General features: G+C 36.7%; 6 protein-coding genes and 1 long non-coding RNA gene across 13 annotated transcripts; 3 read left to right on the top strand and 4 right to left on the bottom strand.

The window, feature by feature from the left end:
• Positions 1–3,723: 3,723 nt before the first annotated feature.
• On the bottom strand, positions 3,724–103,332 carry LOC132111667 (alpha-(1,6)-fucosyltransferase-like). 5 transcript variants are annotated; one of them, XM_059519186.1, is made up of 11 exons: positions 103,174–103,332; positions 48,858–49,363; positions 18,614–18,732; positions 16,814–16,976; positions 14,536–14,650; positions 11,370–11,607; positions 8,727–8,973; positions 7,774–7,950; positions 6,995–7,145; positions 4,167–5,150; positions 3,724–4,134 (listed from the first exon to the last, which is right to left on the bottom strand). In XM_059519186.1, the coding sequence occupies exons 2-10, from the start codon at positions 49,058–49,060 to the stop codon at positions 4,818–4,820; spliced, it is 1,746 nt and encodes a 581-aa protein (XP_059375169.1). In that variant the 5' UTR covers positions 49,061–49,363; positions 103,174–103,332; the 3' UTR covers positions 3,724–4,134; positions 4,167–4,817. The 5 variants fall into 5 exon arrangements, with proteins under 5 accessions (XP_059375169.1, XP_059375168.1, XP_059375165.1 ...); XM_059519185.1 differs by having other exon boundaries at positions 4,175–5,150; XM_059519182.1 differs by having other exon boundaries at positions 4,191–5,150.
• Positions 103,333–104,808: 1,476 nt separating this feature from the next.
• Positions 104,809–107,134, top strand: LOC132112101 (dynein axonemal light chain 1). Its single transcript, XM_059519686.1, has 8 exons — positions 104,809–104,926; positions 105,403–105,441; positions 105,566–105,675; positions 105,797–105,852; positions 105,929–105,984; positions 106,067–106,193; positions 106,287–106,427; positions 106,816–107,134. The coding sequence occupies exons 1-8, from the start codon at positions 104,924–104,926 to the stop codon at positions 106,863–106,865; spliced, it is 582 nt and encodes a 193-aa protein (XP_059375669.1). The 5' UTR covers positions 104,809–104,923; the 3' UTR covers positions 106,866–107,134.
• Positions 107,135–108,647: 1,513 nt separating this feature from the next.
• Positions 108,648–120,408, top strand: tedc1 (tubulin epsilon and delta complex 1). 3 transcript variants are annotated; one of them, XM_059519180.1, is made up of 8 exons: positions 108,648–108,859; positions 109,010–109,100; positions 109,183–109,394; positions 112,157–112,333; positions 112,431–112,520; positions 116,367–116,453; positions 118,587–118,793; positions 119,831–120,408. In XM_059519180.1, exons 1-8 carry the CDS (start codon positions 108,728–108,730, stop codon positions 120,191–120,193), a joined length of 1,359 nt encoding a protein of 452 aa, XP_059375163.1. In that variant the 5' UTR covers positions 108,648–108,727; the 3' UTR covers positions 120,194–120,408. The 3 variants fall into 3 exon arrangements, with proteins under 3 accessions (XP_059375163.1, XP_059375161.1, XP_059375164.1); XM_059519178.1 differs by having other exon boundaries at positions 108,649–108,859; positions 118,587–118,811; XM_059519181.1 differs by having other exon boundaries at positions 108,734–108,870; positions 118,587–118,811.
• Positions 120,409–166,743: 46,335 nt separating this feature from the next.
• LOC132112100 (uncharacterized) lies at positions 166,744–168,088 on the bottom strand. Its single transcript, XR_009424889.1, has 4 exons — positions 167,967–168,088; positions 167,736–167,820; positions 167,041–167,168; positions 166,744–166,920 (listed from the first exon to the last, which is right to left on the bottom strand). It is a non-coding gene; the product is annotated as an uncharacterized LOC132112100 (long non-coding RNA).
• An 11,645-nt stretch (positions 168,089–179,733) lies between these two features.
• Positions 179,734–196,648, top strand: LOC132112099 (transmembrane protein 121-like). Its single transcript, XM_059519685.1, has 2 exons — positions 179,734–179,978; positions 194,854–196,648. The coding sequence occupies exon 2, from the start codon at positions 195,315–195,317 to the stop codon at positions 196,263–196,265; it is 951 nt and encodes a 316-aa protein (XP_059375668.1). The 5' UTR covers positions 179,734–179,978; positions 194,854–195,314; the 3' UTR covers positions 196,266–196,648.
• Positions 196,649–199,353: 2,705 nt separating this feature from the next.
• LOC132112098 (tuberoinfundibular peptide of 39 residues-like) lies at positions 199,354–201,341 on the bottom strand. The gene is made up of 3 exons (XM_059519684.1): positions 200,901–201,341; positions 200,212–200,321; positions 199,354–199,720 (listed from the first exon to the last, which is right to left on the bottom strand). The coding sequence occupies exons 2-3, from the start codon at positions 200,319–200,321 to the stop codon at positions 199,354–199,356; spliced, it is 477 nt and encodes a 158-aa protein (XP_059375667.1). The 5' UTR covers positions 200,901–201,341.
• Positions 201,342–208,289: 6,948 nt separating this feature from the next.
• LOC132111665 (ras and Rab interactor 3-like) lies at positions 208,290–222,612 on the bottom strand. The gene is made up of 10 exons (XM_059519177.1): positions 222,191–222,612; positions 220,067–220,730; positions 219,448–219,562; positions 218,633–218,705; positions 218,437–218,528; positions 216,166–217,578; positions 214,818–215,126; positions 210,792–210,923; positions 208,718–208,881; positions 208,290–208,629 (listed from the first exon to the last, which is right to left on the bottom strand). Exons 2-10 carry the CDS (start codon positions 220,667–220,669, stop codon positions 208,303–208,305), a joined length of 3,228 nt encoding a protein of 1,075 aa, XP_059375160.1. The 5' UTR covers positions 220,670–220,730; positions 222,191–222,612; the 3' UTR covers positions 208,290–208,302.
• Positions 222,613–225,364: the final 2,752 nt, after the last annotated feature.

The following is a 225,364-nucleotide window of genomic DNA, read 5'->3' as shown; positions in this document are numbered from 1 at the left end:
GGAGGCAAAAGACCTTATACAATTGGAATATTGGTTGAACACTTGAATGAATAAAAAGAAAACAGATCGTTGTCTCAGCACATGCTGTCATGCACACACAAGCGTACACAGTCCATTTAATGACAGCACAAATGACAGACAATTACTTCTTTTCAATGCAGACTTTTCCGAAAAGCTTTTAAAGTAAAGGATTCCATCTGCTGTCTGATGTGGTTCAGTGATTTCTCATTTATGAAGCTGACGAAGTCATTTGTCATTTCAAAGCATCCATATGACGCGCCGCCACTTGCCTGAAAGCGAAAGGGGAAGTTTCAACATTTAAAAGCTGCTGGGGTCACAGACATCATTTCGAGAAATGCCAGAGAATCTCTAAACTGCTTCATATGTATGATGAAGGTCAGTTAAGGACTGCTTTAGAAAGGGTTTGTGTCTGAAAAAAGCATGGCAACCTTTCATTTGAGGGCCTGGGAAACAAACAGGCACTGCTGTTTTGTTTTGAAGACAGAATTGTAATTACACACATGCAATTATCGCAAATGTAGTAGGGTGTTTCTTCAACTTTGAGCACATTTATGTTCCATGGAACGATTTTGACTAAAACTAAAGAACAAAATCAGGCTCTTTAAGGTAATAATTACAGGTTGCCATCTTTTATTTACAGTATATATTTAACAAAAGAATGCTTAAAATAAAGATTATCTACAAGAATGCAATAAACATAAACCATTTCAATATTTGTGTCAAATGATATTATGTTAAATTATTATATATATATATATATATATATATATATATATATATATATAAATAAAAATAATGGTATGATTATTTCAATTACGTATCATTTCCACCAAACCAATGTTTTGTTGTTGTTGTTTTTTTTAGCAAGGAGGCAACAGTCAGTAAAGTCTGACGAGTAAAAAGAAATTGAGCGATGAATCAAAATGAATTTCTGTGGTAACTGACAGTATGTTACAGATGAGATGACAGAGCTTACTTTGCATTTAACCCCGGATGTTCTTTTAATCTGATTAGATCAAGCCCATGCTACAAGACAGAAGGTCGTCTCCCCACAAATGCTTAAAACCTAGGCTACATTTCTTGCTTCTTGATTGTGGTTATGATCCTGAAATTCAGTTACCAGACAAACTCACACATTTAGCAACATCACGTCAGCAGAAAACATGGATGAGGAGTTTGCTACTATTTTTCAGCACACAATGAGCTAAAAACATATTTGCTGTTGGTACAAAAAAAAAGATGAATAAAACTAACTAACTAAATAAAAGTAAACAGCCCCAGTTTGACATTGTGGAAGTCAAAGCTTCCAACAGAAAATGTCTACATTAAAAAATTAAAATAAAAACTGACAAATTACTACGATACAATTCAAACCAATTTTTTTGTCTTAAGCCTTCAGGTCTATAAAGGCTTAACCTTAAGCACATATTGACATTCAGTAACTGAGTCGTGATTGATTTATGATACTGTATCCACTTCCTTTCAAATCTTTATTCTATAGTCCTGCATCTAGAGCAGAAAAAGACAGATGGAGAGGGAGAGGCGAGGAGCGGCTGTAAAAGTAAAGACGTTTACCGTGGGAAGAGATAAGAGCCGTGCTGCAATTTCTCGGCGTGTCGCGACAGAGAAGCAACCTCTTAATCACCCAAGCTATCAGATCAGCCCAGCTGCTAACAACGCTAAGAACCCAGACGCTAGAGGACCAGAGACACGCTGCTGCAGCCAACATGCAAACTAACGCCAGCGAGAGAGAGATTGAGGGTGATGTGATGTGGGGGTCTTTGGCTGTTAATTGAGGCTGCAGGCAGACAGGACGCTAATCATTCTAGAAAATCTATACTGGAGGCAATTCTTCAACTCCTGCTTCTACAGATTGTTGTTGTATATAACAGACTTCTCCAATCATCAGACTTCTCAGATCCAAGTTCCCATTATACATTTTACTCTGATGTGCGTTACAATATGGAAGAAAAGGTCTGTCGCTATACCACTGATGCCACAGAGCAATGATATCACTGAGTGATTTTTTTTTTTTACAGCTGATAAATGTCAAAAAGATTGTTAGCCAATCAGAATCCATCCTGCTTTTAAGAGCTTGAGCATTTAAAGCAGCAGATAACATAACTACAGCTCTTGCTTATTATAAACAGAATGCTATCATGCATTGGTGGATGCAAATATAGTTAATGTTATAGTTATCTTTATAATTGTCATTCTTGGTGTGAACGGATCTTTATGAAATCCAATCTCTGTCTGTTCCTCAAAGTTATCACATGGTTTCTAAAGTAATATGAGCCACTAATATGATACTTCTAGGACATTTTTGAAGTTAGACAGCCCCTATTCATTTTAGGGAAACATTCTGGCTTCCACAGAAGAAAGACATACATACACAAGCATAAAGGCAGTAAAATACTGACAGACTTGTCGTTTTTGCCAAACTATTCATGTCTAAGACATGTCATCAGTGTTTACAGCAAGGCCCAATTTTATCTGTGCTGGAATCAGGCCATAATACTGAGGAACCCGACAACAGATCCAGTCTTCTGATAGCAGCCTCCAAGAACAACATGACATCCTGCTGGGGGAGGAAGCTTGTTTTATTTGTTATATTTATAAGCATGTGCAGTTCATTGGTCAATTTAATAAATAATTGTAAATAGCAGTTTCGTTCAAATACCTGTTCAGAGCGTGCTGTGGTTTAATGAATGAGAGCAGCATGTGACCTGTTCGTTCAGGAACACCTCTGAGAAACGTACCGTCTGTTTAGGCCACCGCTGGGAACTCAACTCAGTTTCAGAGCTGTAATTTGGGCTGTGATGCACACACGCACACAAATCTATTATTAATTGACGACAGGACTGGAAATCTCACCTCTCCATGGTAATAGAGTTGCATAAGAAGGCACATGTTAACACACGTTTTGTTTTGCTAACATGGTGGAGATTTTCCATTGACTGTTACTGTATTTTTATGCTAACATTATCTATGACTTAACCCTACACTAATATATCATACAATGCAGGCCAGGGCGGTTTCAAACTGGATTCAATGGAATCAGTGAGAATTTACTAAACCTTATTTGACAATTTTACCTTTTTATTCTGGATATAACATGAGTAGAAATGTTGTTTTACTGACAAATAAAGAAAAATAAAATGAAACACTGTACTTTATAGAAACAAAATAATTTCCATTTTACACCTTTTATGTTAATATGCTCTGGCATTGGACAGCACGTAGACAACTACGGCTTCAATGTGCTCACAAGTCACAGATTTATCAACAACGTGACTGTGAGTCCTTAAAATTTCAGGTAGTCAGTTTGGTTGTAAAATACGGCTTGACTCTAGTTTACATTATAAGTAAACTGTGTGTGAACAGCAGAATTTAGAGCTCTAAAACTGAACTGACAACATATTCTCCTACTGTGTGAATTTAGGCTAAATATACAAATATATATATATTTTACACCTATATCTTGAACTGAATTGAGGTAAAAGTCAGGATCTACACCTCCAGTATCACTCGAATACATAAACATCTAATAATGTCACGTTGTGTCAGCACAATAATTAAATAATAAGTAATTCAAATTTATAGTTTCAATTAAATAATATGGGACCCCCCAGATTACCCCCCCCCACCTCAATTCCTCATTTGTCCTCAAAAAATACCCAAAACACACCCACACACAGAAACCCAGTTTGGCTGATCAAGTTTATTTGATCTGCTTACCAAAGAGACAATGCCCGCAAACATAAAACAATGAACAACTCCTTCATGATTAACTAAAATGTATAATGACAGCAAGTGTCATTGTTACCATAATTATTCTTTTCTCTTTTCATCATCATCAATAATAATATTAGTATCATTACCTTCAATTAAGTGACAATTTCTTATCTGTTTTGTATTTTAAAATGTAATAACATGAAATGATCTCTTAAAAAACATAATGGACACATGGCTGTGGATAAGACACTAGGTGGAAAGGAGGGGAAGAGTGTAAATCTGCGTGGAAAGGCTGGTCCGTAAGGCTCCAGAGTCAAAACTCTTTCTGAAAAAGTGAGTCAATCGCCCTGATAGGCACCTTTTTCCAATCCGCACACGCTTCACACACACACACACACACACACACACACACACACACACACACACACACACACACACACACACACACACACACACACACATGATTAACCTTACTATGAAAATAAAGCATAAGTCACATTAAAAAGCACAGTATGGCAGTGGAAATTAATAGCTCATGGGTGTGAAGAGGAGTGTCAGTTGGCGTAGTGATGGCATGAGAGAAACGAGTTGAGTGAGGCTAAGAGTAAAGGATGCCATCATTGTGCACAAGGAGGTATAAGAGCATAGGAGGACGAGAGTAATCCGGGTTTATGATTCCTTTGTCATGATAAGTTTGGTGTCGCAAAGTCACTTCTTCCAGTTGTGTTCCTAAATTAACATATTCAGTTCCCTTCATTACCCGGAGATTAATTAGAAAGTACCTACAGTACAGTGCCTTCTGTTTCTGTTGCCTTGGGTTCATCCTCTTTGTTTTTTGTCTTCCACAACCCTGATTGCCATTTCAGGGGGACTAAAATCCAAGCACCAGAGATAAGAATGTGTCCCAAAACCCTGTGAAGAACCCCTAGTCAACACACACACACACAGATACACGTACACAAACACATTCATACACTCACACACAAAGTGCATTCCCATCTGGGTGGTCCAGGGTTTCCTCATTTCATTAATAAGAGTGTCTGCACTGCCTTTGTCTCAGTCTACGGCTTCTTAAGAAGTTTGTCTGCTTCTGGGTATGTGGGATACTTCACTGTCTCAATCTTCTCTTTGACTTTATAAGAGGGGTAGAGGCCAGTACGGCCTGTTTTACGGTTGATTCCCTTGGAGTATCCATCCCAATGGTTGCCTGCAATGCCAATCAAATCTCCAGGCTCAAGTGGGATGTCGTCGCTGTTGCGTGATTGGTGAGGGTAGATAGCGATCTGGTTGTGGGCGTTCTGCCCACCGAAGTAGTAGATGTCATCGAGGGAGTAGAAGAAGGAGGAGGCGTCTGGGTGGAGAGTCTGCATGATCTCGTAGGCCACTCGACACACCTGCGCACAATGGAAATGAAAACAAAGACACAGGTTCACAAGTTGCTTTCAAGCAGATTCTTCTGAGCAGAGTGGAGTCGAGAGAATATGCCGGTGTATGAATATGCATTGACTTTACAATGGTTAAGCGCTACTCATGAAAAGCTGAAGTGAAGGTTAAAGGCGCAATAGGTGATTGTCTTCAGAGACATTTTTTGCTATGCTGGTTGAAATTTATTGATTTATTTGATTTATCTGTATTCATATATTCTGTGGAAGGCGTAACCAAGATATGTTCGTCCAATCAAAACGCTCCATCTGAGCATTTTAATTGGCTTTCATGCCAGCCTGCCTACGTAAGTTTCTGCAATCCTCTGCACACCTGGTTTGCGCAGACAGAGCGAGAATGGATGACAAACATCAACAAGCCGATCTTCCTTCCTGATATTGTAGTACTTTTAAAGTTTTCTTACCGGTGAATGACACATTATGTAGCCCAGCGGTTCCCAATTCCAGTCCTCGCGATTCAGATAACCAGCTTGTTAGAAGTGAGCTACGTGCATGAACTGTCGTTCGATATGATCCCTACACAGTGTTCATTGCTCCCTCCTCCCTGAGCAGGGGTTTACTTCACTTCGGAACATGGACTGGAAATGGGAACCGCTGATGTAGCCTATTGTAGTAATGTAGCAGGGCGGGTGGGGCGTTAGCTTTCAGTGCTATCAGGCTAAAGGTAGCATTTTCCAAGATCTCCTGTTGCACCTTTAAGGACTATTAGAACAAAGTACCTACAGACCTACAGTCTAGAGCATATGAGAGCTTTCAGATTTCAAAATGGGAAGCTTGAATCTGACTAGCTGGCATTTCTGGAAGTTTTTAATCACTCTATTGTGATGTTGTTTTCAATGGATCAGGCTGGTATAATGATAGATTCAGAGGAGTCACTGGACAAAAAGTTGCCTTTCTAAAGCTGGACATGCTGTATGATTTTTATGGTTCTTTATGATTGCTGAATGGTAAAGTCTACAACAGGGATAGGAAACCTTGTTCCTGGAGCGCTACCTTCATGCAGAGTTCAGCTCCAACCCCAATGAAACACCAGGACTTGATAATCAAACTGTTCAGGTCTACTTGAAAATAACAGGCAGGATACAGCAGGGTTTGAACGGAAGTCTGCAGAAACGTAGTCCCTCCAAGAGCAGGGTTGGCTGCCCCTTGCTCTACAATATAAACCGAGTGAGATCTTGATCAACATCTTTTATGTCAAAGATTGAGAATCTTGATCATAAATGCAATTAGTCTTCTGGCAATGAATATGTCACACTAAACAATCAAATATTGGTGCTCTGTAATATACAAATAGTATTTAATATAATTAATTTTGGCAGCCAAAATCGACAGCCAAACATTGCACAGTGTGAAGTGGGCGATTCCTGGCTAGAATAAATGGGCCAGACTTTCTGCCGATAGTAAAACGTTTGGATCTGCAAAACTACTGATTGCCAGACATCATAAAATCACAAATCACAAAATCTTCAGTGCACCAGAGAGTACTTGAAGAATATGAGTGTATCTGATAAAAAAGCTGATGTTTAACTTAAAGTGGACTGTAGAAAAAAGAAATGACCAAAATCCCTATCCCTAAAAGAATGTTTTAAAAAGAGTAACAAGAAATTGAGGCTTATGGAACAGTCAAGTCTTAATCCAATATAAATACTGTGGGAGGTTTGGGCACTTCATGCAAAAAAAAAATGAAAAAGAAATGAAAAACAAACTTACACAAGAGCAGAGTGCAAAAAGGGACAAAAAGTCAGTGTGGGAGACAAACAGAGCAAAAACTTCTACAAAAGTGGGTCAACCTGTACCTGTGAAGAGAAGGTGCACACTAAGAAGTTGGTCCTTGAGAGAAAGTGTATATCCAGGATGACTCCTCTCAGAGAGTTTTCAGTGTAGCGGTTGTGTAGCCCAGCCGACCATGAAATAGAATTATCACTTATAAATTCATAATCAGGGTACCTGTACACAAACACACAAAAAAGTGGGTTAAAAGGTGCTCCCTGACAGCACTCCTCTTGCTGTGTTCCAAACCCTAGTCTGCTGCCTACCTAAAGTATACAGCATTTTTAGACATCATTTCACACACGTTCATGACGTCACAGAAGTCCACCTCATTTTATCAAAATTCTAATGCATTAATACACCTCAATTTGACCACAATTCTAATCCTTTGCCGATAAAGGAATCTGTGTAGCCTGTGTGTGTTTAGTATTGCACATATCTCACCTGTCTATTGCCATAACTTCGTTCATTATATTTGTGCAGCTTGTCAGGCTCTGTGAAGCAACAGCTGCTCTATGTATCATGCACCTGATGGAATTTACAGCTGAATAGAGAACCGGCTTTACTGATGAGATGCGCATTAATTATCGACCGATATTTATCATGCACCCCTACCATGTTGGTTATGATGCCAACTTACAGTAGGGTATTAACGATTCTAAGATAGCTTCTTACTATTTTTCTTGAATATCTTCCATTTAATTACCTAAAGGTCCTTAAGAGAAGATAAATTCAATTGCTGAGCAAAACAGCACAAGATATTAAGACTTGTTTTCATAGACTATATAAACGGTAGTGTACTCACTTAGACTTGGCCTCCTGCAGTAGAGAGGGGTCATCCGTGGCGAGGTAAACCCGTTTCTTGTCAATATGCATGCGCTGGGCCAGACTCTGGTAGTGGTCCTCAACATGCACCATGTACTCTTCTATGGGGTGAAATGCCGCCTCCGTCCCTACCTTATCTGTCCGGCGCACATGCACCCTGGAGAGTAGAGCAATACCTGGATCAGCCTGATTGTGTGCGTCCATGTGAGATAGGGATTCAAGGTCGACAAAGAACAGGAAAAAATACAGACCAGCAGAATAAAATGTCTTCAAAAAATTTTTAAACAGATGTTTCAAAGGTTTTGTGCTTTGGGGTGACGATTTTCTGAAAATGCCAACCATTATGTGTCATGGTGTGAGTCTAAGGATGGGCGGCTGAATCAAGAGATGACAGAAAGTAAGAATGGTGTGTGTGACAGAGATAGAGACAGAAAGATGGCTGTGAGTGGTTGCGCTCCCAGCAGAGAGTAAAGTGGGTGTAAGTGGAGATTGATTGTTGGAGCTTGTGGTGGCTTGTTTTAAAGGGCCTCTCTTCTTCCACTCCCTCCTGTTCTCACACATACTGTAAATACATGCAAAGCCTATCAGTGCCAGTGTTTCTTAAGCTTTGAGGTTTTCACCATGGCTTTAAACAGATGTTGGCTAATATCCATTCAATTCTATTGTATTTATACTGAACTTCTGAAATTTTTTATCCCCTATAAATAAATAAATAATATTAAACTAAATGTAAAATATAAATTAATAATACAAAAGATATATATTATGTATTTATTTATTTATTTATTTGTTTTTTAAATCCAATATTTGAAATATATTAAGTGAGCATAATGCATTCTGTCTTAGCAAGCTCCACTAATAAAATACTGTGAACTTGTAGCATCTGAGTGGTTGTAATAGCCTGGTGTGATGCTTTGATGTGTAATGTCTCACCCTATAATGGGGTGCTTGAAGCCCAGCTTGCTGGTGGCCTCTTGCATTTCCTTCGACAGCCAAGCCTGAGGGCGGATCAGGTACTTGACGAACTGAGACACCCACCACACAGGTGGGTCACCGTGAAGCCTCTGGAGCCGGTCTGCAAGATCTTCAGGGATAGCCAGGGGCAGGTACGGGGGACGAGGGTGCAAGCTGTCCACGATGGGCAACTCAATGACCTGTACATCCCGATCGTTTGCTTCACCTACAGACAATGCACAAGACAATGAGCGTAATTAAATATTGCAGTATGGGCTGAAAATTGGCCAAACATGCTTTTCCAATAGGGGACTAATTTACAATTATCAAGTCAATAAAGCTCGACGGAGGAGCTGCTCACACGGATTAGAGCGCGGGGGCTGAAAAAACAAAAGGAAAAAAAGACCCTAAGGCCAGAAACATACTACATGTAGGTATGAAAACAGATACAAATGTTTGGTGAATACATTAAAAGCAAGCGGCAATCTATATGTAATTTACATTACATTACATTACATTACAGCCTTTGGTAGGCACTTGTATCCAAATTGACTTGCAGTGTATTCAAGGTGTACATTTTGCCAGTGCTTATAAGCCAAATTCTTCAAGTATGTTCTCAATATTAGCAGACCGGAGAATTTTTATTTTTTTATTTTTAGTGAAAATTTTTTTTTTTTTGTGATGGCTCAAATTTACATATGTATGCACATCACATTGGCAGTTAGAGGAATTATGACTATATGCACATTACGTTGGTGGCTGAAACACTCTAGATTCGGATCAAAAGGCACTAACTATTGAAAAATCCATATTGTTCAACCACTAGCATGAAGTAATGGAAAAATCCTTTATCAAGGAAAATTGTCTTCAAAGAGGCTGTGCATGCCAGGTTTAAATTATGCCTTATGCAGCATTAAATGCTAAAAAGTAGTTTTCACACAAAGAAGTATTGGAGAAACTCCCCAGCCGTTCTTACATAACCTTGCTGCTAGGCTCTTTGCATGGGGATGAGGTTTTTTCCAGCCCAGCACCCCTCATATCACTGATAAACAAAATAACTCTCTCTCTCCCTCATCCTCATTAGAGCAGCAAGAGAATCTAAATTACATCTTGTCCTTGCATCCTGATGAATAAATTAAAGAGCGCAGGGGCTTTAGGGGAGGTGGCTTCTTTATTATTTTTAATTCATGCTGTCTGTGCGTGTGTACCACTGATTCATTTTAATGCTGCATGTGTTTAGGTGTGTCTGTTGCTGGGGGTGTTTTCTCTAAACGCCAGCAGGATTATCCTGGAGGATTTGGTTTGCCCTTTGACCCGGTGCGTGTCATAACTAGAGGCATTAACAGGGTTGTGCTATGTACATAGATAAGAACCATCTCTCGAAAGCTCTACTACAATTAGGCTGAATTCATTTGGGCACTGTCAGTATGTGCGTATACTATGAGAATCCAAGATGTTAATGCTAATGTGTGAAAACTGATGGCATGGAGCTAGCAATGCCGGGGTCATGGGTTTAATTCTCAGGGAATGTGGAAAACAGTGAGTCCCGGCCCAATTCGAGCTCAGTCTTGAATACATTGTAAGTCGCTTTGGATAAAAGTGCCTGGCAAACGCATAAATGTAAAAGAATAAGTTGGAATAGCATGTTTAATATAACTTGCTTGCTCAGTCTCCATCTCTGTCAATCTCACTGGTCCGTGGAGTGCAGAAATGCAGGCTTTAGGGCGAACTAAGAGAGATTGTGTCCTCTGGGAGGAAAGAGTGATGGGAGATGGGTTATTTCTTTCATGTTTTAAAGGCTGTCTCTACTTCCCCTCTGCTTTGCTTTTAAGAGCACAGCAGGTTCACTCCAGCTGTAGAAAATCCCCCGAATGCTGGGTTTAGCCTATTTGACAGACTTTTACACGAGGTCAGAGTATATAAAAAAGACCAGTAGTATGTTTTCCAAATGAACGTTTTAAAACATCCATTATTAAATAAATGTTCTTGATTCTGAGTTGAATCTATGAAAAACAATCATCTGACCATCATACAGACTGACACTGTTAAACATCAAGATGCCAAAAAATATAAAATCTTAAAAGGCCCATATTTAATCTCAACACAAGAAACAAATAGATAAAGTGTATCTTTAAGGTCTCTGATCACTGATTTCTCCCAATCAAAATTTTACCTGAACTTCTGCCAATACTTATAAGCTGATATGCTTTTTGTTATGGCCAACACCCAATGAATGGCTGATAATAAAACTTTAGACTATTATAAACACTAAGAACCACAATCAATTCAATAATACGTACAATGTGCACTATGAAAAATGGATATTCAGTAAAGATTACATTTAATAGTGCTAGTAAATTATTAGTGTTTTTAAAGATTAAGAAAACATTAGATGATGGCAAAGATTGTTTAAATATATGAGAAATGAGTATGAACAATAAAATAAATAGTATAGACTATATTATCTAGTATCTAGGCCTTACAAAATATGTTTTTAAAGGATAAGAGAGCACTATGACCTCTTTAGTAAGCAATCATTACAATCATCCTTAAAGTGTGATTTAATTATTGCATTTTTTAACCTTGTTTGTTTCGTGTTTGAGAGGCTTGTGTGGTACTGACCAGACCAGTGTCCAGTGGAGGCCCCTGTGCGGTCAGTGCAAGTTTCGCTAACGGGTTTAAAGACAGTCTCCCATCCGCCTGTGGCGTAGCGCCAGTTCTGCGACTCCAGTATGAGGGTGCGCTGTGTGCCATAGGCAATCATGAAGCAGTAGACCACATGATGCAGCTGGCAGCCATATCCACAACCCTTATTGATGTTGCACACCAGCTTGCGAGCCTTGCTGCAGTCCTGAGGATTCTGCAGATACAGATCAGTAGAGAGAGATGACTGAAGAGATTTCAACACATGCAGCGGCCACGTTTAGACAAAGAAATCACATATAAAACACCAGAATTCCATTACATGAGCAGAAATACAGCTCGAGGGTGCTGTATATGGCATTTTTATAGTCCAGCAGATTCCTTGATCTGCTAGATGTCAAAAAAACACCACAGGAGTTTGTTTTTGACAGCTGAAGTGTGACTTCTGTACCGTGCTGTTCACGGAGCGGTTCAAGACATTTGTATTATACATCTTTCAAGACTACCAGTAAGATAAAAACATGACAGAATACAAAAAAAACAAAACAGAAAGAAGCAGATTTGTCAAGGTTTTTGAAACTCTCCAATCATCTCTCATGCATGAAAATATTTTTAGTATGTGCTGGAGGAAATGATAAATTTGGCTATGACACCAAAAGAATATAATGTCTGAATGATTGTGGCTGGATGAAAGAAGACGCAACAAACAGGATGGAAAATGGTCCATCCGTCTATCGCTGTTTCTCTCATACTGAGACAATAGAGAGGCGAATGACTGGAGTATTGCAAAAGAAAGGAGCAAGAGAGAGCGCACTGAAGATAAGAGAAGGATGACAGTAGTGTAGAAAGACAGACAGAGGACTGTCATTTCTCATAAGAGACACAGCTTCTTTGTTATCAGCCTGTCTGTCTCTCACACGCAAAGTAAAATACACTTCATCACTTTAATCACACTCCAGCTCTCATTACCGCTCTAACCTGTCTCTCTGATGGACAGTACTGACACAAAACTATTAGTCAAAGTTACCATAATACTGGTAGCACAAACGTTTTCCCCTAGGCCAAATGAGTAGGTTACAATACAATATAAAAATGCCAAAACTTAACCATCATCAAAAACAAACCAGAAATGGGCTTTTTTGACCCATATTACAGTGTATTACCATTAGTATAAAAAAAAATGGCCATAATAACAATGGTTCACATTTGATTTGATTTTTCCATGCTTATCCAGACATGGACATGACTAAAATTGAATTCCATATTTTTCCATACTGTGTAGGAATTCTGACTGTAACTTAAAGTCCCCAAACTTTTAAACGGTGGTGTATGTGTGATAAATATAATTGGAAAAAAAAAGAGATTTTTCTGTATTACATTACTAAGTACAGTAAATAAATAGAGAATTTAATTTAGATTATTTCATAATAATAACGTTTTTGTGAATGAGAAATTTCCATTGCGCCATATAGCTAGCTTCTGCTAAATGACTTGGAAGAAAAAAAAAAAATTGATTGGATGTATGGCCTTGAGCTTTTAAGTAAATCGTACTGAAAGTGTCAGACTCTGTTACGTGTTTTGTGTTTGTTTTTCTTTCTGTGACCCAGTTTCTGTTCCCTGCGTATTCAGTTAATTTGTCGCAGGTGTTTCCTATGTTGTTTCATTAGTCCCAGGTGTTCCTCGTCCTACCCTCATCAAGTCCCATATAGAAAGTGTTCCCTGTTCTAAGTTTGTTTTGTGTTGATTATATCAATATTCCATGTTGAAGAATTCTCCAGCGTCTCCTTGCTCCTCGATTCCGTCTAACCTGAGATAAAGCCTATTAATAACTAAGCCTATTAATTAAAAAGATAAGCCTATTTATTTGGTTCTCTTATAAAGTCTTATTTTATTATTTGCACTTGGCATTGCAGAAATGCGACCCCTTTCTTACCACTGTTTTATGAAACTTAAAGATAAATCTTTTATAAATACAGAGATTATCAGGTAAAAGCATCAGTTGTCTAAAGCCTCAATGTGCTGTTGACATTCAATCTGAAACTTCAGCATGTGTCTGTGTTCTTAAGTCTATCAGAAGTTCAGGCTACGGGTTAAACACACAAAATGAAGCTGAGCTCTGCTGATTACAGCCTGTGTGCTTGTGTGAGGAACTGCATTGTGTTGCAGCTGAATGTCAGTTTAGTCTCCATTGTGGAGTCAGCGCAAACAACTGCCCCATCCCATCTTAGAGAGAGGGACAATATACTGCTGTCCCGCCAACTGCAATATAATCACTCCTCTCAATGATATATGGGGAGAGGGAAGGAGGAGGGTGAATGAATGTGATCTTATTCAGCCATAGACTGTATTCACAACAGAAGCCATATTTAATTTGAAAAACAAACAAAACATGCAGTCAAAACTGAGGCTGTGAGAGTTGGAAGTAGTGCGGAACGTTTTAGATATGGAGGGGGACCCAAACATTCATACGAGCCATGCAATATAGGTTGTTCAATAAAAAATTCTCTGTTTTTTTTTTGATCCAGCCCAATCATGACCATTTTGATCTATTTCGGGATAGAAGTAGAGTCCATTGAATATGTCATACTGTTGTCTACTTCCATCCTTCATAGCCTCTATTTCGTTCCTTTCAAACTAAAAATAGCATCCAATGGTTATGGACAAATCAGTGTTTTTACATCTTTTACATGAACAGATGATTTCCACACACTAACTCACATTTTAGTTCTACCTTTTAAAGAATTAGACTGCTTTTCTGCCATAAAAGTAATGAGCAAATCACATTTGGAGTCACAAAGTAGCACGTTTATTACATTAAATTAAACACTTTTTCAAGAGAGTTTTAACATGCAAGTTTTAACATAAAATAATACTTGTTTTAGTCTTGAGCATTTCTAATTTTTTGCAATAAATTGGTTGAGGAAATGATTCAGTGACTTATTCACGACAGAAAAAGCCTCGCTTATAACCACCAACAGACATAATTATATAAGATACACTGAATGCATCGGTTCACAAACCTGAGTGAATCTTTTTAGACAGCATGACTCACAAGATTTGAATGAAAATGTCAGAATAAAACCTTCCTAAAGAAAGAAAGAAAAAAAGGAAAGGAAAAATCCCAATGTGTGTGTATGTGGTGTACCTGCAGGTATGTGATTCTGTTCTGTACTAGGTCGGACAGTTCTTTAGCTTCCTTCTCTCTCCAGTCTCCAGCACCATCCGCCTGGCTCAGATGATACAAGTCTGACATGATGGACCTAAAGATTACATAAGGACCACTGTAAAACACAGCTGCTAATTAAGCCAATTAATTATGGCTAATTACAAAACATTTTGTAAAGAAATAATATTGAATTAGTTTAAAGTCACAAACTAAAGTCAGCCTGGCCTATGCGCTGCTAATCATCCACAATACAATTAAAACAGCTCTAGTAATGACTTCATTTTTTTAGCGGCTGTTCAGCATTACAGACGTCTTTTTTCTGAAGTGCGAGCAAATACACTGATCTAAACATACACACTCATTAAACCTCAGCATTGGTATTAGGGCCTCATGAGATTACAGCTGTTTACAAAGAGATTAGAGATGGATAGGATTTTTCCACTTTAATAAAATGTAGCACATGATTAGGACAAGTGAAAATGAGCGTGAACAATAATAAAAAAAAAAAAAGGATGCAAAGTCTGCATTTATGTGCATTATGGATATGTAATACTCCTCTATGCTGGTATTCAAAAGTATTAAACTGTTATTAATCTCTTCCATTGTACAACAAACTGTTTTGAGGCCTTAGATATTGAAAACATGGGGGAAAAGCCACTGAAGTGAATTTCAGCTATTAATGTAATGTAAATTTGATGAGAGTTGTATAGGGACCAGCTAATAATGTCAAACGTATCCTATATTATTATATTATGATACCTCCATTTATATTTATATATATATATATATATATATATATATATATATATATATATATATATATATTAGTGCTGTCAACGTTAACGCGTTAATGCATGCGATTAATTTTTGTCTGGTTTAACGTGTCAAAATATTTAACGCAATTAATGCAGCATCCGTATTTTCTGCCATCCGTTGGCTAGCTTTACATTATATGATCACGCTCTTATTAATTTAAATGCTTTTAAACATTTCAAGCACGGCAAGACAAAAGAGAATGCGCTGTCTGTGAATGCCCTTATGTGACACATACACACGTACACGTACACACACACACACACACACACACACACACACACAATGCATAGACAGGGCGCCAGAATTCAGTTCTCTTAAGCGCTTGAACTAACAATAAACATCCCAAAGTGCCAGTTTTGTCGATTATCCTCATAAGAGCAATCTTAAATGATTTATATAAAGTCTAAAATGAACAAAAAGATTTGTGAGAGAATGAGGCGAGATCCATAGACAGTATATAAACGGTGAGATCCGCGTGTCTGTCTGCTCTTAAAGGGACAGCAGCCAATAAAGCTTCCTGTCAGTAAAGTTAAAAGAACAAAGGGAACAGAGAAAATGACTCGCTGCTCTTGACTAAATAACTTTTGTAGCTTTAATAAGGATTAACTATTTAATTTATAGTTTATGCAGTGCAGACTGCATATAACTTTGATAACTTTATTAAATTTCTGTATATTTCCTAACTGTTAAGACAGGAAGGGCAGGAGTAAACATGACATTTATTATGGGTTTATGTTAGCATTGTTTTAAGTTTACTTAAATTAAAAACTGTTATATTTTTGAAGCCTAATAATAAATGTAAAAAAAAAAAAATCAGTAGCTGTATTAATATCAGTAATACTGGCCTTCATTCATAAAAAGATGCCATTTAAACAAGTATTTAAAATATACTTTCTTTATGTTGTTTCTACATTAATTTGATTAACTGTGAAATTATTACATTAAAAAATATATTAAGAACGTACAAAAACATTTCTTTTTTTATTGCGATTAATCACAGAAAAAATGTGTGATTAATCTAGTTAAAGTTTTTAATCGATTGACAGCACTAATATATATATATATATATTTATTTCAAACAAATGTTGTTCTTTTGAACTTTCTATTTATCAAAAAATACTGAAATAAAATTAATCACGGTTTGCACAAAAATATTAAGCAGCACAACAGATTTCATCATTGCTAATAATAAGAAATGATTTTTCATCAGCAAATCAACACAATAGAATGATTTCTGGAGGATGTAACACTGAAGACTTTAGTAATGGCTGCTGAAAACAAGAATACATTTAAAAAACTATATTAGAATGAAGAGATCTTACCACCTCATTCATTTCAAAGGAAGTGTAGATTTATAATGCAGACCATTTTGCTGTATCGGCCAAAATGTCTATATGAGTGAATTGCTGATGTTTACATATACTGGACATGTGTGTCTAACCTCTGCTGGTGTCCGAGGTCCTGCAGGAGTGTGTCCACATGTTTCTGTAATGCTCCAGTTTCCACCAGTGCTAGTTTCTTCAACTCACTGCGTATGAAATACCACAGTTCCCTCACGCCGTTCTCCACCTTCCTCCTAAGCTCCTCCTGGTCCTTTCCTGGGCCTGCATACACACACAAACAAACATTCATATTATTTCAATGCTAATGTTCACTATTGAGAGGAAAGTTCAATATGAATCACCCAGGTCCACTAATCAGCCAACATCCGTACATTTTCACCTGTTATTTTACAGATAATGCACCTAGTCAAAACCTAGTCACCTTTTCTGCTTCAATACGTTTAAGTGAATTTTGAGTAAATTTTGCGTAAAATACATTACTGTTCAAGTTCTGTTCAAGTGACAGTAAAGACATTTATAATGTTACAGTTTTCAGTTTTCCACATAAATGCTGTTCTTTTGAAATTTCTATTCATCAAATAAAACTTTGATCAAAGTTTACTCATATCAACACAATTGAAGAAGGTTCAACCATCAGCATTCAGAGAATTGTATTTACACTACACGTGGATGAAGCATACAGTAGGTATCTGAAACACTGTTGCTGGTGTGTACTGTAGATAGTGTGACCTGTGTATGTGTGTGAATGCACAAAGATGTGTGTGAGATTAAAAAGCAATGTCATTCAATAAGGGTATCAGTGGCAGTAAGACAATCTGGCACATGGCTGTGTATATAGTTCCACTAGCTCCTCCTCTCAAAAGATCCTTTAATGCAATACAATAAGGGTTGCTGACCCAGAAACCAGCCACAGACGATGTGTGTGTGTGTGCACATGTGCTTAACAGCATCATAAAATAACCAGTATCCCTGGATATTCTTCTGGTCCACGTTATCCACATAATTATATATATATATATATATATATATAATGTTTGTGTGTGTGTGCGTAGACAGAAGGCAAATGTTGGCTAGAGGACAATTTTCACACACTCCCTGTAGTGATATGACCGTCCTTCACTGTGAACACACACACACACACACACACACACACACACACACACTTTTCATCCATATTAAAAGGTTCCTATTAATTTGACACATTTCATCTTTCCTTGACTTAGCATTAATGGCAAGCCATTACAGAACAACTGAAAAAGAGCTGTCAGCCCTCACATACTACCACACACACACACACACACACACACACACACACACACACACACACACACACGTGTGTATGCATTTATTTAACTCTATACTTAAGGATGCCCAGAAGTTAAGTAAATCTAACAAAATCTCCCTTTGGAGGTGTTTAAAGACATCCTTAAAAGGTGCAAAATCTAAAATCTAGCTAGTTTCTAGTTTCTTTTTGAGTTAAGAGTTTGGTTTGAATTTGCATTATACATTAAGAAATTCAATTAAATAAAAATGTTTTTTTCAGATACTTAAAAGTTAAACTTTTATAAATACGTGATACGTTCAGAATTTGTAGTTTGGCCTTGAATTTACCAAGTAAAGATAAATAAGAAAAAAAAAAATTTGCTTAATATATTCAGAAATTAATTTTAATAAGTTAAAAACAGAAAATGTTAATCTTTTAGAGTTATTCTTAAAAAAATTACTTATGAACAATCAACAATATATGCAATTATAAAAAGCTTCATATAGTAAGAAGTGAAAAAAGTCTTCACTAAAAGAGTCTAAAAATACAATTTATGATTTATTTATTTTCAGTTTAGCCACTGAAAATGCTGGCAGGCAATTGTAATTTTTCATATTCTATGTTGTTTACACACCATCAGCAGGGAGGCTGCGGTAAGAGTTGATTTTCTCCTTAGCTCTTATCAGTTGCTCTTCAAGGTTGCGTAGTTTACCCACGGTTCTGGGACCACCATCGGCCTGTCCGTCAGGTAACCTGGAAGACAGAGAGAGACATGCTAGCATGACCACTGTCTGGGGAATCCACATGTTCATATGCTGTGCATTAATGCTTCTGAACATTCAAACTCATGTGAGTGAAAGTGATCATGTGGCCTACTGGGTCAAGGTGAATTGTGGTTGCTAATTTCCCATGGGTCTTTGCTCCTTGCTTCCAGTACCGATTTAATGCAATGATCAGTTGCGGCACCCACTGCGGGCAATTCATTTGGTGCCAGGGGTTATTCATCACACACAGACACACAAACAACTGACCGAAGCCTGCCCAGCGTGGGCTCCTGATGTCCAACACACACATTTGTCATCTTATAAACTTCCCAAGACCTGAACCTCCATCATTCCCTGACACTCCTTCAGAGAAATCTAGTTAATTTATGAGATGACTTCCCTTGTCAGACAACAAATCCTGCATATTCTCTCTCTCTCTCTCTCTCTCACACACACACACACACACACACAAACAGTTTTGCTTTCTAAATACTAATTCTATTGCTTTTATATAATGCTAATTATAATTTCAATATACCAGGGTTCTCAGACGTGCATTTACCTGAGGGCCACCAAGTGTTATTCTCCATTAGGTGCCAGCTGAACAGGTACAACAAATACAAGTGGTTTTACAACTATGAATTTCAAGTATGCAGTTATTGCTGCATTTATACAGGTATTAGTGCATAGGATTGTTGTGTGACTCATCTTTCTGTTATATATATATTAATGATGCCTTGGATTGCATTTCTAGAGAACTACAATATTCTCCTAGCAGATCAGGTAGTGATCACATTAAGAGACCATAAACCTCACAAGCTGCGCAGTGACTCTCAAAAATAATTGAAAAAGTATGGGATGATTATAGTCTCATTATGATTAATAAATGCACACACAATTATCCATGTACTAGATAGTTTTTGTGAATGTATTTTACTAACCACAAACAAATGCCATTTAATTTGAATCTGTGGAATTCGGGATTGAATGAGTGTGCAGCAATTTGTACAAATACAGCCACGTTTGTGAATAAACATGTTCTGTTATCCATTAATAAATCAAAAATCGCTCATTCAGAAATGAATCCGTGCATTTGTGGATCAGAAGACACGCGTGCATTAATTGACATCTTGTTCGAATCGATCGTGTTCGGTTCATTTGGATTTTGAGACTTCCTTTTCGCAGTTTACAGCATTCCACCCACACACACACACACACACAACTAACGAACATGCAGTGCTATTCATTAACGTGAACACGATTCGTAAATGCGTGTCACTATACAATGAAACAAATGCTTTTCAACCGGTGTATGTAGAATTAAGAATTACATACATGGGCATCAATTTGTACAAATAAAGTCATGTTTGTGAGTATACATGTTCTGCTTTGTATTAACGTGTGACCATTTCCGCGTGCAAAAAGGAATCCGTGGATTTCTGGACCAGGCGACACGCCTGCATTTATTGATTCCTTGTTCGAGTCGATCCTGTTCGGTTCATTTGCATTTTGAGACTTGCATTCCGCAGTTTTCAGCACTGACGATCCACACGCAACCGAAAGGCAAGGCAAGCAGCTACCACTAGATGGCAGTCGCAGAATTACCGAGCTGGTAGTCTTCAAATTTATTTAGCTAAAAAATAATGATAATAATAACGTTTATATTAAAATAAGTTTTAATTTGTATCAAGCTAATTGTGTACTAATTATCGTTTGTCTTTTTCGATTGCTTTATTTGTACGTTAAATGTAAGTGTAGTCACGTGGCTTACGCAATCACCAACCCCCCACCATCGATAGGGTCGAATCTAGTTTTTGACAGAGCCATTTTTTAAATCGATTATAGATTGTAGGACACACTACGTCATGGCGGGACAACCTGTGCCAGCGACTTCAACTTCTGTAAGTAATATTTTAATAACGTTCAGTGTTTTTTCTTTTCTTTTTTTCATTGATGGTAGCAGTAGCTACTAACATAGTAGAGAACCGCAGCCGTATTTAAATTTATGAAGAATTTTATAAGGCAAATTTTTCGGCACATTCGATGAAAGAAAATAGGCCTGTGTGTAAGTAAGAGCAGGAGAAGAAAAGTGATTTGACAACAACTAACATAACAATTTTGGACCTTAACATGTTTCTAAACTTGACTCAGGTTAATTGTTTACTGAAGTGCATCGTGGCATATTTTTGTGTTAACTTGTTAATTATATTTTTTAAATAGAACACTGTAGAGAGTATGGCTCAGGCCCTTGTCACAGCCATCTCCAGGGAGTTGTCCGCGGGCCACACTCAAAACAATGTTTCTGCACCTGTCAGGCCTCCTCAACGTGCCTCTAGCAACACCTTTACTCCCTCTATTACTCCCTCTATTATTCCCTCTAGTACTTCTTCTATTACTCTCTCTACCAGCACTGATGCATCTGCCAGAGTCAACCAGGCTTTAAAGAGGTAGAATTATTATATTAACACATTATTTAATGTTTTGTTTTGTACATTTTTGACAAAAAAGTTTTATATCATATTTTAATTATAATGTATTATTACTCATTCTCTAAACTGAATGCAACTTCATACTTTTGAATGCTGTTATTAACTTGCATTTTCTTAGACAGTTTCCAAATATGTTTAGTGCAAAAACCGACGCAAAGAGAGGCAAAGGTCGCATTCCAAAGACAGTGCCTATCAAGTGCACAGACCTCACAGTCTGTGTTCTACCATCGCCAACAACCCTAACCCCGAAGCCTACAGTAGAGCTGGAACTGGCACAAGCAGGGTTGGGGAAAAGGGTAGTGACAATTGCAGAGGACTGCAAACATATGGATGTAAGTGATTATATGTCTGATTATTTGGTATATTTGAATGCTTTTAGTATTTAAAAAGCTATATGCAATGTTGACATTTGTTCTATTACCTGGTGTAAATTTGAAATCTTATGTTTGACTTTTCATGAATTATCTATTTATAGATAGTAACAATTATGGAGGAAGAGTTCCCCAAACTTCAACCACTACAGGGACGGTGGATGTTTTATAAAGCAACTGGTAAATATGGGCATTTTGAGCTTGTTTGAAAAGCTCAGTTAACCAATGATCATCTATCAATTTGGATCCATTCATTACATACAAATTCTGTTGCAGGAGGAAGTGGCCAGAGAAGATTGACTCTCATCTCCATGGACACAGAGGGTTACTCTGGTCGGCAAATTCGGTCTGTCTCGAACTGTGGAAAAAATGTCATTTTTTTGGTGCCCCTTCAGGAGGAGATGGACACTCAGCCTCTTCCCTACAATTCAGCAGAATTTGCAAAGATGCCAAAGGTGCCCTGTGTCACCTGCAACACCACCATGCCACTGCAAATGTTGGCTTTGCATGCCGAGGAGTGCAAACTAAATTCCAATGTGAGTTTTTTACACATCTGCACCAATTGTGAGTTTTGTATAGCCATATTGTCACAGCAGCAAAATACGTTTTTTATTTACGTTACACACAATTTGGTTTTTATTTAAATAAATATATTTGATCCACAATGACTGTATGTGTACATATTGTGAAACATGTTCACACCAATGACAATAACTTTAACTAATAACTTTAACTAAATGTAACTAATGTAACAGAGGTTAATATAATTTTAAAATGACAGGAGAAGATTGATCTTGTCATTGTGGAGGATGGTAATGACAACTTAGAGGAGGAGGTCACAAATATTGCTGCAGGTGCCAGAGATGTTTCCGAAGACAGCCTTGCGGTAATGCTTATTTCTCAAATTTGATTGCATTTAAAACAAGACTTACTTTCCTGCTAACTTTTACTTTTTGTATACATTTTCTTGTCATTACAGATGTGTCCTATATGCCAAAAGGAGTTGCCACTGTCTGTATTACCTTATCATGGCAGTTTATGTGCTGAGAGGTATAAGTTGTGTTTTTAAAATTAACTTTGATATTTGCTTGGCACTAAAATCTTATTATAAGGATTTATGGATTTATGCAGTCAAGCCCGTGGTTTCACAGACAAGGCTTAAGGTGGTCCCAGACTTAAAGACAACTGTTTTAACTAAAAGCATATCTTAAAGGGATAGTTCACTTTAAAATGAAAATTCTGTCATTATTTACTCATCCTCAAGTTGTTTCAAACCTGTATGAATTTCTTTCTTCTGCTGAACACAAAGGAAGATATTTGAAGAATCTCAGTAAACAAACAGTTAACTGGAGTCATTGACTTCCATAGTAAGAAAAAACTTGAGGGTGAGTAAATGATGACAGAATTTTAATTTTAAAGTGAACTATCCATTTAAAATATGTCAGTGCCATACTTTAAATATGTCAAGTAATGTTTTTTTTCTAAGGCATTTTTATAAAAGCTACTTAAATGTCCTAATTGACCTAAGGCCTAATCCTGGCTTAATCTAAGTTCTGTCTGTGAAACCAGGGGCCTATACCATGAAGCCGGTTTAGGTGGCTAGCCAGCTATGTTTCAGCTTAGTTTCCACCAACCCTGGGTTTTAGGTACTATGAAAGTAGCTTGGCTTTAATCGGAGTTTGTCGCCATGGTATCTTACGCTGCATGGCTAACCTGCTCCGGGGCAGGCTATGTTCTGGATTAGAGATCTCAGACTGAAGTTTGACAAATCAGCTGTGGTCAAAGTGACACATCTGATGCGATAAAGTCACTCCACCTGTTTCTGCTCCAAACTAAAGGTCACTACACAGCAATTGATTTTTAAAGACAAAATCTTGTGGCTTATAGTAATGCTAATTTAGAATAATACATTTATATGATTTAAATATTATTTAAGTAATTATTATACCGTTAATCAATCACAGGTACAATTTTAGTTCATCTATTATTATTATGCAGAGTTTAAATGAATACATATATAAAGGTCATATAAATACGCTTTAGAATCAATAGATGAAGCTATAAAATGACTACATGTTCAGTTCTCTCTATACCTTTATCAACTGTATAAACTAACTTCACAAATTTTACTTGCACTGATATACAGTAGTGAGACTTTTACTTTTAGTCATCCTCTTATAGACAGCTGTTTTCTTCTTGCTGTGTAAATGTGTTTAAAATCGTAATATTTTAATTTTATTTAATATGTGAATCGCGCTGCTTCTCTTGCGAGAAATGAATCGCAGTTTCACTCTTTCTCAGCATGCGATTGGCTGTTCGGTAGTTTGTTCAACTAGCATCATGGTACAGGCCCCAGGTCAATATGTATACTATGTTAGGCTATACTTGACATTACAAACAATAAAAGAAGGCATGAATTCAGTTGTTACGAAGGCTGCTATGACCCATAGTTCTAAATGCTTGTGAGATGGATTGAGTAGGATTGTGCATAGCACAACAACATAAACATTAAATTCTTTACAACTGCATCAGTGTTATTTGTAAGTTAAATGTTTTGTATTTTCTTTTGGTCTAAGATCATTCAGTACAAGTGTTTTTGAAGATGACATGGAGCAGCCAGGGCCATCGTCTGGAGGTCATTCATCCCGTATTTCAGGACCATCAACAGAAGGTGAATTATACAATTGTGAATGTCTACAGTTATGGTCATACATTTGTGAAGTAATTAATAATTACATTTTATTGAATGGTATTTTATGATGTACATAAGTGAAAATTGTTGTATGCATTTGAGACACTGTTGTAAATTAAGTGGAAAAATGTTTAAACTGCATAAAATGAAAAGTTCTGAGACTTTTACAGATTGAGGTCATCTCAATGCTACTACGCTCATACAATTCGAATCAAATGAAACTTGATCTTACATAAAACCTGTATACATTTTATGACTCTTGTTCTTTATAGGGGCACATACTCAAAAATAGGATGAATGCATGGCTTGACTACATATGATATGCAATATCTCATGGGCTCCAACTATGATTATCCAACTACTTATCCAACTATAAGTCATTGTCTATTTAGTTTGATAAATTATTTTTAATGGTTCTAATTATTTTTCTTTTCTTTTTTTTTTTAGAATGGAAAACAGTGGAGAACCCTCAGGAGGCTGTACAGCTCTTCTTTGAGCATTTGCGTGAAGGAGGTAAAAGGCAGCCAACCCTTTTTCTGACACTGGATTCCAGGGATACTGATGAGGAACGGGACAGGTCCCTCATTTCATTTTACAAACAACAACGTGAAAAGAACCAGTGGGCTGCTCCATTTAACTGTCACATTCAAGGTATCAAGTTAACAACAGATGATGTTTCTAAAACATATAAGTCAAATAAACAATTTACATCTCTAACACATATATGATAAAAATATAAGATTTAATTTTATAATAATTGATAGCAATAGCATTGATACATGATGCTGAACCTGTCCTGTAGGGAATAAGTCTGCATAAACCAGTAAAACTTAATCTATGATTATTATTTATTAATGGAACACTAATTCTTCTTTGAATATTTGGTGTTTTGTAGGAGACGCTGCAATTGGCATTGGAGTGACTAGACATATCCTGTCAACAGCAATTGCTAAATTAAAGCATGGATTTAAACTGAACTATGGTATGAAATATTGCTAATGCAGTTTTCACATAATTTAGCAAATTTACAGGACTATGCATCAAGTTAAGTGAAGAAGTACATTTATTTAACAGCCATTTTAGGGTCCTCATAGAGAGTTATGTTTTTTGGCAGGCAGTATTTTTTGTTGTTGTTGATGGCCTTAACTATCTAAGGGCCTGAACAATGTTTAGTAAACAGAAAATCTAATTTACCTTTAATATGAATCAAGATGTATCTAGCATTGCTATATGAATCAGACACAACATTATCTAGCAATCTATGTTTCTCAATCCAGCTTTAAAACTGGTAACACCTTACAATAACGTTTCTTTAGTTAACATTAGTTAAGTTAATTCCAACATTTACTACCGGTAATACATTATTAAAATCAAAAGTTGTACTAACTAACATTAAAAAGATTAATAAATATTGTAAGAAATGTATAGCTCATGGGTATTTCATTTTACATGTATTTACAGTTAATACATCAACTAATGTTTACAAATGAAACCTTATTTTAAAGGGTTGCCATAAAAAATCTCAAAATTTAAGTTTAAAAAAAAAATATATATATATATATATATATATATATATATATATATATATTCAAGCTTGTTATGGAGTGTAATTTTCTAATTGCAATGTATTCTTATCAGGAAATGCAGCAGAGACCACTCTGTTTGAGGGGGAAATAGACCACCTTTTGCCCTCTGCATCAGCTGTACTTGTTGAGAGTGAACTTTTTGTGATGGCTGGAAGAATGATTGGCCACTCGTTAATCAATCAAGGTCCTGCTTTGTCAGGCTTAAGCCTGGCAATAGTTCATTCTTTGACAGGGGGCACAAAGGACACAGCCACCACAAATCTCTGTTTAGAGGACTGCCCAGACATTGAACAAAGGGAGACGATTCGTCTAGTGAGTAAAGAAAATTAACCAGGTCTTTCAACAGTGTTTTGTGGTTTCTGATGAAATGCAGACATCTAAAAAATAGCTGCTAATTCTGTGCACTAAATAATGCTTGTATTTTATAGCTGCTGAAAGATGAATGGACTGAGGATGAGACTTCACAAGTATCCAACCTTTGTTTGGAGTTTTACTTTGCAGTACCAAACAAGAGGAGCAACAAGATGCTGCTCTTCCAACAGCTTCTCACTCATGCTGTAATATATTCTGTGTCCTCCTTTGTTGTCCTCAACAAAACTACAAAGTTAACAAACTTCATCAAAGAATCTTATAGTTTATTATACATATTCATGTAAAATACATACTAATGATTATTTTTTTATATTATATTATTATTTTTATAATACTGAAAATTATCTTAATTTACAGGTCCTTGGCCGAGTCGGAGCTCAGCTAAAACAATTAAAAAAGGGATTGAAGGACACTGGTGTCTGGCCACTTATCAGCTGTAGACCAGATGTGTTACCCCTGCTGTTCCCAAGAGAAAGTGAAGCTGAAATCACACCTGAGGTAAATTGTCAAAATGTGCAGAATTATAAATTCACTTGAAAATAATATTTGTTTTGGACTTTGGTAGCATGACTTGAACACTGAATTCATATTTTTTGGAATTACAGATGATCCTGCAAGCCATCCAGTGGCCCCAACCACATCATACAGAAGACAGCGACGACAGCGATGCTGACGACATACAGCCTGAGAAACTTAATCTCGTTACAGGCCTTTTGAGAACCTTTGTTGAACATGGTAAATTTTTGTCTAATAAATAAAATATTATTTTTTTCCTGTTATATGTGACCATTAAACAATAACTTATTTGTATCTCTTTTTTGTCTTAGCATCACCCAGCAACCTGAGGAAACTTCTCAAATTCTGGGTTGGATGGGAAGTAGTGCGACGCACCCTCACGCTGGAAGTTGTTCAGTCCAGTGGACCAAACCAATTACCAAAGGCATACACTTGTCAAGAGCGCATTCGCCTGCCAGATCACTATACCTCCCTCTCAGCTCTCACAGCTGACATGATGGTATGTCTGCAGTCTGTGGACAGTGGTTTTGGCCTTGTGTAGATGTTTATGAATTTCTAAAATTTGTCTTTGTTACTGTTGCTTGTCTATTAAATATGGCAATGTTAAAATAATATAATAACCTTTAATTTGGGCCGTTCACCCATTTTTGTGTTTTACATTTTGTAGTTTATTGAGATAGACTTAATGTTCAATGTGATATGGTCAATAAAAATCGTATCCAAAAACTCAATGTTGTTTATTTGAATTGATTAAATTACATCTTATGGTTGAAAAAATATAATGTTTAGAAAAATCACCTTAAAAGCATTTCTTTTAAAAACATGCAACACTATCTAATTTTCAGCTAGCAAATTCTCAACATATTGAACTGTATTCAAATAAATGTCCATGCCATTGGACTCAGAGGGTTGTAGAGGATTAATATGTTCTCTCAGCATCTCCACTTGCTCAGGAGTTAGAGGGCTGTCGAACCGTGGAACATTCACCACAGTGTGTTGATCCACAATGTACCCACTTTCCTCCCAGTCAATATAAGGAATGTTCATCTCCTGAAATAAAACAACAGGGAAAGATTCACTGTTTTATTACTAAAGACTAATATTGGTTAATTCAATTAGTGTTACAATCATCTTGAAAATCAACTTGGTCTGTAATATTTGGATTAAAGGCATAGTTCAACCAAAAATGAAAATTGTCATTTACTTACCCTCAAGTTGTTCCAAACCTGTATGAGTTTCTTAGTATAGTATTTCCTTCCTATTATGAAAGTCAAAGGGTGCCATCAACTGTGTGGTTACAAAAATTATTTAAAATATCTTCTTTTTTGTTCAACAAAAGAAAAACTCGTACAGGTTTGGAACAACTTGAGGGTGAGTAAATTACTACATTTAAATTTCTGTGTAACCTATCCCTGTAAAATGAATTTTTCTTTGTATAACTGCTTCAGTACCTCTGGGTTGTCAATGGGATTTTCCATCTGACCAACCACCCACAGTTGGTTTGGTGAGAGGTTTTGCTCCGTTCTCAATGGGTGGTTGTCCCAACCCTCACGGAACACATTGAGGTTTGTTTGCAGTCGGGGCAAAAATACATAATGGCAGCAAAACAGGTGAAGAGTGCTGCTCAAATCCAGCATGTCCTGCTCCTCTAGTGTGTGCAAGATTTGGTAGAACACGCTGGTGACTCCCATCCAGAGATCACGCCAGAGTCTCTCTACTTATTTCAAAAAAGAATTACATTACAAGTATTTTAAGTAGTAAAAGACATTTAAACAATCTTAGATTAATCTGTCTTGCCTCTGATTGTGGACACTTTTGCCTGCTATAAAGCAATTACTGTCTGTCCCACGTACAGAAAACATCAGACGAGCCACGCCAACATTCTCTCCTCCCTGATCAGCTCGCACTCTAAACAAGAATATAACATACATAATGAAGTTAATGAAGTTAACATACATACATTTTTTGTTAATATATCATCAAATTAATATTTATAAAATGTAATTAATGTCAAATGTATTAAATGTAGATTGTTTTTAACTTGCTAGTCTATAGGAAGTTATTTTATTTTTTTACATATTTTTTTACAGTACGCAATAAAAAATTATAAAAAAATTATAGTTTTACTTCAGTGGGTATCCAAATTCCTCAACAGCCTGACTGAAGAAAGCTAGGGTTGTGTCAGATCGGTTGTTGTCTGCAGCTCCCAGGTACATTATCTATACAAAAGACAAGCATTTTAACACACATATCCAGTATATACTGTACTTTTGGATAAAAATGTGTGCTCACCTTGCGTGAAAAACCATCGATCCCAGCAAAGATCACTAAATTGTACCTGTAGAAAAATGCAATGCTTTTGAACTGTAAACTCTTGAATAATGTTGGAAATATTAAAACAGTCTATTGTAGAGCATAGTACATTTATTGTTTAATACATTCTCAAGTTACCTGATGAGTTTATGGTTTGTGTCTATATGTACTAAGTACTTTGGGCATGGCACTGAGTATGTTCTTCTGATTACACATCCCAACTGATTCATTCTTGAGAGAATCCCAAGACTATCCACCCGGTGCATTGATGCTTTTACTCTGCTCCACTGCAGATGATGACCTTGCGCCTTAAGTGTCCCTTTAATCAATCTGTAGCCTGCATGTGGTATTCTTTCTTTGACTTGGGAAACAAGTCCATCAAGTTCTGCATCAGTGCAGGTACTGTACAATCCCCTAACTGATAGATTGTTTTCGGCCATCCTCCTAAAGAGTGTAGCCCGGGAAACACCCAGCAAATTTGAAATAGTTTTAACAGGGAGTCCAATCTCCAGAAGATAGGCAATGTGATCTGTAGGCACTACAATCCTTGGACGCCCACTTGAACTTTGTCTTTCCACCTGAACAACTGATTGTGAAATTTGAGTGCGTCTGTGAATCTGGATTGCGTTATGGAGTTCAGTTAATCTTTCTGTCACATCCTGAGACAGATGAACATGCTGTGCCACAGCATCAAGAAATACTACTTCCTGCCTACATACAAAATCCAAATAATCAATGTCAATCTGAGGTTGCTGAAGAGCATGTGTAACCCGTGCAAGTAATCTCTCCAGAATGTGGTCATGTAGTAATTCCTAAAGAGACATGGAATTAAGAGAAATGGAATAAAGAAACATGGAAAAATTATGAATGATTAAAATAAACCACGTTTTACATACGGTACATGTTAAAATTTATAGAACGGAGTAAACATTAACTTCATTAAGATTAAACTACGATGCTGGTGATGACGGAATTTGCGTAGGCTACTAACGTTACTTGACTAACGGGAAACCCAGCATTCTAGTCATGTTCTGGTTAGATTTGTCATCCAGTTATTTAGTTAAAATTTGTTACTTACCCAACTAGCTTGTTGGTTTAAAATGGTATTATCCATGTTTTAAAGTTTTTTCTGGAGAATGCGAACAATGTCCATTGTCACCCACCGGTTGTCAAACTAGGGCAGCCCAGCTCGGTAATTCTGCGACTGCCATCTAGTGGTAGCTGCTTGCCTTGCCTTTCGGTTGCGTGTGGATCGTCAGTGCTGAAAACTGCGGAATGCAAGTCTCAAAATGCAAATGAACCGAACAGGATCGACTCGAACAAGGAATCAATAAATGCAGGCGTGTCGCCTGGTCCAGAAATCCACGGATTCCTTTTTGCACGCGGAAATGGTCACACGTTAATACAAAGCAGAACATGTATACTCACAAACATGACTTTATTTGTACAAATTGATGCCCATGTATGTAATTCTTAATTCTACATACACCGGTTGAAAAGCATTTGTTTCATTGTATAGTGACACGCATTTACGAATCGTGTTCACGTTAATGAATAGCACTGCATGTTCGTTAGTTGTGTGTGTGTGTGTGTGTGGGTGGAATGCTGTAAACTGCGAAAAGGAAGTCTCAAAATCCAAATGAACCGAACACGATCGATTCGAACAAGATGTCAATTAATGCACGCGTGTCTTCTGATCCACAAATGCACGGATTCATTTCTGAATGAGCGATTTTTGATTTATTAATGGATAACAGAACATGTTTATTCACAAACGTGGCTGTATTTGTACAAATTGCTGCACACTCATTCAATCCCGAATTCCACAGATTCAAATTAAATGGCATTTGTTTGTGGTTAGTAAAATACATTCACAAAAACTATCTAGTACATGGATAATTGTGTGTGCATTTATTAATCATAATGAGACTATAATCATCCCATAAAAAAGAAATAACATTTAGAAATGTTTAAGATTGTGTATCACACACACTAGTGGATGGGGGGTGGCACAGCATCGCAGAGCTCAGTTCTCCCCTTTTTCTCATGCACAGCTCTGTGTCCTTGCAGTGGGTTTGTAGTGGAAATCTGAGCTGTATTTGAAATGTGTTTGACGTGAATAGAAAGCATTGTGAAAAAACTGGCTCACCTGAAAGAGAGAGAGACAGAGATAGAGAGACGGTGAGGGAGGAAAAATGAGGATAGGGCAGCAGAAGTCTTATCTGAGGAGAGAGGGACGGAAATGCATTTGTAGGTAGGGTTTTGAAATGGTAAACAATGCTTTCCCATTACACCTGGAATCAAATGGTCATATGGATGACTGTCAACAGAAGGAGAAGAATGAAAGACAGACAAAAAGAAAAAAGATAGATGGACGAAACAGAATGAGGAGGGATGCTGGAATTGGAGAAAAAAGTGCAATGTCAAACATTTGTCATTCTTGGCTGGTCAAGGATGAAATGAGAAGAGAGTGAGAAAGGAAATGAGCGAGGTGGGGTTTGTTTGTGAGAGAGAACGAGAGTCTGTGGGCAAAGAAGTGTTGTGTTTGTGAGAAAGACAAAGGCCTTGAGTTTAATTCATGTTTATGCGGTTTGTCAGGAGACATACTGCGTTAGAGACAACTTTGTTAAATGAACTCAAATTGCTTTCTTATTCAGGTCAGAAACATGCTCTACTCAAGTACACAAACGCAGATGTTACTGTGGAGCTGACAAACCTCAGTTCTGAAAGAGTTACATTCAAATGTCTGAGCAGATACAAAAACTGCAAAAACATGCAATAAATTGCTAATCATTATTTTTGTTTTGCTTTAAATAAATTTTAACGTCCTTAACCCTTAATCAGTCCTCAAGTAGGGTTTACATTTCTGGTCCTTGGGGTCTGATAGACCCCAAACTTTTACAGAGCAATTAGCCTTTCGCCGGCCCCTCCCCCAAAACGGCCATTGTCCAATCACACATCATAGCAACCGTTACTATGTGAGGCAGTTCCGACAAACTTTGTTCCAAGCAAGATGGTGAAGCGGTGCGCCCACGGCGTTTGTAAATCGGACACTAGAATAGAGCTGTAATCGGGCCTTAAAAGTTAGGCCCGACAGGACCCGAGCCCGACAGATTTCGGCCCGAACCCGACAAGTACATTTTGATTGACAGCTTTTTAAAAGCCTGAACCCGTTTACAGCCCGACATTATTCAAATGTACGCACGCAGACAACTCTTTTGCCTTTTGTCAAGAATGAGTCATTTATACATGTTTTAGCATAATTTATACATGACTAACGTAATTGGCCACTTGGAAGTTTGAACAAAGAAATAAAATAAGTAACATCTCAGAACTCTAAATAGCCCTAGGTATAGACTAATTTAGCCTATAAATAGGTCAACGCACCAATAAAAACGAGTCTTTCTTAAAAATTTTAATTAAGATAAATTCTAAATTAAGATGGGTATTTGGCAATAAAATTAATTAAGATAAAGACTCTAGTATTTAGTATTTAGTTATCATTATTAAAACCTTTACTCACCAAGATAATAATAAAAATAGCTACTCGCAATAGACAATAATAGACCATAACATATTAAAACAGAACTTTCCCGGCAGTGCAAGAGCATGACTGGTACACAAGGCTGTGCTGGTTGCATTTGAGGTACAGGTCATGGGGTTTCTCAGATTTTGCTTTTTTCCCTCCACGGCATACTGTAACCCCTTTTGCCTCGATCTGGAGGATATCGCGGAGGTATTACTACAAAAAAGGTCACTGACACGCACGGGTATACCTCTTCTCGTCATGGCAATCTGTCGCGCTGGTCGTGTTTGACCATTTGTTTGTCGGAAGTAGCAACAGTAACTAAGGGGGGCGGGGCTCGGCGAAAGGCTAATTGCATAAGGAAATATACTTCTTTTTTTATGACAAACTACGTATCATTTTTTATTTACTTCTCAACTATACATTTATGCTGTGTTTTTGTGGATATTTGATAGTTTTTTTTACCTATTTACTTCACAATTGTTCAACTATGCAATAAATTGTCTTAAATGATGACCTAAATTAAATATAAAAGGTTTCTAGATCTTGGACCATGTGCTAGAGATAGAATATTGCCATCTGCAGGTTAGAAGAAAAACTTTAGGAATTACAGTTAAAGAAAGAAAGTGCAATGACCACATATATCCAGCAGAGCTCCAAAGGGACTCATTGATTTTCAGTTCAGTTTCAAGTCAATTTTTCTTCATGTTTTAACTTCTCCTCGCAACTTTGTGATATATTTAAACATTCTAAAATATATTAAAAATCTATATTTTGTCAAAGGTTAGAATTTATGTAAATGTAAATTATGTTACATAAATTTGCAAAAATCTCTCTTTCTACTGTCTAATGTCTACTTCTTCACATTGTTATGCATTTATGTTCTGTGCATTTTATTTGCCAAAATCTAAACAAAATCCCTGGACACCTATGTCACACCTGTGTATGTGTTAAATATAAAAATATAAAAATGTAAAACATTTTAGATTTATTCTGGGTTTACATCTCTCTTTTTTTTGACAAATGAAACAAAAACCTTACCTTACCTTAAACGGTATTTTTTTTTACACACCTTTAGAACAACCAAATCGAGTCCAGATTTTGTGTGTGTGTTTAGATAGATCATTTAGGAAAAGTCACAGAGTCTCATGCCCCTGAGATGAAGGGAACACTTTTTAAAAATGAAGGAATCTCTCAGCGGGGTCAGCTGGACCCCAAGGACCGATTAAGGGTTAAACAAAACACATTTTGCTTATGTTAGTTATATTTATGCTTAAATAAAAAAACTAAAGAAAAACAAGCTTTAAAAATAAATAGCTTCACGTGGAAGTAGATCTTAGTATGCAGATGTTTTGATATTCTAACTGAAAACAGCACAAATACTGATTAAGATATTTTTATTAAACTTCCGGGTAGCATTCCACTTCAAAGTATTCATACCCTTTCCATGCTAACTTCCCTCCACCTCATAGACTTGGATGTGCATCACTGCTTATATAGTGTGAGTGTCCACTATAGCGGATCCCATGTGCAAAGTGGAACGCATTTACAAAACAACAGCAGGGATTCCCTCAGGAGGAAGTGTTTAGGGAATTTCGCAGGATGTATGTTTAAAGCGAAATGGAACACAGCCCTGATTTTCCATATATATATATATATGTGTGATATATATATATGTGAATAGAAATTTCAAAAGAACAGCCTTCATTAGAAAGTGTATTTTTGAGCAATTAAAAGCATTATTGCGGCATAAAATATTTCTGTCATGACATCTCTCGGAGGGATTGGCATGGTAATATACATGACAATGTTAATGTATTTGGTCTTGGCAGAATAGATCTACTACGCTGCTGCTGTGGCAGAGCTGCTGCAAATATAACACATGAAATAACCCCCATATAGCATACATGAATCACCACATAGCAGATCTATACAGGTGGAGCTGGGGAAGGTGGAGGGATTCTGAAGCAAGCTGCACTGCTACGGCAAGCTCTAGTCATATATTTGAATGTTGAGCAGCGAGCTCATTGGCTAGAAATACAGGAGAGAACCAATCAGCTGTGCCATGTGATAATGATGTCATTACGTCAGACTGAGTTAGACCTATCGGACTGCGCCATCAGAGCTCTGCACTAATTTCTCTTTTTTACTGTGCAAAACCTTGAATCCCTTTCTAAAACAATATTTTTGTCGATGTAATAAGTACCCGGTCTACTTTTCACTGTTAAAACAAATCCTGATGATAAGACTTTTTCTCACTCTAAATTATATGCCACTAAATATGCAATTTGACTAATAAATGGGTCACACACAACATTTACAGTAACAGTTACAGCTGGGGGTGCAATTTCATGCTGTCTTTTAGACTGCCACATCAAACACAGTCCTGACACGCACTCTAAAAACACAAAACTCCCAAACGGTCTACAAACTGAGAAACGGTAAATGGTGTTCTCTCGAAGCCAGTAACAATAGAAGCTACACTTTTCACTTGAACTCCCTTCCCTGTATTTCTCTTTTTGTTCTCCTCACACATCACCTGTCCTCGGAAACCTGAGCTTTATCATGTGGCATTACATAACCAGCAATCACCAGCTAATGATGCCACATCACTCACAGCAGAGGCAGAGACAAGCATTTAGAAACACACCAGGGTTTGGGAATGGCTGTCAGAGAGGTGTGATGGAAATCCCACAAGTCCTTGGGCTTCTGCTGACGCTGAAACCTTGCGAGATGTTGTAGCAGCCCACAGAGACACTTGTACTGAAGTAGGACACACACACTTACACAAAAGCAGACAGGATGAAAATAAGTGTGAAAACCGAAAGTGGAAGATGCAGAAAACGGTCAGACTTGGGTGAAAGCAGCAACAGCTTGCTGTGGACTATGGTTTTGACCTCCTATGAGAACATTTCAGAATGACTAGAGCTGCTAGTGAGCTAGCAAACACTCAGACAGTCATCCTCTTCAGTCATCATTGACGAATTGGACACCGTTTTGTGTGATACTTGGTGTGTAGGTGTGTGCGCGACAAATATAGATGTGCTGGATGATGCCAGTACATGACTGCTGTTACACTGTGACTGAATGAATGTCAAGTATAATGAGGTGGTGTGATGTTGTGGCGAAAGCCCAGGGTTTGTATCCGAAAGGTTGCTGGTTTAAACCCGGCAATAAGTGAGCTGAGAGCCATCGTCATTGTGCCACTAAGCAAATCACTTAAAGGAATAGTTCGCCTAAAAATGATATTCAAGCCATGATTTACTCACCCTCAAGCCATTCGAGATGCATATGTCAATCTTTTTTCAGACGAACAAATTTTCAGTTATTTTAGAAAATGTTTTAGATCTTTCAGTGGTTATAATGTGTAGCTATGGGGCTCACCTCTTTGAAGTTCCGAAATGTGCATGCATCCTTCTCAAAAGTAATCCATCCGGCTCCAGGGGGGTAAGCGAAGGCCTCTTGATGGTAATCCGTGCGGTTTTGTCGTAAAAATATACATATTTTAAACTTTATAAACGAAAATATCTGGCTTCCGGCCACGGTCGACGCGCGTTCACGGGAGAAGGATGTCGGCGTATGACGTATGGCGTATCGTAGGAAGCGTCGTGACGTAGAACGAACGCGCCAGCGCAGCCAGAGAGCAGAGCAAAACAAAACTCCACTCGGGATTTCCGTGAAGAGTTATTTGATTTAGCTATACTTAAGTTTTTTATTAGGCTTAAAATGGTTCGGGCCTGCATCTACCCTGGATGCTTAAACATATGTAAAACTGTAAGGTTACGCGCGCGGGCGTCAAAGGAAGATGCACCAGTAGCATTTCACCGATTCCCAGTACATGATTCTGAGCGATTGCAGTTATGGCTGCTCGCTATTGGTTGGGATATAAATACACCAAAGGAAAAACTCTTGCAATATCGGATGTGCAGTGAACATTTCAGTCCAGACGATTACGAGGCAAAGATTGGAAAAACAAAACCACTTCTGAAATCGTCAGCCGTGCCTGTACCTGTGCTGCTTTTCCCGCAAAATCCGGTATGTATTGAGTACTCTGTACTGTAGGGTGTATTATTTTGTGTATTGATTGTGATGCTACATGTAAGGGATAATGTATATGCAGCAGGTTGTTATATAAGTCCATACAGTCTTGTATCACACATTAGGGACTTATTTCACGATTACAATCGTCTGTCTGTACATTACATCATAATAAGTAAGTTAAGGGACATTAAACATTTTATTTCCTAATTTTACTGAATACTAATTAAGTTTTAGTTAACGTTTTAAGATAAGACATGACGTTAAAATGTCATGGACACACTTTTCTGTTGTATAAATATTTAATTTTTCTTTTAAAATGTAATCATGTACAATCTATTGTTGTAGGAAGCACAGGGGGATCCTGATGTTACTACTCAGTCAAGTCTCTGTTACACAGTTACACAAAAGGATCAGGAGACAGTTGTCCTGGGTGCATCAGCATTTTTTGAAGGTGTTCCACAGTCAACTCCAGTCAAACATAGCAGCAAAGAAGAGAATGAAGGAGTTGTGGCAGGACTCAAATTGATGCTTAAAAGTCCAGAATCAATTCCAAGAAGGACAGGTCCATCAACATCTGGGACATACATTGCCTTCCCCCCAATACGTTTCTATCAGTCAGTAAGTACTCATATGCATTTTGTCATGCAATGTTTTGCCCAGTTGTCGTGTTGTTTGGATTATGTTGTCAAACAGTGGTTTACATAATTACTTTTAGTTAAATTACTTTCACTTTAACCTCTACATGTATGTAAACATGTACTATTGCATTATGAATTGTTTTAGGAAACACCAAGGGATCCTGCTGTACAGGCTCAGCCAAATCTGCTTTGCACATCACCTGAAAAAGATCAGGAGAAAGTTGTCCTGGATATATCAGCACTAGAGGGTGTTCCACAGTCAACTCCAGTTAAACATAGAAGCAAAGAAGAGAATCAAGGAATTATGGCTGGAATCAAGTTCACACTTAGAAGTCCAGAATCATTTGACAGAAGGACAGGTCCATCAACATCTGGGACATACATAGCCTTACCCCCCATAAGTTTATATCAGTCGGTAAGTACTTAGTAAGTGTTTTATCATGCAAACATTTTTTTCAAGTTATGATAGTTATGTCAGTTGTGATATCTAAATATCTATAAAAAATTCTAATTATTACTAGAAAAATGTATCTATGTGTAGATTATAATAATGTGTGATTTTACACACTATTTTTATAATTAAAAATTGTGATTACAATTTACTGTCTGTCACATAGGATCAGACATCACAGACTGAACTACAATCTGAAGATTGTGATCTCGATATCAGCATGCTTTCAATGCAATGTCCATCAGACAAGGACTCAAGTTTTGTTCCTGCCAGCTCAACATCATCAACGTCAACTACAACTACAGAGGACGATAGAGAAAATGAGAAGTGGAAGGAAAGAAAATGGATCGTAAACGAATCAAATGTGATGAAGATGTTTAGAAGATGTCAGGATTGTGGAGCACTAATTACTGGAACCGAGAAAAAATCCAATGGGAGCTGTATCGAAGTGCTGTGGGAATGCGAGAACAAACATCAGGGCCGTTGGAGTTCATGTGAAGATGTTCGGGGAATGCCTTTAAACAATCTTCTGGTTTCTGCAAGTGTCCTATTCAGTGGTGCAACTTACGTCAACACTGCTGATTGGGCTGCACTGCTGAACTTACAGGTGCCAAAGAAAACCGCTTTCTATTCAATGCAGTCTTCATACCTCATTTCCTGCAGTTGATGCTACTTACAAAGAAAAACAAGCTGGGATTCTGAACGATTTACAGCTTCAAAATGCATTACAGAATGAGGTGCATTTATCTGGGGATGGGAGATCAGACAGGTAAATGAGACACCTTTCTTACAATAATTAAAAGAAATATGAAAAACAAAACGTTTATTGTTTCATCTTATGTCCTACCTGCTACAGCCCTGGTTTTTCAGCAAAATATAACACATACAGCCTTATGGATGACACAACGGATAAAATTGTACACTTTGAGTTGGTGCAGGTGAGTGTACATGTTGATATATACAGTATAAAATTATGCAAAGTTTTAATTAGTAAACACCACAAATGGTAATATACTTTGTAAGTAATGTACAAACATACAGAATATTATACTTATTACACCCTAAATGAAAACACTATAAAGAAAGACAAAACCTGTTTATACTTAATATAAAGAATATATTTGTTGTGTCTTAAATTTTTTTAGGTGACAGAAGCATCTAGCTCAGCGGCCATGGAGCCCATTGGGTTTAAAAGAGGCCTAAATCAAATTTTGGAGAAAGGCATCAAAGTAGATGTGTTGACCACTGACAGATCACCATCCATAAGAAAGATCATGCGGGAGGATTATCCATTAATTCACCATGAGTTTGACATTTGGCATGTGGTGAAGGTTAAGAAATTGTGTCAGATAAAATTTAAATCTGTAAATGAACTACACTGTTTTTAATTTTCCAAAATTATTTTGAATGTGAACCTTTACTCAAGGATTACTTTTAGTAATTAAAAAAGTACTTTGTATATATACATTCAATTATATTTTGTGTAATTACCATATCAATAATGTTTTCTCAGGGTTGCTAAAGAAATTACTGTCCTTGTCAAGATACAAAGACAACAGAGATCTCCAGCCCTGGATCAAGTGCATCTGCAACCATTTGTGGTATTGCTGCTCTAGTTGTGGAGGTGACCCTGAAGTAAGTTTTAATTTGTACACCATATAACATTACAAAGATGATGTAGATTTAATTAAAATTAAATAATGAATTGTTTAACTTATGTTTTGTAGGACTTAATCTGGAAATGGAAGTCAATACTTCATCACATCTCTGGGGAACATAGTTGGACCGAAGATGGCCTAGAACAGAGATGTCTCCATCCTGCCCTCAATCCTGACCAACAGAGACGGAAGAGGTGGATTATGAAAGAGTCTCGTGCATACCATACGCTGGAGAAAATAGTTCTGGACAAAGGTATTTTGAAGGACCTGCAGCAAATGTCCCTATTTAAGCATACAGGTATGTTACACCAAAATCACATTGTGTGTATATATGGAAAGTGATTATTTAGAACACCAGACTAATTATGTTTCCTTATTTTACAGGCAAGCTTGAAGTTTTCCACTCCATGCTACTTAAGTACTGTCCGAAGAACTTGCACTTTCATTACTCTTCCATGTTTGCACGCACACAGCTTGCAATTATGGATCATAATGAAAATGTACATCGCAAACAGGCCACAACCACCTCTGGTAAGTAAAGAACATTACAACAACAAAAGTTTAAAACAATAGTGAATTCCAAATTATGAAATTTAATGCAAAGTGCTTTTTTTATGGGTCAGTAGTTTAACATTAGTCTAATAATATATAGTACAGTAACATGTATGTCTTGTTTCTTTCTAGGAGTACAACGCTACAATGTTGTGTTTCCCAAGCACTCCAAGGAGTGGGTAGCTAAGAAACTTTTTGACCAACCACACAAACATTTAGAGATGAACTGGTTAATGTAGTTCTGGAGTACCGTAGAAACCCAAACATTGTTGTTCCAGACGAGTCATCTCAACTCACTGTTCCCACATTACCAGCAAACATTGCATGAAAGCCAAAACCTGCCAAAGAAGATGCCATTTCAAAGCACCAGTCAAGATTTTCTAAGTAAAGGCTCTACACAATGCTTTACATAGACTCTTGTGCCTTAGTGGGAATTTAATAAAAGTATGATTGGGCACTGTTTATTATCTTTTTTAGTTTAAAGTTATTTTTATCTAACATTTCCTTGTTTTTTTAATTATATGTCATGTTACATTACTGTTGTCTTGAAGAAAAAGCATTGATGTGATAATAGCAACAGTTTAGAAATTAAAATCAGTAACATTTCTTTTTTGAAAAAAGTATGTGTAATATTATTTATTTCTGAACTTCAAAAGCCACACAGAAAATTTTTAAAAATTTGTATTTACAAAAATTGAAACAAATTTTGTTTACCAGTTAAACACAAAATAAACATGGTTGAATCAATGTAGTTGTTGAATTAAACATCACAGGAAACAAAGTATATGAAATATATGTATTTATTCAAAAAAAATAATGTAGTAGGTAGCAGACTTGTACACTACATCATGGCAAAGGCATCATCTGCTTCTCTGAAACCCACATAGGATCCAGACTGGGATGGGTATTTTTCCCTTATGGCTTGAACAACACAGGAGGGAAGAACTTTACGGTTTCCTCTTCCTAGTTTTTCTCCTTTCAGCATCCATTCAAGCACAACTCGGTATGCTACCAGACGAAATTGACTGTAAAATAAATGCAATTTGTGAATAACATAGATCAGCCGCACCTGTAATAACATATTACTTGCACAAAACGAAACTTACTCCACCGTTAGTCTGCCCCCGGTTCCTTCAGGCCTTGGACGACGTCTCCAGTTTATGCGAGGTAAACGGAAGATAACTTCAAGAACACTTTGGCTCAACAAAGGCGGAAAGCCATCATCTTCTGTAACACAATTGGACTCAGTCATCTCAATAGCGGCATCAATGGCTTCCAAAGTTGGCATTCCAGTTTTCCATTCATGGCAGCAAACACTCTCGACCTCTGTTGGCATGGCCTCACATCTCCTGCATGAGCACCACCATGTCTCCCGGACTCTCTGTCTATTTGAGGCTGTTAGTTGTGCCACTGCTGATGCAGCCGCCTCCATATTCCTGAGTTCTTCATCACTGTACTCCGGTTCAAACAGATAGGGCTGAGCCAAAAACTGAATATCCTCTTCTCTAATATCAAAATCCTCCGACATTTTCTTTTAAATACTCTTTTATATAACTTTTCACGGAAATCCCGAGTGTAGTTTTGTTTTGCTCTGCTCTCTGGCTGCGCTGGCGCGTTCGTTCTACGTCACGACGCTTCCTACGATACGCCATACGTCGACATCCTTCTCCCGTGAACGCGCGTCGACCGTGGCCGGAAGCCAGATATTTTCGTTTATAAAGTTTAAAATATGTATATTTTTACGACAAAACCGCACGGATTACCATCAAGAGGCCTTCGTTTACCCCCCTGGAGCCGGATGGATTACTTTTGAGAAGGATGCATGCACATTTCGGAACTTCAAAGAGGTGAGCCCCATAGCTACACATTATAACCACTGAAAGATCTAAAACATTTTCTAAAATAACTGAAAATTTGTTCGTCTGAAAAAAGATTGACATATGCATCTCGAATGGCTTGAGGGTGAGTAAATCATGGCTTGAATATAATTTTTAGGCGAACTATTCCTTTAACCCTAGATGACTACAGAGGGACTGTCCCTGTAATAAGTTCATGGTGATGTTCCACGGCACCATTGTGTTAAAGTAGCTGAAACCCATTTGTGTGTTTCTACTTTTGGTGTGGTGAAAGATAAATAAAGATAGATAGATAAACATAGAAAACTTCAGTTGGTTGGCCTACTTTCAAATGTCACTGTGATCATTACTAAAGACTAAATTGCAAGACATGACTTTTGGCCAGATTTTTTAACCCCAATTTGTAGTCTGGATGAGTCGAGGTTAGTTGCTGAAAGTCAAAGCTAGTTTGTAGATTTTGGGCAGTTGAAGTTGACATATTACATAGAAAAATCAAACAGTGTTGATGAGCACAGACTTTTGCACAGATTTTTTAGCTTCAGATTTTGATTCCATCCGTTAGGAGGATATCAAACATGTTTGACATTTTGAGCTGATTTTAAAACACATTGGGTTTTCATTTGTCACGCGTCTACTAGCAAAGTTTGTTTTTTTGGAACAAATTGAAAGTCTAGTAGTGTTTGCTTCTCAGTTGTAATTCATGACTTTTCATTAGCCCTGATATTATAAACTGAACTGAGAACAAAAACAGAGAAAACGCTGTGCCATGACATACTTATCCACACAACACAATCCTTATAATTGTAAAAATTAATTGGAATAACTTTGCATCTTTTGAAAATGTTATATATTAGGAGAGCAATTGAACATCATTTTTTTAAAACAATGACAGTATCATTTATTTTTACTAACATTATTTTCATAACAAATTATTTTGTATAAACCAAATTAATGATTTTGCATATTATAACAAATAGTCTACTTAAACTATGGATACTAGACCAGAACTGTGTTAAGTTTTCATAAGGGCAAGTAAAGTTTAATGAAGAGGCTGGACCGTCATGAATTATGGAGGAAGCTGTCAGTTTTCCTTGTGTCAAATCTCTTCTGTTCTAATGATCTTTGATTGCAGGGGAAAAACAATTACTGCCTTTGTTTTCCTTTAGAAATCTCAACAGGTCACTGTACATCAATAATTAAAGGCCTGATGAAAGGAAAACAATATCTGTTAAAGTGCCCCTATTATGCCTTTTCGACTATTTCCCATTTATGCTGTGTGTCATGTAGCTGTATGTGAACATAAACTATCTGCAAAGTTGTGAATCCGACAGTACACGATAGATAAAGTTATTGTCTATAAAAAAAAAGTCAGTTCGCAATTGCCGAAATGAGTCGCCAGGAATTTGAATCTTATTATGTTACGGATCTATGTCACAAAGTAACACTTTTGCATAATGTCTGCCCACTTTTCAGGTCGCTAACTTGCCTGCCCACAAACACAGTAAAAGTTCTATGTGATTAACATCATTCCGAGAAGACGCTGTCCTACGCTGTGAAAGTAAATTTGTCTGATCACATCTTATAATGACCAAAAACTTGTCTACATTTGACACTTACCACTGAGAAATGTCCTGCTCCAGTTGTGCTCGTGAATCCCCATCCAGGAGGGGTTTAGAGAGACTGATTCTTTGAACTGCTTCGCACGAGTCGTTTATGAATCATTTAGAAATTATGTAAAATTAAATCTATTTTCTGAGAAAACTAACATTTTTTGACCTTGCATGTATGTAAACCTGATTTAGGAGACTAACAATATAAGCAACCTTAAACATGGCATAATTGGGGCACTTTAAGGAGTCCCAACTTCCTGCCAGAATATTTGAACTCAGCCCTATCTAAATTAAGTGTTAAAGAGTTTATATAATTAACACCGTTGCTATACTGTAAGTAAATTAGAAAATCAATGCTATACTGTCTAGTGTGCATTTCAATAGAATAAAATAGGCAATATTATTGGTAATTATTGGTACAATACAATAATACAACAATACAATAATAATATCACTATAATTTAGGTAAAATGTCCTGGTAAATGTCCCAAGTATGTGTGTATGTGTGTGTGATGTCATCTACTGCCTGTATTTGCAAATGATGCAAATGATGTGGTTCTTAAAAGTGCATATTTGTTAAACAAATGTGAGTAGGAACTGATATAAGTGTTTTTTTTTACTTTTACAAATGACTAGTAGTGGTGTAGAATAGTTTGTTTTGGGACATTTGTCAATTTGAGTTGTGTTTTGGAAACCTATATCAGAATTAATTACTGCTGCACCAAAGAGAGAGGTCAAATAAAAGGCCAAGTCTAAACCCGAGAGTAATTAGTCACATCTAGCAGGGACTAAATGACTTTGACTGAATCAAGAGTTCACAGTCTCCTTTTTTCCTTGACAGCAATGAGATTAAATGGAGAGCAAATTAAACAAAAATGCCAAAAATTCTTCAACAAAAGCTGGAGACATGATTAAAATGAAATATATCAAAATCTACTACTTATCAATCTGTGATATGCCACCCATTTTCATTTTATTCCTTTATACATCAGACTTGTTTCTATTTTTATTTCACCCAAGAAATGTTATGAGAAACACTAGACCTTTTTTCATTCTACAGAAGCTACTAAATGATGTAAAGGATGACTTTCATTTTGGGTGAACTATCCCTTTAAATGTAGATTCAGACAAACACAGATGGTCTTGCACACGCTGGCACATGTCTTTGTTAGAAATGTCCGTTTATCATCATAAAAAATGTAAATATCTGCTCTAATCATGAAAAAGATCAGATTTATCAGCCAAAGTCTATCTCCACCCTTATCCTTTCTTGCCAAGAAGGAAATGAAGTCCCGTATTTCAGCATTCCAGATAGCGGTATAAGCTGTTTATATACTCTTTATTTACTTTTTCAGTATGCATGTGCATAAGCTAGAACACCCTGAAAAATATATAGTGTGATTTGAGCAAAAAAAGGCTAATTTTATCATACCATTATAACCAGGTATTTTTGTAGACTGATATAATCAAAACTAACAATTTGGTGATTTTCGCATTCAAGTAGATAGTATTTGTATGCCTACTACATGGAAAAGTGCTGCCTGGGGGCCTTACCAAAATGACTGCCAAATAAACTGACTTGCCTTAAGGTGTGGTCACATGAAGGCCAGCTGTGTATTGTAAAGAGTGTAGTGATGAATGAAGCACAGCACACTCAGATTTCTGTCTGTCAATTCAGCTATAATGTCAATGAATTATTCTGCTGTAATCTGAATGTCCAAATTGAGCACGTTGCAAAATCCTATGTAGCAGGAAAGCAGACATATTTGGACATAGAGTTAGTATATGTGAATGGAGGACTGTCATCATCGCAGTGTGGTGGCCCATTTCTACTTTGTACTCTGTGTGTGTGAGATATACAAGTGTCTGTCAGTGCTGGAGTCACACACCTTTTCTTCCATCAGGCTGGTTCTGGATCAATCATAGCACCATCTTTGGCACTCACCCACATATCTGCTGAACAACCCTCTCTGTGTGAGTTATCTGCTCTTTCATTTATACAGGAGTCAATAAATAAGAGAGATGAAGCATCAGTGGGCTCTTATGGGGAATCACGGTGTGTGTCTGTGTGTGTGTATCAGTGCCTGATAATTCCCACAGGAAGTTCTTAATGAAAAACTGACAGCACTGATATTGTACTGTGTCGGAGCGATAGGAGGAGAACCAACTATTTCAGTTCATTAGGACTGTACATGTTCATATACTGCAAATAACACTTTCTCCATCTGTCCTACTTTGAGTAGCGAGCACACACACACACACACACACACACACACACACACACACACACACACACACACACACTTTAGTTTAGAGTCAAACATCTCTATGCAAACCCTTCATCCGAATTCAAAATGGGGAGTTTGCTACACCAGACAGTTCAGAGCTATTGTAAACACATTATTTCTTATAAAAGAAAAAACTTTAAATAGATTGTTAATGACTTCTGGGTGGTTATTAGGAGTGAGAATCTTGACAAATCCATTCAAAAAAAAAGTTCAGCAAGAAGTAAATACTGAGTAACATACATTTTAGACACAGTATTGCTAGGTACTTTGTCTATTTTTGCTCCACCAACAAAAATAGTTTCAAACGAAGCCACAGTTATAATGTACCATATTGCCAAGTGAATGATTCAATAACTGAGTGATTAGGTGCATCTGAAGGAGCACACTATATGAATATGTACTATGTTTGATGAGAAACAAACTTTGCAAATGATAAAAAAGCAGTCATGGAAAAAAAGAAGCTCTCTGGAAAGCTCTCGTTAAGTGTCTCGCTAACCCCCTTTCTTTCCAATACTGATCCTACTCCTTTAAATAAATATATTCCTTTCTATCAATCTGTCTGTGATGTTGGTAAAGGCTAGCTACTAGGGACTTTTCATTGGTTTTCATTGCCCACACAGCAGTTTTTTTTAATCATGTATAATTGTCTGGGGCATGAAATGATCAGTATGTAGCTCAGTAATACTTCACTGAAACTGACTGCGAATGAAAAAAAAAGCATTACTTCAAAGCATTCAAACAGACTCTTTTTGAAAACGCTTTTGAAAATCATACTATAATCACAAGTCTGTGTTTATGTTCTGCCAAAAAAAACATGAAACAAATTTGTTGTTCCTGAGCTTGTTTACATCTGTGCAGGAAGTAGGACATGCTGTTTCCTCCATTTGTTTATGGGAGGCTGATTTTCATACAATCTTTTGAGGAAGAGTCCTTTTTATGGTGCTAATGTGTCCAAATCTTTTCAGTGTGTTGTGTACTACGTTTTAGTTTTGGTTACTTTGTAGCATTTGTAACTAGTTCTGTATATATATACACAGTACAGACCACAAAAGTTTGGACACACCTTCTCATTCAAAGAGTTTTCTTTATTTTCAAAATTGTAGAGTCACACTGAAGGCATCAAGGGCTATTTGACCAAGAAGGAGAGTGATGGGGTGCTGCGCCAGATGACCTGGCCTCCACAGTCACCGGACCTGAACCCAATCGAGATGGTTTAGGGGTGAGCTGGACCGCAGACTGAAGGCAAAAGGGCCAACAAGTGCTAAGCATCTCTCGGGGAACTCCTTCAAGACTGTTGGAAGACCATTTCAGGTGACTACCTCTTGAAGCTCATCGAGAGAATGCCAAGAGTGTGCAAAGCAGTAATCAAAGCAAAAGGTGGCTACTTTGAAGAACCTAGAATATGACATATTTTCAGTTGTTTCACACTTTTTTGTTATGTATATAATTCCATATATAATTCCACATGTGTTAATTCATAGTTTTGATGCCTTCAGTGTGAATCTACAATTTTCATAGTCATGAAAATAAAGAAAACTCTTTGAATGAGAAGCTGTGTCCAAACTTTTGGTCTGTACTGTATATATATATATATATATATATATTACGTTTTTGTAAAAAGTCTGCATTTATTTGATTAAAAATACAGTAACATTGTGAGGAAGTGTGTATGTGTGCTGTCAAATATCAGATGATTATGAGGCACATTTGTGGAATAAATCACCGGGGGATTTTAATAATTTACAACGACACCAATAACTGAGCTTACATAATGCATAGGCAGATAGATGACAAGACCACAGCTTAATGAAATACATGGTGCACACAAGCTTGCATACTGCGCACACACACACACACACACACACACACACACACACACACACACACACACACACAGATTTAAACAGCAGGCAGGTAAAGTATAAGTATATACAGTATAATGAAGTGTGTTTGCATCTGTCAATTATAAAAGATTTCCCTGAGGATAATGATTATTTAACTAGCAAAGCAGCTCAAATTTAGCCCATTGTGCGTCAAATGCCACAATGCATGGCAGGAAGTGACTAATGCAAGCCTGACCAAGGCCTGCTACTGGCTGACGAGGAAAAATCGTAACCCAGCAAGTATAAACACTCCAATAGAAATAAACAGTGGACACTGCTAACAGTGAATGTTTGTCTAAATGTCTTTAAATTGATTGTTGTATATGGTGAATTTGCTACAAATTGGTGATTAATTTGTCAGTATGCAACTACTCTGGAAGGATTTTACTGTGCTTAAAAAAGTACTAGTAAGCTGTTAGCAAGTAAAAGCACAGCACCTTATCCGATATAAAGCATCGCAAATCTCAACTGCTTGATTGTTTATATCAATGCAGCATGTAAATTATATTATCATCCAACTCTAATCTGCTAAATGTAAAAGCAACAAGATATTAGTATATTATTAACATTAACATCATAATTCATAATCTTGCCCCTTTCTAGAGTAAATTGTAGTGATAAAAAAAGGATGAACTGAGTGCCATTGTACAAAAATGGCTTGTGGTCAGTGCTGTTATTGTTTAAATAAAAAATATTTAAAATTATTTTCATTAATTGAAATGAAGCTGAAATGAAATAAAAGTATTAGATGAAAAGCAACTGAAATTAGAAACATTATTTTGGCAGCTAACTACATACTAACTACTATTGCAAACTAACTACAAACCACAAGGTTATGTTAAAGTAATATTAATTCTTAAATGATTAAACTATTATTATGACATATTTAAATTATTAAAACTAAAATGTAAATAAAAGTAAAGCTAAATAGAAATAAGTCAAATGAAAATGAAAAATAAAAAATAAAAATAAAAGCTAATTTAAAATGAATACTATAATAATATATGACTATTGCTAAATTAACAATGCTTATGGTTAGAAAAATTTGGATAACAAGCAATAAATCTAACCTTTTCTGATTTGTGGAGGAAGATTATAATCCAGCTAACATATCACATATTAGACTTCTCAAACCTGTTGGCCTGCAGGCAAACTATTCCAGTAGATGCCCAAATTATCCTGGCAAACCAAGTAACTCACATTTAAAGACAAACCCTAAAGAAAATGGAATAATTTGAAAGAAATAACAACATTTCTCAACCTTTTACCAACCTGAGAGTCTCTGCCATGCGTCTCAGATCTTCATTCTGCTGTTTCAGCCTTTCCAGCTTGGCCAGTATCTTGGAGAGCTCTCTGCTAGACCGTTCCGGATGCTCGCTGTCCCTCACGAGGTGACCCCCGATGTAGAAAAGCAGCGTGCCCCAGGCTAGCAGCACCAGCATAATCCAGCGCCACGAGCCCGTCCACGGACGCATGGCGCCTAGAGCTGCCCAGCGCACACTCTCCTTTCACAACACCGGAGTTTGAGGCATACTCAGCTCAGTGGTAGCGCTCCACCTCAGGGCTCCTCTAGAGCAGAAGGGGGACGTCAGGGGTCGCTGGGTCAAACTTGCGTGTGCACTTAGAGACTTGGAGGTTATATCATGGCAGTGGCCCCTCGCAGAAAAGGGGCGGAGGGTTTTGAGATCCTTTGAGACTTCGCTTAAGAGACTACACTTCAGAGAACCAACGGCTCTGATAAGTTCTTATTCCTCTAGGGACTGCAAGGGATTCTGCTCCTGTAAAAACACAGAAGCGTGTGTGATCAGTGAGATGATAGGACATGCTTGCGCTAGCTGTGAGAGATAAAGGCATAAGTGAGGTCTGAGATTATCTATTCGCTCTGCCTTTTCCTCCACAGAATATAAAACTGGATTGAGTTTAGTTTCTGACAACGCTCCAGTAATACAGTGTTACTGAGGATTATAGTGAGTGGTGAAAGTTAGTTGTCAAGTCAGCACAAAGTAAAAGTGCAAATAATGGGTTCCTTAGAATTAATCAGTTACAAAAATGTGTAGGGAAGGTAAAGAAAGGGAATAACAAGAATGTTCATCAATGTATCACTTTACAGGAAGCAGAGAAGAAAATTTCACCTTGAGTCATTGCACAACACCATTGCAAACCAAAACAATTCTGACTTGTTACAATGGCATGTGTTAAAGAGTCATTTTTTGTACATAAATATAATAAAATATATAAAAAACATACATGTATATACTGTAATGTTGGCTTTTTTCATTATTTATCCCATTTTTAAAAATCGTTTAAAACAAAATGTAAGAGTTAGAGGTATGACAACTTACATTTGTTAATAAGATAATATATGTATATAAATACTCAAGTATGTATATGTTTACATTTACTGTATGTTGTTGTCATATATATTATGTTTGTATTAATGAACATTATGGATTACATCAAGTCAAACAAAAACCATCTCTCCAAGTTTGAGCTTTTCTGTAGCTCAAAAAGTAGAGAGAAAAAAAAAAGTAAATGTGCACCTTAAATGCAAAGTGAGACATTTTGGATTAAAGCTTCCATATGCATAAATGTGAACTTCCAAAGACATCTCCTGCAATGAATGACATGTAAACTGGAAGTAATATCTATCACAATTTTCCTCACTCCTTTTCCTGACTGGCAAGATAAAATACTTCTTCCTCTTCTTTTTTTTTTTTTTTTTTAGTGCATGCAAAATGAAAAGTATGTAATGAGGTCATGTGAAAATGTTGCATGTAACTGTTTGAAACGTTTGCATAATGCATTCAGTTTCACATCATTTACAGAAAAAGCAAGCAATATGTAAGTATACATAGCACTTTATGAGGAAACAGTGGTCTAGTATTCTATGTACATGGACCATATGTATACATCCAACAAAACTTTCATCTCATCGCATTCAATTCAGTGCAAACTGGTTCACACACACACACACACACACACACACACACACACACACACACACACACACACACTTGCTGTGATTCTAGTTTAACTTGTCAATGCTTGTACATTCATTTATTGACTTAAATGAGAAATAACTGTCAAAATGCACTTGTATCACAATCTCAAGTTAATACACACAGCACACCCGCGAGTAGCCACGTCGTATCTTAAAAGTGAACCATTTACAGAGCTGAAATAATGTGCCACTCACTGTGCATGTAAAATGAGGCTGACGGATGGGGACCATCTGACAGATTGGGGAAAGTAGGCACCGTTTATCCTTCATTATGAATGAGGGTGGAATATAGAGAGTCATTATGGATTTCTGCACAGAGTATATACAATGCATTATAGATTGCGGTGGTGTGTCAAGCCCGGTAATCAAAGGCCGCAGTGCGGGACTGAATCAATAGAGTGACCTTCTGTAGTGTCTCAGTACAGCAGACCGCCAGCTATTTATGCACATCACTACAGCAGTCAACGGGGTGCACACATGGGGCACTACTACACAGAAACATACGATTTACCCACACTCTTGCTGGCTTACACTGAAGTCAGCTAATAAACTCATTAAAGATCTTCCTTGCACTATCATAATCTTCAAAACAGTTCAAAAACATCCCAGGTTACGTATGTGACCATGGGGAACGAGATGCTGCTATGGCATTCCCATAGCGTTTTCCGATGCAGCTCGAGTTCCTGAAGTAACATTTCCCATTATTATTGATGCTGAAAACAGCTTAATATTTTTTGGAAATTGTAATGCATTCTTTTTCAGGATTCCTTGACAAGTTCAAAAGAAATCTTCTATAACAGAGTAAATGTATACTATATTGTTGCTTTTAATAAATTGTTTTCTAAACAGAAGTACTAATTTCTTTAAAAAAAAAATGTAATCATTTTCTAATTAAGCAATATGTGATTTTGGTTATGAGAAATTATGATATTAATATAACATGTAATTTTATATAGTTTTATTATGTAAATTATGTATTTATACAAGTACATAGATATTGTCATTATTAATTCACACAAGTATATTACATCATACACATTTCTCTTTTTTATTAGTTTTACAGTAGAAACAGTAGTAGCTAGTAGCTCCACAGTAAAATCTAATAGGTAAATAGTAAATGGTTGTAATTGTGTCGCATCACACAGCATGGTTTGGACCTCGTTAGGACAGAAATGGTCAGAAATAGTGTAGAAAAGGTTAAAAAAACTAACTGATTATTTTCAGTGTTATAAATCTTGATTAAAGATTCAAGCAAAATCTAAATTGCTATCAAAGTGCCCATCTCTATAAAATACTCTTTATTTGATGTGCTTAAAAGAGTAAACGTCACATCATTTCTCCAGGGCAGAAGTGCGCAATGCATGACGACATATCTCTTTACTACATTAAATAAAGTGCCTCTTCAGCATTCTACTTTAATTAACTGAGGGGTGAAGCTGAGATTCCCAGTTTCATACAAACTTATATCACAGAGAGTCAGTGTAAATACACCCTCAACATCCTCATTACAGAAATGTCACCACTGACTGCTATTAGTCTTAGTTTTAAATGAGAAATGGGGAGCAAATCATTAAAATACTGCAATAAAGCGAGCCGGACGATTTGGTGCTGAAAGAGAAATAATCTGTAAACTGCACCGTCCTGCATGAGTGCACCCCCCCTTTATCCCGCTCCTACAGCTCATGAATAATTGAGGTCTGCAGAGTGACACAGTTGCGCACAGACAAGGACAGCAATAAATCCATAATTAATGCCTGCATTTATGAAAGCGTGCAGGGCTGAACAACAGCCTGCTCAGGTTAGGGTGGATTTCAGCAGGGTTTCACGTATCTCTCTTCCTCTTCTTGTTCCCAACAGAGGATGAGAGACAAACTCAACTAGACTGAAATGTTTAGTGGCAAGGTTACAAAAACTATTAACAAAAACTATTATAGAAAAAAAAAGAAAAAACTAAGTGAGAAAACTAATTTCCATAAAATGTTGTGATGTAACAGATGTAGCTACAGATAATTACTCCTATATTTTGACGTACATATAAGTCCAAAATCATTCACAACAATAACATGCATTTATCAAATATAATTTGATAGAATCTATATATGATTTATAGGATAATTCATAGGATTACAAAAAAGAGAGCATGCTGTAAGTGCTTGACTTCCAACTATCATACAGTGATACATTCATAAAGATTGATCATTTTAATACTATATAACATAATAATATATAACAATATTAGATATTATACATTATAGAATTAGAATTAATAATATCAGCTTGTTCTTGTTGACGTTGCAAAAAAACACAGCTAATCCATGCACTTGATCTAGCTGAGCAGCCATGCAAGCAGTCATGCTACATTGACTTTCACTGTTAGGATTTTCATAACTCAGCTTTTCAATGTGACACGTAAGAGTTCAATGTACTGTCTACAAACTTTTTTTTTTAAAGGTGCTAGAAATGACACACTTTTAAAGGGCTATTTCACCTATTTCACTGTTTTCTTCCATTGTGACAATTTTCAATATTTCTGCTTTTATATTCGTTAGAAGAAATAAAGTCATACAGGTTTGGAACAACATGAGAGTAAACAAATGATCACAGATTCTTCATATTTGGGTGAACAACTCTTTTAAAATGTGAAATAACAATCATTTGAAATAGTTATCGATTCAATGTTGTGATGATAGGGTATCACAACACACTACCGTATTGATATTTCCTTTTCTTTTGTTGGTTACTTCCTACTTCTTCACTAGATTTTTTTTTTAAATGAGGTTTTATTGACATTTCTCAGTTAATCCAGCTTTAAATAGAGATGGTTCTTTTCTCCTGTTAAAGATTTTTGCTCTTTTTTTTCTTCTCTCTCTCACACACACCACACACAGCAAGGATAACAGAATTTCCTTTCCCATACTGATGTGCATACTGTCAGCTCTTTTCATTCCAGTAGAGATGCATTGTGGGTGCTCTACATGTCTGTGGACCACTCCCACTGAATTTGCACTGCATTATGCAGCCTGACTTCTGTACAGATCCAGTGTCCTGTGAGAATCACTGATTACTTGTAAGCTCTCTATTCAGGTAGAGGATGAATGTTTTAATCATCGAGGAAGATGAAAACACATGCATGTCATGTTCAGGTGTGGTCTGGATGCACATGGCTCATGTTTTGTACAAGATCTAGAGCAGTACGAGCCAGAGGGCTTGAATGCGAGCAGGTTAAGCAGGCCATCACATACAAAAACAAAAATACAAAATATGACAAACTGCTCTCATTCTTTTTGTGTTCATATTGGACTAAGGTTACAAGTGAAATGTAAGATACAAGTCTTATATAGTGAGTTTAAAAGAACTAAACCACAAACCCAGGCCTTGATTTATCAATATTAGACCCTGAGATTCAGCTCTAGAAATATGACACTTCATAAATTTAAGAGCCACTCCAGGAATGATGCCGTGGGATGGAACATTTTTCCCTACTCAAAAAAGTCTCTAAGGGCATTTGTGCTTCTGCTTAGCACAACCTACAGAATTCATAAAATTAAGGAGTTTTCTACTATGAACTACACAGACAAGGTGTACATTTATGCAATTTGCAATTTTTATTTATATGACAAAAAATCTGGTAGGAGCATTAAAAACCTTAATAACCGGATGTTCCTGTAAAATACCAAGCCTAGCTGTTGTTTTATGCTCTTCCACATTGGTTTCTGTTGAAGTCTCATGGAGGCACTGAATTAACTTGGCCAGGTCAAATGCCATGCTTGCCCCAGAGTGAGCTCTTACTGCAATGCAGGAAGCTGCGTTTATCTTGTTTGCATAGTGAAATCCTAATCAATGACATGAAAATGTGGGCTTAAATTTCTGCATGAGTAAACTTGCGTCTTAAACTCTCAAATCCTATCCAGTCTTCTGTCTAAGCTGCAGGGCTGTGCACCTCTGTCAAAAATCTGTGCAGGAGTCAGATTCAGAAATTTGTGGAAAACTAAAAAGGCTAGAGATTTCTGGAATTTGAGGGAAATGGACAAAAAATTTTTTCAACAGTTGTCTATCCGAAATTAATGGATACTGATATTCAGTAGGGATCAGTATGAAACTTGTGCACAGAAATACTGAGATACATTTCTGAGATAATGACTGTTCACAGCAGTACTACGTTTCAAACATTATCATGTATGAAAGACAGCAGTACCTACCATTATTTTTCAGTCTTGCCCCATTGGTTTGAACTGAATATAAAAGTCTCAAGGGGTATTTCTAAACTGAACATTAAAGAAGATATTCTGAGAAATGTCTCAATGTTTTTGTCCATACAGATGGAAGTCAGTGATAACCAAAAAAGGCATGACATTGAGTAATTGGAGACAGAATTTTCATTATTGGGTGAACTATCCCTTTATGTACGCCACGATACATGTTGACAAAGGCCAATGGAAAGAAAAATAAAATGAAACACCCTTGGAATGTGATAAATAGCCAAATAAAGAAATGCACTTTTATTTTGGGTGGAATGATGAAAAACTTAAAAATTCTTATGGTGTTGAAAGCACAGTAAACAACTACCATTTGGCCTCAGCTGTGGCAGTCTTGTGTTCGAGTTCTCTATCCTCCAATCATCATACCCTGGCCCTCTTATTCCTGACCCAAGTCCAAACTCACAACAGGAGCAGGTGGCCTGGAGGACGGGTCACAGCACTGGAACACCGCTGGAAAGGCATTATGAGGTGCACCTGATGTGTATTGTGCTTCATTATTGCTGATATAACTGCAGAACTAAGTCTCCTTTAAAGGGATAGTTCACCCAAAAAATTTAAATTACCCAGATTTTCATTTATTTGAAACAGAAGTCTTATGTAGCATTATAAATATCTTAACTGTCACTTTTGATTGATTTATTGCATTACTGTATAAATATATATATATAAAAAATAAATAAAAAATAGAGGCATGTCATAATGTGGTGAAATGGCTCTCAATAAAACAATGTGCAATCCTAATCCTAACCTAATTTTAAAAACTAGGTTGTGAGCAGTTTGTGGGAGGTTTAGAAATGTCTATAGTCTTAGATTGTGAAAGAAGTGTGAGAGATTTACAAGAAACTGCACTAAACTGAGATACTATGCTAGGGAGTACACAACTGTCATTGTGTGTGTGTATGTGTGTGTGAGACAGGTGTGGCTTGCGGCTATCACAGATCATCAGAGAAAATGTCACACCTGCTCGGAAAGAACAGACACATTCTCGGAGGGACCTGTGCATGTGTGTATATAATAATAATAATAATAAAAATTATGCAAAACAGTGAGCCTGTTCAAACAGGGGTGGGGGTGGGAGGGCAATTAGAAGGGAAAAGCTTTGGTTTGTCTCTTTCATCAGTTTTATATTCAATAAGTGTCACATTAGGCAGGCAACACCTGTTAATGCAATCTGGTGTTCCCTCTCTAGGTGTATTAGCTTGTGTGTGTATTTGTAGCTGTGTGAACCACAATGAATACGTGAGCTATTGTATAATAATATAAAGTATTCTGATCCATTATCTGCCATAGATGTGCATAAGCCCTTCTACAATACAATAAAAATGATACAATGCACTGTATTACTCTCTCTCTTTCTCTCTCTCTCTCTCTCTCTCTCTCGCACACACATGCATTTAAAAATATATAAATTCAAAATACAGAATACAATTCAATAACCTCCTAATCACACAGGCAATAAGCATAAAACGTGTGTGTGTTTCTGCTTGAGAAAGGACCTCAAATACAAGAAGCCCCCAAATGGAAACTGAAATCAAGCTTTAGCAACCCACCAGTTTCATTTAAAATCTTCTTTAAGTCAGGCAGATCTTGGACAGATATGATGTAAGATATGTAGGTACATTTTAACTTTTTCAAAATAAATAAAAAAAATAAGAGTGGATGGCTGCTAGGCCCTTGCTTGGGAGTTCAGAGAGGTTTTGTGAGCATTGGCCGGTGGCTGCTTAGGTGTTCTAGTTGGTCTCTAGACTGACAAAAATGATTGTTCTAAATGGTAAATAACACAAAGATTACTGGAGTATGTTTTACAAGAAAATACAGTAAACGTTTAGTTTAGGGACCAATTCTCACTATTAACTAGTTGCTTATTAGCATGCATATTACTTGCATATTGGCTGTTTATTAGTACTTTTAAAGCGTATATTAATGCATTATTTAGATCCCTTAATTACATTACATTACATTACATTTATTCACTTAGCTGACGCTTTTATCCAAAGCGACTTACAATTGCCACATATGTCAGAGGTCGCACACCTCTGGAGCAACTAGGGGTTAAGTGTCTTGCTCAGGGACACATTGGTGTCTCACAGTGGATTCGAACCCGGGTCTCTCACACAAAAGCCATGTGTCTTATCCACTGTGCTAGCACCACCTAATCCTACCTAACTATTAATAAAGCAGCAAATAAATATATATATATTTTGGCAAAAGTCTTAAAAGTTAATAGTTAGTTCATAGAGGGCAGTAGTCCTTAAATAAGTGGGACTGAGAATATATATATATTTTATATATATATATAAAAATATGAAAATCTTTACTTGCATGCTGTTTCTAAGTAACTGTTGTGAAATTTACTAATAATTTCTGAGTGAAAATTGTTTGTACACCTTTTTTTTCTCAGTGGATGTGGCTACTTATTAAACTATCATTCACATCTGTGGAATAAACAGCGTGGGACGAGGTAAGCTATACACTTTTGAACTCAAGCTTGGAATATGATTGCAGTTTTACACACTGTGTACAGTTGAAGATTGTAGACCATCCATTGACCATGAGCCCCTATTCAGGCTTATGGGTTCAAACAAACCCGTAACCCCAAATATGAGCAATATTAATAATACTTGCCTCAGTAATGGGCCATAACCACTTATGATCTTGTACTGTATGACTACTCAGTCCTTTCTATTTTAATTGTACGATGTGCATCTGTATGAGTCAAAAGATCTCCAGCAAGAGAGCAGCTAGAAAAAGAGATGCTGAATGATCTCAGCACATTAGAGTGCCGAGTCAAGAGCTATAATAAACTCTTGGCGAGCTGCAAGTGCGACTGGGGATGTGTGCCTGAGGTGGGTTATAAATTTGATTTAACTTCTTATGAGAGTGGAAAGGTTGAGTGCACCTGTGGGTGTGTGTTTAATGGTAAAGGTATAGTGGCTATCAATCTATATGCATCACGATAGCAGTAGATGAACATTGGATGGATGTTTAGTGAGAACATATTATTGCTCAGACCATGAGGTAAGTACAGAGCTACATTTTGTCTTAATGGAAAAGGCACTAGAAGTCGAGCAGCAATGCGGCAGTGCCTGGAAGGTTGTCAGATGTATTTAGTGTTAGGTTAGTTGATAAAATAGGCCTTGATTCAGCTCTGATCTGCTCTTTTTATGAGCCTGTACAATAGATGACCTTTGCTCTGGCACGTGTGCTAGAAATGCATGCGAGAATATGAAAGAAAGAGAAAAAGAATTGGAGGCCAAAGGAAAAATGAGCTTGTCATTCTGGCCTTGGGCTATTAGTGAAGAAATGGCAATATGTGCTGGTCTATATAAAGAAATATGGTTGTACACCGAGCAAACAAATAGATGCATTTAAAGTAAATCTAAGATATTTTCACAAAGATCTGTTGCACTCTTGCAATCATGTACTGCATAGATACAGTGCAGGCTATAAATGTAATGTCATACAAGCTATAAAATGTTACTGGGGTCACAGGTGTGAGAGGCAGGGAGATGTGGGAAGTGTTTAGAGACTTGTGGCTACACAAAATCTAAGCTTGGTACCTTGGTGCCAAAGCTGACGGTCTCAAACTCTCCATTTAAGTCTCGGTAAGGGAGAGAGCGGTGGGTGTTTTTGAAATGGTGATTACATCTATTCACTGTGGAATGAAAGAAAGGAAAAGGAAAGTTTAAACAATTAAAAAGGATAGTATTTAGAGGGAGGGAAATAACATTTTCAAAGCCTGCAAAAAGATAATGGACACTTTCCACAAATAGGGTAAAAAAAAAAAAACCTATTAAAATTTAATGCTTCGTTTCATTCTTAACCTTTAGAGAATGTTAACTGTCAATATCAAAACGTCAAACCAAACATACATACATATAAATTCCGTAAATAAAGTCCGTAATTTTTAAACATCAAAATAAAATATATACCACTGTTTAAGGTTTGGTGTCAGTGAGATTTATATAGAATACTTTTATTTAGCAAGGGCACATCAAGTGATCAAAAGCCAGACAGTAATAGTTGTAATGTTACAAAAGATTTGAAACTTTCTTTCCCTCAAAGAATCCTGATTTTGCTATCTTCAAAAACATTTACAAAACTAATATCAATAAGAAATGTTCCTTGAGCACCAAATCAAGAAAATACAGAACATAGAATGATTTCTGAAGGGTCATGTGACACTGAAAACTGGAGTAATGGCTTCTGAAAATTTAGCTCTGCCATCACAGAAATAAATGGCATTTTGACAACATATATGAATACAAAAATGGTTATTCAAAACTCCCAATATTACCGTTTTGACTATATTTTTAGATTTACAGCCTTGGTGATAACAAGTGACTTCTTTCAAAAGTAAAAAAAAAAATCATCCCCAAACTTTTGAACAGATGTGTACAAACAATAATATATATATATATTAATATATAAATAATTTAGTTATATATTAGTTAAGGATCAAAATAAAATATATCAGTATAAATAATGTATCAAATCTATAACAATTACGAAAAAGGTAACAAGGCTGCAAATTCAACCAAAATTCAACATTTAATACCTACAACTAGTTTGCACCAAATGTTTTTTGTAATTATCACGATAGAAATGAGTATGGACATTTGAACTAGTCACTTTTCAAGGTTAATTTTGTGTTACATAACAAATACAGTACATTATATTTGTGGCTGTGAAAGAGATGTTATAGCATTTGCTTTACTGTAGTCCATGAGCAGCAGAAGACACAGTGAGTTGTTTCTGGGGGTTGTTTAAAACCAGGCTCAGTGTCTCCTCCTGGGCTTGCGACTTGCATGGAGTATTGATCTGCTTAGTATTGCTTGGTTAATGAGCAGCACTGTTGATTCCATGAGTCGCTCTCGATAGAAAGGGCTAATCAGTTTGCAACTGCCTCCAAGGGATGAAAGAGCATGAGGAAAGCCTATGAGTGTGTGAGCGGACGTGTTAGAACTCAGCCTGTCATTATACTAACCACCTCTGGCTACAATGAGTGCACTGACGTGAGAGCAATCATGCTAAAGTCTCAGCCTGTTGTTTCATGGGTGGAGAATAAATCATTGAATCAGCGGAACATATGTCTCACCTGAGATCTCTCCTTCCTGCGATTGTTTCATTTTGGCTTTTCTCTGTCTTGCTTGTCGGTGCTGATTCTCCGCTTCAATGGAAACGTCATGTTTGTCTAGACTGATCTGGCAGACTTCAACAATCATAATAGCTCATCTAACCTCTCTTTCTGCCTTTGTCATCATTTGACAAACTGAGAAGAACAAGAAGGAATTGTTCAACCAAAAATAAAAATTGTGTCATCATTTACTCACCACATCTTTCGAAACTCGAACAGGTTTCAGTATGACCACTTTTCTGATGCTTTTATAGTGCTTTTTGTCCTTTTTGGAGCTGATCCCCTTCCATTTTCAGCTTAGAGTTAAATTTGTCATTTGGTGCTTCATGAAAGAAAGTCATACAGAGCAAATGATGACAGCATGTGTCTTTTTAGTTAAGGACTAATGGTGAACCAGTATGGGTTTCTAATGGCTAATTTGTAGTAAATATGAAGAATTAATTTGAAATATCAAGCATTTTTTTTTTTTACTTTTTTTTTTTTTTTTTTTTAGAATATATATAGTAGTTTTATGAAATGTTACTGAAATGTAAATTGTTCTATATTTATTTAATGGCAGACATTACTCTAGTTTTCAGTCACTTCAATGAAATTCATTCTAATATGCAAATTATTATTGTCAAAAACAATTTATATATCATTTTTTTTTCTGGTAACAGTTTTTCTAGGATTCTTTGATGAATAGAAAGTTCTAGAGAATGGTACTTATTTGAAATTGAAATCTTTTGTGACATTATAGATGTCCTTACTGTCACTTTTGATCAATTTTATGCATCCTGGCAGAATAAAAGTTAATACTTCCTTTCAATCAATTAATCAATCAATCAATATAACTAACCCCAAACTATTAATCAGTAGTGTATAAAGAAATAACTTCTTAAAAGATTAGTTCACCAAAAAAAAAAAAAAAAAAAATTGTAATAATTTAAAAAAAAGACAAAAAAAAAGACTTGTTTCAAACCTGTATGAGTTTCTTTCTTCTGTTGAACACAAAAGAACATATTTTGAAGAATGATGGTAACGAAATAGTTGATGGTAGCCTTTGACTTCCATAGTATGATAATAATAATAATAATAATCCCCTCAAAAGATAATATTGTTAAAAATATTTTAACTAGGGAATCTTCTTCTTTCAGGGGTTTGTTGCAGCTGGTTCCATCCCCCCTGTAATTCATGGCTGCCACTTCCAGAGTTTGAGCTGACCATCTTAAAGTCACAATAGAGACTGAGCCATGGATCTCTGGCTGATTCTGGCACCTCATCCTCCTTCTTTACAACCACAATGGAGGCTCTTGCTGCATCCAAAGGCTCTTTTATAAGCAGCAGCGACTCCTCTGACATGTCAAAACAATGGAGATCTCTAACAGTTGCCAACAGGGCCATCGCCTGATTAAATAAAATGAAGGAGATGGGTGACCTCCCTCCAAACATCTAATCTTAGAGCCTCAATGAAAGCAGCCGACGTTTTGTTCAATGCTTGCATTCTCGAAAGCTGACAGTGCTAGCTGTGGATGGATGAAGCTGGGGGTGGACCAGCAGAAGTCCTGCAGAGTCTGGACCAGCTCCCACCTCGTGCTGCAGAGAAGCTGATCGGACTTCATTACTCTATTAACATCCTGGAGAGTGACCGACTACAGTACACACAACACAAACACACAAGCTCCAGTGCCAACACAAAGGTCATAGCTTCTAAATGAATAAATCCTCAGAAGTTTATTTGTATGTTTAATGATATGAAGTATGTGACAGACAGAGTGCAAGAATGTCAACATCACAGATTCTTCTGTGTGATGCGGGTCAACACACGTCCCGTTCTTCCACTGCACCGTTAGGACAGCCGTCAGCTCATGCGGGCTCCCATGAAAAATTGTTTGCTGTGGCAGCAGCTTCAAAACAAATATACAGTACAGGAAAGACAGTAAAGGAATTTCCGTGAGACTGCGCCTTTTCCTGGGACTTCGTTAAGTTTTTAAAGCGGTCATATGATTTTGCTAAAAAGTGTATTTTGTGTATTTGGTGTAAAGAAATGTGGTTATGTGGTTTAAGGTAAAAAATAAATAAATGAATAAATAAATAAAAACATTATTTTCCACATACTGTACATTATTGTTTCTCCTCTATACCCCGCCTTTCTGAAACACGTGGATTTTTACAAAGCTCATTAGTCTCATTAATGAAAAAAGCTCATTAATGCCTCAAGTTTGTGACAGAAATGTTAGGCCCCTTACTATACTGTGATGCCGTCTCCCGGTGTTCTAACAAATGCTAAATAATGCTAAGATGTGTCTTACAATAAGGAAGAAAATACCTGTGTTACATTGCGTCTTTAAGTTTTGAGCAAAATAAATAATAACAGATTATATATTTTAAAAAAATATTTAAATTAAGTATTTTTTTTTCATTTAAAAGTGGAAATGCAAATCTAAAATTATAAATATAAATTCAAATAAAAATATGGTGTTGCACAGCAAAAATATTGGCAGGGCCAGCAGAAAACAAAATAAAAAACACACCGTATTGAACTTTGGTGCTCTTCCCTTTTCAGTGCTCTATTGAGATAACACGGCAGGAAATAGCATCTGCGATGACATAAGTATTTTTAGTAAGCTCACAGTACACTACACAGTTATGTCAATCTCCATGAAAAGCCCTATCAACCTTGCCATATAGATAAGAGTGTGTGAGTGTTCTCGATAGAGATGCCATGAGCTGACTTTATTGGCATTGAGTGAAGGAAGCTCCTATAAGCACCATCAAGCAAACAAGCATCTCAGCCAACATTTCCTGAAGACCAGTAACAGCTGTTGCTAAGCAACTTAAGCATCTGCAGCAGGGCCAATCCTGATAAAATACACAGGCACACACACACATGTAACTTAAGTGGATCACTAAAACGTGCAAATAAAACAGACATCTGAAAAACAAATTCAGTCTCACTACTATAAGTTGATGTCTACATTCCGCTCAAAGTGTACTAACATTAATTGAGTAACTAATTCAAATTGATAACTTGTGAATTTGAGACTGATTTATGAATCTTTCTGACTGATTCATTTAAATATCCAGCTCATAAAAGTCGTTTTGTAAATCAGGTCACGTGTTAGCCATAGACCAACACAAAAAGTGCAATGGGGATTTGATTTTAAATGACTAAGTTATGAATGTGTAATTTTTGTCTCATTTGCAATCATATTAGTAACTCAGTGTAACATTATTACAGTGGTGTTTCGTCCATATAAGCATACCTAGGCAATCTGAGAAACTTTGTGGGTTAATTAATATAAACATAATTATAAGTTGATCCCCTGTCATTTGAGATGTAACTTTAAGCTTAATAAAGCGTTGGGAATAAGTATGTCAAATAATTTCTTTGACAAACAATGGTTCATTACAGTATGTGGCAGTTTTTTTTTTTCTTAACGAAAGCTTCCAGGCGAGTGGATTTACAGCAGCTTGTGCTTCCACTATTTTGCTATGACTCGTCAGGATTATAACGCGTTCTTATTGGTTTGCTGGCATGCAGCTGAATTCATGCGCAAGGTAAAGCTGCCTGCGAAGCGAAGTAAAATACAACAAAATTTGACTCGTGTTAGGTTTAGAGTTGGGATTTAACATATAGCATCACCTAAAAGCCATTGTGTCAATGTTCTCACCAGGAGAGTGAAACCAACATGTGTGTTTATGACTGCTTATATACTGAATGCGCCTTCTTTTTATAAACTAGAGAAGTGACACATAAAGGAAGTCTGACTGTTGTCTCGTTGTAGTGTTTATATCTATCAGAAAATTTCAAAATGAGTAAATACAATGGAGACAAATAAGAAATAAGAGGATGTGAAAGGTTGTCAGATGTCAACAGAATAGTAAATGACAGCCTTATCACATCTCTTGGCTGTCATCAAATCTTTAAGAATTTTTTTTTCACATATCTTTTTATCAGTAGTGCTCTTTCCGATTATATAAAAAAAAGTAATGCTCAAAAAGACAGGGAGTGACTTGCAAGATCTTAAATGCTAGTTTCAAATTGGTTTCTTACAGCAGTGTCTTATCTTACACAACACTCTACAAAATTACAGTCCTGTAACTCTCTGTGATTTGATTATTCACAGATGAATTGAAACCGTTCATATTAAACACTAAGGCCGTGTGTCCACCAAAGTGTTCTTAGCCTAGCTGAAAATGCCTAGCTGTGAGCTCTTGAGAGTGTTTCTGTGGCACAGTGTTTTTTTTCAGTTGAGATATTTGGTTGCTATGAAAACGGAATATTGGCAGAAGTAAGCCGCTCCCATTGAAAAAATATGCTAGCAAAAACCAGTAAATCGAGTACCACAAACCTTAGTACATCATGTTGCGTGATTCATTTAAATACTCTCCTCTCATAAATTCTGCGTTTGAAAGGGACACTCCTACAAATGCATATGCAATAATGTCAGTCGCAAAAAATGAATGTGTCCACACCTTTCACCGAGGATCTTTAGTAAATCCTGAAAGTAGTTTTTAACACCAAGCTGTTAGTAAATCTGACAAATCAAGATATGATTGTCCAGATCACTACATCTACATCCCCAACGTAAAATACCATTCAAAAGTTTGAGGTCAGTAAGATTTTTTTCAAGGCTTTCACAAAAATATTAGGCTGAAACCTTGGGCACCAAATCGGTTTTGGGGTCACGGTTCGATTTGAGTTCGGTACAACAGGAGAAAGCAACAAATACCCAGTGCTATTTTATTTATTATTATTTTATTAATAAATAAAATTTATTAATATTTATTTTTACAGACAGCAGTGCTAGCACATGTAGCATGAGCAGTTTAAGACCCAGAATGGTCTGGATTTTGATTTGTGTAATTATGAGACCTAAGACACCTGCACAAAATAAAAACAGAAGAGACAGGCTAATTTTATGTGTATGTATAGGCTAGGCATCTCCGTATTTCCGTGCTGTCTGAAACATGTCTATTGTGTGTGCTTTGATTGTTTTGTGAGAACAGCATGAGTAACGAACTGAGCTCTCTTTCGTTTCTTCTTATTGTGGTTTAAAATTGCTTGCAAATCACATGTGTGCTGAAACGGTAAGAGTCTCATCCGTACATAATAGGCCACGGATCAACTGCGATCCGTTTAACTTCTAATACGTGACAGATCAGAGCAATCTTTCATTTACTTATTTAATGTGAAATTACTACTACATATCAATCGTTTGCATGAAAATACAGAATAATTAGAACAATCATTAACATAAATAAATAACGGTGTCATATCTATACACATTTTTCCCAGAATGTTCTTGCGAACAGGTAGCAATTCTTCCATGGCCTGGTAGTGGGTCGCGACCTGGTGGTTTGGGACCTCTGATCTAATGTATTTAGAAGGTTCCGCCATTTCTAGTAACTTTGATATGCTCTTAATTGAGAGTCTATAAGAACATTAACGTGAAACCCAGGTGTTTCTAGAGTCAAAAACCCTGAGCTTTGTGGCATCTGTCATCATTTCATACACTGAGAAAATGGAGAGGCACATTTTTTGTGTCTATTTTTAGAAGGGGCCTAATAATGAAACTCTCGAGCTATGAGATGTGACACATTTGCCCCCTGACTGTGTCGTCTGATGGAGGGAAGACTGAAAAAGAGATAGAAAGAGCGAGGGAGAGAAGAGAAGAGTGTTCTGAGAGGGTTTAAGGGGAGTGAGGCTGAGAGGCTGCTGTCATGCTCTAGTTGGCCTGTTGAAAGATGGTTGAGACATGTTTAAGAGGGTAGATGAGGTGGGTTTGTGCTGAGATTCTCCTTCGCTGAGCAGTAGCTCTGAGCCTGGACACACAGAAGTGGTAACTGGGCTGACTCACATGCAGGAAAATGCTTATTCACCCAGAGAGGAATATTAACAATACCTCGGCCTCATCTCAATGCTGTCAGACCTGTTGCGAGTGCTCAGAAGCATGCAGCATAAACAGAAAACTGTAAAAATAATGAATCAGATGCATACTGATATGCACACATATGGGAGGTACACATGCATCCACCCTAAAATAATTCTGAATCTGAATGTACTGAATACTAAGGGTGTGGCATTACATTCATATAATGCAATAGTCTCTGTTTAAATAGTCTATGCAATAGTCTCTGTCTCCTTTAGCCCTCCCAGCCTTTACAATGCTCAACAGTGTATGTAATGTTCAAAGTTTGGGGTCAGTAATATATATATATATATATATTTGCTGATTGAAATAAATGATTAATTGTATTGACTTTTCTATGTACACAAACAGCCTATTTCTCTCAAACATTGTTCACAAATCAGTCTAAATCTGTGTTAGTGAGCACTTCTCCTTTGCCGAGATAATCCATCCACCTCACAGGTGTGGCATATCAAGATGCTGATTAGACGGCATGATTATTGCACAGGTGTGCCTTAGGCTGGCCACAATAAAAGGCCACTCTAAAATTATCACACAGCACAATGTCACAGATGTCGCAAGTTTTGAGGGAGCGTGCAATTGGCATGCTAACAGCAGGAATGTTCTCGACCATAAGCCGTCTCCAATGGCATTTCAGAGAATTTGGCAGTACATCCAACCAGCCTCTCAACCACAAACCACGTATAACCACACCAGCCCAGGTCCTCCACATCCAGCATCTTCACCTCCAAGAATGTCTGAGACCAGCCACCTGGACAGCTGCTGTGATAATCAGTTTGCATAACCAAAGAATTTCTGCACAAACTGTCAGAAACCGTCTCAGGGAAGCTCATCTGCATGCTCGTCATCCTCATTGGGGTCTCGACTGAAGTTCGTCATCGTAACCGACTTGAGTGGGCAAATGCTCACATTCAATGGCATCTGGCACTTTGTAGAGGTGTTCTCTCACAGATGAATCCCGGTTTTCACTGTACAGGGAAGAGTGTATGGCGCTCTTTGGGTGAATGGTTTGCTGATGTCAATGTTGTGGATCCAGTGGCCCATGGTGGCGGTGGGGTTATAGTATGGACAGGCATATATAATGGACAATGAACACAGGTGCATTTTATTGATGGCATTTTGAATGCACAGAGAGACAGTGACGAGATCCTGAGGCCCATTGTTGTGCCATTCATCCACGACCATCACCTCATGTTGCAGCATGATTATGCACTGCCCCATGTTGCAAGGATCTGTATACGATTCCTGGAAGCTGAAAACATCCCAGTTCATGCATGGCCAGCATACTCTCAGGACATGTCACCCATTGAGCATGTTTGGGATGCTCTGGATCGGCGTATACGACAGCATGTTCCAGTTCCTGCCAACATCCAGAAACTTCGAACAGCCATTGAAGAGGAGTGGACCAACATTCCACAGGCCACAATCAACAACCTGATCAACTATGTGAAGAAGATGTGATGCACTGCGTGAGGCAAATTGTGGTCACACCAGATACTGACTGGTTTTCAGATCTTTAAGTTCAGCTCATGAAAAATGGGGGCAAAAACAAAACTGTTGCATTTATAATTTTGTTTAGTGTATATTTTACTAATAACAATTTTATGGTTATGATTGTATAATCAGTATAATAGTTAATATACTACAAACACTTTCCATTTTTATTCCAGAATAAGGCAGAAAATATATTTTATAGCTTCTGTGCTGTAATTAATGCTATGTCAATTACAACTATATCATTCATATTAAAGACTTGAAAAACACACATAAACAATATATTGTCGCAATTGTTTATTGTCTTCACGTTTCATCAGTTTAGGTTTATGCATGTTATTCAGCTTAGCTATGGCGATGCCTTTGTCCACAGGGATTTCCTGGTGTCAAAAGTTACTTCTATCATTCGAGTCCGTTTTGGACTTTCTGTACGAGAGCACCCTCCAGCTTCGAGTATGAATGATACATACAGTGCATGAGAGTGTTCAGTGCTCCGTGAAGTTCATATCGTTTTGGATAAGAATATAATGTATCCATAATGATGTGACTATATTGTGTCTTTAAATTTATATCTAGATTTATTCACATTGACCCTTGATAACCTCTACGTGAACACACTTGCCTAAGTAAAAGGGCATGGGAAGAGTTTAGGTTTTATTAATAGTTGGGGGGACATCTCCCCTGCGTACTGTACAGCCATGCTACAGGGAGCCACTGAAGAGGGATAAAAGAGCCGCGGGTTGCTGACCCATGGTTTAGACCAATGGTTTACTTTACTGACTTAGAAACCACCTTGTACAGACTTTCAGCCAACCAAGGTACATCCACCCACCAAATAATTCGTATAATGCTTATAATGCAGATAATGTTCCACATTTAAAAACTGGACATACTATATATAAAATATTTTGGTCTTTTTATATATTTTTTCTTTTTTATATTTTTATATGTTTTATCCACAGACCCCCTGAAGGTCCTCCATGGACCTACAGGGCTTAAAAAACCCTAGCTTTGGATCCCTAAATTTATGTTTTACTTCTCTGCGGCACTGCTGTGGACATCAGAGAAGTGAGCCACATGAGACAGACTAAAACTTATCCAGCAGATTCACTCGCTCACATTGACATGTTGTGGGTTGTCCTTCTGTTCAGTTTCAATCGCAATTCAATTATTATATTGTGATACTATTATATTGTGATTGAATTATTAAATTTGTATTGCTGTGCAACAGTATGAAATAGCCATAAAATACACAATTGTTTATCACAGCTAAACAGTACATTGGCAGACCCAAACATGCAACAGAAACAGCTTACCAGAGTGTGTGTCCTATAAAAAGCTTAGCTGGGACATGCAAGGACGATCCCCTCCCCCTGTAACATAAGACAAAATATTCATATCACTGACACAAAGTAAATATTCTCCTCTCTCTTTTTTTTTTTTTTTTAAGTCAGCAAGAAAGTGCTCTCAGACAGGTGTAATTTGTCTTCTCCTCAAGGGTATTCATGAAAAGGACTGGAAGGCGCGTGCAAGTGTCAACTGTAAAACTTTTGCACTGAAGTATTGTATGTGAGAGAGATGGCGTTCTGAGAGCCAGAAGCATCTGTTGTTCCTTTCACTGATGCTGATGTGGACTGCTCATACCAGCCACAACTACGCTCCCCTGCTGCCGTGGTAACAGAGCTCAGGATGAATGGCAGCATCAGTTGTAATAGAAAAACATAAGGCTCAAGTCCAAGAATGATGTATACAAACACACACACTAGTGGTTGCACCGACTAATCGACTAGTCGACTTCAATGCTCTGCCATGCCTCTTTAAGCTTGACGTCGACTAGTAGCCGGTAGGTTAATTCGATTAATCGAAATTAGGGCTCTGCAATTAATCGAAATCGAATCGAAATCGCGATTTGAGACGTTGCGATTTGCTAATCGCAAAAGCCTGGGATGTGGACACGATATTACTCTGTCCCAGAGCATATGCATGACTGTCAGCCTTGAGTGACAGTCTTACTTACCAATAGAGTGAGCGCACCTCCGTTCTCCCCAATCAGCTCTGCTCTAATCAATGTGCAAATGCCCGCCATTAAAAAAAAAAAAAAAAAAGGAAAGCAGGAGAGAGACAGAGTGTTATTATGGCATCTACAGAGTCAGATCAATAGTTAGGCAAATTAAAACTAAAGAAAAACGTTATGTCACTTAAGCTTCGAAAAGACAGACAACGAACCAAAATGATAAATTGCAAGAGCTGCATCACAATGCATATCAAGAGCATCCCTTATTTAATGTTCGCTATTCCCAATTCAGAAGACCGCACACACAGCCTGTGTCTCTGAATGCTTCTCATACTCGCTCCTGTCTGCCCCACGTGGTGCGAATCCCGAGTCACAGACGAGCCGTTCACACTTGCCGCACTCACGCAGCCTGTTTATATTCGCGTGCGGCCCTGCACCGCAAATCTCCACGAGCGCATCTGGCAGTATGGATGAGGCTTGACGCACGTGCGCAACCTGCGTCGACTCGCGCCTGGCTCTGCGTTAAACAAATGTATTTTCATTCTAACTGCTTGCTAATATCACTAGGGAGAAAAGAAGCATTCAGCACATTTTCCACTTGTTCTTAAAATCCCAAATATAATGTAACATGTAATACTTTAATAATTGACTAAAGAAATACAGTTCTTCATATATATATATAAAAAATAGTCTTTCCAGTGAAATTCAGTAATTAAGTTATTTCTGTAAAAGTAGTTATACCATTATGATCTTGTCTGCAGAAAAAAAAATTGCTCTGCGTTTGACCCATCCAAAGTGCACACACACAACAGTGAACACACACAAATCGTGAACACACACACCTGGAGAAGTGGGCAGCCAGCCAGTTGGGGGTTCAGTGCCTTGCTCAAGGGCACCTCAGTCGTGGTATTGCTGGCCCGAGACTCGAACCCACAACACTAGGGTTAGGAGTCAAACTCTCTAACCACTGGGCCACGACTTCCTCTATATTATGTTTTATATATATAATATATAGAACCCATCCCAAAACACAACTGAATGAATTTCAGGGTTATAATGGGAATTGTATTGATTTTAATGTAAACTAAAATGGTGTATATTTGATGGATTCTATTGGTGGGATGTACTATGGCAGATAAATAAATTGCAACTATGTGTGTTGCAACTTGAAGTAAGAGGAATTAAAATGGCAAACACCAGAATTGAAGTTGCTATTGTAAAATTTTAAGTAGCAAACGTGAGGTAAATCACATAAGCTACATTTATATGCATCCAAATAATCCAGACTGAAAGGGGGTGTGTGATCAATAGGGGATCAATAAAAATTCGCAATTACAAGAAATAAGAAGTACATAGTTACCATTCTATCTATCTATCTATCTATCTATCTATCTATCTATCTATCTATCTATCTATCATTTTTTTTTTTACTCTGAGGCAGAAACAGGCTTTCATAAAACAGTCAATTTGACCTAGCTGCATTTTTTTGTGTTTTAACATAGACCTCTGAATTTTCAAAAAGTGTATGTTGGGTACAAATAACACCCACTTTGTGAATTGACAATTATGTAATGGACTTTAACAAAGCAACACTTAGGGAAGATAGGAATATGCATAATTTAGATTCATAATCTAGATATTTTGGATCAAAACAACAATCCTGGTCTCATGTGAAGCAAAGCTATTTTCTCACAGAAGGGGGGTATAGCCCAGCACTCTAACTATTGAAGATGGGAGAGTCGATCACAAATCCTGTGCTTGGAGTATTAGAGCACAAACAAGGCAACGCTAGTTATGTTTTATTAAATGCTCTATTCCAGAGCAACCGCAACTATGAGATGCCGGTGCTTAATATTTTAAAACCAGACATTGGAATTCTGACTGAGAAGTGTGGATCCTGTCTCTGCAAAGTCCAATCGGAATGATTTATGAGTGGTTTGGTCATTGACATCCCAGTCAGCTGCAGGGAGGGTTTCCGCTGCAGTGTATGTTCTTATAGTTTGGGATGGTGACAAATTATTTGCACAGGAAAAGTGGCAAATTTCATCAGATCCTAAAGGCCTGGTCACACCATGTCTGATGCAACAAAATAACACAAATTTTTAATTCACACCAAGTGCAATGCCGGGTTTCACTCTATCCTCTTTCTTTCTGGGTTTTACCTCTAAAATAATGTGCTGGGTTTGAAAGTAAAGGCCCTCTTTCAAGTCCACACTGGGTGATGTAATGCTGCAGGGACTGTCTGGTAGAAGCCGGCTACAAAGCAGGGCTACAAAACAGTGCAGGGCTAACGGGACACTGATGAGCACCCTTCTGAAACCTAAAATGGCACACACTTCGCCCTTTTGGATTTTACAGGCACTGTTCTTGCTGAGAATTAAAAGTGCCACTTAAAAATAAAATAAAAGAGATCAGTTGAAAAATCATGAAAATACTGCATATGGCATATATTTTGACTCTGTATTAGTGTTCTCATGTTACCAAAATTTCAGTAGTCGGTACCAATACCAGTAAAATTCTGCAGTTCATAGCAAAAGCTATTTCATTTTTATAGCACTTTTAACTATTTGAAAATCTAATTATTAAATAAATTACTTAGTTTAATTATTAATGCTATTAATAAAAAGTAAATAATCACATTTAAACATATTAAATCTTTAGCATGTGACCTTCAAATATTGTTCAATTAAGTAAACATTACATTAAAATATAAAAAATAAAAAAAATAATAAAATAAATATGTGACACATCAGATTTTTTTATCCTTTTGTCCCGTCCATTGTTATGGTTATCACAACATCAAAACTCTTTTGTTTGTTTAGTCATCTGGGGCCCATTTCAATAAGGAGGTTCAACCAACTCTGAGTTAAAAGAGTTTTCGGGTTCAGAGCAGCTGAATTATCAACTCAATCAACTCTGAGTTTAGTGCGTGCATCACGACTAAGAAAAGTAATAATACAAATTTGTAATAATAATACATTTTTTAATTTAGATAATAATTAGATGCTATTTATACTTTATACTGGCAGATACATACTAGGCCTATTTGAACCTCAGTATTGTTGTATGTTAATAGGATGCAAAATAACGGATTGTAAATTATTACTTCTATTAAAATTATAAATACTTTTCTCATTATTAAACACTCGTACTTTACTTACATTTAAGAACTTTTTTCATTATTGAAAATGAATTCTAATGTGATATGTGATGGGAAAAGTGAGAAGAACGATCTTGACAAAAGTTGGACTCATACCCCATCAATCGCATCACAAGCTAGTTTTCCATGCTCAACACGTTGCTACCTACACCACTGAAGCCGTTTATTCACATGCGCCATATTTAACCTTGTGTTTGTCAGGGTTCGGGTAGAGGGATCAGGCAAGGACTCAGTACTGCAGAGAGAAGGTCTCTTTATTAATAATAAAATAAAATAAAAAAACTAAAACTACCCCATAGGGGAAACAGGAACTTGACTGGCAAGGCAGGACACAAGGTGCACAGACAAACATTCGACACATTGAACAAAGTCAGGACAGACAAGACTGTCAGGGCAGGATCCTGGCAATGTTGCATTGAGCTACGGTAGATGTGCACTTAGTAATAGACACTCCGAATAATCTTGTTTTCCATTTGCATTAAAGGAAAACTCCACCATTTCCCCCTATTTCACTATGTTCTTCCTTCAACTTAGATGAGTTGATATGTACCTCTCCCGTCTCAGTGCATGCACTCAATCACTGTAGCACGCGGCGCCACTATGGTAGCATTTAGCTTAGCATCGTCCATTCCATAGGATCCAAACAGGGATAAATTTAGAAGCCACCAAAAACTTCCATGTTTTCCCTATTTAAAGATGGTTACGCAAGTAGTTACACATGTAAGTATGGTGACCCAAAATAAAACGTGGCGATTTTCTAAAGCGGATATACGCTAACATAGTGGCACCGCACACTACAGCGATTAAGTGAGTGATTCACTGAGAAGGGAGAGGTACGTAACAACTCGTCTAAGTTGAGGGAGAACATAGTGAAATATGGAAAAACTGGCGTTTTCCTATTAGATTATTATTACCACACTGGAATATAATTTCATAAATGTTAGGTTCATAGAGTAAGTTACCATGGTAACTGACTTGGAGTATAAGTTACCTCTCTTTCAGAAATGCGATTGACATACCCTGTTTTCTCGGGTTTGACAACCTCCCATTTTTAAACGGAAAACCCAGAGTTTCCCTCATTTTAGGGTTAACATACTCAGAGTTTTCACTCAACCTCCTTTCCGAAATGGGCCCCTGGTCTGTTTAGTTCTTTTGTGCCCTCGTTTAGTTCAATGATTCATTAGTGCTTATTAGTTAATTCCCATCACCTGTTTGTCATCAGCTGCCTGCCTTATTGGTTCTAGTCTTGGTCCAGTATTATGTTTCAATTGGTGTGTGTCAACCCCCTCATCTATGTGGATTATCTTCTTCCTGGATACTGTTAGACTACTTGTTGAATTTATATTCATCCTTGTATTCCTTCCTCAACACAACCATGGCACAATGCTTCAAAAACATGTTGTAAATAGAAACTTCAAAGCAGCCACCTATCAGCTAGTACTGGACTGACACAGTACATGGTACTACTGATAGTGTGGAATGGCTGATATCAATACTTTTTTTTTTTTTTTTTAAATTTAAGTAGGCCATCATCTTAGTTCCGAATAGACGTGCCGGTATTCAGTAATGTGATGTATCATGGTAATGAATATGCACGATATTGTTATCGTTCGCATGTCTCAATACCGTGAATAATTATATATAACAAATTATTCCGAATTTGGAATGCATTTTAATAATACTTTTCACATCAACTGGTAAAAATGCACAATGCCGCTGTATGCTGCTTAACCCTTTAGAGTAGATTCATGTGTACAAGCGTTATGAGGCATTTTCGTGTGCTCTGATGTAAACAAGCATGCATGAGAAGTACATGGGGGAACACGTTAGAGACGCACTGAATGAAAGCACATTCACTGACAGCAGATGGCGCTAAAATGCAGAAGATGCAGCCGTTACCCTGAAAACCCCATAAATAAAGCAGCTGCTCTACTTTCTAAAACGTAATTAAATAGTCAATAATATTTATGGATTTTCTATGTTGTTCATCACAGCGCCAAACACTTAATATTTAGACTAAACAGGCTATTTATTTTCAAACTTTTTTTACATTTTAATATGGACTACAATGTGTTTTGATTCTTTATTGTTCATTCGCATTTTACATTAGACCTTCATTACTTAACATTCTTTTGCAAGCGTAAGACTTTTAACTTTATAAATTTTTCTGTATTGCTTTATTGCATAGATACTTTTGATATAAGAAAAAAGTTATTAAACCTGTTATACTGTATTATTACCAATTTTTAAACTAAATTTCAATATCGTAATAATATCCCTAGTACAGAAGTACTGGTACTTTTGTACTCCTCTGCATCCTTGTCATTGATACAGAATCATAGTGCATGTACACAAAACGAAGTACTTGTCATCAGCCTCATTACAAACTTATCAGCACAGCTTTTACTGTAAATCAGCAGTCTTTGAGGTTAAAGGGGAAATAAAAGGTGACGTGTCAGCTGGCATGTGATGGGCGCCACTGTAATATGTTTCTATTCATGCTGGGCAGCAGCTGCAGGCTAGCACTGTCTCTACAAGCACGCAGGGATGGGGCGGCAACAGCAAACTGCAAACAGTCCTGCAGTGTATTCACACTGTAAATGTGTGTTGATCTGTGCCAGGTATAAGCACACACAGATAGATCTCGCTGGAGGAGGTAGAAGCACAGATGGGCATTTCTGGATGGCTGCATCTCCTGGAGGGGTTAAAAGCAGTGGGAGGTGTTGGCAGGCCTGTAATGCTGCTACACCAGCATCTCACAAAACCCTCACACTTTCTAAAACATATGCGGTCACTGAAAAGTGTATGTGAAAATGACAAGAGATCTGTAATCTTGGACAGCTAGTCAAGGCTGTACGCTCTGTTAATGACAGATGCTTGTCAGATTTTATAATCTTATGATGTGACCCCTAAGAGACCCCTTGACAGACTGTACACATTTATACTGGGTGACACATAAGGTGTCAGAATTACCATTATTACAAGATTCTGAATAGTAAAATGGGTTTGTTTCCTCATGGATCTCTTAATAACAACTTAGCTCCAACTTGTGCTACCTGACCTGACTGAAACATCATGCAGAAAAACAGTTATTTTACAATATTTCTGTTTATGTCTTAATCATGCAAGAATAATCTGAAAATAAAAACATACAATATAGTTTAATGTGGCTGCATTAATGTATTAGTGCATTTGCATGACAATTGCATACTTGTTGTACTGTTGTTTTGTGTATTGATTATTCAAATTTCACAGATTAATTTTGGTGTTATAATGTTGCCATAAAAGCGCTAAATTCTAGAACATTCGTAGAACATCCTAATTGTCATCTATTAATTTAAGTAATTATGACTTGGCATGAATGCTACAACATACTGGTATACAATATACTGGTCATTGTGCATCACTAGTGTCACATAGATCCATCACAATTATTAAATTTTGACTGGTAATCAGTTTTGATACAAATAATTGTGATTAATGACTGTGACCAATTTGGTAACAAAAATGTAACTGTCAATTTTGTTCAAGTCAAAGTGTAAGCTTAACAGCCAACTTATAAAGTCAACTGAACTTGAAAGTTGAAACATAAAACTGAAAACAGAGTTCTTTCAAGGCTTTGTTATCATTTCAAAAAGCTAGATGTGAGTAGGTTTTAAATATTAAAATACATAACATTTTAAGTCCACTTTCTATTCACAGTATTGTTTTGTGGAAACACCTGAATATCATATTTAAGGCAAATAATGTTGGTTATTATTGGCATGATTATTTTTTAATTATGTTATAATTAGGGCTGGTAATTTAACGCGTTAATAAGATTAATTAATTATGGAGAAAAATAACGTGTTAAATTAACGCATTTGACGCACATGCCCCGTCCCAGAGCTATGTGGATCATCTGCCATTTCATACAGTCGACTGATGACTAATATGAGACAGAGCAACAACTTACTGCATGATAGAGCTTAGAGAATATCCATGAAATTCAAGATATGGGGCAAAATGGCCGTTTGAGACAAAGCAGAACTCTTCATCTCCGAGCAACCCACAGCGGCATTTCATTTCTTAATCAACATTTTGATCGAATTTGGTGAACCATCTTGCGTATTGAACCATTGGCCTTAGTCGCGTTGGAAAGTGGCGCTGCACAGACCGCAGATCGGTGTATGACATCAAATTAGCGCAAGATCGATTCAAAAGCACGAGGAGTCATTTGCTCTCTAAGCTCTTGCGGTTCTTTGATGTCACACACTGATCGGTCTGATGGTGATGATCCGCTTCAAGTTAAACAAGCTTAATGATTCAATGAACCATTCATAAAGAACCATTTACTTCACTCCTGAATGAATCAGCCATTTGAACGAATTCAACGAATGAATAAATGACTCGATGACTTAATCATTAAGACATTTACCACCACCTACTGGCAATTTTAGTTTATTATTTAGAGTATCATTTCATTAAAAAAAATAATTTCATATTTTACAAAAAATAACAAAATTACGAAAATAAATTATTAAAGTAACAGTTCACCCAACCAAAAATGACAATTCTGTCGTCATATACGCACATGGTCCAAAAGAGTATATGTAATAAATTTTATCAAACAAAAAATGTATTGCTGAACCTACTATCTGTTTGATGCTTTGCACAACAATGACTTTAAATGATCTTTTCAGACAAATTTCTCCAAATTTAGTGTGTGATTAATTAGATTAATTAATCACCACATCATGTAATTAATTAGATAAAAAATTGTAATCGCTTACCAGCCCTAGTTATAATTTGTTATATTTATATTATTTATATTTATTATTATTTTTATTAAGTTATTATTATTAATATTGTTAAAAAAAAAAACTAATAGTGATATATGTCTGACTCTGCCCTAATTCAGTTTCACACAGTATTTTACGGTGGTCTAGCTAAACCCCTGAGTGATCATTTACATGAAGGAAGACCTTTGTGTACATTTTTTTTTATATAATGCTTCCCATTTCAATGAAATGTTCCATTTAGCCCTCTGCATTGTTGCTTTCCATTAGATTTCCACAGTAATTTGAAAAGCCAAAAACACTACACAAATATGAAAACAAACCTTGTGAAACCAAGATTAACAATGCACACAATAACCAACCTGCTCTACAGACTTGATGCAAAACTGCATGAAAAATTCAAAATCTCTAAGGGCACAAGGCCCAACTGGTCCAACATTTCTGACACTCCCAGAACTGCATCATTCACCTCAAACCTATGAGGAAGTCACAGTAAGCAAACAAAGACTTTCTGACAAAATAAATATTTTAAGATCTGTTGATGTTGTCTAAGATAATGACGACTTGGCAATGTTCAAGATGAACTAAGTTCCTGAGTATATGCCTATTTGTGTGTGTGTGTGTGTGTGTGTGTGTCTGAGGTCCCACCCAGAAGAATTGGGGATTCCAAAGAAAAAGGAAGAGGAGAGAAAATGAAAAAATGCAGGGTAGTCTGAAACAAAACTTTGTTTGGTCTCATTTATCTTTCTTCCTCTCTTCTTCCCACAGACACAGTCACAAGTGTTCACAGTTTGATTTCTGTCGGTTCTCTTGTGTTTTGATGCTTTTAGTCAGTATCTATTAGCTTTGAAACCATTTATATGCTATTCCTACACTAACATATTATAATTGACAAAATAACCTTTACCAGATAACCTATACAGTTTTTCTCTTTAGGTAAAAAAACAGTAGATTGCAAATTATGCACCCACTTATCACACTGTGCATTCAAGTCATGTCAGAAAGATTGTATGCACAATGTCGTGATTTTGAGTCAGAAACTCAGAAGTTTACAAGTTGGGGGTGTCAGTGAGAAAATATGGGGAGACCTAATAGATCCAGTGTCTGTATTGGTGGTAAATTACTTTTTGTTCTCATTTACAATAAAACTAGATAACTATTATTATCGTTGTTTAAAAAAAGGCTCGTAGTAATACTGAACGACAAAGACAACAAATCATAATAGTAATATATGCCTGTCCTATTTCATTTCATACAATATTTTACAGTGATCTAGTTAAACCCTCAAGCCTTTATTTTACATGAAGGAAGAGCTTGTGCATAATAACTTAAAAAAAAATCGAGAGAAATGCTCTCATCTACTCTACTGCTGTGCTGTTGCTTGTAATTAGATTTGCATGGCAATTTGGAAAGATCATGTTTAACACCATCACAATGCCAGAATTACACGTAGTAAACTTTTTTAAGCCCAGTGCTTCCAAGCTGAAGGCCTCAGTGAGAAAATGTATGCAGTGTCTTTACTAATGGTAAATTTTACATAATGAATGAAATTATTATTTGTTTCCCATTACCAATAAAACTAGCCAAGTTGCATTTACAAAATATTATTTTTATTTTATTTTTGGTTGGTTGAAAAGGTACATTGCCATCTTGCTCCAACCGAAGTGACTTGAACGTGCCTGATGTCGTAATTACGCCATCCTAAATAATACTGCAAATACAAACTTCCCAGGAGGACTTGAATGCACCAATAGATCATTTCTGACATAATTACAGCATGCTAGCAAAAAAAAATGTTCCAGCCAAACTTCCTGTTGCAATAGAAATACATCAATACAGAAAATAAAATGCGATTTACTGGGGTTTTAAAATAGGAAAATCTCAAGACTTGCAAATGAATGTTGAATGACTGTGAACCAAATGCTGAATATTCCAAGTATGCAATGTTTTTAACAGAGCATAAATTTCCTCTCAAACTACAGGCAATGGTGTGAGAGGTGCTGTTCCATTCCTGGGAGCCCCACAGGCAGTGCAGATCAGGAGTTAAAACATGGAGGTGGATGTCTTTTGCATAGTAGATAATAATATGGATATGTAAGAAGCAAATGAGATTGTCAGTTCTGAATATAAAAATAATGAGAATGCGAACAGCATGGAGTCCTAAGCTGATGCTAGAGCACAAAGCCACATGCAACAATCATGAACACACATGTGCCCTTAAACTTCATTGAGACTAACCTCATGCTAATAAAGTGGCTGATTGTGTATAGCGGCTGAGCGTGTACTTTTGTAGCATCAGAATATTTATGCATGGAAACACACATACACTCACATGTACATGTTAAAATTTTTATTCCCCAGTTCCTGGATGCACAGCTAGTATGGCATGTGAACATTATGTTAAGTGATGTTCCTATTTAAATTAGAACTCTGCAGTTATTATGTTGATGAGTGTTTCATTGAAAAAGCAGTGCCGTTTGTTGCCCTGAGGGCTAAAACGAAGGGTGACAGAGCAGAGGAATCTGTGGGGAAGGGTGTTAAAGAATAAACTCAGCTAAATGTGGCTTCTCCTCAGGCCATTTCCACCAATTTGTTCCATATTCATCTCATGTTAAGGCTGGCTGGTAAACTCCTTTTGTTAGGGATCATGGATTTGTGTTGTCAAAGAATTGCTGAATGCACCTTGACGCAGATAATGCATGGTCAGTGTTAATACTGGTACATTAAAAATGAAAAGAATAAGGAAAATCCCTCTCAAGGTGCATTTGAACTACTAGGGTTGATGTTCACACTAATTGCAGTTTGTTTTTGTTCGTTAAGCTTTTATACAAGAGCAACTATAATTCTTAATTATATAGAAATATAAATACATTTTATATACATAAAGCATCTTATAGGATACACTGCTGGGAAAATGATTATGGACTTTCAAATTACCGTCAGAAATCATACTTAGGATCAGATTTCATCTGGATTCTGGATCATGGAAAGCAGTAAACCTATCTTGGGGGTGGCAGTAAAGTAACTTGAGGAGCTGTGTGGTCAACATGAATGTTGCAGTCTTAATCCCAGTTCTGTCATTATTGTGCCCTTGAGCAAAGTGTTTAACCTCAGGTTACATTGGATTCTTGCATAAAATGACTAGATCGATAGTGTCCTGTTTGATAAATGACAACAATTTGAGGCCTCTAAGCTTATAACACACAAGAAGGCAATTCATATGCTGGAGAAACAAAAGAAGGCAGAAAAATCAAAGCTACTCATTACTAAGAGAAGGGCAACCAAAACGACATATATTTATAAGGGCTGCAAGCATAACGAAAGAAGAATTCATTAAGAAGAAAAAAACTAACAAAAGAATACTGCAAACACGAGACCCCATAACAACAAAATATACACACCAGTTATCTGATAGAAGCAACATCATTCATATAATGAGAACGAGATAATCTACTTTATGAATAAAGAGATTAATGGTCTGTTTATTATTAACTCACTGGCATGGCAAATTAAATCACTGGCATGGACCCACATGGCTATTATTAACCCCACAGACAAAACAGTTAGCATAAAATGCTATTTTCTTTTCCCATATGATGACAGAAACAAATCCTGAAAACACTGGACAAAGCTTTGTTAAACCTTGACAAAACTGTCTCCTTAAAATAAAATAAAATATAAAATAAACAAAATCAATGGCCGCACAAAACCAAGCAGTAAGATCCTTACAGATATTCTTGAGTGAAAGTCTGTTTTGGAAATCCTCCTCCTACCTAACAGATTTTTCAAAGTCTGAAATACATGTTTTACTACAGTGGACCTCAACAAGCAAAGGCGAAACATGGCAGACCTGAACCTGCAGAAGATCACAGTCCAGGCCTGACGGTTTTTACACATCCTCACACTTCCTTCTGCACTCCCGACTTTTCTTCATGAGGGTGATGAGTTTCAGCATCATTAAGCCGTCACCATTCTGCACCAAATTACTGTGTGCTAAAATGTAATTTAGCTGGTGGAGAACTAGGCATATTCAGTGATTGAAGCAAACCAACCATTGGTAATGCTACGGAGACAGATTTGAGGGTGTGTTCCTGTGTGTTTGGGAAAATCTGTCTGACAGATGGTTGTAACTAGGTTCTGGGCAGGGACTCAAAGTGATTTTGAGATGGTCATATTGATCTGAAGGCAGTTGGCCGAGGCTGGTCGGTCAGAGCTGTACAGGCAGAATGGCCTTGAAGGATCACTACTGCTCTCCAGGTTCATCCGGGCATAAGGCAGTCATTTCTCAGGATATCTTCAGCAAAATGAGGCAGTGCTGGACTAATATTTTTTGCAACAAAACTAGTTCAACTAGAGTCTAAGGTCTTATACAAGTAATGTATTGATTTCAATGATATATCAGGCTCCATTAGATTAACAGACCAGGAAACAAGTGGTTGGAAAATCAAGACCTTGGCTGATATAAGAGAATGCTGTTATCGTGGCAATAAAAACACCTCAGGAATGAAGTGTATGACTGGTACATTTAAAAATGATCTTACTGTGACACAGCTAAAAAAGTAGACCAGACATTTTATTAAAACCTGAAAGGTATGTTGAAGGCATGATTCATTATAACATTTGACTACAAAATGTATTAATGTGATAAATATGCAAACTACACGAGTGCACATTATATATGCAACACAGTCATACAACCACATCAAACTCAATAACTGTCCCAATTAACTTTTCAAACCCTTTAAGAAACAACAAAGTACCCAATTTTGAAAGGTGTCAAACATTTCCAGGCCTTTAGATCAAGGCATCTTTCACATTGTTTCCTTGACTGCACCGCATAAACAAACCTGTCATCTGCAATTTTATCATGCATCCACCAGTCAACATCAGCCCGCTGAGGCTTTCAAAAAAAAGATGGCACTAGACATCTTTATATAGAGGGAGGAGAGAATGCAAATAAATGTTTGCAGTTTCTAAGACCATAGATTGAAAAGTAAGTTTATAAAGAAGAGCTTAAAGATCAAACCAAGACTCAGGAATTTGTCATGACTGTACACTGAGAATACAGTGAATGATTCCTCTGTGCTCTCTAGTGCATGTAGGAGTTCTCCCTAGGATGCACATAACCCCCTGTAAGACAATTAATCAGAGACCAAAGACGATAGGCTTTTGTCTTGGCTTGAGCCATGCTCAAATTGACACTGCAAAAAAACACCTAAAGCAAAACTGTAAACTGAGACTACAGTAGATACAGTAGCAGAAAAAAATGAAATTAAGTTTTTTTATTATCTAATATACTGTACAGTTCAGGATTTTATTTTTTTAAATCAATACTTTGATGGAAAAGACGTTTACAATGTTACAAAAGATTTATATATATATTTTTTTTTAAATGCTGTTCTTTTGGACTTTTTATAGGCTACATCAGATAATCTTGAAAAAATGTATAATGGTTTCCATATAAATTATGGAACATCACATAATAACATCACACTGTCTGTGATGCGTAGCCTTTTTTTTTTCGAGCCCATGTTAACGGATCAGAACGTTGACACTGCACGCAGTAAAAAGATGAGAACAGAAAAGGTTATAATTAGAAAGGTGCGAAAAGATTTAATATGATCGGAGCACACAAATAAATTCGCGCTCGCGCATGATTTTAATGTGCTTTCGCCTTACAATAATGCGCTCTCGTTGCTGCTTCTGAACCACGTACACATAACTTACTGTATACGCACTGCAGACGGAGTACGTGTGAACCTTGGGCAATAAATATATCGGGCAAAACATATAACACCTGAGGCACCGCTACAGTAAATAAACAAATCCCTGAACTCGGGTTTTATTTTATTTTTTTATTATTATTTTTTGCCATATGTCTAGACATTTTGTTTGACATCTTTACTTAGTGATTATTTTGACTTATGTCTGTTCTAGAGACATGTTACAACTTTTTGATAAAGCTCTCATTGGTTTTCTTTTGGAAATATGTTTCAAATTTATACTGAATTCATTTATGACTGTAAAGCATGTCTGTGTGTGTCAAAATCGTGATTAAAATCGAAATCGCAAAATTGATAAAAAAAATTGTGATAGGTTTTTTTTGTCCATATTGCACAGCCCTACTAACCGTGATGTAAGTAGACATTGATTGGCCAGACGCATTCGAAAACACCCTCACCCGCCATGATTTAAAACGCCATGTAACATAATGTAAACATTGTGTCAACTTATTTCGCAAGTATGATGAACAGCAATAAATATACGGATGCTGAAGTGCAGGCACTTGTAGCAAATGTAGCACTGCCAGTTGTCATTGGAGATTCTTGATCCTCCTTTCCATTCTTTCAATTGCTTTACGTTTACATCAACATTCCATGTTCATTATTGTGAAACCTGCGAGACACAACAGAAACACAGCTCCGATCACAGCGTCCTCCATCCACCTGTTGTTAACGTTATTCTTCTTTGTTAACCAAATAACATCGTTGTTGACCGGCTTACATCACGTTCTAGTACACACGGTCGGTGCAACCCTTTTCACACGCTCAGCCACAGAGCTTTATTCTGAAGTCTAAAAAACAATAACTTTGTTTCTGTATTAGAACTAAAGGGAAGTGGGGATTCTCTAAGCCACATATGTTATGGGCCATAACTCTATGTCTGGAGGGAAAAAAACAAACAAAAAATGGAGTGATGAATCGTGCAGTCGCAAATAACTGACAATCTGATCCATTGTCCAGGGCAAGAATGTGAAATGGAAAAGTTCTCATCAGGAATGGAGAGACCTTCCTCTGACGAAATAAATGGCACCCACACCTCCAGCTCACAGAGAGGATACAGAGAGATGAAATGGCAGGAGGATGTTTATCAACATTTATTAATTCTATTTAATCTTGCTTCTGTCGTCACTTGTTGGCAAAAACACACAACTCCCTTGTGCTGCTCGTGCCGAGGGTGGGCAGAACAGCAGAGGGAATGTGACAAGGAATGCAAGCAAGCAACAGATGGGAAACAGAGTGGTCAATTACACCAAGCTGTAACAATCACTGCATGTACGGCATGAGAGGAGGAGATGAGGTGATTCATTCAGACCAATGATACCTCTCTCATATACCCCTCCTGCTAGAATGGCATATTTGTCACGCCAGGTTTCCAGTTAGCATGTGAGGTAAAATGTAAGAGCATGAATGCAATACATGAACCACATAGAGGAAGCTGCTAATGAATAATGTTCAGTGATTTTGAATAAAAAATGGTAGTAGCATGCGGTAGACCACAGGCGTTTAGAAGCTTTTGTGGAGCGACAATGTGATTGCCTCTCAAGGGCATCTCAACTGCCCTGAAATTCTATTTTCCAATGCTGAAAAGCCTGTTTATGCGCAGCTGTTAATGCTCACAAAAGATGCTCTGAACACACCAATAAACCGTGCAAATCACTGAAGCACTGCAACATCCATTTGCACCAAACTCAAGCATGCAGCAACACAGAGTTCAAATTATAAATTAATTTACCCATTAAATGGTGCAATTTAATACCAGTGTGAATATCAATATGATGTAATATAAGAATATTGTAAACATATGAATTGCATAATTCTTTAATTCTTCATTTATCTGACTGCTTGTATTTATTTTGTTTGTATTTGTTAATATTTGTAATTATATTAAATTGTGTAAATATGAAGTAAACTGAAAATTGAGAATGCAGTGCATCGTCATTGCATTGTGATGCATCGTGATATCGAATTGAAATGAATTGATGACATTATAGTCGTAACCGAACCGAACCTTGAGACCAGTGTAGGTTCACACCTCTAGTTGGCATGAGTAGCAATCCAACTCTTGATCCTTTTCAACACAAAAGGGCTCGCCAAAACACTATGAGGATAAAGCAAAATTAAGTCGACAAATCCACTGATCAGATTATCTCTCCGAACAGGATCTTCTCTGCCTTACACGCCTCTCGCTGGCACAGGCTAATGCTACACCATGGCATCTAAATGGTAGTCGATAGCCTGGCTCAAAGATGCTGCTCAGCAAGCAGTCAATTTTAAAGTGAATGTAAGAAGAAGTAAATAGACATTGCAACAGAGAAATGAAAAGAGTGCAAGGGAGGTTAAAGAAAGGGCACTGTTCGTCAAACAATTCGTCCCCTGCACGGTAAGGCAAAATGGAAAGGCTGCTCACTCAACCCTTTTACCGTTTGCTAGGCTGCACTTTTTCTGTACTGCTCAAAAAGACTAAAGTGAAGAAAGGGACAGAACCCAAAATATTACATATCTCAACTCAGCACCCTGCCTCTCTATCATCAGTGTCACATGAGGTTTGCTCCTCTGGCTCTGAACCAAATTAGTATTCAACTAATTCTCTGCCCTGTGTAGCACTACTGAAAAACACCGGCAGCAGATAAAACACTTTGATCATAGCACTTTTGAGTGTACAGATTTAAACTTCAAATGACCATTGGTTACTTGGCCTTGCCTTGGAATAGTTTTTAAGAAATAACTAAGTCATAGAGACAAAACTGCAAGTAGCATGCTGACATGCAATCTGATGCATGTGAAGTATAGCAATGTGAAACCTTCAATCTTATGTTTTCGAAGACAACCTGGTTTAGCTTTCTGGCTTAAACTCAGTTGTGGTTTGCTGCAGTTTTTTGTTCTGTGTAGAGCCCACCTGAGCCAAACCCCCGGGCTAACAACTCTACTCAGTGGGTGAGGGGCAGCTGGGATTCTAGCCAAAAGGTATAGCTGAGATTTTCGCACAATACCAACAACGAGCAACAACTTAAGTGTTCAATTCAGCTTATGCAAACAGCAATGGAGGGAAGCAAATAATTTACTAGTGCTCCGAGTGCTAAGGTTCAAACAGGAAGATCTGGCAGGGTCTCATCAAGGATCCCCTCTAAGGCTATGTTTACAGTACAACAATATAGTCAAAAACTGAAAAGTTTTTCCCTTGCATTTTTCAAACATTTCACGTATACATGACAACATTTTCAAAATTATTTGCGTTTACAAAAATGCTGTATCATGTATGCCAGGCCAGTAGTTGGTGCTGTCACCTTTTTAGTACACAGTACTTGTAGGGAAGTGATGATTATATGTTGTATATGATGCGTCTCTGCAATTGGTTGTAATATTGGTGAAGTAAATCCACACTTTGCTGAAGAAGCGTTAGCAAACTCTTGAGCAGCAACAACAGTACCATGTACTGTGCCATTGTTGTGTATGTTTGTTTGACACGTACTGCACATGTCTACATACCTAACATGTTCTACGCACACGCATGACATCAGGGCAATTCCAGCATTATGGATGTGACATACAAACTCATAATGACAGGTGAAATGTCTCAGAAAAAAAAAACCTTCTTACAATATTTAAATTGGAAATGCATATTCTCAGAGCACCCAATCTGGGGAATTGACAGGCAAAATATCTTTTTCTAAAAAAAATTTAAGCACCCCCAAAAAAGGAAAATATGCATGCGTTATGGATGTGACGGGAAATGACGAGAGTTTTTTGTATACTGTTCGATTTCCTTTAAAGTCTGTGAACTTTTAAGTCCAATGTATAAATATTGCTATCCACATGATGAAGGGGTCTTAGCTGAACATAAAAATATCAATGTTTAAAATATAAATATTTTTATGAAGTGTATTATGAGAAAAAACCAACGTTATGGATGTGACAAAAACCCTGTTATGGATGTGACGTGTCTGAAATACATAGAATCTGTTTGGAAAATCAACAATCAAACCATCATGGCACTTTTGTTGATGCATAGTGGCTGTTTTGACATTGACAAGAAGACTGTCTGAAATTATTTTGAAGACCCCCCCCCCCCAATTATGATTTAGTTATTTTTTTAGCTTGGATCCTACTGTACATCGTAATCCAATATGTAAAATAACTGACAATAAGAGAAGATGAGGGTGAAGGTATTTATTTGATTTATGTATTTCATTCGTTCATGACAAATGAAAAACAAACACTGAGAAAAAGAGGGTGTTTTCTCTGATGATGACTGCTGTGTGGACAGAGACACAACTGTGGACCTCATAAAAAGTGAACTGCACTCCTGGTGAAAGTTAACTACAGCTACACCTGCCAGGAGTTCTAAAGACACATCATAAATGAGATGGCCCTACTCGAAGCTGCCAGATCAGACAAAAAATATATATTTTTAAAAAAATTCAAGATACACTGAATCCGGTAAGAACGCATTTAGTATTTCTAGTCTTTCCTAATGGAATTTATGTGCTTATTTGGAAATGTGCTTTTTAGCGATTGGATTATTATTTTTACTTAATTATTTAGATTGAATAGACACATGCTGTTGAATAGAATTTCATATTATTAGCGACATTCACACAGCGCCAGCCAGCACCGTCATTTTTATAAAGCCCATTAGCAATTTAAAACATGTTAACATGACTGCAAAAAGACATCTAATATAAAATCTATATGTATTCACCTAGTATAATAATAGTAAGTTATCTCCCTCGTGTCCAGCATTGTCCCGCAAAATCAAATCTGCTGACCTGCAACAGAGCAATAGCCAGGTGGTCACCCTAGTGTGTGTATATGTGTGAACATGTATGTGTACACACACACACACACACACACACTAGGGCTGGGCGATATATCGAATATTAGCGATAATATCGGAATAATTTTGACGACGATGTACAATTTGAATATATCGGGAATATCGAATATTTCAATTTCAAGCATACTTTCCTAAAAGAACGCGCCGAATGTCCAAAAAAGGAACCTGTAACTGCTGACTGCTCTACGCCCCTCTACTACGAGAGCTTTAATGATAGCGGTTGCCAGATAACAAGAGTTTAAATCTCCGAATCAGAGCTCCACTGTTACAAGGATACATTATCTGCCCGGTGTTTGCTTATTTAAAGCAATCTGGCAACCGTGCGCACGTGCTCACTCCTCATTGCGGAAGAGCCGCTGACGATAATCTGAAAACACTAACAAGCTGGAATTGAGCGATTTAATGAAACTGTCGTTCAGCCGGTCTGTGTTCTGTCGTGAGATCTCAACTGTATTGTTTGCATTTGTGATCGCAAAATAAATGCACTTACTCGACCACTGATGTTTGAATAGAGAAACATAGGCTATGGCCATTTGGAATTACTGTTGGGGAATTTCACTGATATGTTTACCAGTTTCCATAATATAGACAGAGAGAAGTCTATATATAGATGGGGAAGTCGTGGCCTAATGGTTAGAGAGTTGGACTCCCAATCGAAAGGTTGTGAGTTCGAGTCCCGGGCCGGCAGGAATTGTGGGTTGGGGGAGTGCATGTACAGTTCTCTCTCCACCTTCAATACCACGACTTAGGTGCCCTTGAGCAAGGCATCGAACCCCCAACTGCTCCCCGGGCGCCACAGCATAAATGGCTGCCCACTGCTCCGGGTGTGTGCTCACAGTATGTGTGTGTGTGTTCACTGCTCTGTGTGTGTGCATTTCGGATGGGTTAAATGCAGAGCACAAATTCTGAGTATGGGTAACCATACTTGGCTGAATGTCACTTCACTTCACTTCACTTCAGAATGCAAAAGTCTTTGGTATTCATTTATATATATATTTATATATAAGAAATAGCTATGTGCTTCAGCAACTAGCTCCCCATCTAAGAGGGTTTTTAGTGTCAGTAGGAACATAGTTTCATGCCACAGAGCTTCTCTTAAAACCACAGACAGTTGACAGACTTGTGTTCTTAGCTTAAAAACTTAAAAAATTAAAATAAAATACTTATCCCAGTTGCATAGTTTAAATTGTGAATTGCATGCACTAAAAAGTTGACAGAATGCACTTTCTGTAACTGTTACTTAATTTGCACTGCTTCAGTTACATATAGGCCTACATGTATTCATTTAATAAAAAGAAAAAGAAAATCATGTTTTATTTTTTATTATTTAAATGCAAATGCAAACATATCGAGATATATATCGAATATCGTAAAAATTTTGACAATATCGAGATATCATTTTTTTTTGTATATCGCCCAGCCCTTACACACACACACACACACACACAAATATGTATACATATATATAGCCTGCTATAAAGTAGGTTGTTATATTGTCATGGTATTTCATCTGAGGTAATGACTCTGAGGTGACAATATTTGATATGACACATTAATATAACTAGATTTTTATTTAATTTATTTTCCCTGATTGTGTGTGGTTTTTAGTATCATCTTACCATTTTATCCATCTGGCGTTGTGGTAGGCGTATAGCTTTAAGATAACGCTATCTTTGAGCTGTCAAAACCTGAGCTTGAATGACAGGAAGCGCGAGCGAATTAGAGGGCGCCTGTTTCGCGCCTAAACCAATCAGGTTCCTCGCGCAATTGCAGGGCGCCTCTCGACTAGGATGTGAAAGAATAGGCATAAACAAACAGACGGAACAAAGCAGAGACTATTACGGAAGACAGTCGAGATTAAATACATTAACAATTAATGTTTGTCATATAGGAGTTCAAATCACAGGTTTCCTCCACAGTCAGGTGAACCGATGGACATTATTGTCCGTAGCAAGTCACTAGCAATCACTGTGAGTCACTAGCAATCATGTAGCCTACGTTTTTTGTGTCTAAATGATCACACGGTTTTCGGCCGTTTATGGATTTTAATGCACAGTTGCGAGTCAAAATCATCACATTTTATTAAGATACAATTTATACAAAACGAAATTCACTATAAAGAAAGTCTTTCTACAAATCAAACATTTACTGAATTGGCCAAAATCATTTCTGTTTCGAAACAGATCACAACAGTCCATATGCATGATTTAATATGAAGCGTCCGTAACGGTCACGTCCGTAACGCATTATTATGGTTGTTCAGAGCAAAGTAATGAGATGAATTGTCGATCCTAATAAGCATAAACATAATTTAGCTTTGTAAATAAAGTTTCAAGTTATTTGTATTTATAATTGTCATATTAAATAAACTAAACCTTTAAAACGTTATGGACGTGACAGTGCACTGAAGCGCCAAGACCTCTTTATTATAGCCCTTATAAATTCAACAGGCAGTGCTGTTATGACCAAATTAGTACATTTATTTCTCAGGCATGCCTCCATCTTTCTGCAAAATGCTTACTGTTAAAATAAAGTTTAAAAAGGGGGGTCTTTGATACCTTTTTTGAAAGCATGAAATATGCCTGGTTGAAAATGTAATTTAAGCATTGTTGCTCACCTCATATCTGGTGGATAAACAAGGCAATTTTCTTAAAAAATTTGTTAAAGCACATTAATACAGTATATTACAGACCTAAATGGACAACATAAAAAGGGTTTTGTTCTTTTGGTTAAAACTTTATTTTTTCATGGTAAAGATGACCTTTGCATGGAATTGCCCATCACCGTTTTCGAAGATTCCCCCCGTATTAGGTGTTTACACAGAAACAATAATGGTGGCGTTTTCAATAACTTGCACTTTGAAACCCGTTTTCAAAAATATGCGTTTTCAGACCCCAAAACCCCGTTGTCATTTAAATAAACAGGCAAAACGCATAAATAGTTTCCCATATTTGGCTGAAAATGTTGTTGTGTAAACGGCCCCTAATATTGCATAGAACACTTTGGTTTCACAACACAGGAGTGGGGAAGCAATTTTAAGAGGGCGGAAATGACAGAACGAAGAAGAGAGAACAGACAGCAAGAGACAAACAAACACCTAACATGTACGTGTATTTGCATTGCTTTGATCATTCTCTGTGGATCTCACCTTCTCACGTGCCATGATCGGTTGATTATGTACCATACCTGCATGTTATTGGTCAAACTACTTTGGATGTTTTAGGCAATACAGAAATCCTGGCAAGGACGCGTCCTGGGAAAATGGCTCATATGGTCACCCTAGGAGAGGGGGGAGACTGGGACTTCCAAAAGCACACTCAATATGTCTGTGTCCTGTGATGTTTTGACCAACTCCTTTGCTTCAAACCCAAAGAGCAGGAGACAGAAAGGGCAAGTGACTGAGTCGGGATGGCATAAAAACCAATTGATGGAATGGAAGTAGATGCTACTATAAGTTAAGTGAAGACTCGGTATTATCTATCATGCCCCTTGAAACGAATAGGCTGTATCATACTCTCTGAGAGTCTGTATACTTGAAACGGTTAAAGATATCAATCAGCACACAGTGAAATCCAATCATGCCAACCCCCTTAATCCTCTTAGTATGACAATCCCCCACTTCTACTTCATGCATAAAGGGGATAACAACATGCTGACATACAGTCCAGCTTGGACAATCATCCATCATAGTGGTGTTTGAACTTGACTCATCTCAACTTAATGACTTCTGAGGGCTGGAATTTAGTAGATGAGATGCCCCAACCATACAAATCAGGTTTGTTTAATAACACTTCAACATCTTGTCTGCCCTCTGATCCTACCTCTGTTGTTTTTATGCAGATCTCTATCCATCGTTGTGAGCACCGCAGAGATGCTTAATTGTCCCAGAGATGCCGTTAGCAATGAATTAGGGATGCTATTGAGCGTGCTCCAGTTGAGCTGAGACAGCAGTCTCACTCGGGTCAGTGCTGAGCAATGCAGACTACAGGACTAGATGTCTCAAAAATGCCTCCATCGTCTTTACCTCAGACATGAGTCCCCTGGGTATTCAGCCTGAAGCTTATTTGGATGGGACTAGTTTTCCTTGAGAAGGTCAGGTAAATTTGTGTTTCGCAGATGTTCTCTCTTTAATCTCATCCAAAGCAGAAGGTTTTGTTTTTTTTCCCCTCACACAGCCTCAGAGAAACTTGTGTTGCAAATTACCTGATGCTTTACTTTTAACCTTTTAGGCTTCTAAGAAATCTTATCCCACCCAGACAAGGAATGTCTGTAATTGTGAAGCCAAATTTCTCACTCTGCTATCTATTGCAGCCATACATGCCAACCCTCCCTAATTTTCCGGGAGACTCCCGAATTTCGAAGCCCCTCCCGAAAATCTCCCGGACCGACCTTTCTCCCGAATTTCTCCCGATTTCCACCCGGACAACAATATTGCTACACCATCCGTCACTGGGCGCCGTTTTAGACCAAACGCTTGCGCTCCCATGGCGTCTGTCGTTGCTATGCAACCAAACTGCGCTCTCCATGATGACGACGAAGAAGTATCAGCAAAGGATTAATTGATTTCTAGCCTCACCTCGGCTCGCATTAGCTTTACTACTAGATATATTTCTGGAGATGAGAAGGAAAAACCCGCCTGGAAAAAGTAGCGCACCACGTTGCTTCCATTATGAGCGTGCTCACCGCGGCCGCGCACCTACGGTTGAAATAACGACCTTGAGCGCGAAAAAGATGCGATATGTGAACGGCCCCTAGAAGCAGACGTCTGAAATGAAAGGCAAGAACAGCTATTTATTTAGCTTTAGACTGTTACATGAAAATTTAAAAATGAAATGTCATAATTATAATGTTTTGAGAGTTTGCTTATGTAATTGTTGCATTAGGCTATGAATTAATAAATGTTTTGATAAGATCTAGCTATTACATATCTCTTCATTTACAGTAGCTAACAAATTAGGGTCTAACCTCCTGAGGAGAGGCCTTAAGGAATTGAATTTGTCAAATAAATGAATTACATTTTTCTTTGCGTTTGTGTATGTGATATTATATATGACGACACATCGTTTGTGTATGTGATATATATGACGACACACAACCCCCCCCCCCCCCCCCCGGGCCTTTTTAATTTCTCCCTGATTCTGAGGTCTCAAGGTTGGCAAGTATGATTGCAGCTTCATTATGGATTTTTTTTTTTTTTTTTGGTCAGCTTTCTGAGTAACGAAACAACTGTTGGTTCAAGTATTTATATATAGCTGTAAAAAGAAAATTAAATCCTGATTATATCAATTGGTTTCATGATGAATGCACCCTCTCTAACACCCACATCCAGATAACAGACATTCCCATCTGAGCAGAGATGTCAGTCCCATTCAGTATTCTGCTACTTACTGTAACTCAAGCATCATTTGGAAATTGAATCCCATCAAAAATAGTTAGACTATTTACTATACCTCTAATTTACTGTTCTGTGTTTTTCACATCTTGCCTCTATTTCCCTTGAGCAGATGTGTATCCCAGAGGGTAGTGCTGGGCGGTTTGACCAAAAATGTATATACCGTTCTTTTTTCAAAATTATACCGGTTTTCCGGTTTATGACGTTTTTTTTTTTTCATGCATAATCAGGTGTACAATGCATTTTAGCCTGACAGCACTTGCATAAAATGGATATTATATATGCATAATCTGCCTGCGGTGCATATGCAGTCCGCAGCACAGACTCATTGTGCTTTCACACAGGACGTGTTTGCAGTCCGCTACTGATCCGCGTCTGTTTAGTCCACAAACACAACATTTGTTCATTGTTTTGATTTCATATCATGTAATAAAAAAAATATATATATATATTTTTCAGCATCGTAAGTCTTTTATCACAGAACAGTAACAATCTTTCATATAGACATTAGTTTAAACTCAATAAATATAAACAACGCATTATTCATGCATTTTACTTCGTATAATAAGCTGCTCAAGCAAGCGGCAAAACATTTAAACACAATAATTAGCCTACTTTTCTTGTTAAAATATTTAAAATTAAAACACCACAGACAGAAACAGTCCCGTGCATTTTGCATTTAAATCTTCATCACAAGCAATCCCACGGGTCTTATAATGAACTTAGTTTTTCTGCTTCCATAAAAGTGAACATGTATATGGTTTTCCTTGTTTATCTAAAAGTGCTCTTTTTCTTGTTTTAAACCTAGCCAAAAACCCATGTGACTGCGTTTCCATGTCAATCCATGTTCATTTTTCCCACAAACAATGCGCTTTCACTTTAATTCAGCGCCTGCAGCTAGGGCTGTCGCGATAACCGCAAAATTGTAATACCGCGCTATTGACAAGCAAACCGCAGAGGAAAGATAGCAACCGCAGAAACCGCGGCAACCGCAGTGTTCAGGTTTTTTTTTTTTTTTTTTTTTTATGAGGCTGTGGCCTTATTGTTTTTTTTTTCAATTTGTCACTGTGCATTCAATGTTAAATAAATTATATTAATGATACAATATGGTCACGACTGTAATTTTCTCGCGAGCCGTTGTAGCTTTATGGTGCTGCGTTAGTTTTGAATAGGCCGGCTGAAACGATGGGAGGCGCTCGATCTCGTCCCAAAACCTAATGTCACGTTGCCAGTTTGGGAACATTTTGGCTTTCAACCCAATGAAAAGGACGAGCCAGCGAATATAGATGAGCCGATATGCAAAATGTGCTTCAAAAAAGGTTCCTGTGACACTGCAATACATCTAATTTGAGGTCATCGGGACATTCTAAAACGCTTAACGGGAAAAACGCTTAATGTGGTTTAATGTACCAATACAGTGATATTAACAGACCAAACTCACTAAACATCATATTAATAAAGTATATTATCTACAAAAAATCAGATGATCCCTGAATATGAATTCAACGCGTTTAATAACACGTTAAGCCTTTTCCTCTCATAGAAAACCATCATAACGTGTTAACATAATAACGTGTTATTAAACGACTTGCATTCATATTCAGGGATCATCTGTTTTTTTGTTTTGTTTTTTGTACATTGTATACTACTTTATTAGTATAATGTTTAGTGAGTTTGGTTTTTAAAAATCACTGTCTTAGTACATTAAGCCACATTAAGCGTTTTCTTATAACGGTTTTTTTATGGGAGGAAAAGGCTTAATGTGTTATTAAACGAGTTGCATTCATATTCATTTTTTATAGATAGTATACTTTATTAGTATGATTTTTAGTGAGTTTGGTCTGTTAATATCACTGTCTTAGTACATTAAGCCATGTTAAGCGTTTTAGAGTGTCCCCTGTCATCCAGCGCAGCTGCCCCCTCAAGCATCAGATCGCGCAGCAACATCAAAAAGAACAGCTGAGACCGGCCGACAGTTAGGAGTAGCTGAAGCCTTTGCGAAATCTGTAAAATACAGCCGTGAAAGTAACAGGCATACCTGCTGAAGTCACGGACAACCTCCGCCTCAGTGCCCATACCCAAGAGAGCAAGAGCAGATAACGAGCTCACACGCTATCTGCATGAGGAGTGCATCGACTCCAGCGCGAATCCACTGTCCTGGTGGGCCAGTGGTGACGCGATAATCAGTCTAGATTTCCGCTGCTGTCCAAAGTCGCTCGCACATACATGTAATACATGTTAGAACTTGATTTCTTAAAAAAAAATATTGGAAAACGCATGTTCTTGTTGCTGTTTGGCATTTAACAATAAATAAAAATGTTTTAAAGCGTCTCTGTCAGTTAAAAAAAGCAACAATATATGCTACATAACTCAACGATAGAGCTTTGTATTCAGCAAAATCAGGATAAATTAGGTATGTAAAAAAAAAAAAAAAAAAAACGGCGGTAATACCGCATATCGCGCTATTGAGCCACCCATAATAACCGCAGGGGAAATTTCTTAACCGCGACAGCCCTACCTGCAGCACAGCAAAAATAGACTCAGTACGTTAACAATCGCTGCACTGCTGCAGAGCACTGCTCCTTGAACGCACTGACGGACCACAACCTCGTGCAGCTGGAATCCATTAATATGACTGGACTGTGTTAAACAGGCGTTATAACGTAACACCAGAGCACTGCTGTGTACCCTCACCACGCCTTGCAGTCGCTGCTTAGAAGTGCGACATTATAAAGGGTCCGTCTGAAACAGTGTCCCGCGGCCGCGGCGCATCATAACGTTCGTTCCGAACGCTGAGTAATTAAATACACCGGTATGGCAGTATATTCAAAATTAACATCGTAACGAAAATATACACCGGTTTTCGGTATGAACCGGTTTACTGCCCAGCACTACCAGAGGGTGTGTCGAAGTCAACTCTGATGGGGCAAGGTGTGTTTCCTTCTACAGATGACGAAGCAAGGATGAATGATGGCATGCAGAAAGAACTAAATACATTATATTCTCTCGTAATTCAGAGCGAGGACCTGTTGCAAAAGTACCTGGTTACTTATTCAAGATGGTTATGGTTTATTTTTGCTGCTACTTATTCCCCTCTTTCTGAATTAAAGTAACCTTGGCCACATTGTCTGCAAGTAGCTCAAGCATAGGACACAGTTATTGTGCAAACTGCATGCCCCTGGGTTCTCAATTCTAAATAAGGGTCTCAGATCTGTTTGTTGAGCACTATTCACCCTTCATTCTAAGAGAGCCTACCAACTGCCTTTGCACATTTGCCATAATTGCTCAGGTTTATCTGTCTGCTACGGCAAGAGCATGGGAAACTCTAGGAGAAAAACGGTGTCATTTGCAACAAATTTCCGCTGGTTTAAATGAAGCCCTGCGGTAGGTAATCATTGACTATGATGTAGGGCTGTGCAAAAAATCTAATGCGATTTTCATGCACATCTCATCAGTAAAGACGCTCCTGTAATTAGAAGTATATCTCAAGCACGTGCGTTCATATCAGGGCTGCCAGGTTTTCACAACAAATCCTTCCCAGTTGCTTCTCAAAACTAGTCCAAAACTAGCCCAATCGCATTTCCAGGAGGTTCCCCGATAAAAATTGCTTCCCGGGGTTAAAATATAAATTTTTTGGAAGGGTTGCCTTGGTAAAATTCGCATTTTAGGGGCTAAATATCACGTTATTGGTAGCGGGGTTGCTTCAAACCGCGGATATGAAAAGCAATTGCAGACTTGGCAACACTGGTACAGGTGGAGCGGCAGTTACTACACAGAGCCGTAGTCTACCGACAACTAACACAAAATCGTTTTCAAAATCGACAAAGAATCGCCTGCGATTTTAACATCCATTCTGTGTAGATTGTCAGTGAATTACGGCTCGGTGTAGTAAATGCCAACCAGTGTTGCCAAGTCTGAGGTTGTTTTTCATGTCCGCAGGTCGAAGCGACCCCAATACAAATAACGTGATATTTAGCCCCTAAAATGCAAATTTTTACCAAGGTAACCCTGCTAAAAAAACGTATGTATTTTAACCCCGGGAAGCAATTTTTATCGGGGAACCACCTCGAAGCGCGATTGGGCTAGTTTTGGACTAGTTTTGAGAAGCAACTGGGCAGGATTTGTTGTAAAAACCTGGCAACCCTGATCTGAATGCACGTACTGGAGATATACTTCTAATTACAGGAGTGTGTTTACTGGTGAGATGTGCATGAAAATCGCATTCGATTTTTTGCAAAACCCTACTATGATGGCTGCAAATAAACAGCTTCCAGGGCAAATATTCGCATTTAATCATTCATACCATATGTCTGTGCAAAAACATGTAATTTTTTTCGGCAGGGGTCACACAAGGTCTGTGTTTGGTGTAATCCTGACCCTGCCTCCCCTTGTATGTGGGTGATTGCGGAACAGTTCCCCTGCAGCTGCCAGAGTGATGCTCCACATTGCAGTGTGGTATTTATAGCCAATGAAACAGCTCCCTGACGTTGCCCACTGCAAAGTCTGATGGGTCCAAAAGCAGTCAGACATGAATCTACCAGCAAAGCACACAAACACATATACAGTCGTGGCCAAAAGTTTTAAGAATTACATAAATATTGGAAATTGGAAAAGTTACTGCTTAAGTTTTTATAATAGCAATTTACATATACTCCAGAAAGTTATGAAGAGTGATTAGATGAATTGCATAGTCCTTCTTTGCCATGAAAATTAACTTAATCCCAAAAAAACCTTTCCACTGCATTTCATTGCTGTCATTAAAGGACCTGCTGAGATCATTTCAGTAATCGTCTTGTTAACTCAGGGGAGAATGTTGACGAGCACAAGGCTGGAGATCATTATGTCAGGCTGATTGGGTTAGAATGGCAGACTTGACATGTTAAAAGGAGGGTGATGCTTGAAATCATTTTTCTTCCATTGTTAACCAGTGACCTGCAAAGAAACGCGTGCAGCCATCATTGCATTGCATAAAAATGGCTTCACAGGCAAGGGTATTGTGGCTACTAAGATTGCACCTATATCAACAATTTATAGGATCATCAAGAACTTCAGGGAAAGAGGTTCAATTCTTGTAAAGAAGGCTTCAGGGCGTCCAAGAAAGTCCAGCAAGCGCCAGGATCGTCTCCTAAAGAGGATTCAGCTGCGGAATCGGAGTGCCACCAGTGCAGAGCTTGCTCAGGAATGGCAGCAGGCAGGTGTGAGCGCATCTGCACGCACAGTGAGGCGAATACTTTTGGAAGATGGCCTGGTGTCAAAGAACCCACTTCTCTCCAAAAAAAACATCAGGGACAGATTGATCTTCTGCAGAAAGTATAGTGAATGGACTGCTGAGGACTGGGGCAAAGTCATATTCTCCGATGAAGCCCCTTTCCGATTGTTTGGGGCATCTGGAAAAAGGCTTGTCCGGAGAAGAAAAGGTGAGCGCTACCATCAGTCCTGTGTCATGCCAACAGTAAAGCATCCTGACACCATTCATGTGTGGGGTTGTTTCTCATCCAAGGGAGTGGGCTCACTCACAATTCTGCCCAAAAACACAGCCATGAATAAAGAATGGTACCAAAACACCCTCCAACAGCAACTTCTTCCAACAATCCAACAACAGTTTGGTGAAGAACAATGCATTTTCCAGCACGATGGAGCACCATGCCTTAAGACAAAAGTGATAACTAAGTGGCTCGGGGACCAGAATGTTGAAATTTTGGGTCCATGGCCTGGAAACTCCCCAGATCTTAATCCCGTTGAGAACTTGTGGTCAATCCTCAAGAGGCGGGTGGACAAATAAAAACCCACTAATTCTGACAAACTCCAAGAAGTGATTATGAAAGAATGGGTTGCTATCAGTCAGGATTTGGCCCAGAAGTTGATTGAGAGCATGAAAAAGAAGGGCCAACACTGCAAATACTGACTCTTTGCATAAATGTCATGTAATTGTCGATAAAAGCCTTTGAAACGTATGAAGTGCTTATAATTATATTTCAGTACATCACAGAAACAACTGAAACAAAGATCTAAAAGCAGTTTAGCAGCAAACTTTTTGAAAACTAATATTTATGTAATTCTCAAAACTTTTGGCCACGACTGTACATGTACACACACAAACAGATTTTACAATCTCCAAAGGGCTCTGAAGAATGACTCATGGTCTTCCTTGTCCTGGGAAAGAGAGAGTAAGTAAAGACAATGGCTGGGTCATTCTTTCTTGCTGCCCACTGCTGCAGAACTAGGATGGGGAAAGAGTGAGTGCAAATGTTCATCATGTGGAAAGTTACATTGTTTGCCATTAGGATCCCTGCCAGGGATTTCATCCATGTGATTATCCCACCCACTCGCAGCTACTCACTTCATAATGCATCTCATGCAAACACACACACCTGCACTTGTACACACCAGTCCCTGCCGCCCAGTCCCACACCTCTCAGCCGTTCCAATCAAATCCTATTGGGAGAGACTTTCCATCTCCTGTTCAGAGAGGCAAACTACACTATCATTAAAACTGATCAGAACATCTTTATCCCCACCCACTGCCCACATTGCTATGGAAACTCAAGAGTAGTCACCTGATATTGGCAGAATAGAAGAGAGTAGGGATTTCGTGGTTAAGAAATTTCCCCTGCGGTTATTATGGGTGGCTCAATAGCGCGATATGCGGTATTACCGCCGTTTTTTTTTTTTTAAATGTACTAAGATGTGTACTTAAATGTGGCTTAATGTACTAAGACAGTGATTTTTAAAAACCAAACTCACTAAACAGTATACTAATAAAGTAAGTGATGTACAAACATCACAAAAAAAAAAAAAAAAACAGATGGGCCGAATATATGTTAAGAAAGTATAGCAAAGCCCTGCACTGTATTACTCCTCCATTCAATCTCAATAAAACGATCATTAACCAGAACGTCTTTTTCTGGTTTATAATTCTTCATCATAATTCACCCCAGGAGACAATTATCTATCAAGGGCATTATTAGATTTCTCAGTTCATTACTCAAATATGACATATGTGACAAGAAAGACATACATACAACGGATTTCCGCTAGGCAAAGTGTGCTGTTACATGATCATGTGACTATAGCAACATGTGTAGTCACCACATCAGTAGAGTCAATCAGTGCAAATGTGAAGCAGAAACTACATATGACTCCAGGAGCATATGACAAATTAATGCATATTTATTTATGTGATTGACCGAACAGAACTGAGAAAATAACTTACATCGATGTAAATGTTGATCAAATACTGGAGTAAAGATAAACTTCACTTAGTTAACTTGAGTAAGATAAAGTCACATCACACCCTGAAATATGAACTTTATAATAGCTAATTTCCTTTGTCTAAATATGAATATGTGAACAGTTGTAATCACTGCTCTCTTTAAAACTGGTCTCTATTCAGAGATCCGCATGGAATTTTATACTGCACTGAAAAAGGATGAATATAATTGCTACCTTAGCAGTTTGCACAGTTTGCACCTGATCTAACCCTTAAAAATGACTTAAGTTGGTGTTACTTAGTGTAGACCTTTATATTAGGTTACATAATGCAGTTGTATTAACTTAATTCACATGTACCACATGAAGCACATTTCGATCGCCTGACAAAACATGTTTAAAACTCTCTTTGTGGATTTGTTTTAGAGTAATTCCCGGAAAAAGGCCTCTAGCAAAATGAACCAGCCCTTAGGGAAGTTACAGGTACTGCCATTGGCTAAGACAGATCTAAAGACACTGACAAGTAAACATAGCAGAGGAGTGTAGAATTAATTCTCTCAGTTTGTCTGTCTACACTGTTTAAAGTGAAAGGTGAAGGAGTGACTTCTACCTGACCCATGAAAATGAATCTTGTTGGTCTAAGCTAATATAGTCAGGCTGATTCAGGCAATATTTGTTAACCACTTTTACAGTTCCCTGACAAAAATATTTTCCAGTGTACAATGGAAAAGAGCCTGGCATTTATAGTATGATAATATACAGTATCTACATAGGTGTATGAAATAAAATGTTCATATTGTTGTATGCTTTGCTGCTCAAAGGTCAAATGCACAGCAAATCAAGTGATACAGAACAGATTCAGAAAACAGTTTAATTTTTTGATGAGGACCATCTGACTTTCAAGGAACAACATCTCTTTCCAGAAACCTAAGCTTGTGGAGGTATCAATTATCACGGCAGATTTAATTATATCATTAATTCCAAGTCAAGTGAGATAAGCTGATTCAATTCAAAAAGCACTATTAAAGATGTATGAATGTTAACAATGCACACAAGTCCAAGTAGATTTATTAACACACTTGACTATGAAAGCTTGTTAATGGTGCATGCTTGGAAGAGCAGGGATTGGGCATTATGACCGAACATTGATTTTACAAGGCTCTTAAGTGAGGCAAATGTTTTCAGTACATTAATTAAAATAGCAGACAACATGACGGGAGATAAAACCACAAAGTAGCCTTGAAGGTGTGACGCCAAATTGTTATTCGATGATAATTAAAAGTGCCCATCCTGAAGTGTGTCTAATGGGTGTGATAGGAGTGGATTAAGTAAAAAAAAGCACTGGCAGAGGCAAATAATCTCTGTGTCTTTGATTTCATATCTATGGCTTCTAGGTAGGCAGCTCCCTGTTTCATATCCTTTGACATATAGAAGAATAGCAAAAATACTTGTAGCAACTGTCATCATAATAATAGCTTGTATTGCTAAAATAACAGGCTTTATTGCTTACGTCATTCTTAAAGGGACAGTTCACCCTAAAATCAAAATGCTGTTATTATTTACCCACCTTCACATTGTTCCAAACCAGAAAAAGATATTTTGAGCAATCTGCCAGGTGCTTATTTGCATGTAATTACAATGACTACAAAAGGATGAAAAAGCACCATTGATCTTAAACCTATTTTCCAAGTATTCTCAAGTCATACAATTGCTTTTTAAAGAGAAACAGGTTGGTTATGTTTGCATCCACCGATTCATTGAAGATACACCTTTAACTTTTTTATTTAAAAAAAAAAAAAAACTCTCCCATGGAGAGTGAAGTCGGATGTCAAGCTTTTAAAACAAAAACTGCATTTTGTTCCTCACAAAACTGCCATGTTCTGGCTCCAAAACACCTAGAGACTACTGTACGAGATGTGCGGACTACTTTTATGACACATTTATTACAGTTCACATGCTTGACATTTTCAATCCCCATTCGCTATCATTTGATGGAAACCACACTCTTCGAAATTTCTGAATTTTATTTTGGGTGAACTATTTCTTTAAATAACACTTTGCAGTGTTCAGTAACACTGCCTTTTCCCACAAGGGTCTAAAAGTAACACTCTAGTTGATTTCTGCAGCGGTTTCATGTTAACTTGCCTTTTTCTCCACACATAAACATGGACACGCTACTGCTGCTGCGATTCCAGCTCGATGTCTGACTAACATCTCGGGCTTTTACACTGCACCACAGTCCTGATATAAACCATTTATTAATAATGTCGTCTGGCGTATTTGTAAACAGATTCGTTCGCGATACATGTTGTAAATTCGCTTAAAATACGTTAGGCTTCCTATATTTGGCACTGCTATTCTCATTCGCAATCTCTTTCTAGTACATAAGCACATTATACAGCGTGCCGTGATCGTGATGTCCACAGAATGACTGTCTGAGCAGAGATCACGGCGCCAAAACACAATGAATTCAAGCTGCAAACATGACCGTTATTTTTGCCGTTCAGCAGTCGATGCAGCTAGCAACAGGCCGGGATGGAGCGAACTCGCAGGCGAGAAAAACGACGTTTTCCTTTAAATAATGCGGTCGTGTGTAACGGCGATACACTTACCTTGATATGGCACTGGCGTTTTAGTATCTCCACAGCGCGTATGTTTTAACGAAAGGGATGCTTGGTGAGTCGTGGCGGAAACAGGAACTGGGAGACTGACTGACTGCTGCTGTCTGAATTGTCGCTGCTGGGCTCTTGAGGAGGCTGCTCTGCTCGGCTGTCGCTGGGCTGCACTGCGCATGCGTGTGTCAGATCAACACGATTAAAGCGCTCCTCGGCACTGAATGCTATTTCTTGAATCATTATTCATGGTTTTGCCAGCGTAATGCGACTGATTTTCTCCGTGCAAATGTGACAAACAGTCATTTCACTAATGAGACCGCAGATAAAGCAATTTAAAGCCACCGATCGTGTGGGGTTTTATTAGAATAATAAAAAAGCCCACTATAGACACTCTCGGGATAGTACATATTACATTTCTAATAAACGTCCAGTCCAACATAGGTTCGGAAAATCTCTTGTTCAGTGTTTCCATTCTGAACATATTATATTATGCTGGACACGGAATTCCTGTTTGCAGTATTTTTTACTGCTTATATAGCATTTTTGTAGTATTTTTATACTTTTACACGCATTGCCTATTTGCATTTAGATACTTTGTATTTTGGCCTCAGTATTTGAGTTTTAACTCTTGACTTGTTTTGTGATCATCATAGCTATTGTAGCCTACATGTTTACTCATTGATGCAAAATACTATTGTTTTAACATATAAAAGGAAACAATGAGTCAAGTGTTCTAGACCTCTTTCGGTCTATGGAAGAAGCCCATTTCTACCAAAAATAAATAAATAAATAAAATAAAAATTAAACATGCATGCTTTGAAAACCATCATTGCTGTATGACATGAAAGTCTTAATTATGAAATAAAAAGTCTAAACTATGTCATACAAAGTCATAATTATGAGATTAAAAGTAGAAATTATGAGATAAAGGTCAAGGTATGAGACATAAATATAATCATAAGTTAAAAATTTTAATTTCTGTCACAATTATTTCAGAATTTTCATTGTTTTATTATAGCAAATGTGTAGTAGACAGAGAGAGGTGTTTTTTTTTTTTTTTGCTGGATTTATTAGGCTTCCATTTGTACTACAAATGCCATGGTTAAACTATGGCCTATCTATGTACTTATTTTTTTTTTATTTTTTTGCTGGAAATGGATTCCATTACATATGGTACTGTTATTAAAGGCATGTAGAAGATAGCTGATGAATCCTAAACAGCCTAATACATCCAAGTCTTGGATCTCTGTTTTGCTCTCTCTCTCTCTCTCTCTCTCTCTCTCTCTCTCTCTCTCTTGCTCTCTCTCTCTCTTTTTCACACACACACACACACACACACACACACAGACACACACACACACACACACACACACACACACACACTACTGTACATCGAGGGCAGTAAGACTGTAATCATTGTTACATCACTCCCACCCAGTGGTCTGACTGTGGTATTACACCATTAACCACCCAATGGATATAATAGTTTATTTTCTAGTATTACAATGGAGGGCTAAATCTAGAGCCAAATAATATATATAACAAATATAAATGCCTTTATATTATAAAAAGCGAAAATAGAATTGTGATATTTCGATTTGTTTCATTATTTATCTTTTCATATGGACAAGGCGACCGTGATGATGTGCGTGTTGTCACGCGAATACGCGGCTCGTGCTAGACGGAGGCATCACTTCGCGCACGCGCTTTGCGTCGGAGCAGTTCCATAGCAACCGTAAAGAACAACATGGTGAGTTCCCAATCCTATTTCTGCTTTTAATACACAGTATTATGGGACATTACTGAGTGCAAAATGCATTGTTCTAAATTAGGAAATATATAATAATATATAATAATAAAAAGAGACCATCACGCTGGCTGGAAATACAAGTTGCATTAGTGTTCATCAATTGTGTAAGGCAGTTTGTAGCAGATTAACATTTAGCCACATTGCTAGCTTTCAGACATTAGCAGGTTAGATTTTAGATTAAGGTTAGATTAAAGGGGCTACAGAAGATGTAAACGTAATGTGGAGAGTCTAGCTAGCTTAGCATCTGTATTATTAGTGAGCTCAGCTGGATTTCAATAACAGTAGCATATTCGTCGAGATACAGAGAAAAAAATACATTTTATTACAATTTATTAGGATCTTAACTATATTTTTGCAACAAACATAATCTTACCTTGCTGTGAGCCATCACAATTTTATTATTATTGTGTTTTCAGGCAAAAGCAACAACTATTAAAGAGGCCCTGGCGAAATGGGTAAAACATTTATTGCTAATTAAGATTGTAGATTAGTTCTTCCAAGTTTTAACCCATTAAATATTCACAGTAAATATGTAAGCTCTGCTCTGTGTCTTGTTTGATTTCACTTGGTTTATTCAAGGAGGAGAAAACAGGTGAAAAAGCAAACGAGGCAGCAGCAGTGAAGCTTTATGGTCAGATCCCTCCCATTGAAAAAATGGACGCATCTCTCTCAAACCTTGTCAACTGCGAGTGAGTCTAAATATACAAATAGACATACTTTTAAGTGTATTTTTTTTATAAACCAACATCATTGTGTTTCAGATATAATAACTCTATAATATATTTTCTTTGTATGTTCTGTTCTGCCTAGGAGATTATCCTTGTCTACAAACTGTATTGAAAAAATTGCCAACTTGAATGGTCTAAGTAAGTACATACATACATACCCGTCAAGTGCATGTGTTAATGATTGCTGAACAGTTTATTTACATTTTTCTTCTAGAGAACCTTAAGATACTGTCCTTGGGCCGGAATAACGTCAAAAACCTTAATGGACTTGTAAGTACAGTAACAGAACATTATAGGATAAGGTTAAGAAGTGGACTCCTTTTCTCTCTAACTTCTCTTCTGTCCCTGACAGGAGGCAGTAGGTGATACTCTGGAGGAGCTGTGGATCTCTTATAACCTCATAGAAAAACTGAAGGGAATTCATGTCATGAAGAAACTCAAGGTCTTGTACATGTCTAACAACTTGGTGAAGGAATGGGGTGAGCATGGAAGATAGATTACTGAGAGTCCCATAGCAGCTCAGTCATGGTATGTCAAGGATGAGCATTTTATGAGGCTGTTTGCTCCTTTAGGGGAGTTTCAGAAGCTGGCAGATCTTCCATCATTGGTAGACCTTGTCTTTGTGGGGAATCCATTAGAAGAGAAGTATTCTGCAGATGGCAACTGGATGGAGGAAGCTACTAAGAGGATTCCCAAGCTTAAAAAGCTAGATGGTCAGCAGCATATTTTTCCAATATTTAAAGGGATAGTTCACCCAAAAATGAAAATTCTGTCATCGTTTACTCACCCTCATGTCGTTCCAAACCTGTTTGAGTTGCTTTCTTATGTTGAACATAAAAGAAGATATTTTAAAGATTGCTGGTAATCAAACAGTTGGTGCAAAATATCTTATCTTATGTTCAACATAAGAAAGCAACTGATTCAGGTTTGGAACGACATGAAGGTGAGTAAACGATGACAGAATTGTCATTTTTGGGTGAACTATCCCTTTAAACAATTAGTTAAACGTAAAAAAAAATAAAAGTTCATATGTTCATATGTTTCTAAGACCATGGTGGCAAAAATGACCCTTGATGATTTCCTCATCATTTTCATTTTTAGGAAACCCTGTTATCAAACAAGAAGAGGAGGAAGGTGAAGGGGAGAGTTGATGCAATTCCTTTAAATATTCTAAAGTTGGTGCATTATTATTGTTTAAACACCAGCATTTTAACTATTAGAAGTCTGTGCAATATTTGCATTTTTTAGGTGTATTTATATGGAATAAGCTAAAAACCTAAATCCATTTTCTTGAGCTTTAACGCTATTTGAATAGATTTGAAAAGCACACACTTGATGCATTTTTTTAGCCTTAGCACAAGCGAAAATATACAATCATAATGTATGGGTCGTGCAGAAGGACAGATTGATTGGTACTCATTACTTACACTGTAAAAAAAAATACAAAAATAATTAAGAATGCCATTGTTACCTTAAAGAAATTTCTACTTAATCTAACTCATGCTTAAAAATGTACTATGAAGAATTAATATGTACACCTATTATACTTAATAATTTAACAACTTGATTCAGTGAAATAAGATGTTTGACTTGAATAACCAGTTAATTTCCATGTTCACACATGAAGGACATATTAAAAGTTGAGAAAGTTAATGACAAAACTTTTCAGGGAGATCAATAACTTGATAGATTGTAACAGTAAATGCAAGCCAGTGACAGCAACTACAAAACTGGAATGACTGATCAAGTGTGGACTGGCTTCAACTGTTCTATTTGGTGGTGCTATGCTTTAGTATAAATGCAGTCCATTTACCATTTACCATTTTAGTATGTCTCTATTAGGAGGCTACTTTAAAAATACTCTGTATTTAAAGTTCATTAATAATTGCAAGATTCAAATTCTTGTCTTGACATAAGCAATCTCCTAATCTATTTGCGGCTATTCTGTTATCATACAGTTCCATCACTAAGTGTATTGTTAACATATTATATTGTATGGTGCACAGTGAGAGCAATTTAACACTTCATAGCATGTCTTCATAAAGTAACATAAGTGTACTGTGGCCAAATAAAGATACCATAACTAATACTGTAATAAAAATGTTGTCTGACTTTCTTAAAAATTTTATAAGTGTGATTTCAATTTTATAGTAACAATTTTGAGCATGTTTTTCCCCCCATATACATGTTTTTGTTTACTGTGTTTCATAAGAAACAATAAAGTATTTTGTCCTCTGCTCAAGAAATGCTATTATTATTACTACCATTACTTTACAATAAATTCTCATTTGATAACATTAGTTAATGCATTAACTAATGTAGACTAAGAATGTACAGTATATTTTTACAGCATTTATTTGGCTGTAAAATTAATGTTAGTCAAAAAAAATTTTTTTAGTTCACAGTGCATTAATTAATGGTAAAGAATACATCTTTTGATCTTAAAAATCTTTAGTAATTTTTTTAATTAAAATAAACTAAGATTATTTAGGGGATAAGCGTTGAATCATAAACAGTAGGGGGCAGTAAAGTCCTTTACAAACTTTTTTTTCTTCACTTCATTGCTAGGTTATTATAAACGTTACATATTAACAAAATATGAGAAAATGTTATTCCTCCTTGAAATTGTATGACTATGGAACAAGGCGTTAGGTCAGTAATTACATGTTAGTATACTTTCCAATTGAACTGCGGAATTTAGAAGGAGATATTTGAGAATTTATTTATTTATATTTCATATTTCAAAACAACAGCCTCAAGCAGCACAAAATAGCTCAAAAATGTAATATACAAAATAAATAATCAGTAAAACCACTGATCTATATAAGACTATACTGTATAAAGTTCAGGAAGTGTGACGTATCGAGGTTGGCTGTCTACAATTTTTATTGGTCAGGATTGACGTCAATCATGTAGCGCGCCAAAACAACAACTAATCAAAACGGCGTAAATGTCACTCAACTAGGAAGTGTCTGTTGCAAGCAACTGTTGCCTTAAACATACAACATGCAAAATGCCTCGCGAAAAGAGTGTTAAAGTGAAAGAAGTTATTACTTCTCTTTGTAAATTACTGTCTGTGTTAAGCGTCGAGTCGATGCCAACAGCTGAGGCATTCAGGAGAGCCAAATTCAACAGAAAAGATGCGGTAAGATCATGGTAACGTTACTTTACTACTGTCTTGGTAACGTTAGCTCTTCTCCCTCTCTAATTTCATTTAGGGTAGTTCGGTAGAAGATTCATCATCATTAGCTAGATAAACCGTACTTAGTGTGCTCAAAACATGTTTTGCTTTCAGACAGTGGACATGTGGAGTTTGCTAAGCAGGCTTTTGCAGAAAGCTTTTGCTTTAGATTGTGCATGCTGGGACTTTAGAGACCAAGACTATGGTAAGTTGATCATTGCCCACAACTGCAGTCAATGTGTAATAATACATTATTGTTTGTATGACTCACAGTGTTGTGCTTGCAGATATGCAGCTGCTGTTTGTCAGGAGTGCTCTGTGTTACTGTGGCTATGGGGCCCCGTGGGTGGTGGGGCCCTGGCCCCCCAGTCACACAGAAGAGGTGGGGAGCCGAGATTTGCTCCTGGCGTTCGGCTGGGTTCTGTCATCAGGGAATCTGCTAGACTTCATGCTGGCTGAGAAGGTTCATCAATTAGACACACTCTCATCTGCACCACTGGTGAGACATTGGGATCTGGTGATCCAATCAACGGACAGATTACTATTTTTATAAAATGCTTTCCTCTATTAATACTACAAGGATCTTGTAAATAAAAAGCAGTCAAGTTAGAATTTCAAGTGTTATTCTGTTTAAGGCCAGCAGGGAGCAGAATAACTTCATTTTATGCACAATGATGTTCATGGAAAGGACATTGAATTTCTAGTTCTAGTAAAAAAAAAAAAAAAAAAAAAAAACGGAAAAAACTTTTCTTGAAATCCTATCAGCAGCCTCTCAAGAACATTATGCATGACTGAGATACTAAACAGTTAACTTGTTGTTCCATTTGCTCTTGACTGACTAATCTAATCAACTTTCTAATAACAAACGATAATGAACAAAGCACAATAAAAAAAAAATCCTGTTTGCTTTTAAGATCAATTTTAAGGCTGTTTTGCTCTTTTTGAAAGTCTAATTGGTTAAATCCTTAAACTTTAATCTAATGGACGCTGTTTCATCTGTTTCAGCAAGCATCACTATTGCTCATATCTAGGATTAATAATTCTAATATACAGTAGATCAGCGTGTAACTCATCCTTCACCATATGTGCTAGTCAAGAGTACTATCGTAAATTCTTTTGAGAAGAAGTTGAGAAGAAGTTGAGAAGTATGTTATTATGATTTTAAACATTCTAACTTGAAATTTGCGCCTGGTTGATGATAAAACAGTAAGAGTAAAAAAATACTCATTTGCTTACTTTAGAGGATTAAACTGTATCATATCTAGAATCCAGAGTATCAGAGACTCCATGGTGGGCTATTTTGTTTCGAGCATATATATACATATATATATATATATATATATATATATATATATATATATATATATCAATAATCATTATATCATTAGAGTTAATAAAAACCTTACTGACCCCATTATAACAAAAAAAAAGCAAACTGAATTTGGTATAATAATACAGAATCTGTTATTTAATATAAATTTTGACATTTTTAATAGGTCTGAGTGTTGCATTTTTCTCAAAAGGAGTGCCGCATAAATATATTTCTGTTTGATGTATTTATATATGTGCACAGAATACTACTGTTCAAAGGTTTGGAGCCGGTACATAAAAAACAAAACAAAAAACAAATAATGCTTTCATTTAGAAAGTATGTATTAAATTGATCAAAAGTGACAAAGACATTTTAATGTTTCAGAAGATTTCTGTTTCAAATAAATGCTCTTCTTCTGAGCTTTGTATTAATCAATGAAACCCGCAAAATGCATCAATGTTTCTTAAGCACCAAATTAGCATATACAGTAATTTCTGAAGGTTCATGTGACACTGAAGGTTGATGGCTGCTAAAAAAATCAGCTTTGCCCATTTCAGGAATAAATTACATTTTGAAAATAGAAACAAAAATTCAATGATAATATTTCACCAAAGTGTTGATCAAATTAATGTAGCCTAAGCGTAAGAAACTTCTTTCAAATACAATACAAAATTTTACCCCAAACTTTTAAAGGTAGTTTATATACTGCTATGATAACCATCCAACAATCTATCCATTATCCTTATATGCATTTAGCAGTCGCTTTTATCCAAAGCGACTTACAGTGCATTCAGGCTATCAATTTTTACCTATCATGTGTTCCCGGGGAATCGAACCCCCAACCTTGTGCTTGATATCACAATGCTCTACCAGTTGAGCTACAGGAACAAAATCTGAATGCAGCACTAACATATTTTTTCCTAAAAAAGCTAAATTGTTTGTTAAAGAAACACTCCACTTTTTCCAACTCTCCTATAGTTAAACAGTTGTGTTTTACTTTTTTCGAATCCATTCAGCTGATCTCAGGGTCCGGTGGTAGCACTTTTAGCTTAGCTTAGCATCGATCATTGAATCTTATTAGACCGTTAGCATCTCACTCAAAAAAGACCAAAGAGTTGTTATTTTTTTCCTATTCAAAACTTGACTCTTCTGTAGTAACATTGTGTACTAAGGCAGACGGAAAATGAAAAGTTGCGATTTTCTTGGCCGATATGGCTGGGAACAATACTCTTATTCCGGCTTTATAATCAAGGAACTTTGCTGCCGTACCACGGGTGCAGCAGGCACAGTGATATTACACAGCACCTGAAAATAGTCCCCAGCAACTCTGCTATTGCTGCAACTTCACAAACTAGCTGGGGACTATTTTCAGTCGCTGTGTAATATCGGTAATATCGGTCTTGGTACACACTGCAACTACAGAAGAGTCAAGTTTTAAATAGGAAATATATAGAAACTCTGGTAATTTTTGAGCGAGATGCTAACGGACTAATCAGATTCAATGGTCTATGCTAAGCTAAAAGAGCTACCGCCAGACCCGGAGATTGGCTGAATGGATTTGAAAACAGTAAAACTCAACTGTTTAACTCTAGGGGAGAAAATTAGCATGTTTAAAAAAAAGAAAAAAAGTGGAGTGTTCCTTAGAGCTGTTAATTACAAAAAGAAACAAGATCAAAACATTATTATTTGTAATAGCAAAAGCCCTAAGTAACAATTCCTGTTTTATGGGTTTAACAAAGTTAAATCAAAATCTCCCCTAGAACCAGCTTGAGGTTCATGTCTCCCCTGGGGTTAAATCATAAAACCTTAATCTACTCAAGGATTTCTTTATCTTTACTATTGTATTGTAGAATTTGTACTTTTTGCCTCCAGATGTTGTTACAGTATTAATAGAATGATGCTTGATAGCTACTGTAATGTAATTTTTTTTATGTTTGTGAACATGCAAGATCCCCCAAGGACTAATACCTGGACAGCCTGACGTAGCGGCACATGGACCAGGAGAGGATGCCTCAGTGAAGAAGGACCCGGTACTACAGGCTCTGCAGTGGCAATATGGGAAACTAAGACTTCAGTGGAAGAGCTTACTCTCAGCCCAGGAGGAGAGGTCCAAATTCACCCATAGGGTAAGTCACTAAAAATATAATCTAAAATAATGATGAAAACAGCATATTTAGATGTAAATGCAGAAATATAATAATACCCTGTGTTCTCTCTTTCTAGGTTATCTCCAGTATCAGCCCCTCTGCTGTCTGCCAGCCTCACCTCACTGGTTCCCATTACAGCAACATGACATCAACTGCTCTTGACAAGGTGACATGAAAATGCTGGAACATTGTAATGAAATATTGGCATGAGATCATGTAGGTCTCAGGATTTGTGCATTAAACACTGGGTAATGAGTTCAGCCCCTGATCAGTGTCATTACATGACAAGTAACGCCTTTACTAATTTAGATTCTCTCCAGAGACTTCTTGTCGCATTTGTATTCCTTTGGTGTATGGTAAGTGCTTCTATCCGTCATCAGAGCATATGGAGATCAGCGCTCGATAATAACTGCCGTGAGCTAGGTAACAAGCTCATTTCAATCTACGAATGATTGCTCACAGCTGTCAATGTGTTTTTCATCCCCTGGCTTAATCTGGAGAAGGTTGTAATGAAGCATCCACCTCTGTGTACCTGCCGCCCGATGCTTTGGTGTGACAGATTGACAAGGTGGGAAATCCTGCTTGTTTGAAGAGTGCAGATCTTGTTCTTTAAAGTCAAAAGGCCCACGCTCTCGTGTTCCTTTCCTCTTTCCCTTGCTCTTTAGAGGCATTGTAAGAGTATTTTATGTATGAGAAAAAGTCTCCCTCCTGACACCAAAGAAGGGGCTGTTTTTGTCAGGTAGGTTGTTTAGAGTATATAACAAAAGTGTGGAAAAGAACAAGTGGTATAAATAGAAAGTGAGTGAAAGATAGTGTAAAAGAGTGTGTTTTTAACAATTATGCTGCCTAGGGCTTGAATTAGGGCTAATCAAAGGTATTATAATTTCAAACAGTCATTGTAGTTAGTACAGGCAAAATGTTTAGTGCAAAAGTAAAATACTGAAAAAACCTACTTATAATATAGTCAACCCAGTCATGGCAGTTAAAGGGGTCATGTGATGTTTATTTGTTGTAACCGAATATGTTGACATGCTTTAATGTTCAAAAAACACATTATTTTTAAATACTGTACATTATTGTAGGTCCTCTATGCCCCACCTCTCTCAAACGCGTCATTTTCTAAAAAGTTCCTCCTTCCGACAAGCGCAGTATGCTCTGATTGGCCAACTGACCCAGTGCACTGTGATTGAACACTGCAAGCACTCGTCGGAAATGTAATGCCCCTTTCCATAATCGCAAACTTCATCTTTCAAAATAAATGTAAAGACAAGGCTTGTGACTGCCAAGTAAAAAATAAGTTACACTGTCAAGGTCCAGAAAAGTATGAACACATCGTCAGAATAGTCCACTGCCATCAGTGTTTCAACCATAACGCTATGAAGCGATGAGAATACTGTTTGTAAGCGAAGAAAACAAAAATAACAACTTTATTCAACAATTCCTTTGTCAACAGTCTCCTCTGTGTCCCCTTCACTCAAACTGCAGACGCTCTTCTGTGTCAGCTGCACCACAAGGATGCGCTGTTTCTACATGTATTTATGCTTTAATTTGGAGAGACACAGAGGAGACTTTGACAAAGGAATTGTTGAATAAAGTAATTATTTTAGTTTTCTTTGCTTACAAACAGTATTCTTGTCGCTTCATAACATTACGGTTGAAACACTGATATCAGATGAAATATTCTGACTATGTCTTTCATACTTTTCTGGACATTGACAGTGTAAATTACTTGGCACTCTATGGAACAAGTCGCAGGCCTCCCGGTTTTCATCCAAAATATCTTAAATTGTGTTCCTAAGATGTACGAAGCATTTTGGGATGGAGTATCCCTCTAAATGCATTAAAAGAAATTATGACACATGTGAATCATTCTATTAATGGGAATGAACGGTTGTAAAAACTAGTTTCTATAAATGACTAAAGCTCAAGTTTATTGCCATTTTATTCCCACATTCACAATTAGTAAGAATTGGAATGGGCACAAAATTGGCCTTTTCCCTTTATTACAGGTGTAGCTCAATAAATTAGAATCTCAGGGAAAAGTTCATTTATTTCAGTAATTCAACTCAAATTGAGAAACTTGTGTATTAAATAAATTCAGTGCACACATACTAAAGTAGTTTAAGTCTTTGGTTCTTTTAATTGTGATTTCACAAAAACCCAACAAATTAGAATATGGTGACATGCTAATCAACTCAAAACACCTGCAAAGGTTTCCTGAGCCTTCAAAATGGTCTCTCAGTTTGGTTCACTAGGCAACACAATTATGGGGAAGACTGCTGATCTGACAGTTGTCCAGAAGACAATCATTGACACCGATCACAAGGAGGGTAAGCTACAAACATTCATTTCCAAATAAGCTTAACGGGAAGTTCACAGAGTGCTGTAGCCCAACATGTTAACAGAAATTTGAGTGGAAGGAAAAACTGTGGAAGAAAAAGATGTACAACCAACCGAGAGAACCGCAGCCTTAAGAGGATTGTCAAGCAAAATCGATTAAGAATTTGAGTGAACTTCACAAGGAATGGATTGAGGCTGGGGTCAAGGCATACAGACGTGTCAAGAAATTTGTTGTCGTATACAGTTGTCGTATTCCTCTTGTTAAGACACTCCTGAACCACAGACAACATCAGAGGCGTCTTACATAAGTTTCCGAAGTCTGTGATGATTTGGGGTGCATTGTCATCTGCAGGTGTTGGTCTATTGTGTGTTTTGAAAACCAAAGTCACTGCACCCATTTACTGAGGAATCTTGGAGTACTTTATGCTTCCTTCTGCTGACCAGCTTTTTTAAGATGCTGATTTAAGTTTCCAGCAGGGTTTGCCAGAAGCACCAAAAGTTGGTTAAATGACCATGGCGTTGGTGTGCCTGAGTGGCCAGCAAACCCACCAGACCTGAACCCTATAGAGAATCTATGAGGTATTGTCAAGAGGAAAATGAGAAACAACAGACCAAAAAATGCAGATGAGCTGAAGGCCACGGTCAAAGAAACCTGGGCTTCCACACCACCTCAGCAGTACCGCAAATTGAGAAAGTAATTAAAGCAAAAGGAGCCCCTAACAAGTATTTAGTACATGTACAGTAAATTAACATATTTTCCAGAAGGCCAACAATTCACAAAAATGTTTTTTTATTGGTCTCATGAAGTATTCTAATTTGTTTGCTTTTTCTTAAATGTGAGCCAAAATCATCACAATTAAATGTACCAAAGACTTAAACTACTTCTGTCTAAGTGCATTGAATTTATTTAATACGAGTTTCACAATTTGAGTTGAATTACTGAAATAAACAAACTTTTCCACAACATTGTAATTTATTGAGAATCCCCTGTATATTAGATGTATAAACAATATCCAGTTATTTTTGTATGGTTTATTATAGTCACTAGTGATGAATTCTGCACTCTGCACATTTTTACAGTGTCATCAGCCAATCTGTATTGTCATGACATAATATATATATTTTTTTTTTTTATCACCTCACATTAATTAGTCATATGTCATGTATGACTCTCAGGAAATTGGCTCTAAACAAGCTGGCAGCAGAGCCAAGCACCCATGACGGAAGATTGCAGATTTCAAATCACGTACAACCAGGGATCCTACTTCTTAACTAATAGCTTTCTCCAGGTATTCTAGACCTTGGTCTGTCAGGTCTGAGTGTGTGAAGTATACAGTGTGGGATATGTTTAGACAGGCTAATAAATTTCTCTTCTCAAGCCATGTACGTTATGGTGGGCAGCTCAGGGATCTCTCTCCCTCCCCTTTGCCCTTCAGCCTGTGTGGGGTGCTGAGAAGAGTTAGTCCCTGGAGCGCTTCTGTCTAACCGCAGAGATGTGAGGTATTAGCTGAGCTCCTACAGGGAAAAATTGCCCCTGAGTACAGATCAAAGAGGCTGCCAAGTGTGCACAAAACTGTACTTGCACTGCAGGGCCACTGGGGTTTTATTGTTTTAAAAACAACAGAGGTTCTTTGCATTTAATCAGGATTTTTTTTGTTACATTTTATTTCAGGAGCTGGAGAGGATACAATCATTGAATGGAATTCTGGAGGCGTATCTGGATTGGAAAGTCCACGAACCTTTATTCTGGTGCTGGATGGTATGTCTGCTGTGTTCCAAGCAGAAAGGAATTTGAGATTCACACTCCTTTATCAGATATTCTGTTAGTTCATTCTGTTACATCGCTGTACCGCCCCAGGTATTTATGCATGGCCGGTTCATCCAGACAGATGTGTGAGATTTTCAGAACCTCCAAATTAATTTACTCTGAAAAGTTACCAATGCTGCTAAATCTAATATGTATATTACCCTACTGTTGTTTGAGAGCCAGACTGCCGGTCTGCCTGCAGTAACCTTGCCTAGATTTGAGTTGTCATTCACAGTGATGCACTGGCGCTCCAGGACTCTGAATCTGGCAGACAAGAGCCCTCGCTCACACTGGCACCTATCCAATTTGAAATGAAGTTGTAAAGAAGTCTCCAGCTAGCAGAAGTGGGTCCTGAGCACTTGGCAGGGGCTTCATTTTTCACTCTCAGTGTGCATTTTGAAGTAAAAAGGGATGTTTTAACTGCTATTCAGTAAGACTGGTGAGCTCATGGGTGCCTTTGAGTTGGACAAATGGAGGAGGGCTTTTAGTTTTCCCACTTCCAGCACATCATACTATTGAAATTATTACTTTTCTTATGGTACTTTTATGATGAACCTCAATATAAGTCGATATAAGATGCACAGTCAGAATAAAACGCATTGTGAGGTTTCAATGAATTACAATATCATCTAGTATATTGAGTTGTGGAAATACTCTAAACCCTGTTAATTAAATTTTTGGAGCCTTTTAGTGAGAAATTCAATTCAATTGCTTTTGAAAAGCAGACAAAAGTTCCCCGGTCCAAAGTACAGGAAGAAGCGGATTGGAAATCAAATAGCATGCCCACATCAATAGGAAATCTATAGTTCTTGATGAAAGCCAAACATTTTGTGGATGGAGTGCTATATGGGCATGATTGTTCTGTCACCGTCCACACAAGGGTGATGGAAGCAGCTCTTAAGCGTCGCAGCTATTGCTTGAGCTGCTGTTGATTAGCACAAGTTCTTAAAGAATTAATTTTCTTTGCAGGTGCTTGCACAAAGTCTGACTTTGAGTGAACTGGATCATCTACCGAAAACACTTTCATTGAGTTAATCTGAAGTGTCGTGTGACATTTTGTAGCAGAACTGTTTTAACAAGAAAACGATCAGTGGTGCTTGCTGTTATTATTGCTCATACATAGGGCTATTAGTTTCTTTTAAACTCCTTAAGGCCGGTTTACACACTTTAACCTTAAAAATAACTAAAGTTTTTGTAAACGTTCAAATTCAAGTTTGCTCACATTTGACTTTATAAACAAACTTTTGCACTCGGTTCTGCTGATTAAAAAATCCCATTCATTTCCTTTTTTAAATAATTTGTAGTAATTTTCCCATGATAACACAGTGAACTAAAAAAAAAAAACACCTCTTCAGCAACCACCCACTCTCATGAAGCACTGCAAATGACATAATATAGTCATTGTCCCCAGTTTCAAATGAAATATTTGTATTCATATGTGCATCCTGCAATAAACTTGAAATGGATTGTTCATATGTATGACATAGTCACTTTTAATGTGAATGTCATTCACAGAACTTCATAGGATTTTATTGTATCTTTATTGTCTTTTTATTTGATTTTTCAATAACTTTTTTGCTTTATCAATGTTTGTAATGTTGTGATGTGTGTTTGGCTCTTGACTTATAATGTTTTAACGAAGTTTTTTTTTTTTTTTTTTTTTTTTTTTTTTTTAAATCTATGGGATTTCAGGTAAATACTGAGGAACTGTCCATGCACTGTTCCACTTCAGTTTAGTGTGTTTCAGGACAAAATAAACAACATAAAGTGTAGTTCTGAAAACACCCTTTTAATTTTTCGCATAGCTAACCAAGCAACACTCATTTTCCTAAGAAAATAAGTTAAATTGTGGTTGATTGCACATTAAAGAGAAACCTGACAAAAATTACACAGTATGCATGTTCTGACTGCAAATGAGAACTAGAAGAAAACAAAGTTAACTGATAGCTCTTTAGTAAATTAATCTAAAGACTATATAATTCTTTTAGCAGGGTTCGCTGACATGGCTTGAGAACAATGCATTTCAATTGTCTCAGAAGGGGGTCCTGACAGACCTGTTTGACTTATGCCTTTGTCTCTGTGCAGGACAGCGTGATCGACAGCTCCCTCGCTGATGCGTCCTTGGTCGATCCTGCCGATTGGCCACCAAGGGAGCGGGCTGTCACGGTGAGGTGTCCCCACGGAGACGAGACCAGGAGAGCAGTCAAACGGCTTGACAAGATGTTGCTAAGGCTGCAGACAGAACTGAGAGCCAGAAGAATAGAGCAGTCCACTCTCACACTCACCTCACAGGTAATGACCAGCCAGCAGGTAAGATCCACCAACATAAGTGCCAAAGGGGAGGCTTCAACTTATAATAAGGTTAGGATTTCACTGCCTGAAGTTTATAAAGTTTTTAAATTCAAGCGCTGTCAGTTAGTGCTTGACATGTTGACAGTCTAAGTTTTAAGATTTATATAAACTCAGTCCACATTGATATGTTGATCACATCACCCTTTATTTTCTGTTACCTTCCAGTTTAGAGTTTTTCAAAGTACTTTTATTTTACATAAAATATTGGCAAAGCAACAGTATGTGTACATAAAAAAAGAAACCTTGACAAAGAAATAATATTAAAAAAATATTTTTATATGTTAATATTACTAATAATTATTGTAGTATTTAGATAATTGTTTAATTACTTTTAAGTATTATAAATAATTAAAAAGTCTTAAAATAATCATCTACAGTAAATACCATAATGACCAAAATAAAATGTATAATATTCATCATCATTATTAGTATTTCTTTTCTTTGGGTTTGCATAGGCACCAATTCCCCAGTGGTTCTGTGCATGTGGAACTTTCCTCATCATGCTTTATTTCCTGTCCAAAGGTTCTTCCAGCAGATTCGAGAGATGTTTTAATGTCTCTGTTATGTTCGAGGATGGTACTTAAATAATTATAAAAACTAGGTCATCTCATCATTGCATTCTTTTATTACCTGAATAAATTACACTTTATTGAATGAAAATTCAATGTGGTTGGTGCGGTGGATAATTAGGTGGTCTTTGTGATGTGATACATCCACAGATCTAACCTGTTATGATAAATGACCGCCTGCCATAGCTGAGGTCTTATTCTGAGCATCTCTGACTGCAATTTCTTCACATCTTTTCTAAACACATTCCTAGTGATGCAAGAGATATACACTGACATTTCTACTCCCATGTACCTGATCATAAGGGTTTCTGCAATACCTTTCTTTTTGATATTAGTATCCATTTGATGTTTGATTAGTATTCCAGTCTGTTGAAATCACCAGTCTTAGCAAGCTTTCGTTCTCATTAGGGGGGACGTCAAGGGGCTTCTCGGCTCTCTGAAAGTCAGAGAATGGAGGTGGAGAAGAAGGTTTCCGGCTATTTAGAGGGTCTCCGTTTTACTAACACCTCCGCAGTCACATCAAGAGGCTTTTTGCCATGTATCCAGGATCCACAGCCCACAAAGCCACCGCACAGGTTACACACCGGAGAACCTGGCCTGGAAGTGACAGCTTGGAAGCTCCAGGCATCGACAGCTCTGGATGAGCTGAGGGCGAGGGAGGCTGTACTGCGGGGGCAGCTGGAACGATTGAGGCAAAATATGAGAGTGGAAATGCAGAGACAGGCCAGCACAATGGAGCAGATGGTTCTCATCCCACCAATTAAGAGATAAACACGCTTTTTGTGTCACTGTATGCACTGGGATCCTGACATAAAATTGAACAGGCTGCATTTTGATTCTCTAAGTAAGGTGAACATGTTAGTGTTTTTCACACTTATTGATGTTCTGCATTAGAGAATGTTTTGTAATAAATTTTTATGTACTTAAAAATGACTTCCGCTGTGTGAATGTCTGTGTGCATGGAAAATAAAGAATGTTCAAGGCCATTTTGTCTGTACTTGAGTACTTACACCGAAAAAAAAAATGAATTATTATTATTTTGACTACTGGAATGTATCAAGGCACACTCTGAAAAACAAGTCTAATGACTCTGACTCAAGCAAATGTCTGACCTCTGTACTTCTGTGTACTTGGCGGTGTGCTAGAGAAAATGGAAGACATTTGTGTAATGCATGCCATTTATACAGGGCAGAACAGCCTGCAGTTTCCAAAGTAGGTCATTCTTTCTGTTGCTTTCCAAACCTGTGAAAGTTAGGATCGAAATTGGGAAAACTCAAACCCAAGTAATGATTAGCAGCTCCCTGCAGAGATCTGAACCCAGTTTTACTAAGCAGTTCATAACATGACAGATTTTGCCTTTCAATGCCGAGTAAGTTACTACCAGCCAATTGGTGTGGTCTCAATTACATTTGGAAAGCTGTAAACAAACTAGGTGTGCAAGATAACATGAGCTATTGGGCAAACTAAAGAAGCCGGCACAGGCCGCAGTATTAGCTGATTAAGAAAGTCATTTCCAACACCAATTTTCATTAGGATTATAAGAAGAAATCCTAATCTAGACGCTGTACAGACCATGACGATTTCTAAAAGGATTTTCTCTCCATTACCTTCGGCCTCCTTATCTAGTCCAGAATTGCGGTTTACAACTGAGGGAACGCAAACACACAGACTCGCCGGGTCCATTTCCCTGATGTTTGACGTGTGCTCTAAATGAGCTAAGACTCATGTAGCTGAAATTCTGAAAGGTTCTTATTATGCTTTTATCAAGAGGGTCAACCAGTGACAAGCCAAGAGCTGGTGTGGGTGGGTTCCTCGCTACCTGGAGTTCTCTGATGAATATTTTAATAATTAGATGATGCAGATGGGTCCAAGTGTCGCATTTTCTCTTTGGCATCAATATTAATAGGTTGCAGTTTTCTCACTTCATATGAAAAGTGGTGCTGCATAGCAGAAGTGTCACAGAATCAGCCCTGCAAGTACAGTTTCAAAACTGAAACTTTTTCCTTTTTTTTTTTTAAATATGCAGCATGGCTACATACCTAACACAGTGAGAATATACAGTAGTATAACCTAGTTAACAACTCTCTCTCTCTCTCTCTCTCTCTCTCTCTCTCTCTATATATATATATATATATATATATATACATATATTTTTTTTTATTAAACATTATAAAATAAGGGAGTAAACTACATTTTTGTTTGACAAAAACATCTTTTGGGGCCACCGCTTCACACACAGTCTGTTCACAGAAAGTTTAATGCATTTGCAGACAAAACTGGAAAGTATTTTCTGATCTGGCAAGCTCTAATCTGATTGGCTGATTTGTATACAACTTCTCTGATTAAGTGCACACAGGATTTTTTATCTATTTATTTTTTAATCAGTCAGCTTGGAAAGAAAGTGGGAATCTTCCAAATCAGCTTGCCTGAACTTGAAATAAAATCTTTAAAAGACTTTGTTTGAAGTACTTAGTTATTATTTAAAAATGATATGATATAGTATTAGTTTTTCTTTATATTTTTAATTTGATATTATTTTTAGATTTTCTGTTTTCATTTTAATTTAAAACTTATTTATTTGTTAGAATTTTTAAGTAATTTTGTTGTGGATTTATGTCATTTTTATTCTATCCTCTTTAAAATGTCTGTATACTTTGTATTTATTACTTTATATAGTTTTAGTTATTTTAGTAGTGCAAGTATAACTAAAAGTTTTTCATTTAAATAATAATATCTGTATATTTTATTTCTACTAATATTTAACATACAAGTCAAAATGTTTTTTATGGTTTTAGTTTTACTTTCAGTTTAGTTCAATAGTAACCTTGCTACCAAGTTGTCTAGATATCCATAAGCACAATGGTGTATATACAGTATTAAAAAGTTTGTTACTAATATATTGATTGCATCTAAAATGTAAGCATTTTACAAATGAACACAAGTGTTTACAAAACTGATCCCACTTTATATTAAGTGGCCTAAACTACTGTGTACTTACATCAAAAATAAGTACAATGTACTTATTGCGTTCATATTGTATTGCAAAACACTTTTCCAGCTATTGAGACCGGTTTGATGTTATGGGTAGGTTTAAGGGTGGGTTAAGATGTAAGGGATGGGTCAACAGTCTCATCATAAATGTAGTTACAGATGTAATTGAATGCAGATATTTTTCAAATATAAGTACAATGTAAAAGCATGTATGTACACAATAATTGCACTGTACCAAATGATTAGTTTAAATGTAAGTACATAGTAGTTAAGGCCACTTAATATAAAGTGGGACCACAAATTATTTTTTGCTTAATAGAATATTGAATTAATGGAATACAAATTTGATTTTAATGTAATTAAAAAACGGTATGTTAACAAATTGACCCAATTTTACATAAACATTGATTCTGTTCTCTGATGTCAGGTGTTGCATTCAACTCCTTGCAGAGGAATCCATCATTTTATCCAAAACTTTAAAATGAATAAATTCTGCAATCAGTTATTATCTAATCAAAAACTATGTTTACATTTTAGACGAGTCAATACATCCATATTGGTTGTTTCAGAGTATATTTAACAAAACAATATGTGTGTAAACTGTGTGTAGACTTAATCATTTTAATCATCCAGGTAATAAAAACATTAAGAAAATATGATTTGAACATGTAACCACTCCATGCAAATACCTACGAACCATTGTGCGATCAGGCTGCTGGGATTCTTAAATTATTAACCATTTTGATTTAAATGCGGTCCCTTTCCTAATGTAAATAAATTTGATGATGAACAAGTGCAGTCTGTAATAGTTTCTCCAATAACCACTTTATACTTTATGTCCATTATCAAAGGAACGACTCAGTGTAGCAACCCAGAATTCACAGTTGGCTGTCTGTGAGAGAGCTCCTGTTGGTGTTCTGCTAATGTGCTGCAGATGGATCCTGGAGGTCCAAAGTCATTCTTCCTGTAAACATCCAAGCCAGTCCCAACACTCTTTACTTATTACAAAACAGCAGCTTCCATCTGGGATGAACATGATACTGTTGTGTCACAAATGAGAGTGTGGCACAGACTGACAGTGGTTCCAAAGACACAGTGCCTAATGGATGGTGACAGGGTCAGTGCAGCACCGCTGCACATTCCGCCACTGCTCATTTAGACAGGAGGCCATTAGAGAAGGAGTTGCCATGATGCCTTCAAAAGGGACTCGGCAGGAAAGAGACTTGAGCCATCCTTCACGGAGGCAGAGCAGACCATTTTACCCTTGAGGACTCTGATGCACGATGGGACCTTGCTAAGTATCCACAGTGCAGAACTACAGAGAATTTTACAAGAATCGCCTTGGTATGTATTTTTTTAATTGGCTAAATTGTGTCTTTTCTCTTTGCCTTGTGTTGCAGGTGGGGGGCAGAGGGTCGAGAGGGCACGACTTTGAGGGATTTGTGGAGATCTGAATGGTGTGTGCGAGTGGGAAGATGCATCAGACTACTTAATGAAGATGAGGTGTCTGGTACACAGGGGTGACACCTGGCTTTCATCTTCTTTCAAAGGTGTAAGAACACAAAAGCCATCTAACCGTCTGTGCCAGATATAGTGACAGTGAAAAAATGAAGAGTTTACCGCAGGTGGAGGGTTTGAACCCTTCATAAAACATCGAATATAGCAGCCTCCGCAGCTCAGGGACATAATGTAGATATATAAGTACGTCAGGAAGGAAAAATGTTTATGAGTTCATCAAATACATGCAATAGAATTCAAAGGTACAGCACGCACATCCAAAACAATAAAACTGGGTGCTGGGCAGACAAGTAGTAGCAAAGGTAAACAATGAGTCTGCACACCAGAAAATGCTCCTTAGCAATTTTAATGATTGCTCACCACGTGTAACGTTTCGGGCCCAAGCCCTTCATCAGACATGAAAACAAGTGGGGAGACACACCTCCATATATACAGCCATGCATGATCACATGATCACATACATCCATGATTAATCACATGACCAATCAAGTAAAATTGCAATTACATCAGGAAAACAGATAAAAAAAAATATATATATACCGACATTTGTAATACAAAAATATATTAAGTGGCTAAGAGAAGGCCTGCAGTGTTTAAAGCATAGCCTAGAAAGTTTTTTAAAAATGTCTCTACCACTGTAGGCAGTCGTGGTAGATGAGCAAGAATGTAGATACATAAGGGGTACCACAAAAGTGTGTTACATATATCATATATCAAGTCAGCAAAATGAAAACACTACATTTACAATATTAACACAATTACAGGAGTTATTTACAGAAATGGCCTCAGGTCAAAGTCTTCATTCAACCCTTTTGGAGCTAAAGTGTCCAGGGTATAGATCCAGAGTGCTTTTCTTTTGAGTAGCAAACAATTAACATCTCCTCCGTGGGAGGGCTGTTTCACAAGTTCAATGCCGCAATATCTGAGAGAGGAAACGTTATGAGAGGCTTGTGAAAAATGCACCGCTACTGGGCTTTTGATGTCATGGTTACGAATATTTGATCTGTGTTTTGAGATTCTTGATTTTAGTGGCCTGGTCGTTTTACCAACATAGGCCAAGCCGCATGGGCATTTAAGTAAATAGATAACATTCTTTATGTTACAGGTGATTACACCTTTGATGTCATAGAGTTTTCCAGTGCGTGGGTGATTGAAGGTGGTAGTTTTATGTGTGAAGTTGCATTGAGGGCAGTTACCACATCTGTAATTCCCAAAGGGAATAGACTGCAAAAAATGTGGTGGAGTCAATGGTGGAAGATGCGCTCTCACCAACATGTTTTTGAGATTAGGTGCTCTCTTGTGCGGGGTGATGTGGTGAAGCATTTAAGTGCTGGATCAGAGTCAATAATGTGCCAATGTTTTTTAATCATGGATTCAAAATCTCTGCCAAGAGGCGGGTATTGGACAATACAGTTAACTCTAGACTCAGAAGTTCTGGATCTGATTTTGCTGAGACAATCAGTTTGCGATATATTTTCAAAGCGATTATGTGCTTGGGTAATCCATTCATGTTTGTATTGTCTCTGTTGAAAACGTTTTTCTAAATCAGCTGCCTGTGCTCGGAAATCACTATCAGAACTACAAAGGCAGACTCCTCTTGAGTGGAATACGGTAAAAATAATGTACTTTCTAGGCTATGCTTTAAACATTGCAGCCCTTCTCTTAGCCACTTAATATATTTTCGTATTACAAATGTCGGTATATATATATATATATATATATATACAGTATGGTGGTGTGTCTCCCCACTTGTTTTCATGTCTGATAAAGGGCTTGGGCCCGAAACGTTACACGTTTGTGACATCAAAGGTGTGATCACCTGTAACACAAAGAATGTTATCTATTTACTTAAATGCCCATTCACCAAATTTTATATTTGTATACTGTCAACTAAACAAAATGTAAATTATTTTATAGATACACTACCATTCAAAAGTTTGGGGTCAGTAGTTTTTTTTTTTGTTTTTTTTTTTAAGAAGAATGCTTAAGAAATGAATCTCTTTTTTTTCAGCTTCAAGTAAATATAAGTAAATGTATATATTTTTACTAGAAAGCTAGAAAAAAATACCAAGGAAGAAAATTTTTGCATAAAAAAACAAAAACAAACAAAAACTATATACAATATAAACAATATGGAGCCAGCCTATCAAGGCTTTAAAAGGGAAAACAAAAAGTAAAAAACAAAATGTGTGTGTGTGTGTATATATATATATATATATATATACATATATATATATATATATATATATATATATATATATATACATATACATATACATATATATATATATATATATATATGTATATACATACAGTACAGACCAAAAGTTTGGACACACCTTCTCATTCAAAGAGTTTTCTTTATTTTCATGACTATGAAAATTGTAGATTCACACTGAAGGCATCAAAACTATGAATTAACATGTGGAATTATATATGGAATTATATACATAACAAAAAAGTGTGAAACAACTTAAAATATGTCATATTCTAGGTTCTTCAAAGCAGCCACCTCGATTGGGTTCAGGTCTGGTGACTGTGGAGGCCAGGTTATCTGGCGCAGCACCCCATCACTCTCCTTCTTGGTCAAATAACCCTTGATGCCTTCAGTGTGAATCTACAATTTTCAAAGTCATGAAAATAAAGAAAACTCTTTGAATGTGTGTCCAAACTTTTGGTCTGTACTGTATAAAGGTGGCAGATCAAACTATTGTTAAACTACTTGTTTTGGCCTGAAAGCTATTACTATATATATTTGTTAATTTAGTTTGTAAGGTTATATTTTTGAAACCAACAAAAGATTGCAACGGAAAACAACAATTTGTGGATATGTACTTTTCACTCAAAAGTTTAGTCACTGAGAAATAGCTTTTGTAGCATCTATCATTCTTTCCTTTGTATTTTTCTATCGTCATTATTTATTGAACAATCTGCCTTACAAGCCCTTTAATACTTGAATGCTTTGGGGAAAATTAATTGGTATTCAGCTGCCAACATAACGTCACTACTGAAACCACAATACAATTAAATAATAACTCTAAATTCAAGATCACTCTAATTAATTTGAGAAACTGAGATGGAAACTGTCCTCAGGCAAGCAAAATGAACCTTTTTTCAAGTTGTATGCCTTTTATTTAGATAGGACAGTAGAAGTAGGTGAGAGAGAGAGGGGTGAGGATCAGGAAAGGTCCGTGAGCCGGGACTTGGACTTGGGATGCCCGAAGCGCAACTGCGCTACATGCGCTACCTATGTGGCCAACGGCACGAACCACTTGACTCATTTTTTGAGTAATTATCCAAGAGACTCTAAGAAGTGAAGTGACATTCAGCCAAGTATGGTGACCCATACTCAGAATTTGTGCTCTGCATTTAACCCATCCGAAATGCACACACACAGAGCAGTGAACACACACACACACACTGTGAGCACACACCCGGAGCAGTGGGCAGCCATTTATGCTGCGGCGCCCGGGGAGCAGTTGGGGGTTCGATGCCTTGCTCAAGGGCACCTAAGTCGTGGTATTGAAGGTGGAGAGAGAACTGTACATGCACTCCCCCCACCCACAATTCCTGCCGGCCCGGGACTCGAACTCACAACCTTTCGATTGGGAGTCCGACTCTCTAACCATTAGGCCATGACTTCCCATAGTCCATTGGCTCTAGTGGGGTTCAGTGACAAATCAGTTTTATAGAACAGACTAATGTGATGCTGTGTCTATAAGAGACAGAGTGAGTGCTAAAGTGGAGAGGATCTCACCCCAGGGCACATCAGTGGCACATATGAGAGAGTTTGTTTGTGGTTTTGCCATGCAGCAGATAGCACAGCCACTGAGCACTAAATCAATAGCCATCACAATGGCTGGAGGATTTACAGCCACCCATTGATCTCTCCTGTAACTCGTCCGATCCTCAGACCAAAGCAGCTGAACATGAAAGACTGATCATGTTGAGCCCAGATCATGGCCTGGAGGGATCTAAGACAGACCAGAGCAACAGACTGCTAAAGATCAACAGAAAGGATCAGAATCCAGCTTGAGTAAAGCTACAGTAAAGCTCTTTTTAAGCCAGTGAGTTCACTCGGCAGCCAACTTGGTTTGGCCTCCTGGCAGCTATTTACTAGTCGTACCATTACTACTTGACTGGGGTAGTATTGAAGTCCTAATAATATGTCAAATAACCAATTTTAATTTGAATATATATACAATTAGTATATAAGGTGCATACGCTTAGACCATTGAGGCCTATGACTAATCAATTTAAAAAAGAAATACAAAACCTGTGCTAATTGAAAAAAAAGAAAGAAAATCATATGATAAAAAAAAGTCAGTTGGTAAGAATACTGGATAAATAGAAATTTACAATCAGTTTTTGTTGGCTGCTCATTTTTAATGAAAAAAAAAATGTAGTTATACCCCAAAAAATAAAGTCAACAAAATTTAATTTTGTGTAAAAATCTCAGCTGTTTCATCAAATAGTGAATAAAGAAGAGAAAACCCACATCTAATATTACTTCTAGATAATTCATGGCAATTACATTGTATTGTTGGATATATTATTCAATGCTAATTTGTCATAGTAACTGTGTAATAGTAGTAGATAATTCATGTTAGCAGAAATGTTGCCCACAATAGACATGCTACAAGTTTTACAGCATTTTTGTCAAATACAAGCAATAAAATTATGCATACATTTTCTGTAACAAAATGCTTTTTATAAAAAGGCCCCTCAGGCATCGGAGACTAAAGCAATACAATATGCTTCAGTTAGCTAAATTGGGACCTGGATGACACTGGGAAGATGTATGGCTTAAGACTCAATCTATACAGTATATGTGAAAAAAAAATCTATTTTGACTTTGTATTAGGAGAGAAGTGCCTAAGGGAGAAATGCGATTATAGAGACAATCTCTGTTGTGCATGCAAAACAGGAGAAAGAGCCGACTACATTTCCTCTGAAGTGAGTTTCAATATGGCCAAAACCCTGTAAGTAAATCATTTGGTGCGAGTTTTGCTTAGGGTTATTCTCCTTAAGCAAAACTTGAGGAAAAGTTGCTGTTTTGAACATCAGTAGACATGTTAATTTGCCCTTGTGCAAAACCAGTCGTGATGTTTGCATGGAATGCACACGGGTGATATAACATCATGTACAACACGTGCCTGTTTATGCCTTCTAGCACTTTCATGCGTGATATGTCTGTATGCTGTATTATGCCAGCTTCCCTTGGTTTGTTTTTGGCTTCTCATCATAATATCCAGCTACAGCCCTTTGCCACATTCCCTTCAGCCGTGTTGACAGCCTGTTCTTTGATATACACAGTGATAAATAGAATTCAGCTTGCACCCCCAACCCCACTGGCCGTCTGTCATCTGCTGGACTTCCTCTATCTCTTCGGCAAACACCCACCCTAAGCCATCATAAATACCAGTGTGGTCAATAACGACTCGTTTCATTGCTTCAGTCCTGTATGGCGTATATGTGTGTAAGAAGATGAGAGCCTCCTTACATTCACTTTCGCTTTATTTGCTGCTTTATCACCTTTACTCCCATCCTCCATCAAATCACTATACTACTTAGAGCTCATTTCCAAAGACCCTTAATATGTCCTATTAATGCTCCTGTCTAGGATAACCATAAACAATTCAGACTAATCAAACTTTTTAATGGAAAGATTTTTTCAATTTTTTTCCATTTTCACAGCTGCGGGCTGCACTATGGCTTTTTTATTTCTCAGGTCTTCAGGTTTTCTGTTAGTTTAATATAATGACTTAATTATTTTTAATTAAAAGAGCGCTACAGACCATTAACCTCATAGTCTGTGGTTAAAACAAAATTACAAGGCTAATGTTAAAAATTAATTCCAACTGAGTCTGGTGTTAGCATGTTGCTAAGCTTATAAGCATATTACTATATTTCACAATTATTAACCACATGGGGAGAAAACACAACAAAACAGGAACATAGGTCTGACAAATACACAATCAAACAATGAATCTGATTAATTATATTAAAATGATTTACACTTATCTACTAGTACTTTACAGGTACAGGGAATGCTATGTAGTAGAATAATAAAATGCAGTACTTCACATGCAGCATATGAAGCCAAATTAACAAACAACATAGAACGTAATATGTAGAACCTTTGTTAGACACTTTTGATCAAATTCTGCAGAAATATGATTTTGTTTGGGCCTGTAATCTTCCTTTTTAAGTTGCTACATAAAACTTCTGTCATAAATATAAATAATTAATTTCCAAATCAAATCCAAGTGTTAACAGGTTAGCTAAAAGCATTCCATGTTCCAACCTCTTTTTTTTTCTCTAAAATGTTCTGCATTTGCTCTCGTCCATGCATTCACTCCAGAAACAAAAACATCTCCAAAGCCAGCCAATCTGCCAAAAAGAGGACATGTTGAGACCCTGAGGGAAAGCAGAGTATTTTTATTCAGAAGTGGGGTAAATATTTACAGTTTAATAGGCTATCTACACTTCCATCCCATCAGCCTAACTCCTTCATAAGTGCTGACGCCCTGCATATTTATCAGAGAGGGAATCTGCCATGCAACTCATTGGGAATACTGCTGATATTCAGCACTTTTCTGCCTCTTCAACGGAATGGAGTTTCCAGCTCCATTTATTTGCTTTCTTTTAAATAGTTATGATTAATGCTCAATTAAATGGTATTTTTCCCTTTGAAAAAGTCCAAGGTGATGGCAGTTGTAATCACTTCTGTAAAATTGTAGGTGGCTTTTTCTTACAGGCCGTCTATTGTATTTCCATAATGCTGTAAAAGAGATGGTTCAGCTCTTGGGAATTATTAATAGAGCTCAAAAACAGCCTATCTGAACCTTTATATCCTAAATCATTTATATCCTGTCAAATCACTGAGAATAAGAGGAACCTATAATTTTTGCTACTACTACTTCAACCAGCTGTGAAAATCACCCAATATGGTCTAATCCTGTGGAAATCCTTTGGTTGCTGAAAACTTTTGTCAGGTTAGTTGTTATGGCAGATAGATTTCTTAAAATCTATACAGAACATCAGCTCAAAAGTTATAAATGTGCTAAACAGATGAGTCAAGTAAATGGGACCACTCTTGTCTGGTTTTCAGTTAATTATACTTGCAGAATAGTTTAAATGTGCCATTGTTTTTCCTTCAGCATTGATTCCAGCAGAAAATCACAAGGGAAAGCTAGTGGTGTGCCAGCTGTGATTTGTTTTCTCATGCATTTACTTATGAATGTGCGCAATGTGTCAGATGATGTCGGTTAATGAAGCATTGTGGAATCAAAGAGTTTGATTCATACGATTACGCTGGGGGAAAGCTCTGAAGAAAAAACACCTTACCCATGAAAAATAACACCTGTTGCTATGCCTGATTGAAATAAGAAATGCAAATTAAAACTTCATGCAAGATGTGTGTAATTAGCATAACTAAATGCCAAGAAATTGCTGGAAGAAGCCTCATTTAGAACAGAGAAATTAGTTTCCCTTTAAATCTTCAAAAAACTTTAGCAAATGCTAATATATATGGATTTTTCTTAAAACTAAATCAATGTTCGGCCCTGTTTAGCCCATAGCATGTAATGCTAAAAAAAAACATTTTTTTTAAATTATCAAACTATGCTATTCTTGAAATTAACTTTTGCCTTTTTTTGCCATTAGATTCACTGTTTTGGATGCATCCGGTGTGCAAAACCTGTGAGGTGTCATATATTATTTGTGACCAGTCAAATATTATTGCAGCCCATGTGATTGTGATGTGAAAAAGTAGTAAAGGATTGGATTGATTGTATCATGAAAAGTAGTCGAAAAACTATGTATCCAATGTATGTATTGCTAAAACTGTATATTAGACTATAGATGAACATTATACAATGGCTTAAATGGTTTTCCTGTAAAATGACATGCATTGATGAATCATTCATAGTAAGACCAGGATTGTGCATTAGGGAGGTGAACAGGATCATTTCTGGTTTCATGTTGACTTTAACATCAAAGGTCTATAATAGCCTATTTTTTTTTCTTTGGAATAACCTGAACGGATAAATGATTCACAGTAAGACCGGGAACATGCATTGAGAAAGTAAATAGAATAATTTCTGCTTCCATGTTGACTTTAATGTCAAAGGTATATAAAAGTGAGCCACTAAAACGGGATTATCATAAATTAACCACAATGGCTGGGATATTTTTTCCCACTTCAAATAATATTTAAATGGGTATCATGAGGTTTGCTGGCCAGTGGTGTGTGGATGTGTGGTGGTTGGGGGTGACGAAATGTTAAGCATACACTTAAGATGCAGAGTCATGTTGCGAGAGCTTTCGGAGTTCAGGTGTGAAGTGCATTCTGGGAAAAGTAGGGCTTTCTGACTGACGGGTCCCTGGTGATCCCAGCTCTGTCGCAGCGCAGGTGAAATTGCCGCGAGTGTGACGAAAAGATCAAGGGTGATGGTGAAGGGGATTAAAAAATAATGATTTTCTCTATTCCTCTCTGTTTTAATGTAATTCAGCCACAGCACTGCCATCACTAAACCAATGGAATGATTCACCAAAGTAATGTCAATGTAATTTCACCTCCACGACCGCAATTGAACTGAGGAACTTTGAGTCTTGTTTGAAAGAAGTTCCCATTCTGGATTTAACAACATAGATACAGAACGGATGGCCTCGCATCATAAAGCGTTTCTGGCTGTATGAACTTTGAGTGTGGCTAATTGGAAAGCTGTCGGGTGCAGTTTAGCAGATGCTTTTAAAGAGCTACATTAATGGAGCGACTATGAACTCAATAGCAGTCTGAAATAATTCCAACATGCGATCAATGCTGTGATGTGCAATCAATTTTGGGAAATGAACTGGAATTGAGTGTGAATGCTGTCAACAAACTTCAGAGCTCTGTACTACTAAATAGGTAACAATTATCTGGAATGACAGTTCACTGGTTTCCAGCCCATTGGAGAAGTTAGGTTGCACGTATTGAGGGTGCGTCAGTCTCTGCTATCAACCATTTATGACACTGATTTGTTGAAACTAGAGATTAATTTAATCAAATTTATTGAATGATAAATTATAAATTAATCTTATTAGGTGGCTGTCTAGTATGCTTGATTCTGACTTCAATCAAATAATAAATATCTTATCTCCATGGTGAAGAATATTTAGGACATTATATTAGGGTATGTTTACAAGGTTTTGGGTATAGACAACAATGTCAAAACAATCCCCTTTCACACAGATCTGTGACAACAATTAAAAACGCAAAAATGTTAGCATTTATGCATACTTAGCATTTTCAGACCCCCAAAATGCTGTTGTTGTGTACATGAAAGACCAAAATGCATAAAAAAGATTTCTGTTTTTAGTTGAAAATGGTGTCATGTATATACCTCCTTACTATGCAGATGATGAGTTTATTTTATGTCTATATCATTTTGCTGAATTTGAACTGAGGTAGCAAACAGGATGCAGAATTGCTTTTGGATTTGAATGAAAGAAAGTGGATTTTAAAATGAATTTCATTCAACTGGTCAGTCCATAATGTTCAAATTTCAGCTGAACTTTCTATGGATCATTGTTAACTGAATTCAAAATCAAATTCAACTAATGAATTAAAAGGGAGCCAGTCCTTCATTTAGAAATCTGCACAAGACTGGAAACAACTTGGACCTGTGTGAATGGCTTCAGGCATGATTAAATTAGTTATATATATATATAATTTTGTAACTAAATCACCATGAAATTGGCAGGCCTATTTAAAACACTACCAAATTTGCCTCAAGATCAAAAAGGACACAAAAAAGTATATAGAGTATAGTGACATTGGGCAGTGCTGTCGAGATCTAAGCATGTCTCTTTCAGCCCAAAGGTGACTTTTTTAGGTCTCTTGAATATGGCCTGGCACCAAACCCAAAATATGCCAAGCCTCGGGCAGGCCCTGAACAGTGCATTAGGACATGCGCTGAATACATCACGATGGTATTAATATGGCTGTGGAGAAGGCTCTATTACCTGGGAGTCTGTGGGAGGCTGATAATTACCAGACACACTGGCTCCCATCATTAGCCTTACTGCTTTAATGATTCATGCATCTGTTCTTTCCAATATTAGCATTCTCTCTGGCTCCACTAGCCCCGATCATATGCATTAACCCTCTAAGGAAATGTCCTAGCCATTGGCGGCCCTCGTTTAGAGTGTTAGATGATGTCTCATGCTGCTAATATAAGAAAAGCTTTTAATGACTGGAGTTGAGGATGTTGTTCTGGTAGTGTATCACTGCTTCTTTTACCAAACCGAAGCCCCACACTTCATTCTTAGCCTGCAGTTCTGCCACCATGGATAGTGGACTAATTAATGTTTGTTTTTCCGTCTTTGGAACTGTGACAGAAGGACAAATGATCTTATTATTATGTAAATTGCCCTGCTATCTCATCCCAGTAAAAGCAATGGCCTGAGCTTGGAGCAAAAAGAGTGCCTGCAGTCATTGCCCGATCAAGCTGCTCTATCTCGGCCAAGTCACGCTTGCAGAGGAACCCTTGCCGAGAGCTCGCCGCGGGAGTCTGCCTTGCTCAGCAAACACGGTATGCACGCACACACGGGCACACAGTTAGTCTCACAATCCCTGTAATTCATAAGCAACAAAGTGGAGTGAGTCAGAAAGAGTACAGGAAGTAAACAGGGGCATCTACAGCATGTACTGTGACAGAAATGAACTACTTTGACACTCCAATTAGGTGCGGAAGGGTGCATAGGTGAGTCTGACTAGAAGAGTAACAAAGGAAAGTGTGACCGTAATCAATTCCCTTATTAAAGATAACGTGAATAATTCTCTGCTTGGAAAGTACCCAGAGCTCTCAGAGGATCCAAACATTGGAGCCTATATACCCAAGATAAAAACAAATGCGCAACTGGAGAAGCTGTGATAAAAAAAAAAATAATAATTATGGGCAGATATCAAAGGCTAGTAACTTGGTGCATTGTCTCAACTGCCACTCTGCTGTTCTTAAAAGGTTCCCTCTGAAGCATCTTTTGTCATGCTGCGTCGTCAACAAGTGGGTCGTGAGACCAGAACAAAATTCTCAGCACATTCATTTGTGGGTTGCACATGTCCAATTAGAGCTAGTCTTGACCAGCTCCCTGTTTGATCGCAGCGCTCAAGAAATTGGTCTCTATTTCATATGGCAAATACTGCAGGAACTAAATAACAAAGGAATCGAGGAATGTTTGGCTGCAGTACTCTTTTAGAACAGCACAAGCCAGTTATCATTGGAAAAAACATGCCTACGAAAACATTTCTCGACTTTCAAAGTAAAATGTTCATAAGTGGTGATAAAAGCACATTCAGTTTTATCAGATACAGACGAATGCGAATTTGGCGATGCTTTATTGTGTTGGCTGCTGTATGTATTGTAGCAATTCAGAAATTAAATGTTTATTGAGTAGCCCAACGTAATATTTATAAAGGTTAATGTTCTGTCACATTTGAAAATAACATACCACCTGCACTAAATCCTTCCCTAAACCTAACTGATAGTGTTGACACAGGACAAAAACATAATCATACCATTTTAGCTTGCTTTTTCGATTCTTTAAGCTTTTTTGTTTTAAGCTTTTTTTGTTTCATAGGATAATAGACAACAACTTCGCATCGCAATTGCAATGCTACCAGGTGAGCTACCAAGCATGTTTCCTATGCCTATTTGCATTTCTGATACTTGCAGTGTTGGGGAGTTTCTAGTTACATGTAACGGTGTTACGCATTTTAATTACAAAATAAATGTAACTGTAATCCATTAAATGAAAAAAATTAATTAACTAAATTACAGTTACTTATGAGAATGTTAACCCTTATATCTAAATATTTTCTGTAAAAAGCTACGATATGTTGAATAAGATTCATTTGTTACTTTACCTATTTTTGGTTGACTGCTCTAAAATATGAGTCACCAGTGTTTCAGGAGTTTAGGACACGGAATAGGACACATGCTTATGCTTTTTATTACCTTATTTATTTCAGTTGTGTTTATGTAAAGGCTTTATTTTGTAAGATTACATTTTTTTTCAAGGCATTGTTAGATGCCAGCATTTCATGTCGTTTCTGCTCTATGCAAAGATTTGATTTCAAAACAGTATCCTAGCTTTTTATCTATTTCTTGTTATGATTTAAAATCTTTGTTTAACCTCAGAACGATCTTCAAGTAAAAAGAAACAAGTGCTAAAGTCTGATTTTGTGTTGGCTGTTCTTTAAAATTAAATGATTATAATCTTAATTCAAGTGATGAGTGATTTGGAAAGTCTGACAGTAATCAGTGTTGGGTACTACTGTAAGTTCAACCCTGCCTGTTTTAAATGTTTTTAACAGCTGACATTTCAAATAGGGTAACTTCCAATCCAAAGTAACCTTTGAGCCATGCTCATGTGGGCAGTATGAATCATTTAATGTTAAAATGTGTATGTTTTGTGTGTGTGCTGTGAAATGGGCCATTGAGCAGTAGTCTTAACCCACTTTAAAAATGAAGTCAAAATACTGTAATTAAAGATGCTAACTAGTACACAGTGCTCCAGGACACTTCAGACTGCCTCATTACAGCTAGATTCCTTACAAATTATTATTATGCTTTGACTGGGTTTAGAAAAAGCCCTGGAAACTTCACTGAATATATAATATATTTTTATTATTTAGCACACAAAACATACTGCACATATTTTGCAATGTCTGTTTCATCAATGAATTGTCATTTTGAGTCAAACCTTTCAATGAATTGTTCGATCCAGTTCATTAAACCAGTGATATTGGGCTGTCAAGTTGACTCGGTGATCTTGCTGCAATGGCTAAAAGCCCACTGGAGGAGAGGATTATTAATAAATAATGACTTCAATTAGTCTTTTTCTTAACCAAATCTATTGCATGACTTCAGAAGACTTGACATACAGTGCACAAGCTGTATGGATTACATCTGTAATACTTTCATGGTGTTTTTGCAGCTACCATTCATTGTAATTGCATTAAAAGTGTGACCAACTACATCTCTTTTTATGTTCTACAGAACAAAGAAATTCATACAAGTTTGGAATGACATGAGGGTGAATAAATGATTACAGGATTTTCATTTTCGAAACTTTCCCATTAAAAAGGGATTTTTTACAGCAGAACAAGTGTCTGCCATTGTGTGCAGTTACTCAGGAGAGGATGGGCCTGGAAGCCATAATTACTTATTTATACGCAAGTGTAAACCACCAAGGAGTTTGTCAGTCATTACTGTGGTTTTCATCATTGCATCTGAGGGTAATTTCCTATTACTCCTGCAGTTCATCAGAAGGGCAAAATCTTTCTATGAGTTTAATTGCTAATTAAATACTACGAAATGAAGTGAATTGCTCCATTACCAAGAAGTCATGTTGTTTCCAATAAAAGGGCCAGTAAGTCCTTGGTCAAGAAAAAAGGGATTGATCATTGAAGTGTTTTTTTAAATGTTTCTTAAATGTCTTGTGGCGTGAAATGCTTCACCCTAATGAAGAAGAATTGTTATTCATTAAAATGTATATAAAAACATAGGTTAAAAGAAGAATTTTTGGCCAATTTCAACATCAAAACTATTAAATAATTTTTGCATCCCAGCACTTTGAGAGAGATTCGCAATCAGACAAATCTTTAATCCCGGCAATATGAAGGGAAGAGGCATGAACACCAGCTCTTTTCATCTTCTTGGGAAATTAATAACATACATCTGGATGAAGTTGCGGTATTGTATCTCTAGAGCTCTCAGCAAACTATCATGAGGATACTGGGCCTTGCCTCCATTAATGAGGGGCTAACTTTGCATATATTCCTCTGTTACAAGATGAGACATCACATGAATATTCAGTTGCTCTATTTTGCAGCATACTTTAAGATCTATGGGGAGATATGTTTGGTTTGGTGTACTCACAGTAAACACTGTGGCAAATCCTAGTGGGTATATGGTGCTTAGATATACAGTATAGGTAGTAATCACTAATCCATAATTGTAAACCCTTGGATAAAATGCGATCGTTTCAGTTTGCTATGTTAAATATTCAAAAATCCCCCTTTTTTGTCCAGAAATCTATTTAAGGGACAATCTTGCACATATATAGCAACTGTTTTTTTTTAATGATTTTGTTGTTGGAACTCAAGACTCCATCACCAATAAATAAATGTATTGAGTAGAAGTGTTTAGACCCTTATGGTTATCTTGTTTTACATCGAAAACATACACTGAAATCCTGTTCTCTGTGATATTTAATTTTAACCTCGCACAATGAAAATCATCAGATAAGAATAAAGACAGAGAGGAAAAAAAAAATCTGAAATCCAGCACACCACTTAAACTTGCTTAGTAACTACATAACTTTATGCAATGTTTTGATCACAAAATTATACCTCAGGCATTGTGCATACAAAATTAATCCACAAATATAATAGCAAACAAAACAAAACTATATATATATGTGTGTGTAATGTGACATTTTAAGGTTAAATAATATAATATAAATCAATAATTTTTTGCTAAGTTTTGTTAAGTATTTATACTTTATTCCTTTTTAACAAGATGTTGATTAAAAGCATCCCTGCAGCATGATGTTGCCACCATCATTTGTTATCACAAAATTAATGTAAACCAAATTCAACAGAACATCAATGTAATATGTATATTTCAATAAAATCAGTTTTGTTCAGCACTGTAAAAAATAATTCTGTGGCTTAGTAAATATTACAGAAATTTTTAACTTTATTAACTTAATAAAATCTCTGAATATCGTGTACTTGATTGTTTGAGTTAAACATACCAAAATAATTGAGTAAAAATCCAACGGTTCATTTTATCTAAAATTTACAGATATATTTAAGTTGTTTTCAATAAAATTATTTAGTATTTGACTAACCAATTATTTCTTTATAATATACTTAATATATTTGTGAAATTTCTATCAAAATATTTGAGAATGTTGAATTAAACTGATCTGTTTCAAGAAACAAAAATATTACTTAATTCAAATCAATATTATTACTATATTTAACACACTCTTAAAATTTGAGTAAGTTTACTCAATTAAAACAATGCACCCCTCCCCCACCCTCTGACGTGACGACAACTCGACGGTTGGTTGAGTCAGTGAGCGCAGGCAGTTTGAACTCTCCAGTCTCCAGACAACAGCTCTCTTCTCAGCGTCGCAGATTTGGTGCATTTCCTCTGTGAAATTCAGGTTTGTGTATGTTTTATTTTATCTATAAAATCTTTACTGTGCTTTAAATCATATTTAATGCAAAACAACATACAGAGGCGTAATTCGACACCTAAACGAGAGCCGCGCCTGTCTTTTTGCATGATTGAAACGCTTTGCATAAACACATGACTTCATTCCTAATGATAATAAATATAATTATTATCATTTAGATGATAAAATGTCCTCAGAACTGTCACTGTTTGTTTATTGGCAGGTTATGTCAGTCACTCGCAGTATCTATCGGCTGTGAGTGAAACGCAGAACGGCGGTATGAAGTTCAAAGTTCACCCGCAGAGGCGAGTCCGTCTCCGGCGCGAGGACCAGCGCTGATCCGGTGGATATTGGGTTGATTTGATTACACTTGAATTAGGTTACCTGAATTTTTAAATATTTAATTTTTACTTATAAAATATTTGTTAAATGAGTTTAAATGTAGGCAATATTGTATACAGTGTAAAATGTGCTGTATTGCTGTACTCATTGACAATAAAGGAAATGTCATGTTTACCGGTGGTTGTGTGGAGTACTATTTTACAAAGGTTTAGAGAAAATAAAAAGTTAATATTACTCATTAATAAAAACAGTTAATATTACTCATAAATATTGTTTTTAAATGTTTAAATGTTCAATTATTTCTACTCAATTTTATTTGTTAATGTACCAGATGCAGTTACTCAGATTTACTTAATTTTTTTACTTGCATTTACTCAATTCATACAGTATATTTCATTGATTTCACAGCTTTAAAATGTACTCAATTTTTTTGAGTGTGAAAATGTTTCACCAATAAAATTGAGTAAATAATAGTTAAACTATTTACAGTGAGGGTTTGAATCCTCTTGCAAAGCACTGTATATTTCAGAGGCATTTGGTAGGTTCATTTAGAGCACACTAACAAGGAGTTGCAAATGCAAATATATATTTCACTGTAACATAGAAGTTGTTCCTTTAGTGTAATTACATGACATGTTTGTGCTCAGGGGTTGGACAGAGCTATCAGACTCCAGTAAATAAGGCTAATTTGATACCGTTGGCATCTCCTCTGCATCCATATTAAATGAAATGTAAGTAGTCAGGCGAACAGCGTGTGCTCTGTGTGGCAGGACGGGAAATACGAAAATCAATAGAGCTCATCTAGCATTAGTGGAACTATAAAAGGTCAGTGTTAAAAAGCACAGATGAAAGTGGGTTAATAGCATGAGCAAGGCACTGTGTGTAGCTAACATACAGGGTAGAGGCCACTTAAATGTTAAATTAAAAGGTAACAGTGACTTTCTATTTGACGATTCTGACTTGAGTTTATGTCTCACAATTCAGACTTTTTTTCAGAAAAAAATCTAATATAAACTCAGAACTTTAAAAAAGAAAGTCCAAACTGTGAAAAAAAATTATATTTACCTAGTAATCCATTCTGAGCCCTTATCATGGATCACTAAAGACTTCAGGCATGGCAACTGTCTCACTTTATTTTATACCTAAAGAATCCCTTGAGAACCGCAGTTAACCCTATATGGTAATTAAATGTACATATTTCTAAATATATCAACACACTGAAAAATAAGCCACACGTTAGTAACTTCACTAATGAAAACATCAATTAAAGTAGGGCTGAATAAACTGAATGCAAGTTGGAGCCAAAGACATCTGCAACAGCCTTCACACTGTATCCCAGAATGCCAAGAAAAACCCTAAGGGATCGTATTAGTGGCAATAACGTTAATTAACATGATCCATTTCTGTGCTTTCCTGCTTAGGGGTCTTACAGTGCAACCCTGACCACCAGCAGATGCAATCATATGTGCATAATGCATCCGTCCATTATTTTATTTGAGCCTTGAAGAACTATGGATTCTCAAAGGAATCTGAGGAAGCTTCTTGGTCATTCTAAGCATTATATATATATATATATATATATATATATATATATATATATATATATATATATATACAGTACAGACCAAAGTTTGGAAACTACTATTTTTAATGTTTTTGAAAGAAGTTTCTTCTGCTCATCATCAGAAAAAATATTTAATATTGTGATATATTATTACAATTTAAAATAATTGTTTTTAAATTTATTATACTTTAAATTATCATTTATTTCTGTAATGGATAGCTGAATTTTTAGGATCATTATCACATGATCCTTTAGAAATCATTCTAATATGATGATTCATTATCAAAGTTGGAAACAGTTCTGCTGCTTAATATTTTTTCAGAACATGTAATACTTTTTTAGGATACTTTGATGAATAAAAAAAAAAAAAAAAAAGAAGAAGCTATGTTTTTAAAATATAAATATTTTGTAATAACAATATACACTACTGGTCAGTAATTTGGTGTCAGTAATTTTTTTTCTTTCTTTTTTTTAAAATAAAATCAATACTTTTATTTATCAAGGATGTGTTAAATTGATAAAAAGTGATAGCAAAGAAAATATATTATTAGAATATGTATTATTAGAATTTTTTTTATTATTTTGAATAAATGCAGTTCTTTTTAACCTTTTATTCATCAAATATATTAGACAGCAGAACTGTTTCTAACACTCATAATAAATCAGAATATTAGAATGATTTCTAAATGATCTGTGTTATTAGATAGCTCTTTAACCAATAGTTTCCTCTTGAACAGTGCTTTATATATACAACCCTAATGATTTATGGATTTGACTAATTCTATACTTGTTTTTATTATTCTGAAACTTTCTACTGTTTGATAAATTTGTAGAAAGATTTCAAAAGACAGCTTTACACTCATGTAAGCTAACTCTCATTTAAGCAATGCATAACCTTAGCTCTTTTACTTACATACTGTTACCTTCCATCCTGTCTGGCATTCTTTAATTTCCTTTCCTACTGTGCAAATAATCAAGTTAATCAAGTTAACAAAGTTTTATGTACCTGAACCGGTATTTCTGAATGTCTCCCATTATCTTTTATAGCAATTCTCTCTTAAATTACAACACATTCGTTTTGAAAATGTACAGAGTTGAAACTGTTCTGCGTAAGAGGAACGGCCCTGCTATCACTGACTGCAACCCACAAGTCGATCACTGAAGCAAGAAAGCAGGATGGAGGGAACTGCTCTTTGCATTTAAACCACGGCAGCTCCAAACGCTGATTAAAAATTACTCAAATCGTGCATAATGAGTGTCTGGAGAAGACAAAGGGAAAGACAGCTAAAACAGTGTGAGCGTCAGACTGAGAGAGAGAAGCAGAGAGAATGACAAAACGGCAACATGTGGCACTTCACAAGAATCCCAGCCATCAGTCATGTTGCATGATGTCACAGAACAGAGTACATAATGTGTGTAATTATAATCAGGTCTGACAGGCTCACACACAAGTGAGTTTCAGGGGAGTTTTATTTAGCAGCCCCCAGTTCTTCTGCTACTCTCTGATCTATCATTCTGCATCTCCCAGGATTTAGTGAACTGATATAAATCTCGTCAGCTTTTATGAGTATGTTCACAATAACCCAACAAAGTGCTTGCTTAAACTGCGTGGTTTATCTCAAATTAGCTGTGGTGAGCAGATTGAATCGACTGAGAGTGTACTTGAATTAGAGCAATTTGAAGAATGCATAATTAATTTATAATTGATTGCAGATTGATGGGAATTCCACAATAAGGATGAAATTTAATCAGCTCTTCTATTTTGGAGTGGATGGTGTAAGTATTGACTATAGTTATAAGTATTTGCTCATATCAGTAAGGCTATGGAGGCAAAAGTGGGCCAAATTGGATTTTTTTCATAACAGTGTGGACAGCACAAACCACACTGAATTTGATAATTTCTGATTCTTTTATATGTGGTCCTAAATTAAATACAGGTCTGAAGCAATATCCGAATTCATGGGACTTTTACATCAGTAGCCTCGTTTATTTCGTATGCAAGTCACTTCAAGACTGTGACCAATTCACATTTGAATCTGATATTAGCCACACACACACACACACACACACACACACACACACACACACACACACACACACACACACACACACACACACGTTTGTTTTTGTGGAAAGTGGGGACATCCCATAGGCGTAATGGTTTTTATACTGTAGAAACTGTATATTCTATCGCCCTACACCAACCCTACCCCTACCCCTAACCCTCACAGGAAACTTTGTGCATTTTTACTTTCTCAAAAAAACATTCTGTATGATTTATAAGCATTTTCGGGTTATGTCCTCATAAGTCACCCTCTCCTTGTAATACCTGTGTCATACCCATGTCATTATACAAAGTTGTTTCCTGATAAATCACAAAAACAAGAGCACACACGTGCTGAGTGTGTGTTTGTGTGTGTGTGAAATCTGAGCAATATAAATAAATTGAAGAGGCTTGCAGTGTGAATGTAGCATAAATTAACTTTTCTTTACTTTTTAAGGTAAATGGACTAAGGTAATGTCTCACAGTGCAAAGATTTCATTAATCTTGAGTGGAAAAGTGAACTTAATTTGCCCCTGGTACATTAGACATTATTCCTTGAATGAATGAGTCTAACAAAACTTCTCATTGTATGTGCCTTCGATACTGCCAATCAGCACAATTCAATTCAATTCAATTGAAAAATTGAACAATGACTACCTCACTTATCAGTGCAGGCCATACACATATTTAAAGTATAATTTATTAGAATATGACATGCTTATACTGCCTGTGTCTGATAGTTAAGCATTCACCACTATTGTGTTAAATGTTCTGCACTCTAGTTTCTTTTCTTTTATTATCTCCGGCAGAGGAGAAATGACAGCAAGGCTAACTTTGACTTAACACTGCACGCTCTACCTGTCCACTATTATGAACAAAGCAAAGTGTAAACCCAAGACCTTATTCTCTGAGATCAACAAACTTCTCAAACCAACAACTACCTTTCCTAATGGTTCTTCTTACCTCTGTTAAAATTTTCTGAAATTTTTTACACATAAAATTGACAATATTTATCATTCTTTTTCTTCCTTTGCTCTTCCAGAACCCTCTGCGTCTCATATACTCCATCCACTCTCTAACTTTACACTCACCAATACATCTGTGGTTGAACGACTGATTATTAACTCTAACTCCTCTTCCTGTCGGCTAGATCCAATACCAACACACCTGCTCAAAAACATTCTGCCTTCTCACATCATATATACATGATCCCCTTTTGACTGGTTATGTACCGCTTGGACTAAAAGTAGCCATGATAACCCCAGTAACCAAAAAACCTGGCCTTGACAACACAGTCCTGAATAATTTCAGACCAATTTCCAGGCTTTACTTTTTGTCTAAGGTCCTAGAAAAGGTGGTCACCGCTCAACTACAGACTAATTTGGACAAAAATAATTTGCATCCACCATTTCAGTCTGGATTTCGTCCTCTCCACAATACAGAGACATTAGCATCGATAAACACAATGTTCTTTGTCCACTTATTTTTTAATCTACATGCTTCCTCTGGGTCAGATCATCCAGTGCCATCTTAATTTTCATACGCTGATGATATGCAAATCTCTTTTACTGCACAGTCCAATTCTGTTTTTCCTCCTTCTTCTTTAACATCTTGCCTACATGATCTTAAAACATGGATGGGTCAAAATGTCTTAAATTGAATACTGAAAAAAACTGAAATTCTGTTAGTAGGCCCTAAATTCCTGGTCTCCTCCCATTTTGACTTTCCTTTTAACATCGATTTAGTTCATCCCTCCCCCATATGCAATCTGTACTATACTGCAATGTGTACTATTTGATTCGACATTATTTTTTGAACCCCAAGTCAACCAGCTTGTTAAGTCCTGTTTTTTTTTCTTCATTTTTCGCAATATTGACCATATACGACCCTCACTAAATTTCAAAGATGAAGAAGCTGTTACTCATGGTGTCATAACTTAGCATCTGGACTATTGTAACTTCTTGTTATATGGCCTACCCAACAAAGGTCTTAATTGCTTACAGCTAATTCAAAATTCTGATACTCATGCCCTTACATTTACCAAACAATCATATCTCTTCTGTCTTACAGCAAATACATTCACTCCCTGTTAATTATCGTATTCAGTTTAAGATACTTGTCCTAGTTTTACGGCTTGTCATTGTTCACCATCTTCTTACCTTTCTGAATTATTTACCCCATGTCCCTGCTCTTACTCTGAGATCGAGTTCTGAGAATTTGTTTGCAGTACAAATTCTGTCTATCTAGTGTGGGTGGTAGGGCTTTCGGCATCTCAGCTCCTAAGCTCTGGAACAAACTTCCTCAAAACCTCTGTGCTATCTCTTCAGTCCAGACCTTTAAAACTGATCTCAAAACTCACTTTTTTACAATATGTTTTGCTAACTGATTGTAGCAGACTGCCTCAATTTTCAGTTCTATGTTTGCTTTTGTTACTATACTTACTTTTTTGTTACTATGATCGAGTTTTACATGAAAACAGAGTGAATTCAAGTTAGCTCAAGTTAGGAAATTTCCAAATCATCAATGGCAAAAAGTGATGACTGGGAAAAGATCAGAAGTGGTTTACTGATGTTAGTTTAGTCATTCTCTCTGTGTTATATCAATATCGTCTGCCTGTTTAAAAAAATAAATATATCTTTCCGGCATTATTTTTCATACATGTTACTCATCTGTTTTAAACTTCAACAATGTTTTATTACAGTCAATACATGATTGGAATAAAGTATGCTTTCAAGGTCTACATTTTAGCATTTAATGCATTCCCCAATGATCTCATGGCCTTAGTGTTGCTAGTGGCAGGCTCTGCTATTAGAGATACCGGGGGCTTTTAAAGCATAAAAGCATAAATGTGTGTGTGTCAACTTGTCATACACACTCTGCCCCTCAGGATATATGACTGCTGCAGAGTCATGGGATGAGAAATATACTCTAGCACAAAAGGCTGCAAATTGTCACCTGGGAGCAAACAATAAATAACCTCTAACAGATATAGACAACATGCCAGAGAATTTACTGCGTTTATAGTCTCATTTGTCGAGACCGGACTCTCTGCAGGCGACATTAACACGATTTTGGTAACAGTTAGGGACTGGACCTCTGCACGTCCCTTGGGGCAGAGAGTTTAGTGTCCCGTTTATTTAACAGCTTTGAGTCTGACTTCTCTCTGCACTAGGACTAGGATATATACTGTACGTGTGTGTGTTTGTGTAGATGTGATCTCATGCTGCCTCATTTTACAATCCTGTGCATTGTGTAGATACTGTCTCTGTCGGTAGAATTTAGATGACAAGTCTGCATTGGTTGCAAGCTTTGAAACAATGTCACCACGGCAGCTTGCACAGTGGGTGCAAGGACCTTCACGCTGTTCTTTTGAAATTACACAGATGTTTTCCCTGTCAAAAAAGATTATGATGCATCGCATGAAAGCTTATTAACTAACCAGTGCTGCCCAGGCTATTTTAATCTTCCCTACTTCCCAATTTAAGACTGAAGCATAAATAGAGAATTAAAGTTATTGAGTGAAAGTTATTAGAGTTCTTCATGTATCAGCGCGTACAGCTGAGTGTTGTAGAGCCGGCACTGATAAGGGACAGTAGCGTCTGGCTATGTTTACACTGACGGTCATTTGTTAAACCCACACAAGACTGTGTACCTGACAGAGCCTCCTTCTTTCACTGGTGATAGTGGGTGACAGGATTGAATAATAAATGTTCATTCTTCAGGCACCTATCAATGTGGACATAACAATCTTGTTTTATGTTGCTAAAGACCACACCAATGGCTCTGAATCACTTAAAGCCCTTTATCTACCTTTTTTTTTCAATGCAGAAGTAGGCTCTTTTTAAATTGACAAATACCGGCACCTCCACTTACGGGAAAAATAAGGTGGATATTGGTCAAATTTTTAAAGCACAGCCAGTTTACTTCACTCTATATTGCTTCATTGCTTTGCTGTACATGTTCCTCAGAGATATAATGATGAGAGCAAGCCATGATTCAGGAGAAGAACTGGCACAGAAATGGCACATCCGACATGGACTTGGTTTACACATATCTGTGAAGTCTACAGAATGGCAGGGTGTTCTATTTTGCTCAATCAATCTATGCAGGTGAGAATTTGGTAGTGGAGGGGGAAAAAAGAGTATTTACTTAAAAAACAAGGTCATCGCTGAATTATGCAAGATAGACCTCAACTAGCTTGTGCAAGATAAAGTTCTGATAGAGTTTGTGGACTTAGAGGATGTTTTGTTTTGTTTCGTTTTCCAAACCATTGGGGTTGACAAGAAATCAGCACTGAAGTGATAAGTGTGGTCGAGGGAGTGTTTTGTTTGAATTAGGTTGTGTTGTACCAGGAAAAAAGCTATTTCAGTTGACCACCGTAGCCGAAGTGAGTTAATTAAATCTGATGGTGCGAGGGAATTGGATCAAAATGTTAAATCAGGTTTCTTTTCTTCAGAATCTCTGACTTGTGTAAAACTGTAAATATGTTAATTGGTTCCGCAAATTCCACGAGTTATTCTTTCCCAGGTTACCTAGTGTGTTTTTATCTCTTTTCCCCCTCATTTTTAGCTCTTTACTGACACTATTGTAAACAAGTACACATACTTTTAAAATTATTATTGTACAGTAATGGGTAAAATTTACATCACTGTGGGACAGTCATTTTTGAAAAATGAATGAATGAATGAATAAATAAATAAATAAATAAATAAAAATTAATAACAACAACAACAAAACTAATAATAATAAACATCATATGAAAGATTATTTGTTAAAAAAATCATACAAATAATAATTTTCACAGAATAGCTATATATTAAATAGCTATATATTATTATATTATGATGTATTTTCATATTTATGAATTTAAAGTCTAGGTTAGAGACAAGGGTAAACCCATAAAATCTATAAAAGGCATTTGAAATGTAGCAAAAATAATTGATGACTGCTTGGTGAAAAGTTTCGAAGACAGATTGAACATGACCTTTAGATATTAAAAAGAATTCTAGTTTTTAGACAAGGGCCTTTAAGCCAATAGCATGCATATGTGTGAATGCCCTCTTCAATTAAGAGCTTACCTCCAACCATAATGGAATTTTAATAGAAATATCAAGTGAGGTAGTCTGATTCACAGCTCAATTAATAGTATAGGAAGGCTGCCATGCATCACATTCAGCCCCAGTGTCCACCAGCACAGCTGCTGATCATGTGACCACAGTGATGGGAAGCACACACAGTCTATTTGTTTGTTTGCTGTGAATTCCAATTTCCTGCATGAAATCACACCCAGGTTGCCCTTTAGTACCACAGCAGCTAATCGATCACATGAAGTGCAGACAAGAGCCTACCATTAGAACACATTTCACTTACGCAGACACACACACATGCTCACACCGGTACGCTTGCCTATGACCACTCCAACATTCACATTTTGTGGTCCTGATGCAAGCCAGACACACTGAAGGCTCATTACGTTAATTACCCAGCATGCCTCATTAATCCACTGTGCCAGTTTCAGACTTTCTGCATCTAAGGGATTTCCTATAAAATACGAATGCACAACAGAGATGCAGACAGATGCTGGTCATGGTTACTGGAATATACATAAGGTGGTACAGTCTTACACATTTAGTCATCCAGCATCTTTTTATCAAAAGTCCTTCTCATTCTAAATTAATTAATGCTTGGCAGCTCTAACTTTTGCACCTGTTTATGCAACATAGATTTAAAATGTTAATTTCCTATTGCTGCCAGATGGATTTAGAAGATTTAGGGGTGGGAAATAGGACCAAAATCTTATATCACAATATAATAAATTTTAATTATCATCACCATTTAACTGCCCAACTAACATAATAAAAAAAAACCTTTAAATCTTACTGAAGATTAGCAAACAGTAAGTGATAAAATAACAACAAAGGAACTAATTAAACGAATTAGCAATAGGACAAATAAAAACAGTATAAAAAATCTTCATAATCTTCTCTGCATAATCTTCACTGTATAAATATGCATTTATGCTTCTTTTAAGTTACACAAGTGATTCAGTCAAGAGCAATTTGTGATTTTTTTTTTGTCTTTGATTGTTTAATTAACACTGACACAGACAGTAGCAGGTATATTAGGCTGCTGTCACTTTAAGACCTAATGCACAGATCCAATATACTGACACGCATTTGATTTTCACCCAGCTGTTTGCATTCACATAAGACATAACCAACTGTGTTTGACACATACGTGTGTGGTTCAAGTGCAATATAAGCCACCAAAAAGAAGTTGGTTCAAAAATTAGACAATGTGTATATACCAAATTACAGTCTCTTTTGTAGCTCATTGTGCTTGAATGGCTTAAAATCACTTGATTTAAAACCACAAAGCTTAAAAACAAACTTGTGATGTGCAGCACTACAACATCATGTGAGCTTAAATAAGATAGCGACGATAATCCAAAATCTCTACCATTTGACATATTCCTACCAGTTTATCATGTCTAATGGAATATTGCCCACCCCTGGAATATAGCACAGAAGTCTTATTGACTATATATTTCCCCGACTAGTCCACAAAATTGTCATGAATATGATGAATTCAGTCTGGGGAGTAGAAACCACTATAACTGGGAACATTTCCCACTCACTTTTTGGGAGATCATTCAGGGCATATTTTAAGAATTTATTTTTGCTTGACTGCATTGCAAGGAGGAAAAATGTAACTGGTTGAATTAAATGACAATTTTAAGACAAAGTTGAAGCCTCTGCCATGTGCTGTGCACTCATGAGATGCTGTTTTTGAGTGTTCATATACAAGCCAAAATTCTTGTAACCCCCCCCCGAAAATAACCAAGTGTCACCCAGAGGCTGACAGGAACTATAAGCGAATAGTACATATTTGATAGAGGCAGCACCCTGATAATTTTAGCTACACTCTTCGTTCACACACTGCTGGATTTGACAGAAACAGCAAAGACCGCTGATGCTGCATGGCATTTTGTCATTTACATAAGGTAAACACTGGCCTGCTGACTAGTGGGCAACATTTCTGGATGACTAATCGACTAGTTAAATGTGTAGTCGTGCAAGCTCTAATGGATTGCTTTTATGTTTTACAGATTTTTCTTGTTTTACAGTTAAACATATTTAAATTTGGCTCAACCTTACTTGACTAGGGATATCTTATATTTCAGTTAATATATTGTATCAATTATAAAAATGTTATATATATATATATATATATATATATATATAATAGAAAAAAATCAAATAGTGATGAAAAAAAAAAAAATAATAAAGTAGTTTCTGTCTCCATTACAAGTAGGAGTGCACATAAGTTTTTTAGCCTGGTTCTCATATGAGAACCTGGAGATTTAGTTTGGTTTATATAACAACAAAAAACAATAAAAAATAAATTAATAATAGTGATAATATTATTGCACTTTATTTATTTTTAAATTAATAAACTAAAAGGTAAAGTGTGATAACACTATTTTATTATGATATAAAAAGGGACTATTAAATACAAATGTAATTATTTTATAGTAAACAATTATTTTTATTATTATTATTATTGTTATTTTGATTTAGATTTTCATTATTTTCAAACTCAAAATAAGCAAGCTTCTATTTTGGTACGTTGCTGAAGAGTAAGTATATGCGCTTCTGGGTTTAGCGCATATATGAAATGTCACAGTTTTGCATTGTGTTTTGAAAACGGCAGCGGGTAGCCTAGATTTATTCTTTCAGTTTGAGAAGAAATCTTATACATTACAGTTTGTCTGTCTAAAATGGTAATTGTGCATTATTAGCTATCGACCATGTGGGTACACAAATGCACTTGCAGAACTTATTTACACAGCGCATTTTTAATTTTGGTTGTGCTTGCGGACCTGCGAACCACTTATGTGCACCCCTGATTAAACGAAACCGATCAACCAGTACAATCAAATTACATAGAAAAAACAAACAAACAAACAAACAAAAAAAAATTATAATGAAAGTTATCGACATGAGGGTGAACATTTTCTTTTTTTTTTGTGTATGTGTACTATCACTTTAAACGTGTAAAGTTTGTAAATATGATTAAAATGATTCACAAAATAATTTTTGATACACTTGTTGGAGTGTGTGTAATTTCATCCACCTTTTTCTTGTAGGAAACATCCAGCAGCAGATCACAGAATTGTGCCATGAAGAATTCTGTTTTGTAAGTGTTTTGGCATTCACGGCTGTAGTGATCATCCTGAGCAAACGACCTAACCTCCAGGCTGCTGGGGCGATGACAGAGCAGTTTGTAGGCAAGCCAGTGACAGCTGGATGCGCCCAGCAAGGCAAACACACCTCTGAGCTCGTACGACTTTCTCGGGGCCACAGTGCTGACGGAAACAGCATTGCAGTACTAGCTCAGCTGCTTCACCTGCCATTTCTAACACACAGCGAGACACGACAGGAGAGTTTCACAGTACTGCGGGAGAAAGAAAGTGAGATAGACAGAATATGAATCAAAGCACTGTTTAACGTCAAAATTCATTCTTTATATTTTTTATATGTATGTTATTGGCCTCATTTTGAATGATTCATCTGTGCATATGCTTTATTTGTATTTATTTATTTTTAACCCAATAAGTTTTAATTTTGAAATCTCAAAATCCAATCAACAACTGGTGGATAGGACCAATTACCCAGCCAATTTGAACTAATTATCGTCACTTCAAGTTTTACAGCATTAGTGAAGAGTTCATGCATTATTTATAACTTAACTCAAAAATAATAATATTTTCTAAAGTGATACAACAAAGTGCATATATATAATATATAAATATGCATATATATATATATATATATATATATATAGCATCATGGTCAGGAAAGGTTTCCATGGAGAGGCAGGGTTATTTTTGTTAATTAAGGCTTTTGCTCTCATGAAGAATAAGACATGTCCATGCTTTCTTGCAACCTCGCTGTAATTGGATATCAGTTGTCTAATTGGTCAATGCTTAGGCTTCACTCTCACTAATTACAAATACTAATAGGCTCTCCAGAATTGCCCCATCCTCTTTTTGCATGCCACTGACAAACCACACACTGAACAAAAAAATTTGTTGGCGTCATCTCACCGCAAAGGCTCTTCTTAACCACGGCTGTCTCTTTCAGGCTCATGATGGATTCTGTTTTCCACAAGAAATGGCAGAGAAATACATTCTGGTGCAAGAAACGGTTTAGACAAAAAAAAGTTGTTGGTTTTATTTGATTCCAGCAAAGAAACTGCCCTGGGTGGTTTTTAGGTTGTTACTTTTCAGAAGAGCCTTTATAATATTTTAGCTCCTACATATGGCTTAGGTCACTCTTTCAATATAAGTCTATAGGATTTTGGGCTTATTTATGGTGAGAGCTGTACAAAAAGTTATAGTCTCCTTGAGAAGTCTCTTTAACAAGCTCCACAATTTGAGTTATCATAGTTTAATACTTGAGGGTAAGCATTTATTCAAATCCCTAACCTTAAGAATGTCAGATAGAAACAGTGACGTTGCCTTAGCAAATACCACTAAAAAGTGATGCAACTGAATTTTGATATACACATATACCCTTAGATATGAATATAAAAACTGCAATTTCAGTCTGAGCTGAGCTGAAGCCTTTCAGGGGAAAATACAGCAGTAAGTTCTCAAATATTCCTTCCGGTCTGTAAGTATCCATTTCTTGCTGCATCTCTCCAAGGGCAGGCTCATGATTTCAGCACTTAAATCATCTCAGTCACAGACTTCTCCAGGAGTTTGGGGAATATGACTGAGATGATGCCACCACAATTAATAAGCCACACAGGTTCCAGCTCAGCCTACGGGAAGAAGAAAAAAGCTGATAATAACAGCCCCTCTGTTCTCTAATAGCCAGCACATTGTGAAGATTTTAGATTGGTGATGCACTTTAAGAGACTTTCTGCTGCACACACACACAAGCTCTATCCAGAGGGAAGACTATAGATGCTGGCCACATCTGCATCCAGTGGCTCCATATTATGAGGTGTTGCCATGGTAACTTATGATCCTTTTCCTCAGATGCATTTATGAGAGGGATCCCAAACCACATGTGTTTGTGCTAACTCCCTCCGAAAAAAAAACCTGAGACAAGTAAAACAAACCACATTACACCTAAAAAAAACCCCTTCATGAATGAATGAGAGGTGTAAACCAGGGAAAGCAAAATGCCATCATCTCAAACTCCTCACATGCAATCCATCACTTCTCCGAAAAGCCAGGGAACCTTTTCCTCCCTAATGAAAATGTCAAAAAGGCTGTGTGTATGGAATACTAGCTTACTATTTCTCAGTAATGCACTGAATGCACTATAAACTGCCTTTTTTAAAATAGTACCAACAGACATTGTTCCATGCTAAACATTTCACACAGACATTCACGTCACAAATAAACAATATTAAAATAATATTTAGAAATAGTATCTAACTAAGTTATATATATATATATATATATATATATATATATATATATATATATATAACTTAGTAATTATGTGTAAAAATCAAGCATCAATGCTGTATTCAATCAATTGCTGGTATGCTGTTCAGTATGTTTATAGTTTGGCATGTGGAAAACTCAATTGGAATGCATTCAGAGCCACGCTGTTTTTCTATTGTAGCCATATTGTACAGCTTCTGTGCCAGGGAGCCATTGTCTCCTGCCAGGTCATTAGCACATTTAATTAACAGAGAGCGAAGTGGAGAAAAAGAGCTGGAACTGTGGACAAAGATAATTGCTTAACATATATTTGCTTTATTCCATATGCTGCACATGGTAATAAGATTAAAAGGGGCTGAGTTCCAAAAATATGCCTCAATTTAATGAGCCTATAGCTAGCATAGCAACGGATTGAATGCTCAGAGTATCTCTTCGTTTTCCTCATTTAATCAACTTTAGCAGGGGTGTAGCGATCCTTATTACTTACATAAATTTCCACACTTAGCTTCACTGAAAATCCTCACATTTTGCGTTTCTGTTGGCACAAAGAAAAAAAAAACATCAATAGCAGGACACAAACAGTATGTGGGTTTTTAAAGATGCCAAGTCAGGTTAAAAGTAGTTTTAAAGTCAAAGACCTTTTAAAATGTTTCAAGACATCTGCATTTTTTTTAAAAAATGACTACATCTAGCTGTTTTTGTACCAAAGAACAGTGGTATGAACAAGCCTCATTATGGCTAGCACATAGTTACATGTTTTTCAGCAAATCATTAAGGACTACTTGGTGATTGTTACATAAACAAATTAATATTCATTAGCCTGGCAGATTAGGTTTATGATGTGTTACCCCCCCCCCCCCACCACAAAAAAACACACATAATTCCCCTGAATTTTAGCATTCCATCTGAGAACCTACCATTCACATTTTCTCCTCATTTCTATTGGTTAGATCTAAGACCATTTAAGTTGCTTTGTTCTTTTTGATTAAAGGGATAGCTCAGCCAGAAATTAACATTCTGCCATCATTTATTCACCCTCATGTCATTCCAAACCTGTATGACTTACTTTATTCTTGGGACACCAAAGGAAAAATACTAGTGAAAAATATGGTGGTCTTCTCCATGCAATTATAATGAATTATAATGATTGACTTTTAAGCTTCAGAAAGAACACAAAAGCACCACAAGGGACCATTCACACAGAATATGTTTGCATTTAAGAAATATTACATGCAGGGCAATGTAATGAAAAAATGCAAAGTCTTGAGGCATTTTTTTAAGAGATTAACTTGTGTTAACTTGACAGCCATATTTTTAGATTGCTATGTCATGTGCATGACTGCAAAAGACTCGAAAGCAGCAGTCAAAGATGTTCATCTTGTGCATTCTTACATAGAAAAACAATGAAAAAGCAAAGTGGTTGAAGGCACAAATTTGTTTTGTGTTGAACTAGAATCAGGTCGATTCATGATCAAATCATTCAAATTATTTTTTTAACTGAATCAAATGATTCATTAAGAAAAAAAAACTGGGGGCATGTAATCTAGATTGATGGTCAAAGAGATGCACAGCATGACCATCACATTTAAACCCATGATAGTAATCATGATCACAAGCTCTTTGGATTGTCTTCCCCCCACCTAGAAGAAAAGAACAAGACTGAAATTTCTTTAAGGGGACCTTTTTACCTCTGGTCTCCACAGAGTGTCCTTATGTCAAAGAATGGCACAGAAACAGAACTCAAAAAGACTTATAAACGAATATCAGTCCATTGCTTAACTCCATATCACATGTGTAACCCACACATTTGACTATCATGTTTCTAAGCAATTATTGTGTATGTCTTTTTAATAACTATTGAATAGCTTAAGGATTCATATTCATGTTTCGTATGTTTGAATATTCTTGCTTGAAACGTTTTTTGACAATCAATTAATGTATCACATTATTGTTATAGGAATCATGTCCAAAATTATACCCTGCAAGAGCAGGAAAATTGATTGATAAGATAACATTTGATTTATGAATGGGTGGAGAAATATACAATGCCCCGAGCAAAGATAATATCTAATTGGTTAAGACACCATTTGGGAGGTGTCCCACAGCCCAGTTTAAATACTCAGGACACCTTCAAATGTTGCTTATTGTAATTCTGAGTCTCCGAGTCTGACCTTGAGCGCCCGCCTTGATGTTATATGGCTCATTCAATGAATCGCTGTCCGTCTCAGTGATCAGCTGAGAGAATCAGTGATTCTGTCCAAATTCCCTTTAAAATCTTAAATGATTCCCTTTGAGCTAAATTGACCTGTTTCCCTTACACTTTTTTTATTTTATTTTATGGAGCTTAACAGCCCCAGCACTCATTCACCTACACTGTATTGAAAGCAGCAAGCATATTCTTCAAAAATAAATGTTGTCAGAATCCCTTTAAGACCAATTTTTTTTTACCCAAAATGATCATCAATGGGACATATTTTTCTTGGGCTAATGATTGTGGCCCCTGCAATCTGCTTACAGACGAAAGATATACGTTCACATTAATTTATACTACACACATCTGTCAACTCAAGAAGCTTGGTTACAATCAAAGAGGGATGGAGCTTGCAGAGATGCTGAGTGTTAAAAGCAGAAACGAGACGACTGCAGCTGTGTGATAACTGAAGTGTGAGCTGGACAAACCTGCCGAGGAGGCATTAGCTGCCTCTGTGCTCGGCATCTGCAAGATTGGATCCTTTCCTCATTACAGCCAGGACTGACAGGTCCTCAAAGATAGCATACCTCAGCATTTCTGTCCAATTAGATCAGCCTTCTTCTAATATGACCCATTCCCCATTACATCCATCAGATGTTCCCATTTATCAATTAGCTCTCTTTAGGGGCACGTCTTTGACTATGACTGCAGGGGTAATCAGCCTGACTAATTCTCAGCAACTGAGACTTTCCAGATTGGACAGATAGTATTTTGCAGCGTGTGCATATCACTTTAGAAACATCTGTCTGGTCTGCCTGGGACTTGCTGCCGCTCTTTTCCTCTCACACTGAATTTCTGCATTTCTCCATCTTTGCTTTAACCTCCCCATCTCAAATTACATCTGTGTGTTTCAGGCAAAGGCCGTGAGAGCGTAAGGAGTGACAGCACAAAGGGAATCACTCTCACTGCTTCTGCAAGCCAGGCGCCCTGGCACTGAATCCCAAACCTCACATTTCGTGCCTACAGCGGAGAACACACACAGCTGAATAACAACGAGGATCAGTGATGGAGTGATGACCCAAAGCCAGCAGTGGAGACAAACAAGCTAAATCTCAGCAGATGCTCAAACTCCCACCATCCTCCTCCTGCATGCTGCCAAATAACTGAGCAGTATTTCCCTTCAAACTACATTTATATGTACATTTTGACACAGTGTACAGTAATGACTTGACCTGCACATGCTACGAGGGTCACGATAGTGTGATGCAGCCATAGTGGAGGTGACTCTGTGCAGTCGTCCATGAAGAAATGAAAGGTCAGCACTTTTGCAGGTATATAAATCCATCATGCTCTCCCCTTCCTCAGGGCTGGGGAAGCTCTTCCAGAAAGAGGTGTTCTCTGGGGCAGATGGCATCTCAGTAGTACCGAAGTCCCATTTATCACCCGGAGCCCTCATCCCTTCCCCCTAGTAGTCAAGAAGAGGACAAAGGGAAGGATTGTAATGTTTTTTTATTATGTGCACTGTGTTTGTATGAGGTATCCTAGTGTGTCTTTGTGTGTGACAGCATTTGTCTGTTCACAGACTGAGACATTAGCACCTCTGTGATGGTGGATTTTGTCTTTACCAGTCTCGACTTTTACACCACCTACTCATTCGCACCTACGCACAGAAGCGATGCAGAACCATTACTCTGATTGCATTGTGGAATGCTGATATTTCTGCATTATTTTTTATTTCTGCATTACCTATATCTGTTGTTTCAAAAGCAAATAACTCAACTGACCAGCACTTTTTGAGCACTTTAAAGGGATTGTGGATAATGTAACATAAAATGTAGTTATTTAACCATAATGTCAAAGTTGCTCTTTTGCATAAAAGTTGCTGAGGTTGTCAAAAAAACAAACAAAAGATAAATAAAATAATACAATAATAATAATAGTTACAAACAAACACAAAAGTAACATAAAAGGGATGGTTATTCCATCCAAAAATTTACATTCTCTCATCATTCATGCTGTCCCAGATGTGTATGAATTACATTAGACTTGTAGACGTGCATTTGACAGTTACCTGGAAACAATGTTTTATAAGTAATGTTCTTATGTAAACACATTGTTTTGTTTCAGAAGAAAATGATACATCAACTGTGGTCGTGTGGATTACCTTTGTGTTCATTTATGTGGTCTTTGTCAACTTTTGGGTTATTATCCACTTGCATTATATGGATTCAAAGAGATGTTTTCTTTTTCTACAAATCTCAATTTGTGTTCAACAGATTACAACAGGTGTGTTCAATATTACTTTCATTCATTACACTCAGACTGATATATTTCAAATGTTTATTTCTTTTCATTTTGATGATTATAACTGACAACTAAGGAAAATCACAAATTCAGTATCTCAGAAAATTAGAATGTTGTGAAAAGGTTCAATAATGAAGACACCTGGTGCCACCAATGAATGAATATAATATACAAGTTTCACCTTTTTAATGGAATTCGTGAAATAAATAAACTTTTTGATGATATTCTTATTATATGACCAGCACCCGCACTATAAAAAAGAAAAAGTTAATTCAACTCAAATTTTCAAGGAAATCGACTGCACAGAATTTTTGAGTTGAAGATGTCAACCTAATTTTTTAAGTTTTGAAGAACTACAATTATTAAGTTGCGTCAGTTTATTTATTTATTTTTATTCAAGTTACTGGAACTATCAAGCCTGTAAAAGCTTACTATTTTGAGTTCAGATTACCAGATATTTTACTAACAGAAATATTCCTGTCACAGCAGCTGAAACAACAATTACTGTCGTTGAGGTAATTAATTTTTTTCTGGAAACAACATTTTTTTTTTAAAGTCACCACATTAGAAAAACTTATGTTTGTTTTCAAATGACAAAGGTGAAAGGCTACGATAATCCAATAAGCAGACAACACTGTCTTTGTTTGTAAAACAACTTAGAAAACTATTATATCCAGAAATTAGACATAACCAGTTCAACATACTCTAGGCCTCAATACCAGACACACAAACCTCAAGAAAGGTGACAACCAACACATGTTAAAAAGATGAGCTCGTTACATCACAGTACAACAAATAACTAACAATAATGATAAAACAATAGTAAAAATGTTGAAATTAAGTCAACAAACAGCAAAACAATAATGCTATAACAGTAACTCCATAATTTATTCACGCTGCAATGCATCCTGGGAACTCACAAAGCCTTAATATTTCAACAATATGAAATTCTTTGTTCAGACAATTGTGTTTGACTAGTTGGGGCAACATTTTTGTTAATTTTGTTGGTCTGACAAGGATTTTTGTGTATAGTTTCAAGAAAATAGCATTTTTTTTGGTATTTGAGACTCAAAAGGTTTCATAAACTGGAAAATGAGAAGTTTCATTTTTTACAGTGCTGTTGAGACCTTACAAATAATGCAATATTGCCAAGATGACTGATAAACAGTTGTATAGTGCCTAAGTATTAATTCAGAAATGTGTAAATCCTCAGCTGAAAAAGCCAAATTATCTGAACTTTCTGAATTATGTGAACTAGAATTAGAAGGAATGTTTCTCTTCGACAAAGATGTCAGGGAAAGTTACCGCTGGCATCGTGACAAGATGGCGGACGCAAATTTTGAAACTTTCGAAAGGGAGCTCCTGGGAAAATCCTTGGAAACCCCATCGCAGCCGGTTGCCATGACAAATTTCAAATGAGCATGCGCTGATAAGTTGACCTCACTCTAACTGGGTGTCAACTACAACTTCAAAATAAAATCAACTCAATTTATAAAATAAGATGAACTTTTCCTCAGAAACGTCTGAAAGTGAGTTCAAGTGGCGTAAACAGATAGTTCAAGTTCCAACTAGCAATTTTATTGTCAGTGAATGCAAAAATCTTAGTAAGGTGAACAATTTTGAGTTGTCATTTTTACAGTGTGTACTTTATGGTGCTATATTGACCTTATTTGGTGCTTGAGAGGCCTAGTTGCAATCAATCATTGTTGTATATATTCTTTTTGTGTCCCATGAAAGAAATTAATATGGAATTGCATAAGGGTGAGTAAATAATGACATTTTATTTTTGAGCAAACTACCCTTTTTGCAAATTGCCTTTGAAGATAAACTTTGATATTTGTTATAATGAATGATTTATCAAGAGTTTGATATATAATTCCATGACACCCTCTATATACATTGCTAGTACTGCATAAATTATTTAAGACACATTTTAAATGTTAACTCTGAAATGTATTTAAAAAAATCAAGACTGGTTTTTTTAAGCATTCAGATGACTCACATCAAAAACCTCCCAATTTCCTCAACCTCTAAGTTTCTCTGAAGTTTAACTTAAAGGATATCCTTTCCAAAAAAAGTACTGCCTCAGCCTTGTGTTTACAGCACGAGCTGATGAATATCACAGATCACGATGATAGCTGCTGTCAATAAAATCTGCATCAGTCTTGTAATATCAACAGTGCATCTTAATTTTTCTGAGACTGTCCTTATCAGAGGACTACAGTCACAGTCAGGGAAGAAATCCGCAAGAATGTTGCAATTAATTAAATTAAAATGATTAATCATTTGTGCAGTTTTTCAGTTTCGAAGTATTCTGTCATATCCTAGTTTAATATGTAAAAACAAGTAAGCAGTTTCCAAATAGTTTTCCCTGAAAGTTCAAACACTATGCTGCTGGCTATCAAAACATTGCAAGTTTGTTTGAGTTCACTGGCTCAACCAATGGTGTGAGTTGGGGGTGGGGCTATATGTGTTTCTTTGGCCAATACCAGACAGGATGACTGTCCAGTAAACCTGTTTGAAATTCATCATTTGTTTAAATCAAAATAGGCATATTATGTGTCTGTTTAACTTGCTGTCATCTGCTCAACCTGGTCTCACAGAATTCCGTGAAATGTCCACGGGCCCTTAACTCAAAATCTGTGAAATCATCACGGAATTGCCACAAATTCCGTGACGCGGCCACGGATATATCTCCAACGCAAGTCAATGACACTGACCTTCCGTGGTCCACACACGGATACCCGATTCAATGACGGAGTACAGAACTCGCTCAACGGACGTACTTTCTCATTTGGAAACGCAACATTTGAAGTATTTGTTTCTTTTCCAATGCCATAATGACGTTAACCAGACAGTTATTGTGGTTATTGCATTGTCCTGCCATCATAAAAATTCACTTTGATTCTGTTAGCCTAACTAAAATCTGTGATACGAGCACGGAGTCTGTGCTGAGATCACGGATAACTCTAACGCAAGTCAATGACACTCATCTTCCGTGGTCCACACACGGATGCAGTCTCACGGCAGTTCGTGATTTGGGCACGTAATTTAATCTATTTATTCGTGGCATGGACACGTTTATTTCGTTATTTTCGTGATTGCAGCACGTTTTTTTAAACTAATGCATTTCAATTGGAGGCATCTTTCGTGCATCAGCACGATACTTTCTGATTAATTAATTTTTTTCCCCCACAGGACAACAGAAGAAACTTACTGAAACTTTTTTTTTTTTTAAATCGGAGCTTAACTTACTGTAACAAAACTGAGCAACATACTGTATTGCTGGTGACAAAAACACACATTAAAACTTTTTTGGCTGTAAAATGCGCAATGGTTCTTTTTTTAATTTTTTTTATTGATTTTTATTTTTTTCATAGGCCTAGGTTTTTTTTTAAATTACAGAATTCAATATCAAGTCCTTGACACATAACTGTAACACATTTTCACATTTAGAAACAATATAGTTTAAATAAAAAGAATAAATAAATAAACTATCTTTTTTTTTTTTTTTTTTTACTTTAGACTCTAAAGTTTAAAGTTTTTATTAAGGTTATTGTAAAGGCTGCTTAAAAATGCTATTGCTGATGAGCCGCTGATCGCTGTCAGATTCTGCGATATGAATGTCCGCGTTGGATTGTGGCTAATGGGCTTAGAATGAGCCCCGCTCGGCCTGTGTTCTGGCTTACTGTAATATTTCACCGGTAATAAGACCGAAATAATATAATTAAAATAAAGAAATGAATCAATACAATGATAACATCTAAATAAATGTTGATAGATGTAGCCTTATAGTTTTAAAAATATCAATAAACAGCAAATCAACACAGCTTCGAAATAATAACCGAAAGAGACCTAAATAATAATAATACATAAATAATATACTACAGCGCCGCCACTCCCACCACGCGCATCACGCGCTTTGCGTCAACCCATTCACTCCCAAAGCGTCAAAAACTGAAGGCTGGTCAAGCGCCTCTAGCGTCACTGACATGAGATGTTTATCGCTATGAAATCACGTTCAAGAAGTCTCATTCAGCACACATCGCGATACTTGCCATCAGTTTACAAGAGCCGCAGGTGGGGTGAGTAGTAGTAAATATGCTCTTTTAATGCCTGTTATAAAATGTATTCTGTCTTCTTTATTAATCAGATGAGCGCCTTATGTTTACTCTCTGTATTATATCGGTCATCCGAGGCTGTCTTTGAGTTTCATTGTGTTTAACTAAATGAACACAGCTGCTAACTGGGGTGATTAAACTCTATCTGTCACGTGACGTGCCATAGACCTGGGATCCGTTTTATATTCATTTCAGGTTCAAAGATGGAAGTTGTATTTGTAGTAAAATCATGGTAACCATGACACCTACAATAGTAGGTCAAACCCAGTAAACAAGACATTTACCATGTTTTTTACCACAGTAACTGTAGTTTTACTATGGTTTCGTGATAGCACAATAATCACCAAAATAATTATAGTTGTACCACTGTAATGATAGTGTTTAAATGTGCTTTTATATGACATATTTCACAGTAATCACATTTACTGTACCATGCTTGTAATACCTTTTTAATGTAAATCAAAAAAAAAAAAAACATTTTTCCCATCTTGCAGTTCATTCATATTAGTTTATATCTTAAATATTTTGCTCACAGATCACTATTAACATTCTGTATATAATTCTGTTTTATTTTCTCTCCCCTTGTATTTATTTTTTAGCTGAAAAGATGTAAAGGAAGCAGTCAGTCCAGTCGTGTTTGTGGAGAGGTATTCCTTCAGAAATGGAGAAGACAGAAAGCTGCAGAGGCAGGTTGGTCTGTGACTGTGATAGTTTGTTCCTTTTATCAAACATTCCTGCTGTTATCATTTGCACAGCATTTGTTGTTTCTTAAACTGTTGTACGGTCCAAACACCCACACTTGCCATCTTTGCACATTTCCTTTATTTGGCCCAAGTGAGCATGAAGATCCCAAGTGTGTGTCGATCTTAACATGACAAAGTTCGTTTCAACTTTGCATTTTAAAATAAACTTCTAAATGTTTTTCCAATAGTCCCTATTAAAGATGACAATTTAATTTGTGGTGCTTCTAATTAAGTGATAAAAAAAGTTACAAATGATGTACAAAATAAATATACTTTTCTGTGCACCAAGAAAACGTGCAACACTTTGTTTTACTACTAAATTATTCTCAATATCTAATTATTATTATTAATATTTCACATACATTGGAAAGGTTTGCGTGACCTCCTGTGAGATCTCTGCAAAAAGTCTCACGATTAATTCCAAAACATGATGCATGATGGGATACACTAAGCGTTGTAAAGCGCTCCGGAGCAGTATTGGAGAGGTTTAGTTTGTGTTAAGGATGCTGCGCTTTGGCATTATTAAGACCGGGGACAGTCTTGTGCATGCACTGTCACGTACACACACTCTCAAGGGACCTCAAGTGTGGGTATTTGGAAAGGGGAAAAGTCTTTAAAATGATCCCTAAATACAGTCGCACATCAAAGTCTTAATAATTCAGTAATTCAATTTAACACTTGTATGATATTGTACAAGCCCCTGGACAATCTTATCTGACACTGTCACAATATTGGAAAATCACACAGTCAGAAAGTTTATATTGTTCATTGGCTTCTCATTAAATTACTTCAAATAAGCCCCATCAGTTCATGTTCCCACTATACGTGATCTCCATGATTAGAAATTGCTATTAATGACTTGCTTTTATAAAATGGATGCATTTAACAATTAATTATACAGCATCTTTGCAGAGGATGCTTTCATGGTCTAAAAAAAACACAGTAATGTTGCATGTAAAGAAATAATATTTCCTTCCTTTCTGTCTTCCAGGATTGTTTGCAGATAACACTGTAGTTCTCCATCATGCACAAGGACTCACCTCTAAAACTCTTTATCCCCCCCCCCCCCCCCCCCCCCACAGACAGAAATGGTTCCTGGATCAGTGACTTAAGACTTTGCAGTGGTTTGATTTTTGCAGAAGATGTAACTTTGTTTTAATTAAGCTTATAATGAATACATTGTGACCTTCCAGCAACCCATATACTGTACTGTATACAGAACCAGTGATGATAAAAATAGTTAAAAATAGTATTTATCATATTGATAAAGCATTGTGTTCTCTTTTTCAAGCGTCATACAGTAAACTGTACTTCTGGTGCTTTTATCATAAAAAAAAGCATCAGTTCTCATCGGGAGTTTTAGTAAAGGACATATTCATACACAGCCATCCCCTAGTTCCAGTCATGAAGTGAATGATGTTATTGTTAAAGGTATATTTCTGCATTTTTATGTAGCAGGTGTTTGTTTTCCTGAACACTTTATCTTTCTTCCATTGTTCGGACAATCAGTGTTTATTTGATGATGTGCTGATAGAGTTTTATAGATGATATTGCACACTTGACATGCATGACTTCATGATGTTATTTTGTGATTTTGAAACATTTACATTGTGTTGTATCACTTTTTGGTCAATAGAATTTTTAAAGAGAATGTATCTTTTTCTGGTGTTCTCTGAAAGACATATACCGTATTTATACTGTTTTGTTTTTTAATAAAAGTATTTGCATACTGAAAATTGTTAACGTTTACAACATAACTGCCTTTTTATTCTTCATAATTTTATTCTTCAAAAACGAGCTTGGTGACAGTGCAGTAATATGCGCTCTTTGTCTTTAAATGAGTTTGACATAATAATAATATTGTAATAAATACTGGAAAATTCTTACAAAATTATGTATGTTCATTATGCTTTTTCAGTTTTTATTCCTAGAGATCAATTGGTAAAGCAAGGCAAATCACAGAAACAAATGTGAATAATTTAATAACTTAATAATTTCACTCTTTACTTTTTATTAGTAAATGCACTTGTCTTTGGTCAGGAAAAAAATGTATCTTTTAAATTGAATGAAATGAATCTATTGGTTAGATAAGATACAACTGTGACTGTGCAGTTCTCATCACATGTGTAGTTGTAAATACACATGTGCACATCAATATTGCCTAATTTTTGTCAAGCTGAATAACAATAATTTCTGTATTTGCATTATTGTTGGAAGAAGGTGTAGACGTTAATAAAACACTATCTAATAGGTGGCAAATTTAATTTATTGTTAACCAATCTATCCCTTTAGCCGAAAAACGGAAAACAGCGCTCATGAATGACCATAAATGGTTAAGGAAGTGTGATGACGCTGCTCAGCTATGATGCCATTGGCTGTGAATGTTCCTTGTCACCGCAGGACTGTCTGTGGTTGGACTATCTTTTAACCCATATTAAACAGCGCATCATGTTACAAAAGTATGTTTTGCTGCTATTATCACATTAGTAAATATATTAAGTCAACAATGAAGTGTTTCTATGTTGAGAAAAATCACCTTTTTAGTGAGATCCTAACCCTATCCCTAAGAATAACTTCAATGAACTACAAAAAACAGCGCCTAGTTTTGCCTTTCCATAGATAGAACGACGGAGGCTTATGGGTAATGTAGTTTAAAACGTTTTATTAACGAAATGAAATAAATAATATATTTAATGGTAAACTGGACATATAAATATGTTCACTGTGTAAACATCTATGACATATTTGAGAGGCATGATGAAATTTAGTATTTTAGAGTGAGCAATATTTAAAATGCCTTTATGCCACCTTTCCATTTATTTCTGAAAACTGTGCCCAAAATTATTTTATCAGCATAGCATAAGTAGTAATCCTGCTGATTTTCTCTTTGATATGTTAATTTGACTCTGATTTACAGCCATTTGAAATGTACAGTTTTGGGCTCTTCCAGGAGGTGCTACTGGGCCCCTGGGGGTAGAAGGGCAGTAAATCCTACATATATGTATTCTCCTCATCATGGACAACAAACTGAGCTGAGTCACATTTATATCTGACAGTTTTCACAGTCCACACTTTTCTAATCTTAACATCATGGCTAGTAAAGCTTTTGACAGGACATGGTGAGGCCATCTGATGAAACATGGAAAAACTAATTAGAAAAAATCTGTGTAAAAAATGTCCTCCTCACCCCCTTATCTTGCTCCTCAGGTACTGGACATCAGTAATGTGCATGCTCTTGGTTTTAATGCAGTTCAAGATAAACATTGATCATTCCTGCTACATTCTCAGTTATCCCTCAAGTGTTTGTAACAATAAAGCCCATGGCAACATCTTGTAATGCAAAATAATTAATCTCGTAACTCCCTTTCTTTCACAAAACAATTGGCATTTGTTACTAAATATAAACAATAATAACTTTCTGGTGTATTGATGTCCCAGATGTCATTAATCTGATCAAATATTTTTATGTCTTAAGTAAAAAATAATCCCGATAATTAATAATATGTAGTTTTTCCAAGTCTAAAATAAACACATATGAGCCTACCTAGTAAAATGATGTATTTACCAAGAATCTTCAGAACACAATATTCACCATTTTCATTTTATTGAAGCATAGAATATAAAGATGATAAAAGTAGCATCAAGACAAATAAGATTCAAGGAAAATAATTATTTATCATCAAAAATACATTAACCTCATATATTAATCAGTTCACACAGATGAGTGATGAAATGTCCTTAAAAGTCACACAATCCCATCCAGTCAACTGTGATTCAGATCATGCGATACAGTACATATAAGACATGTGATACTGTTCCAGAAAATAATGATTCCTTATCATCACATCTAAACTGGTTTCATCTCCCCATCGTGATCTTCTTCTCTCGTGTCTGGAAACAGTTTGTGGTTGATATCCAGCACCGATGTGGTGTAGCATGTTCTCAGCCAGAGGATCTCTCAGTCCTAAGATCCCAGACCTGGTCAAAGTGTAACAAACAATCCAGATGAAGTTGTTTAATGGACAGAGAGCTCAGCTTATGTTCTGTGTGATTTTAGCAGGGTGAGCAACTATGACCCTTGTAGTACTGTACACTTACCATTCTTCAAGCTGTTTTAAGACCTTTTGAGAAGCCTTTTCTCTGAAGACAATTTACCACATCCTCTTCTTTCACTCCTTTCAAGAGCATCACTTGATCAAAACCCCTCATTTGGCTGATGAGATCATCTGTGCAAAGTGAAATTGTTAAAGTATTGCAATAAACAATTTAATTCTGCAAGAATTAAGAAAAAATTACAGAGGCAAAGGTCTTGCTCATGAGACTCCATTAGCATGTGTAGTTCTCAGAGACTCTAGAATCGATCTAATGTTGCAGTAAATGTGTTTTCTTCCTCTAGAATCTCTCTCCAAAGTTCCTGACTTCTCTCACAAATGTGTTTTAGTCTGTGGAGTGTAAGGCCTTGCTTCAAACCAATCAAATATCAATCCACAATTTATAACACAACGTTTACAATACAATGAGATAATGTCAATTGGTGTTTATATCAATTAAACCACTTTTATGGCACTTGTATGCTTTTAAGAAAAACAGGTAGTGTTTTTTAAAAACTTAAGATTAAAAATGTTTCAGTCACACTTTGCTAACATGCTATAATTATAATAGCTGTATCAAATAAAATAACATAACAATAAAAACATTGGAAAGAATAATCACGGCTGACATGACCAGTCCTGTGAGAGATCATCATAAAGTGCTGTAACACATAACACAGCATTGCTTCAACACACACATACCAGTGGACTTCTGTTTGTTTGAGCACAAGATGGCCGTCTTCATTCCTCATCCTGAGCAAATCATTTCCTTGGTCTTCCTTCTCTTCTGTGAAACAAGATAATCTCTACTTACTCTGTGTGTAATTAATATTGCTCATTAAACATATAATTAAGTTAATTTAAAGTAAGATTCAGACCAGAGCATTTGATGAGTAAATGTTAATTCAAAAATATTTAAAAAAAAAAAGGTACCTGGGAAGAGCTGATCATGGCAAGATTCACTGAGACTCAGTAATAGCTCTTTTAGTTTTTAGGAAGGTGTGTGAGGGTTGGCTCACCAAAAACTTCTGAAAAAGAAGAGCAGCATTATCTGCAAACAATCCTGTAAGACAGAAATATTATTTCATTACATGCAACTTATTCATTACTTATACATTATTTTTTAGACCATGAAAGCATCCTCTGCAAAGATGCTGTATAATTAATTGCTGTATAAGTCATTAATAGCAAGCTATATTCATATGAGTTGGTTTAAAAATTAATACATGCTAATAGGGCTGTTATCAGTAGTGTAATTGATCTGGTTCTGACAAATTAATCAAAGATTTAATATATATCACTTGACACATTAAACTAGCATTTCTACTCGTGGAGATCACGTATAGTGGGAACATGAACTGATGGGGCTTATTTGAAGTAATTTAATGAGAAGCCAATGAACAATATAAACTTTCTGACTGTGTGATTTTCCAATATTGTGACAGTGTCAGATGAGATTGTCCAGGGGCTTGTACAATATCATACAAGTGTTAAATTGAATTAGTGAATTATTAAGACTTTGATGTGCGACTGTATTTAGGGATCATTTTAAAGACTTTTCCCCTTTCCAAATACCCACACTTGAGGTCCCTTGAGAGTGTGTGTATGTGACAGTGCATGCACAAGACTGTCCCCGGTCTTAATAATGCCAAAGCACAGCATCCTTAACACAAACTAAACCTCTCCAATACTGCTCCGGAGCGCTTTACAACGCTTAGTGTATCCCATCATGCATCATGTTTTGAAATTAATCGTGAGACTTTTTGCAGAGATCTCACAGGAGGTCACGCAAACCTTTCCAATGTATGTGAAATATTAATAATAATAATTAGATATTGAGAATAATTTCTTGGTGCACAGAAAAGTATATTTATTTTGTACATCATTTGTAACTTCTTTTTATCACTTAATTAGAAGCACCACAAATTAAATTGTCATCTTTAATAGGGACTATTGGAAAAACATTTAGAAGTTTATTTTAAAATGCAAAGTTGAAACGAACTTTGTCATGTTAAGATCGACACACACTTGGGATCTTCATGCTCACTTGGGCCAAATAAAGAAAATGTGCAAAGATGGCAAGTGTGGGTATTTGGACCGTACAACAGTTTAAGAAACAACAAATGCTGTGCAAATGATAACAGCAGGAATGTTTGATAAAAGGAACAAACTATCACAGTCACAGACCAACCTGCCTCTGCAGCTTTCTGTCTTCTCCATTTCTGAAGGAATACCTCTCCACAAACACGACTGGGCTGACTGCTTCCTTTACATCTTTTCAGCTAAAAAATAAATACAAGGGGAGAGAAAATAAAACAGAATTATATACAGAATGTTAATAGTGATCTGTGAGCAAAATATTTAAGATATAAACTAATATGAATGAACTGCAAGATGGGAAAATTTTTTTTTATTTTTTATTTACATTAGAAAGGTATTACAAGCATGGTACAGTAAATGTGATTACTGTGAAATATGTCATATAAAAGCACATTTAAACACTATCATTACAGTGGTACAACTATAGTTATTTTGGTGATTATTGTGCTATCACGAAACCATAGTAAAACTACAGTTACTGTGGTAAAAAACATGGTAAATGTCTTGTTTACTGGGTTTGACCTACTATTGTAGGTGTCATGGTTACCATGATTTTACTACAAATACAACTTCCATCTTTGAACCTGAAATGAATATAAAACGGATCCCAGGTCTATGGCACGTCACGTGACAGAGTTTAATCACCCCAGTTAGCAGCTGTGTTCATTTAGTTAAACACAATGAAACTCAAAGACAGCCTCGGATGACCGATATAATACAGAGAGTAAACATAAGGCGCTCATCTGATTAATAAAGAAGACAGAATACATTTTATAACAGGCATTAAAAGAGCATATTTACTACTACTCACCCCACCTGCGGCTCTTGTAAACTGATGGCAAGTATCGCGATGTGTGCTGAATGAGACTTCTTGAACGTGATTTCATAGCGATAAACATCTCATGTCAGTGACGCTAGAGGCGCTTGACCAGCCTTCAGTTTTTGACGCTTTGGGAGTGAATGGGTTGACGCAAAGCGCGTGATCGCGTGGTGGAAGTGGCGGTGCTGTAAATTAATTATGTATTATTATTATTTAGGTCTTTTTCGGTTATTATTTCGAAGCTGTGTTGATTTGCTGTTTATTGATATTTTTAAAACTATAAGGCTACATCTATCAACATTTATTTAGATGTTATCATTGTATTCATTCATTTCTTTATTTTAATTATATTATTTCGGTCTTATTACCGGTGAAATATTACAGTAAGCCAGAACACAGGCCGAGCGGGGCTCATTCTAAGCCCATTAGCCACAATCCAACGCGGACATTCATATCGCAGAATCTGACAGCGATCAGCGGCTCATCAGCAACAGCATTTTTAAGCAGCCTTTACAATAACCTTAATAAAAACTTTTAACTTTAGAGTCTAAAGTAAAAAAAAAAAATAAAAAAAAAAGATCTCTGCTAGATTATTTATTTATTTATTTATTTTTTCTTTTTATTTAAACTATATTGTTTCTAAATGTGAAAATGTGTTACAGTTATGTGTCAAGGACTTGATATTGATATCTGTAATTAAAAAAAAATCTAGGCCTATGAAAAAAATAAAAATCAATAAAAAAAGTAAAAAAAGAACCATTGTGCATTTTACAGCAAAAAAAGTTTTAATGTGTGTTTTTGTCACCAGCAATACAGTATGTTGCTCAGTTTTGTTACAGTAAGTTAAGCTCCGATTTAAAAAAAAAAAAAGTTTCAGTAAGTTTCTTCTGTTGTCCTGTGGGGGAAAAAAATTAATTAATCAGAAAGTATCGTGCTGATGCACGAAAGATGCCTCCAATTGAAATGCATTAGTTTAAAAAAAACGTGCTGCAATCACGAAAATAACGAAATAAACGTGTCCATGCCACGAATAAATAGATTAAATTACGTGCCCAAATCACGAACTGCCGTGAGACTGCATCCGTTTGTGGGCCACGGAAGATGAGTGTCATTGACTTGCGTTAGAGTTATCCGTGATCTCAGCACAGACTCCGTGCTCGTATCACAGATTTTAGTTAGGCTAACAGAATCAAAGTGAATTTTTATGATGGCAGGACAATGCAATAACTACAATAACTGTCTGGTTAACGTCATTATGGCATTGGAAAAGAAACAAATACTTCAAATGTTGCGTTTCCAAATGAGAAAGCACGTCCGTTGAGCGAGTTCTGTACTCCGTCATTGAAACGGGTATCCGTGTGTGGACCACGGAAGGTCAGTGTCATTGACTTGCGTTGGAGATATATCCGTGGCCACGTCACGGAATTTGGGGCAATTCCGTGATGATTTCACGGATTTTGAGTTAAGGGCCCGTGGACATTTCACGGAATTCTGTGAGACCAGGTTGCATCTGCTCTTTTAAAAACAATGGTGGTAATATATTACTTCACTCTCAATCCTTTTTTTAGGTGACTCCAGCACTGGACAGTATCTGCAGCCTCTTTTCTAACAGCCTTGATCCTTATATCCATCCAGCTATGGCACAACATCAGGGGGGTATTCCAGAAAGCAGGTTATGTGACATACCCGGGTATGTTTAAGAGTAAGTAAATGGATAACCTGAACTTTCGGATCCAAAAACGGAGGTAACTTTCAGGTTATGTTAGTTGTCATAGCAACTCACTCTCTGAACATAACCTGCTCCAGAGAAGGTTATGTTCCAGGATTAGTTCACTTCAGCGAGCCTTCAGTGGGCGTGACAGATACCGCACAACATTATATAATATTAGAATATGTAATATAGCCTATTATATATATATATATATATATATATATGTTAATTAGGAAGCGCTAATATAAGTAATAAATAAGGTAATATATTATTCTAATATGATTATTTATTCTATTGGCATATATAAGAGTTATCTGTAAATTATGTATTAAGAGGTATGTATAAATTATAAAACACTATGACAAGGTAATGTTTAACTTATATATATTTATATATTTTATTTATTATATGTTATATCTCACTGCATGGAGTGGCATTTTTCTATAATGTATAAATTCTAAATCAAAATACATATCTGATATGACTTAATGTATAATTAGCATAAAACAAGCAATATAATTCACATTCTCAAGTATTAAAGATTAAATGGAAAAAAATAAAAATGATTGCACAGCCATCAATTAGGTGGCGATATGCTCTAAGCATGTAAACAACTAATTAACAAAAGAAGAAGAAAGAAACAGCATGGCGCGCTTTTTCTTAGCGTCCGTTTCTATAGTGACTCGTCAAATCGTCGCTCTGTTGAGAATGTCTTGAGTCTTAACCAGGAACATACTCTGAGTTGAATTAACTTACTCCCGGACGAGTTTTTGGAACCACATACCTCGAGTAAGCAAGGTTTGGGGTTAATCAACCGTGAGTTCAGGTTTTAGTTCACGGTAAGTTAACCCTGCTTTCTGGAATACCCCCCAGATGAGTTGTTTGTGTGTGTGGATGTTTTTATCTTCCCTTTCATCACTAACAAGCCTGACACTTCCACATTTAAATGTGTGTGTTTGTCTTTGCTTCTGCATGTGTTAGAGAGTGAGAGAGAAGGGATTTGAATGCTCAAAGATTGATTATTATTTGTGTTAAGTGATAATGACAGTTCTTTGAGGGAGTTAAATTTGATGCATGAACTGTATGATCTGTATTCATTCCGTTTAATACATACAGTATACCTTGATACAAAAACCAACAGCATTATACTGTATCTACTGACTCTATTGGACTCTTTTTGGAAGATGGATGCTGCTGAGTGGCCTCTTCAAATCAGCATTGCAAAACAGCTCTCTGTACACAGAATACAGGCCGACGAGAGAAAATTACTGCATTCCAGCAGAGTGGCTGAGTGAAACCAGAACTTATCACACAATGATGGCAGAGCCAATATCAGGAGTGATGAGCGCATCCATGAGAAAAGAGAAAGGCAATTAGATCATTTAAGAGGGCATACTTTTTTCTGCTGCTGTTTCTCCTCTCACACGTATAATGATCCCTGATGTGAAATATCACTTTAGCCTGGAGATTAGTTTTGGTGGAATGGTAAGTAGCACAGTGAAAATATTTGGAGAGAACCATGTACAGTAAAGGGTGTTGTGTGTCATTATGAGTAAGTCAATCTGTGCACACAAAAAGCACCACACAATAGTAAAGCCCGTCATTCCAGACAGGGCTGTCTCATAACAAAAGTTTTTTCACATATTTTATCTTATGATTAGATTCTTTCTTAAAAAACAATAAAATAATGTTTTATTATCTTTATATTATAAATATAATAATATAGTCATTGCTATAGCAAGCCAGGCAAGATCATAAAAATTGACCTTATAATAATAATAATAATTCCTTACATTTATATAGCACTTTTCTGAGCACTCAAAGTGCTTTATAGAAGTGTGTAATCTCCTCAACCACCAACAGTGTGTAGCATCCATCTGGATGATGCGACGGCAGCCATATTGTGTCAGAACACATACCACACACCATCATGGTCGAGAGGAGAGCTAGTGTATGGGGATGGCTAGGAGGCCATGATGGTCGGAGGCCAATGGCTGAATTTGGCCATTATGCCGTGTTACACCCCTACTCTTTTTCGAAAGACATCCTGTGATTTTTAATGACCACATAGAGTCAGGACCTCGGGTTAATGTCTCATACGAAAGATGGATAATATTAAAACCATATAACCACTACAAACCATAAGCATTACAACTGCATTAAAAAAAAATCACTTAACAGCACACTTTAATTAAAATAAAAACCATGCAAATATAAGTAAAATCTACATACTGCACAGAGAGAGTTTGGTTAATTTAGAGATTAATTGCCCACATTTTTTCTCTTGCTCTTTTTTTTTTCTTTTTTTTTTTCTCTGGTCTTTATGTTGGCACTTCTTGAATTCATTGCCCAGACTATTCTGGAAAAAATGTGACAAGCCTTTGGAAACAGAAGTGGTGGCATTCAAACCTGCTTTAAATACAGAAAGTATCTAAAATAGCCGCAAAGTAATCATTTATGTGACTTATTCTGTGAAATTTTGAGCTTGAGCACTTTTAAGGAAGGTTTGAATTGAGTGGATAATAATCCTATACTCCATATACCAGCCATGCCACACAATATGAATAAATTATGCAGATTACCAATATTTCTTTTTTGTTTCGCTGTTTACTGCTTATACTGTTGCTGTGTTTACTGTTGCTTGGTGATTGAAGTCGTTTGGTGATTGAGAGCTTATCTTATGCTTAGTTTTATTTTTGGTTGTCACCGTAACTGTGGTTAATGTTAAGGATGAGGATGAGTTCCGTGTATGTCTGCTTGTTCAAGCAGTATATTGTGTTGCCAGCTGTGTGCCAGTGTTTTGTGAATGGAAAACAAGGAAGGTTTATTGACTGTACTACAACCATTTCATGTATAGCTCTCTGCGGACTTCAACTAGTAGTAGTGGTGTTTAGCCTATGAAAGAATCATTGTGCTTAAATCAACTGAGTGAATAGTTCAATGACTTACTCATAATAATAGTAAAACTGCATTTTCATGCCATATATAGTGCATAGTAAAATAAGTTATGTATGCTAGTATTTTGTTTCTGCCATCCAATAGTGAAAGTAGTAACAGTAGGTAAATAAATTGAAATAACTTGAAATGAACATTGTCGACACCAGTGGCAGTTTCTCCATTAGGGCGATTGGGCGACACACCACCAAAGGAAAGGGAGGGATTTTTTCCTTTCACATTCAACCACAGTGTTACGCTAGCTTTCACTATTCTAGACTGTTTGTGCTGCCTCTAAATAGTCCAATCAGCGTCGATTCATGTTATGTGTAGTACCGCCCCTTTTTGGGCGATTTCTGTCAAACTGAGAATCGCCCCGAGTGCTCTCATAGACTTCCATTCAAAGTTCAATTTTGAACTGCAGGCACTGCAATGCAATCTCAATGAGTTCCGGGAGGGCTAGCCCTAATGTGCTTTCGTCATCGTACATAACCTTAACTTGTGCAACAACTGGTGGGAACAGTGACATCCAATAATATACAGTAAAAAACCATTTGAGTTTTAACAACAAGAAAAAAATGAAAAACTACTTTAATATCTTTATCAAATGTGAAAAAAACTGAACTTGATCGACATCACAGTGAACGTTACCTCAGCGCAGATTAATTCTATTGTGTCATAGAAAGAAATACCATTCATTCATCGTAGCAATAAGGATTAAAGAATTAGGACAACCAAGACCAAATTTAAACATCAAACAAGTATCTACAAAGGGTGGGAAGTCGTATAAACAAGGATTTTCGAGGACGTGGTATGAGCTGAGAAAAAGGCTAAGAGGCAGTGAAGTAGCTGACGCTTCATTCTGCTAATTTACTGCTTCATTTTGTTCCATCGCGAGAGCATGACGGATATCGCACATCGTACAGGTGTCGCCGAAATCTCTCGGAGAAGGTGAAAAAACACGAAAGAGCAAAGATGCATATGGGTAGTAGGGAGCAGTGTAATATAAGTGAGTAATTTAGGTAAGCAGTGTAATGTAAGTAAGTAATGTTATATAAATGAGCAGTGTAATATAAGTGAGTTGCGTAAACAGTGATTTATGTGACTTCAATTATTTCTTATTAAACTAAAAATCGAAGTAAAAAGTTTTTTTTGGAAAAACCACATACTGGCATCACTCTTTATTTGCTGCTGAATTGTGTTAACATGCATATAGAAACATAAGGAGAGCAAGAGATTGATTCCTAATGTCAGTTTATTTTTAATTAATACTATAGTAGTTTAGTTCCCTTTACATCTTTAACTAGCCGTTAATTTATCAATTGAATGGGTGACCTATCCTCATTATTTAAGCAAACATCTGCCCCCGCTGAAAGAATTGGCAGGAGCCGCCACTGGTCAACACAATATTGACACTTTGCTCTGCCAGTGAAATCTGATCTAAAGAAACCAAAGCATTTTCAACCATTGTGTCTTATTGTATGAGCATTGAGCTTACATGAATGAGTTGAGTGAATATTTCAATGACTCACTCATAATGACAGTGAGATAATTCAGAACCACATACAGTACTAGCATACTACTCTACTAATCTTGCCATAAAGAGATATGTTAAAATATAAGCTGTATGCCATTCTGAATTCCACCAGTCATTTATTTTGTACCTAAATAAGTCATTGTTTGAACAATTTGTTTTAATTAATGCTTCAATGACTCACTCAAAAAGAGACATTCAGTTTTCCATAGCACATACTGACATTCTGTCAGGAAAACATTTTATGGTGCTTTTGTCAGTTTTGAATTAAGTTACATGGTCCTAAAATACAAAACATAAAATAAAAGAAACAATGGCAAATACGCAAATACGTCCACAGACTTGTGTAGTATGTCCCATGTGGAATACTACACAAATCTGAAAAAAAAAAAACATTTTATAGGACCGTCAAAAGAGTAGGTTAAGATTATTCAATCCTTTTGTCTACTTGTGAATCTTGTCTGAGATGCAGAGAGGGTCAGAGCTAGTCTTTAATATGGTAAAGAGTGCTGCATATCCTTCAGCTCCATGCATGAAAGAGAGCAAGAAGAGGGGCATCAGAGAGGACCTGAAGGGAGGAGAAATCATTTAGTGTTGTGCTTTTTTAATTTGCTGGACATATGCACACAGTCCACCACAAGCATACCAACACTTGCTTCACTAACAATCTCCTTGTCATATATTTTGATCCACACACACAAAGACAGAAAGGGGGAAAAAAGGCAGAAAAAAATAAAAAGCCATCACAGATTTATGTGAATTCACAGTCACAGAGCCTTTTAGCATTCTGTGAGTGAGGGCGAAAGAATCGCTCTCAGAACAGCAGCTTAAGGACCATTACTTGTTCATAAGAAAAAGAATAAACAAGAACCCAGCTATATATATTTTTAAAAGAAAGATGTTGTAGGAAGTGAATCTGCATTTGGGAGTAAATCTGCATTCGATATCCAAGCAGGTTTTCTGAAAGGACTGTTTTCCTTCATTGCCTTTTAAGTGCCTTTTGGCCTCGAGTTTCTCTGCAGGGCAAAATAATATATCACTCTTCACAGCAAGAATGCACGGGAGGGAATAGAAGTTTACACACTCCAGAAATGAATCACTCAAATGCTATGCTGCAAAAACCAGATTGAGAATGTGACAGAGTGAATCGAAAGGATTTATTCTTATACTTAGGTGTGATATATATGCTTATCGTTCATACAAACAATATAATATATTCTAAGCAACAGTGATCCATTTAAATATCAATAGAGACATTATTTTACCCTGCAGCAACCAGAACTAACAAGGCCACTGATTTTAGTAGCAAATGAAGACGTTAACGCCCACATGAACCTCTCAACACACTGCTAATTAGTTTGGCTGAGCTGTAGAGGGCTAATGAGAGGTGGTGTGTGAGCCACACGGTGTCAGACTGCTACAGAGATAGCAAGCGAAAGGGAAGCCGAGCGTGTGAAATCGGAGTGATGTTTAATTAAAACTACATGTCCTAAATGCTGCCAGCCCAACAACAGTCCAACACTCTTCCAATAATGTCTGTCCGTCATGATGCCTCCTAATGAAGGTGTATTTGGTTAGGTGGTTCAATACTGAATTGAACTTGGGAAAGACAACTCTCTCTCTCCTTTGTTCTTGATTTCTCTTTCTTTGCTCACTTTTTTCTTGGTTGTGAAGAGCTTTGTGCACTTTTCTCTTTGGCAGAATCTCAAAACGAATGCATTTTCTTCTATTATACTATAAGGAGGCCTTCAAGTTGCAGTCTTGGGTATTTTCTCTTATGGATGCTTTTACATATGGGCAATCCTGCGTTTACATTCATTTCATTGGTGAGAAGGTTCATTAGAGTGGGTTACTTCATTTCCGAGTCTTTCTTTTGTCCATGTGTGCGAAAACATGATACATTATTCATTTATTTCGTAACACAGGTCCAATTAGTTGTGTTTGAAAAATTCATAAGGAAAATTATTGTACTCTAAGAAAGGAACATTGTAATTTAATGTTCATAAGATGTCTTGGGGAAATTCTATATTTAAGATGCAGGCAGAATCGGAGCCTTTAAAGTTGCCAGGTGTCTATATTATCATGGCTGACTCATAAAAATTGTTTGAAAAAGAATAATCTCACAATATGTTTAAAAGACTAAAATCATCTTTTGGTGTAATTGCTGTCCTGCAGCTATGCCCAATTTTCAGAGAAACTGAGCCAAAATACTCAAACTAATGATCATGAAATAGTTATATTTCAGGTACACACTGTAAAATGATGATGTTAATATTTTTGACCATAATTTGATTACATTTTTTTAATTAAAAAAATGTTTGATTCAAATCTATTCATTTAGCTGTGGATAGTGTGGTTAATACTGAATGTATGCAATAAACATGGAGCTTTTTTTATTTTACAAGCATTTTCCTGTCTAAACACACATTTTGCTTCCAATCAATTTTTATCGAGTCCAATTTGCCATCTTCTCAGCCTGCGTTGGGTCTTAAATAATTGCAGTTGTTTGATTGTTTGACCTTTTGTCAGTTTCATTTACACTATTGTTGTTAATTTAGTCACATTTAGTACATCACAGTTTTGGTGATGTCAGGCATTTGCTCTTGTTAAAATTATCAATTATTTGATTGTTCCCTTGTTGAGTATCTAATCATGTGGCATGTTACGGTATTTAATGAGTGTTAGTTTCACATGACAAATGTTCAGGTTATGTTGTCAGTAGTCTAAAACAATAATCACTTTTTAATTTCTCATTTAAAAAACATAACATGAAGTACACAGTACTGATCGAGTTAAAACCATTCAAAGGAACTGATACATCTTCTAATGCCAAATTTACACTGCAAAGGCTGCACAGAAGTGCTTCTGAAGTGATATTTAAATGTCTTTCCACAGCTTGTTTGATGCTGCTCGGAAGTGGCATGAATGCATTTACACAGCAATTGTAACTGCATACTTTCTAGGTGCTGAGATGGGTCAGAGTCAGAGTCTTCATACATAATTTTAAGCAGACACAGAGCACCCTTAACTTGACTGCAAAGATGCTTGTTTAGTTATTTAGTTATTTCTGCATGTTTAGTTATTTAGAATAATTGTACAAACTGATATTTAGTAGCATTCTATCCATAAGCATCCTGGTTCTATTAATTCCAATTAATTCATATATATATATATATATATATATATATATATATATATATATAATATGATCTGTTATATATATATATATATATATATATATATATATATATATATATATATATATATATATATATATATATATATATATATATATATATATATATATTGATCTGTTCAGTGACTCATTTTAAATAATTTCTTTTTAAGGAAATATTTTGAAGCTCCGTACTAAGCGTTGCATTTATTATTATTTTTTAGTAGCTATAAAGTATGCTTTTACAGTAGATGTAGCACATGCACAATATTGGTGGGGGTTTCATTTAGCCTTTTCATTATCCGCTAAAGGAGGAAGGTAGTGGGCTGACGGTCTCCCAACATAAGCAAATTGCCAATAAATTATGTTCTCTGCTGGGAGGGTGAGGGAAGCGACTGAATCACTGATTCAAGAGAGGGAGAGAGAGGGCGCGCGAGAAAAAGAGAGAGTAACGTGGATCGGACTGACTAGCACCGGCCCGCACGCGCGTGTCTATTTCCTCTCTCAGTAGTGGGTGCACACGCGTTTCAATAGTTTTGACAAAGGATTGCTTTTCTTTTGGAGGCGACATCTGTTGTTTTCCATCAGCGCGCTTGATGCGGATTAAATCACTCCACAACCATCAATCTCGTCTCAGAGTGGATCAGCACCTTGGACAGCGGATGCCAGAGGTACAGTCTGCTGAACTGTCTGTTCGGATGAGGGAGGGTTTCCCTCAAAATCATGAATTACCCGTTGTGCAATGAGCTGTGGCGAGCACATAAGGCGCGTTGCGCTTCCTAAATTAATATCAACTTAATTGAATTGAATGGCAATAAGTTAATGGCTTGCTAAAAGCATGTGTGAATAATAATAATAATAATAATAATAATAATAATAATAAATAAATAAATAAGTATTGTGATTTATTTCGGCGCTTCTGGGTTCGAGTTTCAGTGCAGTTTTTATCCTTGAAGTATCCGTTCATATATTCATGGGACATAGCGTTCTTAGCTAAATAATAGTGTTGTTAGATTGCATAACTGTTGGTTAAAGATTGTGGAAAAGTATTCGAGGATTTGACATATGATAGGCCTAATCACTATTGTCCAATAATGAGAAGGGTAGGCCTATTGAATTTATTTTATTTATTTTTTTAGATTTAAGTTGTTGTTGTTGTTTTTTTAATCTCGTTAATATACGTTATAAGCCTTGAAAAAGTAATTGTGATTCGTCCAAGTGACTCGAAACTTTTGAATCCAATTCACCAAAATGATTCATTCGTTGCAGTTATATCGTTACGCTATGTGAGCATATGAGCGAATCATTGAATCGTTCATTCCGAACACCAAGTCGAATCGAAACATGTTTTATTAAAAACTGCGTGTCTGCAAATCTACTGTGATATTTTAAGAGCGTTTAATCATAATAACTGTACCCACAAATCAAATAAAAAAGTTCGTTCTTTGTCACCAGGTGGGCATAAGTTTAATCGATCTATAAGACAATAGGCTATATTTTTATATAACACCATTTACGTTAGATTATGCCATTTAATAAATTCATAAGTCTTTTAGATTAAAATCATTCTAACACCACCTTCCTTAAAAAAATAAACTCATGTCTAACTGAACGAACTACATGCCCCTCTCGTTCTGCAGATTCTTCTTCACAAATGTCCACGTTCACGTACGAAAGGTACGAAAACGATCACGAGAACGATTCGTTCACTTGCAATGTTTGTTCAAAAACGCGATTCGTTCCATTAAACCCACTGGCTCGAGAAACCAGTCTCCACACACTACAGATTCAATAAGGGAGCACGATTACTCTTGAGTCTTTCAAACAATGGCCTTGAGGTTTGCTTCTGTTGCCATTGACTTAATATCATTCTAGTCCCTCGAAGGGTTTAAAGGGGTTTACAAACCACCCGTCCATCCGTTTCCATTTACAGTACTGGCTCAGAGCCTGCTGGCATTTTTCACGCGCGCTGCAATGTGTTCTGAGGCGCCTCACGTGACACATAAGCAACCTGAGGGATCCTCGAACCCCCTCAACTCTCGACCATGCATGCACTCAGCCTTGAATACAAGGTTGGGTTTATGTTATACCTTATAGTCTTAGCTACAAAAGAGCCCTTCAACATATCTGTTAATGCACGGGGGAAAAAAGAAAAAAGAGACAAGTAAATGAACACAAAGGTAACAAACAAAATATTAACAAATATTGTACTACGTAAATACCGGGCAGAAATATTACTGGAAAAAAATATTTGTGTAAATGGACTTTGACTCAAAACCTTAGGCCTGTTGCAATATTGTGACAACTTCCCTGTCTGAGAACTCTCCTGTTGAAAATTTGTTGAAAATTTGTTGATTTGTTGAAAATTATTACATTTTGAGAAAAGATTATTAAGATAAATATGACTTTTCTTTGAAATAATGTGCAGAGATCATCTGTTCACAGTTAGACCAGGAAAGAAAGTAAATAGGGTCAATTTTATGATGACTTTAAGTGACCTCTCCCATTGATCTGATCAGGGCACACAAAATCGCTGCAGGCAAAGAAAGCACTTGTACTTTATCTTATTTCCTGCACACCCCTTCCATTATCCTGTCTGTCCATTTGTCAGTATGACCGGTACATTCTTACCCTAGTGCCAGCAGGACAAGTTCCACCTGCATGTTTCCAATCTCCCCTGGGGTTTCATAAGTGTGACATGACTGCCTCCATTTGCAGGCAGACAGGCTAACTGCCTCCCTGCCAGCACAACCCCCCCGCTGGCTAATTACTGACACAATGTCAGCACGGACAGCTGGCAAGGCCATTTTGTGTTTGAGTTTTGCATCTCTAGGAGGTCTGGATACTTGCCTCAAACAATGCAGCGGTGTCGATGAGGCAGCATGCTGAATGCACAGCCCGTCAGCACTGTGGAATGATGGTTAAGATGGTCTGTTTGTGCTCATTAGAGATAGTTGGATTGCTCTGGAGTGTGTGTTGTAATATGCTGAAACTTTAAAGGGCTAGATGTCATTTTAGATCATATGTGATCACATATGCCTACGGTGCACTGTTGACTACATCAGAAACAGGACTGAGTTTATCTGCCACATAAGCTTCTTCTTAAATGGAAGGTGACTTGGTGAATTACTCCCAAGTCAGTAGTAATCATACACAATTCCAATAAACACTGTTTATGTAATGCTGAAGTACAGGGAATGAATGTTCAACATTCTGCAGTTATGTTCAGAATTTATTAGCGGAGTGCATGCCATATCCACTCATTAAGTCTGACGTCACGCGTCACTGCTTCTGGGTCCATACCCTGCCAGAAGAAAACAACAAATGGTGCTGATATACACTCGCGATGTTAATATAATGCTACCAGAAAAATTATAATCCTTACCCTTAAATCCATTCCGAAGTACATTATTTGTTTCTGGGACGCTGTGAGCACAGAGACTATAGTGAACCCCGTAAGTTTTTAAATGTTTAGCTTAAATGTTTAATATGAATACACAGTACTCATAAGCAGCTGTTGAGATAAAGTGAAATGAGTGAAACAGCATTTCTTACGTCATGACTTAATAAGTGGATATTTAAAAAAAAAAACATATTAACAGTCTAAATAACACAAATGTTAAAGTATGTGGAACTTTATATTCCATCAGCTATGATGCATATGGTTGGCTATATTGCCCTAAAATCTGCTCTTAAAGTAATAGCTCTTAAAATATAAAGTAATATTTATATTTTGATAAAATTTAGCATTAGATCACTTGTTCACAGATGGATCTTCTGCTGTAAATGGGTGAATGAGTACATTTTCTGCATATTTTTATTTTTGGGTGAACTATTCCTTTAACAACTTTATCACTTACGGGATGTTGCAGTGTCCATAATAAATGCAATACATGATTGTTTTTGGCCATCAGAGAATATAAAAAAAAATTGCAAAAAAAGGCAAAAGGTGTGGAAAAATTAGTTTTAATTAAGGATGCATAAAACACTACTAATAAAACTAGCCATTAAGCATTTAACTAACATCTCCATGTTGTTCCAAACCCATAAGACTTTGGTTAATCTTCAAAACACAAATTAAGATACAGTATTTTTCATCAAAAAACTGAGAGGTTTCTGTCCTTTAAGAGCTAACCAAAACTTAGAAGATCCAAAAGGTTAAAAAAAAAAGTGTATAAAAAAAATTATGTTATCTCAGGAAAAGAACATTGCAATAATTGGACGCCAATAATTTTGTCCAATGTGAACTATAGAAGAAGAAAAAAACACATTCATTTCATAATGAGAATTTTCCCCCACTTTCCATTGTTTTATTTTAAAGATAGGTTACAAATTTGTATACAATGTGAATTTTTTAAATAAAAAGATCAAAAGGATAAAAGATGCAGATTTATTTTCACAGCCCTTTTTGCTCATATTTACCAATGGTGCCAATAGTAGTAGAGGGCACTGTAAATCCATATGAATTGAGCAGTCTCATGCTTTATATAATTAACATTTAATTAAGGCTTTTTGCATCTTAACAATGATCTACACACATAAGGTAAAAACAGAAGCTCAAACAAGTGTAAGTGATGCACATCATATAAAGCAACAACAGCGCATATGCAAATTATTTGAGCACTTATAAACAAAAACAGTCCACTAGGTAGTGCACATGCACCGAATGCATCCATCCAGGCTCACGGTAAATAGAATATACTTTGAAGGACTTGAACGCTCAATTGTGTGCAGCTCTTCTATGTGAGAGTGTGAAATTTAAATGAGTTTACTTTCTAAGAGTCTTCAGGGCCAAAAGTGCCCATAGCTGATGAACCAATGTCTGTATGTAAAGTGGGTCTGGCTGAATTAATTGCAAAAGTGTAAAACTTAGGGTTAGAGGTTTAGAAAGAACCCAAAACAGCATGTCTAAGAATATCAATAAAGTGCTGCTTTGCAACCACTGTAATCAATAGCATTAGTCTAAAACCCAAAAATGTGTTCTGTCCTATTTTAGCACAGTAATTCATTGTCCCTTCTGAACATTAGTTCCTATGACAACCTAGTGATCTACTACTTCTCTGGCATTATGTCAACGGTACAGTAGCCAACATACTTTCGCAGGACAAATGTTGTCAAGCAAATAGAGTTCTTTCAGTGTGCAAGATGTCATTTTAGAGCTGAAAGCTCATAGCGACTCACACTTGCCTTCATGTCGTGTGCTGTTAATGAACATATTCTGCTGTGACAGATATATTAGGCAGGTTTGTTCCTCTTCCCTGATGCTCAATGACAGTTCATAACCATTTCCATAGAAATATCAGACAATTAAATCAACTTGGGAATCCATGTGGCCTGAAATATTTCCATCCAGACTGACTTTGTTCTACTATAAAAATTCAACATGACACTTTTTCTTGCTATACTGAGCACTATTAAGTCATCTTTTCAGAGTCACTTAAAATATAGCTATTATAGTTTTGCACCTGAATGGAGTGTGGCTGTGTGGTGTTTCTGTTGATCTACCTGGACAGGAGAGTGCAGGTCTTCCATGACAGCAGCATAAGGGCAGAGACCGCTGAGTCTCAGAGCAGCAAGTGCTTAAGAGCATGTGGGGCCTGAATTGAATCACCTTTCAGAGAGGGAGAGGGAAAGATAAAGTGAGTCAGAGAGAGACAGAGGCAGCAAAGATAACATCTATGTCCCACAATGTGTGATTGCACTGTTTACTGTCTCTTTTGTAGAAGATTTTGAGCTCTAAGTCGTTCCATTTGTTGCCTTTCAGTGTAGCAGGCATAAAAATGGTGATGCTTGTGTAGCTAAGAGTCTGTTTCTAAGCTTGCTGAGATGCATTTAATTTTCTTTCCCTAAATGTTGGAAATGGGTTGCAATGTTTGCATGCTAAAATTAGGATTCTAATATATTTATTTACGCTAATTCTTTGTAAAGCTAACAAGTGTATCTGAGACCAACTAAACATTAGAGGAGAACAAATATATAATGAGAAAATAAATTCTCTGCTCATTTAAATATGGGGGAATCTTGTGGTTATGATCTTTTATCCAAATACATATTATGATGCTTAAAGAGATAGGTCACCCAAAAATTAAAAAAAATGTTGTTATCATATACTCACCCTTGTGTGTTTGAAACCAGCAGCATGTCCTTCTTCTGTTGAACACAAACAGAGATGTTTTATTTCCATACAGTGAAAGTGAATGGTGACCACCGCAGTAAGCAAGATTTTAGTGAATAATAAAGGAAATTTCTGGCAGTTTCTCACACATTTCTATCATGTGACTGCAGATTACTTTAAATACTGTGTTTGAATGACATGGACTACTTTTATGATGCCTTTTTTTTGTTTTTGTTTTTTTTTGTCATTTTTTTTAGCTTGGCAGTCCATAGTCCTAATCCACTTACATTATATGGAAAAGAGCAGCAAGAACGTTATTTTAAACAGCTCTTTTTGCATTCAATTGAAAAAAAAAAAAAAAGAAAGTCATACATATATATCACAACTTGAGGTTGAAAACTATTTGCTTATATTCATTAGACTTCTAATAATTAATCCTTAATGTCATTCCATACACATAACTTGCCCTGATGTGGTTTAATAAAACATGATGCACCTAAAGCAGTAATTCTGTATCTTTAGCCACCTGCTTTGGTAAATATCATGAACATAATTAAAAACTCTTTTTATTAGACCCTTCAGCAAAAAATGTAAATGTGAACCAGACTGCAGTCAAAACCTAAGTTCTGTGCTCGTGTTGGAGTAAATGACAGAATGATTTTGGATTTTAACTAGCAGTCCTAAAAGGTCAAATGTGTTTTCCTCAGTCACTGTGGGCCATATCAGTTTCTACTCTTTCAGCTTTACACAATACTGGTCCTCCGTCTCTCTTTAACGTGCCTAAGCTGTTGTGCTGCAAACACCTTGGGTTGCTCAAAGCTCCAGCTCTTATGTGAACAGAATAGAAGAGGCACAAGAGTGGAAAAGAAGAGATACTCTCTTCTCCCTCTTAGCACAGCACTGGGGACAGTTGTGTCATGCTGAGATAAAGAATCTCATGGACGTGAGAAGAATCCCAATGCCCAGTCTGCCAAAGTTCTGCAGTTTAAAGCCTCCCTGTCATCACCCCCCAGAAAGACATAAATAGTAAGCACAGAGCTTTCTGGGTCTCGCCTCATGCCTTTGCCTGATTCTGTGGCTAAGATTCCCATGGGAATGACTGAGACAGTGGAACAATGCAGCTGAGAAATTAAAAGATAAATCCTGCCAGTGAGACAGGCTCTGCATTCTAATATCTAATATCTATTCTAATATATCAGAATTGAGTTGTAAGGAAGCCTCTCCAGCATTTGTGATTTTGAGTTTGATTTACTATTCTGGGCAAGATACAGCTATCATCGTATTCAAACTCATGCATCATACTCCCATCAACATTTATATTTACTAGGTTTGTTTTTGTTGTGAGCTCCAAAAAAAAAAAAACCCCTCCAAATTGCATATTTCAAGTCTTCTCAATAATAATAATAATAATAATAACAACAATAATATATATATATATATATATATATATATATAGAGAGAGAGAGAGAGAGAGAGAGAGAGAGTATATTTTATATGCAGGGGCATTTACATGACCATATTTTTGATTAAAGAGATAAGAACCAAGTAGGACAGCTGTAGTACTTAAAAGAAAGTGCTCTGACAATCTAAGAATTAAATAAAGTTGTACATATTTCACTATGAAAGTGGCCTGATCATTATGTGCCATCAGATTCTACTTTAGAATAAGAATCTGAACTAAAGATTTTTAAAAGAAAATAACATCTAAATATGCTTTGCTGGATATGTCTTTTCTTTTCCTTTTTCACAGAGTAGCACACAGCATTTAAGAGAGCTATTAAGAGAGGTGCTTGTGATTGGTGTTTCCACTTCCAGTGAAATGAAATGGCAGTGTTCAAAGAGACAAATCAATAGGTTAAGGGGTAAATGCTAAGTTGAGAAGAAAAACTGCTGTTTTCGACAAAAGCTCTCCATGGACTCAAAAACTGTCACTGGAAGCCATTATTTTGCAGGGCTGCATTGAGACTACTTGATGGCTCTTTACATTTCCATGTAAAGTGTCAAGTACTTTGTGAATAATTGTTATAAAAAGAGATGTTGTCTGTTTTTCAATTTTTTATAAAAAATTTTTAAATGACATTTGTTTTGATTAAATGGTGTGTGATGTCTTCATCTGATTTTGCTTTTAAAGAGTGCCTTTGGGATTTAAAGTAATTTTAGTTAATTAACCTTTTCTTGTCATGTTGATGCTTTGGTGCACTTTATTTTGAATACTACTTAAAAATTATGTAAGAAAAAGTATATCAGAAATTAATTCTCTTCTAAATAATAATTAATTAAATGTTAATTATATACAGTAGGGCAGTGTTTTGTGATACTTGTATTTTGAACTATTAATAAAAGAACGGCTTCATAAAATACATTTGTTTCTTGAATTGGATTGCACCGGTTGTGTTGAATGCTTCTAATTCACTAAAAATAATTGACGTATACGAGTCATTTGTTCGTGGTGTTGTGTTTGTTTATTCAGGCAGCCCGTGAGGACAGCTCACTGAAAGAAGTGCCTTCTGTGTTATACAAGGTTGTAGAGTCTGGTTTCTTTGCACACTCTGCATGACCACTCCTCTCCTGCTGAGAGTATATGCTGAAGCAGACTTATATCATCTTCTCATCTTTAAGTGTGTCTCTTTCCCAATACTTTCCCATTCCTCCAGTAGATGCAGCGAGGTCAACCATCCTAAGGCACTATGGAGGCGGTTAGACAGCTTTGGCCGGCACCCGGGGAGGTCTTACTTTGATTATTTAGGCATATGACAAGCATTTGGTGGTTGGAAAGGGATTCAACCTGGCATCACGTCTGCTGTTGAGAGGGCTTTGAACATGCAACAGAACCATTCATCACAGATCCTGTAACTGCACGCTTCATAGGAATAAAGCAGCTCTGAGCACAGCCACAGAGATGAGAGGAAGTGAGGCATTTAAAGGACAGAATGAGTGAGGTCACGGCAGAAAGAGGGAAGCAGAAGTAGTGCTTGGGGCATATCCCCAACAGAAGCAATGTACTCTCTTTGCAGTCTTCTGTGTTCCAGTGTCTAAAATATTGAAGGCTCTAGGCACTCTGTGCCAAGTGGGAAACTCATAGATCTGAAAACAGCTGTGTTTTCTTCTTGTGCTACTATGCAATAGTTGAGCTCAAAATATCATATTCATGTATTTGCTTTCTCTGTCTTATAATAGTTGTTATTTTGTCTTCTTTTTCTTTGGCCTTATACACGAATTGACATGTGATTGATCTTGTTTTGTACGTACACATTCATTTAGGTGATTTACCAATGCATTTAAACATAATTGATACTCCCAAAACATTGCTGTCTCTACATGCCAGATTTTTTTTATACTCTTATTTAGGAAGGATGCACTAAATTCATCAACGGTAACAGTAAATACATTTATAATGTTACAGATGATTTCTAGTTCCAAAATGCTGCTATTTTGGACTCAAATGAATCAAAGAATCCTGCAAAAAAAAAAAAAAAAAAGCTTTCCACAAAAATATTAAGCTGCAAAAACTGCTTTCAACATTTATATTAGATCAGCACATTAGAATGATCATGTGGCACTGAAGACTGGAGTAATTTCAGTAATTCAGCTTTGCCATCTCATGCTAGAGGTGTTTTATCTGAAAATGCAGTGCCTTCTTCAAAAATATGAGAAAATAATCACATGTACAAAATGATTCGATTTTAAGCAGCACTTCGGCTGGGTTAAATTAAAGCTCTTTTTTGCCATGATCCTTATAGCTGTGTTGATTGAGGATTGTTGACTAAAGGTCCAAAAAGATGGTGACTATAAATAATAGGCCAGTATTAAGAATAACATCTATGTTTTTTACTGTATCATTCTAGTTAATATTTTTGAGGAAAAGTAAAAAAAAATGTTTAGAAATGCATATGCTTAATAAGACTTTGGCACAACTCGCTTTAAATAGCATAGAGAAAGTACAGAACTGGTAGCTTATTGATAGAGTAAATGCTGTTCCATCGGCTTTAACTCAGAAACCGAATAAACATCAAATGGAAAATGAACTGACATTGTGCTAAAATAGCCCAAACCCATAGAGGGGGCTTAGCCTCCTCATTTGGGAAGTACATGTGACTTCTTCTTCTTAAAGGATGTGTCTTGGCCTGTCTGTCTTTGGGCAGAGACAACACAAGACAGTGTTATGAGTCTGTGTTGCTGAGCTCAGACTGGTCTTGCTGATATAGCTTCATGGGGAGCTCTAGCTCATTGCAGCTGCCAGGCTGGATGAACATGTTGATATGATTACTTGAGAAGCCTTCAAGCCGTCAAGCTCTCTATCTGATTCTGCTGAGCTCGGTTTCCTCCCCTCCGGTCCTGTCTGTTCCTGACTGACCTACTCACAGAGTCCATTCACTGTGCCAATGTGATGCGTACATCAATTTCATCCTCAATTTCATGAGAAAGAAACAAGAAATATTATTTTTCTTACAAAAATCAAAGCCAGCAAGATTTTTAATTCATTGTGACATTATTTTCATGACATATAAACTGGTTTTCATGGAGATTTTTTCCCCCATTAAATAGGAAGAAAAAAAAGAACAAGAAGAACAGGAGAAAAAGAAGAAGCATGGAATTATTAGTAAAAAATAAAAATACTAAAAATATTTTTATTAAGTATTTTAATTGTAATTTATTTCAATTTGTATTTTTAAAAGTACCAAAAATAAGAATAAGAATATTGTAAAATAATAATTATTTTTATTACAGATATTTTATTTATTTATTTTTTTAAGTATAAAGGGGTACAGGGACTGTCAGGGGCTGACAGTAATAATAATAATAATAATGATAAATACAAATTAAAATATTTGCAGATAAGATACAAAAGAGATACTGTACAATGTCAGCTTAAAGTCATTTTTTCACTGGACATTATGTTATATATATATTATTTTTTATTACAGTATAAATGGGTCTTTGGATTAAAAAAAAATAATAATATATATATATATATATATATATATACACACACACACACACACACATTAAATAAAATAAAAAGCACGAACAAAATAAACATAATTTTCTTAACAAGCAAATATAAAACCCTATGGTTTTGATTTTGATGTGAAATGTGACCTGGATTTCTTTTTGTGAGATTCACCCAACTAGAGCAGAAAGCATGCTCATTCATTACCTTACAAAGCCCCTCTCAGATTTTCAGGCACTCGCCATTTTAATTAAGTGAATGAGGGGGAGGACTGCAGTGGAAAGAGGGAGAGAGGTCAATCAATGAGTAGGAGAGTGTGAAGCAGCCCTGGACAGGACTCCAAAGAGATGGAGGAGGATGAGAGACCTGGCTCATGAGGCTTGGGGGATGACGGTCAGATTAAGGTGGGCAGAGAGGTGAGGAGATACAAGGACAACCTCATACTGAAATATACTGAAGTCACATTTTCATAAAATCTATAAGAATTAACAGTGGATTCATTTTCTGTAATAAACACTGAGTGGTGAATCAATTTCTGTTAGAATAATTGATGGCTGTATCACTTTCTATAAGAATAACGGACTGTTGATTCGATTCATATAGTGATTAGTTGACAGAGAAGATGCGGCATTTTCACAGAAAACACAAATGTGCAGAGAATGTTCAAACAGCAGTCTGTGTTTATTTTTTGTAATACCAGGCCAGATATCCATGTGTGTCCACAGAAAGGGCTTTAGAAAACTATGGTCCTTCTGATCTCAGAGTACTTTGCTGTAATAACACCAAGATGAAGAGAGGGAAAGAGCACGAAATCCTCCACTTCAAGGCAAGTTGGAGCACAGAGGCTCTTTTTTCTATTTTTCATTACTGAGCGGAAATAAGAGTCACACTTATTATTGTTTTCTTTTATTGGGGGTCTTGGACTGATGGATGCCTGTTTCCACAGCAACACAGGAAGCTCTATGCCAGTGGTTCCTGGAGGCCCCCCAACACTGCATGTTTTCCATGTCACCTTAATGTCAGCGAATGTGTGACAGAGCCACAGACTTCTGACGGTTTTTAAATAAACTACTTTGTTTTTTCTGTTGGTTAAGTATGTATGAGAAATGAAACATTAAACATCATTTATAAATTGTGTGCTCATTGAAAATTAATACAGTGTCTTCGGCTCGATGCGGAATGCAAATCACCCCATGTTTAAATGGTTTAGTAAGCTTTGTCCATGCTTTCTCTGCTAAGCTGGTTTGGAAGTCACTAGATCTGTGTTCTTATTTAGATCTGTAAATAACTGGAGAAGATGCTAGATAAAACTGGACATAACTGTAAATAACTGGAGAAGATGCTAGATAAAACTGGACATAACTGTAAATAACTGGAGAAGATGCTATATAACTGGACATAACTGTAAATAACTGGAGAAAGATGACCATTTGGAGAGATTCAAATTTTATTTTATTAAAATTCCTTTGAAGAAATAAGTAAATAACATATCTTAGAAGAACATTTTAGAACAATGGATTTTAGAAGAACTTGTGAGGAATATATGAGTTCATATTGAAATCTCTGCAGACTTATCTTGATTTGTTTGGTAAAAATGTTGAGATCTGAAAATAGTGAAGACATTGCCTATGTGAGAACACTCTGGTCTTTTTTGCTTTCTCAGAAGACACATCAGAGAAGCAGAAATGTCTTCAGTAGTGCATCATTTTTTTCTCTTGGTGTCAAAGAGAAACAACTGAGATATTATAGAGCTCTCATTTGTTATCACACAGGTTGCAGCTGCAATGCAGCCGCTTCATGTGCAATTTCTGTGCAACTGTGTTGCATTGTGAAGCTTTTAGCAAATATAGAGCACTAACTGTAATGGTATCTAGGGTTTGTCTGCTTCACGGGAGGGGAATATTCCTCATGTGTGTATTGATTGGACTGATGAGCTTGCTCTCTACTACTTCAGACACTTATTTACTCCCATGTGTTTTTGCCACTTTAATTAAACTTTTGATTTAATGCTCTCACTCCATTGCTCTCTTCACTTACAGTACAGTACATTAGGAGAGGAATGTGTGTGGATGTGCTTGTGTTTTATAGAGAACACCGAAAATTCAGATCTTCTACCAAAAACCCTGAACCACCATTTGATGTCAGTAAAAGTTGTTATTCTTGAGTTTTTAATATCCCATAATATCCCACAATATGACTTTCTGTCTTATAATTTGACTTTATATTTCACAACTGTGACTTTGTTTCTCATACTTGTGACTTTATATTTCACATTGTGATATTATTTCTCAGTTGCAACTTGTAATTTATGTCTCTCAGTTCTCACCTCTCATCTTTACTTGTCTCAAAATTACCCTTTTTCTAAAAATGTTAACTCTTAGGCAGAAACAGACTTTCATAAAAACAAATCTTATAGAGCCCTAGGATAGAAACTCAGTTAGATCAAACCAAACAGAAAAGTACTTCAAACAGATTTAAATTACAGCAAAAGGACCAAATTGGAATTTTATTGTTTCCTAAAAAACAAACAGAATATCATATTCGAAGAAGTTTAACATGAAAACCTTATTCATCTGTATATGTATAATTACATGTTAAAATGTTTAAACTATCCTTTGAGGCAAAATACATCATAAAAAATAATCCACAAATCATGCTTTGTGTGATGCATTTAAGTCTCAATCTGTGGTTCCCTCCACCCTATCCAAAATAAATAGTTCAATCTTCCGCTCAGCTGCACGTTGTGAAACTGAACAGATGAGAGAAGTTCACAAGGTCAGAGAGTCATGTTGTCAGAAATGAAAATCTGTGCTCTAGAATAGAAAAGAAAGGGAGAAAAAGGAGGCCAGATGCAGTGTAGAGGCACAATGCATAACCAAATAATGTTCTGAGGAGTTTAACAGAACAGTCATATTGAAAGAACAGACAAATTAAGTTACTGCACATGTCTGAAACAAGAGTATTCTACTTTGTAATATAATTTTTTGGGGGGGATTAGAAAATGAAACTTGATTTAAACTGGGGTCACTCAATAATTTGTCACAAGGCAATATATCTGAGCATGTCCATCAGGTCCCAACCTTACTTTACATAATGTCGCAGAAGAGGTATTGATCCATAACACAATTTATACTGAATGGAGCCAGAATTCCTTTCCAAAGCTAAATGCATTGATAAATGTAGGTAAAAATTATGATTGCAGAAACAGCAGCATACACAATACAAGATATACTGCCTCATGCACTCTATATTTTTCTTTAACATCCATTCGTTTTCTATGACTCCATGTATTTCTCTCAGAGTACTGATTTAGTGTATAAGATTGCTATCGCTTTGAGATAGAAATTAATCACTTGAGGAGATGTGTGAGCAAATAGTCTCAATGTTTGCTTCCATATATATCAAACATGAGCAGCACTGACGTGAACTAACTAGCAGGAGATTGTGAAAGTCCGCTGTATGAGTGGTGTGCAAAATGTTGCTGTGATTGAAATTTAATACAACAGACAGATCTGTTGATCAGTGCTAATCTTTTGATCAAATGTATGTGTCTCTCCTGAATATTCCAGCTGAAGAGGAGATCTAGTGACTGTGAGCTGACTTCTAATAAGAACACATTGCAGCCGTAAGATTTTCTTTATCTTAAAACAGTTTCTTCCTGAAAAAGATGCCAGCATTTAAATGTTATGCTTTTTCTTTTTTTTTTCTTTTTTTTACATTTCATGCCTACTGAAACCTACAAAGAATCAGCTGAAAATCAGTTTTCTAAAATGATTGTCATTCACGTCAAACCACCTGACACCTAGATATCAGAGTCAGTGCACACCCTGTCTGTCGCACATCCAGTAATATCTCGCTTTCCAGAAATCCGAGGGTTCCCCTGCTGCGTTAGACTCATCATCACTTATTATCACTTTCTCAATAGAAACCGTTGCTATGGAAGCTGGTGACTCAGAACTCATGGGAATATTAGGGAATGATTTTCTAGCAGCTGACACTGTCATGACTAAGTATGGATAATGCAGCATAGCGAGGTCTTGCTTATAGAAGTAATTCAAAAAGGAGGAATTTTTAATTAAAAGTGTTCAAAAGTGTTCAATCACTGTGAGAACTTGAGGAATGAAGTCACATGGTAAGGAATAAAAGAGCTTGAAATCATAATTCAGGCTTCACTGCACCAGCTAACCAGCTCTATGCACTATAAGTGACTGAATGCTTATTTCTACACACACAAAAGTATTCCTTTTTGGATATTTAAACATGACAAATTCAGTGTCCTCCAAAACAGCTAAAGCCTATTCAACTTAAAAGCTTTAGAGGAATGTAAAATCAACCCAAGGACTTATGGGATGGTTAGTTACATCTGATTGTGCTAAATTACCACACTGACCCCTAGTGTTTTGTTTTAAAGCTTCATCAGTTGGAACAAGGTCAAAAACATTCTTTTAAGAGAACTAATTTTTCTTTCTTTAATTCACAGGTGCTCAAAGCCAGCAGAGCAGAAAGAGAGCTGTGAACACCCATTTTGTCTTCACGACTGACAATAGTCCTGTGTATCCTCAGCTCTGATGCAGGAATAAGAGACCACAGCAATAGATCAGCACAGTATCCAGCTTGCTGTTTATATGGGTCAGCTGACACAGACAAGCAGACCTATGTCAGTTAGGTCAGGCAGTCGACTGGCTCACCAGTGGATACACATACAGATATATCACAGTCACACTGAATCAAAGAGATATTGACATACGATACTAGTGTGGAGGACATGTGAAGCTCGAAATGTGTTAAAGAGTGGCCATTGGACTATGTTGAACTTTGCTGAACAGGCTCCTCAGTCACCAGCATCAGTGGACAACAGTTTGCACACCATGATATAACTTTCTACTTTTTGACGGATACGATTTGTTCGTTTTTTTTTTTCTTCAATAAACAGACAGCACCATGGTTCTGCCATCACCTGACAAGCGTCATGTGTGTTTAACCACCATTGTGATCATGACCAGCATGGCCTTCATGGATGCCTACCTTGTGGAGCAGAATCAGGGCCCGCGCAAAATTGGGGTCTGCATCATCGTCTTGGTTGGAGATATTTGCTTTCTTATAGTCCTGCGTTACGTGGCGGTGTGGGTTGGTGCTGAAGTGAGGACTGCGAAACGTGGCTACGCCATGATCCTCTGGTTCCTCTACATATTTGTTCTGGAGATCAAGCTCTACTTTGTCTTCCAGAACTATAAGGCTGATCGTAAAAGTCTGGAGACAGTAGCTCGGAAGGCGTTGACTTTGTTGCTCTCAGTTTGTGTACCTGGTCTCTACCTTGTCCTGGTTGCGCTTGACAACATGGAGTACGTAAGAACCTTCCGGAAGAAGGAGGACATGCGGGGTCGACTCTTTTGGGTTGCGCTTGACCTTCTGGATGTCCTGGACATCCAGGCTAACCTTTGGGAGCCACAAAGGACAGGTCTGCCCATCTGGGCCGAGGGTCTGATGTTTTTCTACTGCTACATCCTGTTGCTTATCCTGCCTTGTGTTTCTCTGAGTGAGATCAGTGTGCAGGGCGAGCATGTGTCACCTCAGAAGATGATGCTTTACCCGATCCTCAGCTTGGTGACCATCAACATTGTCACCATCCTCATTCGAGGTGTCAACATGGTGCTGTTTCAAGACAGCAGAGTCTCGACCATCTTTATCGGAAAGAACGTTGTTGCCATTGCCACTAAAGCCTGCACCTTCCTGGAGTACCGGCGACAAGTTAAAGAGTTCCCCCCACAAGATCCAGCTGGGATTGCCATGGAGATACAGCAGAACTCTTTGCCACACAATCAAACTCTACCAAACGCCACGACCACCCTCCCAAAAGAGCCCTCACCGGCCCGTGAGGTCATTGACACGTGACCAGAGCTGACAAAAACATCAAGACATTACAGTTAAGAGGGAAAGAAGAAAACCTTAGTGAGTTCAGACCGGGACACGTTGAAGTATCCTTCTTCTGCTCATCTAGCCTGAGTGTTCAAAGGCCATTGATGCTCAGATGCACAAATGGTGGTTCACAAAATCTTGATTTTAACCGGATTTTGTAGTTTCAAGCAGCTGTTTTATGATGTTAGATAGGGAGTGTTTTTTACAGACATTTGTGTTATGGTGGCTCACCTAGCTCTCTACGTGAAATCTCCACAGATTTCTACAGACTGCACATCATTTTCAAAGTTCAAAGTTGCTTTGCCCGTTGTTTTAATTTATTAAATAATTTGGCTAGTTTGAATATGCTTTCAGCTACAAATGAGAGTCCAGCACTCTCAAATGACCATTTTTAAATGCATTTCATACAATGCAGCCCCCCCCCCAAAGTGCATAAAATGTGAGGAAATCCCATCAAGGCTTGCTAAAAAAGCAAAAAATGAGAAACAAAGCATACCAATATCAATAGTTAAATCCACTTCTCCTACCATAATCTGTAAGAAGATCTGAAGCAAGAGCTGAACATCAACTGAAATTCAAATTAATGTTTTGAAGCTTTATGTTATTTGAAGAGGAAAATGAGTTGTGTGTGTGTGTGTGTGTGTGTGTGTGTGTGTGTGTGTGTGTGTGTGTGTGTGTGTGTGTGTGTGTGTGTGTGTGTGTTAAGATGTGAGTTTTAAAATGAAACATCTCTCACAGGATTCTTTTCCTGGAGATTAAAATGGGAACCAGAAACTTTTAATTTGCCAAAATTAATTTCCAGTCTTTATGAGTTTTATATGTGGGTATAGAGAGAAAGGAAGAAAGAACGATAGAGTTCATTAAAAAAGCTGATTATATTGGATGGTAATACATTAATTCATATGCAATTCAGTCGTTTTTAAGGAGATTGTATTATTATTATTATTATTATTATTATTATTATTATTATTAGGATTATTATTAGTATCTCTTTTTTTCTTTTAGCTGTGACATTTTAAATGTTGCAAAATGTAATAAAACCTCCATAATCTTCAAACTGTGGTGTGTTTGATATTAACAACCTAAATATGCCTTTTAAAGCAACAAATGCAGATCCAGCTAACACTGAACTAAACAAAGGTAATCAAAGACATTTAACATACACTCCCACACCAGACAACACTTGTGGCAGAACTGCGGAGATCCAGTTCCACTTGGTGAGAATGGGGTGCAGAAAGTAATTTGGCTACTGTTGATTGGCTCTGGATGCCATGTAGGCCAGCTGTAGTGAGTGATAAATTACAGTTCCTGTGATCCTCAGCCCTCTCATCAATCTCGCCGTTATAGAGTTTCTATAGGTTTCCTCACCATGAAGCCTGAGCAGCAGGAAGATTTCCTATACCACAATTCTCAGTCCCAACAGAGATGCCTGTATGATCCAATAGAGCCATGAATTGTTCCTCTGCACTTCTGAACTGACACGTAGACACTTTTGACACCTGGAGATAAATGCTGAACTGTGTGAGTCAATCACTTTCTGATGAAATGTATTATCCCTAACAAACAGCCCATAAATTACTTCTTGGAGGCTGAATACATAACCATCCACACAGGATTCATCAGAATCGTTTTTAACAACTCCTCTTGGCGCTACTTGCGAGACCTGACCTTTGTAAAGCCATTTTAAAAGGCAAAGGAGATGAACATTGAAAAATTCCAACAAATGACCTGAAGCAGCGATTCAGCTGTCGCTGTCTCTTTCCTCATACTTCAAGCTTCTCCAATCAGTTGATTAATCGCCTGCTAGCTTGAGGCTAATGAGGTCATGAGGGTGTATTTAACCATGGTCCTATTTAATTTTCTGCTGTCAGAACATTAAAAATTCCATTTTAAGCACATCATAATTTGGCTTGGTGATAAATTACTAATATCATCAATGGGGGGTCCTATCTCCTCTGACGCGCAGCTCAATTTACCAGCTTGGTTCACTTCATGGTGCCTTTACAGCATCTAAAAAAATATATTAATCTAGATAATTTAATCTTCTGCTATCAAACATGTTGGCAACCTGTTACCAATGTGTTTTTTAATGCCTTACCTGCTAGGACTTTTATATTATATTAAATATGATACTAAAATGTGTCAATAATTTAATATCTCATCATCATCATTGGAAAACTTTACATTTAAGCATGTATGGTATCATCAGATATCATTTCATGCACATCAGCAACAGCTCAGACAATGGTATTCAGTTCACAAAGAAATGACTCTTATGAAGGCATTTTAAATATTTCAAAATTTTTAACAAAACAAGTTTGTGAACAGTTAGAATCAGACAATCAGTCGGTGAAACATTTAGAGCTGTCACTCAAATATTTAATGGTTATGTCTGATTCAAAGTTAACTGGGGAATGTTAAAGTGATGTATACATAAAGTGAAGAATAAAACATTCAACTGTTCACAAAAAAAAGAAAAACAACAAAGACAAAGTGTGTAAATCTATTATGGCGGCTCATATTCCATGCATCCAGATAAGCCATTTGAAAACTGCATACAAACAGTCATTCAAATAGTTTTAAGTGTTTATTCAAATCATGAGACCAAACACATCATGCATTTTCCTTATTCAAAGATCATCTAAAAGAAAGAAAAAACACCTTTATCTACATACATTTTCAAAATGTTGGTGTCAAAAGAGTTTTTCAAAGGGATAAATTAAAGTTCTTAACATTTAGGCTACTTAACATCATATCATTCCAAAACCATGTGATTTACTTTCTTGTTGGAGAAAAGCAGCTTGGGCATTGTGCTAAATTTCCTCTTTTTGTATTCCAAGAGGGAAAGGAAATGGCATGATTAAATGATAGAATATTTATTTTTAGTTGAATTAACATTTTGAATTGGTTACTTTATCTGTGATGAGCAAATGTGTTTTTCTCCAACATAAAATGTCATTTTTCAGTATATATATATATATATATATATATATATATATATATATATATATATATATATATATATATATATATATACACACACACAATTACATAAACATTGTAATTACTTGGAATTAACTACTAAGAGTTTCTGCATATAGGAATTGAGCCATTTCTGTCTTTCCATTGCTGTCAAAAGCTTACTCTTCTCTCTAAATGCAGCGTCATCTGCTACCACTATGTTTCTCTTCTGCTTGTGACCCAGCCTTGAAGGCCAGTTGCCCGGCCAGCCCTTCACCAGCTCCTCCTCCATCTGCGACTGACTGAGCGGAAACCAATTTTCCCCCACCAGCTGTTCTGCCCCAGCCTTAGCTGCACCAAAATCTGGGGCGGTCAGCATCTGAATGCTCCAATCACGGAGTGAGATGGAGGGGTACAGCACTTCCCACTGTTCACCTTTGGAATCCTCTTGACCAATAGCAGGCAAGTTACTGTTTAGGAGAAAGAGAAAGAGAATCAGAAATGTGTCTAGACAGCAATAGGAAGCTACTCAAAAAAAAAAAAAAAAAGTAAAAAGTATAAGTATAAGAAATTATAACTCTAAAAGACACTATGACATTTCAGTACAATGTATTATGTATTTTTAAAGGTTTCCACGGTAGAACTTGTGGTACTTAAGGCGAATTTGTTTTCTATGAGAAATAAATACTTTCATGTGAAATTTTATGTCTCTAGCTCACATAGTGATGCTGGTTTTATGTTTTGAATATTGCAAATTTAATTACTAGGTACTAAGTAACCACACATCTCATCCATCCCATAATTACACAGAGTGCAATTAACTACAGACTCATCTTGCATGCAAAATTTGGTGAGTTTTCAGCAAAGGGATACAAGGCAATGTTCAAAATGAGGATTAACAACAACATTAATACAACTACTTATATTTGACAGAATAATAATCAATAATGAGCAGTTATACCTTTGCAGAGGTCGAAGTTGAGGCTGGGGAAAAGCAGAAGTCATCAGAGTCACACTCATGAGGACTAAGAACAACAGGGCAGGACGAGGAGGCAAGAATAAAGTCACCATCTGCAGACATAATATTGGTCAAATATTTCTGTACAGTTGGGAGAGGTAGAGAAGATACACGTGCAACATACGAAATGTATAGGCTATTGAATGTAATTTACTTATTTATGAGGAATGCTGACTATTGCTAGAAGATAGTTCTGACTACAGGCAGAACTATTAAACTGACATATCAGCCAATCAGAAGTGTATTTCAAACATCTATATAAATTATTCAGACCCTTTCATTCACTTAGATAGTACAGTATTTTAGAACAGACTAAAAAGATACATATTAATAGCTGTGTCATTTTATAGATTTTAAAATACAAGACAAAATTCAGTTGAATAATCATAACATTTTGATCGTCAGTTAAACGTATTTACTGCTTTCTATCTGTTCTCTATACTATTCAAAAACATAATTTTTTTTTTACCAAACTATAAGATTTTCGTTAAATTATAAAGGGCCTCTGTAACCAATTTTTGTGAACATCAATATAAATGCAAATATATTTAAATCATTTTGGTACATTAATACATTTGATCATTTGCAATTATAAAATTAAATAGTAAAATACATATTAAAATGTATGGTACCTTTGTGGAGCAGTTCTTCCTCTTGGCTGTGTGTTGCTGTGAAGTTCTTTGTCTGGAGTCAAAAATCCAATCAGTCTTCTTGTGTGACTCCAAGCTGGTTTTGCAAATCTTCCATGCAATATCTCAAAGAAGTTTGTGTTTGTCCAATATTTCTGTCTTACGCTCTAGGTAGGTATTTAATTGTTGATAAGTTGCCAATGGTACCTCTTTGCATGTACTGCTTTATCAAGTTCTCAGGTTATAGCTCAACCCCGAACTCTGTTGTGCATTGTCAGGTGTTAGTGTGAATATATACAGGGTTTGCTTGTGTGGGATTATATATACCTCTCTTTTTGTCAGAAGTTGGGGGAAACAGAAAAGATAAAGGCATGGCATGTGTCATTTTCCTTTGTTGAAACGGAAACAGTGTTGAAACAGAGAAGGCCACACCCCTGACTGTCATGTTTGGATGGAGCCTTAAAATAGAGGAAAGAATCAGAGGACAAAAGACAACTGTTTGGATGTCAGAGCACCTAATGATGTCTCCAAAAAAAAAAAAAAAGGTTGGGTTCACATATCTGGAAATTGCCACATGGTCACAAAATCATGATCAAAACTACATGTTCCAGTTTTTCCACAATGGCCTATAATGTCCTTGACTCAAGTGCGTGACCCACCTGTCGCTGGGCGTAACCTATAGGATCATGGGACTAGGATAGGATAAGGGACTTTAATGAGAATTTGAAGTGACGTGTTTGCCGTCCTCCAGCAGCCTACGCACGTGTTTGGATTCTATGACAAGCAAGTCACTCTCATTAAATTTGAAAGGTCCTGTCAAACATACATAAACCCCCACAAGACAATTTGTCGCCTTTTACGCAACCACAGATAGGCTTTTGCTTTAGAAACACTCCACACAATCTGACAACTGCTAAAACGGTCATGTGCGACCGTGTGTATATATATATATATATATACACACAAGGAACACCTTGTTTTATATAAAAAAAATGAGTGTTTATTAGCTATATATTTCATGGTTATTTAATATAAACATTAATTACCGTGAAAAAAAAACACTCATTCAACCTATAGGATGACATCCGGCGAACGAAAGTATTTCCTTTTTATTCAGCACAGAAAGGCTTGTTACCGAAGTGGACTTTAGCGAGGTCTCATTTAAAATAATGGGCAGCGGTTGTGAGTGCAAGGTTCAGACGAGCAGGTCCTGACAGTCATTATAGAGCGCGACAACAGCGACATGGGCCGGTCGGGTCAGACATGAGTGGAGGGACAAGAATGAAAGCGTTGAAGGAAAGAATCAGGGCGTGAGGCAGATGAGGTCGAGGGATTCGGCGGCGAGAGGCTGAGGAGATGATCTGAAGCACGACTTCGTTTGTATTCCATGGATCTGCAAGTTTTACCACTGTAAACCGCGACTGTGAGTCATCAGCGCTTTCCCCCCCACAAGCTAGCATTCTCTCTTCCCTCTTTCCCTCACCCCGGTTCTTTCATATCCTCATCTAAACCTCAGGATTTTTCGAGCTCACAAAAATTGTGAAAGATCTCAAATTTTCCTTAAAGATCATTTTTGTAGAGGTGATTTTTAAAGTAAACTGCTTTGAGATTTAAACACTGTAAGACAAGAAATGTATAAAAAATAGCACATAACATCACTGAAATAAATAGCCTATAGATGTTATGAATATAGAATACACAATGAATAACATCTGAGGGGAATGTGACAGTGGAACATTAAAAAAAAGGTTCACACTTTTCCTGTTATCAAACTTAGGATAACAATAGCCTTCCTATCATTAAGAGCCAACACAGAAAGATGCTTTTTACTGCCAAATTATGCATGTAATGTACAAGCCGTGGCTAACGGCAGCCACGATAACCAGCCAAACCTTGACTCCTTGAAACAATAAAATTAATTTCCTATAATATGGCTATAGTTATTTCAAAAGGTCTATAATAAATAATAAAAACAGACCATTATGTATAATAGTGTGGAGATGTTTTGCGAGTGAATCCCTTCATGAGAGGCCTATTAATAGGATTCATGCATAAAACTAGTGTAATTTTTTTGATATGCTGTATTTTTTTTTTTTTTTTGCACTTAAACTCATTTAAACCCAACAGGAAATTATTTTATTATACATTTTAATGAAATACACAAATATTCTGTGTTTAATGCAAACACCTAATTTGCCACAATCATCTTAACTGATACAAATATACATTTTGCTGTGTAATGTTAAGGTTAACATTCATATTCAAGTTTTGTGTAGGGTGTACCAAACAGCCTTATGAGACAGTGATGCCTTACAGCTAGTGATCACTTCAGTAGAATTCTCCCTAAGAATTCACATGATATCACTTCCTCTAATGTCATTTAAAAGACACTTCCCTTTCGCCGATTAATCTAATATGATTGGGGAGGCATCAAGTTTTAGAATCATTTAGATTTTTAAAGATGAATTGTAGATCATACTTTCAATTCAAATATTTTGTTCAACGATAATAAAACATTGCATAATATTTCAACAGAACTTCTAAAATAGCAGATTTTTGTGTTTAATACACCATCAGACGCTAACTACTTGATGACTTTTATGAACTGACACTGTAATCAGGGGTTGCAGATGCATTAAAGAAACGATCACATCTGGAAGGGAAGAACAGCTTGAAATCACACATTTGCATCATACACCTCTGCTATCATCTCGTGTATTATTACGGTCATATTTTTACCTTGCTGCATTCCTCTATCATTGATATGCAAAAAACAGAGCCGAGCTCACCTTCCTCCAGAGAGGCTTCACTGCCCAGAATTCTAGTGTTTGTAAAAGCGCAAACATCCTTCCCACACGTGTCAGTCTAGAGCTAAAGCCTTGCTTCTCTCTTAAATCTGACAGGTAAAACACCCCCTCTTATTTTTTGTTCATGCACAAACAAGATGGATGCTGTTGTTAAATCTCTCATACTAATATGAGGGTTTCTTAAAAACTATCTGTGGGCAGTGCTTTTCTGAATCGCATTTAGATTTTCAGGGTAGCAACTTCAACAGTTACTATAGTTGTAAAAACCCCTAAATTCACTAGAAACACCTCAATAGTCTGATTTGATGAGCAATTTTGTAAAATAGTTGAAAACCATTTGCCTGTTACCACACATAAATGTATTGTGGTATAGAAAATTCTCTGATTATTACCTTTTTATTGATCATTGACATCTTTTATCTTATTTGTGTTGCTTTGCTCTTTTGAATCATGGTAAAATGCATGGATATTTCATGAATTTTTGCTTTAATTTACTCATTTAGATGATCATATTATATATAGTGTTACGTATTAGAACGTAATTGTTGTGTCACAAGTGTTAACCTGTGTGTGGTGTGTATTTTCTTGTCTCTCTCTTTTTCGCTCGCTGCTCATTAGAGCAACAGGTGCAGCTGCTAAGTGAGCGCAGATGAAGCATCTCAACGTGTGGATATAAGCAGTGAGGATTGTCTGTTCGTCGAGCTCACCCTCCTGCTTCCTTGGTGTAGATCGTGTGTGTACGACTGCTGCTTAAAAACGGTGTTGTGTTAACCCCGAGAGAGCTGTGCTGTGTCGTGTCCCAGATCATGTAAAACTCCTGGTGAGGAGTTAGAATTGGTAGTGGTATTAGGCCGGTAATTGTATTGGCAAACTAATCATCATTTATTTAAAGTAACCTGTGAGAGAGGTTTTTAGGCCTTTTTATTTCCTTTATAGTTTTCTCCTGTTTAATGGTCAGCAAGGGAGGTAAGGATTTGTATTTTATTTATTGTTTAATTCAAGGGAAGAGGATTTAAAACTTAGTTAGAAAACTCCTTTTTGTTTATTGTTTTGGCCATCTGAAACCCTCTCAGCCTATGTTATTCCTCAAGTCTCATCCCAATGTACAAATAAATCCCACTTTTCTTGACTTCTGGGTTGTGTGCTGGTGTGTTTGTGGAAGCAGGAGATTGAACTCTGGGCAGCACCCCTTTTCTTTGGTGTCTCTCTCGATGTGCGTGCATGTGGCATGTAACAATAGTGATGAGTTGGAAGTGTTTTATGGGAATCTAAAGTGTTTTTATTTTCAATAACATCTGAAGTTGCCCTTTACATATATGTGAACAAACGCCATAAATAATAAAAGTATTTATTAGCAGTATACATTTTTAATATAACATACACCAATCTTTGGTTTGACAAGTGCTGTGCTCACTGAAACAGTCATTGTGTGATACATATGCATTCATGCTGCTTAAAATAATTTGCCTCAAAACCAGAGCTTATGCCTAAACTATTGTATATGTTGTGATATAAAAAAACAACAACAGTAAACTAAAATATGAATAAAATATAACACTGAGCATATCTGTATGGCCATATATGACATGAGAGCAATGCAGGTGCATAACCAATTAAGGTCTGTAAATATGCATTGCTTTAAGAAACTTATAAATGAAGAAATAAGCACCGAAACGGGTATGAGTCACAGTCTGCTGAGCCCTGAGATGTGAAAAGATTTGCATTGTTGGAAAGAAAGTTTCATCTGTAAATCATGAAACTTTCAAGGTCTGTATAGCGCTTGGGAACAAATAGAGGCTTACAAAGGTGAAGGATGTATCTGTTGTGTGTGTGCAGATTTTCTTTTTGTTTTCATTTTATTTTCAATAACGCAGGCTCCTCGTGTCAGGCTTTTTTAGGAGAATTTTTTAAAAAATATTTTCAAAATTCCAGTCCTGGACCTTTCCAGCACTTTTTAAAGCAATTGCCAGCCAGCTTTATAAGCCACTGTTATACCTGCCTACTGGAAGTTTTTCAGGCTTCTGACTGGCTTTACGGTTGAGATTATATCACCACCTGTTGGTTTGGCATGCTCTTGACAGTTTTTCATAGCATGCTTTTGAGTTTTGAGTTGTGGACAATTTTTTTTTTTAATAGAAGAAAAAAACGGTATAAAAATACCCATGTATGTGTGGACATGGCCGAAATAGTGTTAAAATAACACTCAAGCAGAGTTAAAGTTAATGAGATAATAAAGTGATTAAGTGCTGATTGAACATTAATGATGAAAACCTGCTGTTAACAAGCAGAATCACTAAAGAAAAGAGAAACACAAGAACTGTCTTGAGCCACAGCCTCAGATGAAATCAACTGACATAAAAGACATTAAATCTCTTAAGATTTCAGCAGAGCTGGTTTACATGCTGTCGGAATTATCGTAAATACGAGTTTATTGAACGCCTTTCAAGTCGTATTTACTACTGGGAAATCATGAATTCATAAGTGGGAAATAGGAAACTGAGCATTAAACAACTCAACAAACAGCATCAATAGCTTCACTCATAACCAGACTGACTTTATATCTGTCAGACATCTAGAGAAGCTCTTATTGAGGATTATCAGATATGTAAATGTTGTTGTTTTATTGGTTAAAAACGATGACACCATTATGGGGATCAGTGTTTGATATAGTTGGGCTTATGACCCTTGACTTTCTTTGAGATTTTTCTCTGCAACAATGCATATGATGTTGTAAAACAGTGAGGTCAATGCTTTACATTGAGTACATATTAGCTGCTTCTATTTGATGAGATACTCCTCGTGAACTGACCTGATTGCATCCAAAGTAGCTTACCATATTTTTTTAAAATTTATGTTTAGCGCAACTAACCCTTTGAAACTACACTATGAGAACATGTTGCAATAAACAGTTATCATGAATGATTATAAAGCCATGTTGTAAGACAAAGTTTTTTGAACTTCTGTATTTTATAGACACACACAGACATCAAGAATCAGCATATGTGTCTCAAAAATTGCATGGATGGTATCACCATAGTACAGAACTCCCATCATGTTCTGCAGTATAAATAATTATTGTCACCACTGTTGGGGATTGAATGATATTCATGTCTAAAAGCCTAAACTGATGCTCTTTATCGTTGAAGCATTACAGCATAACGTTTAACAGAACACTTTTTTCCATGTTTAGTAGTCAATGAACCTCAGTCAGTCGCCCAAAGAGAAACCACTTTGTGGTGATTATTCAAATGTTTTATAAGCAGAAAGTGTAGGCTAATCTGCTACTTTAAAACTTTTGATTCAACAACATGCAAGTTCTTGCAGCAAAACACTATTATAACTGCTTAGAAGCAAATAATTTAGAAGTTCTAAAAGGGTTAAGTGTCCAACTACAGCAAACACTGATCTCCATGATGGTGGTATAGTTTTTTTGACCAATAAAACATCATCATTTGAACCTCTGTTAATTCTCAATAAGATCTTCTGCAGATGTCTGTCAGAAATATGGTCAAACTGGTTAGAAATTATTTGATAATGATAGCTGGTGAGATTGTTTGTGGAATTGTTTAACCATCTGTTGAGATCTTTAGAAATTTGTAATGTCTTTTATTTCAGATGATTTCATCTAAGGTTGTGGCTGAAGTCAGTAGTAGTTCTTAGGGATCAGCGATACCACATATTTTGTTTTAAATACGATGTCGATACATTTAATGGCCAGTATCATCGATATTGTTACCTATACAATGCTTCTAAACTGAATTTTTAGATTATGAAATGTATTTAATTATTATGAGTACAATGTGTAATAATATCATTTTTACTTTATATTTGAAAGGCATTTTAACATTCAATATGCCTTAATTGCAACTTATTAGGTTATATTTTGTTTACATATGGTTAAAATATGTTTACTGTCGTGTTAATCATGGATATCTACAAACACTATAGTTAAACTATGTTCACTTTATCATGGTTCATTGTCATAAGGGACTGCTAGTAATAGGCTGTTGCATGCATAAAATGCAACCTTTTTATTCAGAGAGTGTATGATTTATATTAACAATACAGAATTGAACATGAGCAATATGAACTTTTAATTTTCAAATTTAAATAAAGAAATGCAGCTCTATTTAAATGCACTGTCAGAAGTGAGTGAACGCTCTCTGTAATTGATTGATTCTGCCTAGCAACATTTGCGTGTGTTCAGATGAGCTGGAAAATCCCTTCCAAAAATGTTTTTGCTAACATAGGTTATTTGTCCAATTTAAGGCATATTGTAGGCATTGTGTTTTGCTTAATAAACAAAATCACTGGTAAATAAAAACACCTTATCGATATTTTTTTATTTGAGTATCAATATATCGATACTTCAGGATCGATTCGCCCGTCCCTAGTAGTTCCTGTTTCTCTTTTCTTCAATGATTCTGCTTGTTAACAGCAAGTGTTCATCATTAATGCTCAATCAGCACTTAATCACTTAATTATCTAATTTACTTGAACTCTGCTTCAGAGTTACTTTAACACTATTAGAGTGACCAAATGCACTCTGAGCAGTGCTAATTTAACTTTGGGGATCACACACATACAAATGCATAAGTTCATATCAAACTCTCTTCGGGTGCTGCTGTTGATGATGTCTGGACCACAGACTCTTTTTCAGGCCAGCGACCGAGGCGGTAGACAAAATAATACTCCTTACGTGGCTCACTGTGGTGCAAAGTGGACTTGATCGTGAGAGGATACTCCTCAGGAGCCAAAGGCATGTAATGGCCATCCACAAGCATGCTAAGGCAATAAGACTCAGGATCCAACACCTCAAACTTCTCCGCACACTGATTGCACAGGTCCTGAGCGGTAGTGTTGGGACGCAATCCCAAGGTCTTGGTGTTGGATCCAGCCTCCAGGAAGGACACGTTAATGAAGTCCTGATAGGAATGTGGAGCAACATAAAGAAAAATAAATGTAGAGTTGACTGACCAATGGTTTTCCAATACATTATAGAAATTACAATACCTGTAGAGAGGAGCGTGAAGCTCTGGCTTTGTTTAAGGTGCGGCGGCGCTCCCAGCGGTGGATGGAGTCTTGAACCTCTAAACTCAGCTGTCTGGTCACAGCTTGTTTATCAAAATTTTTAATATGCTCCAGAGCTCCATAAGTGGTGGTAAGATAATACGAACCTAGAAGAATATGGATTTGTAATGGTTATATACTGTAGCAGTAGCGTTGCCATTCTAGATAATGTTCATTGTTGCTTTGTGACTAAAAGAAATGATGAGCGTTGTAAAATATGTATTGGTGTGTGTGTTTTAAATATGCATTTCATGAGTCAATTTTATTGTTTAACTTTCATCCTACACCCAGCCTTTTAATCTTAAAATATGAAAATCTATCATTAAATTAGTGCACTGTAGAAGCTGTGAAAATCTAAAAAAAAAAAAAAAAAAAGATAAGACAATTAGAAAAGGTAAACATCAAACTTGGACAAAATATTAATTATTTCTAATAAAGCTATGAGTTAAATTATTGAACAAGTGCAAAATATTATTCCAAAATATTATTTATGTATTTACACTAAAAAAATGGCACAGAAACTATTTTCTCTAATATTAATTATAAAGGAACAGCAAGAAATACATTCTTCAATGAAAATTCGATTAAATTATTTTAAAATGTGCTCCAATAATCATTGTTTTATTTACAACTTTTGAAAAAAATTAGGGATGGACAAGTTAACATCGTATTACCGTGTTAATGCATCAGTTGATTAACGCCCACAATTATTTTATTGTGCGTTAACACAGTTTTTCAGTATTATGAAAGTCCGTTGCTCATTGGCTATGAATACACATACAGACAAATCATGGGTCACAGGAGTGGATGCTCCTGATCAAATTATTTAGGCTAAGCATCAGCATTCAGAGACACTGTCCACTGTTATCTTCAACAGAAAAGAAAGCAAAGAGCTCGTAATCATGACTTTAAAAGTTGGAAATAAGAAGTTTTCTGATAACACGATGGAGCAGAGAAGCCCTCTTGCTTAACACAGTGGAGTGAATTGTTGTGTTAACTTGGTGGTTTATTATTTTGAGTCGTATGAGACGCGGTTAGTGCTCACACTCACTGATCTATATATAACTGAACCGCACTCTAGCCCACCTCTTCCAACCAAGCCAGGGACTGCTAAATGATGTGAACACACTAGTCAAACGAACCAGGCTTTGTGGGTAAAACGCCTAGTGTGAGCACACCCTAATTTTTCTCCCGCACACACACACACACACAAGTCTCTACCCGCACATCAAGTGTTGTCTCTCGCCGACCTCTGCTGCGATTGGTCCTGTGATCATGCAGGTCTCTAATAGGAAGGTGCCTGTTATAATGTTATGATCGAGGCTCTGGACTATTTATTTTCTATAAAAACGTTAATGTCCTGGCAGTGACAAATAGCTTGTTTTATATTGTATTTAATTACATTAATGTTTATAAAATGAGATTTAGGTTACAATAAATATTTTAACTTCTACTTCGTAAAAGGAACACTGCTGTAAAAAGCAACTTATTTGTTAAAAGTATTTGCAAACCAAATGTTATTACACTTTTTCATTTAGCAGTAGGGCTACTTTAAAAAAAAGTTTACAATACACTACTTTTGAATGCATTATTAGTTTTGTACATAATGCGATTATTTGTGACTAATCACAGACAATAATGCGATTAATCATGATTTAAAAAAATAATAATAATCTTTGCCCAGCACTAGAAAAAAATTCATTTTACATTAAATACTATGTCAAATGATCCTAGGGAAACAAACGAGTGAGGCATTTTATTCCAAAAATCGTAAAAAAAAAAAAAATTAAACATTGAAATATCCACCACATAATACTTTTAAATGAAACGCATCATTTGAGATGTAGTGGAAATGTTCTTGATGATCAAAAAGCTATCTATCCATTATGTACATGATCACAGTGACTATGGGTTACTGTGTGTTCACTATGGCTTGGATCTATGTGTGTGTGTGTGTGTGTGTGTGTGTGTGTGTGTGTGTGTGTGTGTGTGTGTGTGTGTGTGTGTGTGTCCTCACCCTCTCCGAGCTGCAGTGCTGGATCCATTAGCTCCATCATGTACTCCACATCCAGCAGCAGAGCGCTGATGTTACAGCGTGCCAAGACATACATCAGCACAGGCAAGAAGTCATCAGCCCCGTAAGCTTTTCCTGTTACATAAAAAACAGGAAATAATCAAAATACATTTATTAATAAAATACCAAAACATTAAATAATTCATATCGCAGTAAGTCTTATGAGTGGAATTCACTCATACAGTATGTGGCATCCATTGCTTTGATAATAAAATCTGCATTGTAGTTAATGCTGCTATGAGGAAAAGATCAATGTGTTGACCACTAACAGGACACATTTACTCATTCCCATACACAGTCATTGTGACCTTAGACAGATTCCTGTTTAGTCATTTGCACTCCCTGCATTTTATTTGTATGTAGAACAAGAAATATATGCTGGACAGAAAAAGTACTCTGGACTGCGTCTGGATTCCCGCAAATACAATACAATTCAAAATATGCTGAGAGAGCTGTGCTGTATACTATAATAGTCACAAGACTGACATTATGCTTTATGAGCAACGGGGCCAAATCATTTAAAGCTTCAGGCTTTTAATGCTTAAATCTGGACATTCTACAATAAATCTGTTAGAGAAATTCAAAAACATATGTATTCGGTAAAAACTGTTTTATTTATTTATTTATTTTTTCTGTATAGCCATGATCTGGCAATGGCCATTATTTATGAAATATAATAAAAATAACCTAACATCTGGCTCATTTAAGTATTGAAAACAAGGCTAGCAGCTGTGAACATGAAAGTCTTCTTGTCTGTAGGAAATTTAGCCTCCTGTTTTCTGTACCTATCGCTGTGTGTCTATGTTTTTGCACTAGCTTTATCACCAGTGCAGTGAAATAAACTGTAAATTAAATAGTTGTCAATTTGTTGGCCAAACTTGAAGCCTAATTCACCCTGGGTTCCCTCAGGATTTTTTAAAATGGGTGTTGATTTCTGAGTAAAAGAAGGTCTATGACATTAAAAGACACAGTCATACCTTCAACTTTTTCTAAGAACAGAGATTCAAGTCATTGTCCATAGTTAGCTAATTTTCACCAACTGACGTTTTTAAATTGCACAACTGTTTCAAAATTCATGTCTGTGTGCAACATGTTGTAAGAAAACACAGGAAAGTCTCGGCAACATTAACCACAGACCTTATTTTGCTCAGAAATGATTGAAATTGAAATTAAAATTATTAATAAAGACCCATAAATCTGAACAGGTCTATTATAAGCTGCACAGTTGCAATACCTGTTAACACTGATATAATTAAATGTTTTCAATGATAATACAGAACACAACCACATAACTTGACTGCAGTATATTGAAATTTATTCACTGAGAGTAAATTTGTTTCGATGTTCATTTCAAAACAGTGCTATGCATTGAAATGAAGAAGCAATGCAATTTTATTTTAGAATTGCATTGCTTCTTCATTTCAATGCATAGCACTGTTTTGCACTGCACTACATTTTAATTTGGGTAATTTAGAGGTGACAGTGTTCTCTGTGAAAGTTAATTGTCCCATTAAATGTACATTTCATTTCTTCAATATTAAATTCCCTCAGGAAACCCAGTCATTTTAATATGGGTCCAAAAAGGCACCTGCAATGTAATAAAGTAAGGTTCATTTAAGATAATAAAATCACCAAAATTAGAGAAATGAAAACAGAACCAAAAATTATATTTTTTCTAATTTACAAGGGTTACACAGTCGAGACAGAACTGTAATCCCATTGGAAATATCTATAGTTTAATTAATTTGACTATTTCAGTAAAAAAAAGATTTAATGAAACAACACAAAATTTATCACAATGATAATTTTTCTGTATAAAATGTGGGGTTGTTTTTAAGGAAGTTTGTAAAACTGAAGTTTGTTAAATCATCCGTACACTAAACAACAGAGATTGTTTTGGACTTCGGAAAAGGGGTAACTCATGCCCATGAGACTAGAAAGTGTTGCCAAACCATTGCTTAAGATTGTGGTTTGGAAGTTGTAATAGAGAAAATAGATCTCATTTGTGACTGTTCTTTGGTGTGATTATTCTTTGAATAGCACTTGAATAATAGCTCAGAATCTGCAAGCATAGCTTGTCTGGGCTAATCTCAGTGCTCATGAATACCTATTAAAGAAAGCAATGATACAAGAATGGTGTGCATGAAAAGATAAAAAAGAAATACAGTCATGTCAATTTGCTCTGATAGCTAGGAAAAACAATGGTAAACAAAAAGACAACTGAATAATTGTGCGATGTTAGAAAACTGTAAAAAAAGAAATTCACAAATTCATCCATCACTTGATACAGAAGCAGTCAATTTAGGCAGATGCCAACATGGACGGGTTGCGTGAAATGCCCTCATTCTATAAATCATAACCAAAAACTACACAAGATAAAATATGTCCAACAGTACATTATTTATGGCTTCATTGCAACAAGGTCATGGCTTGTGGCAACCACATTGTGTTTTGTGCTGTGAGTACTTGGAATTGAAAACCATTAAAATTCAATTTTTATTCAAATTAAAAATTCACTTAAAATAAATATGAAATTCAATTTAGAAATGTGAAAATTCAATAAAACATTTCAGAAAATGTATTTACAAAATTGTACATTTTCTATGTAACATATAAATAATTTTTAATAATAGGCCCAAATGGTTCATGATGATATTAATAAATTCAGATGTTGAATATTAGTTTTGGTTTTTAGGGTAGGGAGTTTTATCCTGAAGGCAGGTGAAAACCACTGTAAAAACATACTTTTCAATTTCATCTTAAGCCCGGATAACTATGCCTGAATGACATAATGAAAAAATGACAAAGAATATATTGTATAGATGAGAAAATTTTTCTCAGTAATGTTTAAATGTAAGACTGCTCTATCAGATCAAATGAATTGTGAATTGCATATATAACTTTAGAGATTTTTATGATAAAAACTGTCTATATAATATGATAAAAAAAAATTCTGAAGTTATTCTTCAAATTCTTTATCTCAACTGTGACTTCAGAATGAGTCATAAAGTCAGCAATTCACAGGAAATGCATAATTTTAACTAAAATAGACACGCTGGTCAGTGTCATTTAAAGCCTCAGACTTGTGAATGTGAATCACCTGCAATTTCGCACACAAAAAAGTGATCACTTGAAATGTAGATGAAGTTTAGCTCAAATTTTGGTTGAGAATTGTAACTCGTATCACTTCATCAGAGGGAAGCATTTGTTTGCAGAACTAAAATAAAAATTAAAATACAAAAGACCTTTCAGAACAGATCAGTGGTTCATGGTCTTTGTTGTTCTTCATATACATGCAGAAAAATACAAACAAAAGCTTTAAGAGTTAATGTTATGATAAATACTACGCATGTGACCAGTCCTGTAAACAGCTCTCTGCACAATCATTGTCTTTTGCAGCTGTAGCACTTCCTTATTTGGAGGCGCTAATGGCAGCTTTGATGAAATCTGGACTAATTTTGGGGTGAGGAGGAAAAGGCGGAGTCTGGGCTGTGTAGAGAAATGTGTTACATGTTTTCTGTCCCTCTGTATTCAGAGGTTGTGCTCTTTCCTCCATATTCTATAGAACTGACAAGTTTGGTCTGAGCTGCACTTTCCAAAAGCATCGTAAATTATTTATAACATAACTACATATATATAACTTTCCCAAAGTTGCTAAATTTACATATCCCCCACCTACCACTCGCCCCCTGCCCACAATGTTTTTTTATCATATGTCCAGACCAATAACTCAAAGCTCCCTACTTAATTTACACACACACACACACACACACATATATATATATATATATATACACACACACACACACACATATACATATATATATATATATATATATATATATATATATATATATATATATATATATATATATATATATATATATGAATGCCAGGCATCATATACGTTTGAGATCAACTACACATTCATCAGGGTCTCTAATTCACAATATTCCAAAATAAGCCCACCTGGACAGCCCACAGACATGGATTCATAGATGATTTTGCAGGTCTTGAGGAGCAAGTCGATCTTCTTCTGAGGCAAATATTCTTGGTGCATGTTACCAAGCTTTGTTTGAATTTTGTCCATAACGGCCATTTCAGGAACACTGGTGTTGACCCCCAGGTCTGTGGTGGTCGTCCCCTGGACCACTTGCTGGTTTTCTTTTAGTTTCTTCAAATTTCCTGTACGGGAGTGGATATCCTTCAGTCTGTTATACACTGCCTCTCGTAAGGGTTTCAGGACACTTTTACAAAGTGCTGCTTCAGTAATGATCTCTGAACAGGAGAAAATAGATACACCATAGGTAATGTGTATGTATGTATGTATATATATATATATATATATATATATATAATAAAGGCATAAACACAAGAAATTCCATATTGTCTCCAAGGTAAAAATATATTTATATATATATTCTTTATGCATTATTTATCTGTATCTTAACTTTTAATCATAGTAATTCATGAGGACATTTTTTTATGCATTTTAATGCTACAGAGAAAGAAAAGCAGCAAATATATCTTCAGAATGTACCCACAAACACTATGGAAGTTATAAATGCTAGAAGATCCCTGCCAGCAGTGAATTGAGAAAAAGAAAGAACATTATCTTGATCTAGTGTGGTCTTGTTACTTCAAGAAGGTTTTTTTTTTTTTTTAGGGACTAAGCAGCAAAACATAGAGAAGCTGAGTCTTTACAGATGGTCTATTAAAGCATGATATTGAAGATGGTGGCAACAATCTTCTGTTTGGATGGTGCTTTGCTTGGATGATTCCAGCAATGCACATTAATTTCATCAACAATAAAAAATAAAAAAGACGCTAGATGAGTTCTGTTCTCACATTTTATGCAAATTTTAGGATAGAATCCTCAATGGGATACATCAAGATTGACTTCCAGAATGAACATAAAAATGTTAATGCTCACTTAAGTTTTTATTTGGCAAAACATGCTATGTTGCCTTTGAATAATTGGTTATGATTATGTCATAGAACCATCTGACACATTGTCGATCCCAAACATAAGCCAGTTTAAGGCAATAGTTAGTAAACAAGAATTTCATCAAAGCATTTTAGCTATGCAGTTTACACAGCAAATAATTTAGTATATTTAATAAAAGAGGCACAGTGGCTTTCCTAGTGTCTTTTGCACTTTGCACTTCCATTGCCATTTGAATGTTGTGCCAGTTTCCAGTTTCAGATGTAAACACTGCTTTATTCACACATAATTTTGGGGAAAATCTTAATTTTTGGTTAAATTAAATTAGGTTTAAACTTTTTTTACAGTTAATATATTGAAGAGGTGAATTACCCAGTTTTTCATCGGAATAACCAGCTGCCTCCTGTAGATTTTGCAGCTCTGCACTCTGGATCAGATAGCTTTTCAGTTGGGTTATCATCTGCCTGATCTCTTGGAGCATCTCTGTGCTGGAGGTGTGTTTCCGCATGGTGTCCAAAGTGAAAGCTCGATAATCCTTAACAAGGTTCCCAAAGTATGTGTTTCCATCCCGGGACAGTTCAACAATTCGCTTCTGCAACTTACGGTCTGCGTTCATGAAGCCTGTGAGGACATTGGAGAGGTTTGCCATTGAAACCATTGAAAGTCGTTGCTTGGCACGGTCTAACATAATTGTTGGGGTCCTCTTGATGACAATACCTGTCGCCACATTGGTATCCACATCCTCCTCTGTGCTGCTGGTTGAGTAGGAGTCATGGTCTGGTGGAGCTCCACCATCAGGAGAGTACAGTGAAACATCCGAGACTTTTGGATGACCAGCATTGATGCAGAGCGAGTGGCGGATGGGACTGGGGCTGCTTGAGTTTAAAGGAAGAATGGACTCCTGTGGGATTGGTCTAAGTGAGTTTACAAAGCTTTGGGAGACATGTCCGGTAAGATTCTGAGATAGTCTTTTCTTCCTGGGAGGCGCTACTGGAACATTTGTCTTCTTCGGTTGAGGTACTACCTCTCGTGTCACCACTGAAGCTTCATTTGTTACCTTAGATTCTTCCACTAGCACTTCCTGAACTTGCTGAGTCTCTGAGTCCATAGGCTTGTCCCTTTCTTCCATACTGTCATCTAGGCAAATGAGGGATGCTACAGGTACTTGCAGAATATTGCCCTCTGCTTCTGTTGAGGTGCTGCAGTGGACTTGCCGCTGCGTTGGTTCCTCTGAAGCTTGTTTTTCAGATAGCCTCCTTCGGGTTGGTATTGGAGGAACTTGATGTGAAGCCGTATTAGAAAGCCGTTTTCCTTCTTTGCCCTGAGCGGGCTTTTCACACTCAGTGCTTAGGGCAGGAGTTCGCTGTCTCTCTTGTTCTCTGTCTGCATGCTCACAGTCACTTCCTTCCCCTTTCTGGCCTGAAGGGGGTGGAGAACTGAGAACTGCCTTGAACTCCCCTTTTGAAGGTGTGGCTAATGCATAGTGTTGAGAACACTCAGGTGCACTGGGTGGACGAGGACGTAGTGGGGGTGGCCTTTTATATTTGGGCGGAGCCTGGACTGGTGTGTTGAGACTCTGGGTTCTCAAAACAGGGGTAGAAGAGGTGGGTGCCAAGCTGTTGCTGCATTCTTCAATGAAAATTGGGTTGACATGCCAAAGCCGGTCACTGCCAATGGAAAGCTGAATTTCACAGGAGCTGCTTTCTCCCTGCTTATCCAATGCACCACAGCTACCAGCAACATTTTCCACTTCCTCATGACAATTTAGAGCTGAGTTCCAGAACTCTGTTAGCATGAGAAATGTTATCATGTTAGCATTATTACACTTCAACAAGACAATTTACACACTACTAATTTAAGCTATGAACTTTGTCAGCATTATTTCATTATTCAAATTGACTGGGAATATATAGTCTTTAGTAAATATCACTTAGCTTTAGGTACAGCATTAGCTGTTGTACCATTACCCTTGTTTAGTACTTAGATTGTCAGAAATTTTGTGTTGTTCAGGAAGAAAACTAAAAGGGGCATTTCTTTTTCTTCTAATTAAAGAAATAAACTAAAATTACACTAAAAATCTCAAATGAGAATAAGAGTCATATTAGTAAAAGTTGTTATATTTTACATCAGGTAGGTTGTTTTGAGTGGGAGGTGACATGCTGAGATCATATGATCAGCTAAATACTACTAAATTTTTTGTCCTTGGCATAAATGAATCATGGTTGATTGCTAACGGAGCAATTATACAATAGTATGAGCAGGCCCACACTAGAATGTGCGCACAAGTTCAGCACATTTCGTCAGAATTGGACACATCCTACACATGCTCTGTCCCATGCACATTCATTTTTAAGCATTTACTGGGGTGGTATGGGACACTTATACATGCACATAATGAAACGTCCAGTCAACTGCAGCACTTTCATGGTATTGTACCCGCTATCTGTTCTGGCCACCCCTCTCACCTAGGGCAGAATGTAAGTCAGGGCCTTTACTGAATAAGAGATCTGTTGCACACATTTTACCATATTAACAATAGATTTATCCTGTTCAGGAGGTTTAAGTCTACAGACATGAGTGCAACTTTAACCAGACTAAAATTAGATCTATTGATATGTCTTATAACCTATTGATATGTCTCACCTGAGCCTAGTGAAGAGATCACCACCATATCCTCGTATTTGGCTACCTTTTGAATCACCTGAGGTAACTTCAGTGGAAAAGGGAGGATGTCCCTGAGCGAAAAAGATAAATGAAAAGTGTGAATGTATTGTTAAAAATTAAATGAGGCAAAATATGTAAGCATGGAGGTTTGTGATTTATTTATTTTTTATCTTACCGGCTAACACAGTAGAAAGCAATAAGTTTAAAAATATTCTCAAACACCAGCACAGACCCTTCAAGGTACAGCACTGCGGCGAAGGAAAGAAACAGAAGTGTTAATGCTATGCACACATCCATTCCCCAATGTTACCTCTTAGCCATAATTCTTCAGTTTATTGGTGGCACTAGTTCACAATGTTTGTTTGTGTGAATTATTTCCTGGTGACGCAGGAATATTAAAATAGAAACAATTCCCTGGGGAATTTCTGTAAGAGTGGGAAGGAGGATAATGATGAAAGGCAATGTGTAAATAAACATGTCAAACTGACCACCCTTCACTTACAGCGATTTTATTTCAGACAAAAAAGATGATTTTTTTCTTTAGCTTTTTAACAGCTGGACCAAAAAGACAAGACTGCTTTGTAAAGATTGTGAAAATGACCACACGTATGCACTCGCACACAAACACAGACACCAGGAAACGAAGCTATAATAGGCCAGTGCAGGACGTCCTGTAACTACAACTGCAATGCAGGGCTATAGATACAGGAAACCTGTGGCCCACAGACTCTACAACCGCCACCCCCAAGCACCTGCAACACTCTTTCAGGTCTGATTATATCTCTATACTCACTCTAAAAACATCTATACGGATTTGATCAGGTATGTATGCAAATTTGTTTGTGCGTGGCCATATCTGTGTGGTTGTGTTTAGGTCTGTATGCTAATGTGCTTGTGTGTGGGTTTGTCTCTTGCATAAAGGTGTTCTATGCATACACTTTACTAAATCAAGTTGAAAGAACACTCATTTCTCAATGCAAAATAACTCACAGGATTTTTCTTCCTTTATAGGCAGTTCTTTGACATGCGGCTCCCCCAGCTGGTCAGGAAGGCATACTGCAAGTACCATCGTTTTTTGACTTGCATCCCTCCTGACTAAAAAGATCTGCAAAATCAAAGAACTGATACAGTCAGTTTAACAGTATTAAATGGAATCGTATCAGGGTAAGTAACGGATAATATGGAGATTAACTTGTAAGGGTATGTTCACACACAAAACAAAATGAAGTGCTAAGGAAATCCCTTGCGAGAAAAGTCTGTTCGCTCGACAACGCTTCCGGGCAGCTTTTTTAAGCATCCAATACGAAGATCTGTTTTTAGAACTTAACAAAACTTAAATAGTTACTGATCATCCTAAGTGGCTTCTTTGACTTGTTGCCTAGATAGCCCTTGCTCCCTCCACACTTCCTCTGACTGGTCCACTGTTTTAAGGTTGCCGTGTGCTGCGTGATAACTTAATGCAGCATCTTAAAAAAGTGGTTTATAAACATTTTCTTCCAAGATGTTGAAAAAGCATTGAGGCAAGGCACAATGGTCAAACAGGTATTTGATTGCCTATTATATAAATTAATTTAAAGCTACACAAAACAGAACAACTATTCTCTCTCACCCCAGGAAACTCCTTGCTCAGTATATGCATGGCTCTGTCCTGCTTCATTCCCAGTTGAAGCCACACTGGACATGTCTTAATCAGTTTCTCCAGGATGCTGATAGCAGGAGGAATAGGTTTATGGAGCTTGCTCACTGGAGATGTGGGGACTGGTGATTTTGGGACTACTGGTGGTGGTGGTGGTCTGGGTTGAGGTGGAGATGAGGGTCTAACGGCAGGAGGTGGAGGTGGTCTAGGCATGGCTGAGGAAGAGCTCTTAGGAGGAGCAGAGGGGAGTTGTGCTGGGAGGGGTGGCTTTGGGACCTGAGGAGGCATGAGTTTCTGGGCGGGGGGTGGGGAGGGTTTGGAGTCAAGTTGAGGTGAGGAATGTTGTACACATGAGATTGGGGGTGAAGTTGGAAGCGGATGGGAGGCAGGGTCAGGGGATGGGTTGTCAGAGATATCAACCAATGGGAAGTTTGGAGTAGAAGTCAAGGAAGAAGGAGGACTAAGAGGAAGAGGAGAGGTTTGTGGATTGAGAGTTGCCTGAATTGGTGAAGATATGGTTGGGGAAGAGGGTTTGGAAAGGCCTGAAGGTGCTGTGGAAGGGCCGGCGGAGAGCATAGTGCATAATGACGACAAGCAGAACTTCGAGAAGAATCCAATTAATGGTTTTTAGATCATCCTGCAGACATAAGAAAGATCATACAAAGATCTCAGTGTAACAAAATTGAATATGAACATATTGCAGTCCCCCTTGAAAACATGAGGTCAATGCAGAATGTCACATGATCGTAATAAATGTGCCAGTATGGTTAAGTGGTGCTATAGGCAATGTGTCAGCATGTTCTTGTGACGATTAATTTTTTTTAATTTTTTGTCTACCAGGATGTTTCCTTCCTCCAGTTTCTGCAAAAATCTCTCCTTTACTGTATTTCTGTGCCGTTATATCTTAAAGCATATTCTTCATGGATATTTATAGCTTCTCCATTGCCGACATCGAGCCAAACAGATCAATATTTATTGTTTGCTTATTGTATAAATTGCTGGAAACCCTGCTGCCAGTATATTACCGTTAATTTACAAAAAAGCCATAATTCAGAATACAATAATAAAACTGTAAAATTACGGTACACTTTTGGAAACCCTGCTGCCAGTATATTACAGTTAATTTACAAGGACATTTTTTTAGAGTGTATGAACTTGAAACCACATGAATGAAGTCAGTATTAACATTAATGTATTTGTCAAGGACTAGTTGATTTCTTTGGCCTTTTCATTAATGTCAAATCACTGCAAAACACAATGAAATGATAATATCTATTAAGTAAAACAAACAGTAGACCTGATGAGACATAGAGATAGTCACCATGCGATATGAAAGTGTGTTGTGAAATCCATAAACATTTACCTGCTGATATAATGTTGAGGTTTGTATTTTTAAACGTGTTTACATATTTGATAAAAAAATCTTTTTTTTTAATTACAATGTAGATATACATTTTAAATAATGTTATGTTAGTGTTCCTGTAGCTCAATTGGTAGAGCATTGTGCTATCAAGTGCAAGGTTGGGGGTTCGATTCCCCGGGAACACATGATATGTAAAAATTGATAGCCTGAATGCACTGTAAGTCGCTTCTGCTAAATGCATAAATTTAAATAATATCTAAAATAATAACCGAAGCAAAAAACATTTGCATTTGAAACCTTTTAAAAACATTTCAAATATGTAAAACCATTGCGTATTTTAAGTGTATTTGAAAAGACACAGATCTGTGTGGACGGTTGTCCATTCCACATATTCAGATCAGTGGCCTAGTAAAGTGGGTTTTTAAATGAATGGTTATTATTAGACTTTTACATTAGGATTCCTGACAATCATAATAGATAAAGTTTTTGGAAGTACACTAATATTACATTGCTGCAGTTGAACTAATATTGATTTATCCTTTAAAAGATATAAAAGTAAAGACTTGTATAACTTGAACCACTCATCCAGCCTAGTGAACCTGTTCCAAAAAGTGAAAATATTTCACGACTTAACAAATACCTTTTATGCTTAATGAGAGCAAATATTCACAAGCACTAAGAGAACTACGTTGTGTGCATATACTGTGTGGATGTTTGTGCATCTGCCTACTTACTCTCAGGATGCTCCGTGTTCTGTGCCCCAACAGCTGTTTTCATCATTCACTCCTCACTCTCAACATTCTTCCCTTAGCGTCACAAATAATCCCTCTCAAGATGCCCCAGTATACAGCAAAAATTGTCCTCCATGTTCTTGCTTCACTCTTTCACTTTGTTTTTTTCTCTTTGGTGCGCTTTCCGAATAATGTATGCTTTTTGCAGATGACGGTGGACTAAATCTTTAAAACTCCACAAAAACCGAAAAGGAGGAAGAAAAATTTACGTCTCTTTTTCTCCTTTTCTTTCTATACTTCCTGTCAGCTATGTAGTCAGGAAGGGGTGGTCCAGGGTGGTCAGCCAACCCTTTACCACCCCCTTCACTCTGTCACACACACGGTTGAGCTAAAGAAACCTCACACACTAATAGACTGCACGCTCTTTCTCCTCATCTGTCTCACTTTCATAGTGAATGCAGCATAAATACTGTCCGCAGATGTGTTAACCCCAGTAACAGAGTTGTGAATAATGAGTCTGAAAGTGTGTGAACTTAAACAACTCCAGATGCTCAGGAACATCAAAGGAAGTTCCATAAGGTATGTCTAGTCCAACATATGGTTAGTTTCACCGTTAGGAGCGAATGCCATCCCATCCATCCTCGATGCTCCTAATTGTTGGATCCATAATATTTGGGGGGTTGGGGGGGTATTTGTGATGCTGCTAAAAGCATAATGCACTTTTATTAGGGGCCAAGCACCGAAGGTGCGTAGGCACCTATTGTATCCGTTAGGATTCTTATTATTATTCTGCTTCTTCTTCCGCAGCAAGTCTATGGCAGCCCATAGAACCAGTTGCGGGAAAGTTGTGCGATTTGGCACACTGATAGAGGACAATATCAACATTAACCACAGCATGTTTAGAGACTCTGACTCCAACTCTCTAGCGCCACCACTTGTCCAAAGATTAAAAGTTTCTATGCTAATAACTTTCGAATCGTAAGCCACAAAAGTACAATTATTTTTCCTCTGAATCCTTGGCTTATGCCAAGTCGAATGAACACCAAAATTAAAAAATCGCAAGGTTTAGTTTTTTTGCTATATTTTATTGTTCGTAAAACATACTTTTTCGAACTCGTCCTAGACGGTTAGTCCGATTTCCACGAAAATGGGCTCAGATCATCTTCAGACCATGCTGGCAAAAAGTTATGGAATTCAAGTTGATTCGTCCAACCGTTCTCAAATGACACGTGAACAAATTTGATGAAACGTACGCAAGAATGCATGTGAGGCTATATCTTGGCAACAGTTTGGCATATTGAGACCAAACTTGGTGTGTGTTATAATAACCATGACCTGAGACTACCTGCAGTGTTTCGATGGAGCATTTTTGCTTATAACTTCTGAATGGTATGGCCAAATCACAAAACTGGTCTCTTTAGATTCAGTGAGTCATTTCGATTCGAATGATATCCAATTTTCCCATGTCAGCCATTTTAGGCGTCGGCCATTTTGAATTATGTTTTAAAATGCTGTATTTTTTGAACGCAGCATCGTATTGTTACAAAAATAATTACAAAAATATTCGGCTCCATGTCCTGAAGGTACTCAAAAAGTTTGGTGGCAGCGCCACCTTGTGGTCAAGAGTTACAATGAAATATCACAAAAATGCTAATAAATTTTAAATAAATTAGACTATTTAAATGAAAATGATCTCCCTTTATTCTTTGGGTCATGCCAAGAGCATCGATACCAATTATGCAAAAATTGGCCATACTTCTTGTCCGCCATTTTGATTAATGTTGAAAACCTACTTTTTCAAACTCCTCCTACACTGTTAGTCAGATTTTCACCAAATTTGACGTGGATCATCTTCAGACCATGCTGGCAAAAAGTTATGGATTTCGTGTCGATATACGAAACGGTTTTCATTTAGCGCATCAACGAATTTGCTTCAAGGGTGCCAAAATGCATTTTAGGCTGTATCTCTGCAAAGCTTTGACATATTTGCACCAAACTTTGTATGTGTCATCGTCACCTCACACTGACCATACCACATAAATTTGGTAACAGCGCCACCTATTGGTCAAGATTAATAAACCATTCATTAACCATGAATAATTACACTTATAAAAATGCTAATAACTTTTTAATGCATTAGCATATTGCAATGAATATGGTCTCAAAATATTCCCTGGCTTATGCCGACAACATCGATACCAAATATGCTAGAGTAAGCCGAACTTCCTGTCCGCCATTTTGATTTATGTTGAAAACCTACTTTTTCGAACTCCTCATCAACCGTTAGTCAGATTTTCACCAAAATTGAATCAGATGATCTTTAGACTGTGCTGATAAAATTTTATGGAGTTTGTATCGATACACAAAACCGTTTTTGCATACCGTTGCGACGAAATTGAGGCATCATGCCAAAATGACACTTCAGGCCTTATCTCTGCAATGCTTTAGCATATTGACACTAAACTTTTTGTGTGCTATTGTCATCTCACACAGAACACACCAAAATGATTTGATTACAGCGCCACCTGTTGGTCAAAAGTGTTAAGCCAATAAATCCTATTACTAGTTGTTGTGTTTATTGTTTTCAAGCCATTTTGCCTAAAATAATCTTAAAATGGTTTTAATTACTCATTCCTGCTGTTCGTCTGAAGCTTGCTTCTGTAGTGCTTGGCCCCTTGGCCTGTTTCATTCACAGGCAGTTGACTCTAATTTCAAGAGCTTTCGAAACCTTAAAGAGCATGAAGAACTTGTGGTGTAAGATAAAACTATGAAAATATAAGCTCAGATCTGCAAATCATGTAATATGATTTTTTTTTTTAGGTAGAAGTCTGTGATGTTTTGCTTGACAAATCAATTTGTTTATTGGTCTAGGCTTGTTTTTACGTACTTTAAAAGGCTACTGTGAGCCTGAGAGCATGCCAGCAGATGCTTCCTGTTAGCGAGGTGTGACTTCCACAAGTGAGTGAACTTAAAGAAGAAAAGTCACAAACTTGACCCAAGAGCCCTAAGTGTCAGGTTTGTAGATGGGATCTTCTATACCTTTCACTTACATCATTGTGGTAACTGAGAGTTTTCAACTTGATAGCGGTGTTGTTCAGTAGATATTTGGCTTTAAAACCCTTAATGGATTCATGCAAACAAGAAAAAGGTGGATTCTTGGGGTAGGAGGAAGTTGAA

Source organism: Carassius carassius, chromosome 31 (genome assembly GCF_963082965.1).
Source record: "Carassius carassius chromosome 31, fCarCar2.1, whole genome shotgun sequence".
In the NCBI taxonomy this organism is placed as follows: Eukaryota; Metazoa; Chordata; class Actinopteri; order Cypriniformes; family Cyprinidae; genus Carassius; species Carassius carassius.
This window is presented reverse-complemented; position numbering and strand designations above follow the sequence as displayed.

Bases quoted from the DNA above. Each gene is read 5' to 3' on its own strand.
- LOC132112099 (XM_059519685.1), top strand. From the start codon at position 195,315: ATGGTTCTGCCATCACCTGACAAGCGTCATGTGTGTTTAACCACCATT.
- LOC132111665 (XM_059519177.1), bottom strand. From the start codon at position 220,669: ATGCTCTCCGCCGGCCCTTCCACAGCACCTTCAGGCCTTTCCAAACCC. The intron at 219,563-220,066 runs GTGAGAGAGAAT...TTGATTTTGCAG, and splicing joins TGAGCAAGGAGTTTCCTGGG to ATCTTTTTAGTCAGGAGGGA. The intron at 218,706-219,447 runs GTGAGTTATTTT...CCTTCGCCGCAG, and splicing joins TATAAAGGAAGAAAAATCCT to TGCTGTACCTTGAAGGGTCT.
- tedc1 (XM_059519178.1), top strand. From the start codon at position 108,728: ATGCCTCGCGAAAAGAGTGTTAAAGTGAAAGAAGTTATTACTTCTCTT. The intron at 109,395-112,156 runs GTGAGACATTGG...TGAACATGCAAG, and splicing joins CACTCTCATCTGCACCACTG to ATCCCCCAAGGACTAATACC. The intron at 112,334-112,430 runs GTAAGTCACTAA...CTCTCTTTCTAG, and splicing joins GGTCCAAATTCACCCATAGG to GTTATCTCCAGTATCAGCCC.
- LOC132111667 (XM_059519186.1), bottom strand. From the start codon at position 49,060: ATGCGTCCGTGGACGGGCTCGTGGCGCTGGATTATGCTGGTGCTGCTA. The intron at 18,733-48,857 runs GTTGGTAAAAGG...TCTGTCTTCCAG, and splicing joins CGCATGGCAGAGACTCTCAG to GTTACCTGACGGACAGGCCG. The intron at 8,974-11,369 runs GTCAGTACCACA...CATTGTCTGTAG, and splicing joins CTCCACTGGACACTGGTCTG to GTGAAGCAAACGATCGGGAT.
- LOC132112101 (XM_059519686.1), top strand. The intron at 105,442-105,565 runs GTAAAACATTTA...GGTTTATTCAAG, and splicing joins AAGAGGCCCTGGCGAAATGG to GAGGAGAAAACAGGTGAAAA. The intron at 106,194-106,286 runs GTGAGCATGGAA...TTGCTCCTTTAG, and splicing joins CAACTTGGTGAAGGAATGGG to GGGAGTTTCAGAAGCTGGCA.
- LOC132112098 (XM_059519684.1), bottom strand. From the start codon at position 200,321: ATGGTGACTTTATTCTTGCCTCCTCGTCCTGCCCTGTTGTTCTTAGTC. The intron at 199,721-200,211 runs GTATAACTGCTC...TCTCCTAAACAG, and splicing joins CAACTTCGACCTCTGCAAAG to TAACTTGCCTGCTATTGGTC.